This window comes from Hemicordylus capensis, chromosome 3 (genome assembly GCF_027244095.1).
Source record: "Hemicordylus capensis ecotype Gifberg chromosome 3, rHemCap1.1.pri, whole genome shotgun sequence".
Taxonomy (NCBI): domain Eukaryota; kingdom Metazoa; phylum Chordata; class Lepidosauria; order Squamata; family Cordylidae; genus Hemicordylus; species Hemicordylus capensis.
Window position 1 is genome coordinate 7,041,542 of NC_069659.1, and position 287,627 is coordinate 7,329,168.

A 287,627-nucleotide genomic window follows, 5' to 3' on the forward strand; every position below is an offset into this window, starting at 1 on the left:
CTATGTAGCAAGAAAAAGAGCATGCTGAATTTATTTTTATTTTTTTGCACCATCCCCTTACAGTTCTTCTGCAGCAAAGACATGCAGGTGGAGGGAGGCAGAGGGAGTGTGCCAGGCCCACCCCCATCTTCACACCCCCTTTTTAGGGGCCCCTCTAACCTCATCCTGATCCCAGATGTGCAAGAATAAGAGGGGGGAGAGTGGCCCTCTGAGCAGGAGCAAGAAGTACTTCTTCCTCTCCAAAGAATAATCAGAAGTAGCTTCCACACATCTGGGCTTAGGAGGAAGTCCCAGGAAGGTGTGGTGGTGGTGGGTGGATCTGGAAAGGAAACCCTTCTGGGGCTGGCTCCGGGGATGAGGGAGTGATGATAATAGTATGCACTCCTATTTTAGAGACAGGTGCTGCTGGGTCTGAGCCCCAATGACTCTCATATGAAATCCTGGCTGCAATGACCCTTTCCTGCCAGGGGGGAGGGAAGAGGCACATGTTAGGAACAGGTACCGGGGCTGACCCCTTGAGCCAAGGAAACCCTGCCTACAACCCCCTTCCGGCCTCGACGTGCAGGTTCAAGAAACAGTTTAGAGGCAGGTGCGGGGGGGGGGATCTCGGGGGGGGGGCCCTGCTGCCTCGTGGTGGCACTAGTCCTTCCTGCCCGGATGCAGAAGCGGTCCCGGGACTGAACTGAACTGCCAGGCTGCTGGAAGCCCTTTCCCCCCCGGCTGGCTGCGTGGCTGGGCGGCTCCTCCTCCAGCGAGCGGCTCCGCCCCCGCCGCCGCTTCCCTCCTCGCTGGGCTTCGCTCGGGCTGGAGCAGAGCAGGCTGAGCCAGGCGGTCCCCTCGCCGCCTCCCTCCGCTCGCTGATCCGGCGTGCCTGGCTTTCCGCGCGCTCAGTCCAAGCCGCGATGATGACCTGGCCGAGGGCTGCCCGAGCGAGCTGGACGCGGAGGCGCTGAAGTGGCACGCACCAGCCCAGGCGGGCAGGCGGCGCGCGTGGAGAACTCGCTTCTCGTTCCGCTTCTCGGCGCTGCGGCAAACTCCGCCACCAGCCCGGAGCGCCTGCAGCGGGAGCCGAGCCGGAGCGTAGCGCTCCGGGTGGAGCCTCTCCCGTTCCGCGGCCCGGCGGCAGGTCAGCCCTCTCCGGGGAGTGAGCAGCGCGGCCGGCCGGCCAGCTCCGCGCGCGCCTCCTCGCCCAGCCTGGGAAGGCGCCTCCAGCCACACCGCGCTGCTCGCTCGCTCCCCCGGCGAGGTTACACAAGCTCTCCGAGGGCGGTGGGAGGCGGCGGCGGCGGCCAGGGCCCCGGAGCGGCCGAGCATCGGAGGAGGGTTTCTCCGCGGAGGGCAGCGCCAAGGTAAGCGCGCGGGGGCTCCTTCGGCGAGGCGCCTCCGAACTTGGCGGCGGCGGGAGGGCGCCTTGAACCCTGCCTGCCCCGGCCAGGGATTTCGGACTACCCCGGCGGCGTGTGCAGGAGGGGCTTGCGCGGTGACAGGGAGGATCTTGGGGAGGGGGTTGCCAACTGATCAGGGGAAACGCGCGGGGTGGGGTGGGGGCGTCTCCTGTACCTCGAGCAGCAGTTAGACCCGTGCAGAGGCCGGAGGGGTAGCGCACGGGGAGTTGTCCGTCGAGCTAGGGATAGCGTCAGGAGTCAGTTCAGCCGTTGGCAACAACCCTCGTGATTCCCATGCCCGATCCCGGGCACAGTCTCTCCAAAGTCAGTCAGTCCCACTACGCTCGACAGGGTTTGCTCTCAAGTAAAGGTCGGTGACGAATGGCCCTCTTACTTCTTTTTTTAAAAAAAATAACCTTTCCAGTTGTATAAAAAAATATGTTTCCTCTCCACTGCTGCTGTGTTACCTGTCCTGAGCCCTTGAGATGTGGTGGGCTGCGAATAAGGGGGGGGGGGCAGGTAGAGAGCGGCCCACTCGCTTCACACACACACACCCCGGATGCGTGGAAGGTGGTTAATGTTCTTACCCTGGCTTAATCACTGTCTACATAGCCATCTTCCACACGTGTTTTGATCTACTTGGACTCTTTATTGATTTAACATATTTTTATAGCGCCCCAAACTCCCGTCAGCAAGCCAGTAGTCTGTGTAAGGCTTCCAGTGTCTTCTCCCTCCCTCCGCAATACTCGCATGTGTTTAGCACCTGTTAGGCAAGAATTCATCAGGTGGAGCAAGGGCGTCGCCGTCTACAGGGCTTTTTCGGGGGCTGGGGAAGGGAAGCAAAGCCTGCAATCCTATACGCATTTAGCTCAGAATAAGTCCCATCGAATTCAGTGGGGCTGGTTTAGTCTGGGGAGTTGGGCAACTGCCTCCCTTTGCCCCCTCTGATCTGGGCACTTCTTTGCCATACACAAATATCCAAGCGGGGAAGCCCCTCCCATGCTGAAACTCTTGTTTCTTAAAGGCACAGGAGCCCTGCAGGGGTGTCACTATAATAGGGCCAGGGGAGACAGTTGGCTGGGGGCCCACTGCTTTGGGGGGCCCCCCAGAGGCAAGTCACTTGTGACTGACTCCCCCAACTGCACACCCGCCCGGGCTTCCTTCAGTTGTATTCATCCTCCGAAATTGATGTGGGTGTTAAGACCTGGAGCGACCAGAACAGCAGGTCTTTCTCTAGTACCATTAAATGACTTGCATCCTCCACAATTTACAAAGCCTTAAAAAATAATAATCTAGGATGATGTTCTATTGTGGCACATAGGTGTTTTACACACTTCAGTGAGGTAGGCATTTTAAAATCTTGCCTCTGGGCCCACTCCAACCTTGCTACGCCCCTGGAGCCCTGCCAGGGGGGGAAAGCTGGCAACTTTACCCCTTTGGCATGGGGTGGGGGGGCCTTACACCACTTAAACAAATGGTATGCCGAGGAGTGTATACCGTGCAACATGGAAATAAGCTTAGGTAGAGCTGAGAGGAGAGAGAGAGAGAATAGGGCATTTCGATAGCTTAGGGTGTGTGTGCTGTGCATACCTGGGTGAGGAAGTTAGGTTGATGAGGGAGAGAATTCATTTGATACAGCAGGGATGGTTAGGCTCCTTAGCTGCTGCTAGATTACAACTCCCATCATCCTCAGCTGCATTGTGTGGCTGGGGATAATGGGAGTTGTAGTCCAACAATGGCTGGAGCGCCTCAGCTTGGCCACTCCTGTGAAAGAGGGTCAGTACTCTTGGCTCCTGTCCAAATGGGAGGCTGCACACTGGGTTGTGTAGTGTAGATTGTATAGCCCTTAGTACACTTATTGGAGTTTCCCTCTTGGACTCCGACAGGGAGGATGTGTTGCATTCCCTTAACCCAGCAGATCCCAACTTTGGCCCTCCAGCTTTTTATGGACTACAGCTCCCATAATCCCCTGCCATAGTCACCAGTAGCTGGGGCTTGTGGAGGTTGTAGTCCCACATCTGCAGGACTGAAGCTGTGCAGCCTTGACCCGGCAGATGCCAACCCTGGGTCCCCGGATGGCGGGCTACGGCCTCGGTGGATGATGGGAGTTGTAGTCCTACAGCATCTGGGCCCCAAGGCTGAGATTCCTTACCTTAGGCTTTTAGGCTAGGGTGGGGCTGACTCGCCAGGCTATAACCTCCTTCTGGTCCTGCTGGTGTGTGCCTGGCAACAGCTTGGCGTATGGAAATTCAGCCCCATTTCCCCTCCTTGTGTTTCCGGGCCAGGAAAAACTGTGCTTGGTTAAGGTCTCTGCATGCAGACTGCTATTAAATGTACTGGAGGAGGGCCAGGGAGAAGAGTGACCTCCCCAGGGCCTGTTCTGAAATAGCTGCCCCTCTTTTGCCCCTGATTGGCACCCCTGCTTCATTCAAAAGCCTGGAATGGAAAAGTTGGCCCCTCCCCCTGCTTTTTGTGCTGAGGGTGGACTGTGTCACAAGGCGGCTGTGGACCACCCAGTGCCTGCCGGCCGCGGGAATTCTTGCCGAGAGAGAGAAGGCTGGACGTAGGCGGACCTTGCCTTATTCCAGCAAGGCGCTTCTCATGTGGATGAGCAAGAGAGTTCATCCTCTGGATCACAGGACACAGGTCAACAGATGCCTTCAAGCCAAAGGAGACATGATGTCAAAGTTCAAAAAGCATGTGGGTGGGGAACACGGGAGGCTGCCTTCTACTGAGTCAGACCCTTGGTTCATCTAGCTCAGTATTGTCTGCACAGACTGGCAGAAGCTTCTCCAAGGTTGCAGGCAGGAATCTCTCTCAGCCCTCTCTTGGAGATGCTGCCAGAGAAGGAACTTGGAACCTTCTGCTCTTCCCAGAGCAGCTCCATCCCCTGAGCGGAATATCTTACAGCGCTCACACTTCTAGTCTCCCATTCATGTGCAACCAAGGTGGACCCTGCTTAGCTAAGGGGACAAGTCCTTCTGGCTCCCACAAGACTAGCTCTCCTCTCCAGTAATTTGGAGCAGAGCAGTGGTGCGGTGGTGCAGGAAGTGGTGACAGCCAACAACCTGGATGGCTTGAAGAGGCGTTTGGCTAACTTCATGGAGGAGAGGTCTATCAACAGCGACTAGTCGGAGGACTATAGGTCACCTCCAGCCTGAGAGGCAGGTTGCCTCTGAATACCGTTGCAGGGGAGTAACAGCAGGAGAGAAGGCATGCCCTCAACACCTGCCTGTGGGCTTCCAGTGGCATCTGGTGTGCGAAACAGGATGCTGGACTAGATGGGCCTCCTTGGGCCTGATCCAGCAGGGCTGTTCTTAGGTTCTTATGTTTTGCGGGGTGACAGCTCCAGTACTGGTTCCCCAATCCAGATTTTTGTGCTGATGTGTTAATCCTCCGTGGCCACTCAGAGCTGCATCATGGGAGGGAGTGCGACTCCCCTGGGGCAGAGGAGGAACTTGCAGGCTCACTGCCCTTTGGAATTCCCAAGAGCTTTTACTTGTTCACACTTGGGACTCCTACGTCTTGAATAATTTGACCCTTCACTGTTCAGGGATCCTGAGCCTGCCTTGTTGCTCTGTACGTTTAAAACACACCAGTGGGCCGCAGGCTCCTAGCTTTAGACCGGGGTTCTCAATCAGTGGCACTCCAGCTGTTGAAGAACTACAACTCCCATCATCCCCAGTAAAAATAAATTGCGGCTGGGGGGGATGTGAGTTGTAATTTAGCAACATCTGGAGTACCCCTGGTTTGGGAACCCCTGTTCTAGACCATACAAGACTGGAATTGGACTCTGTTTTGGTTGCTTCTGTTTTAGAGTTAAATGAATATGGGTATGCACTGTTACTTGTGAGGGTTTTTTGGAACTTGTGTTGTTGTTTTTTAACTGTGGTCTATATTCTTCTCAGCTGCAACTGTGTAAGTCCTATAGGAACATAGGAAGCTGCCTTCTACTGAGTCAGACCATTGGTCCATCTAGCTCAGTGTTGTCTACACTGACTGGCAGCCGCTCTCCAAGGTAGCAGGCAGGAGCCTCTCTCAGCCCTACCTGGTGATGCTGCCAGGGATTGAACCTGGGACCTTCTGCATGCAAGCATGCAGATGCTCTTCCATTGAGCAGTAGCCTCATCCACTACCTTTGTTCAATGTAAAGGCTTCTGCTGGCAAATTCAGGATTTGAATTCCATAGTCAGCCTCTCCTTCTGCTTGTATCTATTTTGGCTGGTCCCAAATCTTGCACGACTTCGTGAGCTTTGGCCTTGACTTACTTGGGTGAACTGAACTTAGAAATCTTGAGTGTCTTTGTATGTGGAAATGAGTTTATTATTTTTTTTGAAAGTAGCAAATGTAGCATGGCAAATGATGCTAAAGTGGGGAAATGGGCTTTCTTTGTGTGTAGCTGTTGATGCTAATGTTGGAAATTAACATTTGGTAAGGCATGTGCAAGAGCCTAAAGAAAAGGCTTATTTACCCAGTTTGTTTATATGTTCCTGAATTGTGTTTCTAAATGAAACTCGGCTCAAAATGACCCCCCTGCGCTCCTCCCACTGCAGATGTCTAGAATGTAAGCTCATTGGGTCAAGGACATGTCTCTTTTGCTTATCAAACTCTTCAGCACTGTATTTATGGGTGGTGATGATTATTGTACGCATCTTTTGAATTATGATTTAATTAGTAAAGCATAATACAAAAGATGTGTACAGGATTATGCTGATAATAGCTTACATTGCCTGCTTTCTTTTGTCAAAGTATTCTGAATTTGTGCTATAACAAGATTGGTCGTGCCTTCTAGGGATATGAGTATTTTGAGGCTAGCCTTGGCTTTCAGCAACACCATTCCTTTCTCACTTGGCTTCACCCCTGCTGTGGCATCCATCTCTTGTTCGCTTGAGAATACACTCCCCGCTCCCACCCCATCAAAATTTAGAAGAGGGTGGTGTTAGGCTCTGCAAATCTAAGACTGGGCACGTGTTCCAGTCTTAACCTGGCTCTCCCAACATGATTCATTAGGTGTCGACTCTTAGTGACCACACAGATAGATTGTCTCCAGGATAGATTCTCTCCACAACGTGCATGTGCCAGCGATGCATGGGCACGCACAGCACTTCCGGTCACGGAAACAACGGGGCGGCAAGCAGGTACACTAGTGCCCCGCCGGACCATTTGTACTCGGAGCGCTGGAGGGGGAAGCACTGTGTGTGTGTGTGTGTGTGTGTGTGTGTTAAATTCACCCTCCCCCATCTTTAAAGCCGCCCCCACATTCGAACCAGTTCAAACACGGGGGTTCTGAACCGGTTCGGCGTTCTAAGAATAGAACGCTGGCTGAACAGGTTCTGGCACATCCCTAGTGGGAATTGCATCACCTACTGTATATAGAGAAAGTGTATATGCATAACAGTGGGATGCTCCCCCCCCCCAAAAAAAAAAAGATTTCCCCAGGCATCACTAGTGTAGTTTTCCTTCCCCTGCTGCATTGAGTGGCTGGGTTAGATAATCTGTCATGCTCTACAGCAGGGGTGGCCAACAAGGGGTGGTGGAGGGGGGAATTGTTTCTATTTTAAAAACAAGTTGTTCGAGTAAGAACTAATAGGCCTACTTTCCTTTCTCTGTCTCTACAACTGGACTAAATTTGGTTCAAATCGAGGTCCACAAGTTAGATCTCTTGCACCTCAAATGTTCACATGTCTGCCATCTTGAATCAGGGTGGATGACATCATCACAGGCTATGCCATTGAGTGTCACTCACTGCAACTGTACCAGATTTGGTTCAAATTGGTTAGACAGTTCACAAACTAGCCCGCTTGTGCCTCAGATGTTAACACGGCCACCATCTTGAACTGGAGTAGATGGCATCATCATACACCACGCCATTAGGGCACCCCATGTGTCCTTACAGCTGTAGCAAATTTGGTTCAAATCGGTTAGGTGGTTCACAAGTTAGCCCAGTTGTGCCTCAAAAGTGTATGCATCCACTATCTTGCGTCAGGGTGGATGACATCATCACAAACTATGCTGCTGAGGTGTCCCTACAACTGTACCCAGTTTGGTTCATATTGGTCTAGGTGTTGTGAAGTTGATGGGGGAACAGACAGAATGCCGAGTGATCTCATAAGCCTACTGGAAAGTAGGCTTTTAAAAAAAGGGTCAGCTAGAGCAGGAATGGCCAACTCTCCAGATGTTGCTAGACTACTACTTCCATCATCCCCTGATGCAGTAAAATTAGGACCAACAAAAGGAAGTTATTTTTCACAGGGCGCATAATTAATCTATGGAATTCTCTGCCATGGGATGTGGTGATGACCACTAGTTTGGATGGCTTTAAAAGGGGCTTAGACAAATTCATGGAAGAAAGGTCTATCAATAGCTACTAGTATGGTGGTTATAAGCCACCTCCAGCCTCGGAGGCAAGATGCCTGTAAATACTTGCAAGGGAGTAACAGCATAGTTGCAGGGGAGCAACAGCAGGAGAGAGGGCATCCTCTCCCCTCTTGCCTGTGGGCTTCCCAGAGGCATCTGGTGGGCCACTGTGGGTAGCAGGGTGCTGGACTAGATGGGTCTTGGCACTGATCCAGCAGCGGGGTTCTTATGTTCTTGGGATCTCACAGTACTCACACAATTTGGCCACCACAAGACCAGCTCTCCTTGACGTCACTCAGCTGGATGGACCAACAGTTTGATTTGGGGGTAAGACAGCTCTCTGTGTTTCCTGTGCTCTGCCATTGAGCTGTGGGCCTTCCTGCGATGGATATTCTTGGGCTGCTTCTTGTATATTTTTAGTGGGGCTGAGTGGCGTAACTTGATAGTGCCCGCACTTGAAGTGTCTAAGTGCTTAATGCCTCTGGTTAAACCGGCTTTGAATTCTGCACTGACTGACCATGGCTTGACTAGTAGATAAGCCTTTGGGAAGCCCTGAGTTTGGAGGGTTGTGCTGCTTCCCTTGGAAGCTGGTATCGGAAGTCCTGTCAAAGCAGTCCAGGAATTCCAGCATACCAATATTTCAGGAATTCCAGCACACGCTTGGAAGCTGTCGCAGGTCATTAAGGTCACTTTGGCATTCTGGGAGAGGACTTAACCACAGAAGAGGTTAGCAGAGAGAGCTTGGCCCTGGAACATTAAGGAACAAGTGTCTTGAAAACCTGAAGAGTGTGGATCCCTCACTCCTGGGAAACCATAACTCATGCCTAGATCAGCTTCTGGGTTCAGGGGTTAGACTTAGGGCCATAAGAAACTGACTGAGTCAGACCTGTGGTCTTTCGGGTCTTCCACCCAGGTGTTCTCAACCTTTTTTGGGTCCTCAGATCTTGCTGGACTACAGTTCCCATAATCCCTACCATAATGGTTTGGGCATGGGGGCTGGGGGTGATGGGGATTGTAATCCAACAACATCTGAGGGCTCAAGGTTGTGAACCTGGATGCGTGCCCCTGATACACTAGGCCTGCAGTAATGGGAGCAGGTGTTTTTCCTCTTTTCTTTGCCCCCCAGATGTTTTTGGCTGGCCACTGCATGAGGCAGGGATGCTAGCCTAATCCAGCAGGGCTTTTCTTCTGTTCTCAACATCTGTTCTACACTGACTGTTAGTAATGGGACACAGAGGGGGATATTTTCCCTGCCCGAACTGGAGGTGCCAGAATTTGGACCTGGGACATTTTGCCTGCAAAGTATGTACCACCCCGCAGTGGCTGTTGCCTCCTCTGTATGCATGGTTGTGGCTTCTTGGTGCCTCTTATTTTGGAAAATGAATGCCGGCAGATTCTGTACTCCGCAGGGCTTTGTGTAGAGAGCGCCTTGGCTAGGTTTGTTCTTCCTTTCCACTTTAACGGGATCATCTGTGCAGAGCTCAAAGTGAGTGTAGAGCTTCCTCAATCCAATCTTGCTGCATATTCCAGTCTCTGATTTGCCCCTTAAACATGCAGATATATCAGGGCTGGGCAAACTTGGCCCTCTAGATGTTGTTGAACTACAACTCCCATCATCCCCAGCCACATTCTGGCTGGGGATGATGGGAGTTGTAGTCCAACAACATCTAGAGCAGAGGTTCTCAATGTTGGGTCTCCAGATGTTATTGGACTTCAGCTCCCATAATCCCCTGCCCCAGTGGCCTTTGGCTGGTGATTATGGGAGCTGAAGTCCAATAACATCTGGGGACCCAACGTTGAGAATCCCTGATCTCGAGGGCCAAGTGTACCCAGCCCTGAAATACATGAAGCTGAAGGGCACTAAGTGTTTGGTATCCTAGGATCACTTGAAGAAACAAATGCCGAAAGTACCAAAGGCATGAGCTGGGGAGTTTTCTTCGGTGGATCTGGTTGGAGCCTGATGGACTGTTTGTCCGGAAGTTGCCCTGAGCTAGCTGTGTTGTGGACTGGGAAGCCCATTCAGTTCTCTGAGGGTGGACAGGTTGATGCCACATATTGCAGTAGTTTTCAAGCGGTGCTCTCTGGTTCTTTAATTCCTCAGAAGCCTGTCCAGGTTTTCTCAACGAGATCTGGAATGGGAGATATGCTTTCCTAAAGGTGTGCCTACCCACTGCTACTGTGTGCAGTCGCAGAAGACTGATGAGCATACTTTAGGCCAGTGGTTCTTGGATACAGAGTCCCTGAATGCTGTTGGACTACAACTCCCATCATCCCCTGCCACAATGGCCAAATGTGGTTGTGCCAAGCGATGATGGGAGTCTGGGCACCTAACATGGAGAACTGCTGCTTTAGGCCAGGGCTGTGCAACTTTGATCCTTCTGCAGATGATGGACCACAACTCCCATCATCCCTTGTGTCTGGAGATGATGGGAGATGTAGTCCAAAAGCAGCTGGAGTGGTGCAGCCCTGCTTTAGGCCATGCTTGTGGGTCAACAGTGAGGCCTAACTGTTGGGCACAGACCCAGGGCACAGGTCTGACCAGTGCCCTGTGTGAGCTGAGAGGGCACTCTAGGACATGAATTCTCAATGTTGGGTTCCCAGATGTTATTGGACTTCAACTCCCATAATCCCCTGCCCCAGTGGCCTTTGGTTGGGGATTATGGGAGTTGAAGTCCAACAGTATCTGGGGACCCAAGGTTGAGAACCCCTGCTCTAGAACACTTCCCAGAATCCTCTGCCACAAGCTGGGCACTGTATCAGACTAAGGGAAGATTCTCTGCATACGAGTTGATGCAGAAAGGATTCCCTGAAGGCCAAGAAAACTTGGGGAAATGCTGCATTTGTGCTCGGCATCTCACGAGAAACGTTTTAGACTATGAAACCTCTGTGTGTGTGTGTGTGTGTGTGTGTGTGAGAGAGAGAGAGAGAGAGAGAGAGAGAGAGAGAGAGAAAGAGAGAGAGAAAATTCAAGGGGTTTGCAGCTTATCGGGACTGTGGGGGTCTTGGGGAAGGTGGTGTTTCCCACTGAGGGCAGGAAGGGCCTCAATAATAAGCCGGGTTATAAATCTGCTGCTTGCCCTGCCGGCCAGATGCGTCTCACTCCACATGACTGATGGGAAACATTTGGTGCTTTCAGATGACTTGGAAAAGCTGTTGGCCTATTTTGTGGCAGAGGAGGATGAAGGGGCGAGCTTGGCTGCCGGGTATCTTCATGTAGATTTCTCGGGCTGTGAAGATGAAGTTGAGTGCCCGTGCATTAGAGGAAACTCTGTGTTTAAAATATCCATCTTCCACCCCTCCTGCACACTGCTGTTCAGGGCGACTTATAGTAAAAGATAAAAGCCCAACATCCACAGTAAAATAACAAAAGTCAATAAAACATGATAAATCCTAAAACACAATAAAAGATGGAACAAGATGAAGCAGGGTTGAAACTAATTAACACCAGAAACTCAATTACACTCAGGTTTTTTTAAAAGCTTCTTTGAAAAGGCGAGTTTGTAAATTAAAAAAAACAAAACACCAATCAAGGATAGAGCTGATGAAGACCTTGTGGGAGGGCATTCCAAAGACAGGGGGCCACTACTGAGAAAGCTCTGTCCATGGTCCCCGCTGACCGGATTTGTGTCAGTGGCGAGGCAGAGAGAAGGGCTTGCTAATCCACATGTCTTCGACTGCATGCGCACGTAACGTGGAACCGCGGGTTCCACTCCCCCTCCCACCCGTCCGAATTCGGGCTTAATGGAGAGCTCCCTCTCTGCAATCAGCAAGACTGCAGAGATGAATGGGGACTGGTTGCCTGAGCTTCCTCCTTCACTAAAGGACAGCCCCTGCAGCCAACGGCACCTGGAGCGAAGGAGGAGCTTCCTCTCTCAAACTCTGGTTGCCGCACAGCGAGACTGTTGAGTGCCGCGTTGGGAAGTAATGCTGGTAACGCTAAACCGGAGGTACAGGCAGCAAAACACACTACAGACCAAAGGTACAAATTGACCTGGGGAAGGAAGCCATGGGTTTCTTGCACTCAATTGGATGTACTCAGATTTTAACTGGAGGCCCCTTCACCTCCCGTTTCATTTTACGTGCAAATGTGGCCTCTCTTTCACTTCCTCCCTTTCCACCCCCCCCCCCAGGTTTGGCAACATGCAGATATTGTAGTCCGATTCAGACGTTATTCTGTATGAGTGTACATATGTCTGTACACTTGTTCACATGTTTGTGTGAATGACTGTAACACCTGTGTTCATTTTAAAAGTGAGCCTGGATACAGGCCCTTCAATAGCAGGGAACAGATAGGAAGTGTACTTGTGTACTTCAGCATAACATGTGAATGACTTTGCCTGCGTACAGATCTCTGCCCGTTTACACGGTACACTTGTACGAGTGTTGAACGTAACATGTGAATGGGCCTCATGTTTACAATGGAAGCAGTATTATTTGCAGAGCTAGGCGTAACCTGCTTTCAGGCTCTTTTTCTCAGGCTTTGGGGTTGTCTGGTGTCTTAAAAATAAAATAAAAACCCTGAAGAGGCTAACATCTTGAAGCCTGAGCAAGATAAATGGATACTCGTCAGTTTAGTCAGGAGGGGCGCACTGGGTCAATGCAAACAATTAAGAACCTTCCTTAATGTCTTAATCAACCGGATTGCTTCTACAAGCTGATGCCTTGCAGATGTTGGACTGTTTCTTTGTGGGTGGGGGAGGGAGAGAGAGAATATGATGATGGGTTGGTTTTTCCCCGCTGGGTTAGGGCTTTCAGTTTTCTAGATGGAAGAAACTGCTTTAATGTCTTACACACCTGATTTTTACACAAGCGGATCCAACCCACCAGGAATCTTTCCTCTGGACCAGGATTCTCTGTTCTGGGTCCCCAGCTGTTCTTTCTTCTTCTTCTTTTTTTGCATTTATATACCCCCTTTCGTTAAAAAGATAGCCCCAAGGCGGTTTACAAAAGTTTAAAACATACAATAAAAACATCATGCTAAAAGTATAAAAACATATAGAAACAGGCATAAAACAATACAAAAGATAAAAACACCCAGAAGCAGCAGTAAAAACGATTATGTAAAAGCCTGGGTAAAAAGCCAAGTCTTTACAAGCTTTCTAAAAGCCTTGATGGAGTCCGAGGAACGGATGGCCACTGGGAGAGCATTCCAGAGTCTGGGGGCAGCAACAGAGAAGGCCCTGTCCCGAGTGCACGACAGCCGGGCCTCTCTCATTGTCGGCACCCAGAGCAGGGCCCCCTCAGATGTCCTCGTCAAGCGGGCAGCAACCCTTGGGAGCAGGCAGTCCCTCAAATACCCCGGTTCTTGGACTACAACTCCCATCACCTCCTGCCACATTGCTCATTGTCCATTGTGGCTGGGGTTGATGGGGATTGTAGTCCAGCAACAGCTGGTAACCTAGGATTGTGAAGCCTTGAACTACTGGGTTCACATGGGAGCAGGTGGTCGTTCAGATACCCAGGTCTCGTTCTAGAGCACCATAGTTTAACAATCAGTACTTCTGATTGTTCCTTGAGATGAACTAGGAAGTGGTGAAGCTGCTGTTACTGCAAATATGTATATACCGCTTTCCATAAAAGCTCTCAAAGTAGCTTACACAGAAAAATAAGATGGTTCCCTGTCCCCAAAGGGCTCGCAATCTAAACATAAATAAGGTAGTCACCAACAATAGCCACTGGAGGGATGCTGTGCTGGGGTTGGATAAGGCCAGTTGCTCTCCCCCTGTTAAATGTAAGAGCATAACCTCTTTAAAAAGGCGCCTCTTTGCTCAGTCAGCAGGGGTGTCAACAGTAGTAAGAGGTGTTTAGTTTATTGCTGCTGTATTTTGGACCCGTTGAAGTTCACACGGGCTGTTCCTTGGATCTTTGCTTAGAAAGTTAGCAGCTGGTTTCCAGACAATGAAAACGCAGAGCGAATGCGACAATCAAAGTCTTATTTGACTTTGATTTTTGACTTGTTTGGCTTTCTTTGATGCAAGATCTCTCCTAGCTCTTGGTGGTACCAGGTAGTAGTGGCCAGTACCAGCAGCGCAGGGGGCTGCTCAATGGTTTCCTCCCACTTGCCTCTCCCTGCCGCGGCTGCCTGGTTCTGCCACCCCTCCCCGGCTGCTGTGTGAACCCCAGGCATGCAGGCTGCTCATTGGCCCCGTCCTCAAAGCTGGTGCATGAGCAGCCTGCTGACCTGGGATTAACGCAGGGGAGGCGAGGCAGCACAAGGCAGCCGGGAGAGGCGAATGTGAGCGGAAAACACCTGTGGCTTGTTTAGCTACATAGGAAGCTGCCATATACTGAGTCAGACCATAGGGCCATCTAGCTCAGTATTGCCTTCACAGACTGGCAGCGGCTTCTCCAAGGTTCCAGGTCGGAGTCTCTCCCAGCCCTATCTGGAGATGCCACCAGGGAGGGAACTTGAAACCTTCTGCATACAATCATGCAGGTGTTCTTCACAGAGCAGCCCCATCCTCTGAGGGGAATATCTTACAGTGCTCACACATGTAGTCTCCCGTTCAAATGCAAAGTAGGGTGGAGCCTGCTTAGCAAAGGCGACAATTCATGCTTTCTATCACAAGACCCGCTTTCCTCCCCTCTTGCTCCGCCGGTACAGGCTGCAGGTGGTTCCAGGTAACCAATACTATATTCAGAAAATGGGTTGGAAATAAACCTTGGCAGTTGTCGAAGAAGCAACACATTGTGGCAGGGGATGATGGGAGCTGGAGTACAAGAGCTGGAGAGCCTCAGCTTGGCCACCCCTGGTGGTCAACCATTTCCCTCGGTGCTGGTTCCCCACTGAAATTCACCTCCCTAAAGCTGCTGTTGGTCTTTGAAAAGGCGCTTTCCCGTAAATGGATCTGTAAAAGGCAACTTTTAATAAGAATGCCTTGCTTACAGATGGATTTCTCGTGGATTGTTCCTGAAAAATCCTGCCTAGACGCTGAATCCTGAAAAATGTTTTCCATGCAGTTGCTTCCATGGGAACATTCCAGCAGTTTTGGATGGAGACAAACGTGACTTCGGGAGAGGCCATTTGTAAAGCAAGGGTAACCTTGAAATGCAAACAAACCAGGACTTGTGAATGAACCATCATACCTTTCACTGGCCTTCGACTTCCCGTCACTTGTGCATTTCAGATAACTCCTCAAATGCAGGCACTTCTCAGCTGCATGGACCTCTTGGTCCAAAGCTCTTCCTGGAATCATTGCAACCCTCATTTGGCTCGCCTCTTCCGTTAGAGGCAGCAAGAATTCGTGTCTCCAGCCAGATGGTAAATTGGGATCCTTCCATCACGAAATCTGGCCCTCTTCAGATCTGAAACACTTCCTATTTTTAGGCCAGAAGGCTTTTTTAAAAAAAAAAATGCAGTTGCTGCTCCTACATATTCTGCCTGCTCATGTCTGTGTGTTGGGAGGGAGGAGAGAAAAAAAGAAACTGCGTAGCATGTAAGATCAGGTATACTGGAAGCAAATTATTCTAGTTGTGTTTCTTTCCTGTACGTAGGAAGCTGCCTTCTACTGAGTCAGACCATTGGTCTACCTAGCCCAGTATTGCCTACACAGACTGGCAGTGGCTCCTCCAATGTTGCAGGCAGGTGTCTCTCCCAGGGAGAGAACCCATCCCCTCAGGGGAAGATCTTATAGAGCTCACACGTCATCTCCCATTCTAATGTAAACCAGGGTGGTCCTTGCTTAGCAAAGGGGACATTTCATACTTGCTACCACAAGACGGCTATTGATGGCTACTAGTCGGAGGGCTGTAGGCCACCTCCAGCCTCGGGGGCGGGGTGCCTCTGGGTACCAGTTGCAGGGGAGTAACAGCAGGAGAGAGGGCATGCCCTCAACTTCTGCCTGTGGCTTCCAGGAGCATCTGGTGGGCCACTGTGCAAAACGGGATGCTGGACTAGATGGGCCTCCTTGGGCCTGATCCAGCAGGGCTGTTCTTATGTTCTTATGTTCTAAGACCAGATCTCCTCCCACAAGCTTTACATACAGGCCTTGGCAAATTTTATTTGCATCTAGGAGCCAGGCCCCAAACATTAGGAGCCAGACAATGGATACTTGACAACATTACTGGGCTTGGTGACTGACATTGTGGACGGGGAAGGCACATGGGCTTCTCTTTACCCCCTTTACAAGTAGCATACTTGGAACAGACACAAGCCTGCCAAATAAAGGCTTTATTCAATTACTCTGACTAACGCAGTCCAGGCTCCACAGTTAAATTTCTAGCCACCAAGGCCCCCTGGCACCCAGGATTTGTCAAGCCCTTCCTTAATATGCTTCATATTTTGCACCAGTTTTAAAAACTGGCTGTCTTCTCATCCAGTGATAGGATAAGATAAAAATGGGTACTGAGATCTTGAGTGTTTTTTTTTTTAAGCTTTTCAAACTTACCTTTCTTTTTAAATAACTGTTATAACTATTGATTTGACTTACTCCATTAGAAGATGTATATATCACTCTACTTCCTACACTTGGGGCAGTTACATCAAAAATGTTCCAAAAGTGAACAATGAGAAACATTCAAAATGAAACCAGCATTGTGCAGAAGGCGAAGTACAGTTCAGCAGCCGGTAGAAACTGTCTCCTGAATAATTTTATGCCATGTTATAGGCCAGCAAAAGAGGGCTGTTCCAGTGACCTTCTGCAAGGTTGTGATGGAAAAAACTTGTCGGAGCAGGCAGTTCTTATATATGCCTTAATATCCAGCCATATCTAACTTTCCTGAAATTGACACACTCACCTTTCGGATTAATCATGGTTGCATGTTGTGGAAGCAAAAATGCTGCATGCTTTTAACTTACATCATTTTTATCCCTCTCTTCCTCCAGTAAGCTCAGGGAGACTTACATATTCCCCCCTCCCCTCAGTTTTATTTTCACAACAACCCAACGAGGTAGGTTAAACTGAGAATGAATAGACCAAGATCACCCAGTGAGATTCATGGCCGAATGGGGGTTTGAACCTGGGTCTCCCCACCCCCTAGTCCAACACTAACCACTACACGAAGCTGAGTCTCTATTATTGGCACCAGTTTTCAAGGGCTCTCCATTCTTCAGGACTTCTTTTGTTTGCAAAAGTTTCTAGCCCTTCTGGGGGCAAAGATGCATTTGGAAATATAAGAGCCATGCCTGCTAAAATACCAGGTGTGTGGGGGCAGCAGGGCTACATAAGATTTCTGGTGTTCAGGGAATGAGGCATTGGTGCCCTGCCTGATTCCTTGTCCCTCACTGGGTTTACTGCCTGCAGAATAGTTTATCAAAATAAAATCATGGTATATTTGCATAATATACGCAAGGCAGCAGAATTTGAGTTGCTCTGGTGCAGAATGTTGTTGTCTAAGCCCAAAACCGTTTTGCTAGTGGACACTTGAAGTTGTAGAATGTACTAAGCTAGTATTTCTCAAAGATCATAAAATCACATCCTCCTCCTAAAAATCAGTTAGTGCTGCCTGCCTTGAACTGGAAATCAGTCCCTCTGCCGAGGCCTATACAGTGGTTTATCTGCCATCCACTAAACTATCTCTGGTTGCTCTCCCCTCTCTTCCCCCCACCCTACTTTATCTGTGACCTGAAGTTGGAGGGGCTTTGCTTTGCACTCCACCCTCAGGCCAGTACCTTTGGGGTCAAAACCAGTTCATAGTTTGGCGAGAAAGATGTTGGTGCATCAAGACACCTTCCGCTTCCTTAACTTAGTTGCTTTGCATAATTCTTCTAAGACCAGATTTTCCAAAGATGTTTTGGTGGACTGGAAAAGAACAGGCAAATGGAATAGGAAATGCTCTGCACAGTGATGGTCTTGCAGAGTCCTTGGGAAATCCAGTTGGCCGAAATGCATCAGCCAGCCCTTGAACTGGGGGTCACTGCAGAGCGTAGAACTCTGACAGCCGCAGGAAGCAGGGAATGACCAGGGTGTTTGTGTGGATTCCTCCGTCTTCCCGAATTGCACTGGAGCATAACGAAGTGTCTGGCAGACTGGACTTGATATACAGAGAGAGATGAGGAGCTGCTTTTATACCGAATTGGACTAAGGAGGAGCAAGACCTGTCCTGCAATTGCTCTGCGGCTGTGACATGACACCCACCCCCCCCCCCCCGATGAGATTGGATCAGAGCTGTTCTGCTCTTGTGGCTTTCCGGAGTGGAGTACAAAACTCCTCTCTTCCAGAATGCTGCTGGCTGTTGAGTGGGTACTCTGGCCCCCTGGTACTGCGGAGATCTTGCTGTGCCTATCGATTCTGGTTCATGATACAGCATGCTCACTGTGGTGTGTTTTTGTTTGTTTTGCTAAGCTGCCGGGAGCCTGGCTGAGAAGCAAAGGGCCATTTATTCAAATAACCTGGACGCAGCCCTGCCTGCCCTCACCTGGTAAGGGCTGTCAAAGATGCTGAGGAGAGGTCCTTCCCATCGCAGGTGGCCTAAGCTCCTTTCCTTGGAGACTCCTGGGGTCTTCTACATAGTCCATGCATCAGGCCCACAAATCTGGCCATTGAAAGCATCTCTGGATGAATGCAACTAGCGAGTTTTGGCCATGTCCACCCACTGGAGATGGAGGGGGAAAGGGGGCAGCATTGTTGCACTTACTGCTTTCTCTGTGCTATAAGATCTCTGTGCTCTGAGATATAACTGGAGTAAACCTGCAGTCCTCTTTGCACTGAACAAAGGGTTTAGAGCAGGCCTGCTCAACTTTGGCCTGCCCAGCTGTTTTTGGACTACAACTCCCATAATTCTCAACCACAGTGGCCAATAGCTAGGGATTATGGGAGTTGTAGGCCAACATCTGCAGGAGGGCCGAAGTTGAGCAGCCCTGGTTTAGAGTAACAATGAACAAATAGTTGTACTCTCTCCTTGGAATAATCTTGGGAGAACATTCCTGCCGATTTTCCTGTCATAGGAACATAGGAAGCTGCCATATACTGAGTCAGACCATTGGCCCATCTAGCTCAGTATTATCTACACTAGGGATTCTCAACGTTGGGTCCCCAGATGTTATTGGACTTCAACTCCCATAATCCCCAACCAAAGGCCACTGGGGCTGGGGATTATGGGAGTTGAAGTCCAATAACATCTGGGGACCCAACCGTTGAGAATCCCTGGTCTACACTGATTGGCAGCAGCTTCTCCAAAGTTGCAGGCAGGAGTCTCTCTCCCAGCCCTTTCTTGGAGATGCTGCCAGGGAGGGAACTTGGAACCTTCTGCTCTTCCCAGAGTGGCTCCATCCCCTGAGTGGAATCTCTTCCAGTGCTCACACTTCTAGTCTCCCATTCATATGCAAGCGGGGTGGACCCTGCTTAGCTAAGGGGACCAGTCATGCTTGCTACCACAAGACCAGCTCTCCCGTCCATCCATTTGGCAACATCCATAAAGTGTTGTTGTTTTTGTGTGTTAAGAGCTTTGAAAACACCATTGCAAATTTGACCGCTGCAGGTCCAATGGCCAGGAAAATAAAAGCATGATAATGCACTAGAAGCGTGCAGTGCGATTGCCTGTTTTCCATCTCTCGTCGCAGAGACCTTGTCAAAAATCACGGTGAGCGTTGATCCCACTGCAGCTGATACCGATCTCCCCAGCTGACCTGTGGACAACCGTGCCTTGCTCTCCTTATCCCATATACCCTCATACCACGGAATAGCCTTTCCCATGACTTCTTCAGTCATCTGAAGATCTCCTGCTCCCTTAAGTGGCTCCACGCGTCCTTCCCTGCTGCCTCTTAGGTCTAGAATCCCTTCCAGCACACCTTTGTGATGATGCCTCTCTCGGTTCCTTCAAATCCCATCTCAAAGTCCACTTTTCCCCACAAGCCAAAGGCTCCAATTCCTTTGAAAACCCCTAATGGCAGTGGGGTGGCCAACTAGAGTCTCTCCAGCTGTTGCTGGACTACAACTCCCATCACCCCTACTACAGTTTATTGCAGTTGGGGTTGATGGGAGTTGTAGTCCAGCAACAGCTGGAACATAGGAAGTTGCCATATACTGAGTCAAACCATAGGTCTCTCTAGCCCAGTATTGTCTACCCAGACTGGCAGCGGCTTCTCCCAGGTTAAGAGTGTCAGTTGGTGACCCTTGCCCTATTGAAGAAGTCCAAGGCTGGAGCCCTATGCATGCTTACCTGGGAGTAAGCCCCACTGAACACAGTAGGGCTTACTTCTGAGTAAGCATGCATAGAATCACACTGTGAAGTATGAGAGATGGAACTGTATAATACCTTCCCTTTTCTTTCTGTGTCTCCCTCCACACCTTTTCCTCTGCCTCCCCTATATCACATCTTAAGACTGTAATGTCTTAAGATGGACCTGCCTCTTTTCCTTCTGTTTCCTTCTTCAGTTGGGAGAAGAGCTGTTCGGGTGGTAGCAAACATGACTTGTCCCCTTAGCTAAGCAGGGTCCATCCTGCTTGCATATGAATGGGAGACTAGAAGTGTGAGCACTTCAAGATATTCCACTCAGGGGATGGAGCCACTCTGGGAAGAGCAGAAAGTTCCAAGTTCCCTCCCTGGCACCATCTCCAGGATAGGGCTGAGAGAGATTCCTGCCTGCAACCTTGGAGAAGCCGCTGCCAGTCTGTGTAGACAATACTGAGCTAGATGGACCAAGGGTCTGACTCAGTATATGGCAGCTTCCTATGTCCTTGGTTACCATGCACAGTAGCCCTATTCCAAGATTATGTTCTACCTGTGTTCACATATTTATGGGAATGACTGTACCCGTGTTCATTTTAAAAGTGAACCTGGGTGCAGGCTGCACAGACACAGGATACAGAGATAGGACATGTGCTCCTGTATCTGCATTCAACATAACCTAGGAAGCTGCCTTATACAGAGTCAGGCCATTGCTCCATCTGGCTCAGTATTGTTTACACTGACTGGCAGCAGCTTCTCCAGAGTTGCAGGCAGGAGTCTCTCTCCCAGCCCTTTCTTGGAGATTCTGCCAGGGAGGGGAACTTGGAACCTTCTGCCTGCAGGTGCATCTGAATCACTGTACCTGCCTACAGCTCTGTACTGGTGTATGCTGCACACAGATTGTATGAGTGCTGAACATAAGGTGTGAAAACACTAGTGGTGACGCTGTATGAATAATAGCAAAGGGAAAAGGGCAGGGACCCAAAACAGCAGTGAAAGAGAAAGGGGCGGGGGGTGGACTCGGAAAAAGTGGAGAGCGATTTTGTAGGAGAGCAGATCAATCCCACACATCAACCTGCACCTTTTGGGAGACGGCCGCCTCTCTCTTGTTCACGGCTATATTAATAACCAGCCACACAGCAGGCACTGGAGCACTCCGCTACGGCCTCTTTGAATTGCGTCTCTGAGAAAGGGGTGTGGCGCTCTGGCAGGCTGATCTTTGGAGTGCAACGTTGCCCGGTCAACTGGGGCCACTTGCTTTCTTGTGCCGCTTGGGCTCCTTTCTGGTAGGAACATAGGCAGCTGCCATATACTGAGTCAGACCATTGGTCTGTCTAGCTGAGGATTGTCTACCCAGACTGGCAGTGGCTTCTCCAAGGTTGCAGGCAGGAATCTCTCCCAGCTCTATCTTGGAGATGCTGCCAGGGAGGGAACTTGGAACCTTCTGCATCCATGCAAGCAGGCAGATGGTCTGCCCTGAGTGGCCCCATCCCCCTCAGGGGAATCTTCCAATGCTCACACATCAAGTCTCCCATTCAGATGCAACCAGGGTGGACCCGGCTTAGCTAAGGGGACCACTCGTGCTTGCTACCACCAGACCAGCTCTGTTTCCGCTGTTCTCAGATCAAAACATTTTTGCTTGCAAGGAACGTGGCCAGAAATGTCTTTCCAAATTCCCGGTGGGGGGAGAGGCACCGGATGCGGAAGCTGTCAGGACACCAGAGATCAGATTAACAGGGAACAGCTCAGCCTCGGGAGGGTGAGGGATGCAACCTGGGGCCGAGACACATGCCTGTCTCCTTTCTTGCACCTGCAGCTGAGTGGTCTCGAGGCTGGGAGCCTTTGAGCACTGCTACCCATGAGAAAACAAACCCGACCCTGTGTCTACTCTGCCCACTCAGTGAAGAGAACTCACTTCTTAATGCGGCTGCCTCTTGGTGTCAGCCTCTGCCATCCTGACACATTGCGCCCTGCTTTGCTGGAGGCTTGTCCCGTGAATTCTTGATGTGTGGTTCGTTTTTGTTTGGAGGCAGCATTTTTGGAAAAAGAACTGTCTGTGTGGCTTAATCGTAAACAGTGCTGGTGACCTGACCCCCCAGGCGAGAGGGATTGTGCTTCAGGACGAAGTTGAGCTTGATCTTTAAACGGGAGCATGTGTTTGTTTCTTTAAACTGGAGCACGGGCTTCTCTATCGAAGGGCACAAATGTTTAGGAAATGGTCTTTTCTATCATGGCTGCTGTATACTGGAGGCCCTTGTTATCTGTGGATCCACAGATTGCAGTTTCGTGTATCCACGGTCGGGTCTTAGAGACCCGGTTTCCATATCCGTGGGTAGTAAAATAGGTGACGTTTGCCTATCGGTGTCCTCTCTAATTTTTTTCATCTCTCTGTGGGATGTGTTTTGTTTTGGGTGGCAGTATCAAGGCAGTGCATTCCGAGTGGGGCCTTCCTGACTCAACCTGAGCAGGATCGAAAATTAACTGAGCGGACATTAAAACAAACAAACATGTGAACCCGTGCACATGCGCACACCATAGAGGGAATACTGCTGTGATTCCTGGGCACCAGAAGTGATTTCCAGTGTCATTTCTGGCCCAGAGGCAGCACAAATTTTGTGGCTCTAAAATAAAAATCACGATTTTTTTTTGGCAAAAAGAGAGAGAGAGAGAGAGAGAGAGAGAGAGAATGAGAGAGAGGATTTGGGGCTGGGGTGTGTGTACTGCTGGACAGCAAGGTACAGTGATTTATTCCTCTTATTTCTGCCCCCCTTTTTTATCTTTTGGGGAGAGGGGGGTCAGGAACCTAACCCCTGGATTCCCATAGGAGTAAGTTTACTTTACTGCGGTTTCTGTACTTGTGGTTGTAGGTGAGAACAGGAAACCCCACAAGTAAAGAGGGCCTCCTGTACTGTGAATTCTTCCATCTAGTTCTCTGCCTGGATGATGTGGGGTTACATGGGGCTGTGTTTAAAAAAGTGTTTGGAAACTTCAGTGGCTGCATCGGCAGTGTTTGGGACACACACTGTGCTGCTTTTGTTCCCTGCTAACTGGGCAAAGAGGCACCTTTAAAAAAAGTGGTGGTTCTCTTTATTGAGCAGGGGGAGAGCAGCTGGCCCTATCCATCCCCAGCACAGCATCCCTCCAGTGATTGTTGCTGATGATTATTTTATGTTTCTTTTTTAGATTGTGAGCCCTTTGGGGACAGGGAGCCATCTAATTGATTGATTGATTGATTGATTCTCGATGTAAACTACTTTGGAAACGTTTGTTGAAAAGCAGTATATAAATAGTAGTAGTAATAGTAGTAGTTTTGTTCCCTCTCCACTCGCTTCCAGTGCATTTCTGAGCCCAGTCAAAAGTGCTGATGATTGCATTTGGATCCCTACAGGAGGGTTACTCAACTTCGACCCTCCTGCACTTGTTGGCCTACAACTGCCATAATCCCTGACTATAGTGGCTGGGGGTGATGGGAATTGTGGTCCAGCAGGCTGGGAACTGCTGTCTTACATGGAACATAGGAACATAGGAAGCTGCCATATACTGAGTCAGACCATTGGTCCATCGAGCTCACTATTGTCTTCACAGACTGGCAGCGGCTTCTCCAAAGTTGCAGGCAGGAGTCTCTCTTAGCCCTCTCTTGGAGATGCTGCCAGGGAGGGAACTTGGAGCCTAGATGCTCTTCCCAGAGCAGCTCCATCCCCTGAGGGGAATATCTTACAGCGCTCACACTTCTAGTCTCCCTTTTGTATGCAACCAGGGTGGATCCTGCTTAGCTTACGGGGACAAGTCATGCTTGTTACCACAAGACCAGCTCTCTTCCCCGCGAACCTGCCCATGACCTTTGCTCCTCCGCGGAGGCCCTATTTCACGTTCCTTTGCTGTTTGAGATGGGATGAATGTCCATAACGAACAGGGCCTTCATGGCTGTGGCAACCAAACTTAGAAATGACCTCTGTAAAGAGACATGCCTGGCTTCCCAACTGCTGAAAGAACAGCACAGGCTATATTGTGAGATGGGTTTCCTCTACTAACTGAGCAAAGAGGCACCTTTTTAAAAGTGGTGGTTCTCTTTATTGAGCTGAGGGAGAGCAACTGGCCCTATCCGGCCCCAGCACAGCATCCCTCCAGTGGTTGTTGCTGGTGTCTATCTTATGTTTCTTGTATGATTGTGAGCCCTTTGGGGACAGGGATCCAACTTCATTTATTTTTATTTCTCTATCTAATCCGCTCTGGGAACTTTTGTTGAAAAGCGGTATATATTCCTCATCGTCAGAGGCAAGATGCCTCCAAATACCAGTTGCAAGAGAGAGGGCAAGCCCTTACCTCTTGCCTATGGGCTTCTCAGAGGCATCTGGTGGGCCACTGTGGGAAACAGGATGCTGCACTAGATGGGCTTTGGGCCTGATCCAGCAGGACTGTTCATATGACTTAACCTATTTTGTTATGTTTTGTAGAATGGGGGGGGTGTCTATAAATGTTCGTAGTAGTAGTTTCAAAAGCTCTCTAAAGTGGGGTTATCTTTTTAACGAAAGGCGGTATATAAATGCATAAATAAATAAATAAATAAATAAATAAATTGGTATTGTCAAAACTCTCTTTGCTTTTCTTTATTGTGAGGTCTCAATATATACATTGATATATTCATGGTGTGTGTGTGTGTGTGTGTGTGTGTACGTACCAGGGATAGAACTTGGGACCTTCTGCATGCAGGTGCGCTTCCCAGAGTGGCTCCATCCCCTAAGGGGAATATCTTACAGTACTCACACATGTAGTCTCCCTTTCATATGCAACCAGGGTGGACCCTGCTTAGCAAAGCGGACAGTTCATCTGCCCCCACAAGACCAGCTCTCCTGTTTTGCTAAGGCCAAAGTGATCTTGTTAGGAGTTTAGCAGACAATCCGGTGCCAGGTCAGTCCCAACGCAATCCCGCTGACAATTTACCTTGCTATTCCAGGTTCTGGCCTCTCCTCTTGTGGCCTTCATGTGCGAGCAAACACAGCTTCCAGCTTAAACCTTATCAGCGTTCTTGCACATAACTGTTCTGCTGTTTGGGATGTGTGTTGCAAGAATGTCGGACTGTGAGGTGGAGGATTAATGTCTTGGACTTGGTGTAGGAACGTGGGGGCAAGGATTAAGGAGGGTTGCTGAGCGCGCGCGTGCGTGTTTTTTTTTTTTTAAAGCTGTACTAATCTTTTCCCCCTTTTTAAAAAAGGGCTGCAATTGTTTGTTATCATTGGTTCATTTGGAGGAGAGCTGGTCCTGTGGTAGCAAGCTTGAATTGTCTGTCCCCTTTGCTTCAAACATCATATGAAGCCGCCTTTTACTGAGTTTGACTGGTAGCAAGCATTAATTGTCCCCTTTGCTAAGCTGGGTCTGCCCTGGTATACAAATCTATGGTGCGGTCACATTTGGTGTACTTTGTACAGTTCTGGTCACCGTGTCTTAAGAAGGACATTATATAACTGGAGAAGGTACAGAAGGAGGCAACCAAGATGACCAGGGACCCTGGAGCACCTTCTTTACTGGGCGAGACTACAACCCCTGGTGCTTTCTAGTTTAGAAAAAAAGATGACTGAAGGGTGACATGATAGCGGTCTCTAACATTAGGCATGGTGTGGAGAGAGAGAAATTTTTCTCCCTCTCGTAACACTAGAATCAGGGGTCATGCCATGAAACTGATTGCCAAGAAATTTAGGACTGACAAAAAGAAGTACTACTTTCACACAATGCATAATCCGCCCCCCGGCCCCAATTTTTATACTGCCCTTCCAGAAAGGCTATGGAATTAACCATATTAACCTATGGAATTCTCTGCCACAAGATGTAGTGATAGCCACCAACCTGGGTGGCTTTCAGAAAGCCTTAGATAAATTCATGGAGGACAAATCTTCCAAAGGCTACTAGTTAGGTGGCTATAGGCCACCTCCAGCCTGAGAGGCAAGATGCCTCTAAATCCCAGTTGCATGGGAGCAATAGGAGGAGACAGGGTATGCCCTCAGTATGCTGCATGCAGAAGGTTCTAAGTTCTCCCTTGGGCACCTCTGAGATAGGGCTGAGAGAGATTCCCCATTCAGCCATGAGACTTGCTGGGTGACTCTGGGCCAGTCACTTCTCTCTCAGCCTAACCTACTTCACAGGATTGTTGTGAAGAGAAACTTAAGTATGTAGTACACCGCTCTGGGCTCCTTGGAGGAAGAGCAGGATATAAATGTAATGATAATGATAATGATAATGATAATCTAGCTCAGGTTGCAGGCAGGAATTAATGATAATTCCTGCCTGCAACCTTGGAGAAGCTGCTGCCAGTCTGTGTAGACAACACTGAGCTAGATGGACCAATAGTCAGACTCAGTAAAAGGCAGCTATGTTCCTAGCTCCGTGTTGTCTACACTGCCTGGCAGCAGGATTTCGGCTTTCTCAGCCCTCAGAGATTGAACCTGAGAATATCTGTATGTGAAGTATGCCTTCTTCTTCTGAGCTAAGGCAAGTCCCCATAATCGATGTACCAGCTAGCTTAATCAGAGTCAGACCCTTGGTCTGTCCAGCTCAGTTTTTCCACAACTGCTGAGGTTTCCAAACGAGGGTCTTTTCCAGGTCTACCTGGAGATGCTGCCAGGGATTGAACCTGGGACCTCCTGCCTGCCAAGCAGAGGCCCTTCCACTGAGCCCTGCCTGCCCCCCAAAGAAGCCTCCTCATACGGAGTCAGGCCAAACCCTCTCCAGGGTTTCCAGCTCTGGACCGTCTCTCCCAACTCTACCTGGAGATGTCAGAGATTGAATCCAGGTCCCGACGGCAGGTCAGGCCAAGCCCCCTCCCATCGAACTAGAGCTCCTCTTGTTCTCCTCCACTCAAGAAGTAAATTGTTGTTTGCTGTCATCCGTAAGTAAGCACAGGAGGAGAGCAGCAGCAGCAAGCTTCAGGGCAGCCAAGGCACAACTGTTTTCTCCATTAAAATGGGAGGCTAGCCCAGTTTTGGCGCGCCTCCCTCCCGTTTTAATTCAGAGAACAGTTGGGCCTTGGCGACCCTGAAGCCTGCTGCTGCTGCTGCTCTCCTCCTGTGTCTGATCGATCCTTTATCCATGCTGTATTCTGATCACGGAGCAGATGGTTTCTCAGCAGAAACGGCCTGGATCCAGCCCCCAGATCCAAACAACATCCCTGAAGTTAGTTATGTCATTGGCCCTGGTGTGTGTGCAGGTGTCTTTTGGTTTGTGTGTGTGTGTGACAATTGCAAGGGATGTGTTCTGGACTGGGACCCCGGTTGTGTGTGTGTGTGTGTGTGGTTTAACCATGCTCTCAATGCCACGATCCCTGCCTGTATTGTTGACCTGCCCTATACGTAGCACTTTGGACTGCAGTCTTGCGGTGGGGGGGGGGGGGGAGTAAGGTAAAGCCCCCTGCCACAGCCTTCATCCAGATCATACCTCTTGCTCTTGCACAACTATTGATTTATTTCTCCCCCTCACATTTGTATACCACCTAATATATAAATCTTGATATGTGGAGTTTGGCCCTTGGACTCTCCGGTTAAAAGGCATCTCTCTTGAGCAAGCTGTGGCAAAGACAAACCCCCGGCAAGCAGTCCGAAGGTGGCTTGGAGTCAAGGCTGGGAGGGGAGCTGGCCTTGTGGTAGCAAGCATGAATTGTCCCCTTTGCTAAGCAAGGTCCACCCTGGCTTGCATTTGAATGGGAGACTAGAAGTGTGAGCACTGGAAGAGATTCCCCTGAGGGGATGGGGCTGCTTTAGGAAGAAGAGCACCTGCATGTTTGCATGCAGAAGGTTCCATGTTTCCTCCCTGGCAGCATCTCCAAGATAGGGTGGAGAGGGGCTCCTGCCTGCAACCTTGGAGAAGCCGCTGCCAGTCTGGGTAGACAATACTGAGCTAGATGAGAGCCAGCTTGGTGTATTGGTTAGAGTGTTGGACCAGGACCGGGGAGACCCGAGTTCAAATCCCCATTCAGCCTCATGATACTTGCTGGGTGACTCTGGGCCAGTCACTTTTCTCTCAGCCTAACCTACTTCACAGGGTTGTTGTGAGGAGAAACTCAAATATGCCGTACACCACTCTGGGCTCCTTGGAGGAAGAGAGGGATATAAATGTATGAATAAATAAATAAATAGATGGACCACTGCTCTGACTTGGTATGTGGCAGTTTCCTATGTTCCTGTGAGGCATGCTGAACCCGGTCCGTGGCCTCTGCTTGTGAGGGAGATTGTTTTGCCTTGCCCCCGAGGATGCCAAGAGCCCTCCGGCAAAACAGCAACCCACACAGACTCATTGCCAACTATGAATCAGAGGGAGGTCATGTGGAAAAAGTGAGCCAATCATGGACGTAATAGCCAGGGCACTCTGGGTGTAGCACATTTACAAGCGCATAAATAGGCTGTTGTGTGGTGTTAGTCACCTTCGATCGGGGAACCTTCTGTGCTTCATGCTGGACCACTCCAAGCCGTTGCATGGAGGCAAAAGACTCAGAAGTCACTATAATGTCTTCTGTATAAGACCTGGCTTGTTCACGCAAGATTCTTAATTTTGGGGTTTTTAGGTTTCAACGTACGTTGCATTTTGTATTTTATATTTTCTGTCATAATTGTATTTGTTTTTTGTGTTGGTTTTTTAATTGGGTGAGTTTTTCTTACTGTTGTGTTATGATCTGATCTGCTTTATGTGTTTTTATTGGATGTTTTAATGATGTGTTGTGAGCTGGCCCAGAGAACAATTTGTGATGGGGCAGCTAACAAAGATGAGGATGATGTTTGTTCTGGTGGTCCTATTGCTGTTTCAAGACCAACTGAAGTGTATGCATGTAAGGAAATAGCAGTACATTTTGGACTTTATTAGGCAAAATAATTTACATGTCTGACTCCCCCCCCATCTCCCCCGTCATGGGAATGAGCACAGAGATGCAGCACACTGAATACTTGTTCTTCTTGCCCCCGCCTGCCCAGAATCTGATTTAGCCGCATCTCTGATCACATTGGTGTGCCAATTTTTCAAATTTGCCAATTTTTCTCTTTAAGAAGTTACATTAAAAACAAACTATACTCTTCCCTAACACCCTACCAAAAATGGAGAAAGCTCACAGATGGCATTTTCTGTACATAATAAGTATGGAGCTGCAACATAATGTTGCAGTATATCCCTGGGGTGCATCTGTTGCTCAAGCCTGTGCCTGAGCATGAGCAGGGTGAAAGGTTTAGTCAGTTTTCTCTCTCAGAAGCAGAAAGGGGTTGTGAATGTCTTATGGGAGTATTCTTCAAGCTGATAGACTTCCTGCTCTTTTTGGTTAAGCCCTCTTTCCTCCCTCCCTCAACATTGAGTTCCGTTGGTTCCACCCACCTGGTTGTCTGTTAACTGACCTCATAGTCTGTGAACATTCCACTTCACTGAGTTATATTGGGGCAGTTTTGTGTTTCTGTTTTTTTCCACCTTAGGTCCCCCCACCACTTCAGATTTTTGTGAAACTGGTTTATCTGTGGGTTATCCCGAGTCTGCTGGTACCCTCCTCTTGCTAGCAGGAGCTCTGGCTATAACACTTCCAGTTCTTTCAGAATAAATATTCGTATTTCACAAAGGCCCCAAATGGGTTCCTCACTCTTTGGTTTGGCTGCCTTCTGTCCCCACACTAAACAGACAAGAGCTGTTGCTCCTGGAACTGAAGAACAGAAGTAGAGCTTCTATTCCCATCCCATGAGCTTATACTGTATATGCGGCTGACTTGTTCAAGAACACGGTATGCTGTGCCTTTATGTGTCCATACAGCTAAAGTTGGAGTCGGATTTGATTCCCCCCACTTTGCAATTAGCATCCCCACTGAGCCTGGACTCTCCTTGGGTTGTCCTTTAAAACAGGGGTTTCCAATCTTTGGGCTGCAACTCCCGTCCTTCCCAAGGCCATCACGGCCATGGCAGCCCAACAGCCGACTCCAAGCCGTTCCCCCTCCCTGATCTCACATCCTGTTTCCTGCCTCGCCTGCTCAACTCCACCGGGACCCGACCAGCCTGGAACCATTTCATCCCCTGCTCCCTTCGGGGGAAGACGGAAGCCCCAAAGGAGGGGTGCTGCCACGCTCTCTGCTGGACCCCACAGGGCCATGCAGGCAACCAGGTAACAAAGTGTGCCGTCGAGGCGACCACAGAGCCCTGTGGTTGTCTTTGGTAGAATACAGGAGGGGTTTCCCATTGTCTCCTCCTGCGCAGTATGAGATGATGCCTTCCAGCACCTTCCTATAATCGCTGCTGCCCGATAGAGGTGTTTCTCATAATCTGGGAAACATACCAGTGGGGATTCGAACCAGCAACCTTCTGCTTGTTAGTCAAGCATCTCCCTGCTGTGCCACTTAAGGTGTAGCCAGGTAACAAACTCCTGCGGGGGAAACGAGCTTTTTGAACGATTTCACTGAGAAGTGGCAAGCCCAGTCTTTGGAGAACTGGATGGGGCTTCCTCTCAGACCCACCCAGGAATCCGCAAACTCTGTGATGGGTGCAGTCTTGGACTCCATGCCACACTGCTGGTGAACCTGGCGAGAAGTGGGCCACCTCCAGCCTCCAAGGCAGGATGCCTCTTGAGTACCGGTTGCAGGGGAGTAACAGCAGGAGAGAAGGCATGCATTCAGCTCCTGCCTGTAGGCTTCCAGCGGCATCTGGTGGGCCACTGTGCGAAACAGGATGCTGGACTAGATGGGCTTCCTTGGGCCTGATCCAGTAGGGCTGTTCTTAGGTTCTTATGTGAAGTCACGCGGGGCGCACGGTGCAGCTGCCGAGCATCCATGGGGGGGCAAGCGAAAGTTCTTCCACCATAGCCACTGTCATCAGGCTGCAGCAGAGGGCAAGACAAGCAGTGAGGTCCCTCAATTGGCCGGAGAAGGACCAAGAACCAATCTGGGCCCTCCCCTCTGACAACTCCCTCACCCCACTTTTTAACTTTAAAAAAAAAGAAAAGATAGTGACCCCTTATGAAACACAATTATTAATTCTAAGGAATGCTGTAAGCCACTCCAAGCCTTTTGGGAAGAGCAGGATATAAATGTTAGAGAAATAAATAAAGCACATCTGGGCATTTATTGCAGATGGGTATGATGGGAGTTGTAGTCCTGACCACTGCTGGAGAGCCTTTGGTTGGCCACCCCGGTCTAGCTTAAGGATAAGCATTAGCCTGAGCCAGACATTATGTTGTACAGATGTCTGTACACTCATAGTCGTGTTTGTGTGAATGGCTGTACCTGTGTTCATTTTAAAAGTGAACCTGGATGCAGGCCCTTCAAATGCAGGGTTCAGATAGGGAGTGTACTTCTGTATCCTGCATTTAGCATAACGTGTGAATGACTGTACCTGTGTGCAGATTTAGACCGGTGTACACTGTGCACTCATTGTATGAGTGTTTGAACATAATGTGTGAATGGGCCTATTGTGGTGGTTAGTGCTGCAGGAAGTGTGTATCTCTCCTGATGCTGGAAGTTGTTGATTGCCTCCCAGAGCAAGTCCTTGGTTGACTTTTCTCCCCATGGAAGCGAAAGCATTGGAATGGGATTCTTTTCCGGAGCTGTCGCTGGCAGCACACTGAGAGGGAGGTGGCAGCCAGCAGATGGTACGGCAGAAATGCCAGCCGTGGGCATCTTTTCAGGTGGAGCTGAGCCAGGCAGGCATTTTGAAAGGCAGCCACAAATAGCTGGCATTTTCGGCTTGTTGTCATACCTTTCCTTTTTGCACACTCCTTGTTTTTGGCAATGCCTCCCTTGGCTTTTTGTGTCAAAGCCCAGGAATTTCACAGCTTAGAGCGTGATAATTACACACTTGTTTGTTTGATGCCTGTGGGTGGTAGGTGGGGTTCTACCTCTCTCTAGGTGGTAGCCCTACTGGGAGAAGGTTTCATTCTTTCTCTGCAGTGGAGTGTCACTGGGGAACTGCAGCCTGCCCTGCTTTATTGGTGTGTGTGTGTGTGTGTGTGTGTGTGTGTGTGTGTGTGTGTGTGTGTGTGCTGGATATTGCACTGTGTCTGTGACATTCCTAACTCTCTCCATAGCCTTGTGCTCCCTTGCTGTTATCTCTCTGCTCTTGTGATCTGTTGCTCTTAGCCATGCAAAGGTGGTCTCTCCTTCCTCAAAGATCTTCAGTCCACTTTTTCTCCTTTGCTGCCCTTTATGCCAGGAACTGCCTCCCGGAACACCAGTGTGATGCTACTGCTCGTATTTCTCAAATCCCTCCGCAAAACCCGCCCCTTGGCACAATTTCTTCCCCCCCCACTGCACTGCTGAAATTAAGCCCAGGAACAAGCAGGCTTAATCCCAGGCAGCAGCTTGCCCTGGTGCCTGGAAATTAGGAACACAGTGAGTTGCTGTATACTGAGTCAGACCCTTGACCCATCTAGCTCAATATTGTCTACCCAGACTGGCAGTGGTTTCTCCAGCCTTATCTTGGAGATGCTGCCAGGAAGGGAACTTGGAACCTTCTGCTCTTCCCAGAGTGGCTCCATCCCCTGAGTGGAATCTCTTCCAGTGCTCACACTTCTAGTCTCCCATTCACATGCAACCAGGGTGGACCCTGCTTAGCTAAGGGGACCAGTCATGCTTGCAACCACAAGACCAGCTCTCCTCTTTAAAATGTGGTGCTTCAGTATGCATTAGGATGATGTGAAAAAGAGGCACCAAGCAAGGCAGGGATTGGTTGCTCACTCCTCTTCTTCTTCTTGCTTGCATCCATCATCTGGCTGCAAGACAAGTGATGGGGCTGACAATGGAGAGATCAGAGCAGAAGCGGAGGGAGCAAACAAATCCAGGAATCTGCCCCCTCACTAGATATGCCCTTTGATCAGGGTGCCCTCTAATTTTTTTTTTCATCTGTGTGCGGCATGACTTTTGTTCTGGCTGGCAGTATCCAGGTAGTGTGCGCGCACTTGCATTCAGAATGTGGCCTTCCTGATTCAACCTGAGTGGGATCTAAAATTAACTGAGCGGACTTCATTTGTGTGTGTTCGCACATGCGCATGCCTCAGAGGGAGCACTGCCTCTGATCTATGATAGATCATAGGGCATTGCTGTGGGAGTGATCACGGAGTCTGTCCCCTCCCTGGCATAGCTGGCTGGCTGAATGTTATGCTGGCATGCACAGAAAAGTAAGAGAGACATAAGAACAGCATCCTGTTTCGCACAGTGGCCCACCAATTTCTTATGCAACCAGGGCGGACCCTGCTTAGCTAAGGGGACAAGTCATGCTTGCTACCACAAGACCAGCTCTCCTCTAATAATGACATAATGGGCATAGAGAAAACGAGGGAGGGAAGGTCATCTCTGTTGAAACAGAGCTTTGAAGCTGGGCAATGAGTCTGGCTCTTAAATATTTGAAATGGCTCCTGGATCTAAAGAAAACTTGTGTAGGCCTGCCTAAGAATGTGTAACCAGGATTGATTTCTTTTATTTATTTTTTATTTTTATTTATTTTTACATATTTCATAATAAATTTATATTATGTTATCATAATAAATCTATATATTATATTATATTAAAATAAATAAATATTACATATTTCACAATAATTGCTTATTTCCCCATAACTTATTTAACCAATACCTCAGTTACTCTGTTAACTGCATTATTGTGCTAGCTGAGCAAAGTTCATATATTTGAGAGCTGCAGCTGCAGGTTCCCATGGATTAGATATTGGAATGGTAAGAATGGATGTGATCACTTGCATGTATTTAAGTTGTGATCATACCTTCAACTGTTAATTTAAAAAAAGTTTTCAAAAGAAATATCAATATTTGCCGAATCAAACCTAATTTCCTTAGACTCAATTTCCTGCAGAGAACCTTGGCACCTCAGATGTTGGACTATAACTCCCATCATCCACTGTCGCTGTGGCTGGGGGTAGTATTAGTAGTAGTCCAAAATCATCTGGAGAGCCAGTGTTGGGAACCCTTGGCTTTTAAATAAGATATAAATCCTACCCAACGGGCTTAATTTACTAGGGGGTTCATGGAAGATGCTACGTCTGAAGCTCACATATCACTGATTTTTAAAATGCAGAATTTAAAAGTTTGCAGTCTTAGTGATTTCAACCTCACCTCAAATATGAATTGCATGGGTTCTGGTTCACTGAATGAATAACACACACACCACACCCCCAATCCCCCCCTAAAAGAAAAGACTCACTGCTGTGTACTGGAAACATCTTAATTGCTGGAACTAAATGTTTGCCAGGGCGGGAGCTGTCTGATGAGTGAAGGTCAAGGACCCTACCGCCCAGATGCTTAGCAAATACAGTTCACCACGGGTAAAAGATGTTGAAAACTCCCCTCCGCCCCACGCTTTCCAGTCTTAAGCAAACACTGATTTTTAGGGAAATGCTGACAGTTACCTTGCATCAGCAGAAAACATCTGCAGTTACTTTTGTTCCTCTCTCCATTAAAATGCATGGCATTTGTTTCAATTAAAAGTGTTCTTTATTAAAACGATTAGTTGTTCCCAGTAGCAGGAAGGAAAACATGAATGTCACACGATATGGCATGGTGTGTTGACTGAACCGGGTGCAAGGGTAGTGGAAGTGTTAGCAGCTCACTGGCCTTGCAAGGTGATTTAGGGCTGGATTAGGTCATTCCTCGGAAGTCTGATATCTCCCCTTCAGTGACCTCATGGACTGCCTCGTCAGAGCTGGAATTTGGCCCAGTGTTTTGAATGCGTTTCCACTTTGTCCTGTGCTGGCTTTTCCCCCCTTTCCAGAGCATAACTGACTTAACGAAAGTTGTTTGCATTCCTAGAACGGGGAGAAGTTCACTGTCCTTGTTCTCCTTAATGGTTGCTCCTGTGCCATGGTATGAGTCAACGTGGGTGTGTCATACAGTCACCAGCTCAAAATTTAAAAGCGACTTGACAGCTGCTACACTGTGTTAGGTCTTCTGGCATCCCACCGAACTTTTTCAAAGGAGTACTCACTTGTTGGGAGCTGATACGGGGATAAAGCAGTGGCTCCCAACCTGTGGTCTGTGGACCACTGACGGTCCACGAGGGTACTACTGCAGGTGGTCCGTTGGGTAGAAAAAATGATAATGTAATAGTAACATAATCCTGTCTACCTCTTATGTCTTGTATTCAAAGTTACATTATTATACACAATGTAATCTGCTGTGTTTGTGTGTGAGCATAATAAATTAGAAATAACTGTTTTTTTATTATCCCTTGATATGTTTCCTGTGAGCCATTTAAAATGTGTACATGAATACAACAAATATTTATATACTGCGTTTCAACAAAAGTACCCAAAGCAGTTTGCATAGATATAAATACATAAAATGGCTCCCCGTCCCCAAAGGGCTCACAATCTTAAATAAATAAATAAATAAATAAATGATAGACCCCAGCAACAGCCACTGGAGGGATGCTGTGCTGGGGATGGATAGGGCCAGTTGCCCTCCTCCTGCTAAACAAACAGAATCACCACTTTAAAAAGGTGCCTCTGCTCAGTTAGCAGGGGATAGCAGGCAGTTAAAAACTGCTTGCTTACGTGGTGGTCCGCAAAAGCTTTTGATTATGATGTAGTGGTCTGCATAAAAGAAAAGGTTGGGAACCGCCGGGATAAAAGATTTCATGATTGCACCGTTCACATTTGTGGGGATAAGCCAGCGTGGTGTAGTGGTTAGAGTGCTGGACTAGGACCAGGGAGACCCGAGTTCAAATCCCCATTCAGCCACGATACTTGCTGGGGGACTCTGGGCCAGTCACTTCTCTCTCAGCCTAACCTACTTCACTGGGTTGTTGTGAAAGAGAAACTCAAGTATGTAGTACTTGACGCTCCTTGGAGGAAGAGTGGGATATAAATGTAACAATAATAATAATCTGTTTACTGTGAAACTGAGCTACCCGAATGCCGTTTAACAGAAAAGCAACAAGAACTAAAGCAAAAAATAACTGAGCACATGAACCAAACAACCACCAGGGTTCGACTTCCAGCTCTAAAAACAGTTGCCAAAAAATAACTTGCTCAGGCATTAAAAGATGTCAATGCTGCACTTGCAGAAATAACAACCAATAATTTGCAAGAAACAAACCAACTAATGTACAGTGCAGCAACAATAGTAACACAAGAGCTTGGATATAAGATCAGTGGACCTGTAAAAAAAGAAAGTAGTACATCACCTAAATGGAAGATTAGATTAGAAAATAAAATCTCCAGGCTTAGATCAGATGCTAGTAAATTGAAAGATATGAAAGACAAGAAGCTGAAGAATGAAAACACCAAACAGTATCTGATCCAAAAATACCACCTATGTTTAAGGAAAATTAGAGAAGTCCAGGAAATAATAAAGCAGCAAATAACAGCAGTGTCAAAGAAGATTAGCAGATATGAAGCCAGAATCACACAACACAGGCAGAATCTCCAATTCCAGTCAAATCAGAGACGTTTCTACCAAAGCATAGAAGGAGAAACTGCAAGAAACCTAGAAACACCAAATAAAGAAGAAACAGTGCAATTCTGGGGGAAATTATGGGACAGTCCAATAGATTATAATAAAAAAGCAGGCTGGATGAAAGAAGTCAAAAAATGTAACCAACAAATGCAAGATCTAATAATAACACCAGAATTAATAAGTGAAAGAGCAAAGAAAATTAAAAATTGGACTGCTCCAGGTGACGATGAACTGCATGGCTTTTGGCTTAAACAGCTAACAAGCCTTCATAAACAACTATCAAAACAGTTCAATCACATTTTGCAAGGAGGGGATATTGAACAATGGCTAACAACTGGGAAAACTCATCTCATAATGAAAGACCCAGCAAAAAGTGCAGTTCCAAGTAATTATAGACCAGCTGCCTGCCAACCATGTTCAAATTATTAACTGGAATAATAGCAGATGAAGTGATGCAACACTTATTAACTAACAAACAGCTTCCACCTAATCAGCTGTTGTAAAAAGATCGCACAGACTGACTACAAACAAAGGCATGACAAGGTAGCAAGGATGATACACTGGAACATCTGCAAAAAATACAAGCAACCTGTAGCCAAGAATTGGTGGGACCATAAAATTGAAAAAGTTGAAGAAAATGAAGATGTAAAAATATTATGGGACTTCCGACTACAAACAGACAAACATCTGCCACACAATACACCAGATATCACTGTAGTCGAGAAGAAAGAAAAACAAGTCAAAATAATCGACATAGCAATACCAGGGGATAGCAGAATAGAAGAAAAAGAAATAGAAAAAATCACCAAATACAAAGATCTACAAATTGAAATTGAAAGGCTGTGGCAGAAAAAGACCCAAATAATCCCAGTGGTAACTGGTGCCCTGGATGCAGTTCCAAAAGATCTTGAAGACCTCAACACCATAGGGGCCACAAAAATCACCATCAGCCAGTTACAAAAAGCAGCTTTACTGGGAACATCCTATATTCTGCGACAATATCTATAACCATTGACAATAAAATTCTGGCATCCCAGGTCCTTGGGAAGGACTCGATGTCTGGATAAAACAAACCAGTCAATAACACCGGTCTGACTGTGTAAACAAGAATAATCTGTTTACTATGAAACTGAGCTTGCATTCTGCACATAGAAATGGCGGTTTTTGGCGGCTACTGGATGTGGTGCCCCCCCATTTCAGGCCAGAGGAGGCAATGGAAGCCCAAGATACTGCTGCACATGTGGCTTGGTTTTCTCTGTCCTGGAATACCTGCCTCTCTTGTGAAGAAAACTTAATCCCCTACTGGTTTTGAGTGAAGAGTAAAAACAGTTCATGTTCAGACCTTTTTGGTGGTATGTCCAAGACTTTTTGGCATGTCTTGTGCGTGTTGGATGTTGGCTTTCTGTGTGCTCTGGGTTAGCACCCTTTGCGCCTCTGATCCTTTTTAGGTTTCCCAACTTAAAAAATCATTTAAAGGAAATGATTTTCTTCTGTCACACCTCTGGCTTTATAAGGGGGGAAGATCTGAGAATAAAACGGCCACCCCATTGCGTTGAGCCTGACCCTTGGCGAAGATTGTCAGAGTTGCCTAGAACATAGAATGAAAAACGTGGGTCTAGGGAGCTAGGTTCAAGAGTGTTCAGAGTGGTTATAAATCTGTTGATAGAAGCATACATGGTCCTTCATGGCATTTCCTTGTGCCTGAGGGCAAGAGCATGAGAAGCAGTTTGTGTGTGACATCTTGGACCCATTCACATGTTATGCTCAACATTCATACAGTATACACGGGTACCAATCTGAACATGGGTACAGTCATTCACATGTTCAGCTGAATGCAGGTACAGAATTGCACTTCCTCTCTGTACCATGCATTTGAAAGTGTATCCTGTGCTTTTACAATGAGCACAGGTACAGTCATTCACACAAACACTCGTACAGCGTAATGTCTGGATTGAGCTCTTGTGACAGGGAAACTTGAAGGACAAGGGGAATCAGAAATGTGTGTGGAATATGCACACATACCCTTCTTGGACGCTTGCCCTCCTCTGGCCTACCCTGAGGCACTATGGCTTTGTCTGTGACTGTTCCGAGCCAGTTCAGACTGGTAACTGGGATTCCCATGGTTTAAGGTTCCTCTGTGGCAGGGGTTCCCTGCCTCGGGTCCCCAGATGTTGTTGGACTTCAACTCCCATAATCCCCAGCCACAATGGCCATTGGGAGTTGAAGTCCGACAACATCTGGGGACCCGAGGCTGAGAACCTCTGTTCTGTGCTGCTGCAAATATTTCTAAACTTTAGAAATGAGGATGTGGAGGAGATGGGCTATAGTATAGCCATCTTGCTGATATGTTCGTCTTCTCAGGGCAGGGATTTCCCCTTTGTTGTACAGAGGAGCATTCCATCACATGCCCCCACTTGCTACTTACGTCAAATCTAGGCTCTGCTCCGCAGACTCAGTTTTTCTATTTCATGCTCTCTTTTCTCCCCCCCCCCACCTACCGCAAAGCTTTGTCCTGCTGCGAACCTTTATTTTTTTTCCTGGAGTGGCTTCCAGGGAAGTATGGTGTTGTGTTTGCTTTCAGTTTCCAGAGCCTTGCCAAATGTGCTTGGCGTGGGGCAGAATTGAGCAAACAGCCTTTTTTTAAATTAGTTGAATGCTGGGAACTGGTTTTATTTCAGGCAACGTTGCTTTCTCCTCCCTCTCTATTTTATTTCCGAACTCTTCGCTAGAAAAAAAGCTGCAGAAGCATTGACTTCCCATATAATGCACATTCTGGGTCAGATGCAATTTCGGAAGCTGCTTGAAGCTCTGAAGATGAAGGTTCAGAAAGAATGCAGTTGACCTCCTCCAACTGGCTAAATGTGAGGCTGGCTGATCTAGGCAGGATGGTGAGGCGGTGCTAGGGGCACGGTGAATCTCCACGCTGTCTCGTGGATGAACAAGGCAAAGGATTGCAAGTGCTGGGGTGCATATTTCGGAGCCTTTACTGTAAACAGCCGACGTGCATCCTGGTATTATCATACCATCACCGGTTCAGTTAGGGTGCCCGTTTCCAGCCAGAGCTGAAGATGACAGAGGAAGAGCAGTGATTATCATAAGTGTCATTCCCAGGATCTGTGTCTTTTCCTCCTAAAACAAGGGTAACCACAATTTGGCTTCTGCAGTTCTAAATGCTGCAAACTCTTAAGTCCTATCCAGACATTATGTTGTGTGTGTGTGTAGATGTCTGTGCCCTTGTACATGTTTTAGTGTGAGTGACCAGACTTGCGTTCATTCTAAAAGTGAACCTGGGCTCAGCCCCCTCATATGCATGGTAAAGTAAAGTGCTCCATCAAGTTGGTGTCGACTCCTGGCGACCATAGAGCCCTGTGGTTGTCTTTGGTAGAAAACAGGAGGGGTTCGCCATTGCCTCCTCCTCCCGCACAGTATGAGATGTTACCTTTTCACCATCTTCCTATATCGCTGCTGCCCGATATAGGTGTTTTCCATGGTCTGGGGGACATACCAATGGGGATTCAAACCGGCAACCTTTTGCTTGTCAGTCAAGCATTTCCCTGCTGTGCCACTTATGATGGTAAAAATATGCTGTGGTACCTGTGTTAAACATAACTTGTGAATAACTGTACCTGTGTATGCTGTACACTGCTATGAATGTTGAACGCAATGTGTGAACAGGGCTTTGATATGCCTAAGAACTTGAAACAGAAGAGTCCCAAAAGATTTTATAGGGATAGTGAGATGCTGAGCCATGGGTTGCATTCAGCTTTGACTTGGTTCACTTGCTGTTTCTGTGCCCACTTCCCACCTATTCCCATACCATCAGTGAATTCCAGGTGGATAATTGTACCCAGTGTGGTTTCAAGTCTGATGGGTAGACTTGAATGTGCCTGTGGTAGACCCAGGCATATGTTGGTGCTCCCTGCCAAAGTCTCTCTGGGAGGAGGCTCCCGTTTGCAGATTGAAGGGAGAGGAGGTGATGGGGACATTGCTAGTGTTCCCTCTAACAGGGATTCCCAGATGTTTTTGACTACAACTCCCAGAATCCCCACCTGCAATAGCTTTTGCTTGAGGATTCTGGGAATTGTAGTCAACAACATCTGGGAATCCCTCTTGGAGGGAACATTGGATGTTGCTGCCCACCTCTCCTGGTTGGCCCATCTGCAAGTGGAAGCTCATCACCAGATTAAAAGGAAACCTGGGGGTCTGTGGGCATCCATTCCAGTGGGTCTGCTTAGGAGGAGAAGGGGGGAGCTAGCACAAGTGCCTGCTCTGGATTCGGACTGGCTTGAGATCCAGGAAGGGACAGGGCTTGTGTATAACCCTTCCATTGGAGCTGTCTTGTGGTAGCAAGCATGAATCGACCCCTTTGCCAAGCAGGGTCTGCCCGGGTTTGCATTTGAATGCAACATGTTAGTGCTTTGAGAAGAGAATCTGCCTGCTTGCATGCAGATGGTTCCAGGTTCCCTCCCTGACGCATCTCCAAGATAGGGCTTGGAGATACTCCTGCTTGCAACCTGGGAGAAGCCGCTGCCAGTCTGTGAAGACAATACTGAGCTAGATGGAGCAATGGTCTGACTTGGTAGAAGGCAGCTTAAGAACATAAGAACAGCCCTGCTGGATCAGGCCGAAGGAGGCCCATCTAGTCCAGCATCCTGTTTTGCACAGTGGCCCACCAGATGCCACTGGAAGCCACAGGCAGGAGTTGAAAGGGGCATGCCCTCTCTCCTGCAGTTACTCCCCTGCAACTGGTACTCAGAGGCATCTTGCCTTGGAGGCTGGAGGTGGCCTATAGCCCTCCGATTAGTAGCCGTTGATAGACCTCTCCTCCATGAAGTCATCCAAACCCCTCTTAAGGCCATCCAGATTGTTGGCTGTCACCACATTTTGTGGCAGAGAATTCCACAAGTTGATTATGCATTGTGTGAAAAAGTACCTCCATTTCTTGGTCCTAGATTTCCCAGCAATCAATTTCATGGGGTGACCCCTGGTTCTAGTGTTATGTGAGCGGGAGAAGAATTTCTCTCTCTCCACTTTCTCTATACCATGCATGATTTCATAGACCTCTATCATGTCTCCCCGCAGTTGTCTTTTTTCTAAACTAAATAGCCCCAGGTGTTGTAGCCTTGCCTCATAAGAAAGGTGCTCTAGGCCCCTGATCATCTTGGTTGCCCTCTTCTGCACCTTTCCCCGTTCTTCCAGCTTCCTGTGTTCCTGTGGGCCAGCAATTCCTTCTTTGAATTCTGCCTCCAGTCACTGCCTTGCTAGACAACAACATCAATCAATCAAATTTTGGCCCTTATGTGTAGGAACGCTTTCTCCTGTATCAACCTGCTCGGCCAAGGTAGGTTTGGGCAGGCTGGTTGCCATCTCTCTGCTGCCTGGAATAGTGACAGACCCTCACGTTGCTTGAATGACGGTGAAATGCAGATGCCTTTTAGCAACTCGCCTGTGTCTTGGCTTGGCTTTTTTGGCAGCTGGAGAAGTTGGACAGGAGCGGAGGATTTTACCCTCTCTGTTGTGACAGAACAATCCCTGCTGGCTTCTCTTCCTCTGTTGTTGGTAGTATTATGGGTGAGTAAAATGAAAACGGAGCAAATGTAATCCTGTATTTGCCAATCTTGGATAAGTGGAGGAGGTTCTTACTGACATTACATATCCTTAAGTGAACTCTGATTTCCCTGCAAATCAGTTCGGGCAGGCACAGAAACATGTAGAGGCTTATTTTAAAAATGATGTAATACCAACTTGAGCTAGTTTACAGCAGAAGTATCCGGATGTCAAGTTTCTTGGTTGGAGTTTGCTTATGCGCGCGGGATTATGTTACTAAACGCAAGCCTCTGAAATGCCAAAAGAGCGCAGGAACTTGTTTCGATGGAATTGATTTTGGATACTTTGCAGGGACCAGTGAAAGCAAAGCTGGTCTTCCTCCTTGAATGCCCATCTGAATGCAAGGTATGTTGTTATGTAGGAAGAGATCCCAGAGTAACCTTGGGTAGAAAACCAGCCCGTTACCTGCACTAATTACATAGGAACATAGGAAGCTGCCATATACTGAGTCAGACCCTTGGTCTATCTAGTTCAGTATTGTCTTCACAGACTGGCAGCGGCTTCTCCAAGGTTGCAGGCAGGAATCTCTCCCAGCGCTATCTTGGAGATACTTCCAGGGAGGGAACTTGGAACCTTCTGCTCTTCCCAGAGTGGCTCCACCCCCTAAGGAGAATATCTGACAGTGCTCACACTTCTAGTCTCCCTTTCATATGCAACCAGGGTAGACCCTGCTTAGCTAAGGGGACAAGTCATGCTTGCTACCACAAGACCAGCTCTCTGCTGCTAGATCTCTGTGGCTCTATGGAGGCATGTTAGGCATCCTCTCCTCTCCTCCTGCACCAATCCACTCCTTCGTCTTCAGTTTGGCATTAACTCTAGTTTGCTGTGATGTCTGAATCAAGCGAGTTAAGGGCACTGGAAACCAGGGGCTGCTTAACCGGTGGTTTTCGAACGTGGGTCCCCAGGTGGCATTGGACTACAACTCCCATCAGCCATTGTGGTTTGAGGTGATGGGAGTTGGGTCCCTGAATGTTTTTGAACTACCAGTTTGAAAACCTGTGGTGACCCGACCCTTACTCCTCTGGCCAATTCCTCCCACTCAAGATGCACCCTCCGCTGCTTTTCTGTTCATGGGTGGGGAAGGAATTGCCTCCCTCTGGGTCGGTTGTAAATACAGCTGGGTGGGAGAAAGTGACTGGAGGCAAACTATTAAGCAGCCCTGCCCCTCTATTGAAATCTGCACTCTCTTGCACCTGTTTTTGTGTGTAAACACCCACTGGGAGATGGCTGCATGCACAGTGTGTGGGTCAGAGTGCTGGGCTAGGACCAGTGAGACCCGAGTTCAAATCCCCATTCAGCCATGATACTAGCTGGGTGCCTCTGGGCCAGTCACTTCTCTCTTAGCCTAACCTACCTCACAGGGTTGTTGTGAGGATAAACATAACCATGTACACAGCTCTGGGCTCCTTGGAGGAAGAGTGGGATATAAGTGCAAAAATACATATTTTTGTCATGTTTACTTTGGTCCTTGGCAATCGGGTCTGTGCCCCACTACCCATACCAGTAGGTTCCTTATGGGAGCAGAGCTGGTCTTGTGGTAGCAAGCATGAATTTCCCTCTTTGCTAAGCAGGGTCTGACTTGCTTTGCATTTGGATGGGTGACTACATGTGAGTGCTGTAAGATCCCTAGGGGATGGGGCCATACCTCAGTAGTAGGGGTGTGCGTGGAACTGGGTGGGGTGGTTCGAAGGCGGGAGGGGTGCATCTTCAAGGGCGGGAGAGGGTGCACTTCCCCCTTCCCCTGTCGGCACTCCATTTTCTTAAAGTCCATCAGGGTGGCAGTGTACCTCCCTGCCACCCCGATGCCCCCTTTTCCGCCTGCGCATCGGATACTTCCGGAAAAGGGAGCAAGGGAGGTACCCTGCCGTCCCGATGGACTTTAAGAAAATGGAGTGCTGGCGGGGGGAAGGGGGAAGTACTCACTCCCCCGCCCTTGAAGGTGCACCCCCCTCGCCTTCGAACTGGCAGAACTGCCTGCCGTTTGAACCGGTTTGGAGGCCCATAAAGGGCCTCCAAAACGGTTCCGTGCACATCCCTACTCAGTAGAAGAGCATCTGCATGCTTGCATGTAGAAGGTCCCAGGTTCACTCCCTGGCCTCTGGGAAAGCCCTCTGCCTAAACTGTTGGTGGGTCCTGGGCGGGGGTTGGTTAAAAGGTGGGTGGTGCAACCCCCCCTCCTTTGGGGTGTGTTTGTGTGTGCAGTGGGGCAGGGGAGGGAGACAGGAAGGAAGTCCATTGAAGCAAAGTGTTGTAGCGGGTGTGAGCAGGTCAAGGTTGACTTGGGGTGTGAAATTCCCCGAGGGGCAAATAGGGAAAGGAAGCAGTTAATCATGGAGGGAATGAAATGAGAGCTCTTTTGACAATGGCTTCTCTGTGGGGTGGTGGTGGTGGGTGGTTGGGTAGGGAGGAGAAGGAAGGCGGTTGAGTGTTGGGACTGTTCGTGTCGTAAATCAACCCAAGAACATGATGTCAAAACCACATTGCCGAGTTAAGGGCGCACCAAAGACGGGCCAGTTGCCAAGAGTCTGGAAAGGAAATGAGTGAAAGACAAACCTTGGGGTTGTGGGGAGGACCAGATTCCAACACCCAATTCCTTCAGTGTGAATGTTTCCCCAGGGCTTGGGGGCATGTTCGGGATGGTTTGCTTGAAGAGCCAGCCTTCCAAAGTCTCGAATGCCTTTCCATTGGCTGAGGACGCTCTATTGGGGGGTGGGCTGAAATGCTGCTCTTCATTATTTATAGGGGGCTGTGAATTATTGATGTGTGGAAGGGCCTATTGAGTCACTCCGAGCATCCCTGGAGGTGCCGACTACACAATTGCTTCTTAATGTGTCTCTCTGCATCCTGCCTTGTTCAGGAATTTGCTGGTGGCCTGGGGGATTTTTTACCAAAATATACAACTCCATTGTGGTTCTCCACCCCCCACCCCCACCCCGTCCCTGTTTTGGTTTTGGTGATCTTAGAGGAATGTCAGCCTCACCGGGGAATTCATATGAGGATGCAGGCAGGAGTTGAGGGCATGCCCTCTCTCCTGCAGTTACTCCCCTGCAAACGGTACTCAGAGGCATCCTGCTTTTGAGGCAAACATATGAAACTTCCTTATACTCCGTCAGAATATTGATCCGCCTAGACTGGGGCCTCCCACATTTGGGTCCCAGATATTGTTGGTCTAGAACACCCATCACCCCTTCAGCTGTTGTGGCTGGGGATGATGGGACTTGTAGTTCAATAACGTCTGGGCACCCAAGCTTGGGGAGGCCTGGTCTAGCTCAGTGCTGCCTACTGACTGGCAGCAGCAGCTCTTGAGGGTTTCATTCAAGGTAGGGATGTGCGTGGACCACGGTTGGGATCGGGTGGGGGAGCATTAAGAAAGAGGAGAGCAGGCCCTTACCTGCTCTCTGCTGCCCCATGCAGCTTCCTGCTGGGGTGGCATTCATCCCCCCGCAACACACACATGCAGTGCCACCATACTCATGGCATCTGCGCATGCATGGGCACCATTGGCGTGCCCAGCCTGGTGCTCACGGTTCTTTCTCAGCCCTACCTGGAGATGCTGATCCTGCGACTTCCTGCATGTTAAGCAGATGCACTGAGTTATGACCTTCTTGCTCTGGGTGCAGACCCTAACGGAAGAGCCTAGATGTTAGCCTGCAATTGAATCCTGCACACATTTCTGGCCAAGTTGGATTGAATCCCAAGGCAGAAATAGAAGGTTGGTGTTGGGTGCATAGTCAAAGCGAGGCAGGGGTCAAGATCCAAGGCCATTATTGCAGGAGGGTGTCTGGGTGTGGGTGGGTGGGTGGGTGGGTGGGAGGCAGTGTCCTGGCAACAGAGAAGTGGCTCAGATTGGGTGCGAGATCTGAGGCCAGGGCTTTATGGGGCCTGGCACTCAGGGATTCATCCTTGGGGTTTATCTTGGGCAGGCTGGTGCTGCAGCCTAGAGCAGGGATTCTGAACATTGGGTCCCCAGATGTTATTGGACTTCAACTCCCATAATCCCCCACCAAAGGCCACTGGGGCTGGGGATTATGGGAGCTGAAGTCAAATAACATCTGGGGACCCAACGTTGAGAATCCCTGGCCTAGAGGGTGCCCTTGAAGCCCACTTCTCATACTTCCAGTGAATGCAGTCACACATAACGCAGAACTGTAGGTCCAGTGGATCCCCCCCAGCCCCCACTCTCATCCGAATGTGGACATAAGGGAGAGCTCCCTCTCTGCAGTCAGTGAGACTGCAGAGAGGAGGGGGACCTGGCTGTGCGGGCTTCCTTGTTGCATGAAGGACAGCCTGCACAACCAATAGCAGCCAGAATGAGGGAGGCACTTCCTCCCCACAGTGTTCTTTCTAATTTTTTTCATTTGTGTGCGGAATTAGGTTTGTTCTGGGCGGCAGTATCAAGGCAGTGTGTGCGGTCTTGCATTCAGGGAGGGGCCTTCCCGATTCAACCTGAGCGGGATCTAAAATTAACTGACCGGACATCAAAAATTGTGTGAGCGTGCACACATGCGCATGCCTTAGAGGGAACACTGCCTCCCTCAACTCCGCCTGCATTTCCACATTTGTACATAGTGCAGGCTGTGTTAAAGCTTCGGTTGGAGTGGCGAAACTTACTACAACTCGAGGGTACAAATGGCAGCTCGGAGAGCGGAACCTCTGGTTGATCTCCGTATGGGGCCTGAATTCTGAGGGTGCCAGGCCTGCATTTGGACGTGGTGGTCTGGTAATCTCTGGCCCCCTCAACTCTGCTTCAGCGTTACGTGCGAATGCGGCCTCTGTGTGCTGATAGGGCAGAAGAGTCAGCGTTGTGGAGACTCTGGTCTCAAGATACACCCCTGGGATGCTTACAAATAGTCAGCGATTGTAAGCATTTGGAGGCTGGGGCAGAGATATTATTAACACACATTCCAGTCTGTATTTATAAGAGGTGATGTTGGGAAGAATATCTCCTGGACACCATTCTGGAGACGGATTGGGCCAGGGCATGTGGAGGGCTCTTGGGAGGCCTTTCGATTTTATATGACAAATATCGGAAGGACTTTCTCTTTTGTGTGCAGACATGCTGTTAGCCGCATGGTAGCGATCGGATGTTGTGAAGGTGAGGAGGTATAGGTTGCTTCCAAGGGCAAGACTTTCATAAGATGGGTACTGCTGCTCTCCACCTCCTAGCAGACTTTTTACTTAGCATAATTTGGATTTACAGGGAGCTTTTCCTCCTCGTTCAGTTTTGCATCTTTAGCTGGCGCCTGTTGCTACAGATACTTAATTTGCTGTTTAATTATTGTTCTTTTTGGACAAGTGTTTAGCAAATGGATGAGAATGTACTTTATGTGTGCTCAGGGGTGGAGGGCTGGTCTTGTGGTAAAGTAAAGGTAAAGTGTGCCGTCGAGTCAGTGTCAACTCCTGGCGCCCACAGAGCCCTGTGGTGGTCTTTTTTGGTAGAATACAGGAGGAGTTGGCCATTGCCTCCTCCCACACAGTACGAGATGATGCCTTTCAGCATCTTCCTATACCGCTGCTGCCCAATATAGGTGTTTTCCCATAGTCTGGGAAACATACCAGCAGGGATTCGAACCGGCAACCTTCTGCTTGTTAGTCAAGTCATTTTTCTGCTGTGCCATTAGGTGGCTTGGTCCTGTGGTAGTGAGCATGAATTGTCCCTTTTGCTAAGCAGGGTTTGCCTTTGGACGGGAGGATACACGTGACCAGTGTCTGCTGTAAGATATTCCCCTTAGGGGATGGAGACCGTAGCTCAGAGGCAGAGCATCTGCTTTGCATACAGAAAGGTCCCAGGTTCAGTCCCTGGCAGCATCTCCAGGTAGGGCTGGGAAAGACTCCTGCCTGAAACCCTGGAGAGTTGCTGCCAGTCAGAGTAGACAGTACTGAGCTAGATGGACCAATGGTCCGACTCAGTATATGGCAGCTTCCTATGTAATGATTTGGATTTTGACTGGGAAGAAGTGGCTTACATCCCCATTTGAGCATGATGTGCTCTAAGTGACCTTGGGGCAACCTTTCTCGGCCTAACCTACCCCACAGAGTGGTTGTGAGGGTAAAATGGGGAGAGTCTTGAGGTCATTCTCAGAGCTCCTGTTTTGCATATAGAAGTGACCTTCTATATTGAATTCCTGGTCTCTTCCGGCAGGGCTGGGAGAGACTCCAGCATGAGACCCTGAAGAGCTGCTGCCAGTCAGAGCTGACAATACTGGTCCAAAGTTTTGACTTAGTAAAAGGCAGCATAAGTTCATGGGGGAAGCCTTGAGTACATCTTCCGGAGCTCCTTGCAGGAAGGGATGTAACACAACCAGTCAATGGCCTCTTCTTTCTTTCTTTCTTTCTTTCTTTCTTTCTTTCTTTCTTTCTTTCTTTCTTTCTTTCTTCTTGGCTTGAAGCGTGAGAGGATAATTGCCATGAGGAGTAAGCCAAGTGCTTGTTGGTTTTCAAAGAGCCGAGTGGCTGTGAAGGTAGAGCCTCGAGGAAGGGCATTTAGTATGGATCTGTGCTGGGTTCTTGGCCTCTCCGTTTTCTCAGAAGGGTCATTGGCCGTCTTCCTTTAGTGGTAGCTTCGAATGCAAGCCGCTAGCGCGGTTCAGCACTTCAGGCATTCAGAGAGTGTCTGTCTCTTGGGGGAGTCTAGCCCACAGTAGAGACAGCATGCAGGAATTATTTATGAATTCTGGAGCCAACCTGAGACGGTCTTCACTAATGATTGCTAGAACTCCTCTTCTTCTGTTGGTGGACCACAGTGCCCAGCAGGGGAGGTGAACCTGAGGCTCTCCAGCTGTTGCCAGACTAGGAGAGGAGAGCTGGTCAGGTGGTAGCAAGCATGGCTTGTCCCCATAGCTGAGCAGGGTCCGCCCTGGTTGCATATGAATGGGAGACCAGAAGTGTGAGCACTGTAAGATCTTCCGCTCAGGGGATGGAGCTGCTCTGGGAAGAGCAGAAGGTTCCCAGTTCCCTCCCTGGCAGCATCTCCAAGAGAGGGCTGGGAGAGATTCCTGCCTGCAACCTTGGAGAAGCCACTACCAGTCTGTGAAGACAATACTGAGCTAGGTAGATCAATGGTCTGACTCAGTATATGGCAGCTTCCCATGTTCTTATGACTCCCGTCACCCCCAGCTTCAGTTTATTGCAACTGTGGATGATGGGAGTTGTTGTCCAACAACAGCTGGATAGATGTCAGCCACCCTGCCATCTTTTTGTGAAAATGCTATGAGCAAAGAGGCACCTTTCAAAGTGGCAATTCCTTTAAATTTAGCAGGCGGAGAGCAACTGGCCCTGCCCAACCCCAGCACAGCTTCCCCTCCAGTGACTGTTGCTGGTATCTGTCTTGTGTTTCTTTTTAGATTGTGAGTCCTTTGGGGACCCAGGACCATTATATTTGGTTGGAAAGCAGTATATAAGTATTTATAATTATTCTCCCTCAGCGATGCAAAATGGGCCCTGCTGTGTTGGCTTGCAAATGCACCCCCCGCCACACACACACACACACACACACACACACACACACACAGCTTTGTTGCATTGGCAGGTGTGTGTGTGTGTGTGTGTGTGTGTGTGTGTGTATGTGTGTGTGTTGGGGGGAGAGAAGATGTAATGCATTGGGAAGCAGTGGTGTCGTCATGCTGCAGGGACACAGTCCTGGTACGTTTTCCCCTCCAGGGTCTCAGCAGGGATGCAGAGCCCTTGGCTTTCTAAGTTGGGAATAAGTTAATGTATTTATTACATTTTTATACCGCCCTCTCCAAAGGCTCTGGGTGGTGGGGCTCTTGCTATTCCAAGTGTTTATTCCCATTCTTCCTGTCTTAGGAACACAGGTAGCTGCCTTATCCGGAGTCAGACCATTGCTCCATCTAGCTCAGTATTGTCTACACTGACTGGCAGCGGCTCTCCAGGGTTTCAGGCAGGGGTCTTTTCCCTGCTGTTGCTGGATGCTGCCAGGTACTGAACTTGGGACTGTCGGCATGCAAGTCCTATGGTGGACTATGTTTCAGGACATCCTAAAACGAATGACAGGGAATGCCCACTGAAAGGCATTGGTTCCTTCGAAATGGCCATAGGAATGCACTGAATTTCTGAATGGTTGTTGGGCATTCAATGAATCCCATGGCCATTTGGAGGGGACGAGTGCCTTTCAGTGGGCATTCCCTAGATTCTATATGACCCTTGACTTCTTGTAACAGAACCCTCCCAATGATTGCATCTATCTACGTGAGGGGTGTGGCCATGGGGATAGGCGTGGCTGCCATGGTGGGTGTGGCTACGGGGGCTGCCGTGGACAGCGTCCACGACTGCATGGGAAGGTATTGGACATTGTGCATTAAAGAACCAACTATTATGGGGGTTGTGGGGAGGGAGAGGAGAGCGAGAGAAAGACAGGAAGGTACATACACAGGACTTCTACTTGCAGCAACAGTCATGTGCACTGTTCTCTCTAAGGCATGCACATGTGCGTGTGATCACACATTTTCTGGTGTCCGTGCAGTCAATTTTAGATCCTGCTCAGGTCGAATCAGGAAGGCCCCACTCTGAATGCACGTGCGCACACACAGTGCCTTGATACTGCCTCCCAGAACAAAACTCATTCCGCACACAGACGAACAAAATTAGAGAGAGCCCTGGTCATGTCTGGGCCATAACGTGGTGGTCCAGCCTTGAGGCTGGGCGCACACGAATAGCTAAGAAAATAATACAAACCATTTCAAAGTATTTATTGGCATCAGCATTGCCTTATTTGCATTACCTATTGTAAGAATATTTGGGCGTGTCTGCCAGGGGTTTTCCGAGCTGTGTGCCAGAGAATCCCTGAGTTCCTGGGAAGCCTATGGATCCGTTCCTTAACGAGAAGCTCAGCAAAAACGAGGCCAGCAGCAACCACAGGAGGTTTCCTCCCCCCCCTCCCTTCTCCGCCACTGTGTGTCTGGAGAATCTTCACTCTGGGGACAAGGCCTAAAACATTTGTGGCTTTTTAATTAAGTATAAAAAGTGGGACATGACAGGTTATTAAAATTATGCATGGTGCGGAGACCGAGAAGGTTTTTTAAAAGGCCTATTCACATGTTATATACAATCTGTGTACAGATCTGTACACAGGTACAATTATCTGTATAATTTGACACTGCCAACGTATAGAAGAGGTCTGACACTGGCATAGGTGGATGTGTTGCCTTTGGTGGTGGTGTTAGGAAGGTAGGTTCTAGAAAATTCCATGTTTGGAGCATCTATGCCCTTGTGGGAATGGGCATGGCGAATCAGTTGGTCATGTACTTTTGTACTGCTCCTTTTACTGAGATTTGCATCAGACTTATTCCCCTTATTAACAGATATCCCAATAATATGGATGTGTTCCAGTTACTGATCACCATGTTAACAGGTAGCTAAGTTTGGCACAGTAGTGACTAAGATTTGATCAGGGTGTGTTGCACTCTCTCTCATATTCATATACAGGTGAAACTCGGAAAATCAGAATATCGTGCAAAAGTCCATTAATTTCAGTAATGCAAATTAAAAGGTGAAACTGGTATATGAGACAGACGCATTACATGCAAAGCGAGATAAGTCAAGCCTTAATTTGTTATAATTGTGATGATCATGGCGTACAGCTCATGAAAACCCCAAATCCACAATCTTAGAAAATTAGAATATTACATGGAACCAAGAAGACAAGGATTGAAGAATAGAACAATATCGGACCTCTGAAAAGTATAAGCATGCATATGTATTCAGTACTTGGTTTGGGCCCCTTTTGCAGCAATTACTGCCTCAATGCGGCGTGGCATGGATGCTATCAGCCTGTGGCACTGATGAGGTATTATGGAAGACCAGGATGCTTCAATAGCGGCCTTCAGCTCTTCTGCATTGTTTGGTCTCATGTCTCTCATCCTTCTCTTGGCAATGCCCCATAGATTCTCTATGGGGTCAGGTCAGGCGAGTTTGCTGGCCAATCAAGCACAGTACACTGTATACTTATGTATGCAACACACTTCCTATCTGTATCCTCATTTAGGGGGCCTGTACCCACGTTTACTTTTCAGATGAATGCATTCACACAAAAAACGTGTACCTGTGTGTGGACATTTGAATACAGGTACAACAGAATGTCAGAATAGGGCTTCCTTTATCTCACAATATTAGTCATTGGATTATTAATTATTCATAATGAAAGAGTGCTGGAAAGAGGCAGTAGAATCAAACTGGTGGCCTTAAGAAGAGGTATTTGCATGTTACTGATTGTCTTGGTTGAAAACTGTGAAGTAAATCTACGAAAGCAGGGTTTCTTAACCTTGGGCCCCCAGGCGGTGTTGGACTACCACTCCCACCACCCCCAGGCATGGGCTTTGTGGCTGGAGATGATGGGAGATGTATTTGGGGACCCAAAGTTAAGAAGCCCTATGCTCAAGAAACCTGGAGAGAACCCAGGCGTGTGTGTTCTGAGACGGGGAAAACAGGAAAAGGACTAATGAGGCCAGAAATAGCAGCTGCTGATGGTCCTATACTCAGGGGACCACGCGAGTTGCTAGCTTTCGTTCCTGTGCTCGGAGGTTATCTCTGGGAGGAAACAGGCTTGAGTTTTTCTGTGTGGTGTTCAGAGAGGGTGCTAAGTGTCTGAAACTTGGTTCTGCCCTCCTTGTCCTCCTCACATTCTATTCACCTAGAGACATTTTTCCCCCAAGGAGAAATTTGTCACTTGTGCCAGATTTCTTGCTTGTGTCCCAGAAAAGCTGGGTTGTTTTCTGTGAGATTCTTTCTCCGCCCCATCACCCCTGGTGACTCTGGCAGTGGTTTCTTGAAGCTGGACTGGCCAGGTCTAGGCTAAGAAGGGTGGTGGTCGTGGTAGTGATAGACTCATAGCTGGAATGGGGTGGGGGGGACTAGGGCAGACCCACCTCCCTATATTTTTTCTCTCTCTCTCTCTCTGCCCCACTAAAGTTTTTAAAAATGAATAATTCTAAACTGCCATATTGTAATGTAATGGAGTGCAACTAAGGTGGCAAAACCTGCCCCCTCCCAAACTTTTTTGGTGCCCCCCCCCCCCGCAACCCTTAGGCTGCCTATGTGGTAATATCCAAGAAGGATGTGGAAGGAACTGATTTTCTTATGGACAAGTTTTTTTTGTGGGGGGTGTCTTTCCGGGAATAGCCACCTAATGGCCCAATGGGGAAGCAACCTGCCTAGAGAGCAGAAGCCTGTGGGTTCGAATCCCCGCTGGTGTGTTTCCTGTATTCTGGGAAACACCTATATTGGTCAGCAGCAAGATAGGAAGGTGCTGAAAGGCATCATCTCATACTGCGCAGGAGATGGCAATGGTCAACCCCTCCTGTATTCTACCACAGAAAACTACAGGGCTCTGTGGTCGTCAGGAGTTGACACTGACTCAACGGCACAACCTTTCCTTTCCGGGAATAGGGAGAAAGTGGACCAATTAAGTAGACTAGGGGTTTCAACTTTTGGGTGCCCAGAAGTTGTGGGACTACAGCTCCCATCATCCCCAGTGGCCAGAAGCCACTGTGTATGGGCTTGATGGGAGTTGTAGCCCCACAACTTCTGGGACCCAATAGTGGAAAGCCCCAAGATATGTAATATGCCTCTGAATACTGGATGATGATGATGATGATAAGAGCCCCTGGTGGCGCAGTGGTAAAACTGCTGCCCTGTAACCAGAAGGTTGCAAGTTCGATCCTGACCAGGGGCTCAAGGTTGACTCAGCCTTCCATCCTTCAGAGGTCGGTAAAATGAGTACCCAGAATGTTGGGGGGCAATATGCTAAATCATTGTAAACCGCTTAGAGAGCTCCGGCTATAGAGCGGTATATAAATGTAAGTGCTATTGCTATTGCTATGATGATGATGATGATGATGATTACATTTATATCCCGCTCTTCCTCCAAGGAGCCCAGAGCAGTGTACTACATACTTGCGTTTCCCTTTCACAACAACCCTGTGAAGTAGGTTAGGCTGGGAGAGAAGTGACTGGCCCAGAGTCACCCAGCTAGTTTCATGGCTGAATGGGGATTTGAACTCGGGTCTCCCCGGTCCTAGTCCAGCACTCTAACCACTACACCATGCTGGATGCTGGGAATGAGCAGTGTGGAAGGCCTGTTGCCCTTATACCTTGCCAGAGTTTTAAATGTTCTGTCTCACCTTTTGGATAGTTGGTCTTGTAGCAAGTGTGAATTGTCCACTTTGCTAAGCAGGGCCTGCCTTGGTTTTCGTTTGAATGGGGATTTTATGTGTGAGCACTGCAAGGTATCCCCCTTAGATGAATGGGGCCGCTCTGGGAAGAGGACCTGCCTGCTTGCATGCAGAAGGTTCCACGTTCCCTCCCTGGCATCTCCAAGACGGGGCTGAGAGAGATTCCTGCCTGCAACCTTGGAGAAGCCGCTGCCAGTCTGTGTAGACAATTCTGAGCTAGGTGGACCAAGGGTCTGACTCAGTAGAAGGCAGCTTCCTATTTTCCTATGGACTCTTGGTCTGACTTGGTCTAAACAGCTTCATAGGTCTTGCATCTGAAAAAAAAATCTGTTTTCAGTGTGTGCAAGAGTAAGCATTGCTTGCCCTCTGATGAATCTGTGCCATATTTTCTCCTGTAAGTCATTCAAGTCTCCACTTTGGGGGCCATTGAGTTTCTGAGTAGCCTCACATACAGAGATGTGGCTGAATGACCCAGCCGTAGTGGAGGCTGATTGAAGGAGGCCAGACTAGAGCAGCCAGTCACGCAGAGTTGCAACAGGCAGCCTCTTCAGTGGGCTGTCGTTTTGGCCTCTCTTTTTTTTTTTTGCAGCGCTCTTGTGTGCCTCAGCAAATGCCACTGTTGCTTCTGTTTGCTCCGTGTTTAGCTTGGTTTTTCTTTCGGCCCTTTTTTGGATGACCCTAATGGAACCTGTGAGTGAGTGACCCACAAGGTGATAATGATAATGTGAGATAACGAGCCACAAGATGTTCGCTGGGCAGCCACTGTGGTCTTTGTCCCACTGGAAATAGCTGATTGATCCAGGCTAATGCTCTCCAACGGGGTGGGTAGGTTCTCTTGCTCTCTCTAATAATAGAGAGCTTTATGGGGCTTAGGAGGGCCAGACGGACCTTATCCAATGCCAGTTTGCTGCCCTGTTGGGTCAAAGGGCAACTTGCAAGATTAGAACTTAAAGCCACAGTGAGGGACATCTCAGGGCTCAGTAATGGAGTAGAGTATTTTGGTACAGGTGCACATCTGGAGCATCACCCTCTTTCTGGAGGGGCAGAGGGAACTGTAGTCGGTAATAATGGAAGGGTGTGGCAGTCATGTGACTCTTTAAAAATGTGTGCTTAAAAAAAACACGTGAGCCCAATTCAGACATTATGCTGTATGAGTGTACAGCTGTTGTACACGTGAATGACTGTACCTGTGTTCATTTGAAAAGTGAACCTGGGTACAGGCCCTTCAAATGCATGATACAGATAGGAAGTATACTTCTGTACCTGTATAAAGCATAACATGTGAATGTCTGTACCTGTGTACACTGTACACTTGTACAAGGGTTGAACATAATGTGTGAATGGGCCTGTAGTGGCTGGCACTCTTAAATACCTCTTCTCCCTGTCCATCTTGGAAGCAATGTTGCCCAACAAACATATTTTTTTAATAATAATAATAATAATAATAATAATAATAATAATATTGATTACATTTATATCCCGCTCTTCCTCCAAGGAGCCCAGAGCGGTGTACTGCATACTTAAATTTCTTTTTCACAACAACCCTGTGAAGTAGGCTAGGCTGAGAGAGAAGTGACTGGCCCAGAGTCACCCAGCTAGTTTCATGGCTGAATGGGGAGTTGAACTCGGGTCTCCCCGGTCCTAGTCCAGCACTCTAACCACTACACCACGCTGGCTCTCTTTTCCCAGTAACACTTTAAAATGTGACAGATACATTGCTTTTCAGGCAACTTCTAAATGTTCAGAAAAGCCAACTTCTCTGTTGGATTTAAAAAACAAAGCTAACCAACCGAGGGGAATCTCTGGCGGGGAGCCTTGCAAAGGTGTATTGATGGTTTGGGGTGGCTTTTATTGGGGCTCCCCTGGGATGTCCCAGGAATTGACATCTTCAGTAGACCTTCTCTGGCAGGATTTGATCATTTCGGTTCTACTGTGTTATCGACTTGATACTTTACACACTTGATATCGACTTGATACTTGCACACTTTACCTTTACTGTGATTTGTATTGTTTTGATGCAAGATTTATTGTGAGGATCTTTTGTAAGGCATTTATCAATCTTTGATAAGATTCTTTGATAAGAACATAAGAGGTTTACTGTTTTGCAAACTTGTGGTTGAAAAGTGGCATATAAACAACTAGTAGCAGCAGCCCAGCTGGATCAGACCAAATGGCCCTTTAGTTGAGCATCCTGCATCGCACACTGGCAGGGCTTAAGGGCAATAGCCCTGCCCTGCTCCTGACCCCTCAGAAACTGGGATTCCAAGGTATATTACCCCTGAACATGGAGGTTCCATTTAGCTATGGTGTCTTATAACTATTGAGAGCCTTCTGGGGTAATAAAGCAGAGTGTTGCCCCAAGTTAGCCCTGTCACAAACAGACCATGCTGGATGCGATTGGGCAGTCATATTTCATTTTATCACATCTCTGCCCCTTTCATATACAAAGCAGTATTGAGTTTTGGGTTTAATATTTACAAGAAAAGGTGTGCACAGGTGAGTGGGAGCTGAACCCTTCTCCATCCTTCTGTCCCTGTGTTCTGTAGCTGCAGGCACTTTTCTTCTCAGCCTGTCTACAGTATCAGGAGTTGGGAAGAAAGGGGCTAGTCAAGGTCTGGCCAGCCTGAGGCTCTTCAGCTGTCTTCGGACTACGACTCCCATCACCCCCTGCCACGAGAGCTGATCAGTGGTCCCTCTAATTTTTTCCATCTCTGTGCAGAATAAGTTTTGTTCTGGGTGGCAGTATCAAGGCACTGTGTGTGTACATGCATTCAGAGTGGGGCCTTCCTAATTCAATCTGAGCAGGATCTAAAATTAACTGAGCGGACATCAGAAATCTTATGAGCGCGCGCATGTGCGCACGCCTTAGAGGGGACAGTGGAGCTGATGGGAGCTGCAGTCCGACAACAGCTAGGATGATGAGTGCAGAAAAGTAAGGAAGGGACGATTCCATTTATTTCCCCTGTATGCCGCAAAATCTAGCCACATCTAACTTGGCCCCCAAACTGAATTTGTAAATCCTGCTTCCCAGGCTGCGAGATGAAGTATGTCTTTTTCAGAAAGCTGAAGGCTGCTTGAAAGAGATTGCTTGCCATCCAAGTGGAGTGTCGGCTCAGTCTGCAGATTATTGTTTTTAACCAGAGGCGGCAGTGGGGCAGGAGAGCTCTGTGTGTTCTTCTTCCTCAAATGATCTGCAGCTCTCTTACAATCTGTCGCTGGGTCTCCAGTGGGGGCAAATCTGATTTGACCTGCGCGCAGCTTACTCGATACAGTTTAATAATACGATACGATACGATGGGTTGAAAGAAACTGGCCTTTGAGCTGTGCTTGCCCCGGTGAAGAACAATTCTCCCCCCCTCCAGGTGTCCACTTGCAGCAGGGAGTGGAGAATATCCAAACACAAATCAGGGGATTCCCCGGAAAAAGAGGTAGTTGTGAGGAGCTCTGGGCTGGCTGGAAACCACAGGGATATGGGCGTCTGTCAGGGGAGGGGGAGGATTCGGTCCTACGATGATATCTGGGGAAGGGATCTCTGTAACGGGGCATGGATTAATTCTAAAGTTTATTTATTATATTTATATTGTATTTATATACTGCCTGATAGGTGTATCCCTACGCGGTGCCCATAATCATAACAAATATAAAACAAAAGAATTTCACAGAATAAAAATTAAAATAATTTCATAGGATAAAAACAGTATAAAATTAATTCCAGTTAAAAGCCTGCAAAAACAGGTGTGCCTTGAGGGTCTTCCTAAAAGCAATTGGAGGTGGGGATGCTCTTATTTTGACAGGGAGCATATTCCAAGGCCCCGGGGCAGCCACAGAGAAGGCCCGGGCCCAAGTCCGAGTCGCCACCAAACAAGCCGGTGGCAACCGTCTTGATGGTATGAGATGAGGTGGACCAATACATGTGAAATGGGGTGGATGCAAGGAATTTTATTTGTTTGTTTATGTATGTATTTACTTACTTACTACACTTATATCCCACTCTTCCTCCAAGGAGCCCAATGTGGTGTGCATGGTTACGGTTATCCTCACAACAACCCTGTGAAGTAGGTTAGGCTGAGAGAAAGGTGACTGGCCCAGAGTCACCCAGCTAGTATCATGGCTGAACGGGGAGTTGAACTGGGGTCTCCCCGGTCCTAGTCCAGCACTCTGACCACTACACCTTGATGGTCAAAGGTCATTGGGGCTGGGGTGATGGGCGTTGTAGTCCAGTAACAATGGGGGACCCAAGTTTGAGAACCCCTGCAGTACTGAAGATGGTCTTGGATTCTGGTGGGGTGGGGTTATTAAAAACGTACCTTGATGAGAAATCGGGGTCTACCATCTTGGCTGATCCATGCTACGTAGCACGTTGAAATAAGAACCGCCCCATCTTTGGCAACTTTTAAAAAGGCACTGAAGACACATTTATTCACCCAGGCTTTTAATTAGATTTATAGTTTTAATATCTTTAATATTGGATTTTAAATGTTTTAAATGATTTTAATTGTTAATTGATTTAATGTTTTAAATGCAAACCACCCATGTTTTGGGTGGTATAGAAATATTTTAAATAAATGAATTAAATAAATAAGTGCTGTCTGTCTTTGGTGTCGCCATGTGGGATGCTTGTCAGCCCATGCTTTCAAGCATGCTGATGCAATTAATGTTCCAGATTTTTCTTCTATGTGTTTTATTCTGTCTGGCAGCGGGCGAGCAAGTGGAGAGGACTTGGAATTCTGTCCTGCGGTTTAGTTCCTGGCCAGGGCTGTGGCTGCAGATCGAATGAGCAAAGGCGCTTGCTAAAAGTTCCAGCACCAGCCTGAAGTGGGCTGAGTGAGGATTCCCTTCTCATGGCATGTTGAGCTGTTTTTGTTCCCTCTGGTCAGGCAAGGTTTCGGTAACAATGCATCTGCCTTCAGCCTACACTACTTAAAGTTCACACCACTTGTTTACTATAATAATGACTTTGGGAGGAGCTGAGCTGGGGGCTTTCTCCCCCAGAAGTCATAGGAACACAGGAAGCTGCCATATACTGAGTCAGACCATTGGTCTATCTAGCTCAGTATTGTCTTCACGGACTGGCAGCGGCTTCTCCAAGGTTGGAGGCAGGAATCTCTCTCAGCCCTTAACTTGGGTAGATACAGTAAATATTTTGGGGATTGAATATGGAATTAAGGAAAAAATCGGGGGGGGGGGAATTGAACAGATTGGGAAGAAAAAGTAATGCTTAAAATCACCATGTGGAAAAAATGGAGCCTTGCCATGTACCAGAAAGCGGTTTACATTCGGACTTACCTGATACCCCCGGTGCATAACCTGGCGGTAGTCTATCCTCCCTCGCTCGATCTCCTTCGGAGAGTTGAAAACCAGATCTTCCATCTAGTATGGCACACAGCGTCCTTCCCTTTGGCCCGTGTGTTAGCATTTAAGGAGGTTGAGCCTAGCACTATCTGCCCTGCAGCCCTATTTTGTAACTGAATTCGTCCTACAATTTTGGAAACTGGATTTTTGTGAATGTCCATAACATGTCCAACCTCCTGCAAAAAACCTGGGTTTCGCTTTTCGCTCTACGTTGTCGAAAGTCAACACGGGGCATAGCGTGGTGGGGGAAAGGTTCTTTCAATGGTAATATCACACAAGTATTGAAAAGAGACCACCCGGACTATTTGAGAGATTTGTTATTCACACTAAAAATAATGGAAGGTTGAACCAGATCTATTTAAAGGATCTTCCTCAGTTAAGCAGCTAAGGAAAACAATTTGTGGAGACATTCTAGAAGTGGGTTTTTAAAAACCCGATTTAGAATGTAAAACAACACAAACACCGCACTTCACAGTACTTGTTGCAACCAAATCACTTTATCGCTCTCTTTAAGGAGAAAAAGGTCCCCTTCCATTTATGGGAAACGAGGTGGTGTTTATACCACCACTAAGCCATGGCTCCCAAAGGACCAGCAAGAGTGTCTTAAAATCACCTGCAAACAGAAAGCTAGTGAGCTAGGCAAGACATTCGGGGAAACCCGCTCACATTTCTTCAAAAAGTGTGTGGTAGTCAAAAGAGTGTGGCAGGGAGTAAGCAAGCTGTTAGAGTGGCCTGATTTGGAAAAACAGACTTGGGAAGAACTAACCTCGGGTTTGAGCGATAGAACCTCCTTTCGAGGTCCCAGAAAGAAACCTTCAAGGAGACGGGACGGGTGCCCTCATACTAGGGAATTGGAATGTTCCCCTTCTTGTAATCAGGTTAGTAAACCTGTATGTCATTTATGCAATGCTCCTGTATAGGAATAGGGAGGGAAGATGCGACCAAGAGGTTCACGCAGATGAGACAGTAAATCTCTTCTGGGAAAGTTTGTATTGTTATGTGCAAAAAGACAAGGGTATCTCTTCAAAACAGCAATGGGACAAATTGTGGAAATGGACATCGGACGTACCCCCCCCCCCCCCGATTACCTGATGTGCCTTGTAACCGCCCTCACCCCCACCCCAAGTTACAGTACTGCATGCATATACTTTATAACTCTGTGGGTTACCAAATCCTTGTGTGTAAATCTTTGTATATATATGATGTACAAACAACCACTTTGTATATAATTGTGCTTTGGTAATGTACTGTATGCTTTGGTAGTTTGTTGGTTCAATAAAAAAAATCTTGTCCTATTAAAAAAAAAACACCTTGTCATATCTTGGTGAAGCTAGGAAGGGAACTTGGAACCTTCTGCTCTTCCCAGAGCGGCTCCATCCCCTGAGGGGAATATCTCACAGTGCTCACATATCAAGTCTCTCTTTCATATGCAACCAGGGTGGACCCTGCTTAGCTAGGGGGACAAGTCATGGGTTCGTGCCCCACGTTGGGCGATTTAGATTTTAGGAGAGGAGAGCTGGTCTTGTGGTAGCAAGCATGACTTGTTCCCTTAGCTAAGCAGGGTCCTCCCTGGTTGCATATGAAAGGGAGACTAGAAGTGCGAGCACTGGAAGATATTCCCCTGAGGGGATGGAGCTGCTCTGGGAAGAGGAGAAGGTTCCAAGTTCCCTCCCTGGCTTCTCCAAAATGGGGCTGAGAGAGACTCCTGCCTGCAACCTTGGAGAAGCCGCTGCCAGTCTGTGAAGACAATACTGGTCTAGATAGACCAATGGTCTGACTCAGTATATGGCAGTTTCCTATGTTCCTAAGTCATGCTTGCTACTACAAGACCAGCTCTCCTCTCCTGGTGGTGAAGTCACTCTCTGTTTAGGTTTTCCTTCCTCTCCCACCTCCTAATTTTTATTGATTTCAAAATCCAGATGGGCTTTTTTTCAGCAGCAAGAGAGTGGCTCAAAAGAACAAGCTTTTGAAGTGGTGCTGTTTTCCCACCTCCATCCCTCCCTCTCTTGCTTTTAAAAAGAAACACTCATACAAGTGAAATTATGGCCTCATTCACACGTAACGCGGTTCTGCGGAGAGGCTGTAGTGAGTTTCGTCACCGCAGCCCAATGATGGACTCAGCCTGTGGTACGTCCAAATGCGGAACCCCAGGCTGTGGCCCCTGGATTAGGGCATGAAGGTGATAGGCCTCCCCTGTTTGTCCCCAGCATTCTGGTATTCAAAGCTAGGCTGCCTCGGAACATGGAGCTTCCATTTCTGGCCATGATAGCTAATGGCATGGTGTGGTGGTAGAATGTTGGACTAGAGTGGGGAGACCCAGGTTTAAGCCCCTACTCGGCTGTGAAGCTTGGGAGGGAACTGCATACTACTCACCATTTCTCAGAATCCAGTGTGTGAGAGAAGACAGACCTTGTATGCAAAGTTGCATTTTGATTTTTTACATAGAAGAAGAATCAATAATGGACCCATCCTGCTCCAGTGATCTGCCTCATCCGCTTTTAAAGTTGTCCATACTGATGGTCACCAACTTCACATCTTGTGGCAGTGTGTTCCATAGCCTATGCATTGTGTGAAGAAGATCCTTTCTTCTGTCTCCCTGCATCTTCTGCCTATCTGTTCCACTGGATGGCTCCATGTTATGAGAGTCTAATGAGCAAGGGAGAGAAATCTCTCTCATATACACACAACCTCGCCCCAAGTCATAATGGTGATGCAGTGTCTCTTTATGGGTTCTCCAACAGTTGCCCGAGGAAGATGGGTACTCTGGCTTTACAGTGAGAGAGTGATTTATCATCTTGAGCGAATGGTATAAGATAGCCTTTTCTGCATGGTCTGGTGCCTGCAATAATTCATTTAAAATGTTAGGTAAATTGAGCTTAACATACATAAGCTACTTCACATCAGCAATTTCCGAATTATGGGCCAAGGAACACTTTCGTGCCAGGAGATAACTGCTAACTTGCTGTGGGGGGAAATATATATTTGGCTCTTATGAGTCCAAAGATCCATTAAATAAGAGTTGCTCAACTTCAGCCCTCTTGAAGATGTTGGCCTACAGTTCCCATAATCCTTGGGTGTTGGACACTGTGGCTGGAGATTATGGAAGTTGTAGTCGAAAAATAGCTGGGGGGCGGGGCAAAGTTGAGCAGGCCTGCATTGAACAGAAGAAGATGCCCAGTGAATCTCTGCATGAGTCACTACCGGACTTTGCATCTTTGTCACGAGCCTTTCTTTGGAGAAGCGGGCAATTCTGCTGTTCTCTCCGAATGATACCATGACCCTAAATCTAATCACTCCCATTGCAGAGATGGTACAGAAATGGCAGCACTTGGTGGAGTTTTCCTGTTGCATCTCTGCATAGCTGCTTAGCACTTTCCAATGAAGAAGTTGTTTTTGGAACAGGGACTCTTGCAGAAGTGTGTGGAGGTTCTTCTGTGAGTGGGTAATTCTTAGTCTTGTAGGCCCTTAAAATAAACAGGTCTGGGTCTGTGCAGAGCCTGGCTATGAGATTGCTTAGGACCCTGGGTAAGCCACATGGGTTCTGAGAGATAAGTGACTGGCCCAGAGTCACCCAGCGAGTTTCATGGCTGAATGGGGAGTTGGCCTCGGGTCTCCCCAGTACTAGACCCACATTCTAACCCAGAGGTAGGCATTCTTGGCACTGCAGTTGTTGTTGAACAACAACAGAATTTTGGTTGGGGATGATGGGAGTTGTAGTTGGAGGGCCAGGGTTGCCTATCCCTGCTCTAACCATTACACCACACTGGCTCTCTTGAACCAGAGAGAGATCAAAGATGGGCACGACCAAGCCAGGAACTTGGGAAAGGGAACTGGAGCATGTAAGGAAGGAAAGTGCGTATTCTCAAAAAACACAATGGCTTGGAGAACAGAGACCTCTGAACCCCTTGGTGACTTTCCAGACTATGGGAAGTGCCTATATTGGGCAGCATCAATATAGGAAGATGCTAAAAGGCATCATGTCATACTGCGTGGGAGAAGGCAATGGTGAACCCCTCCTGTATTCTACCAAAGTCAACCACAGGGCTCTCTGGGCGCCAGGAGTTGACACCGACTCGACGGCACAACCTTTCCTTGTTTCTCTTTCCTCCCCCTTGCTTTGACTGCCTGGTTCAGCCCAAGTGAGTATTTCATGTTTGGGTGGATGCCGGCCCTGATGAACAACGCGCAGCTAGTCGTACTTTCTGCTGAACTGGCTCTGCTCTCATACTGATTGTTAGGGAACATTTGGACTCGGAGGATGAGCTCTCCTTGTTCTTTCCTTCAAGTCCTCTGCTCCTCAGGAAGTTTCTGTCCCTGTGTTGTGAGAACAAAGTGGAATTGTAAGGCGGTGAAAAGAAGATTGTGTCCTTAAGTGAAGGAAAGAAGCAGAACGCCAGGGATAGTTTTAGCATGGTGTGTGAAATGAGCATCCATCTGTGCTGTGGTTTGGCCTGCTGCTCTTCCTCTGATCATGTTGCGTTGGGGGAGGAGAGCTGGCCTCACGGTAGTGCACGTGGATTATCCTTCCTCTAAGCAGCATTTGTCTTGGTTTGCATTTGGATGGGTGACTGCATGTGAGCGCTGCAAGCTACTCCCCTGGCAGAATGGGGCCGTAGCTCCGTGGTGAAGCATCTGGGTTCCGCGTTGACTCCCTGGCAGCATCTCCAGGTAGGGCTGGGAGAGGTTCCTGAAGCCTTAGATTGCTGCCAGCCAGTGTGGAAAGATCTGAGCTAGATGGACCAAGGGTCTGACTCCGTATAAAGCCATTTCCTGTGTTCCCACTGGTGCTTAACTAGGGGCGGCTAAGTCATTTTGCTGCTGGAACAGAAGGATACTGTGATGCCCGCTATGTGCTCAACGTCCTCGGGCTGTGCCCCTGCCAGCAGCATGCAAGAGCTCCGACTGTGCTGCCAAGCCATGGCAAGATGTGCCTTGCTTGCATCAGGGTGGGTGGGCGGGGAGGGAGATGGGGAAGAAGAGGCACACCCCAGCAGTGTGAAGAGGGGGATGTAATCAGGGTGCTCAATATCTGGGGAGGAAGGGAGGTGGCAGCCACAGAGTTGACTCCAAAGAGTGGCAATCGCAGCCCCAAAAATATTCCCCACTCCCTGCCATCCAATTTTACAGCAAAGTGTCTGACATACAGACCACATCTATAATGGCCCTAGAACTTGGATGAATTGTTTTCAATGGCCTCTGTTGTTGAAAGAATCTTTGTCCACTCACTCCTTGACCAGCTCTCTTCTAACCAGTGGGGAGAGCTGGTCTCATGGTAGGAAGCATGAATTGTCCCTTTTGTCACCTGCTTCTGTCTCGGTCTACCTGCCTCAAGAAAGCATTAGTAGTCAGACATCTAGGACAACTGAATGACACCATCTGGTGCTGGAATCCTCTCATCCTTTAATTATATTATGTGGTGGTTCTTGTCTGATTCAATTCTTCACCCACAAAGGAGATGGGTGTTTTTGTTTCTGTTTGTTTTTTTGTGGGGTTTTTTTTTGGTTTAACATTTATATCCCACTCTTCCTCCAAGGAGCCCAGCGCGGTGTACTACATACTTGAGTTTCTCTTTCACAACAACCCTGTGATGTAGGTTAGGCTGAGAGAGAAGTGACTGGCCCAGAGTCACCCAGCTAGTTTCATGGCTGAATGGGGATTTGAACTCGGGTCTCCCCGGTCCTAGTCCAGCACTCTAACCACTACACCACGCTGGCTCTCTTATGTCACTCTGGTCTCTTTCTGTCTGCTCCCCCTGCCCCCCTGTTCTGAATCTCATATTGGCCTTAACATAGGGGTTCTCAAACTTGGGTCCCCAGCTAGACCCCCATCATCTTTAGCCACTGAAGACCCTTGTGGTTGCGGATGATGGGAATTGTAGTCTAAGAATATCTGGGGACCCAGCACTGGGAATCCCTACTCTACAGGGGTAGCTTCCTTGTGAGGAGAGTGTCCTGGGGTTTTATGGTGTGTGTGTGTGTGTGTGTGTGTGTGTGTGTGTGTGTGTGTGTGTGTGTGTGGTCACACACACACACACACACACACTCTCTCTCTCTCTCTCTCTCTCTCTCTCTCTCTCCTGCGGGCAGCAAGCAAATGCCAAGACACAGTAGCCCAATTCATATGTTATGTCTAGCACTTGTACAATCTGTGCACAGCATACACAGGTACCGTTATTCACATGTTATGTTCAACACAGGTAGAGTGCTACTCTTCCTATCTGTATCCTGCAGTCCTGTATTTCAGGGGGGCTCTTCCCAGATTCACTTTTAAAATGAACGCACATACTAGTCATCCACACCAGAACATGTGTATAGACATCTGAATCCAGTTACAGCATACTGTATTTACCCAGATTAAATATGTCCCTGCCACCGCCCTCCAGTGCTTTTCTGTTAAATATGGAATTTAATTCAGAGTACTTTTGCATAAATACAGGTATAACCTGTGTTCAACTTTTTTCTTTCAAGACAAAATCTTAAATTCCAGAGTCATCGCCTATTTGGGTAAATATGGTTATGTCTGAATAGGGTTAGTCCTGGTTTTCAAAGCAGCGCCAGTTCTCCCAAAGGAGCCAACATATCCTTGCAGTTCTCCAAGGCTGCTTCTTGCCAGCCGGTTGCAAAATTCTGGCTCTTTCTTACTGGCCAGGCTTCAAAAGCCCATGCCTGTGAATGTGTCACTTTCTCTTCTAACAAACCTATATATGGAAAGTCAGGCTGAATGTCAGAGAGCTGGCACCAAACCTCTGCTCTGGCAAGCAGAGTGTTGTGGGAACAGAGAAGTTGCACATTGTTGCCTGCCTCTTTCTATATGAGCTGGGCACTTGAACAGTGGCGTAGACACCCTGGGGCAAGAGGGGACGCATGTCCCTGAGCCACTGGGTTCAACAAAATAGAAAACTATTTATTTATCTATCATATTCTTATACTGCCTGACATGTACATCTTTAGGCAATGTACAAAGTTTAAAGCAATATAAAAAATCACATTAAAATCCAGGAAACGCAATCAAAACAATCACATAAAACAGTTATTAAAACAAATTATTAAAATAAATTCTAATTAAGTGCTTGCAAGAACAGGTGAGTCTTGAGGTGCTTTTATTTCAGTGGGGAGCATATTCCAAAGCCCCGGAGCAGGCTCGGAGAAAACCCAGTTGGCAGTCCCGGGTCGCCACCAGATGAGTTGGTGGCAACTGTTAACTGGACTTCTCTAGAAGATTGTAACAGGCGGCAGGATTCATGACAAAGGGAGCCAGCGTGGTGTAGTGGTTAGAGTGCTGGACTAGGACCGGGGAGACCCCAGTTCAAATCCCCATTCAGCCTTGAAACTAGCTGGGTGACTCTGGGCCAGTCACTTCGCTCTCAGCCTAACCTGCTTCACAGGGTTGTTGTGAAAGAGCAACTCAAGTATGTAGTACAGCGCTCTGGGCTCCTTGGAGGAAGAGTGGGATATAAATGTAATAATAACAACAACAACAACAACAGAATGAAGATGTAAAAATATTATGGGACTTCCAACTACAAACAGACAAACATCTGCCACACAATACACCAGATATAACTGTAGTGGAGAAGAAAGAAAAACAAGTTAAAATAATCGACATAGCAAAACCAGGGGATAGCAGAATAGAAGAAAAAGAAATAGAAAAAATCACCAAATACAAAGATCTACAAATTGAAATTGAAAGGCTGCGGCAGAAGAAGACCCAAATAATCCCAGTGGTAATTGGTGCCCTAGGTGCAATTCCAAGAGACCTTGAAGAGCACCTCAACACCATAGGGGCCACAGAAATCACCATCGGCCCATTACAAAAAGCAGCTTTACTGGAACAGCCTATATTCTGCGACGATTTCTATAACCATTGACAATAAAATTCTGGCATCCCAGGTCCTTGGGAAGGACTCGATGTCTGGATAAAACAAACCGGTCAATAACACCTGTCTGACTGTGTAAACAAGAAATAATAATAATAATAATAATAATAGAAAGCATTCTCTTAAAAACTGTTTGAGTACTCCATTCTTATTTAAATGCTTACTTCCTTAAATATTAGCTGCTATAAGAAAACACATGTGTCAATAACCCAACACACAGGCTTTTGATCAAACTATAGAAAACTTTATTGCTCTTTCTGTAGAAGGCTGCAGATATGTGCAAGACGTTTAATGTATTTGGTGCCACCTTTTTTTTTTTTTTTAACCCACTCACCTCTCCCTTACCCAGCTGGTGCATGAGGGGCTGGGAGCACCAGGCGTAGCCCCTCTCCAGTTTGGAACAGGAGAGGGAAGTTTGAGGGATAGAAAGTCAGCACCCAGCAAGCCAGCCTTTTGCTTGCTGGCTGGGAAGGAGTGGGGGCGGGGCTGTGTGGCCCCTCTTCCAGGGGCCAGCCACGTCCCCTGCATCTGACACCCGATCCTGGGGGCATGGTTGGTGCATGTGCCCAGTGCTGCAGGGAGGGGCCACCAGCAAGCTTCCTACATCCCTGCACTTGCTGCAGCCACCAGCCATCAAAGGCCATTCTGCAATTTTAGGTCACAAACTACAAAAGCCTGGAGAGAAGGTCACTTTGGCTCTGCAAAGAGCTTTGCTTGCAACTCTGTTGAGGGGGGGGGGAGGGGAGGGAGGAAGTGGCTTTGAATTGCTCTGCAGCTTCCATTGAGCGCTCCAGAAATGCAGCGAGTGGCAAATCCTGAACGCCAATCGTGCATGGGTCATGTTGGGGCAATGTGTACATCCTGTAACAGACATCTGTGCGGTTAATTGGCCGTCAGTTTTACAACCCAGCTAGCTCTGAATGGAAGTTACAGCTGGTGAGATGCATCTGGTAGTCATGAGGTTCGTCTTAAAACAAAAAAGGGCCGTCTCTCCAACCCATTCAGTTTTGTTCTAATGTAGTGGGCTGAGTGTGTAGAAATGGTGCAAAGGGAGGAAAGGGGACATTTCATTAGTGCTGTTGCAGTAATCTGAGCAGAGAAGTCAGTCAGTGATCTGCTCATCAGCCAGGAGGAGAAATTAATTATTTCTTAGCCCTGGGATGGGATCCAAAGAGCTACTTTAGGAATGTCCAAGGGCCATAACATAGACGTACAGCAATATTAAGTTAGGATAAATATTTGTCCCCTGTATTTTCATCTCATTATGCTCATTGTGTTAGTGTAGCTAAGAGCATATAAAAAAAGAAATTGCTGTATAGCAGAAGAGTTAAAATATATATCAGCCACCTGAAAAAACTGCAGCAGATACTGTAAATATTGTCCTGCCATCTCCAAGATAGGACTTATAGAGTCTCCTGCCTGTAACCTTGGAGAAGCTGCTGCTAGTCTGTGTAGACATGGAGGAGAGGTCTATCATCGGTTACTAGTCGGAGGGCTGCAGGCCACCTCCAGCCTCCAAGGCAGGATGCCTCTGAGTACCAGTTGCGGGGAGTAACAGAGGGCATGCCCCTTTCAACTCCTGCCTGTGGGCTTCTCAGGAGCATCTGGTGGGCCACTGTGCGAAACAGGATGCTGCACTAGATGAGCCTTGGGCCTGATCCAGCAGGGCTGTTCTTATGTTCTTATAAAGGAAGGTGCTGAAAGGCATCATCTCATACGGTGCAGGAGATGGCAATGGCCAACCCCTCCTGTATTCTGCCAAAGACAACCACAGGGCTCTGTGGGCACCAGGAGTTGACACCGACTTGGCGGCACAACTTCAATAGGCGTAGCATTTTAATTGCACTGTTTGGCCCTGCACCGTTTTGTGTGATTGTATATGGCAGCTCCAGGGGACCCCATGTCTGTGTTGCGATTGCTGTGGGAGGGGGCCTCACCCTTTGCCCCCCCCACCGCAATCCCAGTCTAGATCTACCCTGTGGCTACAGTCAGGGGCGTCGCAAGGTTGGAGTGGGCCCAGAGACAAGATTTAAAAGGTTTTGTCAGTTGTGGACGATGCAAGTCATTTAATGGTACTAGAGAAAGACATGCTGTTCTGGTGGCTCCAGGTCTTAACACTCACATCAATTTGGGAGGATGAATACAACTGAAGGAAGTCCAAGCGGGTGTGTGGCTGGGGGAGTCAGTCATGTGACTTGCCTCGGGGGCCCCCCCAAGGCCCCCCAGACAACTGTCTCCCCTTGCCCTATTATAGTTGCGCCCCTGGCTACAGTCCCATACCCACCACCACCAGAAGGGATGCTGCCATTGGCATAGTTGAACAAAACCTTTGCCTGTCAGTCTCTCTTCGATGGATAGAGGCAGGTTTAGGGGGTCATTTTGGATTGGGGTGCCAGCACAGAGAGGAAAGTTTGGATTAGCACAATGTTCTCTCCTCCATGCTGTGGCCCCAATTCATACTTTTACAAGAAGAAAGTTACATTAGGAAGTTGCATAAGAACAGCCCTGCTGGATCAGGCCCAAGGAAGCCCATCCAGTCCAGCGTCCTGTTCCCCACAGTGGCCCACCAGATGCCTCTGAGAAGCTCACAGGCAGGAGCGGTGGGCATGCCCTGTCTCCTGCTATTTATTTATTTATTTATTTTTATTGTTGCATTTATATACCGCCTTTCGTTAAAAGACAACCCTAAGGCGGTTTACAAAAGTTAAAACATACAATAAAAAGGCAATAAAAATATCAAGCTAAAAAATATAAAAACATATAAATAACAGGCATAAAAACAATACAGCATGTAAAAACACACAGAAGCAGCAGTAAAAACGATTATGTAAAAGCCTGGGTAAAAAGCCAAGTCTTTACAAGCTTCCTAAAAGCTGTGATGGAGTCCGAGGAGCGAATGGCCACTGGGAGAGCATTCCAAAGTCTGGGGGCAGCAACAGAGAAGGCCCTGTCCCGAGTGCACGACAGCCGGGCCTCCCTCATTGTCGGCACCCAGAGCAGGGCCCCCTCAGATGTCCTCGTCAAGCGGGCAGCAACCCTTGGGAGCAGGCGGTCCCTCAAATACCCCGGGCCCAAACCGTTAAGGGCTTTAAAGGACAAAACCTCCTTTGCTCCTTTGCAGCTGTTTTCTCTAGCGGCATCGTGCCTCTGAGCCTGGAAGTAGCCTACAGCCATCAGGAAGGACTCTTAGCCACTGATAGACACTTTCTCCATGACTGGGAGACAGCCCTCACAGCTCTACCTGATGAATGGCCGGCCTGCAGGCAGCGCAGCTCTCATTAATGCTGGGGTGGGCTAGGAGAGAGAGGAGCAACCGCAGCTGCCCGGAATCAGACGCAGCTGCACCTCGTTTGCCCCTCCCCCGGTCCCCCTTGACGAGCCACCGGCAATGCCTCCCCAGCCAAGATCTTTTGATAAGGTCTACTCGCAAGTAGGCCCCATCCAGCTAAGGTCCTTTCCGATTCTCCTCCTCCTCATCATCATCATTATAATATTTATTTATTTATTTATTTATTTATTTATTTACATTTTATTTTCCGCTCTTCCTCCAAGGAGCCCAGAGCGGTGTACTACATACTTACGTTCCTCCTCACAACAAGTCTCCCGTTTGCAGGTTTTCTCCACATTATTGCTTCTCACATCAGTACCGTTGGCACAGCACTGGAGATCCCGGAATTTGCTTCTGCATCTCTGTGTGTACAGTGCAAACGGCCTGATACTGTCGCTTGGAGGCCCTCGGTTGCATGGACAGGAGTGGAAAGTTCCGCATACAGAACCACAGCATTCTAGAGTGGGAGAAGCTACCTTCGAGGTCTTCTGGTATTCCTGGTGTTCAGAAGCATCCTGTCCCTGAGCCTGGAGGTAGTCTGTAGCCATCAGGACTAGCAGCCATGGGTAGGCCTGCTTGTCCTGCTGCAACGTAATGTGTGGTTTAGTCTCTGCAGGCTCGTGGGTAAATGATTTCTGTGACCCTGCTTGTTTGTTGTTAGACCTAGATACCGCCTTTCATAAAAATTATCCCAAGGCAGCTAATCTATGTTGCAAGGCTGATGTATGGGTGTTCTGGTAAATGTCAGAAACATGGTGAATGTTGACACTTGCCAGCAGTTCTTAGGATGATTGGAGGCCTGAAAGGAAGTCTTGACAGTGTTGACATATATATATACAGTGGTCCCTCTACTTACGAAATTAATCCGTTCCGAATGCACATTTGTAAGTTGAAAAGTTCGTAAGTCGAAAAGCGGTTTCCCATTGGAATGCATTGGGAACGGATTAATGCGTTCCGGAGCCTAGAAAAAAGACCCAGACCCCCAGTAAGGCTTGCAAACTGCACAGGAACATTTCTTTTCAAGAATAAACAGGCAGTAAACAGGCAGGCAAGTCAAGGAAACCACATGTAAAATTCGTAAGTCGAGGAAACCCCATCTAAAAATTTGTAAGTCGAAAAAACCGCATCTAAAACCGGATCTAAAACTGCCGTTTGTAACTCGAAAAATACTTATGTCAAGTAGTTCGTAAGTCGAGGGACCACTGTGTGTGTGTGTGTGTGTGTGTGTGTGTGTGTGTGTGTGTGTGTGTGTGTATATATATATATATATATATATTAGAGAGAGAGCGCGCAATATATCAACAAACAAAGAAAACGTCAGTAGTTTGCACAGTAAAAGGAATGAGAAAATCGTCCTCTCTTGCCAAAGGGGTTCACAGTCTATAAAAACAGCACCACAGAAGAATGCTGGGCTGGGCTGAATCGAGACATTATCAGTAAATCAGGTTTTCTCAGCCGCGAGTCTTGGTCATTGTGGCAGGGGATGGTGGGAGTTGTAGTCCAGCAACATGTATGTATGTAGTACACCGCTCTGGGCTCCTTGGAGGAAGAGCGGAATATAAATGTAAAATTAATTAAATAAATAAATAAACATCTGGAGACCCAAGGCCAAGCCAGGGTCTGCAGGACTTTTTCTAGGCTAGAGGACAAAGCCAGCAATCCAATACCCCCTCCCCATTTGAACTCTCATGGCATGGGAACTAGCTCAATCTGGGCAGGGGAACTGTTCCCTCTGTGCCCTCCATGCACCCCCATGCCCAAGATTGAGAAACCCTGCAATAAATGACAAAAGGGAAGACAGAAGCTTTCCCTATTTGAAAGCACTTGGCTGGCTCTTAAGGGTAAAATGTTAGTGGCTGACATCCAGACTAAATTATTCCTGAGCAGTTCTGTTGAAATTAAGTAATCCTTTAGAGTAACTCCGAAGTAGTACTATTCAGTCAGCGAAGCTGGACATCAACCAGTATTCACAGACTGGCAGCAGCTTCTCCAGGGTTGCAGGCAGGAATCTCTCTCAGCCCTTGTCTTGGAGATGCTGCCAGGGAGGGAACTTGCAACCTAGATGCTCTTCCCAGACCTGAGGGGGAATCTCTTCCAGTGCTCAGACTTCTAGTCTCCCATTCCTATGCAACCAGGGTGGACCCTGCTTAACAAAGGGGACAAGTCATGCTTGCTACCACAAGACCAGCTCTCCTCTCTAGCATGATACTGGTCATAACAGAGAGATGGCGTCTGCATTTGGAGGTAGCGCTGCCACTGAAAAGCCTCAGGTTGTGGCGGCGAAACTTGCTACAAACGGAAGGGTCAAATTGGAGTATGGCGAGGCAAACCTCAGGTCACTTTTGCTGCAAAACCGTTGTTGCACGCATTTGGACATTCACAAATCCAAATCTCTGCCCCATTTAACTGCGGTTTTGCGTTGCGTATGAATGTGGCCATAGATTCACGCACACTTCACCCCATCAGTAGAAGTCTGAAATGTTTTATTTGAAAGAATAGCTCTGCATATAACCTAAAAAGTGGTGTGGTGGTGGTGGTGTGTGTGTGTTCTTTTTTGGATGTTACTCTGTATTACTCCAGCTTCTTTTTGTCTGGTTTCAAAATGAAACTCAGTTTCCTGTCTGATTCAGTGTCTGTAACAAGCTGTTCCTTAGAGCCAAAAAATATAATCTTGTGCATTCAGAGGCTTGAGTTCTTGAAAGGGGGTGGCTTTTTGGTTCCTGCTGTTGGTTTGGGCCAACGTCTATATGGAGAATGGTATAGATACAGCTGACTCTTTCTTTGTTGGATGGATTGTTGGCTAATTGTCCAGGTTGGTGAGCTGTTGGCTTGATCAGTGGGAGCTAATTGGGAGATGGTCTCCTGATAGCTGGGGATTTCTCTCCGTGTTTGGAATGAGAGAGCCATCAGAAGCTGGAAAAGGTGACATCATTCAGTCTAGGGGAGGTGGGAAGGGGACAGTAGGAATAGCAGTTTTTTCCATATGTGTTGACAGTTTTATTAGCTTGTGTGAGAACTTTAGTTTTAGTGGTACATGAGCCAGCTGGCCTGATGAATGTTCATTGTGGTTTTTGACAAGGTTTTGACCTCTAGAGATGGAAAACAGGGGGATAGCACTGGAATACTTTTAGCATTTAGTGCGTTATCATGCTTTTATTGTCCTTACCATCACGCCTGCAGTGGCCAAATTTGTGTCAAAAGCTTTGAAAGGTTCTACAGAAACGACACGTTTTTTAAATCAAAGTTGTCAGAGGGATGGAAATGAAAATTGGCAGGAATCTCCTCCAGAATTACTCCATGGAGAGAGTATGACAATTTGTTTATTGTTACACTAACACTGGCCGTAAGGCTTCCCTCTGTGCAAAAAATGACTGCAATTTTATCCTAATAGTTTGAGGGTAGGGACGAGGAAGGGGTGATGACACAGAGAAAGCTGTAAGTGCAAAAATGTGCTAATCTCTTTTCCATCTCTGGGGGCGGGAATGTTGCCAAAAGCCACTATGAGCACATTCATTCCCGGAGATGGTAGTACTGATGCCCAAAATCTGTGGGCCTGGCTCAGGCACTATAAATACCTTGTGCGATAAATTCGGCTCTGCAACCATTCCCAGAACAGGTTTTGAATTGTTTTGGGTATTAACCGTGTGGAATAAGTAGGGGCAGGCTTGGTGATTAAACTTGCTAATCGGGGTTGCAGTTGGGAGGGAGCTCTGTTCTCTGGGGCCCTCTGGAAGGCAGATGACTGTTCCTCACCAGTATTCCTAGAAGACGTGTTGTGAAGCCGACAGTACTGATAGGTCAGCCGCTCCTTAATGAGAAATTCCTTTTCATAATTACTTTCACATCTCCTACTTTATTTTTCCTGCGATTGCTGTCAGGCCAGAAGTTAATATGCCGACAAATATTTGCATCTGTGCAACTAGTTTAATTAATACACACACACACACTTAACCTTCTCTTGAGCTTTGCTCTGAACAAAAGGGGCGAAAGACCTCTTCAGTGGCAGCAATAAATAAATGTAAGGTCAGGAAAGTACAAATGAGGCTAATAATATGAGAGATGGGCATATGGTAGCATGATGAACTGGTCATAGAATTGGGTTTTGCTCTGGAATAGCATGGAAAGAACCCTGCTGGATCGGACCCAAAGCCCATTGAATCCAGCAGCCTGTTACCTACAGGAAATCTACAAGCAGAGTGTGCTACCCTTTGCTGTTGCTGTCAAGCTGGTGGCGTTCAGCGATAGACTGTGTCTATACGTGGGTTTGACAGATCCCAGGTTTCAGGAAGCCATGGCACCTAGAAATTTAATTGTGGGACCTAGACTAAGATACTCGGAGGTAGACTTAATAAGAACAGCCCTGCTGGATCAGGCTCAAGGCCCATCTAGTCCAGCATTCTGTTTCACACAGTGGCCCACCAGATGCCTACAACATTTGTTGGTTGGTTTAAATGTTTGTTTGTCCCAGGCAGCCCAGTTTCTGTTCCAAGTATGTTACTTGTGAAGAGGACAAAGATAAGCCTACTTATACCACTGCATGCGAGTATATAGCTCCCCTGGTGGCTACCCGGGGACGAGCCTTCTCCGTTGTTGCCCCGAGGCTTTGGAATGCGCTCCCTGTTGAAATAAGAGCCTCCCAATCTCTGATAACCTCTTAAAATACATAAGTCAAAAATCATAATATTTATTTTTTTAAAAGGTGGTTAAGACATGCTTCTTCACCCAGGCTTTTAATTGGACTCATATATTTTAACATTGTTTTAAATTAAGAACATAAGAACAGCCCTGCTGGATCAGGCCCAAGGCCCATCTAGTTCAGCATCCTGTTTCACACACTGTCCCACCAGAAGCCGCTGGAAGCCTACAGGCAGGAGTTGAAAGGGGCATGCCCTCTCTCCTGCTGTTACTCCCCTGCAACTGGTACTCAGAGGCATCTTGCCTTGGAGGCTGGAGGTAGCCTGTAGCCCTCTGATTAGTAGCCATTGATAGACCTCTCCTCCATGAAGTCATCCAAACCCCTCTTAAAGCCATCCAGGTTGTTGGCCGTCACGACATCCTGTGGCAGAGAGTTCCACAAGTGGATCACGCATTGTGTGAAAAAGTACTTCCGTTTGTTGGTCCTAGACCTCCTGGCAATCAATTTCATGATGTGACCCCTGGTTCTAGTGTTATGTGAGAGGGAGAAGAATTTCTCTCTATCCACTTTCTCTATACCATGCATGATTTCATAGACCTCTATCATGTCTCCCCACAGTCATCTTTTTTCTAAACTAAATAGTCCCAGATGTTGTAGCCTTGCCTCATAAGAAAGGTGCTCTAGGCCCCGATCATCTTGTTTGCCCTCTTCTGCACCATTTCCAGTTCTACAATGTCCCTTTTTAGATGTGGTAACCAGAATTGTACGCAGTATTCCAGGTGTGGCCGCACCATAGTTTTGTGTAAGGGCATTATAATATTAGTTTTATTTTCAATCCCCTTCCTAATGATCTCTAGCATGGAATTGGCCTTTTTCACAGCTGCTGCACATTGAGTCAACACACTCAATGAGCTGTCCACCACGACCCCAAGATCCCTCTCCTGGTCAGTCACCCACAGCTCAGATCCCATCAATGTATACTTGAAGTTGGGGTTTTTTGTCCCAATGTGCATCACTTTACACTTGCTAACATTGAACTGCATTTGCCATTTTGTTGCCCACTCACCCAATTTGATCCTTTTGGAGCCTTATGAATTTTAAAACATAAAATTCTGTTTATGTTTTAAATTGTGTTAATGTTTTAATTTGTGCTGTGTTACTATAAACCTCCTAGAGACTAGAGTTTTGGGTGGTGTATAAATACGTTCATCATGGATAAATATGTTCATCATGGGAGGCTTTCACAGCAGTCAAAGATTATAATATAGCATAATAGAAGGATAACAATCTCATATAAAATACTGCCAGCACAATCCACATGAGTTGTAACATGATCGTGCCTTTGCAAGAGAAATGTGTGGACATGGGCTTCATTCTGCCTCTTTTCATAACCCCAAGCCATATCTTGCTTTAGAAGAGCTGCAGATCATATGCGTTCAGCAGGATGTTTCATAGAGAAAAGTGCCTGTCTCACAATAGACCTAGTTGAATTTGATTGCAGAATAGCAGCAGTTCAGAGACTGTCTGGATAGGCACTTGAGGACACGAACAAAACGCTTAAAGCCTATCCCCAATTCTTGCTCAAGGCAGATGGCAACTTCCTAGGGGCTGTCCCTGCTCTTGAATGGGTCATATGGGGCATTCTTCAGTCATCCAGCATTCTTTGCTATGAGCTGGCAGTGTGTGTTGACGTGACTTCAGTGCAGAGGTTGAAAAAGGATTCCTGGAAACTGTTGTTGTTAGAGAAAGGAGGGACGGATGGAGCAATGACCTCTGTGAAGAGTTCAGGGCATTAAGAGAGATTTTTTCGAAGTGGCCTGAAAGCACTTTGGCTAAATAGATGTGGGAGACGTCCACTTAGTGATCTAATGATTCCCTCATGGTTTCTCTTTATGAGAGGCAGATGAAATGGCCCACTGATGAAATGGCTTTGCAAATAGGCTTTATGTTTCTCTTCCGCCCTCTCTTTCCCTGACATGACTTGCCACTCAGACATTTGGAAATGCATTTCTGTCTCTTGTCTAGCATCCAGGACTTCCTTGGGCCTAGGAGCTATTTTGGATGCAGAGGCGTGGCGCTGGAGTTGGGCTGCTGATCTGATTGATCATTCCACTGTGATTACTTTAATCAACAGAGGCTCATAGGAAGACTCTATTTACATCTGCATATATTGAGGAAAACAACGGTTCTGGAGTGAGACTTGCAACCGTGGCAGCTGTGTAGACAAAAGCGTCTTCAGTGCTCAGCGTGTCTTGAACATCAGCGTCTCTCAAGTGGGGGGGGGGATAGTTTTGCAAATAGTTAAAATGGTTGGATCTAGCAGCAGCTTGTCCTAATGAGCCGGGCGCGGGGGGAGGCTGCCAAAGGAGGGGCCGTTGTCTCTGCTTCCTGGCAGCAGTTTAGGTGGCTCCTGTCTCTCCTGTCCTGTCCAAAAGCTGCGTTGCCTACAGGCTGGCCATGCAGGTAGAGCCGTGCAGGGAAAGTCTGTGGAACATGGACTTCAAAGACCATGAGGTGCTGCTGCAGAACAGGTAGACAAGGCTATCAGGAGGCTCTGTCCTGACATGGCGTTCTTCCAGCGTCCCACTGAGTACCTCTGTCTCTTGATCCTGGACCTGCAGAAAGCATTTGAGATGCTTCGCAAACGAGATGAACAGACAACCCTCATGTCCCAGACATTGGCAAGAAACCAGAGTGGAAATCACTCGCAAACGTGAGTTCCCCTCTTAAAATGACAGCACCCAACTTGCTGAGTGCATATGGGTCACCGCACAGCTCTACCTGATGCATAGCCAGCCTGCAGGCAGCACAGCTCTCAGACGGGGCAGGAGAGAGAGGAGCCACCCAAGAGGTTCCTTTGACACACACACACACACACACACACACACACACACACACACACACACTCCGGCTCGTTAGGATGAGCCGCTACTGGTAAAATCTGCTTGCCCATCTGAAGTAGTTGGTCTTGCATACATTTCTCAAACTCCTCTCCAGGTCACAACACTGGGACATGAATGTGCAGTCATACAGTTTCTAATATACAGTAAATATTAGCTTTAAATAAACTGGCTTCCAGTCTTCCAATCTTCTTTTACAATAGAAGGTGGCCAGTTTTGGGAGGGGGTGTCTAGTTGTCTGCTGTCTTGTACATCCTGGGCCCCCATAAGGACATAAGAAGAGCCCTGCTGGATCAGGCCCAAGGAGGCCCATCTAGTCCAGCACCCTGTGTCACACAGTGGCCCACCAGATGCCTCTGGGGAGCCCACAGGCAAGAGGTCTGTGCCTGCCCTCCCTCCTGCTGTTGCTCCCCTGCAACTGGGATTGAGAGGCATCCTGCCTCTGAGGCTGGAGATGGCCCACAGCCACCAGACTAGTAGCCATTGATAGACCTGTCCTCTCCATGACTCTGTCTAAGCCCCTTTTAAAGCCACCCAAGCTGGTGGCCATCACCACATCCCATGGCAGAGAATTCCAGAGGTTAATTATGTGCTGTGTGAAAAAGTACTTCCTCTTGTCGGTCCTAAATTTCCCGACCTTCGGTTTCATGGGATGACCCCTGGTTCTAGTGTTGTGAGAGAGGGAGAAAAATTTCTCTCTGTCCACCCTCTCCACTCCCTGCATAATTTTATACACCTCTGTCATGTCTCCTCTTAATCGCCTCTTTTCCAAAGTAAAGAGCCCCAGATGCTGTAGCCCAGCCTCATAGGGAAGGTGCTCCAGGCCCCTGATCATCTTGGTTGCTCTCTTCTGCACCTTTTCCAGATGTAGAATATCCTTAAGAAACGGTGACCAAAGCTGTATGCAGTACTCCAGATGTGGCCACACCATCAATTTGTATGAGGGCATTGTAATATTAGCCTTTTTATTTTCAATCCCCGTCCTAATGATTCCTAGCATGGAATTAGTCTTTTTCACAGCAGCCGCGCACTGTGAAAAAGTGCACGGAGTTGCAGCCCCAGATGTTGCTGGGCTGTAACTCCCATAATCTGCAGCCCCCATTGCCAAAGGGCTTTGCGAACAGTGGCAGATTAAATGGAAATACTCCTAGAGAACACTTCAGCAGAAGAGAAATGATTATTTTTAGCAGTTCCGAGTTCTGCAGTGTGTAAGATGTGGAGTAATTTCCTAAAGAGACAATAACAATGGCAAATGTTCTTCTTGAGCAATTATCCCGATCTTTAATATGCCTCATAACGTTGTTTTGTTTTTTAAATGCCATTATTGTCCATGCAAAAGGCATCTGGCTAATTGGCCATGAGTTGTGTGCCTCTTCTTCTCTCAGTGATTAATTTTCTGGGCTTTTGTTTTAGGAACATAGGAAGCTGCCTTCTACTGAGTCAGACCCTTGGTCCATCTAGCTCAGTGTTGTCTACACAGACTGGCAGCGACTTCTCCAAGGTTGCAGGCAGAATTCTCTATCAGCCCTATCTTGAAGATGCTGCTAGGGAGGGAACTTGGAGCCTTCTGCATGCAAGAAAACTATCATTTTAAAATGATAGCTTTAAATTCGCAACAGATGCAGTAGAGTTTCCTGATCTTGTCCTTTTCCCGATAGCTGGCAGTCTTTCCTAGGTAAAAGGTAAAGTGTGCCGTCGAGCCGGTGTTGACTCCTGGCGCCCACAGAGCCCTGAAGTTGTCTTTGGTAGAATACAGGAGGGGTTGACCATTGCCTCCTCCTGCGCAGTATGTGATGATGCCTTTCAGCATCTTCCTGTATTGCTGCTGCCCAACATAGGTATTTCCCACAGCGGGGATTTGAACTGGCAACCTCTGGCTTGCTAGTCAAGTCATTTCCCCACAGTGCCATTAGGTGGCTTGGCTGTCTTTCCTACCGTGTAATAAGTTGGCAATGTGACGCTCAAGCGTGGTGTATTGTAATGACCACTGGATATTTTCAGATGCAGTATGGAGCTGCCTGTAGCTCGGTGGTAGAGCACCCATTTTGCATGCACAAGGTTCCAGGTTCAAATCCTTGGTGTCTCCAGTTAAGAGGATACAAAGTAGCAGGCGTTGAGAAAGAGCTTGACCTTGAAGAGCTGCTGCCAGTCAAGGCTGGCAGTAGTGGGCTAGATCAGGGTTTCTCAACATGTGGGTCCCCAGATGTTATTGGACTTCAACTCCCATAATCCCCAGCCCTAATGACCTTTGGTTGGGAATTATGGGAGTTGAAGTCCAATTACATCTGGGGACCCACACGTTGAGAGTCCCTGGGCTGGATGGACCAGTTGTCTGACTCAATAAAGTAGCTTCATATTTCAGTAAGCCCCATTGCTAGGTCTGGATTTCACCCTAGTTCTGGAATGAAAGAGGCCCCATTTCTGTTGCAAGAAAATTCTGGGACCTGAGTGTTTGAACAAGCTTGTTCGACAACAAGATGTGGTTGGCAGCTCGTCTAGGTGTAGGTGGTGCTTCTTGCTCTTGGTTACATTGGGTTAAGATGGGCTCCCGGTCCTGGGTCCTTTTCGGCCGTTGTGGCTAAAGATGGCAGGAACTGTGGCCCAGCAACCTCTAGGACCCAAGGCTGAGAACCCTTGGATTAAGAGAACAAGCTCACAAGAGGGAGACGGGTAAAGATAAAGAATGCTGGGTCTTGGGTTATGATTCTGGCTAGTGGGATCTGCTAAGACAAGGGTCTCAAACTGTTACCATCCTGCAGATGTTGGACTACAGCTCCCATCACTCCTGGCTGTTGTGACCAGGGATGATGGGAGTTGTAGGCCAACTGCACGGAAGGGCTTTAGTTTGGGACCCCTGTGCCTAGGGGTGTCCTGATTTTCTCAGGCTCTTCTCAAAGCTTTATATGATGCTCTCTTCTGCTGACTTGGTGTATTAGTTAATCTTTTGTGCTACAGTCTTACTGGCAGCATCTCTTCAAGGTACCTAGGAAGCTGCCCTACGCTGAGTCAGGCCATTAACTTAGTATTGTCCTTTGCTGCATCTGATCTTTGCAAGATGCACATGCGCAGACCCAAGTTCCTGCTAACATCATGCCCATATACATGGCAAGAGGAGACCACAGCAATTAGCCTCCTTAAGTTGACAACAGCCTTAGCTGCAGTGCATTCTGGGGAAAGCGCCATTGCTGCTGTTACCGTCCTCTGTCTGCTCCTCCTCATGGCTACCCTCATAAAAATAGCTGGGCTGCATTGTGATTTCCAGGTGCTCAGGGGTCACAGCCACGATGGTGATCAACTCTCCATCCTCTGAGATCACCAGCTTCCTTTGCTGACTTTGTTCTTTGGAGCAGGGATCCTGCTCTAGATCAACAAGCTGCATAAAGTTATTGGGCAGAGGTCTTTCCCTGTCCTCTGAACAAGAGATGCTGAGGTCTGGGGGGGGGAGCATTGTGCTCTACCTCCAAGTAATGGCACCTTGCTAGGCTTTTGCAAAGGAGCCCGCGATGGCAGAAGCCACAGGAGACAATGTTCACCCAAGCCAACACCTTTGTCGTCTCAGCAGTGGGGAGGGTGCTCCAACTTTAAGGTCAAGGAGCCCATCAGAGTCCAGGGACTTCTCTTGCAAAAATAGAAAAAGCTTAGGGCAGGGCTTCTCAAGCTTGAGTCCCCTCCAATGTACTTGGACTATAACTCCCATCATTCCCAGCCACAGTGGCCAAAGGACGTCATGGCTGGGGATGATGGGAATGGTCTTCCAACATCATTCAGACACCCAAGTGTGGGAACCCCTAACTTAGGAAAGGCCCCACAATCTTAACAGTTCACTTAAAGCAACACATGTGCATAACATCGACATCTTTTTTTTTTTTAAAGTTTCTATCCTGCACCTGAGCCATAGTTGCTGTGGCTGTTTACAGTTAAAACAAGAAGTTCTGATAAGAACTAATCTGCCTGCTGCTTTCCTTTCACTATAATTTATTTATTTATTGAACATTTCTTGTATACTACCTCCTCCAAAGACTCTAGGAGGTGAACAACAACAATACCAATAACAATTAAAATACTAATAAAAAACCCATCATCATCATCATAATCAAGATGATGATGATGATGATGAAAAATTAAAGGGCAAAAGTCTGGCGAAACAGGTATATCTTAAGAAGGGCCTTAAAAGCAACTAAGGAGGGGGCTGAACGAATCTGGGGGGGCAGGGTGTTCCAAAGAAGAGGGGCGGCCACAGAGAAGGCACTCCTATGGGCCCAGGCACCAAGCACTACACCAGGGCTCGAGACCAACTGAAAAGACCTCACAGGATGGGATACAACCGGTCAAGAGAGGTGATCCCGGAGATATACAGGTGCTAAGCGCATAAGTGTTTTATTTGATAATTACCATCTTCATAAGTTAGCCCATTTTGACCTCAAACGTTCATCCATCCACCATCTTGAGTTGGGGTGGATTACATCATCACAACTATGCTGTTGTGGTGTCCCTACAACTACTGTACAGTGGTCCCTCAACTTACGTAATTAATCCGTTCCGAACGCAAGTTTGGAGGTCGAAATTTTCATAAGTCGAAGAGCGCACCACGGAGGTCTGGAAACATTTGTAAGTCGAGGAAACCGCATCTAAAAATTTGTAGGTCGAGTAAGCTGAATCTAAACCGGCAACTACTTCCGGTCTTTTTTGTTGCTCGTAACTCGAAAACATCGGATGTCGAGTAGTTCGTAGGTCGAGGGACCACTGTATATCAAATTTGGTCCAAATCGATTAGGCGATTCACAAGTTAACCCACTTGCACCTCAAAGGGGTGCACGTCTGTTCTCTTTAATTGGGGTGGATGACAACATCACAAATTATGCTGTTGGGGTGTTCCTACAACTGTACCAAATTTGGTCCCAATTGGTTGAGGCACTGCAAAGTTGATAGGAACACACACACACACACACACACACACACACACACACACACACACACACAGAGCGAGCTAGATGATCTCCTAAGCTTACTTTCCTTAATGAAAATAGGCTAAAAGGTAGGGGAGGAGGCAGGAGTGAAGAAGTCCCCCCTGTGGTAATTGTATTTTGGGGTGCATATGACAGAAGGAGAGGAGATCTTTTGGCATTCTCTGTTGTGGATCATGTGAATATCGTGGAGTCTTCTTTGGGGTCGGGGGTGGGATTGACACAGCTGAGAGCTCTGATGGTGGTAACCAGAACCGGCAGCTCTGAAAACATCCAGGCAGCAGAACTTGGTAGCAGAAAGAGAGCTGCCTTCTAGGGTAAAGTAAAGTGTGCCGTCAAGTAGATTTCAACTCCTGGTGCCTACAGAACCCTGTGGTCATTGCCTCCTCCCGCGCGGTCTGAGATGATGCCTTTCAGCATCTTCCTATATCGCTGCTGCCTGATACAGTGCCAGCGGGGATTCGAACTGGCAACCTTCTGCTTGTTAGTCAAGCATTTCCCCGCTGTGCCACTTAAGGTGACTGCCTTCTAGGGTAGTAGCTGTGAAAACATTCCCTTGCTTGCGAGGTGTGCATTTGTGGGCTGGGAGCAGAGGAGCCATGGGGTGGGGGGAAGGTGGCATTTGAATTGGAGTCTGGTACTTGCATGTTTGACCAAGACTATTGCTTGCTTTGGAAGAATGGTACGTGAGGAGAGAGATCTGGGCGGAGAGGAGCTGGTTTAGCAGGAAACCTTCTGAACTGCTGCTAAGTTCTGGTATGTTAAGACATCTTCCCTTGCAAGAGTCTTTAGCCCGATTCAGAAATCATGCTGTATGAGTGTACAAATGTCTGTATACTTGTACATGTGCTTGTATGAATGACTATACTGGCTTTCAATTTTAAAAGCAAACCTGGACACAGACCCTTCAAATGCATGATACAGAAAGGAAGTGTACTTCTGTATCTGTGTTCAGCATAACATGTGAATGACTGTACCTGTGTACACTATACAGTTGTACAGGTGTAGAATATAATGTGTGAATGGACCTTTCGTCATGCTAGTGCAGCCGTGCCTAACCTGAGGCTCGCCAGCTCCTGGACTATAACTCCCATCATCCCCAGCTGTGGTGCAGTCAACAGAAAGAGGGTGTCCCCTAGGCAGTCAGGAGCAGGCTGGACTCTTGATGACCCCTGTCAATTTTGGGGGGATAACAGAAATGGACTGCAATTAGGAACTCATCGGATCTTCCCCCAGGAGTCCCCGAGGCCAGGGTTAGCCCCCAGATCAATGATGCCACTGAATATCTCTCTCCCCTGTAAGTGAGTGGCTGCCAATTGGTCCGGTGAGAGGGGAAGCATCAGGCTATCCCTGCCTCCCCTGAACACTTAATGGTCCAGCTTCTACAGAAAGGCTTTGCAGAGGATGCAGCCCCTCCATAAAGGTGAAGTTGTGCCGTCGAGTCTCTGTCGACTCCTGGTGCCCACAGAGCCCTGTGGTTTCCTTTGGTAGAATACAGGAGGGGTTCACCATTGCCTTCTCCCGCGCAGGATGAGATGATGCCTTTCAGCGTCTTCCTATATCGCTGCTGCCTCCATAACTCCATGCAGTTTTCTGGTCAGTGAGTGTGGATTCTCTAGCTGCTCATAATAGGTTTGCTGCTGGTTTGCAACTGAAGCCAGTGTGGTCCAGCGGTGAGCATGTTGGACTAGGAGCCATTCAAATCCCCATCCTGCTGTGAAACCCGCTGGGTGACTCTGGGCCAGCCTCTTGCCTCTCCCCGACCTCACAAGCCACGCGTACTGCTCTGGGCTCCTTGCAGGATGTAAAATGCAGTAAATAAACTTTTGACATTTGCTAAGGCTGAGGCTGTCTGTTCGCTTTCAAAAACATGGCATAGGGAAATCAAGCCCTGCCTACACCTTTCCCCTTGAGTCACATGCTCATTAGCAAACAATTCAAATTACCATTCAATATCTGCTGGGGGAGGATGGTGTATTTCGTTTCAAGGCAAGGTTGATGAGGTGTGTGTGTGTGTGCGCTCTCTCTCTCTCTCTCTCTCTTTACTGGTGCACATTGCAAAATGTGAATAATTAATCCCCCCTTGTCTTGCTTCCTGTTTTATTTCTGTACTGTAATGCTAACCAGCTGAGGCTTGAATCATTCATAGACTGCCTTCCCCTGTGGCAGAGCTGCAGATGCCACGGGAGAGGCTCCTTGCAGGGCAATGCCAGACGCCCAGAGGCTGCTTTAGGAAGAGGCGGTGGGGAGGGGAGGGGGCTGGGAGCTGCAGGGAGTCGCCCTCGTCAAAATCGCAAGGTCCCCAGGGATGTGGTAAGCACAGGGTGGAAAGGTTGTTATGAGCCCCGTTTCTGTGGGTCGGGATGTGGGCTGGCTTTGAAGTACCAGTGTTCGGTGGAATTCAGCTTGTTCGCCAGTGACTTAGTAGTACAAGGCAGGTGGGCGAGCCACTTAAAATCGCTTGGGGGCTGAGAATCTGCAAAAGCTTGCCTCCTTCTTTCGCACCCCACCCTGCTTTTGGGCTGCAAACGATATATATAATAAGCCCGATTCAGACAGTAAATAGCATAATATCATAGCATTCTCTGTTATGGTGCTGCTCTTCTCACATCTCTGGTGCGTACTGCATGATGAGGGAGGAAATGTTTATCTTTGCAGAGAGTGGGACTGACTGGTTAATTGGAGTAATTCAATATGGGGCAGGCTTTGTGGAGCAGGCCCTCCTCTCTGTCTTGATTCCCCTCCTTTAATGCAGTTTTCCTAGAAGTCTGAAAGTAAGTTTGGCCCTGGTTGTTTTCAGATGCTGGAAGAGAAGCTGGAGAAAAACCAGATGTTCCTCCAATGCATGGTGGAATCTTGTGATTCCACCAGGACATCGCTACCCAAAATAGCTGGGGTGGGGTGGGGGGCTGCTCTGGATTTGAATTGTGGCACAGGGGAATAATGGGGGCTGGGTGGTTTAACCTATTGTGCACTTTTCCCCTCGAGAATTGCATCCCCACCTAAGATGCTACATGCCCCAAATGGAAAAACTTGCAAGGCAGATTAACCACATTGGGGAGAAAAATTTTCAGCATGAAAGGGTTACACCACCCACTCCCGATCCTGATTAGCACCCCCATCTGTGGCTGCTTTTTGTAAAAATTTGCAAAAATTATTTTAAAACATGTTCTGTTAACAGAACCTCATCAAGCTCTTATTAAGGATGAGGTATTTGATGATGTTGGGAGGGACCACCAGGCATATCCAGAAATGTTAGTTTTGGAGCAGGAGGCGCGAACTTCCTCCCCACAACCAGAAAACACCCCCAAAAGAGCAGAGAGCACCTCTCTTGAGGGAGGAGAGCTGGTCTTGTGGTGGCAAGCATGAATTGTCCCCTTTGCTAAGCAGTGCCTCCCCTGGTTTGCATTTGAATGGGAGACTGTGTGTGTGGGCACTGTAAGATATTCCCCTTAGGGGATGGGGCCGCTCTGGGAAGAGCATCTGCATGCTCAAAACAGGCCCTTTATTTAAAGGGTGTTTTGTTTTGAGCTTGAAGCGCTTGAAACAGCCCGTTTTGAGTCAAAATGTTTCAATATTGAATCATTTCTCACACAGCAGAAGCTTGCTTAAGATCAGTTTTAAAATGCTTCTTGGAAAAGAAGAGAGTTTTTGAGTTCTTCTTTCCTTTCTTGAGGAAAAAACCTCAAACTCTTCTTTTTCAAGAAGCATTTTAAAACTGATTTTTATTTTATTTATTTTATTTGTATATCTATCCCATCCCAAGACAGCTCAGGGCAGTTTACATCAAAAATTCAAACCATTTAAAATTCAAAATAATAACACAAAACTCATTTTAAAAACCAATTAAATATTATTAAAAGCCAGGCAGAAAAGATGGGTCTTTATTTTAAAATGTTCAATATTAAAATAAAATTTAAAACGCTCCCTTCCTCAAGAGAGGAATTGGCAAAGCTCTGCAGGGAAGGCATTCCCAAAATTGGGTGCCGCTACTGAGAAGGCCTTGTCCTTGCTTCCTGTGAAATGGTCGATGGTGGGAAAAAGAGCAAGGCCTGTATGGAAGTTTGGAGGTCGTTATGGGGCTGTTGTTAAGAGTGCAACAAGATTATGTGTATTATGTACTTTGAGAATCCAGAAGCACCATATACGTACAGCTAAGTAAAGTAGTAATGTCTGTTACCGCTGCTGTTGATATAATATAATGTAAGCTTGTTGGGACAGCCACCTAATGGCACAGCAGGGAAATGATTTGACTAACAAGCCAGAGGTTGCTGGTTCGAATTCCCGCTGGTATGTTTCCCAGACTATGGGGAACTTCTATATCAGGCAGCAGCGAAACAGGAAGATGCTGAAAGGCATCATCTCATACTGCACGGCGGGAGATGGCAATGGTAAACCCATCCTGTATTCTACCAAAGACAACCAAAGGCCTCTGTGGTTGCCAGGAGTTGACACCGACTCAATGGCACACTTTGAAGCTTATTGGGTCTGGGGTCTGCAGTATTGCTTTGGAATAGATCGGTGTCCCTCCTTAGGCCCATTCCCATGTTATGTTCTACACTCATACAAGTGTACAGCATACACAGGTACAGATCTGTGCACAGGTACAGTTGTTCAGATGGTATGCTGATGCAGGTACAGAAATACACTTCCTACATATACTATGCATTTGAAGAGCCTATATTCAGGTTCATTTTTTAAATGAACACAGGTACTGTCACTCACACAAACACGTGTATGAGTGTACAGACATCTGCACACTTGTACAGCATAGTGTCTGAATCGGGCTCTTGTGATTCAAAGATGCTCCGTTCTTCACACAGTGAATCAATAGATAGATTTTGCAACCACAAAACGCAGTGATGACTTTTCTAAAGGGGGTTAGATGATTCACCGTGAATCTAGGCCAGGAGTTCTCAAACTTTGATCCCCAGATTATGTTGACCATTGGGGCTGGGAAAGATGGGAGTTGTAGTCCAACAACATCTGGGGACCAGAGTTTGAGAACCTCCTGGTCTATAGTCATTTTCAGAATGTTAAAAGAAAGTCAAGGACTGCCATTTGCTTAAATATTTATTTTAAAAACCGTTTAAATATTTGTTCTCACATTTCTCTGTTTGGGGGGATTAATGCCTAAGTATTTGGATCGGGCAGTTGTCACACGAAAGGGTCCGTTTTGGAGTTGAAATACATACTGGGTAGAGGGATTACCTTATATGTGTCGGGAATGGGGTGAAATCGACTGTGTGAGTGATATTTGCACATTTTTAGAAGAGATGTCTGGGACAGAAAAGCCCCTCTGGGTCAAGGTGTTTTCAGTACAATGGCCATGCCAAATTCCAACCAGACGGCCTGCCTGTGGCCTGACCTGGTAACCTCCCCAGACACAGTGAAGGTGTTAGAATCAGGTGTCGCATGTCCAATGCCTTCTAGAATGTCCGTCTCTCCCTCTGCCTCCAAGCAATAGATGGAATTGAGCCTAGGAAGGTGTCTGTTCCCTTGTCACGGGTCTCTTCTGCCTTTGGCCATCAACACCTGCAGAAAGTGCTGGCCCTGGAAGCCAGTTCCCTTTTGGTTGGCTGCTTCCTCGGATCAGATCTGCTGAGGGTTCCCAAGGGAAGGATCTGCCCAGGGAAAGCCAGCCTTTGGGAAAGAGCTACCTGGTTCATGGTCTCTCTCAGCCTAACCTACTTCACAGGGTTGTTGTGAGGAGAAACTTAAGTATGTAGTACACCGCTCCGGGCTCCTTGGAGGAGGAGTGGGATATAAACTGTAAATAAATAAATAAATGTGAGAGATCCAAATTCATGTGTCCGTTCAGCGTTGAGTTCCTGTGAGATCTACCCCACTTGGGGGCAGTTCTATCCCTATTCACGTGTTATGTTTAATAATAATAACATGTACAATCTTTGGCGCAATGGGGAAATGACATGATTAGCAAGACAGAGGTTGCCGGTTCAAATCCCCGCTGGTGTCTTTCCCAGGAAACACCTATATCGGGCAGCAGCGATATAGGAAGATGCAGAAAGGTATCATCTCATACTGTGCGGGAGGAGGCAATGGTAAACCCCTCCTGTATTCTACCAAAGACAACCACAGGGCTCTGTGGTCGCCACGAGTCGACACCAACTTGCCGGCACACTTTACTTTTACTTTACAATCTTTGTACAGATAGCCACATGTTATGTTCAGCGCATGCACAGTAATGCATTTCAGCCCTCTTCAGATGTTCAAATAGGGTCCTCGCGTTCAGCATCCTGAGAGCCCTGAAGTTCAGCCACCGCCACACTGACACGCTCAAGAAGCCCACCCTTGCAAAGGAAAGGAGCAGGAAGCAACTTTGCTGTTGCTGTGGACCGATTCTTTCCATGATGAGAACAAATCTGTCAGGGGTGTGACTACGGAGTGGCCCATGGGTCCCCCAAGGAACTGCTCAGAGCCCTGCATCTCATTAGGTTACCAGGAAAAATGCAAGTGCTGGTAATCACCTTTAAGTGGCTTAGGACCAGGTTACCTGGGTGAGCGCCTTCTTCTGCATGATCCCCACTGCACATTAAGGTCATCGAGAGAGGTCCTTCTCCAGATGCTGCCAGCTGGTCTGGGGGTGACTCGGGAGCGAGCCTTCTCTATAGTCTCTCCTGGGCTGTGGAATGCGCTCCCTCTGGACATTCATGGTTTAACATCTTTGCCAGCCTTCAAAAGAGCCTTTAAAAAGACATACATTTTTTTAGCAGTTTTAGCAGTTTTTGTTTGTTTTTATTTAATTCCTCTTCATGAATGGCCTAGAGCCTCTGGAGTCAGGCGGTATATAAATTAAATAAACAACAACAACAATAATAATAATCAGCCACCTGCCTCCTCCATCCTCTCTTCCAGCAAGGAAGTGCAGCCATGCAGGCACTCTTGTGGGGCAGGGGCGAGCTGCTGGCCTCACCTCGCTCTCTGCGGCTTCCACCTTCATAGGTGCTACCTTGGCATATTAGACTCTTAAAAAAAAAATACAGAACTATTCTGTATTAGTTCTGGTGAGCCAACATGGTGTAGTGGTTAGAGTGCTGGACTAGGACCGGGGAGACCCGAGTTCAAATCCCCAGTCAGCCATGAAACTAGCTGGGTGACTCTGGGCCAGTCACTTCTCTCTCAGCCTGGCCTACTTCACAGGGTTGTTGTGAGGAGAAACTCAAGTATGTAGTGCACCACTCTGGGCTCCTTGGAGGAAGAGCGGGCTATAAATGTAATAATAATAATAATAATAATAATAATGATAATAAATATTCTTGCAGGAGGTATGATTAAGTGTAATGACCAAAAGCAGGGGTGTGGTCCCAGGCCCAGGATCTTTTAAATACCTAGCAATGCCTCCTGGAATCTGTCCATGGTTATACAGACACTGTATAAACATGGAGAGTAGGTGGGTGGGGCTTCTGAACACATCGGATTGTGGGGTGGGCTTCGAGGCATGCTCTCAGGAAGTAGAGTGTCCCTGTGCTGTTTGTTTGTTTGTTTGTTTGTTTGTTTGTTTGTTTTGAAGTTGAAACAGGGCTTTCCTGACTGCTCCCTGCATTTGAGGGGGCCTGTACTCAGGGTCACCTTAAAAAAAAAATTAATACATGTTCAGTCATTCATAGGAAAACCTGTACAAAAACTTGTGTGTGTCTACAGGTGAAACTCGGAAAATTAGAATATCGTGCAAAAGTCCATTAATTTCAGTAGTGCAAATTAAAAGGTGAAACTGATATATGAGACAGACGCATTACATGCAAAGCGAGATAAGTCAAGCCTTAATTTGTTATAATTGTGATGATCATGGCGTACAGCTCATGAAAACCCCAAATCCACAATCTCAGAAAATTAGAATATTACATGGAACCAAGAAGACAAGGATTGAAGACTAGAACAATATCGGACCTCTGAAAAGTATACAGTGTACTGTGCTTGATTGGCCAGCAAACTCGCCTGACCTGACCCCATAGAGAATCTATGGGGCATTGCCAAGAGAAGGATGAGAGACATGAGACCAAACAATGCAGAATTGCTGAAGGCCACTAATGAAGCATCCTGGTCTTCCATAATACCTCATCAGTGCCACAGGCTGATAGCATCCATGCCACGCCGCATTGAGGCAGTAATTACTGCAAAAGGGGCCCAAACCAAGTACTGAATACATATGCATGCTTATACTTTTCAGAGGTCCGATATTGTTCTAGTCTTCAATCCTTGTCTTCTTGGTTCCATGTAATATTCTAATTTTCTGAGATTGTGGATTTGGGGTTTTCATGAGCTGTACACCATGATCATCACAATTATAACAAATTAAGGCTTGACTTATCTCGCTTTGCATGTAATGCGTCTGTCTCATATATCAGTTTCACCTTTTAATTTGCATTACTGAAATTAATGGACTTTTGCACGATATTCTAATTTTCCGAGTTTCACCTGTACAGCAAATTGCCCGAATAAGGCTTCTCTCCAGCCTGATTCCATCATTAAGCTGTACGAGTGTACACATGTCTGTACGCTTGTACATGTGTTGGTGTGAATGACTGTACCAGTGTTCATTTTAAAACTGAACCTTGATACAGATAGGAAGTGCAATACTACACCTGCTGCATTCAGGATAACATGTGAATGTTTGTACCTCTGAACACTCGACACTTGTATGAGTGTTGAACATAACTTGTTAAAAGGACTTCCATGTGTTTGAGGTTGGGGTTACTTGGGATATTGACTTGGTAATGATGCTGACCCTCCATGGCAGGACTCCCCGGGAATGGCTTTCTAAGATATTCAGATTCATCGGAACTAAACTCACCACTGTCTCCTCCTTCTAGGGCGCTCCCAAGGCCTGATGGATTTCTGATAGTCTGCTGGTGACGAGTGGGGAAGAGCATGGTTAAACACCAACCGCTGCAGTACTACGAGCCGCAGTTATGTTTGTCGTGCCTGACAGGGATTTATGGGTGCCGATGGAAACGATATCAGCGGTCACATGACGACACCACAAAGGTTAGTCACTGGAACATGCGGAGTTCTGTGGTGTGCCATCTTAAAAGCTTTTACGTGGGAGAAGTTGAGGACTTGACACAATAATGAAAGACAAAAATGTGACCAGTACTGTATTCCCTCTAACAGGGAATCTAGATCTTGCTGACTACAACGCTCAGCATCCCCAGCTACAGTGGTGTTTGGCAGGGGATGCTGGGAGTTGTAGTCAACATCTGGGATTTCCTGTTATAGGGCACAATGGCCATGACCCCCTAAAATCAGACTGCTTTTTCTGTTGTGAGCAAGGCAGATTAAGTTGAGTTACTTGTGCTTTGAGTTAAATTAATCGATTAACATAACAATGTGTCGGCATCCATGCTTGTCCATTCAGAGTGAGGGCAGAATGGTGTTCTCACTCCAGTATGGCTTCATGATCTCATCATGCTGCCTCCTTTATCCTTGAGAGTTGGTTTAAAAAAAACAACAAACTGGTTATTTTTATTATTACTGTGGTCTGATGGACAGTTTGACTTCTGTTTTCCCCTATGCTGTATATTTTTACCAGTTTTTGCTTTACTGTGGTCTAATGACTAATGCAAATAAAACCTGTCTATGATTCCTGAGTGACTGATGACCACTTAGAGAAGAACTTACCTCATTAAAAAAAAAAACAACCCTCAATGGGAGGAAAGAAACAGCTGCATGCAAACCGATGGCACACAGCTTGAGAAAAAGAGAGCTTTCCCGAAACTTTTGCCACTTCCCCTCTGTTACCCTGAAAGTGCTCATGGTTGATTTAAATACGGTGGTTATTTTGCACGTTCAGTCTTCTTTTAAGATATTCCTGGAAGGCTAACAGTGAGTTTGGCCCTGGCTGTGTTAATGTTAGAGAGACACTTAGCAGTTCCAAGCCAGGGCTTTTTAAGAATGTGCAGCTAGATACAAAACTTGTGGTTCTTAAAAAGAAGAAGAAAACAGGAGAGCAATTCTAAAAACATTTGGGCAGTTCGAAAGTTCAAGTCATGCAGAAGCCTGTGTTACGTTAGATGATGCCAGAAGTGACTAATAGCAGGGAGTAGTCCAGGCTCCTCAAGAACCCGGACCCTGATCAGGGACCCCCATCCCTCCTCCTCTTGCCAGATGCTTCTGGCAGACTCCCCTGCCACGCCCCACAGCGTCTTCATCAATGAATACAACGCTCTACTGCAAAAGTGCTGTTGTTTCCCCAGTTCTGAGGATTATCTCCCACTCTTTGTAGGCGGCTTAATGTGATGGAATGTGACTGTAGGCAGCAAAATAGGTGTGCACAGACAAAGAGAAAGCGCAGATGCGTATCGTAGCGGTGCATGCTATGCGCACAGTTGCCCTGGTTCTTGCCTAGGGTTCTCTGGAGCTTGTTGAGTCTGGGCTGAAAAATCTGGCACTGCTCCACTGTGTTCTGACTCACTTGTCTTAATTCCTTGTTCTGTGTGTGCTGCCACATTTTCTTAGATTTTTTTGTCACTGACGCCAGAAGCTCCTTGAAAGCTTCCTTATTGCTGCATCTCCTTGTCTGATCTCTCCACTGTCTGTTAAATTGCATTGACACCTCAGAGATTTGCACAGAATAGCACAAAGATTTGCTTTCTTGTATCAGTCCAGAATCCAACTTCTCTCACATCCAGCTTCAGTCAGATGCTTGTAGAGGTTTATAAGCAGAGAATGGAAGTGATAGTCGTCGTCCCCACCCAACTGCTGCACTGTTTGTTCTAGGAGTCATCTAGTATTCAGAGGTATACTGCCTCTGTATAAGGAGGTTCTACCAGTGTTCCCTCTAAGGCGTGTTCATGTGGACGCGCTCACACATTTGTTGATGTCTGCTCCATTAATTTTAGATCCTGCTCAGGTTGAATCAGGAAGGCCTCACTCTGAATGCACATGCGCGCACACTGCCTTGGTACTGCTGCCTAGAACAAAACTTATTTCACACACAAATGAAAAAAAATGAGGGGAACACTGGATTCTACATAGATAATTGTGGCTAATTTGCCAGTGCTTTGTCTGTCTCTTGTATTAGTGTGGATCAGGTGTTCAGCTGCTGTGTAACTGATCTGCTTGAAAATGAGATATAATTCAATGCAATATATTATACAAGGCAAAGGCTCCTTGGAATGATCTTGATCTCTTAAGACAGGGGTTCTCAAACTTAGGTCCCCAGATGTTGTTGGACTTCAAGTCCCATCACCCCCCACCAGCCCCAGTGGTTGTGGCTGAGAATGATGGGGCTTGTAGTCCAGTGACATCTGGGGACCCAAGTTGAAGAACCCCTGTTATAAGTGACTTGTAATGGATGAGCGGGGAGACGATATTTCCTCCGTGCAAAATTCCTTTTGTTTCACAAGCAGTGACAGCTGCAAGGCGGTCCCTCCGGCGTTGTCCGTTGAGCGTGAGGCTTCATCTCCTCCTTTCCCTGACCCCTATTTACAAGAGAACTTGATTATTGTGTGTGTTGTCTTTCCAAATCCAATTAATATTTTAAGGTATTGGCAAGGAAATGGTCTGGCTAGCATTTTTGCTCTGTAAGATAGTGGACTGATAGCAAGAGAGAGATGCTGGTATGATAGCTGCCGTGGATGCTTGGATACTGGACCACAGAAGCTGCTCTTAAACCTTCTTTCTTGATCCAAAGCCTCATCAGCACACCCTGGAAGTGGGTGATGCTGTTAGTCAGGCTGCTGTCACCTTAAGTGGCACAGCGGGGAAATGCTTGACTAATAAGCAGAAGGTTGTTGGTTCAAATCCCTGCTGTCAGCAGCGATATAGGAAGATGCTGAAAGGCATCGTCTCATACTGCGCGGGAGATGGCAATGGTAAACCCCTCCTGTATTCATCCAAAAGAAAACCACAGGGTTCTGTGGGCGCCAGGAGTCAAAATCAACTTGACAGCACACTTTTAATGAGAGGAGAGCTGGTCTTGTGGTAGCAAGCATGACTTGTCCCCGTAGCTAAGCAGGGTCTGCCCTGTTGCATATGGATGGGAGACTAGAAGTGTGAGCAGCACTGTCAGAGATTCCCCTCAGGGGATAATGTGGCCACTCTGGGAAGAGCATCTACAGGTTCCAAGTTCGCTCCCCGGCATCTCCAAGATAGGGCTTAGAGAGATTCCTGCCTGAAGCCTTGGAGAAGCCGCTGCCAGTCTGTGAAGACAATACTGAGCTAGATAGACCAATGGTCTGACTCAGTATATGGCAGCTTCCTATGTTCCTATGTATGAGTAGCAGTTAGCTTTGCCATGTCCCCCGGAATTTAGGGTAGCCCCTGGATTTTGGCTCCTCCACCCGGCTGCTAAATTCCACCCAGGTTTACATGGATTTCAAATGCGCTGCGCAGATTGCCCAGATTTTACTCTGGATCCAATCACATGGGAGGGCAGAGAAGGAGGGGAAAGTATACAGATCTGTCAAATAAACAAAATGCAAATTAGTTTCCGCATGATTTGCATAATATGCATATCAGGCCTCCCGGGCTTGGGACACTTGACTATGGCAACCCTAATAGCAGTGTCCGTTTTAAAAAGCCCGTGTTTTGGAGGCCTGGAGTCTTGCTTTTAAAACAGGACTGTCCTACACTGCTGCACGGGGGCTTCTCCCCTGAATGTGGTGCGCCCGTCTTACTCCACGTTCCAGCTGCAGCCTCTGCTGCAGCCATGCCCAAACCCATGCAGCTGAACGTGCCTGCTCTCTTGCTCTCGCCTCTTCCCTTTGCTCTTGCTCTGCCTTAACCCAAATCGGGTTAATTGCTGCTTTTGTTGTTTGTTCTGTGCACTGCTGTTGTGTGTTAATTTTTTGCCGACCTCATTTTCATCGTGGAAATTCAGGCCATACATAAGAGTGCCAGTGTGGCGTAGTGGTTAGACTAGGACTGGGGAGTCCCGGGTTCAAATCCCCATTTGGCCATGAAGCTCAGTGGGTGACTTTGGGCCAGTCATGTATCTCTCAGCCTAACCTACCTCACAGGGTTGTTATGAGGATAAACATGGCCAGGTACAGCACTCTGGGCTCCTTGATGGAAGAGCAGTGTGTGTGTGTTTGTGTGTGTGTGTGTGTGTGTGTGTGTGTGATGGTCTCTTTGTGTAAAGAAAATTCGGTAATGCTCCGCCTACACTGAAGCTGGTCCTGTATTGATACCTAGAACTACATAATGACTTGACTAGCAAGCCAGAGGTTGCCGGTTTGAATCCCCGCTGGTGTGCCGTGCTTCCCAGACTATGGGAAACACCTATATCGGTCAATCCTATATCTGGATTGACAAATCAATCCAGAATTTTCACTCGAGGCACAGATGACCAGGCTCAAACTATCATATGTCGGACACATTATGCGAAGACGCAGCTCCCTTGAGAAGTCCATAGTGCTGGGGAAAGTTGAAGGAAAGAGAAGAAGTGGACGACCAGCAGCAAGGTGGATGGGCTCAATTACGACAACAATGAATGCTGTCACGCCCTCGATCTCCGACAGCGAGGAGGAAGGGGAAGCTGTCAACTTTCCTGCCGATTCAGGAGTGTCTGAGGGGCAGAGCCTGGCTGTCAGCATTCAGGAAACGGCTGTGGTCGATCCAACTAACAATTTAGAGCAGGCACAGCAGCCTGAGTCAGCCGAAAGCATGGGGGACCAATCCGAAGGAGAGCTATGCAGTGGAACACCACTGACTCCACAGCAGCGCAGGATCACGAGACGTAGAACGCAATTGGAGGCTGTTAGGAGGAGCAAACGCCTGTTGCTGAGGGCTGACGAGCCTTGCATTCCTACCAGCTGGGAGCTCTCGGCTTGCTCTATAAATCACATCTCCAGCCTCCTACTCATTGCTGAGAATCAACGTTCGTCAACATTCCTTGTCGACAACGTTCAGCCAAGCCATATCTGATTTCAGCGGCTCTGCTTGCTTCGTGAACTTCCCTAGCAGCTGGCCAGACCTTGACAAATGCACACACCACTGAGAGACCTTCAAGGCCAAGTTGAAGGCAGATCATCCTGGAGAGAATCTATCTATGAGGTTGCTAAGAGTCGGCACCGACTTGACGGCACTTAATCAATCAATCAATCAATCAATCAATCAATATTGTGCAGCAGCACTAGAGGAAGATGCTGAAAGGCATCATCTCATACTGCATGGGAGGAGGCAATGGCAAACCCCTCCTGTATTCTACCAAAGACAACCACAGGGCTCTGTGGTCACCAGCAACTCAATGATACACTTTACCTTTACTACATAAGAAAAGCCCTGCTGGTTCAGGCCAAAGGCCCATCCAGTCCAGCATCCTGCTTCATGTGGTGGCCAGCCAGGGGCTTCTGGGAAGCCCCCAAGTGGGGGAAAGAGGAGACCACCCCTCCCATGGTGCTCCCTAGCAGCACCTGGTGTTCAGAGCCATGCTCCTTCTGATCCTAATGGAAATATACAGCGAGCAAGGCTCGTGGTTGTTGACAACCCTGTTCTCCATGAACTTGCCTAATCCCTTATTAACACCATCGAGATTTGGTGGCCATCACTGCATATTATAGGAATTCGGCTGCCTACTTCTTTAGAATGTTCCCCATCCTTCCCCAGTTCTCTTTTGCTGGCTTTGAAGAGAGAGCTCACATGGTTGTGAATGAAAAAAATACCTGGACATATGAGTCAGTGGGGTGTCGTTGTTAGAGTGTTGGACTAGGACCGGCGAGACCCGAGTTCAAATCCCCTTTCAGCTATGAAATTCACTGGATGCCTCTGGGCCACTCACTCATTTCTCAGCTAAACCTACCTCGCTGGGTTTCTGTGATAAATATAACCATGTACACCACTCTGGGCTCTGTGGAGGAGAAGCGGGATATAAATGCAGTTGTTAATATTTAATAATAATAAAGAAAATTACATAGCCGAGTTCCACAGGGCATGCTTTGCGACATTACTGTGTACTGCCCTGCATGGAATCGTACAATTTTAAATGAATATATGTAACATGCATGCTTAAATGAACAAATATTTATATCTGGTTTTAATTGTGTTTATCTGCATTTCATTTCAATTTAATTTAATTTGTCTTTGTTGTTTTAAATCCCATCCAAATCTTACTCTGTCAGAATACAAAAGCTGCAGTCACCTTATCTATGCAGACTGTATCCTCTTCCTGGTCTCTGGGTGTGCGTCTCTCAGCTAACGATATCAGGAGCTCAGAGAATCTATCACTTATTTTGTTTGCTATTTCCTTCCCAGTTCTATCTGGATGGGCTCATAGCTCAGCAGTAAAGCCACTGCAGAAGGTCCCAAGTTCAAGGACTCTTGCCTGAAACCTTAAGAAGCCGCTGAAAGTCTGAACAGAAGGACCAAGGCTAGGAACGTAGGAAGCTGCCTTTTATTTATTTAGTGCATTTGTATACTACCCTATGCAGAACGTCCCTGGGCAGCTCACAATATAAAAAACCATTAAAACATTAACATACTTAAAACAATTTAAATATGATAAAACTTCTAAAAACTGAAGCTTGAAAACTATAAACGAAGAACCTGACTTAAACAGGTATGTTTTCAGGTCTTTCTTAAAACATTCAGAGAAGGGGAAACTCTTAATTTGATTGGGAAGTGCATTCCAAAGTCCTTGGGCAACTCTAGAAAAGGCCCGTTTTCGGGTCTCCACCAATCGAGCTAGTGGCAACTGTAACTTATGATGATCTTAGGAGGCGGCGAGGTTGATTAAGAAATCTTATACAGAGTCAGACCATTGGTCTATCTAGCTCAGTATTGTCTACACAGACTGGCAGCAGCTTCTCCAAGGTTGCAGGCAGGAGTCTCTCTCAGCCCTACCTTGGAGATGATGCCAGGGAGGGAACTTGGAACCTTCTGCATGAAAGCAAGTAGATGCTCTTCCCAGAGTGGCCCTATCCTCTAAGAGGATTATCTTACAGCACTCACAGTGCAGTTTCCCATTCAAATGAAAACCAGGGCAGACCCTTCTTAGCAAAGGGGACAATCCATGCTTGCTTCCACAAGAGCAGCTCTTCTTCTCCAGAAGAAGTATAAGTATAATTGGTATAAGGCTGCTCCATAGGTTCATGACAGTCTATTCTCATCTCTAGTAATATAGAAATAGAATACAGAAGATGGCCCTCTGACTTTTTCTGCTCCCCCAAGCCTATGAAATGGGCAGGGAAACCTGGTGAAATGTGATGTCACACTATGCCTTTTGCACTCTTAAGAGGTTTTGGTGCGGGTGGCAGGGGCGTAACTACTATTAGGCAAGGGGAGGTGGCTGCCTGGGGGCCCCCACGCCTCGAGGGGGCCCCCAGAGGCAAGTCACATGACTATATATTGTGAAGTGTGTGTGTGTTTGTATCAGTGAGGGGGCCATTTTAAAATTTTGTCTCTGGGCCCACTCCAGCCTTGTTACGCCCCTGGCGGGTGGGCAAGGGGATACTACTGCCATGAGATACTTCTCCTGCTATGCGTATATACTGCTTTTCAACAAAAGCTTCCAAAGTGATTGTGATGGATGGGGGGGCGGGTTACTCTTGGCTTTCCTGGGATCTCAATAGAGAGATTGTTCTGACCCCAGTTTAGAAGCACGCCACACCTTTGGGGTAGGCTGCCACCAGTTGAAGACTGATTTAAAGCCACTGACCAGGCTCAGACACACCTTCAAGAACCAAGAACTGTCCAGCTTGGGACTTACAGGCCATGTACAGCTGGACAGTCCACACAACCCAGCTCTAGGCAACAACAAGAAATATTTATATACCACTTTTCAACAAAAGTTTCCAAAGTGGTTTACGTAGATGGATCGCTGTCCCCAAAGGGCTCACAATCCGAAAAAGAAAAAGAAAGGGGATATAAGATAGACACCAGCAACAGTCACTGGAGGGGTGCTGTGCTGGGCGTGGATCGGGCCAGTTACTCTCCTCCTGCTCAACAGAGAATCACCACGTTAAAAAGGTACCTCTTTGCCCAGCTAGCTGGGGTGACAAACAGTCTATTAGTCTAAAAAACAAGCCATCAGTAGCGCATGACCTTACGAGGCACACGACTGAGAGTTTTGCATGTAACTCTGCAGAACCTTTTAAACCAGACTGCAGCCGCTTTATTAAGAAATGAGGGCTGCACACAGGATAAGGAATGAAGAAGCTGTCCTGGCACAGAATCTGCTAGCCCGGGCGTTGGGCAGATGTCGTGTGTGCTCAACTGTTCACGCTTCCCATTTATAGCACTACGCAGGGGCTGGTTTTGGCTGATTCTAAGCTGCCGCTGTTGTGTGAAAATGCTAATGGCTTGGCATCTACATTCAGACTCGCCTCCCCGCTGCATAATGTTTAGTTCTGCTTGTCTAGCACGCTTGGTGACAGCAAGGTTAACCCGCTGCTTCCTGCACCGCCCGGAGGTTTGCTTGGCCTGCCGGCCTCCCTAGTCGATGCTGGAGAGGCCGGGGAGGAGAGCTGGTTTTGTGGCAGCGAGCTTGAATGGCCCCCTCTGCTAAGCAGGGCCTGCCCTGGTTTGCACGTGGATGGGTGACTATGTATGTGAGCGCTGTAAGAGACTCCCCTTCAGGGATGAGTGGTTGAGCCTCTGCTTTCATGCAGAAGGTCCCAGGTTCAATCCCTGGCTGCATCTCCAGGTAGGGCTGGGAGAGACTCCTGCTTGAAACCTTGAGGGGGGCTGCTGCCAGTCAGGTAGACCGTCCTGAGCTAGCTGGACCAAGGGTCTGGCTCAGTTGGTGGCAGCTTCCTTGTGCCTATGAAGCTGTCGCCGAAGGTTGGCACAGTTGAGCACCTGCCAGGCAGCATGGGCATAAATAGTTCTCTCCAAAAGTGGGGAGTTTGAGCCGACTCATGTATGTCCCAGTGCATTGTGGGGCAAGTCAGCTCCAAAAGCATGCAGCTGTGTGGGAAATTGCTTCCTTTTGTCTCCTGGATTTCCCGCCAGTAAGTTTCATGGGGTGACCTCTGCTTCTAGTGTCGATGAGAGAAATTCAGGGAGGAAAAGTCTAGCAATGGCTACTAGTTCTGATGGCTATAGGCTGCCTCTGGGTTCAGCGGCAGGCTGCCATCCCAAATACCAGTTGCAGGGGATCACTGGTGGGGGCGGGGAGGGGGCATGCCTTGATCTCCTGGTTGTGGGCTTCCCAGAGGCATCTGGTGGGTCACTGTGGGAAATGGGGTACTGGGATACATAAGCCTTGGGCCAGTTCCAGCAAGGCTTTCCTTAGGTTCTTATGAGCTAATTGTGACACATTCCAGCCATTGTTCTTTGGCATTGAAACCGAGAGTCAGAGGGATACAGGGCAAGGTGAACATAGGAAACTGCCTTATACAGAGTCAGACCACTGGTCCGTCTAGCTCAGTATTGTCTACACTGACTGGCAGCAGCTTCTCCAAGGTTACAGGCAGGAGTCTCTCTCAGCTCTCTCTTGGAGAAGCCACGGAGGGAATCTGGAACCTTCTGCATGGAGGTGCTTGCCCCACCCCCTCAGGGGAATATCTTACAGTGCTCACATGTAGTCTCCCATTCAAATTTAAACCAAGGCAGACCTTGTTTAGCAAAGGGACAATTCATGTGTGTGACCAGAAGACCAGCTCTCTCAATGAGTGAACACTTGGTGGTTGCTGTGACTGCCGTTTTCTGTTGGAGATGAACTTCCAGTGCATCGGCCTTTTGCACCAACTGTCCTAATGACCACTAGGGGCATTGGGAGCAGAGACAGTGAGTCAGGGTCGCCCTATCCGTCCCTACTCTGTGACCCCTGAACTGACTCTGCAGCACTTCCTGTGCTGAGTCACAATCCTTCCTTTCCTCCTAGAGAGCAGATGGAAACATCTCTCTCTCTCTCTCCTTACCTACCCACTATGTAGTCCTTTAGATTAGAGATAGGTCTTTCCTATCTAAGTGTATTTAACCAATAGATGTTTAGTGTTTAGTCATACAAGGATCTCCATGTGTTTTCTCTAAACAGCTGCAATATCCAAACCATCCTCTGCTACCTACTCTGTCACTGGAGTGTGTGCTCATTCCTTAGTGCTCTGCTGTTTTACTTATCCTGGGTAAAAATCAACAACCTCTAACATTTTCCTTGCTGTTGTCCTTGTTCACTTGTGCATCATCTCCACGAATGAGAGCTGTTCTTGTGGTAGCAAGCAGGACTTGTCCCCTTAGCTAAGCAGGGTCCACCCTGGTTGCATGTGAATAGGAGACTAGAAATGTGAGCACTGGAAGATATTCCCCTTACAGGATGGAGCCGCTCTGGGAAGAGCCGAACGTATCAAGTTCCCTCCCTGGCAGCATCTCCAAGATAGGGCTGAGAGAGAGAGTCCCGCCTGCAATCTTAGAGAAGCCGCTGCCAGTCTGTGCAGACAATACTGAACTAGATGGGCCAAGGGTCTGACTCAGTATATGGCAGCTTCCTGTGTTCCTATGCACTTGGCTGATGGTGAGGAGGAGGAGGAGGAGAGCCACTCTCCTGCCCATTCCCTCCTCTGTGCTGTGATGGGGCTTGGGAACAGTCTCGATCAAACCCCCATGGCTGCCTCGTGGCATCTTGGGAAAGCTCTCTATGGGCAGATATAAGCTGTGGCAGTGCTTGGATTGGAGAGCTGGTATTGTGGTAAAGTAAAAGTGTGCCGTTGAGTTGGTGTCAACTCCTGGTGCCTACAGAGCCCTGTGGTTGTCTTTTGGTAGCATACAGGACAGGTTTTCCATTGCTGCCTCCCGTGCAGTATGAGATGATGCCTTTCCACATCTTCTTCCTATATCACTGCTGCCCAGTAGAGTTGTTTCCCATAGTCTGGGAAGCATACCAGCGGGGATTTGAACCGGCAACTTCTGGCTTGCTAGTCAAGTCATTTCCTTGCATACCAAGCATGAATTGTCCCCTTTGCTAAGTTGATTCTGCCCTGGTTTGCATTTGAATGGGAGACTACATCTGAGCATGGTAAGATATTCCCCTTAGGGGATGGGGCCGCTCTGGGAAGAAGAGCGCCTGCCTGCTTGCATGCAGAAGGTTCTAAGTTCCCTTCCTGGCATCTCCAGGTAGGGCTGCCAGCCTGTGTAGGCAATACTGAGCTAGATAGACCAATGGTCTGACTCGGTATGTGGCAGCTTCCTATGTTCCTATTAGTAATGAAAGACTGCAGCCCTCCCTCGCCAACAGAAGAATTATGGGTGCCATTTTATTCCAGATTCTGACCCAGCAACCTGCTTCCCTAGACTGTCTTGCCTTTGATTGGACGTTTCTGGCAGGCTTGGAATGCTTTTTGGTCAGATACCTGGGCATCCTTTATCAGATAGCTCAGGCTAATCTCATTGGACTGGCTGGCTCATGTAGCCTTTCAGCGGGTAACAGAGGATACTGTTCTCTCCCAGGGCCTTTCAATCAACACTTTGTGTATCACGCAGCCCCCCTGGAATGTAACCCGAGAATCCCACCTCTTCAGGGCTCTCAATTGAGTGTAGGTAGTGCATTAACCTTCACTCCAAGCTGTTGGATTCCTCTTGGGCTGGGAAACAGAGAACCATTTTCAGAGCAGTAGAAATACTTGGAGAGAGGCTTTGCTTCCCATGGTGTACGGACACAGTTCCTTTTGTCTACCTGTTGCCTCTGCTCCAACAGGTTTTGCAGGTTATTGGAACAAATCAAGAGTCTTTCAGACCTGCTTACATGTAAAGGTAAATTTACTTATTTATTTATTCATTCCATTTTTATTCCGCCCTTCCAAAATGGCTCAGGGCGGTTTACAATTAAAACAAAACCATTAAAATCAGTTAACAATTAAAACAAAGATTATAAAACAGTATAAAACAACTAACAATTAAAACATCATAAAACAGTAATTAGATAATCACAACCATTTGAAAAACCCTGAAAAACAGGTTCAGCATTAAAACCGATTACAACTATTTAAAAACTCGCCAGGCCACACAGATAGGTTTTAAGGGCTCTCCTGAAGGGCAGTAAAGAATTCAAATTGCGGATTTCTGCCGGGAATGCATTCCACAGCCCAGGAGCAGCTACAGAGAAGGCCCACCTCTGAGTCACCACCAGATGAACCGGTGGCAACTGGAGATGGATTTCCTCAGGTGACCTTAATGTGCGGTGGGGATCACGCAGAAGGTGGCGCTCTCTAATATAACGTGGACCTAAGTCGTTCAGGGCTTTAAAGGTAATAACCAGCACTTTGTATTTTACCCGGAAACATATCGGCAGCCAGCGTAGCTGTTACAAGACAGGCATAATATGGTCTCTCCGGGTTGCCCCAGAGACCAACCTGGCTGCCGCATTCTGAACTAACTGAAGTTTCCGGACTACGTGCAAAGGCAGCACCACGTAGAGCGCATTGCAGTTGTCGAGCCGGGAGGTTAACAGCTGATGCACCACTGTTTTGAGGTCGTCCTATTCAAGGAATGGGCGCAGCTGTCGAATCAGCCAGAGCTGATAGAAAGCACTCCTGGCCTGAGATACCAGGGTGAGGCCTGTGTCCAGGAGTACCCAAGCTGCACACCTGCTCCTTCTGGGGGAGTGTACCCCATCCAGCACAGGAAGATCTAACTCACCCCTCAGATTCTGAGCCCACACAATGAGCACCTCTGTCTTGCTTGGATTCAGCTTCAATCTGTTATCCTTCATCCAGACCATGACTGTCTGTAGGCAGGCATTTAGAGAATGAGTGCCATTTCCTGAAGATGAAAAGGAGAAGTAGATTTGGGTGTCATCAGCATACTGATAACACCTAGCACCAAAACTCCTGATGACCTCACTCAGCGGTTTCATGTAGATGTTAAAAAGCATTGGTGACAGAATGGCGCCCTGAGGGACTTCATATAACAGCTCCCGTTTTGATGAGCAACTGTCACCAAGCTCCACCATCTGGGATCTACCCGAGAGATAGGAGCGGAACCACTGCAAAGCAGTGCCTCCTATCCCCAACTCCCCCAGGCGATCCAGAAGGAAACCATGGTTGATGGTATCAAACTCCGTCAAGAGTTCCAGAAGAACCAACAGAATCACACTCCCTCTTTCGATTCCCCAGTTAAGGTCATCCATTAGGCCGACCAATGCTGTCTCAACCCCATTAAAAAGCCAGTTTAAAATGGGTCTAGATAATCAGTTTCCTCCAAGACTGCCTGGAGCTGGTCGGCCACCACCCTCTCAATCACCTTGCCCAACCAAGGGAGATTGGAGATTGACCTGTAACTATCAATCGCTAAGGGGTCCAGGGAAGGTGTCTTTAAGAGTGGTCTAACCATTGCCTCCTTCAGACAAGGAGGCACCCTACCCTCCCTCAGCGATGCATTTATGATATTGATTAGGCCACCGCCAACAGCTTGTCCACAGATTGAAACTGATCCAATCTAATACTGCAAGAGGGATTGCTGGACATAGACCTTGCAGAAATAGTGGAGTCCAAAGTCAGCCTGGATACAGTAGATCTTGTTTGCAAAGAACCCATTAAAAGCATCACAGCAGAACGACCCCGGGCACTAATTTGAAATAGAAGGAGCAGAGACTAAACTTCTCACAAGCCGGGATAGCTCCGCTGAGTGTGAACCTGCAGCTGCAATGTGCGCAGACCAAAATCTCTTTTTCGCTGCACGCATGGGTCACATGCTGCATCCTGTCAGATTTGAACCAAATTCTCCTCCACTTGCGCTCTAGTCGCCTACCCAACCGCTTCAGCCCCCGCAGCTCCTCAGTATACCAAGGGGCCATTTTTGCAGCAGGTCGGAAGGGACGCTTAGGAGCAATCATGTCTACTGCCCTGATGAGTTCCCTGTTCTAGGTTCCCACCAGGGCATCGACAGAATCACCGGCCGCACCAATGTCAAAATCCTCCAAGGCCTTTTGAAATCCCACTGGGTCCAGCAGCCTTTTCGGACGGACCATCCTAATAGGTCCACCACCCCTGCAGGGGTGGATTGTGGCTGTGAGACCAACCTTAACCAGGTAGTGGTCCGTCCATGACAATGGGGAAACCACTGGATCCCCCACCCGCGGAACACCCCCCTGATCCGAACAAAAGACCAAATCGAGTGCATGGCCGGCAACATGAGTTGGTTCAGAAACTAATTGGGATAGGCCCATAGTTGTCATGGCCGCTATGAACTCCTGAGCTGCACCAGACAAGCCAGCCCCAAAGTGGATATTGAAGTCCCCCAGCACCAAAAGTCTAGGAGACTCCAACACCAACTCCGCGACCAGCTCCATCAGCTCAGTTAGGGAGTTGGTTGGGCAGCGGGGTGGACGGTACACCAACAGAATCCCTAATCTATCCCTGGTTCCCAGCCTCAAAAAATATGCACTCGATATAAGTCAGCTGTCTCACAGGGGCCCTGGTAAGGGAAATGGTATTCTTATGGACCACAGCCACACCACCCACCCACCCACCCCGCCCACACCCTCTAGCCTGTTCCACGACAGAGTAACCTGGTGGGAGAAGCTGAGCCCACACAGGACCACTCGCCTCCCCCAACCAGGTCTCAGTTATATATGCCAGGTGAGCTCCCTCATCCACGATCAGATCGTGGACAATTTTGGTCTTATTCTGAAATGACCTGGCATTACAGAGGAGCAAGGCCAGACTCTGCGGGTCGTTGGGGCTGCTCCCCAAGGCCTGAGAATTGACAGCGCAGTTGGAAGTGGAAACAGTCACTAAGTCACTAATTTCCCTTCCCCTGTAACGGCCAGCTGCTCTGCCTGCGCCAATTCTTCTATTCCCCACCACAACAGTAATAGCCGCCCCGGAAATGCTGGGTGCACTCCCAGCACCATCCCCCTCAAGAGAGCCCAAACACATATCTGTAGAGAGGTCTGGCACCAACCAACCCCTCTGCCCCGCCCTCGAAGGGGCTCTCCCAAAGGGTTGACCCACTTTGTTGTTGCCCCTTCGGTGGCATCCCAGCGTTGATGGGGAGCATAATACCCCGTAATACATCTGGGGTCGGGACCTAATTTTGGGATTCCTGCATTAAACAAAGCAGAGTAGGAGTTTCCAGGGAGACTGGCCACAGGAGGAAGAGGAGGGATACCTTCCCCATTTTGTGGATGCATGTGAGAAAGAAGAGTGAGTGAATGCGTGTGAATGAGGGAGGGAGGCAGAGGCAAAAGCTTGTGTCGAGGGCTGACTTACAACAACAACAACAACAACGGATATTCATATACCGCTTTTCAACAAAGGTTCCCAAAGCGGTTTACAAAGAGAAATAAAAATCAATAAAGATGGCTCCCTGTCCCCAAAGGGCTCAGAATTGAAAAAGAAAGATAAGATAGACACCAGCAACAGCCACTGGAGGGGTGCTGTGCTGGGGCTGGATAGGGCCAGTTGCTCTCCCCCTGCTCAGTAAAGAGAATCACCACTTTTAAAAGGTGCCTCTTTGCTCAGTTAGCAGGGGTTCAATAAGACTGCAGTGAGGGAGCTGCTCTGCTACGTATGAAACCTTGACCCAGAATCAGGTCCTCTACGGGCGAGAGGCGGCCCCCTTCCAGCTGCGCTCCGCTCCGCTCCCGAGGCAGACGGCTCTCTGTACCGGGCCGAGCAGCCCGGCTATCCGAGGCCAACCGAGGCTCCACGGCGCTGCAGCATCGTTACATTTAGGGGGGATTCTGACTTCGAGGCGTTCAGTCATAATCCCGCAGATGGAAGCGTCACCCCACTGGCTCCTCAGCCAAGCACATACACCAAATGTCTGGACCTGCGGTTCCTCTCGTACTGAGCAGGATTACTGTTGCCGCAACACATCGTCCGTAGGGTAAAACTAACCTGTCTCAGGGCGGTTTCATGAGCCATTGCAAGATGAGGTAAATAGCTGGAGGAGCAAATATCTGAAGGGTTTTGTATGCTCTCACATGGGAAAACGTCACTTCAAACCAAGAGTGATTCACTCTTGCCAGGGAACATAGCTAACAGCTCAATTAGAGTAGTTCAGAAAGGCCGGTGAAGTTTCCAGTCACTTCCTACTTGTTCCCCTTGGAAATAACATGTGCTGGGATTACACGCTGGCGGTAATAAACCCCCGCACTGATTCACGGGAGGCGCTGGGAGATTTCATCGCTGCGAGGCCATCAAACCTAATTTACTGCCTACGAAACCTGCTGCCGAAGCACAAAGCAGGGTGAGAAAAAAGGGGCAGGCAGCAGCAGCGTGGCGGAAAGAAAGCCAAGCAACAGCCACAGTTTGGCATTTGAGCAATTCAACATTCTGTGCCGCCCCCCCCTCCCCACGGCCCCGCTTATAGCCACAACTCCAGCGATGAGGGATGTGCCCAGCAGCACATGTACGGATCCAGAAGGATAAACACGTTTATCCCAACACGTTTGTTTTCACTGCAAGACGCAGCAGCATGGTGGAGGAGGAGGGGGGACATTCAAAGAGGAGCGCCTGCTTTCGATTCAAAAGCTTTGTAGTCCTTTCCCCCCACAGTGCATAATTAACCGATGGCATTCTCTCCCACTGATCTGGTGACGGCCACCAGCTTGGGTGGATTTGAAAGGGGCTTAGACAGATTCATGGAGAGCAGGTCTATCAATGGCTACTAGTCCTGAGGAGTGCAGGCTATCTCCAGGTCCAGAGGCAAGATGCCCCTAAATACCAGTTGCAGGGGAGCAACAGCAGGGGAAAGGGCATACTTTCACCTCCTGCTTGTGGGCTCCCCAGAGGCATCTGGTGGGAGACAAGATGCTGAATTAGATGGACCTAGATCCACCAAGGCTCTTCTGGTGTTTTTATATCCTCAAGCAAGCGTTGGAAGGGATCTTGGAGATCATCTGATCCATCCCCTGCTCTCTGCAGGAAACTACTACAGCGTTCCTGGCAGATGGTTGTCCCACCTCTGTTGGAAAACTTCAAGCAAAAGGGAGCCCACCCACCACTCTTAAACCTACTTTGAGTCTTTTGTTCTTTTATTGCTCTTTGCATCGCAGCCCATAAGCAAAGCCACCACAGACAGCATATCCTGAGCTTTCTTTTACTACCTAGGATTTGGCTTTCAGATTTTGCTTGTACAAACTGAGACAATTGCCATTTGTAGGGAGCCAGTGTGGTGTAGTGGTTAGAGTACTGGACTAGGACCGGGGAGACCCGGGTTCGAATCCCCATTCAGCCATGATACTAGCTGGGTGACTCCGGGCCAGTCACTTCTCTCTCAGCCTAGCCTACTTCACAGGGTTGTTGTGAGGAGAAACTCAAGTATGTAGTGCACGGCTCTGGGCTCCTTGGAAGAAGAGCAGGATATAAATGTAATGAATAAAATAAAATAAAATTAAAATTAATTGCTTGTCCAGAAGTTAAAGGTACTTTGAAAGGAGGGGCTCACTGATCCTGGTATGTGAGCTCTTACCAAATTTCCTCCAGGTAAGCACCTAATGGCGCAGCAGGGAAATGACTTGATTAGCAAGACAGAGGTTGCCAGTTCGAATCCCCGCTGGTATGTTCCCCAAGGAAACACCTATATCGGGCAGCAGCGATATAGGAAGATGCGGAAAGGCATAATCTCATACTGAGCGGGAGGAGGCAATGGTCAACCCCTCCTGTATTCTATCAAAAGACAACCACAGGGCTCTGTGGGCGCCAGGAGTCAACATCGACTTGATTTTGAGATATGGGAGCTGTTCTGTGCTGTTCCTTTTCAGTGCCAGTTTAGGAGATGTACCTTCGTTTGAAACTCCTATACTCACCATCACCTGGTTGTCTCAGCCATCTGCACCATTTAAATCGCTATGGGGAGCGCTATTAGTCTAGGTATGGAGATCCCTCGAGGCTGTGTGCTCAGGCAGGAAGGATCCTTCCCCCCACAAGAGGGAGGGGGCCCCTTGCAGCCCCAAGCAGCATGCCTGGATCTCCGGGAAGGAAGTCCCCCCTCCATATTCCCTTTCCTTGGTTTAATGGCAAAGGGTCCTCTTAGCTTGGCCAGGAGGGAGGGTGCTGGAGGTCAAGGTGGGCTCTCCGGCCTGAGTGCCCCCACCCCATTTCCCAAGGGACCGGGGACTTGCCAAGGCTTCTGGAGGCGTGTGAGTTTGAGTCGGACTTGCCCAAGAGGCCCTGGCTGTTGTTGGGAGGGAGGCCCCATCCTGCTGCAGCTAGCAGACCCTGGAAAGGCTGTTCTGAACACTTCCTTCTCCTCTCCCCCCACCCCTGCATGGCACAAAAAGGAACGGCAAGATGCCACCTCTCGGCGGAATGAGATTTTGGAGCAACTTGATGACCAGGCAGAAAGTGTGGTATATTGGGATTGGGGTGGCAGGAGTTTGAGCCTGGACATTTATTTCTGAAGCCAGGGCAGAGCTCTCTGCAAGCATGGAAAGTGGTGGGAGACCCTTGGGCACCTTGAACGCATCACCCAGGCATCTGGCTTAGGGAGGTCTTCCCTGTTGGGAGGGTGGGGCAGGGCAGTGGCCTCCGAGCACAGCTGAGCCCTGGTGCCTGTCTGATGCTCTTGCAGGCACTGCCCAGCACGCCATGGGGGGGGATGTTGCACTGCCTGCTAGGGGCTGTGCCAGGAGGCACCCCAAGAATCAGAAGCTGGGACAGAGGAGGGACTGGGGGAAGGTCGGGACTTGGGCGGGTTTGCTGGTTGCCTGCACATACAAAAAGAAGCAAGAAGACTTCTCATGTGGCTTCCTTTCCCCCCAGTCTCGGCATGCCCCCCGCCCCACACTTCCATCCTGATTGCTTCGGCTTGCTTTCCCTGGATCTCAGAAGGAGAAAAGCAGAAGAATTGGGTTGCCTTGACAGGCTTGCCTGCCCTTCCTTTCTGGGATTTGGAGTCCGGTCTGGTGCTCAAACCAGCCAACCAGCGTTCCCTCTCACAGGGATTCCCAGATGTTGTTGACTGCAACTCCTAGAATCCCCAGCGGCAATGGCTTTTGCTTGGGGGTTCTGGGAGTTGTAGTCAACAACATCTGGGAATCCCTGTTAGGGGCAACACTGCAGCCAACCAGTCCACAGATGAACCGGGTTTGGGCCAGTTTGATCGCAGACCGGACCCCTTCTGCCGGGGCTGGGAGCTGCCATATACTGAGTCAGACCATAGGCGAAATCTCTGTCTGTTGATTTTTAGTGTACCTACAAGCCCAGTGTCTGAACTGAGCATATCACTCCCAGATCCCCTTTGAAGATCGCTCACCCGCCCTCCTTGAAGGGCTGTGGAAGGTGTTATGGCAGGAAGCCTGGCTTGTTGACGCAGTGTGCTGTGTGACCCCATGTTGTGGATTTAGGTTCTCAGGGTATCGGCGTCTTTCTCCTCTCTGGTGAGGGGGTCGCTGCGGCAAAGCTGCTTCCAGAGATGTGTGAAGATCGCTGCCTGCTGTGTTGCTTGCCATTGGGCGTGTTGCTGTTTCTCACAGACCTGGTGTGAAAACGCCATGCCTTTCTTTAGTGCTGGACTGCAAAGGGTCTTTGGGCACTTGGGTGGAAGAAGAAAATATGGCAGTTTATTTTTATTTGTGCATGCAAATTGCTACCCGGGAGAAATGTGAGTGAGAGGGTAGATATATACTTAAGCGCGTTCTCTGTACTTCGGATATTCATTTGGTAATGGGGGAAAGGGACGGAATGGAAAGGAAACCGATATCCCAAGCTCCTATATTTCGACTGTTTCATAGTTTATTTCTGAGTTATAGTATGTGACATCTTCCAGCAGGGTGGGGCTGTAGCTGGGTGGTAGAGCATCTGCTTTGCATGTATTTATTTATTTATTTATTTATTTATTTATTTATTTATTTAACACATTTCTATACCACCCAAAACGCAAGTTCTCTGGGCAGTTTACAAAACAATAAAAATGGCCAATAAAAGATTAAAATATTTCAATTAAAAAATTAACTATTAAAACACTATTAAAACAGTATCTAATTAAAAGCCTGGGTGAACAAATGCTTCTTGACTGCTCTTTTAAAAGTTGTAAGAGATGGGGAGGCTCTTATTTCAGCAGGAAGTGTGTTCCAAAGCCTCAGGACAGCAATGGAGAAGGCCCATCCCCGAGTAGCCACCAGATGAGCTGGTGGCAACTGCAGACGAACCTCTCCATATGATCTCAATGGGCAGTGTGGTTCATAGCAAAGAAGGCGTTCTCTTAAATACCCAGGGCCCAAACTGTTTAGGGCTTTATAGGTTACTAGTAATTTTAAGCCCGTTAGATTAACGGGCGCTAGTAGACCGCCCCCGCCACCGCCAGCGGGCCCAGTCCTTCCACCGCGGCCCCCGCCACCAGTGGGCCCAGTCTCCCTGGCGTGGCGGCCGCCACCATCGGGGCCAGTCTCCTTGCCGTGGCGGCTGCTGCCATTGGGGCCAGTCGCCGCGCCGCGGCCACCACCGCCTCGCCCACACTCCCGCCGCGGCGTCCGCTGCCATCGGGGCCAGTCGCCCCGCTGCGGACACCGCCACCTCTTGCCGAGGCCGCAGCTCCGCCGCCACCTCACCCGCACTCCTGCCGTGGCGGCCGCTGCCATTGGCACCAGTTGCCCCACCACGGCCGCCTTGTCCGTACTCCCGCGGCTGCGGCCGCCACCATCGGGGCCAGTCGCCCCGCCGCGGCCACCGCCGCCTCGCCCACACTCTCCTCCCTGCGTTGGCGGCAGCCGCTTCTCCTCGGCCCACCGCTTCCCCTCCTCCCGGCCCCAACATGGCTGCCGTCTCTCTGCGGCTGTATCTTTCTCGGATGTTCTGGGCATGCGCTCTGCGCATGCCCAGAACGGCCAAGAAAGACACAAGCAGGGAGACACGGGATTACACCATGGCTCTTTATTATGGAGGATAACCAAAACCTTGTACTTTGCCCGGAAACTTATCGGCAGCCAGTGTAGAGCTTTTAAGATAGGAGTGATATGGTCTCTCCGAGGTGACCCAAAGACCAACCTGGCTGCCACATTCTGGACTAACTGCAGTTTCTGGACTACGTACAAAGGCAGCCCCACATAGAGCGCATTGTAGTAGTCAAGTCTGGAGGTGACCAGCAGATGCACTACTGTTCTGAGGTGATTTATCTCAAGGAACGGATGCAGCTGGTGTATCAGCCGAAGCTGATAGAAGGCACTTCTGGCCACTGCCTCAACCTGGGACACCAGGGAGAGTTTTGTGTCCAGAAGCACCCCCAGACTGGGTACCTGTTCCTTCTGAGGGAGTGTGACCCCATCCAGAACAAGCATGTAGTAGGTTCCAGATTCAGTTCTTGGTAGCATCTCCAGGTAGGGCTGGGGAAGACCCATCTGGAAACCAAGAAAGCTGCTGCTGTCTACAGTGTAGACAGTATTGAGCTAGATGGGTCAAGGGTGTGACTCGGTAGAAGGCAGCTTCCTATGTTCCCCTTGAGTGGCAGCGCCAGGGAAAAAAACCTGAGGGCAGCACAAAAGGGGCATAAATATGGGTGTGTGAACTGTATCCCTCATATTAGATATCTGCAGCAAAAATGGGTGCCCCTGCCAAACGAGGTGAGGTGGGTGGCTACCACGGAGAGGGCCTTCACAGTTGTTGCAACCTGTTTATGGAATAGCCTCCCCAGTGAGGTTCGCCTGGCTTCATCACTTTGTTTTTTTAGACGCCAGATAAGAGCTTTTTGTTCACTCAGGCCTTTTAAATCCTGGTTTTCAGACTGGATCTGATTTTTAGCTAATTTTAAAATGAGTTTTAAATGGCTTTGTATTGTATTTTTTGTCCGTTATGATTTAGTGTGTTGTGTTGAATGTCTTAATGCCCTGTTGTGAGCCTCCCAGAGAACAATTTGTTATGGCATGGCTAACAAATAGAGTTGTTGTTTTAAAAAAATTAAATGAGGGTGGTGTGTGTGGGGGGGGTGCTAGCCACTTTTGGGGGGGGTGTTTGCCCACCCATACTCCCCTCTGGAGCTGCCCTTGTTCCCCTCAGTGATATTTGTTCAGGAGTGGGGCTATAGATCAGTGGTGTCAGCTTTGCCTTCAGAAGGCCCTGGGTTCAGTCCCTGGCAGCATCTCCAGTAGCGCTGAGAGGGACTCCTGCCTGAAAACCTGGAGAGCTGCTGCCAGTCAGTGTAGACAGTATTGAGCTGGATGCACCAAGGTTTGACTCTGTGTAAGGCAGCTTCCAATGATGATTCCTCCATTGATAATCTCCTCTGTTTGGGGAATAAGGACAGATTTTGGTTTTTATGCAGTATTGAATGGCAGTGGATATTTACTTGCAAAATAGGAACATAGGAAGCTGCCTTCTACCGAGTCGGGCCCTTGGTCCATCTAGCTCAGTATTGCCTACTCAGGCTGGCAGCGGCTTCTCCAAGGTGCAGGCAAGAGTCTCCAGATAGGGCTGAGAGAGATGCCAGGGAGGGAACTCGGAACCTTCTGCAGGCAACATGCAGGTGCTCTTCTTCCCAGAGCGGCCCCATCCCCTAAAGGGAATATCTTACAGCAGTTGCAGCTCATCTCCCATCCAAATGCAAACCAGGGTGGACCTTGCTTAGCAACGGAGATCGCTCCCACAAGGCCAGCTCTCCTCCCAGTGCTTATTGCTGTTATAGACGGGGTGCAGGTGGAGGGAAAGGCTGTATATTGCAGCCACCTTGGTTTGTCTAGGGATGAACACAGAGCTCCATTGCCTCCCCTTCGAGGGTGGTGTTAAGCCTTGGTCAAGCCACCCCACTGTCGGGGTGCAGACTCAGAGCTCAGAGTTTGCCCCCCCCCCCACTAGATTTGTTCTCAGGGCACCTCATTGTAGGAGTGAGGGGCAGCCGTTTAGTTATACAAGAGGGCGCAAAGGTGTGTGCACTGAGTGCCAGAATAACGAAGCAAGCGGGGGTTGCACGGAGGACCCCCTCCCTGGGGAGTGAAGAAGCACAGGGGCTTCATCATGACATGACAAGATCTTGGCTAATGGATTATTATTCTCGAAGGTGCCATGAGACACTCTCCGTTGCCCTTTGCGTTTTAACCCCAGAAGCTTTTCCTTGCTGACCTTGCAAAGGAGGTGATGTATCCTTACGCAATTGAATTAAACTCTAAGTCCCATTGCTTTTCTGGTCTTGCATGGCTGACGGAAGCTTGCTCGGCGAGTAATTCTGTCTGCCGCTCCCAGCTGATTTCCATGGGAGGCGGGCATGGCCCAGTGGCAGAGTGTCTCTCTGGCATGCCTGAGGTCCCGGTTTCCCAGCCTCTCCCGTTCCAAGGGCTGCTTGGGGAAGATCTCTGACAGCGACCTCACTACCAGCCAGAGGAGAGCTGGTCTGGTGGTAGCAAGCACAACTTCTCCCCTTAGCTAAGCAGTGTCCGCCCTGGTTGCATATGAATGGGAGACTTGATGTGTGAGCACTGCAAGAGATTCCCCTCAGGGGATGGAGCCGCTCTGGGAAGAGCAGAAGGTTCCAAGTTCCCTGCCTGGCAGCATCTCCAAGAGAGGGCTGAGAGGGATTCCTGCCTGTTACCTTGGAGAAGCCGCTGCCAGTCTGTGAAGACAATACTGAGCTAGATAGACCAATGGTCTGACTCAGTATATGGCAATTTCCTATGTTCCAGAATGGACATGGCAAGAGAGGGCGCGAGACTCTGACATGGGCCAAAGTGCTGTGCCGCTTCATATCCTATGGAGTTAACTGAAGGTGGGGATTGGACTAGTGTGTTGTGCGCTCCTTTGTTCTGCTTCGTAGACCAGTTCTCTCTCTCTCTCTCTCTCTCTCTCTCTCACACACACACACACACACACACACACACACACACACACACCAGTTCATGGGGCAGAGAATTTTAGAGTTGGACGGGACCTTGGAGAGGTCGGGCCCCCTGTGCTCAGTGAAGGAAACTGCAGGCGGGTTCTCAGGGTCGCAAGTACATCAGCAGAACATCCACCAGCTAAGATCCAGCAGCTGTACATGCACATTCCCCCCCTAATCAGAAGCTCTGCTGACCTGCTTGCTGTTGTGAGGAGCTGCCCTGCTGAAGCATCCCTGGACCCTGACAGGTGGCCACCCGCTGCCTCTGTTTGAAAACCTCCAGCAAAAGAGAGCCGATCACTTCATGAGGCAGGCTGTTCCACTGTCTATTACCTCCACATATCCAGCCCGAATCTGCTTCCATCCTTGTAATTTTCAACCCAGTAGTTCTAGTCCTGCCCTCAAGAGCAACAGAGCAACCTTCCCAGCTCCTTCAGTTGTTTCTCATAGGACTTGGTGGCCACACCCCTCACCATCTTAGTTGCCCTCTTTTGAACCTCTTCCAGTTTATCTGTGCCGTCCTTAAAATGCGGGGCCCAGAATCAGACACGGTATTCCAAGTAAGGTCTGACCAATGCAGAATAGGGTGGAAGGATTAGGAACATAGGGAGCTGCCATATACTGAGTCCGACCCTTGGTCCATCTAGTTCAGTATTGTCTACACAGACTGGCAGCGGCTTCTCCAAGGTTGCAGGCAGGAGTCTCTCTCAGCTCCATCAGGGAGGGAACTTGGGACCTTCTGCATGGGCAAGCATGCAGATGCTCTTCCCAGAGCAGCCTCGTCCCCTAAGGGGAATTATCTTAGGATGCTTACTCGTAGTCTCCCATTCAAATGCATACCAGGGTGAACCCTGCTTAGCAAAGGGGGCAATTCATGCTTGCTGCCACAGGACCAACTTCTCATTACTTCCCATTATCTAGGCACTCTGCTTCTGTTAGTGCAGTCCCCATGCTAGTCCATCAGATAGGAAATACAATACTGGAAGAACCATGCATAATACACATATTTGTGTTTTGACTATCCTTATATGCATTTCTTCCCCTGTTTGTGCCTGAGGATGCCCCCTCAATTTTTTTCTTGGCATATTCCCAACTTACAGGCAGGGCTATTTATTATCTATTTTGTTAGAGAAGCTAACTGAGAGATTATCATTGTTAAGGGCTTCTGTGACTCTGCCAGATATGATCATTGTTCTTCAGAGTACCCTTGGCCTCACGGATCCCTTTCAGAGCATGTCTGCACAATCTGGATTGTCAGGGAGACAGTCAGTATAAACCTGTCCCCCTGAAAGTTCCCTGCTTCTGGAAAGATGGGGTATGTGTGTGTGTGGGGGGGTGAAGCATTGTCCACGTTATTAATTTATTTTCAAAGAATGCACCCTGCAAGATGCTTTTTTACCAGTTCCTCAGGGTGGCTGACACCACAGAAGTATGTACAGAATTGCAATTAAAAGAAAAGAGAGCATCATTATCATGAGGTAGAGAAGAGGAGAGCTGGTCTTGTGGTAGCAAGCGTGACTTGCCCCCTTAGCTAAGCAGGGTCTGCCCTGGTTGCATATGAATGGGAGGCTAGAAGTGTGAGCACTGCAAGATATTCCCCTCAGCGGATGGAGCCGCTCTGGGAAGAGCAGAAGGTTCTGTGAGACCTGCAATGGTCATTACTGCAATGGTCTCACTGCATCATGGTCTCAAGCAGTCCATGGTGGAATTGAGGCTGAAGTAGAATCCAGAACAGCCAAGGTGTGGCAACAACAGTCTTGAAAAATATATCTCACTGGAGGGGAGAGCTGGTCTTGTGGTAGCAAGCATGACTGGTCCCCATAGCTAAGCAGAGTCTGCCCTGGTTGCATCTGAATGGGAGACTTGATGTGTGAGCACTGCAAGATATTCCCCTCAGGGGATGAAACCGCTCTGGGAAGAGCATCTAGGTTCCATGTTCCCTCCCTGGCAGCATCTCCAAGATAGGGCTGAGAGAGATTCCTGCCTGCAACCTTGGAGAAGCCGCTGCCAGTCTGTGAAGACAATACTGAGCTAGATAGACCAATAGTCTGACTCAGTATATGGCAGCTTCCTATGTCCCTAAGTAGGACTACCCTCCAAACAGCAGCCGGAAAAGAGGGTGCGTTCTGACAGCACAATTGTGTGTTCTGTTTCTCAAGGTGGGGGCCCCAGGCTGTGAGACCAGGTAGCCCAAGGCCATCCATCAGGTGCGCACACCAAGCAAATGGTTTAGTCTTGGTGCTGAGTCTGTAGTTCTATCTGCTTTGCAGTGAAGTCTGTGTGTATATCAAAGGCTGGGTAGTTGGTTGTTGCCTGGTTTGGGAATGGGGTGAAATATATATTCACCAGGGGTGTAGCTAGGGGAGAGGGGGCCGGTGTTCTCCCATCTCCCCAGTGGCCCCTTGGAGTGAAGGAGATAATGAAGAAAATAGGGAGGGGTGGAGCTGGGGGTGGGTTCTTTGAACCCATCTTCTCAATTATAGCTACACCCCTGACATTCACATGCATATGCAGTCTGTGTGTATATTTTTACTTTATTTATTTATTGTTGGATTTATATACCACCTTTCATTAAAAACAACCCCAAGGCAGTTTACAAAAGTTAAAAAACATACAATAAAATGACAACAAAAATATCAAGCTAAAAATATAAAAGACAAAATTAAAAATCTATAAAATACAAGCATAAAAACTATACACGGATAAAAACACGTAGAAGCAGCAATAAAAACAATCATGTAAGAGTCTGGATGAACAGCCAAGATTTAACAAGCTTTCTAAAAACTGTGGTGGAGTCAGAGGAGCGAATGACTACTGGGAGAGCATTCCAGAGTCTGGGGGCAGCCACAGAGAAGGCCCTGTCCCGAGTGCACAACAGCTGAGCCTCCCTCATTATCGGCACCCGGAGCAGAGCCCCCTCAGATGACCTCGTCAAGCGGGCAGCAACTCTTGGGAGCTGGTGGTCCCTCAGGTATCCTGGGCGCAAACCGTTAAGGGTTTTAAAGGTCAAAACCAGCACCTTGAATTGGACCCGGAAACAAACTGGCAGCCAGTGCAGTTCCGAGATATATTCGTCGTATATCTGAGCTACAGCTCTTCCCCACCCTGTCCCCAAAGGAGTGTGGCTCCCTTTGGGGAAGCTGAACCCTGACAGCTGGAGAAACGTCTCACCACACTAAACTAGGATAAAGGTACAGCTGCCTGCTCTCCTCCCACAACAGGGTCAAAACTGGCCACTGGGTTCAACCAGCATCTACTAGTTGGCCATTTCATGGCATACGAACATCCTGAAATGATAAAGCAGGCAGGCCACCCTGAGGAACTTGTAAAAAAGCATCTTGCAGGGTGCATTCTTTGAAAATAAATTAATAACGTGGACAATGCTCCACCCAGTTAGGTCTTCCAGTTAGCAGATGTTCCCTGACTGGTCGGCTGGAGGTGCTTTTTACTCTCCCCAGGCGACTGGCTGTCTGCAGGTCTGATTAAAAAAGCAGGCCTGGCTCTCTTGTATTTCCTGTTTTTCTGTGACAACACAGCCGTCTCTTTCTGCTCTAAAAATGCTACTCTAATGTTGATGGGGAATATTATTTGCATATTTTTCCAGCTTAGAACATCTCCTGGCTTACTAAAATATTTTGGCAGCTGTCCCAACTATTTTCGACGAGCGGCAGAAGTGAGGGTGAAGAGATGGTGAGGAAGCAGGAATTGGACGTGTCTTGCCTGGCAATAAACCTTTTGCGATAGAGATGTTCAGTGGGTGGCTGTGCCCTGGCAAAGTGCCTAGGAAGCCTTCCTTGCCCTTGTTTTTCGGTTCTCCTTCACCTTCCCGCAATGTAGCCCAGCCCAGGATAAATACACCCCAAGATTCATGGTTGCACCTGAGACCTTCTGCTCATGCTGTAAATCAAGTGACATTTCCCACTCCTCAGTCCTGTTGAGTGTTTTTCGTATAGTCAAGATGCATTCATTAGGGTGCTTCTCCCCAACCCCCCATTTTTTGGCATTGTTTCTCCACACAGGGTAACCTTGCTCCTAATGCACTCCCTTTGTGTAGAAGAAAATGCTGGTTACAGGGAGGGCAAGAGGAAAACATTCTCTATAAAGCGTTGATTATAAGGCACCGAACAGAAATGGATTTTGACAAACTGTCAGCATATTATGAAATCAAAGTGACTGTACAGTGGGGAATAAAAGGGAAATGGTCAGATGAGAGTGAAAAACACTAGCTGTGATCTGCCTTGAGCCCTGAGGTAGATGGCCTCGTGTTTGCTTTCTGTGTTAACATGCCCTCTTTGCCGGGGCTATCCCTACTGGGGTGAGGGTCTAGGGGTGAATCAGCATGGGAGTGGGGGCAGCCTCCTGGTGGGGGCATTGTAATGCAGTGTTGGGGGTTGTAATTTTTACCCCCAGTTAATTAGCAGAGTGCTAATGAAGCTACCCACTCCAGTTACAGAGTATAATGCAGAGTTGAGTTGTTGCAGCTATTTAGAGAAGACACATGGAGATTCTTGTAGAACTCAAATACTAAGTAGATTTATTGGTGAAGTACACTTTGGATAGGAAAAGACCTCACCCTAGTCTATAGAACTACACAATGAATAGGTAAGGGGCGAGAGAGAGGTTTCCATCTGCTCCCTAAGAAGAAAGGAAGGGAAGAGGAGAGCTGGGCTGGTGGTAGCAAGCATGACTGGTCCCCTTAGCTAGGCAAGATCAGCCCTGGTCACATATGAATGGGAGACTAGAAGTGTGAGCACTGGAAGATATTCCTCACAGGGGATGGAGCCGCTCTGGGAAGAGCAGAAGGTTCCAAGTTCCCTCCCTGGCAGCATCTCCAAGATAGGGCTGAGAGAGATTCCTGCCTGCAGCCTTGGAGAAGCTGCTGCCAGTCTGTGAAGATAACACTGAGCTAGATGGACCGATGGTCTGATTCAGTATATGGATGTTTCCTATGTTCCTATGAATCTGACTCTCACAGGAAATACCTGGGACCATAAAGTAGAGACAGGTAGAACAGCAGGGAGACCCTTACTCACTAACTCTACTCCCAATGCCCCTAGTGGTCATTAGGATAGTTGGTGCAAAAGGGAACATAGGAACATAGGAAACTGCCATAATACTGAGTCAGACCATTGGTCCATCTAGCTCAGTATTGTCTTCATAGACTGGCAGCGGCTTCTCCAAGGTTGCAGGCAGGAATCTCTCTCAGCCCTGTCTTGGAGATGCTGCCAGGGAGGGAACTTGGAACCTTCTGTTCTTCCCAGAGCGGCTCCACCCCGCTAAGGGGAATCTCTTCCAGTGCTCACACATCAAGTCTCCCATTCATATGCAACCAGGGCAGACCCTGCTTAGCTAAGGGGACATGTTGTGCTTGCTACCACCAGACCAGCTCTCCTCTCCTAAGGCCAATGCACTGGGGGACTCCATCTCCAACAAGGCGTGCTTGGTGTCCCTGGGCTAAGGGCCTCCCTTGCCGCTGCCAGCCTCACTCTCCTTGCTAATAACATTGCAGGGAAGGTACAGCCCCTGCTGTCTTAGGCAGGGCACAGGGAAGGCCGCAGCTCCTGGTTCTCTGGACAGAACTCATACGGCAGCTGGGTTCTGCTTGCTGGGAACATTCAAGGCTGATTCAAGATCCGGTTCAAGGCCTCTAAAGCCCTTAATGGCTTGGGCTGGAGCTCCGGGGCAGAGGACCTGCTCTGCATGCCGAAGGCCCCAGGTTCAATCTTGGGCATCTCGAGGTCAGATGGGAAAAGGCCTCTGCCTGAAACCTTGGAGAAGCTACTGCCAGACCGTGTAGTAGGCAATGCAGAGCTTGGTGGACCACATGTCACAATCGGCTTCCTAGGTTCCTACCCTCAAAACAGCCCTACAAGGTAGGTAAGGCTGAGAAAAAACAATTGGCTGAAGATCACCCGGTGAGGTTTTTGGCGGAGTGAGGGTCAGAACCCCCAGTTTCTGAGGCTTGTAAAAATAGGGGGATTAACCAGTGCTTCCCATCCTCTCCCATCCCATATGACTAGATGGTGCACCAGGATTTGAGCTGCTCTTGGGAAAAGTTTCCTTGTTCAAATCAGATATCCTTTGTGGTGGGGTGTTTGCCAAGTAGAAAAATATCGGTGAATTGATTGAGCTGTACGATGTACAATGACTTCCACCGTTTAATAAAACGGCAGTCATCAAAGTGCTTGATAAGGAGAAGAGCCCTCTCTATATTCACCCTCTTGATTTTGCTATTTGGGGGATGTGTCTGTGGACGTGACCCATTTGGCCTGGCTGCAGCTTTTGATTGAGAATGTATTTAGTCAAATGTTCTTATGCTGCTTGTCCCAGCATTTAGAGCAGTAATTTGCACGAGACAGGCGATGCATTAAGTCATTTGAGCAAAAACGTAAGGAATCAAGGGACTGGTTTTCTTTTAAAATCCTCCAGACAGTGTCAGTATCAAGACATCGTACTTTTCTGGTCCTTGGCCACTGGTCTGTATGGAGGGTTGCCAACATTGTGTGGGCCAAAATTGGGACACTGAGGGCGGGGGCTGGGGGGGGGTGGGCACCTAGGGAGGCTTCTCCTCTCGGGGCGGGTGCGCTGAAGGCAAGTCACTGCAGGTGGGGCTTGGGAGAAGGCGGCAAAGAGGCCCGACCCGCTTTCCTCCCCCAATGAGGCGATTTGGGTCGATTTCAGGCTTCTGCACATGTGTGCGCAGAAGCCTGAAACTGGCCCCGTTTGCCTCATTTGGGGGAGGAAGGCAGGTTGGGTTGGAACTCTTTGCCGCCTTCTCCCAAGCCCCACCTTTCAGCACACCCGCCCCGAGAGCAGCAGCCTGTGTGTGCCTGCAAACTTCACTTAGTTGGGAGGCGGGAGGAGCTCTTGCTGAGCCGCCACCGAACTCCCTGCTCCGCCGCCGCAGAGTGGCAGCTTTAAAAGTTAATAAATAAATAAATTTTTAAAGCGGGAGAAAGCTCCTCCCAAATGGGACCAGCATTTCCCCGCTGGAAGTCCGGACATCCTGCACAGTACAGGACAGTTGGCAACCCTGTCTGTATGGTTCTGCCCATTTCCCTCTTATCCCGAGACAAGATTTTAAAATGGGTCCCCCCACATAGTAAAATTCATTTCACACACACACACACACACACACACACACACACACACACCACCTATGTGCCACAACAGAACATCATCCTAAATTATTTTTTAAAGGGTTTTGTAAATTGTGGACGATGCAAGTCCTTGAATGGTACTAGAGAAAGACCTGCTGTTCTGGTAGCTCCAGGTCTTGACACTCACATCAGTTTCGGAGGATGAATACAACTGAAGGAAGCCCGGGAAAGTCTGTGGCTGGGGGAGTCAGTCATGTGACTTGCCTCTGGGGGGGACCCCAAGGCAGTGGGCCCCCAGACAACTGTCTCCCCTTGCCCCATTATAGCTACACCCCTGACCACTGCCACCACCACCACCACCACCACGCTTTTTGGGGTGAGAAGCAGTGAAAACATACTCCTTTCATCTGTCGTCTTATGGATCTTGTTTTACTGCCTTTATGCCCTATTCCTGTTTTCATACTTCTAACGTAGCGAATATATTCCTGCCTTGGTGTTTTATCTGTGGCCTCTCTAATGGGTTCAGATTGTTTCATTTATGAAATTATTTTAATAAGAATGCAAGATGAGCCTTGCTGGATCAGGCTGAAAGCCTATCTAGTTCAGTGTCCTGTTTCCTACTGTGACCCACTGGATGCCTCCGAGAAGCCCCACAGCCAAGAGATGAAGGCATGCCCTCTCTCCTGCTGTTGCTCCCCTGCAACTGGGATTCAGAGGCATCCGAAACAAATACCATATTTACCCCAATCAAAGACTACTCTGAATTCAAGATGAGATGACCCCCTTAAAAAGCAGAGCTTAAATAGAGGTTATATCTGCATTTACTCTGCATTTAAGACAGCCTCCTGGTTTCTAATATGAAAGAACTTGGGAAAAGCCTAGTCTTGGATTAAGGTAAATAAAGTACTGTAGTAGCCATTGATAGACCCGACCTCCATGAATGTGTCTGGCTTTTAAATTAAACCCCTGCTTCATTTTAATTCTGTTTTAATTTTAATTGTGTTTTGTTAGTTGCCTTGATCATCTCTTTAATGGGACAGTAAGGCAGGATATAAACATTTTTAAATAACGAGGATTTCAGCATTTAGTCTATTTCTTCAGCTAGCCAAACACTTCTTATATGCACTCCGAAATGTCCATTTCTTTTCTGAGTTCTGTATTCTTCTGGCCAACGGGAGCCTGCCTGGTGCCTTGAGAATGTAAATAGCTAAATGCTGACCTCTTTTTTGCACGTATTATACTGTGATGTGTGTGAAGCTGTTATTCGTTTTGACATGAAAAGGAAAAATAGAATGATTTTGGAGAGGAGGAGCCTCTCTTCTTGTAGGGGATGCAGCCGCCTTTGATGTTGGCAAGTAATTATCCGCAACCCCTCCTGGATTCTGCTAAAAGATCCAGAAGCCGGTTTGAAAATGGAGCATCTTTCTATTTAAAGCTAGTGGAAAACTCCATCTGGCAGACTGTGTCTGGATGGAGGGTCTGTCTATTGCCGCGTTCTTCATTGGAAGGCCGGGGATGGGGGAAGTGGCAGCCCCCATCAACTCTGTGCAAACACACACACACACACGGAGGCCCTAATTGTTTGTTTGGGCCTCTGTGAAGCTTGAGCCAAAGCGGAATACTCTATACCAGGGATTCTCAGCGTTGGGTCCCCAGATGTTATTGGACTTCAACTCCCATAATCCCCAACCAAAGGCCACTGGGGCTGGGGACTATGGGAGTTGAAGTCCAATAACCTCTGGGGACCCAACGTTGAGAATCCCTGCTCTACACAATCCCCCTGGTACCATGAGGAGGCCACCGTTCTCACCGTGGCGTGCTGCACTTTGCCCAACACCTCTGGGGATGGGTGGGGCTCATTCAAGGGAAACGGTGCCCTCTTGAGCCCCTGTACCATCTTGGAAGAAGGCATGCGCAGAGCGCTGGGGAGCGTAGCCCTTCACAGCTCTTTCTGCCTAGAGCTCTTAAGAGAGGGCTCTGTCTCTCTTAAAGGGCCCCTCCTGGCTCTCAGAAAAGGGCAGTACTATGCAGAAGTGAGCACAGTGAGAAAGGGCTCTCTCACTGAAGGTTGTTTGCCAAAGTGGCCCCTGCTTAAAAACAGTGCAGTGGGTCTCTGGGCAGATGCACTGCTGCCCACCTCCAGGAGTTATTGAGAACTGGGCTTGATGTGTAGCCCCACCCCTTCATATGCATGATACTTCTGGTCCAGCAAAGTACCCCTGGGCATGTGCAGAGAGCCTACTGTGAAATTCTTCATTGCTTGCCCAGATGTGGAATCTGGTGTCCTGTTCTCCATTCAAGCTGCTTTCTGCTGGTGGTGGTTGTACCACCACCATAGTTCTCTGTGTTTCTTGAAGGGCCTATGGGATTTTTGGAAAAGAGAGAGAGAGAGAGAGAGTGTGTGTGTGTGTGTGTGTGTGTGTGTGTGTGTGTGTGTGTGTAAATATATCACACTCTTGCCCATTTCTTTTTTGGGTTGGGTGGTAGGTAGCACCCATCATGCCCACCCAGCCCATTTTAGTGTCCCTGGGACCTACCCATGAGGAACAATGGGGTGATTAGAGTTCCCCATTGTTCCCTATGGCCAAATCACTGAGAGTTGATTTGTCGAAACAGCTGTCAATGGCTGCTGTTTCGGCGAATCGATTAGAGTATTTTGTGATTCGATTCGAGCTCAAATCGAATCGCAAAATAAGATTGGTGCACATCTCTAGTAGCTGCCTTATGTTGGCCATTGGCTCCATCTAGTTCAGTCTTGTTTACATTGACTGGCAGCAGCTCTCCAGGGTTTCAGGCAGCCCTTCCGGAAGAGACTGCTTGGGATTGAATCGGGGGACCTTCTGTGTGCAAAGCGGTGTACTGCTGAGCTATGGACCCCACCACCACTCAATTCTTACCCTGTGTCCTGAGATATTCCTACCGTGTTGTATTCTGCAGGTGATGCTAAATTCGGTGCTTTCGGGCCTTGCAAATGCAGAACTCTGACAAAAGCACACAGCCTGCTCATACATCCAATTTGAACCCCTGTCCCCTAAACACACACACACACACACACACACACACACACCCCAACAACCCTCCCTTCCAACATTTTATACTTGTTGTGTGTGTTTTTTAATTATTCCTGGTGGGTGGGCCCCAGCATTGTGTCCTCCCCCCTTACATGAACACACTGAAAAGCAGCAGAAAAGACAAGCTGTATTCTTGCTGCTATTATTTACTTTTACTTTGCAAACTAGTAATTAGGTGCACATTGTGTGAAATCTCTTTCGAAAGCATCCCCCCCCCTTTTGCTTGTGCTGAATTCTGTTTAGAATGAAATGGACAGATAAAAGGAAGCCAATTTTCTTGCAAAATGGAAGGCCAGGAAAGTTTATTTTAATGCAAGCTGGCACCTAATGAAATGCTGTGCATCTTTCAGTGAGCATCAGGAAGGGCTTCTGAGAATAGCACAGCTGGGGGAGTCAGTCATGTGACCTGCCTCTGGGGGGCCCCCAAGACAGTGGGCCCCGAGACAACTGTCTCCCCTTGCCCTATTATAGTTACGCCCCTGTGTGGCCCCTATGGTGTTGAGGTGCTCTTCAAGGTATTTTGGAACTGCATCCAGGGCACCAGTTACCACTGGGATTATTTTGGTCTTCTTCTGCCACAGCCTTTCAATTTCAATTTGTAGATCTTTGTATTTGGTGATTTTTCCTGTTTCTTTTTCTTCTATTCATCTATCCCCTGGTATTGCTATGTCGATTATTTTGACTTGTTTTTCTTTCTTCTTGACTACAGTTATATCTGGTGTATTGTGTGGCAGATGTTTGTCTGTTTGTAGTCGGAAATCCCATAATATTTTTACATCTTCATTTTCTTCAACTTTTTCGATTTTATGGTCCCACCAATTCTTGGCTACAGGTAGCTTGTATTTTTTGCAGATGTTCCAGTGTATCATCCCTGCTACCTTGTCATGCCTTTGTTTGTAGTCAGTCTGTGCGATCTTTTTACAACAGCTGATGAGGTGGTCCACTGTTTCATCTGCTTCTTTACAAAGGCGGCACTTGCTGTTTGTGGTTGATTTTTCGACGTTTGCTGTTATTGCATTTGTTCTTAGTGCCTGTTCTTGTGCAGCCAATATTAGACCCTCTGTTTCTTTCTTCAAGTTGCCATTCTTAAGCCATTGCCAGGTCTTGCTGATGTCTGATTTTCCACTTATATTGTGCAAATATTGACCATGCAGTGGCTTATTTTCCCATTTTTCTGCTTGGTTCTTCACTTGTTCTTTTTTGTAGGCCTGCTTTGTTTCATTGGTGTTGAATAGTTTCTTGTTATTGACCATTTTAAGTGCATCTTCTTCACTGTCCTTTATATATTCTTCAAGGCCTCTTTTCTCCTCCTCTACTGTTTTTTGGACTTGCAGCATTCCTCTTCCACCTGAGCTGCGAGGGAGATGTAGCCTATCTACATCACTGCGGGGGTGCAGAGCATGATTGATGGTCATGATTTTCCTGGTCTTACGATCTAGCGTCTCTAGCTCTGCCTGGGTCCAGTCTATTATTCCTGCAGTGTATCTGATAACAGGTATAGCCCAGGTGTTGATGGCTTGTATGGTGTTCCCGCCATTGAGTTTGGACTTGAGGATTTTTCTAACTCTCCTGATGTATTCACTTCCAATTTTTCTTTTAACTTCAGTGTGTGCAATGTTATCAGGCTGGAGAATGCCCAAGTATTTGTAATATTCTTTCTCTTCCAGGTTCTTGATGTTGCTTCCATTGGGCAGTTCTATTCCTTCTGTTTTTGTTATTTTCCCTCTGTTCATTATTAATGCAGCATTTTTGTCTAGTCCAAACTCCATTGCTATATCGCTACTGAATATACGGACACTGTTGTTGTTGTTATTTATTTATTTATTTGTTTATTTATTCAATTTCTATACCACCCTTCAAATAATGGCTCAGGGCAGTTTACACGGAGAAATAATAATTGACGATCAGATCGGGAAAGTGTGGGGAGATGACACTTTAACACCTCAAGAACTGGCCGGGTGAAGGGCTGGGCTGCACAATCTTTTCCTCTCCAGCTGTTTTTGGACTACAACTCCCATCATCCCCAGCCACAGTGGACAATAGGGATTATGGGAGCTGTAGTCCAACATTAATAGGAGGCCCAAAGCTGTGCAGCCTGGTGAAAGAGTAGACAGATCGGAGTGGATTTCTGAGTTTCTTGGAATAGATGGACTAAAATACTTCTCCAGGGCGCTTTCCAGATTAGACCCTGCAACGGGTCACGATGAATCTCTGAAGTGTGCTTCCACACTTCCTGTGTTGTGGCACCGCAGTCCCTACACTGACAGCAGGGTGCCGCTCATATTTCCAATGTCTTTTTTCGAATTTAATCACTGTGATATAGTGCTCTAACGTATATCTGGCATTAAAAAGTTTTTTCGGGTTGTTAGTTTTTGCGAGACTGCTGCTTCTGCTGGGTGCTTTGCTATTTATGTTTTGAATGCGATTTTCCTGAATTAAAGCATTTTGCCGCTGTTGAGCGACTAAGCTGGAAAGCACCCAGGTGCCCAGACAGACTCTCTGGGTTGAGGGAGAGGGGAGATGAAGGTTTGTGAAGCAGGTCAGTGTCACAGCCAAGTCATAGGCTGCCCTCAAATGGAAGCAAAGAATTGGGAGGTCAGAATTCTAGCATAAGCCAAGAATCAGGAAATTGATTGGCCAGGCAAACGTCCACCTGCACAGGAAGCTGTAAGAGCCCTTCCTATTGAAGAGAGCCAATGGGCAGCCAGACTGGATGAAGTCACCTGGGATTCCATTCCTGTCCAAGGCAGGGTTTTGCAGCCTTGGGTCCCCAGATGTTGTTGGACTTCAGCTCCTGGGAATGATGGGAGATGTAGTCCAATAACATTTTGGGGGGTTGCATGGCTAGCAGTCCCTGGGTTGATGAAACCAGAATGTTTTGGAATTTTCTCTCTTCTCCACACCACCTGAAGGAAATTGGCAATTTCTTGGTCCTGAGCACCAGGACTAGGCAAACATTTGAAAAAGAAATGCGTATGGAATTTAAAACTCCTACCCTGGAAGCTATTTTCTTCCTCTGTGGAGCTGTCACACTACTCCTGCTATTATTGAGTACCATATTTACCCGAATCGAGGACTACTCTGGATTTAAGATGACCCGCTTTAAAAGTAGGTTAAATACTGGCTATACCTGCATTTACTCAAAAGGAAGAGAACTCAGAATTTAAGAGGACCTCCTGATTTCTAAAATCAAATAAACTTGGTAAAAACCTAGTCTTGGATTCAGGTAAATACAGTAGGTGTCCTTCACATCACCATATCCTGGTGCAGAATCGATTTCTGAAGGCAAAGTGCAAGAAGTCAGGGACCTGCTCAGTCTCTCTCTCTCTCTCTCTGAGGTAATCCCTGACTTCTAACACTATCTATCTATCTAGGCAGTTTACAAAAATAAATACAATATAGACAAAATAAAACAACCATTTAAAACATCCAAAGATTACTGAAAAACCAGGCCAAAAATGCATCTTATGGGCTCTTTTAAAAGCTAGTAAAGAAGTTAAACCACGAATGTCTGTAGTGAGCGTATTCCACAGCCCAGGAACAACCTAAACTTGTATTGCACTTTTCCATAAGCAGTTGCAATTTAAACTGCTGTGGGTACAGTTTGTTGTTGTTGTTAAATCATAGCAAAAAATAGTAAAACAGCAAAACAGCAACAGTTGTATCGGCATTTCAATAAGCAGTTTGCTAACATTTCATTTAAATAATAACCATGTTTCAATAAAGAATTCAGCAAGGGTCTAAGTTTAGTAAACAATTTCAGTAGGGCAGGGAATCGCTTCACCATTTCATTGTGATAAACGGGAAACGCCAAACTCTAAAGCAGCAGAGAAAAATGGGCATACATATAAGAATGCAGTTGTGCCAAAATATGAATTAAAATTAATTCGAGTTGGGCACTTATTCATGTTATTTCTTTAGCACATTTTTATACCACCCCAAATGTGAATCTCTGGGTGGTTCACAATCTGAAAACACAATGTCAATTAAAGCATTAACACAATTAAAACATGCAGATGAAAACCCGAAAATCTTAAAACTTTAAAACTGTAAACTGAAAGCCTGATTAAACAGGAATGTTTCCAAATCCTTCCTAAAAACATCCAGGGAAAGGGGAGGCTCTAACGTCATTTGGAAGTGTGTTCCAAAGTCCTGGGGCATCTCTAGAAAAGGCCCAGTTTTGAGTTGCCGCCCCCATGGGAGTGGCGTTAGGAGAGGGTTTTGAGTTGGAACAGGAGATGGACAGGAATCTATGCTGAGGAGGGGTCCGATGAAGAGAAGTGGGGGCAGTGGTCACTCCTGACCTCATTTCAGTCACTATTACTAGGCCAGAGATCTTTCTACACCCTCATCAGGCAGGAAAGGGGACGTTGAAAGAATAGCATTCAGACATGGTCTAGAAGCCAGTTTGCCAGGCTGTTACTCCTACGAAGTCCACACAATGCTCTAAGCCCTTCTCAGATTAGCTACAGAAAGGCTTATGATTTAAATAGGCCTGGAGCAAGCCAAAGGTCAAATGAAGTTTGCAAACGGCTAGAATGCCCGTTTGTTTATTTACCTCGATCTCTGTAATCTTAACCCACTCCTTAATTCCACGCGATGGTGGAATCTTGATGCACTTGTTCACCTCGGGCAATCCAGGTTGCCGATCATGGAAGCACCAACCATCATGGTTATGGCGTTTCCCTCTCCCCACAAACGGCGCCTTAACCATGAGCGGGTGAGCTGGAGGGGGTGAATGACTGCACTGGGACGAGGCTTCCTACCACTTTCAGTGCTGTAACCGTGAGTGGAGGTCAAGAAGGCCCATCTAGTCCAGCATCCTGTTTCACACAGTGGCCCACCAGATGCCTCTGGGGAGCCCACAGGCAAGAGGTATGTGCCTGCCCTCTCTCCTGCTCTTGCTCCCCTGCAACTGGGATTGAGAGGCATCATGCCTCTGAGGCTGGAGATGGCCCACAGCCACCAGACTAGTAGCCATTGATAGACCTTTCCTCTCCATGACTCTGTCTAAGCCCCTTTTAAAGCCATCCAAGCTGGTGGCCATCACCACATCCCATGGCAGAGAATTTCAGAGGTTAATTATGTACTATGTGAAAAAGTACTTCCTCTTGTCGGTCCTAAATTTCCCGACCTTCGGTTTCATGGGATGACCCCTGGTTCTAGTGTTGTGAGAGAGGGAGAAAAATTTCTCTCTGTCCACCCTCTCCACTCCCTGCATAATTTTATACACCTCTGTCATGTCTCCTCTTAGTCGCCTCTTTTCCAAAGTAAAGAGCCCCAGATGCTGTAGCCCAGCCTCATAGGGAAGGTGCTCCAGGCCCCTGATCATCTTGATTGCTCTCTTCTGCACCTTTTCCAGATGCAGAATATCCTTAAGAAACGGTGACCAAAGCTGTACTCAATACTCCATATGTGGCTGCACCATAGATTTGTATAAGGGCATTTTAATGTTAGCATTTTTATTTTCAGTCCCCTTCCTAATGACTCCTAGCATGGAATTAATCTTTTTCACAGCTGCCTTGCACTAAGATGACACTTTTAATGAGGTGTTGTCTATCAAGACCTCAAAATCTCTCTCCTGGACAGTCACCGACAGCTCAGATCCCATCAGCGTATATGTGAAGTTGGGGATTTTTGCCCCAATGTGCATCACTTTACACTTACTTACATTGAACCTCATTTGCCATTTTGTTGCCCACTCACCCAGTTTGGAGAGATCTTTTTGCACCTCCTCACAACCTGTTTTGGATTTCACTACCCTAAATAGTTTAGTGTAATCTGCAAATTTAGCCACTTCATTGGTTACCCCAACTTCTAGTTCGTTTACAGAACATAATGTCTGAAGAGGCCTCAGATCTTGGTCCGGTCCAGCATGAGAGCAAAGCCCGGGGGGGTGGGGCGGATTGGAGACAATGCACATTTTAAAGTAAGATACTCGGGCTTTGTTTTGTTTTTAAATTAGATTGTAAACTGCTTGCATGCTGCCAGAGGCAGGCACATCTAGGTCTTTTGACATGCAGCAGAGGCGTATTTCTGCTCTTGCTTCCTCGCTTTTGCGAAGTTGAACAGGAGTCTCGGTGGTGTTTGCCATCCACTGCAGCAGAATGCCAGAAGGGACTCCTGAGGTTTCCAACACTCAGATGCTTATATTCTTCCTTTGAAAAATGCTTCAGGAGCCAAAGGCATCTGTCTCTCAATTCCCGCACTGCAAACTAGCAGTTTAAATAGGCAAGCATCGTTTTTCTTCTCAAACATTTCACATTAATCACCCTTTTATTGTTACAGCTGAACAAATGCTTTGAAATTATAGCATGAGGATTAATCTGCTAGGCTACTCCAGCAGCTTCCCTGAGTACTTCCGAAGACTGAAAAACCAACACTAAATAGATTCAAGTCGGGGCATGATGATACATCAGGGTGGGTTGCAGGCCCGTCCATATCTCTGGAACACAGGAAATGTAATTAAATGAGTTCCTGTGCTTTATTCATTCGTTTCTCGTAGGGATGTACAGAATGTTCTGTGCTCGGAATGTTCTGCCTTGAAACGGGCGTGTGCACGGGGAAATGGCTCAGGTTCTGGAGAACCCAAGCAAGCTCTCCCCTTGTCATTTCAGGTAGCATTTGCTGCCTGACAGCATGTAATTCCCTTTCTCTCCCTTGCTCCCTGAAAAGGGCAGGGGAGACCTCGCCTGGGCATGGGAGCCCGAGCCACGCCCTTGTGTGCATGACATCACACACATGGGGCGTAACTAGATGGGCCGCCGAGTGGGGCCGGATTCCAAAATGGCACTCTTCTGGCCTCTGTGCACACAGGGCAGCCATTTGCGTGGTCAGCAGCACCACACGAATGGCTGCTGCATGTGCTCAGAAGCCAGAAGAGTGTTCTTTTGGATTCCAAAATGGCGCTCGGAATGCTCCGAGTCAGAACAGGCTTTTTCCCTCGGAACAACCGGTTCACCCTGTTGTTCCAATAGAACATTCCACTAATTTAACATTCCTTTCCGAGCTTGGAATGAAATGATAAATCAATTTTGTGCACATCCCTCATTTTTTCTCCATCTGGTCTCTATATATTTGGATTTTCAGTCTCAGTGTTATGCAGTTGTAATAAGAGGCACCTCCAAATTTCCAAGAACGTTGCTACTGCTTTACCTTACCTCTTTCTTCCCCTGATGATTCCACAACTCAAGGGTTGTGTTGGGTCCCTTCAGTAAAGATTCTTCCCTGCTAACTGAGCTGTAAACCGGCTGTACAGAAAAGCGAATCTTGTCCCATCCACGTGTCGAAATCCTCTTTCAGCACCAGTATCACAAGGGCCCATGTAAGAAAGTGTTGTGTATTTTGCGAAGAGGGAAGTTCAGAAGGCCTCGGGATAAGAGAGCTGTGTGAGAAATCTGGCGAAACAGTTTCTGGAGGTTTTTTAGCAGCAGAAGCCTGTGTGAGTGTTTGGGCCTGTGTCATCACTTCAGAGGCCTAAGCAGTTGCAAGCCTAGAAAGGCTAGAAACTAGTGACATTCTGAAAATCAGTTGTGCTTGACTGTCCCCCCCACCCACCATAGTCTTATTCACTGAGCTTTTCCAGTAAGTTGTTGGCAATAAATTGTTATTCAAATCGAATCGTTATTACGATCTGTGAAAAGCAGATTAGAGGAATTCAGCCCTTTAGGAAGGTGCAATATACATAATAACATGTTTCAGTATTATTGCAGTATTACTGATCATCATCCCAACCCCTCTCAACTATAGCTCAGTTCAGACACTATGCCGTACGAGTGTACAGATGTCCGTACACTTGTACATGTGATTGTGTGAATGAATATGCCTGTGTTCATTTTAAAAGTGAACCTGGATACAAGCCCTTCAAATGCAAGATACAGATAGGAACATAGGAAGCTGCCATATACTGAGTCAGACCGTTGGTCCATCTAGCTCAGTATTGTCTTCACAGACTGGCAGCGGCTTCTCCAAGGTTGCAGGCAGGAGTCTCTCTCAGCCCTCTCTTGGAGATGCTGCCGGGGAGGGAACTTGGAACCTTCGCAGAGGGGCTCCATCCCCTAAGGGGAATATCTTGCAGTGCTCACACTTCTAGTCTTCCCAGAGCGGCTCCATCCCGATGGGAATATCTTCCCGTGCTCACACTTCTAGTCTCTTTCCATATGCAGCCAGGGCAGACCCTGCTTAGCTAAGGGGACAAGTCATGTTTGCTACCACAAGACCAGCTTACAGATAGGCAAGGTAGTTCTGTACCTGAGTTTAGCATAACATGTGAATACCTGTGTACAGATCTGTATGTGTGTGCACTGTACACTCATATGAGTGTTGAACCTAATGTGTGAATGGGCTTTATGTTAATCTAAAATCTAAAAGTATTCTATATTAATCTAAATAGTCTGTATCTCTACAATTACCAATTCATAATGTTTAACGTTATGTAACGTTATGTAAACGTTAATGTAACAAATGGTTACAGGACAAGTGTGTGCTGCTGTTCTCATATATCCAGTTAGAATATATTGTCTGTTCCTGTATTAGTTTTCAGCATGCTGGGAGTCTGATCTTTTATCAGCTTGATTTGATGAAGGTGTGTTTAAGCCTTGGACGCCTTTTCAGGGAGGATGTAGTGGCAGGGTAAATGGTTTGGATGTTTACAATGAAACAACACAGATCAAAACTAAATTAATTCAGAACAATGATGGTTTCAATACATCTAATTAAAATCCTGGATGCTCTTGAAAGCTGTCAGCGATAGGGAGGCTTCTTATTTCAACAGGGAGCTCATTCCACAGTCTTGTGGTGGCAACACAGAAGGTCCATAATAACATAAGAACAGCCCTGCTGGATCAGGCCCAAGGAGGCCCATCTAGGCCAGCATCCTGTTTCACACAATGGCCCACCAGATGCCGCTGGAAGCTACAGGCAGGAGTTGAGGGCATGCCCTCTCTCCTGCAACTGGTACTCAGAGACATCCTGCCTTTGAGGCTGGAGGTGGCCCACAGCCCTCCAACTAGTAGCCGTTGATAGACCTCTCCTCCATGAAGTTATCCAAACCCCTCTTAAAGCCATCCAGGTTGTTGGCTGTCACCACATCTCATGACAGAGAATTCCACAAGTGGATTATGCATTGTAAGGAAGGTGCTCTAGGCCCCTGATCATCTTGGTTGCCCTCTTCTGCACGTTTTCCAGTTCATCCCTGAGAGAGAGAGAGAGAGAGAGAGAGAGAGAGAGAGAGAGAGAGAGAGAGAGAGAGGCTGTTCGGCAGTGCAGGGGAGGAGTCAGCTGTTGTGGTGCTCCAACATCACACCAACAATGTTGGGAAATATAGTTGGGGGGGTCCTGGAAGCAAAATTTAGGCTGCTAGGTAGCATATTGAAGTCCAGAACCCCCAAGGTAGCATTCTCAGAAATACTACCTGTTAGAACGTGCAGGGCCAGCATTCAACAGGTAGAGCTGAGGTGTCTCAATGTGTGGGTGAGACGGTGGTTCTGGGAGGAGGGGTTTCTATTTGTTAGGCACTGGGACACATTTTGTGGCAAGCAAGGCCTGTACAAAAGGGATGGACTATTGGACTCCACTTCAACCAAGATGGAACCAGACTGCTGGCGCTTAAAATCAAAGAGGTTGCAGAGCAGCTTTTAAAATGCCTGCGGAATAGCCCTGGGCAGTATTATCTGGTCTGGCCAATGCCATCCCTTAAGGTGTGAGGGTGTAAGTGTGTCAGGTAAACCAAAGGGGATAGAGTAGAACCAGGTAAAGAGTAGACAGAAGTATGTGCTAGCTGGTCAAAGAGATCAAATGGCCATAAGAAAGACAGCACACACCAGGTAAGAGAGAGCCAGTTTATAGATGCTTATATGTTAATGCCAGATGCCTCCGAGCCAAGATGGGAGAGCTGGAGTGCCGGTTGCTTATGAAAACATAGATATAGTGGGTGTAACGGAAACATGATGGAACAGTGAGAACCAGTGGGACACTGTTATTCCTGGATATAAAAAGGACGGGGGTGGGTTGGGGTGGGGTGGATCGAGGGTGGAGTAACACTGTATGTAAAAGAAGGGATAGAATAGGAACATAGGAAGCTGCCATCTACTGAGTCAGACCCTTGGTCCATCTCGCTCAGTATTGTCTACACAGACTGGCAGCGGCTTCTCTAAGGTTGCAGGCAGGAATCTGACTCAGCCCTGTCTTGGAGATGCTGCCAGGGAAGGAACTTGGAGCCTAGATGCTCATCCCAGAGCGGCCCCACCCCCTAAGGGGAATATCTTACCATTCTCCCATTCCTATGCAACCAGGGCAGACTCTGCTTAGTCATGCTTGCTACCACAAGACCAGCTCTCTTCCCACTAACCAGCTGGAAAACCTAGGAAGACTGGAGTCCTCCATAGAAACACTGGGGTGATAATACATGGACTGAAAGGAAATGTGAACTAGGAAGTCCTTATCAAAATGCTGACAGTAACTGGGAGTTGCAGAAGGAAATCAGGGAGGCGTCAGAGAGACAGAGCTATAGTAATGGGTGATTTCAATTGCCCACACATAGACTGGGTTAATTCACATTCAGGTAATGACAAAGAGGCCACATTTCTAGATACACTGAACGACTGTGACCTAGAACTGTTGCTCATGGAACTAACCAGAGATAAGGTGGACTTGGACTTAATTCTGAGTGGTGCCCAGAACCTGTTGCGAGATGTCAGATGTTAGTGTGACCAAATTCAACATACATGTGAGGAGAGAATTGCCAAGGAAGTCTAATACAGACACTTGGTGAAAGTTGGAGTTTGTTTAACACTACAGTATTAGAAGCCCAGTTAGAATGTATGCCAAAAAGGCAAAAAGATACCAGCAAGTCCAGGAGGATGCCAGCATGGCTGACCAGTAAAGTCAAGGAAGCTACAAAGGAGAAGACGACTTCCTTCAGAACTTGGAAGTATATACATTGAACAATAAATAAATAAATAAATAATGTACACAGGTACAGTTATTCACATGTTAAGCTGCACACATATACAGCAGAACACTTCTTCTCTGTACCCTACATTTGAAGGGCCTGTGTACTCTGGTTCACTTTTAAAATGAATGCAGGTACAGTCATTCACACAAATGCATGTACAGATGCAGACACAACATAATGTCTGAACTGGGCTAGGGAGTTGCCTTATACTCTGAGTCAGACCCATTGGTCTGTTTAGCTCGGTGCAGTAACTGACAGCAGCACTTCAAGGTTCCAGCAGGAGTCTCTCCCAGCCCTACCTGGAGATGCTGCCAGGGACTGAACCTGCATGCAAGCACGCAGATGCTCTTCCAGTGAGTTATAGCCTCAGGAGTATCTTACAGCACATGGTGCTCCCATCCAAATGCAAACCAGGGCAGACCCTGCTCAGCCAAGGGGGAAATTCATGCTCACTACCACAAGACCAGCCCTCTTCCCCATTGGTCTTTGGGGGAGAGAACTGGTAGGGAACCTCCCTATGAGGGTAGGATTGGACTAGAACCTTTCAAAGTGGTGATTCTCTTATATTTAGCAGGGGGAGAGCAACTGGCCCTATCCAACCCCAGCAGAGTGTCCCTCCATTGGCTGTTGCTGATGTATACCTCAGGCGTCTGCAAACTTTTTTTTTTTGGAAAGAAAGTTTCTTTTCAAATTTTCTCTAGGAGCCAGCCCCAAAATTTAGGAGTCAGGCAATGGGCGCTTGGTAGAATTACCAGACTTGGTGATGAACACTGTAAACTGGCTTTTCTTGATCCCCTTACAGTAACCTGCTTGGAACAGAAACAGGGCTACCTGGGATGAATAAAGATTTCCCCTTTGGGGGGCTGCTCAAGGTCTAAAAGTTGTATATCTGCAGTTTATTGAAAGAGGACTCGGGTGGTTTCCATTGCATCCTGCGATTTGAAGCAGAACTGGATTATTGGCTCCAGAGGAGGCTTCTCTGTCTTCACGTTGCCCTGCTCAGTTGAGTAGCAAATGGGCCACGTTAATGTTCGGAAACCTCATTCAACAAAGCAAGGTGCGCTTGGCGTCCCTATTAAGATATCTGGCAAGATGAAATATGAGAGCACTGGAGTTTAATGGGCTTCCTGTTGCAGCGGGAACGTCGGCGTGTGTGCGCATGCTGCAAGACGATAAAGTGAAATGAGTTAAGAACAAACGCATGTGCCTATGAAAGGGGAGACAGAGATGTTCCCTCTCCTACAAAATCAGAGCCGGGGCCACCCGATTAAACTGATGGAAAATAAGCAAAAGAGCGCATGTGTTCACATAAAGCATAATTTAGGAACATGGGAGGCTGCCTTACATAGGAACATAGGAAGCTGCCGTATACTGAGTCAGACCCTTGGTCTATCTAGCTCAGTATTGTCTTCACAGACTGGCAGCGGCTTCTCCAAGGTTGCAGGCAGGAGTCTCTCTCAGCCCTCTCTTGGAGATGCTGCCAGGGAAGGAACTTGGAACCTTCTGCTCTTCCCAGAACGGCCCCATCCCTTAAGGGGAATCTCTTCCAGTGCTCACACTTCTAGTCTCCCTTTCACAAGCAACCAGGGCAGACCCTGCTTAGCTAAGGGGACAAGTCATGCTTGCTACCACAAGACCAGCTCTCTTTATACAGAGCCAGACCATTGGTCTATCTAGCTCAGTAATGCCTTCACTGATCGGCAGCGACTCTCCAAGGTTTCAGGTAGGCATCATTCCCAGCCCTACCTGGAGATGCTGCCAGGGATTGAACCTGGGACCTTTTGCATGCAAAGCAGCTGTTCTACCCCTGAGCTAAACCTTCATCCTCCGATGACACTGCTGTTTAGGACATTAGTACATACAAAAGCTGCTTTATAGTTAGACCGTTGGTCCACCTAGCTCCGTATTGTGTACACTGACCGGCAGCATTTCTCCAAGGTTTTAGACACACTTTTCCAACCTGGGAAAGGGATCTTCTGTGTGCAAAGCAGATGCACATAGGTAATTTAACATATGGCATTAGCTGCCAGCAAATTATGGAGCAATTTAATTCTTAGACAGTAACTACCAGTTTGAAAAACCTAACTACAAGGGAAGCTTCTCTCTTTATATCTAGCATAGAGACTGAATTACCAAATGCGAGGGGCATAAGATTGACTAATAATACAGTCTGAAGTATGTTGAAGCCGCCTGTGAGTGGGGCTGCAATAAAGCAGGGAGATGGCCACAGGTGGCTTTGGATAATAGGCACGTTCATGGAAGCCAAGTCTATGACTTGTTAGAAAAGATGGCTAAATGGAACATCCAGCTTCAGAGGCAGTGTATCCTAGAATGTCCGATTCTGCATGACGAACAGGGGAAGGTTGTTGGCCTTTATGCACTGCTTATAGGCTTCACCAAGGTGTCTGGATGGGCACTGCTGAAAACAGGATGCTGGATTAGATGGGCGTTTGGTCTGATCTAGTGGAGCTGCTCTTAAATTCTTAACTAGAGAGAGAGAGAGGGAAGAGAATTACTCTGGGAGATCTCAACCTTGAGTCCTCAGATCTTGTTGGATTACAGTTTGCATCAACTGCAGCCATGGTGGTCAACAAGAACCCCTAGATTACTCCCTCAACAAAATACACTGATAAGCCACCTAATGGCACAGCAGGAAATGACTTGCCTAGCAAGCAAGAGGTTGCCGGTTTGAATTCCCGCTGGTATCTATATCGGGCAGCAGCTATATAGGAAGGTGCTGAAAGGCATCATCTCATGCTGCGCGGGAAGAGGCAATGGTCAACCCCTCCTGTATTCTACCAAAGAAAACCTCAGGGCTCTGTGGGCGCCAGGAGTCGACACGGACTCGACAGCACACTTTAAAATACACTTATACGCAAATATAACAATGAAATTGGAAGTCCTTTGGGGGTGAGGAGAGATCTGGGTCAGAGAAAGCCATTCATCTGTCCAGCTAAAACCCGTCTTATAACATAAAGTATCATTGTTGATTATTCAAACTGAATTTCTGTCCCGTGTAGGCTGGATATAGCTCTCAAATTTCTATTTAAAAGAACATTGGACCCATTTTTATTTCTTAGCGATTGGCCTATATACTAGGGAACAGGGGCACAGCAAGGTTGGAGTGGGCTCTGGGACAGAAAGGGAAGGTAACTCCCCTGAACCCAGTCGCTAAGGAAATGTTTTGAGTTGTTCAGTAAAAGCAAGAACCACCTAATGGTGCAGTGGGGAAATGCTTGACTAACAAGCAGATGTTTACTGGTTCGAATCCCCACTGCTACTATATCGGGCAGCAACGATATAGGAAGATGCTGAAAGGCATCATCTCATACTGCGCGGGAGGAGGCAGTGGTATACCCGTCCTTTATTCTACCAAAGAAAAGCACAGGGCTCTGTGGGCGACCGGAGTCGAAATCAACTTGATGGCACACTTTACCTTTAGTAAAAGCAGAGAAAAGGAGCATTATAATAAATAATAACAACAACAATAATAAACTTTATTTGTTAGCCATCCCATAACAAATTGTTCTCCGGGTGGTTCACAATGGAGGATTAAAACATACAATGAAAACACATAACACATTAAACTATAACAGACAAAAAAGGTAAAAAAATACAGAATACAATTTTTAAAAAAACCAGCTTAAAAACTCATTTTAAAATTAGTTAAAGATCAGAACGAATTGGAAAACCTGAATTTAAAAACCTGAATTTAAAAGGTCTGAGTGAACAAAAAGGTCTTTACCTGGCATCTAAAAGAATAAAGTGATGAAGCCAGGCGAACCTCACTGGGGAGGCTATTCCATATTTGGGGTGCAACCACCGAAAAAGCCCTCTCCCTAGTAACCACCTGCCTCACCTCGTTTGGCAGGGGCATCCGGAGGGCCGCTGAAGAAGATCTTAAGGTACGGGTAGGGACATATGGGGCAAGGCGCTCTCTCAGGTAACCTGGTCCCAAGCCATTGAAGTCTTTAAAGATTAAAACCAGCACTTTGAACTGGGCCTGGAAATGGACTGGGAGCCCTTATGGTTTTACCCTGCTCTTTTTCATGAGGGCAAAATTCAAAAAGGGTCCCTAAGCGCTTTTAATTGAAAATCCTTTTATCTGTGTCTCAGCTTCTGGTGAAGAGGGGGAGAGGAGAGGAATGCCAGGCAGCATCCATTCCTCATCCTGTGACAGGATGGGAGATGCTCAGTGACATTTCCCTTGCAGTTGAGCCTGTCAGTTGGACTGAAGAAGAGGTGGGCTGAACCTGAGCACTAGCCAGCCAATCAGGAGGAGAATGGGAGAGATGTATGCTGCCTGACACTCCCTCCTCCCCTCCTGGAGAGGACTTGTCTTGCTTGAAGCCAAGTCCTTTGATCAGGAGTCAACAGCGTGCCCGTGAACTGGGGAGGTAAAAGTGGGAGAGTGAAAAGTGAGTTGTTGCCTAACTGGTGGGCCCCCTCCCTCAGAGGCTCAGGCACATTTGCCACCACCCCCCTCCCATGTTCAATTATACCTATTTCCCTGGTAGGGAAGTTTGGGCAGGATTTCTTTCCAATATAGACTGGGCATAGCTCTCAAAGCTCTATTTTGAAAAATAAATCAGGACATTTTATTTGTTTGTTTGTGCACAGCTGAAAGCAGTCTAGACAGGATTTTAAAAACGTTGCTACCTATTCCTCTTCCTGACATGACTTGTGAACTTTTAACAGCTTTCTGGCAGGCAGAAATTCAGCAGGCGCAGCCTTTTCAGCTTTGCATTGTCATGCTGCATACCCGCCCCTGTAATTTCCTACACCATGGAGTCGTCCAGCCAGTTGCCCTGCCTGAGTGGCAATGATGGTAACTCATTTCTTGGGGTCTGGAGAGCGCCTAGTCGGCTGAACCTGTAGCTGATGCCACCTGTGTTAGCAGCAGACCCCTCCCCTTGTGGTAAGAGCAGTAACTGGGGATTTAGCAATGCAAACGCAAGCACTCCTTCCCTCCCTCTCCTAATGGGCACAGACACTCCAGGGTTCCACTGTGACGATCTGCATTGTGACATTTCCCTATCGTCAGGCCTGGGCATTGATAGTAATTGTAGCCCTGGGTTGGCTATACATAGACGCATCCCTTATTTTTATGCAGGGGAAGAGAACACCGCCCTCTGGTTCTCCCAGCAGCAGTGCACTGAAATAACAGAGTCATCCATTGTGGGTCACGCAGAGGCCGTCAGCTGGGGCTGTTCTCTTCTGCACAGTGGGGATGGGGTTTCTTCCCTCTGGCTTGGCATGGGTGGAAGTGGCCACTGGTGGGGACAGCTGGCTTGTTGCCTAGGAAAATAGGAAGCCGGTGGGGTACTCAGGGTTTTTTTCTTAGGAATTTTTGATGTGTTTAGACTCTTTGGTATGTAATGAATCCTCATAGGAATCCATTATGAGGAAAAGTCAATTACACACCAAAGAGTCTACACTTCAGAAATAGTGGCTGCACATTTTGCTCCATAACTCTCCTTGTATGAGGGCAAGAGCTTAGCTTTTCTTTTTCTTTTTTATTGAAAGCTGGGAACCAAGGGGAAGGAATCACGGAAACTCGAATTGATTTGAATCGAATCTGGGGAGATTTGATTTGAGCTTGAATTTGGCCAGGAGTGACTGGGAAGATTCATTTCGAGTCGAATCAGTTTGACCTTGAATTGATTCATACATCCCTACAGAGGAAGCTCCAGTTTAGATTTGATAGGGAATCTGGATTCAGCATTCTAAGTGTTGGATGGACGATACTTTGGGACCAGAGATGCAGGTTTACTGGAAATTCTTGAACCTAATCCCCCAATCCCCAGAGGGTTAAGATCTCTTTATTAACCTTTTAATTGTCCACAGAAATAGGCGGAGATGGAATCAGTGTTCCCTGTAACAGGGAATTCCCAGATGTTGTTGACTACAACTCCCATGATCCCCAGCCAAAGACCATTGCAGCTGAAGATGCTGGGAATTGTAGTCTACAGCATGTGGGAATTCCTGTTACAGGGAACACTGGAAGGAACCCCCATGAATAAAGAGGGCCTCATGGACCTATAAATGCCAAACAACCTTGCCACTCAAATTAGCTGAATGCACTACTTTTTATAACAGAATATGCTGGGGAAAAGGTTTAAATTTTGTGAATATAAGAAGAAGAAATTAGAAAAAATTTAGAAGAAATTGTGAATATAATCATCATGGGAAGCTGCTATATACTGAGTCAGACCCTTGGTCCATCTAGCTCAGTACTGTCTTCACAGACTGGCAGCGGCTTCTCCAAGGTTGCAGGCAGGAATCTCTCTCAGCCCTATCTTGGAGATGCTGCCAGGGAGGGAACTTGGAGCCTAGATGCTCTTCCTAGAGCAGCTCCATCCCCTGAGGGGAATATCATCCAGTGTTCACACATCAAGTCTCTCATTCATATGCAACCAGGGTAGACCCTGCTTAGCTAAGGGGACAAGTCATGTTTGTTACCACAAGACCAGCTCTCTTCCTGCATCATATCACAACAGTTACAGCTCTCAACAGATCAGTAATTCCAAAATGACAACATGCCCAAGAGAAGCAGAAGATCTTAGTCAGATTCGAACTTACTGTGATTCAAACTAACCATATATGATAATCATTCCATAAAGTATTTGAAGTTGAAACCCTACAAATTTCAAACTGTTCTTTTTACTTCTCTTTTGCAATATACAGGTGGCTACATCTGTAAATCTGTAGCTGCTTACGAAGGCCCTGCAAGAACCCAAGTGCTAGATAACAGTGAAGCTGCACTGCTCGGGGAAAGGGGAGCATGAATCGATAAGGAGGATACATTCCCAGCCTAATGGCCTCCTCCCTCTTGCTGTGGCAATGAGTTCCAGAGGCCTAATTGTGCCAAACCTTCTCCCTCCCAGCTTCCTTTAGGTGACTCTTAGCTTTTCTGTTTTAGAAAAGGGGATGAATAACTGTGCTCGTAGTCTCATGGCAAATCCAATCTCTCTCTCTCTCTCTCTCTGCTTTTGTGATTTTAAATTCTCTCCCTGCCGTCTCTCTCCTAATACTACACAGGAGAGCATTTATCTTGCTCCACACATCCTGCTCTGTTGACACCCGCACACCCTCCTCCCACCGCTGCTGGTTCTGCTTCAGTGATGTTTCTGCCTAGAAGCATCAAGTCGAACAAACAACCTGACTCTGTCACCAGCTAATCCCTCCTCTCAGACTTTGCCTGTCCTCCTTTGCCCTGCTCCGCCATTCATCCTCTCTGTCCTTCAGGATGCATTTCCACCAGTGCACTCGCTTGAACTTGGCAAACTTTGCTGCAGAATCTCTCGCCTTCAGTTCCGCTCTTGGGAGCTGCCTGGGCCCAGTGGAACAAGAAACGGAGCAGGAAGGACAAGGCCAGTGGTCTCTCTATTTGGGATGCTCTGTGTTCAGAATGCCAAAAGGCAAGCCTTGGAGCTGCACAGGGCATTGCGGCTGTCAGGACTGGATTTTCGGAGAGAGAAATGACCGCACTGAGCGGGTGTTTTTATGGGCATGCCTGCCGCTGTCGAGCCAGGGTCTGCTCTTGGCAGAGAGAAACAGTCCTGAGAGGAAGGCAGGGCTTTGGGGATGGAACATCGGAAGCTGACTCTTACTCCGTTGGACCACTGGTCCATCCAACTTGGTTATTACCTACACTGATGGGCAGTGGCTTCTCCACGGTTTCAGATGGGATCGATTTCAGCCCTTGGGGCCTTCAGCATGCAAAGCAAATGCTCTGAGCTACATCCCCGTCCGCAAAGGTGGCACACATAAGTATCCCGTCCCACCCCATCCCTCCTCCTTCCTTTCCCCTTCTCTCCCCCTCGCACCCCCGCGGCTACCACCACACTCGCACGTCCCTGAAGAAAGGGTGGGATAGAAGAGAGTTCCTCAGGCTTGGATCCCCAGATGTAGTGGACTACAGCTCCCATCATCCCCAGCCACAGTGGGCGATGGGGAGTGGTCGTTCAACATCTGCGGGCACAAAGTTGGGACCTCCTGGGATAGGAAAGGAAAGATTGTGCTGTCAGGTCGGTGTTGACTCCTGGTGACCACAAAGCCCTATGGTTGTCTTTGGTAGAATACCGGAAAGGTTGGCCATTGTGTGGTGTAGTGGCTAGAGTGCTGGACTCGGACCAGGGAGACCCGAGTTCAAATCCCCAATCAGCCATGAGACTTGCTGGGTGACTCTGGGCCAGTCACTTCTCTCTCAGCCTAACCTACCTCACAAGGTTGTTGTGAAGAGAAACTGAAGTATGTAGTACACTGCTCTGGGCTCCTTGGAGGAAGAGCAGAGATATAGGTGTTTCCCATATTCTGGGAAACACACCAGTGGGGATTCGAAACAGCCTCCTGCTCTCTCGGCAGGCTGCTTCCCCACTGCATCATTAGGTGGTCTCCTGGGATAGAAATGCAATAATACTGCAACTGTGTGAGAAGAAAGGGATAGAGGCCCAGGTGAGAAGTGGGTGGGGGCATTTGGGGTTAGAGCCCCCTGAACCTCCCATGGCATCTTTTAGGGCATCTCCTCCACCCCAGACTTCAACTGGTCTTGTTGTTTTTAAGGGGGATACTATATCCTAGTATTTTCATTTTGTGTCTCTGTCTGTTTTGATTATTTCTGAGTGTATGTAACTTTGAAAGCCGTCATTTTATTGGGGGATAAAGTGTAACATGCATCAAGAAATGCTATTTAAATGCTAGTGGTGTTACTGACAATGCCCAGCTCTGTGTACGTTATTGATTTAATCTGTTAGACCGTTGAAACCCAGAGCCGGGTGCCACTGTTTAACTACCAAACAATTTCTCAGCGAACATGAGCACAACCCACTAACTGAGCACATGTTTTCCTTCTGCTTGATTTGGAGTGTGCTTTCCTCCGAATGTGGGTGCTGGACTTCTGTGGCCGGGGAGGGCTCCCATGGCCTAGATTATGACATCTCTTTCTCACCCAGCGTTCCTGACACCTTTATATGGGGTGAATTTTAGGAAGTGGAGACGTGCCAGAGCAGGCAGGCGGGGAGAGAAGGGAAGCTTGTTTTTCTCCAAAGTGTTACTCTGCTAGCAGAGAGATCTAGTTGTGTTTAAAACAAACAAAAAAAGGAGAGAAAAGAATGATTCATGTCTGGGTAGGGAGAATGATGGAGTTGAGATTAAGTGGCGGGGTCAGCATTTCTGGACTGAATTGCTGTTAGACCAATAATAATGAAACCCCGCCTCTCCCCAGTATATCCATTTTGGGCTGGTTTAGAAGATACCGCACTGTCCGCACAATTAGGAAGGGGACCTGGGCTGTCCTGAGCTCTGCTGGGGGGCAGGCCCTGAAGCAAATCAGTCAGTTCAGGACTCTCTTCCAGGTACATAGGAACATAGGAAGCTGCCATATACTGAGTCAGACCCTTGGTCTATCTAACTCAGTATTGTCTACACAGACTGGCAGAGGCTTCTCCAAGGTTGCAGGCAGGAATCTCTCCCAGCCCTATCTTGGAGATGCTGCCAGGGAGGGAACTGGGAACCTTCTGCTCTTCCCAGAGCAGCTCCATCCCCTGAGGGGACTCTCTTGCAGTGCTCACACTTCTAGTCTCCCATCCATATGCAACCAGGGCAGACCCTGCTTAGCTAAGGGGACAAGTCATGCTTGCTACCACCAGACCAGCTCTCCTCTCCTTCTAAAGGGGATTAAAAGAGTGAGGCCTGGGGCAGTTGTCCTGTTTGCCCTGCCCTAAGGACAGCTCTGGAGGGAGCACCCTGAGAGCAAGCCCATTGGGACACCCTCTGCAGATACCCTGATGCCCTCCTGGCAGTCCCTTCATCACCCATCGTGTGTGTGTGTGTGTGTGTGTGTGTGTGTGTGTGTGTGTGTGTGTGTTGCTGTTCATCTGAATGGCACTCTGCATATGCAGGGCATGTGTACAGTGACCCTTCAGGCGAACAGCCCCCGATTCAATAAATGGGAGAGCATTGGGGCGTCCAAGATCTTGGTGCATCCCCTTGCCAATTATGTGGGCCACAGAAGTGTTGTTTGATCCGGCCCTATGTAATTTAAGCTGAATTGCATGCATTTCTGTGGGGAATGTGGCTTAAAAATGGAGATCCATAAAAATTAATGCAGATGTTTATGTATACGTTCCTCTGTGCCCTATTCTCATGCTCCCATGAGAATGGTACACAGTTTTATTTATTTAAAATAGTTATACTCTGCTCTTCCAGTATACCACTGCTCGGGGCGTCTCACCAGATCAATAAAATAGATACAGTATAAAACAATTAAAAAAAAATAGTTAAAGAAGTTAAAATATTATGCAAAACCACCTTTAAAAGTTACACATTTGAAAAGTTTAAAATAAGTAATAAGCTAAAAACTTAGAACTAAACAATCTACCAGATATAATTTGCACCTAATACTTTTATGCACGTTCCTTACACACAAGCAAGATCATTCACATGTCACTGCCACACATTGAGACTTTCAATCAGCTCTCACCCCTTCCCTCTCCTCTGCCTTGGTTCAGCAGAAGGTTTCACAGAATCATAAATTGCCATGTTGGTCCATTTACAAGAAAACTCCACAATCCAGAGTAAGGGCAATACTTCTCATGGAGACCAACAAAAGTCACAAAGTACTTAACAGTGAGTTTTGAACTGAGACCACTTTTTCAGGCTAGATGATAAGCAGGAGGAGAGGGGGAGATTGGCAAGGAGGAGATGGGAAGCTTTCACTTTGCTATCAAGACCCTCTGTTTCCTCTTGTGTCCAAGCACAAGGGACTGTAGTTTATTCTGTGAAATAAACTACAGTATGAAACTGCCTTATACTGAGTCGGGCCAGTGGTCTGTCTAGCTCAATATTGTCTACTCTACACTGCAGTGGCTCTTCGATCCTTGGAAGCACTCCACACACAAATCGGGCTTTGTCTTGCGAATTCTAGCTTATCTTGGTGTATTTCTGGGTTTTTAAAATGCTGGTTTTAAGTGAGTTTTTCTGAAAACACCAGCGCAAATAGGGAGAAGCACTGATGTAGAATTATCAGCATGAAGAGAGGGATACTTTCTTTAGAAATGCAGATATAGCTCTTTAGAAATCTATCTCTCTCCCCCCGCCCCCCATTGGCTAGAAGGAAAACACGGAGGAGGCATGCAATGTGAATTTTGCACCAAAACAAAACCCGGAAGCAGAGGGGAGGGGCTATTTCCTGCAGTGCTTCAAATGCAATTCAAAGTGGATTCACTCAACATTTACTCCGCAGCATGAAGCCATGTGTTAATAACTTCCAGGCATCAAACCTGGGACCTTCTGCATTCAAAGAGGATACTTTCCTGTTGAGCTATGATCCATTCCTGTAAATGTAGATGAAAGGCAAGGCAATGTAAAGGGAAAAAATGTGTGTTTCTTTCACCTTTGTTTATGTATCACCAAGCTAACAAAGAGATTTGGAGGAAGATTGAAATGCCAAGAAGATTAGGCGTTCAGTAGCAGAATCTATTAAATCTGTGGCTGTATCTGTCTGTGTCATATATAATAACAAACATGTTTGTAAATATCAAAAGAGTATGAAATCTGCAGCTGACCTTTCCAATGGTGTGTGTGGGGGGGGGGGGGGATTTCAGAACGGATTGGCTGTGAGAAGCCCGGGTCAAATTTCCTGCTTGGTCATGAAGTACAGGAGCAAGGCTAGTTCCACAAGGCCCATACTGTTTCTATTGCTTTTAAACATCTACATGTAATCACTGAGAGAGATCGTCAGGAAGTTTGGTCTGGGATGCTATCAATATGCTGATGACACCCAGATCTATTTCTTTATACCAGCTTAATCAGGAAATAGCATGACCCCACTAAGTGCCTGCCTGGAGGCGATATTGGGCTGGATGAGGGATAACAGGCTGAAGTTGAATCCTAACAAGACAGAGGTACTGTCTGTAGGGGGTTGGGATCCAAGAGATGGTTTAGAACTGCCTGTTTTGGCTGGGATTACACTGCCCCTAAAAGATCAGGTTTGTAGTCTGGGAGTGCTCCTGGATCCCAAACTCTCTCTGGTTTCTCAGGTTGAGGCTGTGGTCAGGAGTGTTTTTTTCCGCTTCGGCTGATATGCCAGATATGTCAATTTCTGGAGACAGATGACCTTAAAACAGTGGTACATCTGCTGGTAACCTCCAGGCTTGACTACTGTAATGCACTCTATGTGGGGTTGCCTTTGTACATAGTTTGGAAACTACAATTGGTACAGAATGTGGCAACCAGATTGGTCTCTGGGTTTACCCGAAGGGACCATATAGCACAGATTCTAAAAGAACGGCACTGGCTGCCGATATGTTTCTGAATGAAATACAAAGTGCTGGTTATTACCTATAAGGCCCTCAACAGCTTAGGCCCAGGGTACTTAAGAGAGCGCCTTTTCTGCATGAACCCTGTCGCCTGTTAAGATCATCTGGAGAGGTCCAGTTATGGTTGCAGCCAACCCGTTTGGTGCAACTTGGGACCGGGCCTTCTCTGTGGTTGCCCCAGAGCTTTGGAACGTGCTCCCTGCTGAAATAAGAGCATCTCCTTCTCTGTTTATCTTCAGGAGGACCCAGAAGATGCATCTGTTTTCCCAGGCTTTTAACTGAAATTTTAAATTTTAATGTGTGTTTTTGTCTACTGTGCTTTTTATCTGTTTTTGTTTTTTAATTTTAAATGTTTTTATATTTTTTAATTTGTACACTGTCTAGAGATTTCTGTACTGGGTGGTATAGAAATGCAATCAATCAATCAATCATTAGTTGACTGATCTTCCTCACAAGGTTGTTGTGAAGCACAGTGGATATGGACAGTAGAAGTTCCTAACATTTTGGGTAGCCTTGATCGCTCACCTTTCTTTGGGGTTGCTTCCAATCATTCCTCTCCCCTGAGCCCTCGGCATACAGACAGAAGGCGCATTCTCAGTCTGTCACCTCACACAGACTCCCTCCATCTTGGCGGAGGGTGCAGTGGTGGACCCAAGCTTCTTCCAGCCAGCAGCAACAGCATCCTAGCCATTAGACACCAGCTGCCACCTGCCATGATTTTGTTCACCGTATTTATCCGAATAGAAGGCGACTCTGAATTTCAGACAATGTATACCCAAGAGGACTCTGATTTTACCTGTATTTACCCAAGATGATTCTGAATTCAAGATGACCCCCCTGTATTAAACAGGAAAGAACTGGGGCAGGGTACTCATCTTGGATTCAGGTAAAAAAAAGTAACAGAAGGTAGCTACCATAATTCAGTAGATTTGATGCCCTTGGGAGATCAGATGCCTGGGGATTCTCTTGCAGTGTCTAAGAAGATTCCGGGCACAATGCACGAATAGACTTGCCTCTCTTGCACACAAGATCATAACCTTTACTGTGTTTATATTTTACAGTCACATACAAGAAATACTTTCTAGGCTCCAAGCTGTAATTTCATGCCAAGTCTCTGGTTAGCCACCTCAGTCCCGTGAGAGGAAGCCAAACAAAAAGCTTATTATGTCATAACTTCAGTCATAATCAGCGGCAGCTATAATGTCTATCTCTGCTTTCAGCATGCAAAGGATGTGACAATTCACAGCGATTCACAAATGTGGTTATGATGATGAGATCTCCTCTTGTCAAATTACACTTGTGGATGTACTCAAAGAGAGAGCATTTCTTCTCTGCCATGTCTGGGATGATGGGAGTTGTAGTCCAGCAACATCTGGGGACCCAGGCTTAAGAAACCCTGCTCTAACTTGTCTCCCTTTAGCTGCCTTTTCTCTAATCTCAGAAGTCCCAAATGTTGTAACCTTACCTAACAAGGAAGGTGCCTTAGATCAGTGTATCTCAGCATCCTTGGAGTCATGGGCCAGTACATTCTTTGTGCGCAGTTTCCCGGACCAGGAGTTAGTAAAGGGATCATTCCCCCCACCCCTGCCCATACCCCCAAAAACAATTTCAGGCCGGTGGGGGGACACCGCTGCTGGAAGCTCTCCAGAGCTCATTTCTAGGCAGGCAGCCCTCATTTAGCTTTTTCAAAATGAAAGTTCCCAGCAGCGAGGGCTGCCTGCCTAGAAATGAGCTCCGGAGAGCTTCCAGCAATGGAGGCCCCCACCAGCTCAAAATTGTTTTGTGTGGGGATTAATTCTTCATGGACCAGCTCTCAACTGCTCACGGACCGGCACCGGTCCACGGACCAGTGGTTGAGAAACACTGCTTTAGATCCTTTATCATCTTGGTTGCCTTTTTCTTCTGTACTTTCTGTACCTTTTCCCAGTTCTACCATACCCCTTTTGAAATGTGGTGGCCAGAAACCCTTACACAGTACTCCAAATGTGGCCACGCCATAGGTGTGTATTTATTATGCATATGTATATAAATGCATAAATTATTATGTATACATTAAATTGGTAAATTATTATGCATATGTATTTTGTATACTATCAGTTTTATTTTCAGCCCCCTTCTTAATGATCCTTAGCACAGAGGTAGTATGCTTTTTGATGAAAAGGTTTAATCAGTTTTTATGATGAGAAAAGCTTCATGCTTTTTGTAGGGGAAGCAGACCCTGCCCCCTCCCAACAAACCCTCCAGCAGTGCCTTGGGATATTAGGGGGCTGGAGGAATGGGGGACATGGCCTAGGTCACCCAGGGCCCTTCATGGCTGACTGTGGATTTGAACACAAGTCTCTCTGTCCCTGGTCCAGCTGTCTAACCTCAGACAATGCTGATTCTCCTCCTGCTTATCGATTGTGCTAAGCCCTTTTGGGGTGGGTAGAAAATATTAGTGGTTTTTTTAAAAAAATCAAGGGCCGGATTACCACGGTATCCCTTTTGAGATGCGGTGACCAGAACTGAATGTCACTGGCAAATTTATTAAGTTGTAAAACTGTCGGTGTTATATTGGCCGAAGATGGATAGTCCCCCTGACTTGAAGTCGCTCAGAATAAATTTGAGCTGTGGGCCCCTGTAATTCTCTGCCCCTCACATATATCAGCCCTCCTGTTTAGGGTTGCCTGCCTCTGCCAAGCTTCGGCCCCACAGCTCCACAGAGCAAGACAAAGACATCGCATTTTGTAGAAGACTGCAGATTGGCCAAGCGAGCTTTTGCCTCTGTTTCTGAACTGTCAGCCCATGGAAGCCTCCCCCTTCCCCAGGGACTGTGATTCTGCCAAACAGGGAGATGGATGGCTCCGCTTCCCCCAGAGGCTGGAAGCGCCAAATGAGAGGCTTGGGCTTAAATGCAAAATGCTAATGACCTCCTTTGAAAACCCCTGACTTGGCTGATTTATCAAAATTGCTGTCACCCTTGTTTTGAATGCAGCTCCAGCTTAGCGGTAGAGTGAGAGCTTACTGTTCTGCTCTGGTTTAAGTCTGGTTTGGATAACCTTGCCTTTTAAGGACGTGGGGCTGCTATATGGCCGGTCTCCCCACAGAGCTTTGTCAGATCATGCTATGGTTTCATTCAGTAGACTTAAGACTATAAAAAGGGCTTTTCTGGATCAGATCAAAGGTCTAGCATTCTGCTTCCCACTGTGGCTGGCCAGATGCCTTCAGGAAGCCCGTCAACAGGTCCAGCCTGCATTTCCTCCTCAGCAGCTGGTCAACTGCCCTTGAACATGGAGGTTCAGTTAAACACCTTGCAGCTAACTGCATTGGTAAGACCTAGCCTCCTCCATATAGTTGCCTAATCCCCTTTTAAAGTCATTTAAACTAGTGGCTGTTACAGATCTGGTTGTGCATTCTGGTACAATTTCTTGTAGGAATATCCCGAATAGCTTCTGTTAATGCACAGATATTGGTTGCCGTATTTGGGGTCAGGAGCTCCAGAACACCAGGAGGTCAGACAGTCTTGTGGTGCCTCTTTGCTAACTGACAAGAGAGGCACCCTTTAAAAGCTGGCAAAATACAAAGCCCTAAATGGCATAGGACCGCATGCACCTTCTTCTGCATGATCCCCACCGCACATTGAGGTCATCGAGAGATGTCTGGCGGTGAATCGGGAGCAGGCCTTTTCTGTAGTCGCTCCTGGGCTGTGGAATGCGTTCCCTATAGATATCGGTGCCATAACATTTTTGTCAGCCTTTAAAAGAGCTCTCAGGGCACAGTTTTTAAGTCTGGCTTTTAGTCATTCTTGAACGTTTTAAATTATTTTACTCTTGGTTGTTTTAATCATTTGTTTTACTGTGTGTAATATTTTGTGAGCTGCCTAGAGCCTTTGGAGTCATGAGGTATATTCATTCATTATCCATCCATTCATCAAATAAATAAATAAATAAATAAAGCAGGGGGAGAGCAACTGGCCCTATCCATTCCCAGCACAGCATCCCTCCAGTGGCTGTTGCTGGTATCTATTGTATTTGTATAATAGGGGTTCCTAACCTTGGGTCGCTAGATACTGTTGGACTACAACTCCCATCACCCCAGGGGATGATGGGAGTTGTAGTTCAACAACATCTGGGTACCCAAGGTCAGGAACTTCTATCTTAGAATACAACACTTTGCAGCTATAACCTTTGCCCTATTTCACTCTGCATAGGGATGATTGTCACATTTTGCTTGCTTAGTACTTATGAATTCTGTGTTTCGTTCACTTGGCATAAATCAAGTACAAGTTTGTCAGATTTGACAGGTACTCTGTGTCTCGGTTTGCACCTTTTGCCTGGTGCAAAAAATCATTCCACAACAAAGTACAGTGGTCCCTCAACTTACGAAGTTAATCCGTTCTGAACGCACGTTCGTAGGTCAAAATTTTCGTAAGTCGAAAAGCGCACCCACGGAGGTCTGGAAACATTCGTAAGTCGAGGAACCCGCATCTAAAAATTCGTAAGTCGAGGAAGCCGCATCTAAACCGGCAACGACTTCCGGTCATTTTTGTCGTTCGTAAGTCGAAAACTTCGGATGTTGAGTAGTTCGTAAGTCGAGGGACCACTGTAGTGAGCCTCTGGCTTGTTCTTGTAGGGGTGATGAACCTGTGTGTGTGGGCTGTATTATTTATTTTTATTTATTTAAAATATTTGCACCCCGCACCTCTCGTACACTACTGCTTGGGACGACTCACAAAATTAGTAAAACAGATGCATGAGGAGAACAATATAAAACTAATAAAAATAATAGAAACAAACTAAAAACAAGCCTCAGTTAAAACCAGATTCAAAACTACAAGTTCAGAAGTGGCCACGTAAGACTGCAGAGAGAGGGCTGACATGAATGGAAGTTTCTTCCTGCAAAAAACCCTAAGCACCGAAAAATAGTAGAGCTCTTCTCGCGCTCCGTGAGAAGAGCTCTTGGGCATTCTGCGGGGAAGGAGGGCTTAACTTACCTTCCCCGCAGACAGTTTCCTTCAAGTCCCTGGGCAGGCAGATGGCCCGCCCAGACAACCAGCGGCTCCCGCTGAAGCTCCTGGGGTCGGGGTGCTGGGACGCACTGCTGTACTTTGTCCCGCTGAGCCCCAGTAATGCACTGCAGTAATGCACACACACACACCCCCGATCGCGACACGCGATCAGAAAAACGCTCCCTTAACCTCATTTAACTGGGAGGCTACTTAGGCGGGTTTGCTGACGTGTAGTCACTGGGATTAGGCCCCATCCCAGTGGTTGACACGCGTGTACAAAACTGGGCGGGGCTCCCTTCGCCTGGTTCCGTGCACATGTGTGAATAGCCTGATTGTGTTATTAAGGGGGGAAATTGTAGCCTTTTCCTGACCAGCTAGTTTTCTATGTCTTTGTTGAATGGAGGCGCATTCTGCTGTGTGAAGTGCCCCTTGCAGAGTCCAGGCAGAGGGCTGATATCCTTGTGAGAAGCAGGCCTCTCTGACCTTCGTGGGCACTGGCTGCATCAGACGGTTCCAGACACAGGCTTAATGCGATTCTGTCCCCTTTGCTTTTGCAGTGGGAATGCCTCTGGTTCCTGATCCTCACCTTCTCGTTCTTCCTGACCCTCATCTGGTTTTATTTCTGGTGGGAAGTTCACAATGACTACAATGAAATTAACTGGTGAGTAGAGAAAGTGGGACAAGCATGTTCCATACACAGGAGTGGTGGCTTTTTGGCTCCGTGGGAGGTTTAAGCTAGAAAGCACCTAAAAAGAAACACAAGGTATACATAGCCCTGAGCCAGGGGCGTAACTACAATAGGCCAAAGGGGAGACAGTTGTCTGGGGGGCCACTGCCTTGGGGGGGGGCCCAGAGGCAAGTCACCTGACTGACTCCCCCAGCCACGCACCCGCCCGGGCTTCCTTCAGTTGTATTCATCCTCAAAAATTGATGTGAGTGTGAAGACCTGGAGCCACCAGAACAGCAGGTCTTTCTCCAGTACCATAAAATGACTTGCATCTTCCACAATTTACAAAACCTTTTCAAAAATAATTTAGGATGATGTTCTATTGTGGCACATAGATGTTTATATTTATTTATTTATATATAAACACCTATGTGCCACAATAGAACATCATCCTAAATTATTTTTATATAAATAAATTTTACTATGCTTTTTGTTACCACTATTCAGCCTCATTTAAGATTTCTTTACTTCATGAGCTGAGCTGCAGTGAGCCAGGGGGTGGGGGGGCGGGGGGCACTCTAACCTTGCTACGCCCCTGCCCTGAGCGCTCTCATCTGGGTGCGGAGGTAGGGGCACGATCAGAGGCGTAACGGGGGGAAACGGCGCCCAGGGCAAGCTCTGCCCTGAAATTGCGCCCCCCGCCCCCCCCCACATACCTGCGTCCCCCTGGCGGCGGTGGCGGGCGGCGGCAGATCGCGCGGCGGTGGCAGGTGGCGGCAGATCGCGTGGCGGGTGGCAGGCGGCGGCAGGAGTGAGCGCGGTGGTGGCAGGCGGCGGCGGATCACCAAGTGCGGCGGTGGCGGGCCGCAGCGGCCAACGGCGGTGGATCGCCAAGTGCGGCGGTGGCGGGCGGTGGCGGATCGCCGAGTGCAGCAGAGCGACACCGAGGCCTGCCGTCTGGCCCGGCGTCGCTTCCCAACTGCGAGGCGCGCCTGCGCAGTTCCGCCCGCCACCGCCGCACTCAGCGATCCGCCCGCCACCGCTGCGCTCACTCCCGCCGCGCCGCCGCCCGCCACCGATGCGCGATCCAAGGGGGGTTGGGGGGGCATGCCACTTTTTGGCACCCCCCCCCACGTGACCCACCAGAGTGGCGCCCAGGGCATGTGCCCTGCCTGCCCCCCCTATCGTTATACCTCTGGGTACAATCCATGAGTATCATAGGAACATAGGAAGCTGCTTTCTACTGAATCAGAACAATGCTTCATCTAGCTCAGTATTGACTGGGTACTGTGTAGACAATACTGAGCTAAATAGATCAATGGTCTGACTCGGTATATGTCAGCTTCCTATGTTCATAAGTCTATCTAGACTGGCAGCAGCTTCTCCAGAGTTGCAGGCAGGAGTCTCTGTGAAAAGGCAAATGTCCTGGTAGTTTAATGATGCAAGTGATCTTCTGCCAGGAGGGGTTGACACGGAGGTACCCACGTGCACCAGGATTCTCTGGTCAGCAATAGCCAGGTTGTTGCTGCCTCCCCTGGGGATATATTTGGGGAGAAATGCATGTACGTAGTCGTCTTCTCTGACATTTGCATCGACCGGAGCTTGTCAGTTTCCATTGGCATTTTGAGTGAGCAGTACGTATTTGCCGTCTCTTGATAGGGAACAACAGCAAGGCCTGTCTGTACGCACTGCACTGCAAAAAGACTCCATCCAAATTTTGCACCCAGAAAAAGCAAGCTCAGCTGTCGGGATAAATTAGGCAAATAGTGTACGCTTGCATCATTTCCTTGTTCTGGTTCTTTTTACTGTGGGAAGATCAGGTTGGCTCACCAGCCAAGCAGCTCTCTGCCCTCTCTGCCATCTGCAGAGCCTTGCAGAAGAGGCAAGGGTTTGTCTCATTTGCCCCACAATACCAAGACAATAAGAGAAAGTAGGTCGCTCTCTTGGGATGATCTGTTTTTTGTTTTTGTTTTTGCCTTCCCAAAACTCCCAGGCAAGTCTCAAGACTCTGATTCTCTCCTATACTCTCTACCAAGTGTGCACTTGGCCCCTGGAGATGGGTCTATAGCTCAGTGGCAGGGCATCTGCTCTGCATACAGAAGGTCCCAGGTTCGGTCCCTGGCAGCATCTCCATGTAGGGCTGAGAGAGCCCCTGGAGCTTGAGACCATGGAGAGCTCCGCCCAGCCAAAGCAGACAATTTGAGCTAGATGGACCAGCGGTCTGACCCAGTAAATGACAGCTTCAGGCGCCTCCATACGAACATAGGAAGCTGCCATATACAGAGTCGGGGGCCAGTGGTCCATTTAGCTCAGTATAGTCTATACCGGGGATTCTCAAGGTTGGGTCCTCAGATGTTATTGGACTTCAAATCCCATAATCTCCAACCAAAGGCCACTGAGGCTGGGGGTTATGGGAGCTGAAGACATAAAAACAGCCCTGCGGGATCAGGCCAAAGAAGGCCCATCTAGTCCAGCATCCCGTTTCACACAGTGGCCCACCAGATGCCACTGGAAGCCACAGGCAGGAGTTGAGGGCATGCCCTCTCTCCTGCTGTTACTCCCCACAACTGGTACCCAGAGGCACCCCGCCCCCAATGCTGGAGGTGGCCTAGAGCCCTCCGGCTAAGTCCAATAACATGTGGGGACCCAACCTTGAGAATCCCTGGTCTACACTGACTGGCAGCAACTCTCCAAGGTTTCAGGCAGGAGTCTCTTCCAGCCCTACCTGAAGATGCTGCCAGGGATGGAACCTGGGACCTTCTGTATGCCAAGCAGGAGCCCCAGCCCCATAGCTCAGTGGCAGAGCACCGGCTTTACATGCCGAAGGTCTAGGGCTGAATCCCTGGCTTCTCTAAGTAGGACCGGGCAAGACCCTTGTCTGAAACCCACAGAGAGCTGTTGCTAGTCAGTGGCTCAGCGCAGGCAGGACTGACCTAGGTGAATCAATGGGGTCGCTCAGTTTCAAGCAACTTCATATGTGGATAAGACAAGAATTGGCAGGAGACATTGCTGTTTCTTTTCTGCAAAATCTCAGCTCAAGTGTGGAAAAATCCCCCAGGGCTCTTCCAAGCACTCTGTGCTTGCTGGAGTGAGAAAACTGGGTCTTGCAGGAAGGTTTGGAGGCGGGCAGCCACAGTGGGGGGAAGAACCGCTCGTTCATAAGCTCCCTGCCAGTGAGGGGTGACCTCACCTCGCCATCCAGCCGGCTTGCAAGGCTCCAGGGAGAGACAGGATCTTGCCTCACATGTGCTGAGGCTCAGATAAGCTGGTTGGCCAAAGGTGTGCTGTTTTTCTTCTTAAACCGCTGCACAAATTGGGTTTTTTAAAACGTTTTTAAAATGTCCTGCATTGTGTATTGTGTTTTCTATTGTCTTGTTTTTTGTGAGTGTTTATTGGATGTTCTTACTGCTGTGGTGTTGTGAGCTGCCCAGAGAACAACTTGTTATGGGGCTAACAAAATTGGTGATGGTGATGATTAAATGAGAGTGTGTCAAAAATTGCTCTGAGTCCTTTTTCTGCTGGTGTTGGATTGTTGGTGCACGCCAAAGCCTGCCCACTCACTGATTGTTGAAAAGTCCTGTGTAGCCCCTCACTGACATCTGAGATTATTGGGAGAAGTGTAAAGCAGCTTGGAACCCATGGGTGGGTTCAGACATCATGTAGAACCATGGATTATTTTAATGGAGGTTTATTTAAGAAACATTAACAGCCACAGACAGTCACTAAATCCTGGTTTGTTTTGCCATATTGTGTTTTGCTCCTGGTGGGAACTATGTTATAAACAGGTTTTTAAATAGTTTTAACTGGTAGGGTGGACATAACCTGACCTTCTGGTTGGCCAGTTATGTGTGGGACACAGGTGGGGGATGGCTACTTCCATTGTATCCTGCCAGGGGCGTCTGCTCAGGCACATCTGGAGACAGAATGGACTTTTGGTTTGATCCAACAGGATCATTTTTAATGGTCTTAATGCACATCTGTAATGCACAGAATGGTGGTGCATATGCTGGTAACCTCCAGGCTGGATTACTGCAATCAGGGTGGATTTGATTTAAATCAAATTGATTTAAATCACTAGTCAGTAAGAATAGATTTAAATCATCGTTTTTAACATTAAAACTCATTTTTGCCGGTATAATCTTAATATTTACAACCAGATGAAGGTTTCATTTTTGGTCCTCTTCTAGATAGAGAAATTGCCCAAAATAATCTTACAGAAACCTCTGGAAGAGCATCACATTGTGAATGGATTAATGGAAATGATTTACCAAAAAAAATTAAACATTGTATATTAAACATTATTAAACATTTAATTAAAAAATAAACATTGCAAATTAAGCCTCATGCTACATAATTAAAAACTAATCCTTATTTAATGATGAATACTTTTGGACTATAATGTATCTTAAATATAAAACTATCTTTAGATAGGTTTTTTCCCGTCAAGAAGCATTTTATTTTTTAAAAAATCCAATTTAAATGAAAAAATCCGATTTAAAATTTAAAAATCTGATGGGTTTTTTTTTTTTTTTTTTAAATCATTGATTAAATCACTGACTGCAGTGAGCTCTGTGTGGGGCTGCCTTTGTACATAGTCCAGAAACTGCAGTTGGTCCAGAATGCAGCAGCCAGGTTGGTCTCTGGGTCATCTAGGAGAGACCATATTACTCCTGTGTTAAAAGAACTACACTGGCTGCTAATACATTTCCGGGCAAAATATAAGGTGCTGGTTATTACCTATAAAGCCCTAAACAGCTTAGGCCCTGGGTATTTAAGAGAACAAATGTCTTCTTCACCATGAGCCCCACCGCCTATTAAGATCATCTAGAGAGATTAACCTGTAGTTGCCGCCATCTTGCTTGGCTGCTACTCAGGACGGGGCCTTCTCTGTTGCAGACCCTGGACTTTGGAATGTGCTCCCTGTTGAAATAAGAGCCTCCCATCTCTGACAACTTTTAAAAAGGCACTGAAGACACATTTATTCACCCAGGCTTTTAATTAGATGTATAGTTTTAATACTTTCACTGTTGGGTTTTAACTGATTTTAATGTTTAAATGATTTTAATGTTTAAATGATTTTAAATGTAAACCACACATTTTAGTATAGTTTACAATTAAATGATTTTAATTGTAAACTATACCCGTTTTGGGCAGTATAGACATATGTTAAATAGAATAAATAAATGGGCATTTGTGTGTTCCACATGTGCCACATCATCACATGAGCATACAGTGGCTGAAATCCAGACTAATGTTGCACTAGTGCAATGAACAAATAGACACCCACACAACCTCCTTGTGTGGGTGCATCGTTCTTTGTTGCATGAGTTGCACTAGTGCAGTGTTAGGTTGCACAGCTGAGCAAATGCTCAGTTGCTCAGTCTCTCTTGTGCAAGTGAGCTTCTGCAACAAGGGCAGTGAGTAGTTTTGCATCTTTCCCTGCCACATACGAGGAAGAGGTTTCACAGCAGGAGATGTGCCACTGGTTGTGCAAGCACGCCCTGTTGTACTCATGCAACACTAGTCTGGAATGCAAGCTCCCGACTTAGCAGAACCACTGAAGCTAGTCCAGCATCATTGTACTAGTGCCGTGTTAGCCTGGATATCAGCCAATATCAGCTGTGGGATGGGAATCTCAGTGTGAGCACAGCAAGCCAAATTCTCTCGGGAGATATTATCAGCAGCTGCCCTTCAATAGTGACATTTTCTTTCTTGGAGACTTGCCAAAGTCCAGGTTTGGGGAGTGTACGTTCTTTGTGGGCTGGGTCTTCACTCTTGAAGTGTGAGGCATCTTGGATTTATGGTGCCTAATATTTTGTCTGGACTCTTTCCCCTTCTGGGACCTTCATTACCCATCCTAAACCTTTGAGACAGAGCAGGATGGCAGCCTGGATAAGCCTGCGATGTGTGCATTCAAGATCAGACATCAGATGCTCACAGAGGCGACTTTGACGTTAAAAATAGCACTGCGTTCTCAGGCAAAATAATCATGGAGGAAATAGCATCGCAGCAGAAGGCCTTAATTGCTGCAAAGCTCATCCTGGAGGAGGGCGGAAATGTCATTTCCCCTAAGCTTGGGTGTTAAAGAGCATCGCAGGTGTGCAGTCTGATAACAGGCAGGATGAGGATTGGGGAAGGGCCACTCGAGGAGCTTGTTGAGAAGGAAAACAGCATCTGCCTCTTCCACGCACCAGCAGGAGAGGTGCTGGCTTACACAGATGGAAGCCGGGATTGTTCAGCATCCCTTCTCAAGGGTCTATTCCTCTTTCTTAAGGCTTGCTACTCTGCTGTTTGTATGTATGTATGAAGACAGATCATCCTGGAGAGAATCGATCGTGGTCGCTAAGAGTCGACACCAACTTGACGGCACTCACTCACTCACTCAATCAATGTATTTAACACACATGCATGCACACACTTTTCTGTCTAAAAGAACCAAAGTGGCTTAATGAAGAAATAAAAGTGTACAATCAAATGTAAAACCAGTAAGGCTGTGCATCATATCAAGCTAACAATTGGAACTGAAGAGATACTCGCCTTATTGGCCCATTTTTTGTTGGATTGATCCAATGGAAAATTTGTTGGATAAGATACAATTGATGTAAACCAACCAGAGCCATTTTTGGAAGGGCGATATAGCAGCAATAGCACATTTATATACCGTTCTATAGCCGGAGCTCTCTAAGCGGTTTTACAATGATTTAGCATATTGCCCCCAACATTCTGGGTACTCATTTTACCGACCTCGGAAGGATGGAAGGCTGAGTCAACCTTGAGCCCCTGGTCAGGATCGAACTTGTAACCTTCTGGTTACAGGGCGGCAGTTTTACCACTGCGCCACCAGGGGCTCATCTGATATACTGTATCAATCAATCAATCAATTGGGCGGTATACTGTATCAATCAATCAATCAATATAAATAAATAAATAAAACAATTCAGTGCAATATCGTATTGTATCATTGGCTGCAGGGGCAGAGGGCTTACCTGAATTCATTAAGCCAGCTTCCTTCTATCCATGCAAGTTTTGGGGGTAGTTTTTCACTGGATATGATCCTATGAAAATTTGTCTGTTAGAAAGATGCAATACTGTATTCTATCAGCTCAAACTGTATGGCGTTAGGTTTAGGGTTAGCGCGCGCTAACCTGAATTCAAAAGGAGGCCTTCTTCTGCCTTTCAGCTGGAATTGGCTGCCTTCTGGGCAGTCACAGTGGTGGTGCTTTAAAATGCCATGCCCCCCCAACACCCCGTGATCACCCCAAAATACCCCAGGGAAGGAAGCCACATCTCAACATTGCATCCTCCCCCTGGGATGTTATTGGGGGGAAGTGTGTGTGTGTGTGTGTACTCTGACTCACTAATCTGTCCCCCTCTGTCATGGAGGCATGAGGCAGCGCAGAGTCCTTCACTTCCAACACATAGGACAGTCCCCTGGCCCATCTAGTTCAGTATTGTCTACTACACTGACTGGGAAAGAAATCTCTCCAAGGTTTCAGGCAGGAGTCTTTCCAGCCCTACCTGGAGACCCTGCCATGGATTTCATGCAAAGCAGATGTTCTTCCACTGAGTTGGGGGAGTACATGAGTCCAGGGCTTGCCTTGCCTTCTCTGTCCTTTAGTTTTGCTCATGTGTCATGGTTGAGCATTATATGTGCCTGCAGCAACTGTTCCATGCCTATCCTTGTACAGGAAGAACTCCTGTGCAAGGAAATATTGTGTCACAACTGGTCATATTTCTGTGCAAAACTATGTTGGTGGCATCAGAAGCACCCGTAGTCTTCCTGTGACCTCACCGGCATGCACCGTGACTCTCTGCTCTGTGACATCCTCGGCCTGTACCCTAGGGCTGCTCTTTCCTGGCCAATTCGTCCCACACTACTGGCTCGCTGCCCAGAGTTTCTTGGCATCACGGCACAGAACTCGACTTTATTTCCACTCAGCTTCTGGCTTCCGAATTAACTTCTCCTGACCTGCTCCTCAGAGCTTCAATTTGCTGCTTCCACCGAGGCTCTCAGATTGTTCCCTTCTTTTGTTTTAATTAACCTCCAAGTTGAGTGAGATTTGTTAGGAAGTGTGTCTCTATTTAAATGCAAATTTGTGGTTTCAGATCTAGGATGGAGAGGGGCAGTGCTTGCAGTACCTATTTGTGGAGATTTAGCTTTATATATCTTTATATATATCAGGGCTCAAGAAATGCTCTTTGGTTCTGAGAGGCAGCCCAAAATTTTATGAACCAGGCCGCCAAGTCTTCGGGCAAGTCGTATTTGAAGCATAAACAGCAGGGGGAGCAGTCTTGCGGAAAATAACCCTTAAAAACAGCAACTTTTTCACGCCAGATATATGATGTTCTAGCTCTATATCGCAGCAATTGAATTTGAAATAAGGCATTGGAAATGGGAACGGCACCCTGCTGTCCGTGTAGGGACTGCGGTGTCACAACACAGGAAGTGTGGAAGCACACTTCAGAGATACGTCCTGACCCCATTGTAGGGTCTAGTCTGGAAAGTGCCTGCAGCGGAGGTGCACAGGTAAGGAGATCATTGCCAATTAGTATTGTCTGGAGACACGGAATCAAAGTTCCTCCCCATAAGAGCCTCCCCATTTCTGACCGCTTTTAAAAAGTCTTTAAAGACTCATCTGTTCACCCAGGCTTTTAATTAATATTGTTTTAATTGTTTTAATGTTCTTTTAGAATATTGTTTTAAAAATTTTAAATTATTGTGTTTTAAATTTCTTGTTTGTGTTTTTAACTAATGTTTTATTTTCTGTTTTTATTTTGTTGTAAACCGCCCAGAGATGTGAGTTTGGGGCGGTATAAAAATATAAGAAAGAAAGAAAGATAGAAAGAAAGAAAGGAAAGAAAGAAAGAAGTTTATTTAGGAAATCCATCAGGGAGATAGGTAAGGCCTACATGACTTGCTGCTAGCTACATACAGGAAGAGGAGAGAGAAAAGAAGGAAGCCTCTCTCTCCAGGTGAGAGAATGAAACTTGAGACTATCAAAGGTGAAGTAGAGCAGAGAAAGTGTAGTCAGAGAGGGGATTCCCTTGCTCACTAACCCTTCAGCTAGTGCCCCTAGTGGGTCAATAGGGTTGCTGATGCTTTTGGGACAGGGAACCATCGTATTTGTTTGTTTTTGCTTTTTCTATGTCCTCCACTTAGAGCACTTTTGATGAAAAGTAGTATAAAAACAATCGCTGTAGTATAAAAACAATACACACACACAATTGTAGCTTAGGGGGTTTCTTGTTTAATACCTCAGTTCTTGCAAATTATTGGATGGAATTCCTCAGTTTCAGTAGCCTCAGTCAGCCTTTGAAATGTCTTGTACTGTGTGCCACTCTGAGCATCTTTAGAGCAAGCTCGCACAACTTGTGACCTGCCAATTCAAACGCAAGCTGTCTTCCTTTTTTCCTCCTCCATTTATCCTCCGTTCTGAGCTTCTGTGCTGTAAAATGCATGTGTCTCATTTCTCCTTTATTGCCTTTCTCTCCTTCAGGTTTTTATATAATAGAATGGGATATTGGAGTGACTGGACCATTCCAATACTTGTCACAACTGCTGTGGGTTTCACCTATATCACAGCATTGTTGGTAAGTTTCAAGTCAGTTATATCTATCTATATATCCCTTGCAAAACATTTTATGTTAGAACACAGAAGTGCTATGTTGCATATTGCTCTCTGGAAAGGAAAGGTGGCTGTGTTTCCTCATGTAGGACTGTCGAGCTCTGTCAGCAACTAAGTTTTAATTGAGCTCCATAGGAAGCTCAAGGAAGCAGACGATTGGCTCATGAACCACTCATGAAGCGAAACAAGAGCTGGGGCCGATGCGCTGTGTCTCCCACAGTACCGGGGCCGATACACGGTGTCTCCCAACAGTAGCCGGCCTCCAAGAAGACTGGGCCGCTGAGTGTTGAGAGAGCAAGAAGGCTAATACACTAGCAGCACTGGATTGGGTAGAAACTGCTAGGAAAAGTACTAGTAAGGGGAGCTGATCCTACTCTAACCTGCTAGGCCTTAGCCCAGAAGGCTAGCAAGTTTGCTGCTTATATTTTGTATTTTTTGTACTCTTGCCAATTTAATCTTTCAACTCTTGTTCCATCTTAAAAACCTTTCAACTCAAGTGAACTTGTGCTTATTTTTACTCTATTTTATTGGTGTCTCTGTCCATTATTGCACTACTCAGTTTTGGTCTTGTTTTTAAGTGACAGAGGATTCTCTGACTGCAAGCCTATGCAGTCACACAGGTTTAAAAGTCCTTTTTGGTGGCAGTGGATGGTCAGACTGAGAGTCCAACCAGCTGCAGCCAACCAGCTGTGGCCAAGCCCTCACAGAGGAAAAGGGCTAAGTAAATAATTGCTGCTATGCGACTATGCAAATTTTCCTTTTTTTATGGTGTACTTGATGATATAAGAAGATGCTGAAAGGCATCATCTCCTACATGGTCAACCCCTCCTGTATGCTACCCAAAGACAACCACAGGGCTCTGTGGTCGCCAGGAGTCGACACCGACTCAACCACACACTTTCCTTTCACTTGATGGCAGTGTTTGCATTTTGCCATCGGTCGTGGAGGCCCTGCTCTCTGACTCGCTACCAGGAGTGCAGGAATTGCCTTCCAGCTCTGGATGGCCCTCTCCCATGAAGATCAGACTGGCTTTCTCTTTCTCGGTGTCTTAAATAGAAGCTGAACACTTTTATAAAAATTGCTGATGACTTTTAATTCCACGTTCCAGTTATGAATCTGTGCTGTGGTTAACTGTTTTTAGCTTCCTTTGTTTTCAAAGCTCCAATTGTTAAATTTTTAAATTGCTTATCGTATTTGATTGTTAAATTGCTGTAACAGGATTTTTTATAATGGAACGTTAGAATATAAATGTTGGAAATAAAGGAATATCCTCATTACATGCTGCTTTGGAGGCCATTTTTAATGAAAAAGCAAACTAATATTTATTGATTTAGCATATGTATATACAGCTGTACCACATCATCCACCGGGATTCTGTTCCCACATATTACCATCGGTAACGAAACCATGGATAATGAGGCATTGAATCTATGGGATCACGGAGGCTAGGTTCCCAGACCTTTTTTCTTTTTTTTGAAGTGCATGTGCATTCTGGCGTCCCATTTCCAAGAGGTGCTGGCTAGGTGGTTCCTTTTTGCTATCCCATCAAAAAGGAAAGTGGAGCATTTCCTCTTCCTGTATGCTCTTCTGCTGTTGGTGGGCTGCCACACCGGTTTAACTTTCTTTCCCATCTCTGTTGTCCTTTCAGATTTTAGCACTATGCCATATAGCAGTAGGACAGCAAATGAACCTGCACTGGATCCACAAGGTAAGCTGCTTCTTGGTATAAAAGGGCTAAGGCTGACTCAAAGCCTCTTTGTCTCAGAACTTTGGAATGAATTAGTGGGGCGGGGGGGGGCTTAATGGAATCAATCTATAGGTATGTAGGAAGCGGCTTTATCTTGAGCCAGGCCATTGGTTCTTCTAGCTCTGTATTGTCTATGCTGAGGAGGAGAGCTGCTCCTGTGGTGGCAAGCATGTCCCCTTAGCTAAGCAGGGTCCACCCTGGTTGCATATGAAAGGGAGACTAGAAGTGTTAGCACTGCAAGATATTCCCCTTAGGAGGTGGAGCTGCTCTGGGAAGAGCATCGAGGTTCCAAGTTCCGACCCTGGCTTCTCCAAGATCTGGCTGAGAAAGATTCCTGCCTGCAACCTTGGAGAAGCCGCTGCCAGTCTGTGAAGATAATACTGAGCTAGATAGACCAATGGTCTGACTCAGTATATGGCAGCTTCCTATGTTTCTATGATTAGTTTGTGGTTCTCCAGGGTTTCCGATGGGTTTTCCCCACAGCCCTATCTGCAGATGTCAAGCAGTGAACTGACCTTCTGCATGCTGCCACTAAACTCACCCGGCCCCATCTGCAACTCTTAGCCTCTGTCTTTCTCCCTATTTCAGACAAAGCCAGCCTTCTAAATACAGAACTATGGGGACTGGGACCCTTCTTGCCCTGTGGTAATGCAAGCACTGCTTTCAGTCCCATTCATTATCTGCTTCTCTTGCTTGCTTCCTCCCTTCCTTCCAGTTCTTGTCTCCCCAAATGAACTTGCAGCAGCTTTACAAAAAAAGAAGAGAAAATCCAGATCTAAGCACTAGATGAGATAAAGAAACAGCACAGCCATTTCCTTTCAATCTAGCTGAGTGACAAGAGGAGGAAAAAATTGTGAATGTTCAAAGTGTTCGCTACAATGTCCTTTTTGCAGTAGAAATGAAGGCAAAGTAAAACTCATTATGCCAAGTGATTATCAGCATGCCTGCCTCTATAAATAAGGCTAAAGTTAGAATCTGACTCTCATATAGGCCTAGTCACATGTTATGTTCAACACTCATACAACAAATGTACAGTGTACACAGGTAAATATCTGTACACAGGTACAGTCATTCACATATTATGTTGAACACAGGCATAGCAGTCCATTACCATGCATTTGAAGGGCTTGAATCCAAGTTCATTTTAAAAATTAACACAGGTACAGTCATTCACATAAACACGTGCATGAGTGTACAGTCATCTGTACAAGGCAGCCTAACATTGAAGAAGGTGGGGTATAGTTGTCTTTGATAAATGAATTACAAATCCTCCCTTCTCACAGAAGCAGAGAGAGAGAAATGTTATGTAAAATCTCTGACCGTCTTTTCTTGCAGATTGGTTTGATCACTACCTTGATAACGACCGTGGTAACGATGTGTTCTGTAGCTCAGCTGTGGGATGATGAATGGGATATGGTAGTTATATCATTACAAGTAAGTGCCTTGCTTGAGGGGGGAAACAGAAAGGTTTTTGTTTTGTTTTTGCAGGAGGTGGGGAGGAAATAATAGACGCTTAGATAGTTATGAATGCCTCGGAGAACAATAGGGGGAAGATTACTCTCAAAAATGAGTTATCAGTGCACTCATTGGTAACTTCTCAGCTTGACTGCCGCAATGCACTGTATGTGGGGCTGCGTTTGTATCTTCTTTGGAAACTTCAGTTAGTTCAAAATGCAGCATTCAGATTGGTCTCTGGGGTTCTCGGAGAGACCATATTATTCAGTTATTTATCAAATTTGTATGCCACCCCAAACTTTCACCTCTGTGCAGCTCACAACAACATAAAAAACTCAAAACACAGAAATAAAAATCTTGCAACAGTTTAAAACCACAATTACATTAAAAAGTGAAAAAGTAGGTCTTTAAAGATTTTTTTAAAGTTATCAGAGCTGGGGAAGCTCTGATTTCAACAGGGAGTGAATTCCCATAGTCTTGGAGCAGCAACAGAGAAGGCTCACCCCCACATAGCGGCCAGACAAGCTGGTTGTAGCTGCAGGCGAACCTCTCTGGCTAGGATCTCAATGGGCAATGGGGCTCATGGCAAAGAAGACGTTCCCTTAAATACCCAGGGCCTAAGCTGTTTAGGACTTTAAAGGTTATAACCAGCACCTTGTATTTTGCTTGGAAACATATTGGTAGCCAGTGTAGCTCTGTCAATGTGATCTCTTTGAGATGACCCAGAGACCAACCTGGCTGTTGCATTCTGCACCAATTGCAGTTTCAGGACAATGTACAAAGGCAGCCCCATATAGAGCACATTGCAGTAATCAAGTCTGGAGGTTACCAGCATACGTACCACGGTTCTGAGGTCATTCATCTCAAGAAACTGATGCAGCTGGCATATCAGCCAAAGCTAATAGAAAGCACCCCTGGCCACCACCTCAACCTGGGATACCAGGGAAAGTTGTGGATCCAGAAGCACTCCCAGACTGCGCACTTGTTCCTTCTGGGGCAGAGTGACCCCATCCAGAATGAGCAGATCAAAATCATCTCCCGAGTTCCAACATTGAACAATAAGTACCTCCATCTTATCTGGATTCAGTCTCAGTTTATCCCTCATCCAGCCCATTACTGCCTCCAGGCAGGCATTTGGGGAGGTTATGCCCTCTTCCGATGATGTTGACATGGAGAAATAGATTTGGATTTCATCAGCATACTGATAGCACTCTGCACCAAATCTCCTGATGATCTCTCCCAGCAGTTTCATGTAGATATTAAAAAGCATTGAGGACCGTATGGAGCCTTGGGGGACATTATGCCTGTTTTAAAACAACTGCACTGGCTGCCGATATGTTTCCGGGCAAAATACAAAGTCCTGGTAAATTAATTGCCTTTAAAGCCCTAAACGGCTTAGGTCTGGGTTACCTGGGAGAGCATCCTCTTCAGTATAATCCCCACCGCACTTTAAGGTAATCATAAGAGGTCTGTCTGCAACTGCTGCCAGCTTACCTGGTGGCGAGTTGGGATCGAACCTTCTCTGTAGCTGCTCCTGGGCTCTGGAATGCACTTCCTATGGATATTAGAGGCTTAGGAGTTTTAGCAGCCTTTAAAAGAGCCCTAAAAACATGTCTCTTTGCCCTGGCCTTTAGTGATTACTGAAACGATTTTATACTGGTTTTAATTTTGTTTTAATGAATTATTTATTTGTGTTTTTTAAATCTGTTTTTATATTTGTGAACCGCCTAATGCCATCTGGGCAAGGCGATATAAAAATCGAATGAATGAATGAATGAAAATATACTTACTGAAATTATATGAGAGAGAGATATTTACATATATCCTGCTCTTCCTCTGAGGAACTCAAAGTGGTGTTGATGCATATTTTCATCCTCAGAGCAGTGTACATGCTTATTTTTAACCCTGTGAGGTAGGTTAGGCTGAGAGATACATGACTTCATGGTTGAATGGGGATTTGAACTCAGGTCTTCCCGGTCCTAGTCCAACGCTCTAACCACTAGACTACACTGGCTCTCATTATGGTTTAGGCAAATGAAAAAGAAGGGCTACAGTTGTACAAAATGTATCAACTTATGGAACTCATTGCTACAGGATGTGAAGATGAACAACACAGACTTTTTTTAAAAAAGATGACTATGCCAAGGATAGGTTCATTGGCATCTACTGACCACAGTAGCTAGAAGAGACAACAATGCCTTTCGAGGGGCCTATCAATGCTATGAACTTTGAACAATCTAGATTTTCCCTTAAAGAATCCTGGGTATTTTAATTTGGTCAGGTGCTGATAATTCTCTGTTGGAGATTCTCAGTCATCTTCCCCTCACAGAACTATAGTTTAAAGGGAATAGTTTATACTTTATACCAGTTTATAGTTTATACCAGTACACTGGTATCAAGCATGTGGTGCAGATTAGATGCTCAAAGGCGGTCTGCCTCTGGCTGCCAGGTGCAAGTGGAAAGATGCCACCATCTTGTCCTGCTTGTAAATGTCCGTGAGGCCGGATGCTGGGCTAGCTGCTCCGCCCCACCAAGACCGTTCTTCCTCATGTTAGCCCATGTGGTGGCTTTGTGTCTTGAGAACGACGGTGCTTTCATTAGAAACGCCACATGCTTCATCCTCTCAGCCATGGTTGCCATGGTAGTGTTCTGGGCCTGTTCCCTCCCTGGCCTCTCTGTGGGTTGCTCTCTCATGTCTGAATGGGGCCTGTTTGACACTCTTGCTCACTGTTTTCAAACCGCTTCCCCACTTGTATGTTGTGTGTTGCCACAAGAAAGGGTAGGCATCTGGGGTGAAGATGCATTCACCACTGGAGGATGCATTCACCACAGGCAGGAGGGCAGTTGTGATGAGCCGGAAAATAGGGCTTCTGGCTGGCTTGTACATCTTTAGCTCTGTTGGACAGCCTGTCTGAAGTTTTGATGGCTGAACTACCTGTTCTCTCCTCTGCTAATTGGATGCACACTTTCGCTAGAAACTGGAAAAGGTTTGCTTTGCTTTTAGAGTATGTTTCTCCTCTAGTAACTGGGCAAGGAGGGACCTCTCAAAATGTCAATTCTCTTATGCATGGCAGCAGAGAGTAGCAGTGTGGACAGACTGATTTTCGTGGTTCGGCCCAAATTCCTACTGAATTCGGGCCAAATTGCGGGTCTGCGAACTGGGCGCTTTCCGGACTAGCCGCTCAAAAGCAGCAAAATGCTCCGTCCAGGCAAATCACTTTCAAAATGTAAAACCTGAAGGGGGAGCAGTCTCGCGAAAACTAACAACCCGAAAAAACAACACCTTTTTTATGCCGGATAAATGACATTGTAGCACTAAGTTGCAGCAATTAAATTCGAAACAAGGCATCCGACATATGAATGGCACCCTGGCGCTTTCGTCGGGAATGCGGTGTCATGACACAGGAAGTGTGGAAGCACACTTCAGAGATGTGTCATGACCCCGTTGCAGGGTCTAGTCTGGAAAGCGCCCTGGTTCAGTTGAACCGACCAGCTGGTTCCCGGTCAGTTTGACCAAACCGGCTCAAACTGGTTCGGCAGTGAGAAGGGTAAGGGTGGCAGCAAAAGGCATTTTTCAAAATAAATGAGGAGGTCCTTACTGGTACTGAAGCCAGTAATTAAAATAAATAACTGAATATTTATTTATAAATAAATAACTGAATCAATGAATGAATGTGGCACAGCTACGGCACTCACCTGGCCTCCACACGTGCACAAAATAAATCACATAGTAAAAGCTAAAACAGTACAGCCATTTAAATTTTTTAAAACAACATTTTAAAACAATGTTAAGACCGTTTAAAAAATATTTAATTAAAAGCCTGTGTGAATAGGTGTGTCTTTAAAGACTTTTAAAAAGTTGTCAGAGATGGAGAGGCTCTGATTTCAGCAGGGAGCGCGTTCCAAAGTTCTGGGGCAGCAATGGAGAAGGCCCGTCCCCGAGTAGCCACCAAACGAGCTGGTGGCAACTGCATACGGACCTCTCCTGATGATCTCAATGGGCGGCGGGGTTCATAACGAAGAAGACGTTCTCTTAAATGCCCAGGTCCCAAACGAATTAGGGCTTTTATAGGATTAGCATGCAAACGTTTTGATGGATTAGCATGCAAACTTTTTGTGAACTGCATCCTACTTGTGAGAACTGGAGTTTACAGCAGTTGCCCCAAGAAAGAGCAAATGCCAATCAAAAATAAAATTGCCTGGAATTAGATTGGCAGTCTCAAACACAGAGCCCGTTTTAAAAATTTGAGGAGGAGGAGGAGCAAGCAAGCTCATTCTTCTTATTGAAAAAATATGTGCTTAATTTAAACTAATCAGATCAGTAGCTTTACTCATAGAGGAGTTGGTTAACTTTAAATATAATTGTTAGGGTCACAGTATCAAGAAGTTTGAGAACTCCTGCCCTACTCTGTTCTCACCTGGGCCCAATCTCCAAGACCCTGTTCCTTTCCTCTCACTTTTCATCCCCACATTTCTATCCCAGGGATTCCCAACCTTGGGTCTCCAGATGTTGTTAGACTATAACTCCCATCATCCCTAGGATGATGTAGTCCAGCACCATCTGGGGATCCAAGATATTTGTCCCGGGGGGGTTGGGGGGGAATGTATAACTTCTCCAGCTCCATGTCTTCAGATCATAAGAGCCAGTCCAGCATTTGGGCTCTGTTTCCAGGCAGTATTATGACTTTGTCAGGTGCACCTTCCAAAGAAAGACCAGTGCTCATCACCAGTGCTCTCAGAACAACAAAGCACTTGGAGATGAAGCATCCTTTGCTTCATCTTGGACAAAGGTCAGCCCGAGACAGTGCCAGGCTTTTGCCAACTCCCGGCAGTCCTCAGAGTTTCAATCTTGGGATCACTACAGCTGACCTTTGGTTCCCCAGTGCTGCAACTTTCAGGGGTAGCAGAAGCAAGAGCAAGGGTTGTACACTGGAAACTTCTGTATTTTACTTCCTGATTCTCTCTCTATATATGTAGTTCCTAATCATTTCTCTCTCTCTTTTCCTTTAGGCAACAGCTCCTTTCCTGCACATAGGAGCCCTTGTGCTTGTCACGGCTCTGTCTTGGCTGATATCCGGGCAGTTGGCAAGAACAGAAAGAGCCAGTGAGTAGGGTGTTCTTTATGTGTGCATATTGTCGTTGGCTTTTCTTTTCTTATTTTACTTGCTGTGAACCACTTTGAGCATAATGTATGCAGAAAAGTGGTATACAAATGAAGTAGCTAGTGCTTAGGACGGGGAAAGGCAACCTTAACACTCCAGCTGCTGCTGAACTAGAACTCCCATCATCCCCAGCAACAACAAATTGTGGCTAGGGATGATGGGAGTTGTAGTTCAACAACTGGAGCGCCACCAAGGTTGCCTGCTCCTGGCCTAGAACATAATTGATCCTATGAAATGTGAACTCTTCAAAATATATCATGGGAGGCAGTGTGTCCTAGTGTCCATGCACATGCATTTACACAGAAGCCAGTGGGGCTCTGCTGTCGAACTACAGTCCCATTCCCAAGAGCCTCAACTGCTTTTGAGAAGAAGACAACACTGGAGCCCTGTTCAGACATTATATTGTACATGTGTACAGAAGTCTGTACACTCGTGCATGTTTCTGTGTGAATGATTATATCTGAGTACATTTTGAAAGTGGACAGCCCCCTCAAAGGCATGGTGTAATGCCACACCTGGGTTCAATGTAATGTGTGAAAAATTGTATCTGTGTACATTCAAGTGCTGAGCATAATGTGTGAATAGAGCTTGGGAGGAGATTTCCCCTTGCCACTGCCGTGAATATTCATATCATAATATCCTGTGAAAGTGAGCTTAGAAAGCGACAACATAAGTTGCAATGTTTTGAAAAGAAAGGCTAGAACATAAGCTTCTCTCAAGAAATGGCAACTGCATTACCATAACAGACATAATTGTAAACCACCCAGAGATGTAAGTTTTGGGCTGCATAAAAATACGTTAAACAAACAAACAAATAAATGTGTCACGCTGCTGCTGATCCATCTCGCTCAGTATTGTCTGCACTGAATGGCATCTGCTCTTCAGGGTTACAGGCAAGATCTTCAGTATGATTCACACTGCACACTGAGGTCATGAGGAGAGGTCTGTCTCCGGATGCTGCTGCCAGCTCATCTGCTACTACGAATATTCATATACTGTACCACTCTTCAACCAACGTTCACAAAGTGGTTTATGTAGGAGAAAATAATAATACATAAATAAGATCGTCCCCTTTCCACCAAAAGACTCACAATCTAAAAACAAACATAAGGCAGATACCAGCGCCAGCTCCTGGAGGGATGCTATGCTGGGGTCTGGTTGCAACTTGGGACTGGGCCTTCTCTGTAGCTGCTCCTGGGCTCTGAAATGTGCTCCCTGCGGATATTAGAGGCTTAAGAGCTTTTGATTGATAGATGGATTGATTATGTGCCGTCAAGTCAGTGTCGACTCTTAGTGACCACATAGATGGATTCTCTCCAGGATGATCTGTCTTCCACTTGGCCTTGAAGGTCTCTGTCAGTGATGCATTCATTGCTGTCGGAATCGAGTCCATCCACCTTGCTTCTGGTCATCCTCTTCTTCTCTTTCCTTCCACTTTCCCCAGCATTATGGACTTCTCAAGGGAGCTGGGTTTTCGCATAATGGCTCTGAAGTACAAAGCCCTAAAAACATATCTTTTTAGCTGGGCCTTCAGTGAGTACTTAAATGATTTTAAACTGATTTTAATTTAATTTTGTTTTAAAATGAGTTATTTATTTTGTTTTAATCTGTTTTTATATTTGTGAACTGCCTAGAGCCATCTGGGTGAGGCGGTATACAAATCTAATAAATGCAAATAAATAAAATTAAATATGAGTCTTCTCCCAGCCCAGCCTGGTGGTGCCAGAGATTTGAACCTGGGACCTTCTGCACGCAAAGATTCCTTAGTAGTAGTAGGCTCTACTGTTAAGCTAATACCTGCACTCCACCCCCCAGCAGACAAAATGGTGATTTACCACCACAAAAGAGGAACTAGTTGGAGCACCAAAGCCATCAGAGCCTTTTTGCAGAAGCTTTGGAAGCAGCTGTGTGGGGAGTTCTGCCCAGGAGAAGGGAAGAATGGGGTGAAGGAATTTGCAGAGACCACTTTCTGATGTTGTTATCCTAGCCAGGGGAGGGTATGGTCTGCGTTTCTGTAATCACATGGCACAAACCTAGAATGCCTGTATGGGAATTCCTCAGGGATTCTCAAACTTGTGGTAGTCTTGTAGTAGCAAGCATGAATTGCCCCTTTGCTAAGCAGGGACCACCAGGGGCGGATTAAGCTATTTGTCACCCATAGGCGACCAGAGATTTGCCGCCCCAGCAAGGGTTCCCCTTTACAAGTAAAGGGCTTGAGAGGAGGGACCGAAATCTACCTTTAAAAAGTTTTCAGCCGGTTTTCGCGTGTGTGTGCGCAGAGGCCCCCAAGCCCGACCTGTCATTTGGAAGGTAGGTGGGCCTGTGGGAAGAGCTCTCGCCGCCATTGCCGCCACCATCTCATCACATGCACGTATGAAGACGGCCTGATGACCTGTCCTGATTTGGGCCCACTAGGAGCTCTCGACGCCTTCGCACAGTGGGGGTTTAAAATGTTTTCAAAGTAGATTTAACTTTCCCCTGCCCCCGTAAGTGCAAGCGCAATTAATGCATAGGCAAATCTGCCGCCCTAGGCAAGTGCCTACTTTGCCTATGCATTAATCCATCGCTGGGATCCACCCTGCTTTGCATTTGAATGGGAGACTACATGTGTGAGCACTGTAAGCTATTCCCCTTAGGGGATGGGGCCACTCTGGGAAGAGCCTCTAGGTTCCAAGTTCCCTCCCCGGCAGCATCTCCAAGATAGGGCTGAGAGAGAGTCCTCCTGCCTGCAACCTTGGAGAAGCCGCTGCCAGTCTGTGAAGACAATACTGAGCTAGATAGACCAGTGGTCTGACTTGGTATAAGGCAGCTTCCTATGTTCCTAGATGATAGACTTCAGTTCCCATCATACCCTGCCATAGTGGCAAAAGGGATGATGGCATCTGACTGTCCAGAGAAGCCTCCTCTCCCTTTCTTCCTCCCTGCTCCTCCTCCTTTGGGAAGCCCATGCCCCGAATCCACCATTTCACAACCCCTCTTTTTGTCTTCCTTCCCTCAGCGTCCCAAATGCTGATATTCATGGCCTACTTTGCTGTTGTTCTTGCACTCTACCTCGTCCCCCTCACAATCTACTCCCCTTGCATCATGGAGAGGAAGGACCTCGGGCCGAAGCCTGCAATTATTGGCCATCGTGGAGCACCAAAGGTACGTGTGCACCTAATCACTCTATTTCTGCCCTCTCTTCTCTAGGCTTGACTATCCTGAGCCTTGTTGACACCACCACGTGCTAGGTGTTGTGGCTTCATTTTTGTTATCTCAGAGTCCAGTTCAAAAATTCAAAGAAGCAGAGAGAGAAGTGGGAGGAACTGCAACCGCCGCTCCAGTTTTCTGATGGTTCCACTCCTGCCTGCCCCAGTGGAGTGGTTCAGTTAAGGGCAGACAGATGGATCTTCTCGCCTGTGTGCTGTCGGACAACTGAAGCATTGATATAGAAGAGTCTTCCCTTGCTTGCTTGCCTGCCTGTTTTTTTTAAAAAAAATGTTCTTGTACTGCTGTAGACTCCAATCTCCTAACTCAAGTGTATTTACTTTCTAGCCTCAATTATCTTAATGCTTTCTGCCCAAGGCATTCTGCTAAGAACGGCTAATTCTCACACTAATACTTGTTGATCTTTGGCTTAATGGGAACATATGCCCCGCGAAAGGAACTTGTTTTGGCAGCTGCTGCAGTGCGAGGAGAGGAGTCAACTGCCTAATTAACAATGTAAAGATATTTCATGCCACAGAGCAGAGGGTGTCTTTTGACTCCTGCCTGCTCCCCCAAAGGAAAGAAGGAAAGTGGAAAACAAATGTGGAAATGTGATGCTGGAATAAAAGAACCCACCATGGAATTCCAGATACTTTCCTAAGAGATGGAATTATGGGGGCCATATGTTTTTTGTATAGAGAGAGCAAAATAAGAGCTGGAAGACAGGAATAGTGGAGAGATCCTACAGCAGTGAAGTCCACTGTTTTTCAAGCGGGGGGCACTTTGGCAATACACCCTCAATGTGAGAGCCACAGTGCTGATCTCCGCACAGCCCTGTGTTTTTCTCAGTGCTGGGAAGGCTCTTTGACAGAGACAGAGTCCTCTCAAAAGCTCTCGGAGGAAAGTGCTGAGAAATGCCTACACTTCCCACACAGCACTCTGTGCACGCCTCCCAAGTTGGAGCAGGAGCTGAAGAGGACTCAGTTTCCCTTAAAGTGGGAGCCTCCATCGGCACTGGGCACAGCGTAGCGCTGCACTTAGGGCGGGGGGGGGGGCTGCCACTGGCCCCCAAACCTTACAACGAAGAACTTGGTCCTACAGTCTTCTGTTATGAAAGGGGGTGTGTGGTTCTTGGAATAAAAGGTAGTCTTATACAGAGTTGGACACCACGTTTGCTTGCAGATTCTACCAGTCTCTCTCACGGCCAATCAGAACAACCACGGGTAACACCCAGGATCTCGGGGAAAGTCCCCTCCCTGAGACCACAGAGAGCTACAGCAGGTTGGACGAGAAGCTGGGCTGGTTCCGATGAGATCCTGCCAGCCCATGCTATTAGAAAGGGGGTACACCAAGAGCATGGTGTAGTGGTTAGAGTGCTGGACTGGGACCGGGGAGACCCCAGTTCCAATCCCCATTCAGCCATAATGCTAGCTGGGTGACTCTGGGCCAGTCACGTCTCTCTCAGCCTCACCTACTTCACAGGGTTGTTGTGAAAGAGAAACTCCAGTATGTAGTACATCGCTCTGGGCTCCTTGGAGGAAGAGCGGGATATAAATGTAAGAATAATAATTATTATTATTTTACACAGTCAGACGGGTGTTATTGACTGGTTTGTTTGATCCAGACATCGAGTCCTTCCCAAGGACCTGGGATGCCAGAATTTTATTGTCAATGGTTATAGATACTGTCGCAGAATATAGGCTGTTCCCAGTAAAGCTGCTTTTTGTAACTGGCTGATGGTGATTTCTGTGGCCCCTATGGTGCTGAGGTGCTCTTCAAGGTCTTTTGGGACTGCACCCAGGGCGCCAATGACCACTGGGATTATTTGGGTCTTTTTCTGCCACAGCCTTTCAATTTCAATTTGTAGATCTTTGTATTTGGTGATTTTTTCTATTTCTTTTTCTTCTATTCTGCTATCCCCTGGTATTGCTATGTCGATTATTTTGACTTGTTTTTCTTTCTTCTCGACTACAGTGATATCTGCTGTATTGTGTGGCAGATGTTTGTCTGTTTGTGGTCGGAAGTCCCATAATATTTTTACGTCTTCATTTTCTTCAACGTTTTCAGTTTTATGGTCCCACCAATTTTTGGCTACAGGTAGCTTGTATTTTTTGCAGATGTTCCAGTGCATCATCCCTGCTACTTTGTCATGCCTTTGTTTGTAGTCAGTCTGTTCACACAACCAGGAGGCTTTACCGAGGGCTTCTACCTCGAATCTCCTACGGGAGAGAGTGTGTGCATTCACACACCAGCCAAACTTACCCCGAGGTGACTTCGAGATCCTTGGACCCACTCCACACACAACCCGGGCTTTGTGGTGTGAATTCTAGCTTATCTTGACATATTTCCGGGTTTTTAAAATGCTGGTTTTAAGTGACTTTTTCTGAAAACGCTAGAGCAAATAGGGAGAGGCACTGACATAGAATCATTAGCATGATAAGAGGGTTACTCTCTTTACAAATGCAGATGTAGCTCTTAAGGAAACTCTCCCGCCCTCCACTCCCCCCATTGGCTAGAAGGAAAACATGGAGGCATGCCATGTGAACTTGCATCAAAACAAAACCCGAGAGCAGAGGGGAGGGGCTGCTTCCCTCAATACCACGAGTATACTTCAAAGTGGCTTTGTTCAACATTTACCTCGCAGCATGAAGCGATGTGCGGATAACTCCCAGGAGGTGTGGTGCTAAAACTGTTCCTGAAGTGGCAGGAGAATTGCACAATATGCTCCTTTATAAAATGTGTATATATTTAAAGCAGAATATATAAAAATCCTCCCTGCACATAGATTATTAGCATACCAGGAAGGCAGCTAGAATAGAAGCCCTTTCCCCTGACACACTAGTTTCCTGTGTGCTGGGAGGTGTGTTGTGCTTCTTAGTATACATGGAACAGCAGTTCTCTTAGCTGTTCAACAATTAGAAAAATTCATGGCTATTTGGTGTGATGCTTTAATTGACCCTCCCTGTTGAGAGGCTGTCTATTTGTCTATATGCTGTAGAGCTGGGGACATACAATTAAGCATGGCAATCACCTTCATGCTCGGTTTGTGAGCTTCCCAGGTTGTTGAAAACAGAACACTGGACTTGATGGAGCATCAGTCTGCTACAGCAGAGTGACTGAGCATACGAACGCCCTGCTGGATCAGGCCCAAGGCCTTTCTAGTCCTGTTTCCCACAGTGGCCCACCAGCTGCCTCTGAGAAGCCCACAGGCAAGACATGAGGGCATGCCCTCTCTCTTGCTGTTGCTCCCCTGCAAGTGTTATTTAGAGGCCTTGAGGCTGGAGGTGGCCCATAGCCACCAGACTAGTAGCCATTGATGGACCTGTCCTCCATGAATTTGTCTAAGCCCCATTTAAAGCCATCCAAGCTAGTGGCCATCACCACATCCCGGGCAGAGAATTCCATTGCTTAATTATGTGCTGTGTGAAAAAGCACTTTCTTTTGTCTGCCCTGAATTTCTTGGCAATCAGTTTCATGGGGGAACCCCTGGTTCTGGTGTGGTGAGAGAGGGAGAAGAATCTCTCTGTGTCCACTTTCTCTACTCCATGCATAATTGTGTACAATCATATCTCCCCACAGTTGCCTCTTTTCCAAACTAACAAGACCCAGATGCTGTAGCCTTGCCTCCTAAGGAAGGTGCTCTAGGCCCTTGATCATCTTGGTTACCCTCTTCTGCACCTTCTCCAGTTCTACAGTGTCCTTGCTATGTCCTTGTGTTTGCTTTGTGCTGGTGTGCGCTACCTTAAATTGGCCCTGTGTTGCTGGTGTGAGAGCGGCCAAACAAACAAACCAAAGCCCTCGAAGCTCTTGCTACTAGTGTTATCTCTCTGAGGAATATGGTTTCCGGAGCTGAAATCAGCAGTACGCTGAAGGATGCTCTGTTGGACTGGCAGCAGGTCAAAGCGGGTCGGAAACTCCCCCGCAGTCCCTGAAATCCATAATTTAGCAGCTTGTTTAGGTCTTCCTTTTACACAATGCAAATCCCTTCCTTCCGGGTTTTTGAGGACACTTAAACCAAAGTGATCTTGCTCTCCAGGTTCTAAAGGCCCACTAATCCTTTCCTGCTTTGTGTGACATCCTCTTCATGAACTGACTTTCAAAGTGGCACTTCCCATCAGGTGACTTTTAAAGAGTGCATGCTTTCAAGCTGCATTCTCAGGGCAAATTTAAACACACCCTGCTTCTGTCACACTGTTGTTTGTTTTATTAACTTTTGGAACTTGGTGATGTGGTTGTTTTTGTTTGAAATGTCACTCTTGAAATGAATGTTCTAATGGCAGGAAAAATGAGATGGAAGGAATGTTATTCGGCGGTGGGGGGGGGCTTCCCCCCTCCCTGGGCATTGCCTGCAAATCATATTACATGCAGAGACTTGCCACAAGGTGTGGGGTTCTGATATTTGGGTACCTTGATGTTGTTGGATGCCCAGCATCTGGGGACTCAAGTTTGCGTAGATAGTTGGGAAAAGCTTGGTGTGCCATCTAATCCAGGGGTAGGTGGATTTTGAGTGCGCAGAATCTATTTCATGTTTTGCTTGAAGTCTTTGAGGTTCACCAACTGGAGCAGAATGCAAAAGAATTTTTTAAAAATTAGTGTCTTTCTTTCTTTCTTTCTTTCTTTCTTTCTTTCTTTCTTTCTTTCTTTCTTTCTTTCTTTCACAGCCTGTCAATGTTGTTAAACATGTTTGGAGAGCTGATGTTGGTATTTTAACCTCTTGGTCTATCATGTGGACTTTGCCGGCTTTGGCAGCTTGCTTTATGAATAAATGATGATATTTATACTCTGTGTTTCTTCTCTAGCTGGCACCAGAAAATACTTTGATGTCCTTCCAAAAGGCAGTGGAGCAGAAAGTCTATGGAGTGCAAGCAGATGTGGCGATAAGGCAAGAATTGTTCCTGTGTGTGAGGATTGCTTGCAGGTTTTCTCTTTTCCAACCTTTTTGGCACTTGACCACATGCCTGGTCCTAAGGCCCAAACTACATGTTGCATTAAAGTTCCATTATTGGCAATTCCCAGAAATATTTCTTCTACAGCCATGAGGATGGCACCATATCTTAGTGGTTGAGCATCTGCTTTGCATGCAGAAAGTCCCAGATTCCACTCTAGGTAGGCAGCATCTCCAGATAGGGCTGGGAAAGACTCCTGCCTGGAACCTTGGAGAGCTGCTGCCAGTCAGAGTAGAAAATATTGAGGTAGATGGACCATGATCTGGCTCAAAACAACTTCCTTAGATCCCTCAGCCCATTTTCCACAATAACCAACCAGACACGTCTAAGAAGTCCACAAGCATGGTTTGAAAAGCAGCACTGCTCTCTCACAGTTGTGCCTTAGCAACTGGAATCTAGAGTTATGTTGCTCCTGAACTTGGAGGCTCCATTTAGCCCCTGGGACTGCTGGCAGTCCTCTGCACCTGCATGGTTTTGTCAAATGCTTTTAAAAGCTGCTTTTAAACACTGATGACCACTAAGCCAGTGTTCATCACCATTTCTTCTGGGAGCAAATTCCATACATGAATTATGTTAATATAGCAAGATTCATGCGCTCAGCTTGTTTTTTGCCGGAACACAGTCTTAAGGCCCGGACTTTAGTCCATTCCTCTTCCCTAATGGATGCAGATTACACACCTATGGGGCTGGGGCCATAGTTCGGTGGTAGAGCATCTTCAGCTTTGCATGCACAAGGCCCTGAGTTCAATCCCTGGCAGCATTTCCAGGTAGGGCTGGGAAAGACCCCCTGCCTGCAACCCTGGGGCACCATTGCCAGCCAGTCTAGACAATTCTGAGCGGGATGGACCAAGGGTCTGACTTGGCATAAGGCAGCTCACTATGTTGGCATGGGATTTGTGTCCACGTGTATGATTTGGATTGGGACTGCCACTTGGAGGAGGTGTGTCTGACTCTTTTCCGCCAGCACTCTCCAATTGGTGGGTGTTGGCTTCTATAAAAAGTAGTAGATCTTGAACATGTGAAGTTTGCCCACCTCTGTTCTGAGCACCTGCTTTGCATGAAGAATATCCCAGATTCATGGTTGTACACTGCCCAGAGCTTTCAGATGGGGCGGTTTATAAATGTAATCAATAAATAATGAATAATAAATTGCCTGGCATTTCCAGCCTCAGGGGGTCTTAGGAGCAGGGCTGGCAAAGAAGACCTTGCCTGAGATCTCATCACTGTCCGTCAAAGCCGAGTTGCTACGGATACGAATGACGGATATTTGTATACCGCTTTTCCACAAAAGTCCCCAAAGTGGTTTACATAGATATAAATAGATAAGATGGCTCCTTGTCCCCAAAAGGCTCACAATCTTTTAAAAAAATAAAAAAATAAGAAAGACACCAGCAACAGCCACTGGAGGGATGCTGTGCTAGGGCTGGATAGGGCCAGTTGCTCTCCCCCTGCTAAATATAAGAGAATCACCACTTTAAAAAGGTGCCTCTTTGCTCAGTTAGCAGGTTATAGTTGATAGCACCGAGTTAGATGGGCCAATGGTCTGACTCAACAGAAGCTACCTTCATACTTCATAGTTAGCTATTTAGATGTGTGGATGCCTCCTTTCCACCAAAAACTAATCCTGGGGGCAACTCACAGATCAAAAGCTAAAAAACAATAACACCCATCAGAAAAAAACAAGAGAGCATAAAAATGGTACAGCAGCTAAACAGAACAAACAAACAATAAATGGGAGGCTTACAAAATAAGCAGCAGGAAGTAGGTCTGTCTGATCCCCCCCACAAAGGCTCAATGGAAAAATAATCGGTGCCTAAAAGGGAGAAGCAAGCAAGCGGGCATTTAAGCTATGACAAATCTGAGTTCAGTTCGAGTTCATCAGTATTTTCTTTATTATTAATAATAGTAATAGTAATAGTAATAATTCAGTTTCTATACCGCCCTTCCGAAAATGGCTCAGGGCGGGTTATACAGAGAAACAACTAATAAATAAGATGGATCCCTGTCCCCAAAGGGCTCACAATCTAAAAAGAAACACAAGATAGACACCAGCAACAGCCACTGGAGGTACTGTGCTGGGGGTGGTGAGTACCATCCAAGGGAACCAATGCTCACTGTGATTTTGGACAAAAGTCTACATCCCTAGAGGTAGAAAATAGACCATAGCATTGCAATTCTGCCAGTGTTCAGTATATTGTGCTTTTGTTGTCTAGCCAGGGATTCTCAGTGTTGGGTCCCCAGATGTTATTGGACTTCAGCTCCCATAAGCCCCAGCCAAAGGCCACTGTAGCTGGGAATTATGGGAGTTGAAGTCCAATAACATCTGGGGACCCAATGTTGAGAATCCCTGGTCTAGACCACCAAGCCCTGCAGTGGCCAAATTTGCAAGGCTCTTTTAAAAGCTTTTACACAAACACAAAACCCGCTATAAAATGTTGTCGATGTTGTCAAAGAAATGGAAATGACAGTGGGCAGGAATATGCTCCAAAGATTACTCCATGGAGGAGAGTACAATAATTGGTTCATTGCCCTAACCCCACCCCGACTCTAACCCTCTGTGCAAAAATGACTGCAATTTTATCCTAATTGTTTGGAGGCAGGGATGAAGAAGTGGTGATAACACACACAAAGCTGTAAGTGCCACAATGCTGTCCCCTCCCTTCCCTCTCTAGGTGGGTAGGCATTGCCAAAAGTCACTGTGAGCATTCGTCCCCAAGGTGGTACTGGTGGTCAAACAGCGCAGGCCTGTACTATTTGGCTCAGTTCCTGTTTGTATGTATGCGTGTATTTATTTATAACTTCTTTCTCTGGGGGGTTTACAGCAACAGAAAACGGATTAAAAATTGAAACCTTAAAACAATTTAAAACCACAGTCCAGTTAAAAAGCTTGGGTGCAAGAACGAGTCTTTAGAGATGTTGTAAAGCTCGTCAGAGATGGGGAAGCTCTTTTTTCAGCAGGGGGCACATTCCGGAGCCTTGGGGCAGCAACAGAGAAGGGCCCGTCATTGCACAGCCACAAGACGAGCCGTTGGCAACTGCAGGCAAATCTCTGCAGGTGACCTCAGTGAGTGGTGGGGCTCATGGCGAAGATGATGTTCTCTTAAATACCTACAGCCTGTGTTCCCCTCTAAGGTGCGTATGCACCAAATCCCAGCCCGCCCCCCCGCCCCCACACACCCCGTGCAGAAGATTTTGGTGGGCGTGCAGTCTCTGCTGCAACTGCCACACCCCGTTTGTCCTCCTCCCCGGCCAGGAAGATTGCTGAGCTTTCCCCAACTGGGTTGCCACCCCCCCCCCCGGCCTCTTCCTCCTCCAGTTCCAGCTGCGAGATCAGGAGGGAGGATGGGTGGAGGTGGCAACTCCCCCCCCACCCCACCCATGGCCTTGGCCTTGGCAGCCCAGAAGGAAACTGGAGCTGGGGGCCAGGGGGTGGGGACAGGAGGTGGCTCCTCCCCTCCCCCGCAGACAACCCCCCCAGCAAAAATTAGAGGGAACACTGCCTAGGGCCTAAGCTGTTTAGGGCTTTATAGGTTATGACCAGCACTTCGTATTTTGCCTGGAAACATAGTGGTAGCTGGTGTAGTTCCTTCAAATACAGGAGTGATGTGGTCTCTCCGAGATGACCCAGAGACCAACCTGGCTGCCGCATTCTGGACCAACTGCAATTTCTAGACTACATACAAGGGCAGCCCCACGTAGAGTACATTGCAGCAGTCAAGGTTTCCAGCAGATGTACCACTGTTCTGAGGTAGTTTATCTCAAGAAACGGACGCAGCTGGCATATCAGCCAAATCTGATAGAAAGCACCTCTGGCCACCGCCTCAACCTGAGATACCAGGGAGAAAACCCCAGATTGCATACCTGTTCCTTTTTGGAAAGTGTGCCGCTATCCAGACCTGGCAGATCAAAATTGTCTCCCGTGTTCTGACCCTGCACACGAAGTACCTCTGTTCTGTCTGGATTCAGTTTCAGTTTGTTATCCCTCATCCAGCCCATCACGGCCTCGAGGCAGGCACTTAGGGAGGTTATGCCTTCTCCTGATGATGTTAACACCCTGCACCAGATTTCCTGATGACCTTTTTCATCAGCTCCATGTAGATGTTTAAAAACTTTGGGGAGCCCTGCAGGACCCTTACAATAGCTCTTGTTTTGAAGAGCAGCAATCGACAAGTGATACCATATGCCTACCTGAGAGGTAGGGGTGGAAACACTGCAAAACAGTACCTCCCACCCGCAACCCCCTCAGATAGTGCAGGATTCCATGGTCGATGGTATTAAAAGCCGCCGAGAGATCCAAAAGGACCAACACACTCCCTCTGTCAATTCCCAGTTGGAGATCATCCATCAGGTCGACCAAGGCAGTCTCCACCCGATAGCCCACCCTAAAGCCAGTTTGAAATGGATCTAGATAATCAGTTTCCTCCAAGACTGCAAGTTTGATGCTAGCCATACTAACATACAGGCTGACACTGAACAGACTAACATCTAGACTAGTCTGGCATCCATGCTAATGCTGTGCTAGGTGAACCGACAAAGTTGTGCACACACAAGCAAGTTACAGAGCTGTGCAAAGTTGTGCAATGTCTCTTTGTGCTTGTGCAGCAAGGATAACAGTAAGGTGTAGGTGTTGCTCAAGTGTGACACTAGTCTGGAATGCAAACTCCTGGCTTAGTGGAAGTAGCTTTCCAAATATCCTTACGCTAGCATTACATCAGCCATGCTTGACTAACAAGCAGAAGGTTGCCGGTTCGAATCCCCGCTGGTACTATATCGGGCAGCAGCGATATCAGAAAGATTCTGAAAGGCATCATCTCAGACTATGAGGGAGGAGGCAATGGTAAACCCCTCCTGTACTCTACCAAAGAAAACCACAGAATTATGTGGGTGCCAGGAGTCGAAATCGACTTGACAACACACTTCACCTTTAGCATAACATCCTTGCATCAATGCAGCTTTAGTCTGGATGGCAGCCAGTAATTCTAAAAAGTGGCTCAGAAATCATTTCAGACACATTCAATGCAGAATGGGATCACACTCTTTTGCTTCCAGTGCAACATAATAAAATGCAGATGGTGGTGACTTGGTAACTTAAGAAAAAACATTGCATACTTCTCAAATGGTGTATTTTCTAATTGTGTTTTACAAGCAGGAAACTACACAGGCTTAAAAACAGGACAAATAAACAGTAGTGCAGTGGAAAACGGAATGAATGCCCAGTTCACTTAGGTTGAACCGATTCCCACTCTTTGTGTCTAGCAATCTGGTCCCAGTTCAGCTTCCAGTCAGCCAAGATATTTTAGCCAGGTTTAACTGCAGATCATTGAAAAACCTCCCTGACCTGGTTCTTGGATTTGGGTCCGGAGGAGTTCAGCAGAGGGAGCTACCAGCTACTGAGTTGGTCATTCTGGCTCAGTACTGTCTACTCTGGCTGGCAGTGGCTCTCCAGGGCTTCAGGAAGGAATTTTTCTCAGCCCTGACTAGAGATGCTGGCGATTGAACTGGGGAGCTTCAGCATGCAAACCAGTGAGCTATGGCCACATCCTCAGTCCTTCCTAACCAGCAAAGGGTGTGGCGCCATCTGCTTTGTTTGTCAAAATCTCCAGCTGTTAAATGACAATATATCCCATGACCTAGCACTGTAGCCCTGCTCAGTAATTATGTTGTACATATGTTGAGGTGTCTGTACACATGTACATGTGTTTGTGTGAATGACTCTACCTGCGTTCATTTTTTTTAAATGCACCTGGGTACAAACTCTCACCAGTGCAAGCACAGATAGGAAAGGAACTGCTGTACATGCCTTGAACATAATCTGTGAATGAGTAAGGCGAACGTGGCGGGTATAGCCAAGGGGTTCTGTATCTGCCATCTGTTTCCTTGTAAGTTAAAGGGAGACGCCTGTCCTTTTCTGTTCCACAGTTTCGATGGGGTGCCTTTCCTAATGCACGACCGGACGCTGCGCAGGACGACCAACGTGGAGGAAGTGTTTCCAGAGCTGGCCTACGAACACTCGTCCATGTTCAACTGGACAGACCTGGAGAGACTGAATGCTGGCGAGTGGTTCCTCCGGGTGTGTAAACAGATAGCGGAGATATCAAAGGTCCTGGGTCAGGAGTTCCAGACTCTAGATATGGCAGCAGGGCAGGCTTTCCCACCAGCCAGACTTTGAGAGAGGAACAGCTGCCTTCTACCCAGTCAGACCCTTGGTCCATCTAGCTTCGTATTGTCTACACAGACTGGCAGCGGCTTCTCCAAGGTTACAGGCAGGAATCTCTCTCAGCCCTATCTGGAGTTGCTGCCAGGGAGGGCACTTGGAACCTTCTGCATGTAGCAAATATGCAGATGCTCTTCCCAGAGCAACCCCATCCCTTAAGGGGAATATCTTCTGGTGCTCACACATGTCATCTCCCATTCAAATGCAAACCAGGGTGGACCCTGCTTAGCAAAGGGGACCATTCGTGCTTGCTACCACAAGACCAGCTCCCCTCCCATAACTCCCATTGCAAATGATGGTGGGATATGCAGAAAGGCCTCCCCAGATGAACCAGGAGGAGAAGGCAGTCTCATGTGGGAGGAGGCAGTCCTTACAGAGATCTTGGTCCTGTGCAGTTTCTTTTGTTTTGCATTTATATCCCACTCTTCTTCTGGGGAGCCCGGAGTGGTGCACATAGTTGTGTTAATCCCCACAACAACCCTGTGAGGTAGTCAGTTTAATGGCCTGAATGGGGATTGAACCTGGGACCCCCTGGTTCTAGTCCAACACTCTCGTCACTATATCATACCGGCTCCCATAATTAAATTAATAATTGAAATAAGCCCTAAACCTAACAATTTAGTTAAAGGCTTAATAGTGTGCTGCCTGCCCGTGAGTCTTTGGCCCCGCCAGATGCCGGGGGCCGGCTAGCCACACCCTTGCGTCTGACACCAGATACAGGGGCGTGGTCTCCCTCCCAAATGGGGCCGTGTGGCCCCATTGGGAAGGGAGATCGGCCCGCGCTGCATTGGGCAGTGCGGGCTGGAGCAACTCTCCCTGCCTAAAAGGCAGAGACAGCTGTTCTGGTAGCACTGCCAATGCAGCGCAGGCCAATCTCTCTCCCAAACGGGGCCGCATGGGAGATTGAGGGAGATCGATCAGCTCCACTGCATTGGCAGCGAGACCAGGAGTGGCTCTCCCTGCCTTTAAGGCAGAGAGAGTCACTCCAGCTGCGCTGCCAACACAGTGGCACAGGTATTTGGGGACCAAAATAACACCTCCCGCATCTGACATCAGAGGTGGGGCGCATGTCTGGGGTCACGCTCGTGGCCCCTGATTGGTGGCGGCCCGGGTTCTTTGGACCCGTTCGCCCGATGGTGGCTCCACCCCTGCTTCTCAGGGCCTCCATTTAGCTAGCGAAGGCTTGCTGTGTTCCAATGATCTCGGATATCATCCAGGAGTGTCCTTTCTCATGATGTGATCTGTCTGCTGCGCTCAAAGGCCAAAGGTCTCTTAATAGCTGCTGCATGTGTGCACATGTAAGAACAGTCCTGCTATATCAGGCCCAAGAAGGCCCCTCTAGTCCAGCATCCTGTTTCCCACAGTGGCCCACCAGATGCCTCAGGGGAGCCCACAGGCAAGAGCTGAGGGCATGCCTCCTCTCCTGCTGTTGCCACCCTGCAACTGGTATTGAGAGGCATCTTGCCTCTGAGGCTGGAGGTGGCCTTTAGCCACCAGACTAATCGCCATTGATAGGCCTTTCCTCCATGAATTTGTCTAGGCCCTGCATCCAAGCTAGTGGCCATGACCACATCCTGTGGCAGAGAATTCCATAGATTTGTGAAAAAGTACTTCCTTTTTGTTGGTCTAAATTTCCTGGCCATCAATTTCATGGGATGATCTGTTATTCTAGTGCTATGAGAGAGGGATAAAAATTTCTCTCCGTCCACTGATTGGAGTGTGCATCCAGTGTACGCACCCTCCCCACCGCCACGCCCCTCCCTCCCTCAGGAGATTGCGAACTAGAAACAGGCAAGTGCATCAACTGAGAGAGAAGAGCCTCCCTGTTTCCTTCTCCCTTTCAGTCCTGTCCCTTTGCTTAGGAGACCGGGGGCAGCTGAATGCCACAGCGGTACTGCAGGAAGTTTAATCCAGGAGAGGCTCTTGGAATTAATGAATCTCTCCAGTCTGTCTGCTGTGTCAGATAAGAAGCCTTTCGCCCACTCTGTGCAGCGTATTGAGGGCTGGCAGATTGGAATCAGTCTTAAAGTGGCATGTAGGCAGTGACCCAAAATGCAGCCAAAAGCCTGACCTTAGAAAGGTTCCTGCTCTGGTTGGAAAACAGATGGCAGGGTTTGGCTGCAGATCCTGTTCCCGGCAGCCCCCTTTGTGGAAAGAGCATGTCAAGAGCCGTTTGCGCTCCACCAACCTCCTGTGGCTGCCCTCCCGAAGCACAGAAGTTGGTATTTGGCACACAGTCCAACAGTCTGAGAATGTTGCCTTTGCATTTCTGAATCAAGTTCTAAATTACAAAGAGCAGATTCAAGGCTAGACCTCAGGACGGATTTCCTAACCAGAAAGGCTGTTTGCCAGTGGAACAGCCTGCCTCATGCAGTGGTGGGCTCCCCTTCACTGGAGGTCTTCAGACAGGGGCTGGATGGCCACCTGTCCGGGGTGCTGTAGCAGTTTCCTGCATCGAGGAGGGGGTTGGACTTGAAGACCTCCAAGGTCCCTTCCAGCTCTAAACTGCTTTTAAGCACTTTTAAGCATTTAGGCACTTCAGTGATTTTAAGCGTCCTTCAAGCTTCAGGGAGGAGTTTGAAAATTAATGCCGAGTGGAATCTCAGAAAGTAGGGGTGCTTGCAGGGATCGTGGAGCAGGGGCCTTTGGTATGCTGATGGCCACCAGTTTGGATGGCTTTAAAAGGGGCTTAGACCAATCCATGGAGGAAAGGTCTATCAACGGCTACTAGTCTGGTGGCTATAGGTCACCTCCAGCCTCAAAGGCAAGATGCCTCTAAATACCAGTTGCAGGGGAGTAAGAGCAGGAGAGAGGGCAGGCCCTCAGCTTTTGCCTGTGGGCTTCCCAGAGGCATCTGGTGGGCCACTGTGGGAAACAGGATGCTGGACCAGAAAGGCCTCGGGCCTGATCCGGCAGGGCTGTTCTTATGTTCTTAATCTGGATAGTTGTTCCCTGTAGCTTGTGGAAGCGGAACAGGTTCTGCCCACGTACACAGATACTGCCAATGTGTGTAAAGTATTTGGGTTTTAGAACTGTGGGCATCGATATTTGGGGCTTAGAACTTTTGACTTTTTCTTGGAGCAGGATGTAAATTCCTTCGACATTTTCTTAGTGATGAGTATACACGGCTCTCAGCACCAAGAGAGGAGAGCTGGCCTTGTGGTAGCAAGCATGACTTGTCCCCTTTGCTAAGCAGGGTCTGCCCTGGTTTGCATCTGAATGGGAGACTATATGTGTGAGCACTGTAAGGTATTTCCCTCAGGGGATAATGGGGCCACTCTGGGAAGAGCAGAAGGTTCCCAGTTCCCTCCCTGGCGGCATCTCCAAGGCAAGGCTGAGAGAGATTCCTGCCTGCAGCCTTGGAGAAGCCGCTGCCAGTCTGTGAAGACAATTCTGAGCTAAATAGACCAGTGGTCTGACTCAGTACAGGGCAGCTTCCTAGGTTCCAAGTCATAAGGGAAAGCCAGTGTAGTGTAGTGGTTACAGTGTTGGGCTAAGACTGTGAGCGCCCAGATTCAAATCCCTGCTCCGCTGTGAAGCTCATTGAGTGACCTTTTGCCGAGAGTGAATGACTGGTCCAGTTTCCCTCACAGGCTTGTTGTGAGGACAAAAGGAGTGAAGGAGAAGCGTGCATGCTGCCTTGAGTTCCCAGGAGTAAGGGTGGCATTAAAATGCAATGCAGATGAGACATGCGTGACTCACCACTGACTGAGGCATTAGTGGGAACGAAGGCTTTCCTGGTGGCAACACCCAGAAAGTGGAATTCCCTGCATCGAGTGATAAATATTCCCCCCCCGCTTCCTTGATAGTGCAATTTTTAAAGACTCTCTTTTGCATGGCAAGCATTTGGTTTGCCTTCTGTTAGACCATGAGTACCCAACCTTGGGTCCCCGGATGCTGTTGAACTACAACTCCCATCATCCTCAGCCACAGGGGCCAAGGCAGTGTAACAAAATTTGGGGACCCCAGGTTGAGATAAACCACATTTGCCTGCCTGCCTCCCTTACTGATGGGGCAAAGGAGTACCTTTTAAAGTGTTGGCACTCTTCTATTTAGCAGGAGGAGAGCAACAACCCCTATGCAACATCTCTACTGCTGATATCTCCTTTGCGTTTCCTTGTAGGTGGTGGGCCCCTTTGGAACACAGACTCATCTTTTCATTCTTTTTTTTTTACTATATAAACAACTTCAAGAACTTTCTTTGCTGAAAAGAAATATAAGTATTTAAAATATAATAACTTCTGCCTCCATCAGTGTGCCCTGTAAGAGGGAGTCCCAGATATTGTTAACTACAGCTCCCATCATCCCCAGTCTAAGGCCATTGCCGCTGGGGATGATGAGCATTGTAGTCGGCAACATCTGGGGATCTCTCTTACACTGATCCCGCTTGGTAAGAATTCATTGCACCCCAGAAGCTCCAGGTCAAGCCCAAATAGACTCACGGCTGGATGAGACCTGCGCAACTGGTGAACCACCAAACCAAACGTAGCCGCCCCATCCATCTTGCCTGTCAAGTGGCTGACAGCAGTGCCCACTACTGTGTGTGTGCAGTCCTAGGCAGGCAGCAAAAGCAGGGGCTTGATTGAGCAGCTGTAGGAAGGCAGGTTCGTGGAAGCTTCATGGATGGCGGGTTTTCCTATATGTTAGAGACAACCTTTCCCAAACATAAACTTAGCAGCACTGAAAACGACATGAACTGCATTTGCGTAACAGTTGACTTTGAATGTTGATACCTTTCACATTTCCCCCCTCAGTATGATCCCTTTTGGACAGTGGACTCCCTCTCTGCTTCTGACTATATGAAAGCTGCAAATCAATCGGTCTGTAAGCTGGCTGATATGCTGGAGGTCGTCAAGGACAATGCCACCCTCCTCTTGAACTTGCAAGACTTGCCCCCCGATCATCCCTACTCCAGCACTTTCATCAACATCACCCTGGAAACGGTCCTCGAGTCGGGCATCCCGCAGCAGGCTGTGAGTTCCACATCCCCTTCGCGGATAGATGCTGGGCAGTGCTGGGGAGGCCCCCCTGGGCTTGGCGAGTGGTCCAGGCGGTGTCTTTGATTGTTGTGACTTGCTCTTCCAAGACACAGCTGTTGGCCAAGTTGCATTACGAACCAGCAAGATGTGGGCTTCATCTGGATTAGGAACATGGGAAGTGGCCTTAAACCAAGTTGGACCATTGGTCCGTCTAACTCAGTATTGCATACACTGGGCATGCACAGCTCAGATGCCCCGGTGGGCCGGAAGCAACCAAAATAGGCCTTATCCCTGCTGGGTCAGTGGGGTACCTGAAATGCATGCCAGCCCCAACTAAATGCTCTCTCCTCTCCTCAAAGCGCTGTCACTTTCAAGCTGCAATCCTGGGCATCCTTACTTAGGAGTAAGCCTCACTGGGTGCACCGTGGGATGCATTTCTGAGTAAACATGCACAGGATGATGCTGTAAGGCAGTTTCCAGCTCCAATGATGCTGCAGGATGTTCCTACCTGGGGGCCAGTAAAAAGGTCCCCGCAGGCCAGATCCTTGGGGATTTTTTCACTGGCCCCCACGTAGAAACATCTTGTGGGCTACATCTGACCCCTGGGCCTTATGTTGTTCAGGCCTGGCTTACACTGGCTGGGAGCAGTTTTCCCAGGTTTCAAGCAGGAGTCTTTCCCAACCCTACCTGGAGATGCTGCCAGGGATTGAACCTGAGACCTTCTGCATGCAGATGCTCTTCAGCTATGGCTCCAATGGGGAATATCTTACAGCGCTCACATGTAGTCTCCCATCCAAATTCAAACCAAGGCAGATACTGCTCAGCAAAGGGGCCAGTTCATGCTTGCTGCCACAAGACCAGCTAGTTAAACCCAGGCCAGCTAGTTCTACAGCTCACAGGATTTAGCTTGCGAGAGGCGTGAAAAGAGGGAAGAGAGAGACAGACAGAGAGAGGAGAAAAGTGGAGGAAAGAGACATTCACCTAGGAGAGAGAGAGACAGATGAAAGAAGATATAAAGAGAGAGGGAGAGAAGCGGAGGTGAGAGAGAAAAGTGTGTGTGTGTGTGTGTGTGTGTGTGTGTGTGTGTGTGTGTGTGTGTACAGTATTGCAGGCTGGGAGAATGGGGCCCGGCTGATGCTTAGAGAGAGAGAATTAGCGGCAGCCCTGTAATGTAGTTCAGTGCAGATGTAGTGTGCTGAGACAGGTAAAGGTAAAGTGTGCCATCTAGTCAGTGTTGATTCCTGGCGCCCACAGAGCCCTGTGGTTTTCTTTGGGAGAATACAGGAGGGGTTGACCATTGCCTCCTCCCACGCAGTATGAGAGGATGCCTTTCAGCACCTTCCTATATTGCTGCTGCCCAGTAGAGGTGTTTCTCATAGTCTGTTTCCCCATAGTCTGGGAAACATACCAGCCAGCATTCGAACAAGCAACCTTCTGCTTGTTAGTCAAACATTTCCCCACTGCACCACTTAAGGTACAGTCCACCAAATGATTGCATTTAAAGGGGGGCGGGGTTCAAAAAATTTGTAGAGGTTCAATCTGCTCACTCATCTTGGTGCCTCTTGCTAATTCTTGGTGATTTTTAGGGACTTTTGTTGATTTTTAGCTATTTCTAATCTCCCTCCCCCCTTGATTTTGTAGTGCTTTTACGACCATGGTTCTCTGAACCCCCTAATTACCGTTGTTTCCTATTGCTGAATTTGCTAACCACGGGGTTTTGTGAGAACGTAACCAGTTATCCCTTGCAGTTGGCAAGGGATAACTGTACTTTATTGTGGAAATGGGGTAGCAATCAGTATTTCCTGTAATAGGGGTCCCCAGATGTTGTTGACTACAACTTCCATTATCCCCAGCTGCTGTGGTCTCTGGCTGGGGATTCTGGGAGTTGTAATCAACAACATTTAGGAATCCCTCTTTCAGGAAACACTGGTAACAGTAATAGGTGGAAATTATTTTTTTGTGTGGGAGTAGCTAAATGCTTGTGCTTCTCAGGAAACAGTTCTCAGGCTGCCAATTGTGCATATATTTAATATTATTTTCCGTAACCAGAGCACAGTGTACATGCATGATGCTTGATAAACCATCAAAGGGGAGGTCCCTGCCCTGAGGTGCTTGCAATCTATAAATCAATACAGGGAGCAAGCAAATTCTCCTGTCTCCTAGCAAAAATATGCAACTTGTCCCTAAAGTCAGGCATTGTACCAGAGGACTGGAAAGAAGCCAACGTAATACTGGTTTTCAAAAAGAGATCCTGGAAATTGATTGCCAGGAAATTTAGGACTGGCGAAAGGAAGTACTTTTTCACACAGCACATAAGTAAAATGTGGAATTTTCTGCCACAGGAGAAGGCAAAGGAAGGGGAGGAAGGTGTGGCAAGGAGGGAAGAAAATGTGATCATTTTAGTTGCACAGACTTAGGTTAAGTTATATTAGGCTACATAATCTCAGAACAGTTCTACTGGATCAGGCCCAAGGCCTATCTAGCCCAGCATCCTGTTTCCCATAGTGGCCCACCAGTTGCCTCTAGGAAACCCACAAGCAGGTGATGAAGGCATGCTCCCTCTCCTGCCATTGCTCTTTTGCAACTGATATTCAGACAGGAGAAATATGTTAGTTCCACATTTTTGCTAGGCTGTGGTAACTAGGAGTTGTTATGCATGCAACATTTAACAAAATGTGCACTTGTTCAAAATATTTTCAGTGCTTGCAGTCTAATAACATTGGCTGACATCCGGTTGCACTAGCGAGTTGTGCTGAATCTAGAGCCGATGCAAACATGTCTGCGTTTGCACAGCAAGGTGGACAACCTGTGGCACGTCTCATATGGTCTGCAAGGAGCTTTAGCCCAGTTCTGGAAACCCCAGTACCTTAATGCAGGTGCACAGTCTTCTTGCACTAATGCAACTGTGTCCGTTGCACTAGCACAAGCGTTTGTCCAGGTGCCGACCCCTGTGTTGGCACACTCTGCCTTTGAGAAACCTGTTTTGTTCCTTGAAAGAAGAATGCAGTCTTCATGGCTTGATGGCCGGGAAATCTAGGACTGGAAAAAAGCAAGTACTTTTTCCACACAGTGCATGATTAATCTATGGCATTCTCTGCCACAGGATGTGGTGATGGCCACCAGACTGGATGGCTTTAAAAGGGGCTTGGACAAATGCATGAAGGACAGGTCTATCAGTGGCTACTAGTCTGGTGGCTGTAGGCCACTTCCAGCCTCGGAGGCAAGATGCCTCTAAATACCAGTTGCAGGGGAGTTAACAGTAGGAGAGAGGGCCTGCCCTCAGCTCTTGCCTGCGGGCTTCTCAGAGGCATCTAGTGGGCCACTGTAGGAGACAGGATACTGGGCTAGATGGCCTTGGGCCTGATCCAGCCGGTCTAGAGTTGCTATGTCCCCTGGAAATTTGGGTTTCACCCGGATTTGAAGGATCTCACCCGTTTCCTTAGCCCACCCAGATTTGCCCTGATTTCAGCTTTCTTTCTTTTTTTAAGCTAAGCTCTAGCCCTTGTAGAAGCGGAGTTATGGAGCAAAGCGTGCAGCCACGGGTCTGCTCAAAACATATTTTCAAGCCAATTGACATAATATGCAAATTAGGCGCCCGGATTTGGAAAGCCAGAATATGGCAACTCTATGCAGGGCTGGTCTTATGCCATCCTCCATCCCAACCGTTGGGAAGCTGCTGGTGTTGGCTTTTTGAGAACGCCTCCCTGCTCTCATCCTAATGGCTGCTGTTCGTTTGTTTTTTGGTCCCTCCAGGTGATGTGGTTGCCCAACTCAGAGCGAGAGCTGGTCCAGGAGATGGCCCCTGGTTTCCAGCAGACCACTGGCATCAAGGCAGACGCACAGCACTTGAGGCAGAATGGCTTCCGGAAGCTGAACCTGCGGTACACCAAGGTCACCAGAGACGATATCAGGTTCTGCCCTTGGCTTTTGCTGCTGCAGATGTGACTCTCTCTGGCCGTCTTCTCATTAACGGCTGATGAGCTCATAAACCTGTTGCTAGATTCTGCCACTTCAGCCTGAAGGAGGAGGCTTGCATGACCCTCTCTCTCTCTCTCTCTCTCTCTCTCTCTCTCTCTCTCTCTCTCTCAAAAATATAAAAACTACCATCTCCATGCACCTTGAAAACCAGCATTTCAGGGAGAAGAGTCTAGAGTCTAGCTTTCTCCCTGATATGCCAGCTTCCCATGAGCAGGGAGTTCCTTTTAGAATTGAGAAGGAAGTGCTCAGCCAGGCGGTCCCTGCCTAAACTGAATTGGGAGGTAGAGAGAGGCAAGCTACAAACCCCAAGATCCTTGGTAAGAAGTGACATTTCTGAACATGCTCAGGAGAACTAACGAGACCCTTCCAGGCCTCTTCTAGTGTGCCCACCTCAAATGCATCTGGGGCAAGACTCTTCAAACTGTAGGAGTGGGGGTTGCATTCTGAACCTCTCAATGTAAAGTGTGCTGGCATCACTGGGGTGGGTAAGATTTCCAGTTGTTGGGCGTGGGCCTTGGTGCCCAGTGCACTGCCCTTAGAAACCAAGCAAACCAGAATAAAGTATGGAGCATAGTGAGAACAAAAAAGAAACCAGAATAAATTAGGCAGAATAAAATCAATTGTTCCAATTTGCATCTTTTATCTAGATTGCAGAATTCAATTTCCTTTGGTGCCAACAATTTCAGTTTTTAACTAGATTCAGCACAGTGCTAATTAATGAGTAGTACAGTTTGTAACAGGAATGTCTGATGACCAAAGACCAGCTTAGGCTATCCTATAGTTGGAAAGTACTGGGCAAAGGGGGGTGTGCGTGTGTGTTGGATCTTAGGTGTAATATCCTCTTTGGAGCACAGTTACACCTTCATATGCTCAACTCCAATCCAGGCCCTTCCCTTTGCCTGTTGAGCTGCTGCTGCTCCTCTTATCTCCTTCCCAGCTGCTGCGGTTACCATGGAGCCATGATGAGCTCCCAGTTCTCATTTTCATTTCAGCATCGACTTTGTGCACAACATCCAGCCCATTGATAACACTCTGTGACTCTGCTTTGCCTTCAGTTCCTGCTTTAATCCATGTTGTGTGTGTGTGTTGTACACGTTGAGGGTTTTGCTGTGGTGCTTCTTTAATGATGAGGAAATAGGCTGGATTGATTTTTGCATGTTGATTTGTAGGTCTTGTATCTTGTAGGTCTTGAATCTTGTAGGTCGAGGAGGCAGCCTGCCCTCCTTAGCCTTGTCAATGGGACCCCCCTCTTGTATGGACAGTGCATGGCCTCCTGGGCCACATTGCACTTGCATGTTTTTGTGCTGAGAAGCAGACATAAAATGCTACAGTGTTAGAGGTGGAAGGGACCTTGGAGGTCATCTAGTCCAACCCCCTGCGCTCAGTGCAGGAATCTGCTATCACTTCCCTGACAGATGCCTGTCCAGCCTCTGGTTGGAAACCTCTAGTCTAGAGAGTCAACCAGAGCCCAAAGCAGATGGTTCCACAGTTGAACAGCTCCTGCAATTAGGAAACTCTTCCAAATGTTTAGGCTGAATGTCACTGAACGTCCTAATGTCTAGTCTAGGAATACAGGAAAACCTCTGTTTCCATGGGGGCTCTGTTCCCCGCCATTGCTATGGATAAGGAAAATGTGAATACGGAGTAATTCGGGCAATGGCATTGCAGGGGTTTAGTTCCAGGAGGGCTGAGAATTGTGGGCAAAAACCGGGGGTGGTGGTGTTGTTGTGAAATAAAGTGCCCTACCATCATCTGTGGGCCTCTAGCATTCCAGCGATGCCCCCCTCAAACTGCCAAAATCTGAGGGGGGTGCCCCCAACATTACGAGTTTGGGAGCTTTTTTTTTTGGTTGAAAGAGCCAGAAAATGACTCCTAGTCACAACATGGCAGGTGGAAATGACCTCAGAGGTTGTTTCTGCCCACCCCCAGCCTGCAGATACATGGAAATCAACCCCGATTTCTTTCACGTATGCCGAGGTTGGTGCCAGTTACCCGGCCGCTGAGTGTTGGGTCCGTGAATGCCGAGGGTTGCCTGTATGGGAGCATCGGAAGCTGTCTAACTCCAGTCAGTCCATCTCACTCAGTATGGTCTGCCCTGGTTCTCTGGAGCGGCTCTCTGGCGTTTCAGGCAGGAGTCTTTCCCAGCTGTGTCTGGAGATGTGGCCAGGGATTGAATCTGGAACCTGCTGAATGCAAAGTACTTGCTCTTCCCCTAAGAGATAACACTCTCAGACCCCATGGAGCAGCATTGATTAACGTCCTCCATAAAATGAAGGGCCCAGTCCGATGAAGCTCATAGTCCTTCTAGGCCAATGAAATGGAAACTCATCATGAGGCAAAACTGTTCCTAGACTGCGCTACTTCAGATGGAGCCTCCAGGTTCAGGAGCAGTATAGCTCGGAGTACCAAATGCTCGGACCAAACAAGAGGGGGGATGGTGGTCACAATGACTACAACAATTATTTATATACCGCTTTTCAACCGAAGTTCCCAAAGCGGCTTATGCAGAAATAAATAAATAGGCTCCCTGTCCCCAAGGGGCTCACAATAAAAAAGAAAAGAAAAGAAACATCAGATAGAGACCAGCAGCATCCACTGGGGGGGGGGGTTGCTGTGTTGGGGACAGATAGGGCCAGTTGCTCTCCCCCTGCTCAATAAACAGAATCGCCACTTTTGAAAGGTGCCTCTTTGCTCGGTGAGGACAACATCTGGGAATCCCTCTTACGGGGAACACTGCTTGGAGCCCCTTCCCCTTGAGAGCCCCTTCCCCTGGATCAGAGGCGGTCCTTTCACGAGGTGAGGCGAGGCAGACGCCTCAGGCGGCAGAGAACTGTGACTCCAGCAGGACAGTCCCCTGCGTCCGAGCAGCTCTTGGGGACTGATCTGACCCTTGCAAGCTTTGTGAGGAGTGCCTCTCCGTGCGAGAAGTACCAGGAGAGCGGAGGAGGCTGCTGGCATGCTGCCCTGCTCCTCCCCGCCCTCCGTGGCACTTTTGAAGCTTGCAAGGCTCTGTTCGGAGCGGGGGCTGCCCAAGGATGCCTGCATCAGTGGCCTCAAGATCTAGGGCACCTAGGAGGGAAGGCGGGTGTGTCTGAGGCTTTGTAGAGAACAAAGATGACTGAGGGGAGATGTGGCAGAGATTTATGAAATAATCCGTGGTGTGGGGAAAGTGGATAGAGAACATTTTTCTTTCTCCCCCTCCCTCCCTCCCCCCGCCCGCCCTCTCCTGCCCGCATTGTACTGGAATACAGGGTCATCCAGAGGAATAGTTGGGTAGCAGATTTGGGAGAGAGAAAAGAAAAGGCTTCTTCGTACCATGCGTCATTAAGCTGCTCAATTCGCCACCATGAGCAAGAAGCCGCTGTGGCTGTGGATGATGGGAGCTGTAGTCCAACAGGGGTGGGTGGGAGTTGTAGTCCAGCAACATCTGGGGACCCAAGGTTGGAAACCCCTTGACCGAGATGGCCTTAAAAGGGGTTGATTCAGGGAGGCTACGTGGAACCTCCCAGGTGCAGACACTTCGATACCAGTTTGTCGGGGCGGGGAGGGCTACTGCCCCCCACGCCCTGCCTGTGGGCTTCCTGGAGGTATCCGATTGGCCGTCGTTTGAAAGTGGCTGCTGAACGAGATGGGCAGATGGGGCAGGGCTGCTCTTTGTCCTTCAAAGCCATTCTTTCTTCCGTCCTCCTGCATCCCTCTTCTTAAGACCCGTCTTTCTCTCCACTCTCCGCAGGGACTATGCAGCAGCAAACCTGAGCGTCAATCTCTACGTTGTGAACGAGCCCTGGCTGTACTCTGTCCTGTGGTGTGCCGGCGTCCAGTCCGTCACCTCTGACAACTCAGCCGTCCTCAGCAGGCTGGCCTCCCCCAGCTGGCTGATGGTAAGCAGGCTTTCCTTTTTCCTATTCCCAAGACTCAGGGCGAACTTACACATGTCCATTCAGGCAGGGGTCTCCAAGCTTGGGCTCCCAGAAGCTGGATTCCATCTCTAATCATCATTTTTGGCTGTTGTGGCTGGGAATGATCGCCGTTGTATTCCAACAATATCTGGAGACCAAAGGTTGGAAAACCCTGACTTATGTAATCCTCCCAGTAACCCTGCAAGGTAGGCTTTTCTGGTGAAGTAGCTGGCTATCCAGCATGAAACTGTAGCATTTGGAAGATCTCTGATCCATTTAAAAAGCAAAGCATGCATCTGGGAAGAGCCTAAGGAACTGAATTGAGTCCCATTAAAGGACTGAAAACCTATCCAGCGATCTCATGGGGTGATCTGTTAATGCAGCCAAGTGCAAAATACTGTCTTGGGGCAGGAAGGGGACATGCCCTTGATATTAAGGAGCAGTGTGCTTCTGAGCACGTTCCCGGGAGGCTGTTTCCCATATCATGGTTAAGCCCACAGTCCTTTCACGCAGAAATCCAGTACTGATTTGTTGTGGGGTTACTAGATCTCCCAGTAGGTCCTGATCCACCTTTTGCCTGCCCCTGATGGAGACAAGCTCATCTGGCAGCTGCATCTTTTATTCCCACAGTTCAGCGGATCTGAGCACCATCTAGCGGTTGCTAAAGCATTTGCTCCTAATCCGCATACAGAGTTCTGGGGGCTCTAATCTGGTCTCATTGTTTCAGTGGATTAATAAAGAAAGCTTCTAGATTTATTTTGAGGGCCTGGGGGTTGCCGGTTCAAATCTTCGCTGGTACTATGGCAGCGATTCAGGAAGATGCTGAAAGGCATCATCTCATACTGCGCGGGAGGAGGCCATGGTCAACCCCTCCTGTATTCTACCAAAGAAAACCACAGGGCTCTGTGGGCGCCAGGAGTCGAAATCGACTTGAAAGCACCTTTACCTTTTAGAGAGAGTGGACAGAGAGAAATTTGTCTCCCTCTCACAGCACTAGAACCAGGGGTCACCCCATGAAACTGAAGGTTAGGAAATGTAGGAAGTACTAATTTTACTAAAAAGTACTAAACTGAAAGGAAGTACTTTTTCACACAGTGCATAATTAATCTATGGAATTCTCTGCCACTAGCTTGGATGGCTTTAACAACAAATTCACAGAGGACAGGTGGTTTCTAGTCTGGTGGCTCTAGGCCACCTCCAGCCTCAGAGGCAGGATGCCCTTAAATACCAGTTGCAGGGGAGCAACAGCAGGAGAGAGAGCATGCCCTCTCCTCTTGCCTGTGGGCTTCCCAGAGGCATCCGGTGGGCCACTGTGTGAAACAGGATGCTGGAATGAGATCTTGGGCCTGATACAGCAGAGCTGCTGTTATGAAGACCAGTTTTATTTAGTAAAGTTGTGAATTTTGAGGATGAAAAACGATACAATTCGAGTTGTCTTTCCCCCTCTTATAATGGGTGGTATCTTTTGTTACCATTCAAGTTACCTTGCCCTTCTTCCAGGATTTACACAAATGCCTGTGCTGAAGCATTGACAATATGCAAATGTATTTAAAGTGAATTCAGTGGTTTTCACACTGTACCTTGAGGAATCCTGAGATTGGTCAGAAAATTCATCAGAAATTTATCATTGAGGATATCAGTAATGGTGGAAAAACTTGCCTACAATTCAGCCTCCCTATCACTTGCTGATGTTCCCCTAAAATGTGTAGGTGTAGGAGGCATTGGCTATGTTGTTCACACTCTCAGACCCCATGGAACAGCAATGAGGTCCTACCTACCTAGTCAGCGCCCAGCATGGATTGACTATATGTCCCAAGACACTTCAAAATAGTTCTGAAACGTCTAGAGTCCCATTACAGATGTGTAAAGAAAGGGTTCCAAGAATGCAGACTGTTGATTCGGGGGAAGTCCTGAATTAATTAACTAAATGCTAACGGTGTTAAATCATTGATAATATTAAATCACTGGACAGCCTTAGAGTCTTGCTTTCTTCAAACATGTATGTCCTGTTTTATGTACAAAATCAAGGTAGCTTGAGGGTGTAGAAATAACCATAAAAGTAGCAGTACCTCAAAAATGCTTAGAACAAGGGCCTCTACAGATAAATTACTACATATCCAACCTCTGGGAGCCTTGGTGAAGTAGAAAAGCTTTGCCCAGCTTTTGGAAGGGCTGCAGGATCACGCCTAGGCAACATGTTCCATAATTTGGGGGCCGCTCCTAAGAAGGCCCTGAAGTGTGGGATGGCTTCCTGAGGAAAGACGAGCAACTTACTGCCCAGTCTCCACGACTCTGCCTTCTGAAATGAAGGGCAGGGATCTTGGAATATAGGTTCACCACACAGGTGAAGTAGCTGACTATCCAGCATGAAACTGTAGTGTCTGAAGGATCTCTGATCCATTTAAAAAGCAAAGCGTGCATCTGGGCTTTGTGGCTGCAGATAGGTTTCAAATGTGTGGCCTTTGCTGACAGCCATGAGTGAAGTTTCGCCAGAGGTGAAGAAGGCTCCTTGCTCTCCCTGATGCATGCATGGAAAGCAGATTGGTCCTGTTCCTTTCTCCAGGTGTTCCGACTGAATTTCAATCTTGATATTATGTTTGAGGCTTGCAGTCCCTCCCGAAGGATGGACGAGGATGCAGAATCTTCCCCCACCCCATTTCAAGAGTAAAACTGTCTCCCTTATGGTTTCGGTTAGCAGATCTTAGTATGTACCTTCAGTATCTCACCCTTTCATGGAAATAGGGGGAGACACTTAACAATCAGTATAACAATCAATCATTTTGCAATCAGTACAAATGAGCAGGATCGATACAATTAGGGCAGGCCGTGGAGCAAAATTGCCCATTGCCCAAACTCCTTTGCCTAATTTATGCTGATTCCAGAGTTTCAAAACTGTGCGTGTGGAGGGGAGGGGTGGGGTGAACAAAGTTGGGGCACAGATACTGAGCCTGAAAAATCTAGATTTTCTCATGTTTTGAAAGAGATACAACCCCTCTTAAGTTCATCCTAACCCAAGAACACGTGGGAATTCTTGTCTTTTTATCTTTCAGACTCCAGACGAGTACTATCTAATCTGGATAGCTGCTGACATCGTTTCATGTTTCATAATTGTAGGAGTTTTTATATTCCAGAAGTAAGTAGCATTGCTGCAGATTAGCTGTCATGTAATGTTGTGGTTCACCTCAAATTCTTTCTGGATCAGGGGATCGTCTGCAAGGGTCAGGGGATCAGGGGATCCTCTCAATATCCCTTTACGAGGAGGTCCAATACAGCATGACAGGAGCCATGTGGCTCTCTCCCAAGCCACTCTGGTATCATAATACAGAGAAATCAAGTAGACAGTGTCGGATTGCAAGTAAAGAACTGCACAAAAGTCAGAGATCGGATTGGGGATAGTGCTGTGATTCCGTTCCACCCATGTGGTTTTTCTATGTTCATATGCTACCAGAATGGCTTAGAAAGAAACCACAGGGAATCAGCAACCGTGTTGCACCTGTCACGTGACTTGCATGAGTTGACACAAAATGCAGGGAGGTGTGTGGTATATATTGCTTCTAAAATGGCTGTGGCGTCAGGGGGAACCTTGTAGGAGGACACCCCTTGCTTAAAAATGCTCTCGTTTCAGAATCTCCCTATATGTGGAACGCTAACATATCAGGAAGATTTCTTAGGGTTGGTTCAGATGCCACATGGACATCTTGGTTAGAGCTGGTCTCTGCACTCCCCACTGCCAACTCTGTGTGAACTTTTCCTTCCTATTTAGGGTCTGTCTTTGACAGTAATAAAAGTCGATTGACTATCTAGGTTAAAATAAGCTGAGATTGGCCGTGTTGTCTGAATCCACCAATCTCTGCTTATTCTAACATACTTGCTTCAAATAATCTGAGATCTGTAACTCCCTTCAAACACTGGGGACAGATTTCAGGTTATTGGAAGCAAGTAGATTGGTGGGCCAAGATTGGTGGGCCCAGACAACATGATCAATCTCAGCTTATTTTAACCTATGCTCTGTTGGGGACAGAGGAGGGAACAAATGTTCCCAAAACATCTAGTCAAGCCTGGCTCTAACTGAGGTTCTGCGTGACATCTGAACCAGCCTTTTTTCTGGTCTTTCTTCTTGATATGTCCATTTTTCTGTGTGCAGGGATCATTTTCCATGAGAAGGATTTCAAGTTATTCCCCCCACCTCCGCAGCCCACCCCACTTACATTGTGAGGTGGTACACAGCTGAAGGAGCTATACCATGTACCTCTCTGGATATTTGAATTGACTTTGGGATGATTCCTTGTGGGAAGGGGTGCCGGAAATTGAGGTCATGCCCAAGGCCCTCTTAGTGAGTCTAAAGAGGAGTAGGGGCTATGGGGAATTAGCAGATAACAAATGATACAGGAGTAGTCAAGGGGATGCTTGTTTCTAGAGGCCAAGGCTATCCTCTGCAATTGTTTCTAAGTCCTGGGAAGTCACCGTAATCTTCACCCCATTCCTGGAAAAGTCAACATTTTGTAGTCCAGTTTGTACCTCAGTTAAGCAGAGATATTGCCAGGAACGAAAGAACTTAGAGCAGAGCAAATACAGATGAAACAAGGCAAGGGTTCTCAAGCTTGGATCCCCAGCTATTGTACTACAACTCCCATCATCCCCTGCCACCGTGGCAGATGATAGGAGCTGTAGTCCACCATCATCTGGGGACCTAAGCTTGAGAACACTTGGCCTAGAGAAAAGAACAAGTAGGCTGGAAATTGGTGCAGAGAGTTGAAGTATTTAAAACGGACGTCTGAAAGAAGTGAGAGCAACATTTGTCCAGCCTCCCCAGCAGGAGTGGGAAAGAAAGTACCAGTTGGCCAGATCCAAGTTAAATATGAGGAAGCATTTGAGAACCGTCTGTTGGCACTGAGGTTCCCCACTTTGGGTCCCCAGATGATGGTGGACGACCACTTCCATCATCCCCTTTGGCTGGGGATGATGGGAGTTGTAGTCCAACAACATCTGGGGACTCCGGGCTGGAAACCTCTGTGTGGACAGGATGACTTGCCTAGTGAGGTTGGGAATCTCCTCCCAGGCACCTTTTTAAAGAAAAATTTGGACAGGTGACATCAGCTTAGGAGACCTCAGGTCTAGGATGTGGCAGATGGTTTGAACTTAGAAGGGAATAGCACAGTAGACAAGAGGAGGGGAGCGCCTGCCACCTCCCAAGCTGGTTTCCTTCTTTGTCTTCCACAACAACGGTTAAATGCCGTCCTTCTATTCCGCATTAGCCTTGCTACTGGGGGAGGAATAATTGACTCCGGTGACTTCCACGGGGTCCCTTTTTGCCCCCTGGCTGGGTATTTTCTTACTGCTCTGACATTTGTTGCATGTTCCTCCTTTCTCTCTCTCTTTCTCTCTTTCTCTCTCTCTCTCTGCTGCTGCATTTTGGCATCTTTACAGCTATCACATAATCAGGTAATTTCTGATGCCTCCTTCCTCATCCCATCTTTCGTCTTTTTGTTTTGTTTGTTTGTCCGTTTGTTTCCTTTCCTTGAAGGCCTTGCTGCAAATCTGGGCTCAAGCAGGACCATTCTTCCTGAAGGCGATGGATAAAAATCCACTAAAAAGTTAAGAGAAAAGCCGTGCATCTGACAGGCTTTTCTGGTGGCCGGGGAGCTGAGAGCTAGAGGCACAGGGGAGCTCCGAATGCAGAATCCAAGCATCCCTGAGAGCAGGGATTCTCAACGTTGGGTCCCCAGATGTTATTGGACTTCAGCTCCCATAATCCCCAACCAAAGGCCACTGGGGCTGGGGATTATGGGAGTTGAAGTCCAATAACATCTGGGGAACCCAAGGTTGAGAACCCCTGCCTTAGAGCGGTGGTTCCCAAACTGTGTGCCAGAGAACCTGAGCCTGCCGTGACAGAACTGATAGTGTGCTGTGAGAAATTAACGAACTAAAGGCTTCAGGGAGCCTATAGCACCAACCCTTGAAGGCGTTTGCCTGCTGCCTCCTTCTTCCGGCATAAGAGTGACGGATGCACCCAGACAGTGCTGTAGTTCTTCAAGGCACACTTGGGGCCCTCTTGTTCTGCAGAGTTTGGGAGGGCATCATTGATCTAGAGCAGGGGTTCTCAGCCTGGGGTCCCCAGGGGGTGCTGGACCACAACTCCCATCATCCTCAACCACAGTGGCCTTGTCGCCCAGCCTCTCTTTGCCAAGCAACCATCCCATCGACCGCGGCTGTCCCAAGACCGCTTCCTGCTTCCCCTTTCTTCCTTGAGCCAAGCCGCACTGCATCTGTCCACCCTTGCTCCCAAAGTGGAGGCACCATGTCTTCAGGTGGCTTGTACCAAGCATGGATGGAGAGCCATGCATAGAAAGCTGCCTCCTACAAAGCCAGACCCCTGGTCCCTCTAGTTCCCTCTTGTCTGCCTTGGCTGGCAGCCTCTCCTCAGAGTGGCAGGCAGGGGGCTTTCCCAGCGCGGCCCCAAGATGCTGCCAGGGCTTGAACCTGGGACCTTCTGCAGGCAAAGCGGATGCCCTTCCATTGAGCCATGGGCCCCTCCCCTCTCTCATCACTCATCACTCCTCCAGCCTCCCAAGCCGCAGGTCCTGTCCCTGTGGCTTGACTCAACCCATGGCTTGCCCAATCATTGCCCTGCCCCTGTGGCTTGACTCAACCCATGGCTTGCCCAATCATGGCTTGCTCAGCCCATGGCTTGCCCAATCATCTTCCCAGCCATGGGTTTGGTCTTCCTGTAACCCATGGTCTAAGGGCACATGATCCAGCCCCTTTGCTGGAGCCAAGTAGGTCTTGCTGTGGTCAGTGCCTGGATGGGAGACCCATGTATGCTCCCTTTGGGGACGGTGCTGTAGCTCGGTTATAGAGCATCTGCTTTGCATGCAGACGGTCCCCGTTTCAGTCCTTTACACAGCTCCTCTAGGTAGAGCTGGGGAAGATTCTGGCCTGAAACCTTGGAGGGCTGCTGCCAGTCTGCGTAGACAAGAGTGAGCTAGGTAGACCAATGTGGTCTGACTCCGTAGAAGGCAGCAACCTATGTTCTGTGCTCCTATGAATGCACCTCTGTGCCCCGAGTCCTCACTAGGGTGCAAGTCGACCCATTCAGAAAGCCTGCTCAGCTTGGACATCAACTTGAACATGGGCCACAGTAATCAGCATGGAACTTCTGAGCTTTCCAGGTTTTTCTCTGCAACCTCAGGCCAGAACTGTTACTGAAGGGAGTCTGCCTAAGCACTGGAACCGATTTTCTTCCATAAATTGGCTGCTAAGTCGCTCTTTCCCTTCTAGGAAACCCTTGAAATAGAAAGCCATTCCCTTTTTGCAGTGAAGTCTTGATTTCTTGGGTTGTTTTTTCAACCAAACGTCCCATGTGTAACTTTCTTCATACATTAACTTCAGCTACGTTTGATTGTGTTACTAAAAACCATCCTGGTCAGTCTGTCTCTGCCTCTCCCTTAAAGCAACAAAAACCTTTCTTTGAGCACCAATCTTTTCTAACTGTGAAAGAACTGAAGCAGCCCTAAGAATTCCTCAGACATGAGGCAAGAGCTCACACCAATTGGCATGATTCTTCTTCTGTCTCTATATTTAGGAAAAAGTCCCATTAACTTTATTGGAATGTATTTCTTGTATGATTCAGGTTTACAGCTGCCATCCAAGCCTAAAGTATTGTCAATACTTTAAAACACACCAATGTCTTTATCATATAGTCCAGATCCAAGTTTCCCATTACACCCCTGCACTTAAAGGTTCCTTGCTTGTAGTAATCTAGCAGCTCAGGGCTAGAACTATGCTAAACTTTATCTCTGAAATTCTAGTTTCCTACATATGTGGAGGTTTGTCACATGAAAGACAGCACTTCCTCCAGGGGTACAGTGTAAAATTGTGCTGCCTCATTCTGCACAATACAGGAATTTTCAGTTAGGGTCTCCAGAACCTGCACTACAACTCCCATCAGCCTTCAGCCATTGTGGCTGGGGATGATGTGAATTGTAGTCCAACAGCATCTGGGACTCAAGTACGAGAACCCCTGGCATAATGTACAGGTTGGCCTTTGAGCGCCATAGAATCACAGAACCTGGCTTTTTCAGCCAAAGATGGATTTGCATAACTGTACTAGACCTGCTTTTCTCCCACCACAAGGCAACGGTGCTATCCATATGCATGCCAGGAGGATGAGAGAACAAGCACCCATTTGGACTAAGGGCTAGCAACGTATCAAAAAAGAATTAAAACTTTACACATTAAAAGATAGAAATTGCTGCTCTGAAAGCAATACAGCAAATCAGCAGCACAGTCAGAACATCTCCACACAGGCTGCTCCCCAGAACAAAGAACAAAGTGATCTGTCCTCTCCATTTGTGTGCCAGAGGATTCTCGCCCATAAAGATGTACATGCTTTGCTGGGCATGTGTGGAGTGGGCGTGCGAGGGAGGTCTGTTTGCCCTGGCAACGTGCCTTTTATTTGCGCATCTGGATGGGCTCCCATTCACAGGTTTGGCCCATGGTCAGAGGGCATGTGGAGTTATCTTCCAAGGTTGGTGCGTTCAGTCCACCGACCAACCAACGATCAGTCAACTCCATTTCTTTATGGACTTCTAATCACTGCCCAGCCCATGGTGTGGACACCAGTTCACTCACTTAAAAGATGGGAAGTGGGTTGGTGGTGCACGTATCACCTTCTGCAGGGGGCTGGGGGACGATTTCAGATTTTTTTATTTAGTGCAAGTTCTCCTAAAAACCCCAGAATTCTAGAACCAAGTAGAGCCAACCCTTCAGCACATTTTTGATTTTATTAAATGACTGCCAGGAATGCTGACAAAAAAAAAAGAATGGGTGCTCCGCTGCAGAGGTAGGCAAGATGCTGTTCTCCAGATGTTGATGGACTACAATTCCCATCACCCCCAGCTGTCATACATTGCATCTGGGAGTGATGGGCCTGGTCGTTCAGGTCCCTACCCCTGCTCTAGTGATGCAACTCTGAATTAAAATAAAATCCCTTCAAGGGGCTTCACGTTGCATTTTGCAGGCTTCATGCCGTCTGCTTTTCCAAAGCAGGAGCTCCTTCTGAATTGGAAGAAATGTAAAACTGCTTTCCAGATCATGGCATGGTTGTGTGTGTGTGTGTGTGTGTGTGTGTGTGTGTGCGCGTGCATGCGCGCACGCACACACACACACACATACACTCACAGAGTTCTCAGTGTGCACTTGGAGAGAGACAAATGATTGCAGCTTCCTAACACACACATACCTTGTGTGCACACAGCAAGATTTGTCTACACGTCTTGTACACATATCATGCATGCACATTTTTCACTCCCCACCCACTCCACCTGGAATGGGTTTCTGTGACGCAAAGGCGTAAAGAGTGTGAAGCGCTTCTTGGCCTTCACGCCTGTGCTCAGTGGCACTGTTCGCACGGCCGGGAGAGGGACCAGAGCTTCAGCTAACTCCACCCGCCTTCTTCTCTCGCCTCATCCAGGCTGCCGCTGCACACGCCTGTGCTTGACCAGCTCTGTGTGTGTTGTCATCACCCCCTCTCTCTTTCCTACCCTCTTAACAAAGGGCAAGTCTTCTGGACTTTACTGTGGGTGTCCTATGCAAAACCGTGGTGGGAAACCTGAGCCATTTGTGTGCCGTGAGAATTCCTTGTGGCAGGATGCAGTGTGCGTGTGTGTGTGTGTGTGTGTGTGTGTGTGTGTGTGTGTGTGTGTGTACGTACTTTGGACCTACACCTACAAGAAGGACCACACATCTGGCTCTTGCTAGGTTTGGTAGGAGCTGGGCATGTATTGCGCCCGCCCGGGGATCAAACTAGGTGTGGGCGTGGCAAGGCCCAGCTTGGGTCTTCACAAATCCCATATAAAGCAGAGGGTGGGGGGATTGAAAGGGCCCTCTGAGGAGTTGCAAGGGGAGCATTGAAGCACCTCTGTTTCCCAGCCCTGAGCCACGGTGCCTCCAATGCTTTTCTCCTGGTGTGTATTACTTCCAGTTTTGAACCCCACTGGGGGGAAAGGTCCAGCCGGGCACAGGGGTTATGGGGCAAAAAGTGTGAGCACTCCCCCCCCCGCCCCACGCTTTACTTTTAAATCTCTTCTCTCCCCCCACCCCACCACCACCCCTTTATAAGAATTTGGGAGCACATCGGATGCTGACGCATGGCTCTGCTGATCTCACTTCTGAGTTGGCTCCTGGGTTTATGATGCAATGTTGAGTCATTTAAATCTGGGATTCCCAAGCTTGGATCCCTCGGTGCTGGACTACAACTCCCACCGTCCCCAGCCACGATGGCAATCGATGGGAGTTGTAGTCCAACCATATCTAGGAGCCCAAGGTTTGGAACCCCTGCTTTAAACAACCACTCAGAGGAGCTGTGAAAGTCTGTGTCTTGTACGGATACTGTGTTTGGTGGTTGTTTTCTAAATGTCGGTGTCTGTGTGTATTTGTACTAGGGTCGTACGAGTCTCTTGTGTGTGGTTCTGGTGTTCTGTATGTGATCCTTTTTAATGGAGTGCGGGGTTTGGAATTCAGAAATAACTTCTGCTCCAGATGACAAAAGCCGGAGACATCCTTCCTGTCCTCTGGCGACACAGGATTCTGAGGTTCAGGGGTGGTCTTACAGAGGCGGGGATGGTGGCCAAGGAAACGCAGCCTCCTCCCTGGCTCCACCACCTAATTTTGGAGGCTGGATGAGGTGACTGGGTGACAGTTCAGCATCTCCTCTCCTAGTCCTTGCAAGATAGGATGCTTTGTACCCAGCTTCCTTGCTTTGCCAGTGCTGGGGGACCACGGGTCAGCCTCCCACTTTGGCAAGTGTTTTGCTAACCTGAGGTCCCCTGCTTCTCCTTTTCAAGCATGTTTTGGCCCGTTTTGGCCCCAGTTCCTAATCTACATACCACCATTCGCATCTGCTTAATCGCCCTCGGATGAGTGAACGGTCTTGGGATTGCAATCTGTATGGATTTTTAGAAGGGTTCTTTCCCAGCCACTGGGTGATTTGCTGTAGGAATGTCTCAGACTGGAAGATAGTTGAGGTCTGTGGAGTGGAGGCTGCATGCCCTCTGCAGTGCAGGCGGGGCAGGCGGACATCTCATATGGTCTATATTTTTAAAAAAGAAACTAGAATCTCCATGATTGAACTTGTCTGTGTTAACTGTAGTAAGCAAGAGTGGATGCTCTGAATCTCTTTGCTGCTTAGGCATAACTCATACACGTTGAGCAATCTTGAGTAGGTTCGGGGTCGGGGCCGTAGCTCATTATTAGGGCATCTGCCTTGCATGCAGAAGGTCCCAGGTTCCCTCCCTGGCAGCATCTTCAGGTAGGACAGGGAGAGACTCCTGCCTGAAATCTTGGAGAAGCCGCTGCCAGTCTGGGTAGACAATACTGGGCTAGATGGACCAAGGGTCTGACTCTGCATAAAGCAGCTTCCTATTTGCCTGCGTTCAAAAACATTGCCTTGTAGGATGAGGCCCAAGTCCAGCTAGTCCAGGGGTGCTCAACCTTGATGTGGTCCAACATCTGGGGATCCAAGGCTGAGAACCCTGGAGTTGGCCATCACTCTTTGCAAGAAATGCAATGAACAATCAATGCCACATATTCCACTGAAAGGTGTTCCATGGTGGTCCTCTAGTGAGCCACCATTTCTCTTCTAGGAACAGAGGAAGCTGCCATGTACTGAGTCAGACCATTGGTCCATCAAGCTAGGTATTGTCTACACAGACAGGCAGCGGCTTCGCCAAGGTTGCAGGCAGGAGTCTCTCTCAGCCCTATCTTGGAGATACTGCCAGGGGGGGAACTTGGAACCTAGATGCTCTTCCCAGAGCGGCTCCATCCCTTGAGGGGAATATCTTACAGTGCTAGTCTCCCATTCATATGCAACCAGGGTGGATCCTGCTTAGCTAAGGGGACAAGTCCTGCTTGCTACCACAAGACCAGCTCTCCTCTCCTCACCCCTGCTCCTCACCCTTGCCCTGATCTGCAGATCCTTCCCCCCAAACCATTTTGCATTTGTCCCCACCACCCACATCCCTATCTGTCAGCATTTCTGCTAATGGGTCACAGGCTGTGCAGCTTGAATGCTGTGCAGACACAGATAAGATACCCGTCTCTTGAAGGCGCTGCTTTTCCAGGGCCCCATTGCTTGTCTGTAGGTGGGAGAGGCTGTGTGTTTCCACTTCCATCTGTGTTGCACCCAGTCCAGAGTGCAAAATGGTGGCTGTCAAAGGGGAAAGGCAGCATCTCAAGAGCAGCTGGTGGAGCAACTTGCCGTGGAAAAGGAGGGTTGGGTGCCTTGAAGGTTAGCTCTTCACGGTCCCTTCTTCCATTGCAGGTGGCGCATGGGAAGCATCCGGACCTACAATCCTGAGCAGATCATGCTGAGCGCAGCTGTCCGCAGGTCCAGCCGGGATGTCAACATCATGAAAGAGAAACTGATCTTTTCGGGTAAGAGTGCCCGTCGCTCTCTCTGGGGTTCCAGCGTGGGATGGTCCTCTCTGTTCCTCTGCTCCTGTTGCTTCTCTCTGTATGTTACGCTGGAGATGAGCTGTCGGGCAAGGAGCCTTGGACTGTTGACATATGAGGAAGCCTATGTGTGTTGGAGAGATGGTGGGCTGTTTCACACACCGCCCCAGGAGCACAGGATGTCTGCTTGCCCATGCAAAAGAGTGAGAGCACTTTCTCCCTCTAGAACAGAAGAACAGCCCTGCTGGATCAGGCTCAAGGAAGCCCATCTAGTCCAGCATCCTGTTTCACACAGTGGCCCACCAGATGCCACTGGAAGCCACAAGCAAGAGTTGAAAGGGGCATGCCCTCTCTCCTGCTGTTACTCCCCTGCAACTGGTACTCAGAGGCATCCTGCCTTTGAGGATGGAGGAGGCCCACAGCCCTCTGACTAGTAGCCGTTTTTAGACCTCTCCTCCATGAAGTCATCCAAACCCCTCTTAAAGCCATCCAGGTTGTTGGCTGTCACCACATCTCGTGGCAGAGAATTCCACAAGTTGATTATGCGTTGTGTGAAAAGGTACTTCAGTTTGCTTGTCCTAGATTTCCTGGCAATCAATTTCATGGGATGACCCCTGGTTCTAGTGTTATGGGAGAGGGAGAAGAACAGGGCAGTGTGTGTGTGTGTGTGTGTGTGTGTGTGTGTGTGTGTGTGTGTGTGTGTGTCATACACACTCACTCATACTCTCACATTCTCTCTCTCTCTCTCTCTCTCTCACTCACACACACACACACACACACACACAATCTCTCTCACACACTCTCTCTCGCTCACACACACACACTCACTCACTTGTACTCACATGGCATTTCACATGATCCAGAACCTGCATTGCCAAGGCAGGGAAGAGCAGTGCTGTGTGCAACTCACATCACAGTATGGGAGGATCGGTAAGGGAGCCGTGGGGAAGGCGAGGGAGTGGCAGCTTGCTTTTTGTGCCTTGCTTCTTCAGGGATTTGGGGGGACATCCAGTGCCCCCTCCAAATGTTGTGTCCAAATGTCATCTTAGTGATCCTTTGACTCAGGTCTGTTAAGAATCCCAAAGACTAGATTAAACATATATGTGCTTCACACCTATTTGCAAACCATGCAATATCAAGAGTTTTGATACTTGACTAAAAATAACACCCCCAGAACCCTCTAAAAACCCTCACAGGAATTCCCTGTGATGCAGAATTCGCCCGAGTGAGTGGAACCATTCCTTTTCTGCATACTGGCAGCGTGGAAATCGCCCCCAAGATGTGTGCATTACCTCACTGGGAGCAACGTCACTTGTACAGCACACTTTATCAGACTCCCTCGTGTGCATTGCCTACCTGTAAGGAGGCCAGGCATTCAAATCCTGGCACTGCATAAAGAGGTGGAGTCAGTGCGGGCTACGGAAAGAAGAGAGTCTTATTTATGGTTGAACTAAGATTTGCACCTGGGGGTTTCCTGGCTTTAGAGCACTCTCATTCTTCGCCCCCGTGCTGCTCCGTTTCTTTGGCATGGCTCTTGTTTGTGTTCCCTGCAAACAGGCATGATGAATTGTAGCCCCAACAGAGCTCACCCCCATCTCCAGAACTTGAGTGTTTTGATGCTGTCTTGCAGGTTCTAGCCACTAGGTGGCAGCAGACTCATTGACATTTTGTTTCCCATAAGCGGTAAGGTAAGAACGTCAGGTGAATGTCAGCATTAACCTCTGGACGGTTTCCCCCTCCAATGCATCAGCATTAACATTTGGAGCATTAACATCGGTGGAGGGTTGCAGGAAGGTCCTACGCATCTGGGTGGCTTGCTTCACTGCTCAACTTCTTCTCCTTTCCCTTCACTGCACAATTGCCACCAGCAACCCAATCCTGAGTTTCCAGCTCTATCCTCTGGTGTTGACCATTCCTGCCTGGACTCCTGGTGCTTCGAGGGATCCACTGGTGGTCACCTTTCATTGCACCTTTCCTGTGCTTCTGCTAGTTAGAGCAGTCTTGGACGTCTTAAACAAGATGGCAGGGCGGAAGAACAACTGAGCTGTGCTTTCTCTTCTCCAGGATTGCTTAAAAGGGGGTGCGTGGGTGGGTTACACAGCCACAGAGTTCTACTTTTGTGTTCTACACAAATTGTGAGGGCCACCAGCTAGACACACGAGCAAAATGGTGGAGCAAGCAAAGGCCTTTACTGCGCTTGATGAGCTATACAGTGAGAGAATCTGTGTATGGAGGTAGAATCTACAGTTGAGTTGGTGCAGACACGGAATTCTAAACTCTCATTTCTAAAGCTGGTCAGCAGGACTGCACAGGAACCTGGTCAAAAAGCAAGCAATGAATATTCTTTCTGTTCTTAAATGTATTTATATATCGCTTTCCGGGGGGGGGGGGGAGTTCTCAAAGCACAAAATATTACCTAGCACAAAATATTTTACAGACATTTTGTTTAGCTTCCAGTTTTATTTGCGGCTGTTAAATTATTCATGGTCAGAAATCTCTACTACAAATAATCCAGAGATTTACTAGGAGGTCCTGGTCTAAAGCATCTTTATTTACTCCCCCACCCCCATGTGAACCACTGTGAGAACTTTGTTGGAAAGTGGTATATAAATATCCACAGTAGTAGTAGTACTGTATTTACCTGAATCCAAGACTGGTGTTTTCCTAAGCTGTTGGATGTTAGAAATCAGGGGGTCATCTTAAATTGAGTCCCCTTCCGTTTGGGTATTTATTTATTTATTTATTTATTTATTTATTTAGTAAGTTAGTTCATTTGTACACTGCCCCATACAAAAAGTCCCTGGGCAGTTCACAATATAGATATAATCTGTATTTAACCTCTATTTTTAAAGGGGCTTGCCTTAAATTCAGAGTCATTTTGTATTCCGGTAAATACAATAGTAGTCTACTTTCTGCCTGGCTCTGAATTAGAGCTCACAAAGCCACCGTTACTCACTTGGAGAGCAAATAATTACCTAACACTTTTCCCACTCCCCCTGTGATATACCCTGGTTCATCTTGGGTCTATTTTCATGTTCTTCCTCTATGATTTCTAATATTTAATTTTGAGTATGTTGGGATTAACGAGTTGAATGGGTCATGTGTATAAACAATAGCCACTGCACACAATCACTGGCCATCACGGAGTGCATGCCAAATAAAATAAAAATTCTATTTTGCTCAGTTTTGTGGTCAGTGTGTATATCCCCTCATGGAGAATATGCAGAGTGACTGGGCAGTGTCTGAAATACTTACACTCACACATACAGTTTGCCAGCAGCCTCCAATTTTGACTGAATGATCTGATGGAAGAACGTCTGGCTCAGCCCAACATGAAAACATTCATGGGAAGTTACCCATGTCAGCTACATTCCTCAGTGCTATTTGAGGGCCATGCACCTTGATAGAGCAAGACACAAGATCCTGTTTGCTTCCATTTCTCTTTGCCAGGGGCCCCCCACCTTGGGAGGGATGATGTTGGAATACAGCTCCCATCATAGCCAGGCACAATGGCCAAGGCCATTGTGATTGGGACTGGGGGCCCAATCACCACATAATCTGGGCCACAGAGTAGGTTTTCCCTACCTTGGGCCCCCAGAATCTGGGGGCCCCAAGGTAGGGAAAATCTACTCTGTGTTGTCCATGGTGGATGTAGCCAATGGAACCCATGGTGGGGGTGCCCACTGTTGATGGGCATTCTCCATTCAACAAAAGGTGTTGTGAGAAATGGCATAGGTGGACGCTCCTTTTTAATTTCTGTGAGCAGAATTAGAGCAAGGAGCACAGTCCATGTTAACTGGACTGCCTCTTCCAGGGGAAAACTTGGTGGCCAGGGCAGGATAGCAGGCTGTGGCTCCTTCAAAACTGAGAACCCCTGCTAACTTGGCAAAGAGGCACCTTTTAATGTGGTGATTCTCTTTATTTAGCAGGGGGAGAGTAACTGGCCCTCTCCACCCCCAGCACAGGACCTCCAGTGACTGTGGCTGGTGTCCGTCTTGTGTTTCTTTTTAGATTGTGAGCCCTTTGGGGACAGGGATCCATCTTATTTGTTTGTTATTTCTCTGCGTAAACCTCCCTGAGCCATTTTTGGAAGGGTGGTATAAAAATCGGATGAATGAATGAATGAAGCTGAACATCAAAATTTCCACCTTCTCCTGCACTTCTTTCCAGGACACCAACAGGGTCCCTCCCTACACAGCCAACACACACTGCCAACGCAATGCTGACTGAGGAAGAGGGAGTAGGGTGAGGCAGGAGGGGGAAATAGGTCCCTTCAAAAGCTGTTCTTTTGAACCTCAAAACCTCCCCTCCACCTTGAGTGTTCAAATGGAATACCCAAAGGGCCCCGATTCATTTTGACCCCGAGCAGAATTCTGCTTGGCCATCCTCCCATTCAACTGATACTTATCCCAACGTACACAAGATATTCTCATGACTTACTGTTTTCCCTTGTTTCATGCTGCGGGTGGACAGTTCGGTTGTGGTTTTTCCTTTAAGCTGCCATGTTTCATTGGCATCTCTCCATTTCCCTTTCCTCTCCAGAAATCAACAGTGGCATAGAGATGACAGATGAGCTCTCGCTCTGTTCCGAGAACGGTTATGCCAATGAGATTGTTACGCCCATGGACCACCGAGAAGTGAAGCTACGTATCGACTGAAAAGCAGGAGCTGGTTGGACTTTGTGAAAAACCCCACTCTTTCTTGAGCTGCCTGGGACCGAACTCCTTCACCAAAACTATTAATGCAATGAACTTCCTGAGGGCGGCCTGGTGCCTCTCTGGAAACTGAAGCTGGCCTGGGTTTCTTTAAAAAAAATTTTTTTTTTTTTTGTAAATATGTCCCCCCTTTTGTGACCCTTTTTCTTGCATATTGGGTGGGAGGGGTGGACATGTTTGTGGAGAGAAAACTGCCCCTACAGACGTGCCACTGCCTGGCTGGACCGATCAATGCACTGAGGCACTGGGAGAAGCCCATGAAGGAAGCAACCCTGGGGTCTTCCCTCCTCCTCTCCCTGTTGCAGGGATGTTAGCTGAACTTATTTAAATCTGTATGTTGTGAATTTCTTGTGAAGTGTCGTTTTTTAAAAAGATGTTCTGGACAGCTGGGGGGTTTATAGATAATTAGCATGAGGAAGAGGCCTAATTCTGAGCATATTTTCCAAGTCCAAACAATAGATCAATTGCTCCCTTGAATCCCCACACTTTCCCATGGAGGAAAGAAGCGGAGGTCTTATTTATTTATTTGATTGATTGATTGATTGATTGATTGATTGATTTCTATACCGCCCTTCCAAAAATGGCTCAGGGCGGTTTACATTAAAAACAACACTAAAATCAACTAACTGTTAAAACTGAAAACTGTAAAAACAACATAAAACAATTATTAAAACAATTAAAACAGTTTTTAAGACCCTGGAAAACCAGGCCAAACCTTTCTTCCAAACCTTCTATGATAGGAAGTGGAGGGTGATAGCTCTCTGCAGGGGTCCTGCCAAAGCCGGCCTGTTAGGAGAAAAAGGGCTGCATCATTGCACTTTTTTGAGACAAATCCTGCTTCCTGATTCTGTCCAACAGCTGATTCACACATGGAATCTATCTATCTATCTATCTATCTATCTATCTATCTATCTATCTATCAAATTTGTGCACCGCCCCAAACTTTCATCTCTGGGCAGTTAACAATAGCATAAAACCAAGTTAAAATATATACAAAAACTTAAAACAATTTAACAATTTCAAAATCACCCACAAATTAAAACCTTAAAATTTTAAAGAACTGAAAAAGCTTGAGTGAAGAGTTGGGTTTTCAAATGCTTTCTGAAAATTGTCAGAGATGGGGAGGATCATATAAGTTATGGCTAGCACATTGTATTTTGCCCGGACACCTATTGGCAGCCAGTATAGCTCCATCAATGAAGGAGTGATGTGGCATCTCCAAGATGACTCAGAGACCAACCTGGCCGCTGCATTCTGTACCAACTGAAGCTCCTGGACTACATACAATGGCAGCCCCACATAGAGTGCATTGCAATAATCCAGGCTAGAGGTTACCAGCAGATGTACCACCGTTTTGAGGTCGTTCATCTCAAGAAACGGATGCAGCTGGCATATCAGCCGAAGCTGATAGCCCCTTTCGCCACCGCCTCAACCTGAGATACCAGGGAGAGGCGTGGATCCAGAAGTACTTCCAGACTGCGAACCTGTTCCTTTTGGGGAAGTGTGACCCCATCTAGAACAGGGATATGACTCACTCAGTAGCCTATCATCTTAGAATGTTAGAATTGGAAGAGTTGAACCTATAACGCAAGGCCTCCTTGCACCAACCTGGTCTACAGTGCAAAAGATCAAGGTGGTAGAATGGAGTGTGTTGCTGGACTACAGCTCCCATCATCCTTGGCTACAGTGGAACTATAGCCCACACCATCCGGGGACCCAAGGCTGAGGAGCCCTGGAGATGGCTGAACCACTTCAGACCGCATGCAAAAGAATCAAGACTTTTGAATGCTTCCCTGTAAGAAACACTCTCTCTGCAAATAGACAACCAGTCTTGCAGGTCAAGGGCTGGCCTAGAACCTTTCTCCCCAACTTGCTCATTTTCTACTTGAAAGAGGTGGTGTGGGCGACATTCAGAAGTGGTGCACATGTGTATGAACATGTGAAGCTGCTACACTCACCGCAGCAGCAACAGCATTCCCCAGCCTGAGGCAATGAGTCTTTTGCAGTCCTGCTAGTGAGGACCCTTTTAAATGGACTGGGCCTTCTGCACACGAAGCCCTGGGATCTATTGCTGGGTCTCTCTCCTTGCATTGGCCCTGCAGCGTCTCAGGAAAGGTGTTTCCCACTCACTTCACCCATGTTACCTGGAGAGAACAGGAATTTAACCCAGGATCTTGTACATGCAAAGATTGTGCTCTGTCACTAACCGAAGATCCTCCCCTGTTGCCGTAAGCAATGATCTGTGCAGGGACACATAGGAACCTGCCTTCTACTAAGCCAGACCATTGATGTGGAGAGGAGAGGAGAGCTGGTCTTGTGGTAGCAAGCAGGACTTGTCCCCTTAGCTAAGCAGGGTCCACCCTGGTTGCATATGAATGGGAGACTAGAAGTGTGAGCACTGCAAGAGATTCCCCTCAGGGGATGGAGCCACTCTGGGAAGAGAGCAGAAGGTTCCAAGTCCCCCCACCCCCCACCCCCCGCCGCCGCAGCATCTCCAAGACAGGGCTGAGAGAGACTCCTGCCTGCAACCTTGGAGAAGCCGCTGCCAGGCTGTGAAGACAACACTGATGGACACTCCTGCCTGTGGCTTCCAGCGGCATCTGGTGGGCCACTGTGCGAAACAGGATGCTGGACTAGATGGGCCTCCTTGGGCCTGATCCAGCAGGGCTGTTCTTATGACACTGCCCATTAACACTGTGAAGACAACACAGATGGACCTATGGTCTGACTCGGTATATGGCAGCTTCCTGTGTTCCTATGGTCCATCTAGCTCAGTATTGTCAACATAGAGTGACAGTGGCTTTTCCAAGGTTAGAGGCAGGAGTCTCTCTCAGCCCTATCTGGAGATGCTTCCAGGGAGGGAAACTGGAACCTTCTGCTCTTCCCAGAGCAGCTCCATCCCCTGAGGATAATATCTTACAGTGCTCACACACGTAGTCTCCTGTTCAAATGTAAACTAGGGCAGACTCTGCTTAGCAAAGGGGGCAATTCATGCTTGCCACTACTAGCTCTCCTCCTGTAAGCAAAAGTGCTTCTCATACATAAAATGTGGAAGAGACAAAGCAGCCCTGAAACATCCCCTGCAAGGGAAGTTTATTTTTCTTTCCGTAGCCAACTTTGGTGCATAAATGATTGTGCTTCTAGATGCTTTTTTTAAAAATACATTTTTTAAAACATTTAGAAAAATTTAGGCTGGAGAGGGGAGGAAAAAGGGAGGTTCTTTAGAAGCAGTTTTAAAGGCCAAGTAGTCAACAAACAAACATCAATGTCACTACCTTTTTCTGTAGAATTTATTAAAGTAAGTCTTATTCACATATAGGAATAGTCTTATGGAGAGGATCAGATATACAAGTTCCCAACATGCCTTTGGAATAGTAGAGAAGTGGGGAGTGACATTAACACATGCACCTCCAATTTTCCCTTCTCCAAATATGGGAAAGACTACATTTGCCATCCTAGACATGTTTAGGTAAAGTGTGCTGTTGAGTCGGTGTCAACTCCTGGTGCCCACAGAGCCCTGTGGTTGTCTTTGGTAGAATACAGGAGGGGTTGACCAATGCCATCTCCCGCACAGTATGAGACGATGCCTTTCAGCATCTTCCTAGATCGCTGCTGCCCAATATAAGTGATTCCCATAATCTGGGAAACATATCAGCAGGGATTCAAACTGGCAACCTCTGGCTTGCTAGTCAACTCAAAAGCAAATCCAAATGAGTTCAGTGGGACTCTCTAGGAAATGTGGTTTGCATTTCAGCAAAGGGGTTGGGGGGGGCAGCAGTGTTCCCTCTAACAGGGATTCCCAGATGTTGTTGACAACAATTCCCATAATCCCCAAGCAAAAGCCATTGCAGCTGGGGAATCTAGGAGTTGTAGTCAACAATGTCAGAGAATCCCTGTTAGAGGGAACACTATTTGCGGAGTGAGTGACTTTCTCTCCAAGCCAGGCCAAGAGCCTGGATGTCAGGAACTCTGTGAGAAAAGTGCACACAAATGCAAATTGCCCAATTCGGGCTTCACTGCTGCCACTTTCATGCTGGATGACAGTTAGGAACATCAGAAGCTGCCATATACTGAGTCAGACCATTGGTCCATCGAGCTCACTATTGTCTTCACAGACTGGCAGCGGCTTCTGCAAGGTTGCAGGCAGGAATATCTCTCAGCCCTATCTTGGAGACGCTGCCAGGGAAGGAACTTGGAGCCTAGATGCTCTTCCCAGAGCGGCTCCATCCCCTGAGGGGAATCTCTTCCAGTGCTCACACTTCTAGTCTCCCTTTCATATGCAACCAGGGCAGACCCTGCTTAGCTAAGGGGACAAGTCCTGCTTGCTACCACAAGACCAGCTCTCCTCTCCAATTTGGGCCCCAAAACTGGAAAAATCCTGCTGGCCAGAGACCAATTTGCTGTCTCCAGAGGGAAAGGCACTGGATGGTCCTGTGATTCTTGTTGCTACTGAGTCAAAACAGGCGGAGGCAGCAGCAAAAAGGGTAAGTGGAGGGACGGGGAGTTTCACAAAGCCTCCCACCACCACGGCCAGCAGCCTCCATTTGTGGTTTTATGCACTGACGGAAGAACTCTCAGCTCAACCCTGCACCAAAACCCTCTTGGGGAGTATAGACCCTTCTGCAGGGGTCCCCCAGCTTGGCTCACAGGAAGCTGCCTCCTGTGGAGTCAGACCATCCGTTGCCATCTGGTTCAGGATTGTCTACAACAATCCTGCTCAACTCTGCCCTCCCCCACGCTTTTTGGACTACAACTCCCAGATTCCCCAGCCACAGTGGCCAATCGCCAGGGATTATGGGAGTTGTAGGCCCACATCGGCAGGAAGGCGGAAGTTGAGCAGCCCTGATCTGCACTGACTGGCAGCAGATCTCCAGGCTTTCAGACAGGAGCCTTTCCCAGCCCGACCTGGAGATGCTGCCCAGAATAACCTTGAGACCTTCTGCAGGCCAAGCAGATGCTCTACCACTGAGCTATGATCCCATCGACAACATCAGGGCCACAGCTGATGAGGGTGGGACTACAGCTCCCATCCAGGTGTGCAGAGACCGTGGATTGTCCCCTGGCTGGCCAGCAGGGTCTGGGGGAGCGACCAAGGCTCCCCCTTGCCCTCAGCAAGGGTGCCCCCTTCCCCCCCCGCATCCAGCTGGTGAACGAAGCAGAGGCGTAACTAGGGAAAACAGCGCCCGGGGCAAGCACTGAAATGGCGCCCCCCCCACACATACTACATTATACTTAGGTTTTTCCTCACAAGCGCCCGCCGCCGCCACCAAGCCAGGCCACTGACTGGCCGCCAGGCGCCAGCAAAGCAATGGGTGGGGGGTGCAGGCGGCGCGGAAGGGACCGCTCATGGGGAAGGGGGCACCGACGCGCTCCCTTGACTGCTGCAGCGCTGCTGCACTGAGCAGGAAACATTTGTATTAACAAAAAATTTAAAAAAAATTTTTTAAAAAATGGTCATGGTGGCGCCCCCCACGTGTCCAGAAAAGATGGCGCCTGGGGCACGTGCCCCCCCTGCCCCCCCATAGTTACGCCTCTGGAACGAAGCGCTCACCGGCTGGGAGCCTGTGGCACGCCCCTCTCAGTGAAACACTGGCTGTGTGTGGGGTCGGGGAGCTCAGCCAACCAGCGTTTCAAGGAAATGCTCACTGGGGAGGGATGGGAGAGGGTCCGAATGGACCCTCTCTTGGATATTGGTCCCGCCCCTGCGTCGGATGTCAGGTGCAAGGGGGCAGGGCCCATGCCAAGAACAGGGCCCATCGGCCCTGGCAGAACTTCCCTTCCCCAGTCAGCGGTTCATGGATGTCAGGCGCACGGGGCGTGGCTTGGGACGCATGCACACTTCCTAGGTAAGGACTAGGAGCCACTGGAGGACGTCTGGCTGCGGCCAAGCTCCCTACGCCCCTGCTCCCATCATACCTGCCATGATGGCTGAAGCCTATTTGTGGGGGGGGGAGATCCCCATAGTGGCCACGAGGGACCCAAGGGTGGGACCCCCTGCCCTACATAGTGCTCTGAGCACCTATCCAGGTTGAATGGACAGCCGAACTGGCAGTTGCAGAAGAAGGTGTAGCAATGGGACAGGGAGAAGCATTGATTTAGATTTGGGCAGCAGCACAGAAAGAAAGAGTTTAGGCCCCCCCTCACTCATTGTATCCCCCCAAGAAAGCTCTCAGACCTGCTCATGTTTTCTCTTAACATCACATTTGGAAAGTCAATGGTTCACGTAATGTAGTGTCAAAGAGGCTGAGATGCAGACTCTGTTTCAAATTAGGGCTGGCCCTGAATATTCACTGTATAAAGTATTTTCTGAATATTCGCCAAATGAAATATTTGGCCAGTATTTGCTGAATAAAATATTTGGCCAATATTCCATTCCTGTAAGGTGTTTGGAGGAGGGGGGATGGCTGAAATGTAGGTACTTGCATGGGGACCCCACAGAGGCACCTCAAAATGTTCAAGAGATGGAGGTGTGGGTGGAATCCTCCATTCCTGCTGGTCTAGGCCACCTCTTGATGAGTAGTAATGGCAGTGATGCTTAAAGCACTGCTGTTCTTCCTGGCTTCTGTCAACCACCAGTAAGTTTTCCTGGAAATGCACTGAGGAATGATGGACGTCACAATGTCCCTTCCTTCCTGTCCACATTTTGGAAGGAAATAGATGGCAGGTGGCAGGAGCCGGCTGCTGCAAGGAACCATCGGGCTTCAAGCGGCCGCCGCTCACCAACATGCAGTGTTGTCAAACGAGAAGGCATTGCTCAGTAACTCTGCTCCCATTCTCCAAATGGGAGGAGAACTGGTCTTGTGGTAGCAAGCAGACAATGTCCCCTTTCCTAAACTGGGTTCGCCTGGGTTGCATTTGAATGGGAGACTACATGTGAGCACTGTAAGATATTCCGCTCAGGGGATGGGGCTGCTCTGGGAAGAGCGTCTACATGGTTGTATGCAGGAGGTTCCAAGTTCTCTCTCTGGCATCTCCAAGACAGGACTGAGAGAGACTCCTGCCTGCAACCTTGGAGAAGCCGCTGCCAGTCTGTGCAGACAATACTGAGCTAGATGTGTCAATGTCTTGTCAACATCCCCATCTGCTTTTGCCATTGTGGCTGTGGATGATGAGAGTTGTAGTCCAATCTCTAGATACCCAAGACTGTGAAGCCCCCTGCTGTAATAATAATACGGGGGGTAGTAACACTGTTGGTGACTGACCAGGGTGCTTTCCAGATTAGACCCTGCGACGGGGTCACGTCGTATCTCGGAAGTGTACTTCCACACTTCCTGCGTTGTGACACCACATCCCCACGTGGACAGCAGGGTGGTGTTCATATTGCCAATGCTTTGGCTCTAATTTAATCACTGCAATAGAGAGCTAAGACGTCGTATATCCGGTGAAAGGAAGCTGCTTTTTTCCTGGGTTGTTAGTTGCTGCAAGACTGCTCCCCCTGCTGTTTACATTTTCAATGTGGCTTGCCTGAACGGAGGCATTTTGCTGCTGTTGAGCAGCTAGCCTGGAAAGTGCCCTGGAGATGCTGCCAGGGACTAAACTCAGGACCTTCTGCATGCAAAGCTGGTACTCTACCACTGATCTATAGCCCCACTCCTGTACAAATATCACTAAGGGGAACAAGGGCAGCTCCAGAAGGGGCATGGGTGGGCAAGCACCCACACCACCACAATCACCCTCCATTTAATTTTTTAAAACAACAACAACTTTATGTGTTAGCCAACCCATAACAAATTGTTCTTTGGATGACTCACAACAGGGAATTAAAACATAAAACACACTAAATCATAACAGACAAAGATGATACAAAATACTGCTGTTTACATATTCAATGCGACTTGCCTGAATGGAGGCATTTTGCTGCTGTTGAGCAGCTAGTCTGGAAAGCACCGAGGAGAGGGATCTTGGGATTGTGGTGGATAGCTCAGTGAAAGTCTCAACTCAGTGTGCGGCAGCTGTGAAAAAAGGCCATTTCCATGCTAGGGATCATTAGGAGGGGGGTTGAAAAATAAAACTGCTAATATTATAACGCCCTTATACAAATCTATGGTCAAACACATTTGGAGTACTGTGTACAGTTCTAGTCACTGTGTCTCAAAAAGGATACTGTAGAAATGGAGAAGGTGCAGAAGAGAGCAACCAAGATGATCTTAGAGCTCCTTCCTTACAAGGCAAGGCTGCAACATCTGGGACTTTTTAGTTTAGAAAAAAGACAACAAAGGGCAGACATGATAGAGGTTTATAAAATTATGTATGGTTTGGAGACCATGGATAAGGAAAAGTTATTCTCCCTTTCTTACAACACTAAAACACTAAGGGGCCATCCAATGAAACTGATTACCAGAAAACCTAGGTCTGACAAAAGGAAATACTTTTTTAAACAGTGCATAATTAATTAGGGCTTAATTTCTGGAACTCTCTGCCACAGGATGTGCTGCTGGCCACCAGCTTGGATGACTCTAAGCGGGACTTTAAGATAAATTTATAGGAACATAGGAAGCTGCCATATACTGAGTCAGACCATTGGTTTATCTAGCTCAATATTGTCTTCACAGACTGGCAGGGGCTTCTCCAAGGTTGCAGGCAGGAATCTCTCTCAGCCCTATCTTAGAGATGCTGCCAGGGAGGGAACTTGGAACCTTCTGCTCTTCCCAGAGCGGCTCCATCCCCTGAGGGGAACCTCTTGCAGTGCTCACACTTCTAGTCTCCCATCCATATGCAACCAGGGTAGACCCTGCTTAGCTAAGGGGACAAGTCATGCTTGCTACCACCAGACCAGCTCTCCTACCCTATTAGTGTTCATGAGTGGCTACTAATCCTGATGGCTATAGGCTGCTTCTAGGCTCAGAGGCAGGATGCCTCTGAATACAAGCTTCGGGGGGGCAACTGCAGGAGAGGCACCATGCCTTCATCTCCTGGTTGTGTGGCTTCCTAAGGTATCTGGTGGGCTACTGTGGGAAACAGGATGCTGGACTCAACAGGCCTTAGGTCTGATCATCCAGCAAGGCAGTTCTTTTGACGTACCTTACACGGTGGTGGTGGTGGTGGTGGTGGTTGTTATCATTAATAATAATAATAATTTGATTTCTATTCCACCCTTCCAAACATGGCTCAGGGCGGTTGCCAGAATTGCAGCAAGGCCATGCATGATATCAATAAACACTGAGCGTCTTTGTTCACAGTCTTCAGCCACAGAGTGAGCAAAGCCTGGCTGCAGGCCTGCAAGGTGGGATGGGGTCTCCAGCCAACCTACCAGCACCCAGTCTGAGCCACTGGGCTGTGGGTCTTCAAGCAGGATGGTTTCACTTTTAATGTCTTCATTTTGGTGCAATGTTGCAAGGCTCTTGATCAAATGAATGGCTCCCTCTGGGCCCCAATGGCTTTTCCAGATGGACCGTCGCCTCTAATCTGTCCCCTGGGCACAATCAGAGCCGCACCAACAGCCCCCTCTTTCCCTCCAGCTTGACACCCTCCCGTCTGTGGAGGGGGCTTCTCTTGCACACACGCTTAATTGACAGCTGCAGCTAATGCCAAGCGGATCCTCCGGGCACGTCACAACCAGAGGAACAAAAGCTGGTTTTGCTCGTCTCCCCTGCGTGGCTTGGCAAAGGATGCTTCATCTCTTTGTCCACGCAGGCCGGAGAAAGCCTCCTCGATTCGTTGCCAGGGAGTTCTCGCTGGTTGCTGTGCCGGAGCCGGAATGTAGGGACCGTTTGATGCCTTTGGAAGAACCATACCTGGCCATTGTCCTTGCAGCCCAGGTGATGCTCAGCTTGACCTAAGAGGTGAGGAAATCCTTCCCAAGGAAAGAGAATGGGGATTATAAGCAAGGAGACAGACGGGGCAAGGGCAGAAGAAACTAGTGTGCTGGAATCACTGTATTTACCCCCATTGTGATGAGTCAGCTTTGGTTTTAAGACAGCCCCCTTTAAGAGTAGAGATTATATACTGGTTATGCCTGCATTTACTCAAAAGGAACAGGACTCTGAATGTAAGACAACCTCCACAAAAACCTAGTCTTGTATTCAGGTAAATACAGCATTTGTGCGCTGCAGAGATCTGGGTTCAAATCCCCATCCAGCCAGGCGATTCATTTGTGTGTGTGTCACTTTTGGGAACTTGTCATCTCTTGATTCACCTCAATGGTTATTGATGAGGAAATAAATACCCTCAGTTTTGCGATCTTAGGCTCTCTTGAACGAGGGAGGGATACAAACAGCATAGGGGTCCTCAAGCCCGGGTCCCCAGATGAAGCTGGACTACAACTCCCACCATCCCCAGCCACAATGAGCTGGGAATGGCTGATGGGAGCTGTAGTCCAGCAGCAGCACCTGGGGAACCCAAGTCTGAGAACCTCTGAAATAATGTTTTAACTTTGTTTTTAATCTGTTTTGCTGTAAACCGCCCAGAGACATGAATTTTGGGCAGTATAATGTCAAAATTATACTAAATATAAATATAAATATTTATTTATGTGTTTATGTATGTATTTATTCATTGTTTAACAAATATGCTAAATAATAAAGAAATAAAGGGAAAACAAACTGGACCTTCCAAGAATTGCGGCTCAGAATTGTGTGTGGCAAGACCCTTTCTCTCTTTACGGAAGTTGTACTGAATTTGTTCAGCTGTCAGTTTTACCTGCTTGGATGGCAAGTTGTCAGAGGGCCTCACAAGGGTCCCAAGGTTGGAAACCACACCCGCCCCCCGCCCCCATTATCAACATTTCCAGGAGCAGTGTGTGTGGCAATGAATGAACAGGCCGGCCACTTTATGCCTGACTGTGGAAATGTTGCTTTGAGTTGTAGGGAAATGTAGACAGAGGGCAGAATCCAGACTGAGTCATGACTAAGCACCTTGAAAGAAATGAGACAGAATTAGTCAGGACTAACATGAGCCCTATCCATCCCAATGGCGCTTGGCCCTTGTTGGAAGTTAAAGGACTTTGCGCTGTCTCTTTGCCTCAGACAGTGGAGGACAGATTAGTAAATCAGAGGGCTAGAGAGTCAAGACATTGGTCACCCCTTCTCCACTGCTCTGACACTATCCCTTTGAAATGTAGATTGCTAATCTTAGGGGATTCAACTTCCTTCCTCCTTCTCTCTCTTGCTACCTGGCTGTTGACCTTGCAACATGGCAAGTCTCTTGCCCTGCACCAGGCGCGTAACAATGATCGGGCAAGGGGAGACAGTTGTCTGGGGGCCCCACTGCCTGGAGGGGCACCCCAGGGGCACCTCATGTGACTCCCCATTGCCCCCTGCCCAGCCCCATAGCCTCTCAGCCACTTGCCCTGTTCGCCGTCTCTCCTGCTTGTTCTGCTGGCCGCAATCGAAGCAGCAGCCCAGCTGCCAAGAGCTCCTTTTCTCCCGCCTCTCAGCTGATCGGCGGGTGGGCGGGGCTTCCACGGAGGCCTCGTGTAGGCCGCAGTGAAGCCTGAACTCGAGTAGGGCCCAAGCCAGCCAGGAAGGAGGAGGCAGCCAGAGTGTTCTCTGCAGCAGAAGACCCCTTGCTGCCCTGCTCAACCCAGCCCAGCATTTGCCAGGTAGAGTGTGAACTCCTTTTTGTGGTTACCTTTCCCGCCCCCCCCCCCCCCATATATAGGCATCTGCTTGCCATAGGGCTTGGATATGGGGGGGGAGGGACAGAGAAGTCTCTGAATATTTATTTTGAAGCAGCTTGGAAAATTTGCTGGCTTAAAAAAACTATCTAAAAAGGCCTATAAGTGGCTTGTTTCATGGCAGAAAATTGCAAAAACTTCTGGAACAGTATTTTATTTATTTTATTTATTCATTCATTCATTTATAAATGCACTTATGTTCAAGTTGTTTTGCAACCCAGAAGGTCTGAGTGAGAACTGTGAAGCATGTGTGGTGCTTTTATTTTATTTTTCTTGTGTGTGAACTGCTCCCCAGTAACTTGCAGGGACTTCAGGGTAAATCTGGCCAACATGTGAATGCAGCACCTCCATTCCAGAGGAGATGTGTCTTAAAGGGCTTTAAAAGCCTCCTGTGAAAAACCTCCTGCAATCAAACTTGACTGAATTTGTTCAGAATTCTGAGAAAACAAACAGAGGCTCACCCTGCATGGTTGAAAGTCTCCTTTGCTAATCTGCAGCGAGGGGCCCATTTTAATCATTCATCTTTCTAGTGTGTTCTAGGCATTAAAAGTAATACAAATGTATAGTACTCAATGTATATCACTATATATTGTGACGTGTGCATGTGTGTATTCAGTGAAATGTATTTGCAGGCAGCATACTTATTTTGGAATATCAGACTTAAATCCTTGGGGGCCTGGGGTGTGCGGAGGCCCTGGACTTTGCGGGGGGGGGCATTTTAAAATCTTGTCTCTGGGCCCACTCCAACCTTGCTACGCCCCTGCCCTGCACCATATGTGCAGAGAAGATGGTGAATCCATCTGCATCCAGCTAGATAGATAGATTAGAGATCCTAACTCCTCACTTTCCTATCTAGAATGGAGTTCCTTAATAAATGCCTTTTATATTGATTTGAAACTATGAATTGGCTCCAAGCTACTTTACTCTCAGCATACACGCATGCCTAACTAAACTACCGCTGTGTGTTGTGCCTCTGTGCACTCTGCTATAATGAGAAAGGGATTCTCTCACCACAGAGAATTTCCAACAGCCCTGACACATTTAGTCTGGAGCCGGCCAGTGAATTGTTCGCACTTCCTTTGGCAAATCATGCCTCACAGGAACATCCTGCATCTTTGCGTCTGTTAAGCCTCTCTGTGATGGCTTTGCAGTCAGAAATGGGAAGAAAAGTACTGAGGGGAAAGAACTGTGCCTGGACTGAAGGAGCGAGGCAAGTTTGTCCTATCTGATGAAGGGAAGCATTTCTGAGAGCATCAGAACGGTCCATCATGTTTGCATCAGACAAAGGCACACTATGCTAAGAGCTTGGGCTATATTAGCCCGTGCTGAACAAGTAAGACTGTAGAGTTTCAGAATTCTGTGAAAAGGCAGGCAAAGCCTAGAAGCTACTGTAATGCCTATTTTTATCTTTCATTTTGACAGGTGCAATTTTCTAGTCCTTCAGGCTCCAAAGATGAACTTGAAAGTATGTGCTGCATACCTGAGCAAACATCCCAAACCAGAAGGAAGCTCTGTAGATTTCCAGTCATCAGAGGTCTTAGAATAATAGCGGAGAGGAGAGCTGGTCTTGTGGTAGCAAGCAGGACTTGTCCCCTTAGCTAAGCAGGGTCCACCTTGGTTGCATATGAATGGGAGACTAGAAGTGTGAGCACTGCAAGATATTCCCCTCAGGGGATGGAGCCGCTCTGGGAAGAGCAGAAGGTTCCTAGTTCCTTCCCTGGCAGCATCTCCAAGATAGGGCTGAGAGAGATTCCTGCCTGCAACCTTGGAGAAGCTGCTGCCAGTCAGTACTGAGCTAGATGGACCAATGGTCTGACTCAGTATGTGGCAGCTTCCTGTGTTCCTAGAATTCCACAGTCACCTCTTCTGAGAGGCATGATGAGATGTTAATAGGTCTGCCTTGGTCAGTTAGAGTCAGTTAAAATTGTCCAATAGTTGAAGGCTAGTGCCTGTTTGGGTATGTTGTTCAGTGCCTCTCTCTGATCGAATGGTTTTGATACGCTGATCAAATGGTTTCCATGCTGAACTATTCCTATTCAGCCATGACACTCACTTTGTAATCTAGGGACAGTCACTATCTCTGAAGCTAATCTTCCTCACAGGGATGCTGTGAAGCTAAAAGGAGATATCCCATGTACACAGCCCAAAACCTATTAGGTGGGATATAAATGTAAATAATAATAATAATAATAATAGCTGAGCTAGAATAATTTATGCAAAATAAGTAGCAGCACTAATCTGTATAATTTCTACAATTCAAAGACTTTAATTTGGTACAAAAAGTTATGTTTTTTAAAAGCACATATATCCTTGTGTACAAGACATTGTATATGGTGCATAATTTCAGACTTATTTTGAATATGTTTGTGGTGGTCATCCCACTCCCCATAGTTTGGTCATTTGTTATGATAGTGAAATGAAACCTCCATGTTCAGAGGCAGTGTATCTCTGGAGTAGAGAACAAACAAGGGTTGTTGCCATCAAGCCCTGCTGTGGGTCTCCCAGAAACATCTGGTTGGCCAGGGTTGGAGAAAGGGTGCTAGCCCAGCGGACTAAGACGGGTTTGGATGACTTCATGGAAGAGAGGTCTATCAATGGCTACTAGTCGGAGGGCTGTGGGCCACCTCCAGCATCAAGGGCAGGGTGCCTCTGAGTACCAGTTGCAGGGGAGTAATGGCAGGAGAGAGGGCACACCCTCAACTCCTGTCTGTGGCTTCCAGTGGCATCTGGTGGGCCACTGTGCGAAACAGGATGCTGGACTAGATGGGCCTTGGGCCTGATCCAGCAGGGCTGTTCTTATGTTCTTATGACTAATCCTTTGGATTGATCCACCATGCTCTTCTTATGTTTTTATATCCGAAAGCAGGATGTATCATCTTATGAAAGAAGAATCCAGCTATGGAACAATCGCTGTTGATAAAAATGCATCTCTGGACCAAAGCAAAGACAGCCTCCCGGTGAAACTCTGCAATGGGTCTTGCCATGCTGAGCAGATCCTCCAGACGCTCAATTCCTACCGGCAAGACGGTATCTTCACTGACGCGGTGCTTGTGGCGGACGGACAGGAGTTCCTTTGCCACCGGGCCACCTTGTCTGCCAACAGCATTTACTTCAGGGCTATGTTTGCTGGGGGGCAGAGGGGAGGTCCCCAAGGCATGGTCAACCTCCAGGAGATCTCAGCATCCACCCTGAGTCTTGTCTTGGACTATATGTATGGAGGGAGGATAGTCATCCAAGAAGACAACGTGGAAGGCATCCTGGAGCTGTCCAGCTTGCTTCAAATCCCCAAGCTCAGGGACGCCTGCGTCGTCTTCTTGGAAGGCCAGCTCCACCCTTGCAACTGTCTGGGCATCATGAGGTGTGCCAACGCCTTCTCCATCGCCTCCCTGGCCGAGAAGAGCAAGGAATTTGTGCTGGGCGCTTTTGTGGAGGTCTCCCATCACGAGGAATTCTTGGAACTGGAGGCCGCCGAGCTGGCAGAGTGGCTGTTGAGCGAGCGGCTGGCTGTTCCCAAAGAGGAGGTGGTCTTTGAGGCCGTGATGCGGTGGGTGCACCACAACGTGGAGGCTAGGAGAAGAGATTTGAAGGCGCTGCTGGGGTGTGTGCGGCTCCCCCTGTTGGACCCTGCCTACTTCCTCGAGAAGGTGGAGATGGAGGAGCTCATCCAGGACTCCAAAGAATGCCTCCCTTTGCTCCAAGAGACCCGCAAGTATTACATCCTGGGCACAGAGGTCCACAATCGGCGCTCTAAACCGAGAAGGTGAAAATGGCTAGAATAAGTCAAAGGTTCTCAACCAGCTTGGATGGCTTTAAAGGGGGCTTAGACAAATTGACAAGAGGACAGGACTATCAATGGCCACTGGTCTTGATAGGTATAGGCTACCTCCAGCTCAGAGGCAGGATGCCTCCGAATACCGGTTGCAGGGAAGCAACAGCAAGAGAGAGGGCACGCCCTCACCTCTTGCCTGTGGGCCTCCCAGCGGCATCTGCTGGGCCACTGTGGGAAACAAGATGCTGGGCTAGATGGGCCTCCTTGGGCCTGATCCGGCAGGGCTGTTCTTATGTTCTTATGACTAGAACTCCCATCATCCCCAGCCACAATGCCCAGAGGGGGGGATGAGGGGATGATGAGAGTTGTAGTCTAGAAATATCGGGATGGAATTTTGAGACCCTCCGATTTAATGAATATTTACTGAGCACCACCAAGAGTCCAGATATTCGTATTTTACCTGGCACCCTGGATTACTGCCACAGTAGCTAGTTTTATGAATATGAACACGACAAATATTTATATACCGCTTTTCGACAAAGGTTCCCAGAGCGGTTTACATAGAAAAAATAAATATAATGGCTCCCTGTCCCCAAAGGGTTCACATTCTAAAAGAGAAACATAAGATAGACACCAGCAACAGCCACTGGAGGGATGCTGTGCTGGGGATGGACAGGGCCAGTTGCTCTCCCCCTGCTTAAAAAAAAGAGAATCGCCACTTTTAAAAGGTGCCTCTTTTGTTCAGTTAGTCTGCAATTGTAATCCTTTATTTTAGTCTGCAGTTGGCATCCTTTATTCAGGCACTTCTTACAGAGAATTCAAACGAAGTGTTGACAACCCATGGCTTTCCGTGTTGCCCTCCCTTTTTTCTTCCAAACCTGATTTGCAGCTGTCTTTCTTTTTTTAAATTGCAATTGGTGGTGGTGCTTACTTATCCAGTGAAGCCTCGTAAAGCATTATTGAGCAGTTTTGGAGCTGCTGTCTCTTTCATTAGCGGCTTCCTCTTTGCAGCTTCTGCCCCTTTAACTGCTTCTTATTCAGCATGATAGCAGCTTTACTGATGAAGAGACACTTGTCTGCATCTGAATTACTCAGTTCCTGTTTGCCATTTTCGATATGGGAAACCTAGGAAGTTGCCATATACTGAGTCAGACCCTTGGTCCATCTAGCTCAGTATTGTCTTCACAGACTGGCAGCAGCTTCTCCAAGGTTGCAGGCAGGAGTCACACTCTCAGCCCTACCTGGAGATGCTGCCAGGGAGGGAATCTGGAACTTTCTGCATGCAAGGCAGAGGAGCTACAGCCCCTCGGGCTAATAACAGTTATTTGTTAGAGTATTAATATCAATGTAAACCACTTTGGGGACTTTTGTTGAAAAGCGGTATATGAATATTTATAATAGTAGTGGTAGGAGATGGTAGGGATTGAACCGAGGACCCTCTGCATACAAAGCAAACGCTCTACCACTGAGCTTTGGCCCCATCCCCACACAGGGTCTTAATTAATGAGGTTTTTCCTGCTCACTTTTTACAGCAAAATAACAGCACAACTTTGCCACCTTAAAAATGGATCAGTTGGTACTGCACAACCAGCTGGTAGCATCTGATTTGTGTAACCTGATCTCTGAGTGTGTAACCTGATCTCTGTACATGATACTTGCGCAAGACCAAAGTGTTTACTCCATAGACTCGGGAGTTCCTAACTCTAGGTCCCCAGATGGTGTCGGACTGCAACTCCCATCATCCCCCGCAGCCACACTGGCATTTGGCCACTGTAGCTAGGGATTATGGGCATTGGAGTCCAACAGCACCTGGGGACAGAAGGCTGAGGAACCCCCAGTCTAAAGAGACAAGATACAGCTGGTCAGAGATTATCTGGAATTGCCCATTACGTAGCAGGGATTGGTAAAGAAGAGCCTGGCTGTAGATATTCCAGTATGGTAAGGGTGGGCTAGTTCAGAAAGCGCAGAGCTCTGCATATTTCATAATCTTGCCCTGCAAGAGAGACTAGTATGATGAAGACGACGACGATGACAAATATTTATATACCGCTTTTCAACAGAAGTTCCCAAAGCAGTTAATAAATAAATAAATAAATAAATACTCCCTGTCCCCAAAGGGCTCACCATCTTAAAAACATAAACACATGGGAGACACCGGCAACAGCCACTGGACGGATGCTGTGCAGAATATGGATAGGGCCAGGGTTGTAGCTATAATTTATGGGTTCAATGAACCCAGGGCCCCAGCTCCTGCGAGCTCCCCAGCTCCACCCCTACCTATTTCCTTTATTATCTCCCTCACTCCAAGGGCCTACTGGGGAGAGGGGCAAACTTGGGCCCCCTTTCCCCTAGCTACACCCCGGGATAGGGCCAGTTACTCTCACCCAGCTACATAAAGGCTGTACATGGCTATATGTGCAGCAAAGAAGTGTTTCTTTTCTGCTCGTATTGTTTCCGAACCGCAGGCTCTCGTCCAGCGGATCTATTCAGGGTTGTGAGGGGGCTAGTAGGGCCCCCTACTCCCCTGAATCCGAATTTGGAACCATCAGTTGCCCGCTGTGACGCTTTTAATGAGTTTTTTGTGGACAAAGTCCCTCATATTCGGGTCGATCTAGATTTAGACTCCACAGTTATCGCAGTGTCAGATGCAGAGGTATCCAGCAACTCCTCTTGTGTGGTTACACTGGATCAGTTTGTGACTCCTGGGGATGTGGACAAGCTGCTCGGAACGGTGCGTCCTACCACCTGTCTGCTTGATCCTTGCCCAACGTGGCTTATACTATCTGGTAAGGGGGTTGTTGTGGAGAGCCTGGTAGAAATCATAAATGCTTCTCTGAGGGAAGGCAGGATGCCTCCTTGTTTTAAGGAGGCAATTATTAGACCTCTTCTAAAGAAGCCTGCACTAGATCCCTCAGAGTTGAGCAACTATAGGCCTGTCTCCAACCTCCCATGGCTGGACAAAGTAATTGAGAGGGTGGTGGCCTCCCAGCTCCAGGCAGTCTTGGAGGAAACTGACTATCTAGACCCATTTCAAACTGGTTTTTGGCTATCGGGTGGAGACTGCCTTGGTCGGCCTGATGGATGATCTCCAATTGGGACTTGACAGAGGAAGTGTGACTCTGTTGGTCCTTTTGGATCTCTCAGCAGCTTTCGATACTATCGACCATAGTATCCTTCTGGAACGTCTGAGGGATTTGGGAGTGGGAGGCACTGCTTTGCAGTGGTTCCGCTCCTACCTTTCTGGCAGATTCCAGATGGTGCCGCTTGGTGACTGTTGCTCTTCAAAATCTGAGCTTTTATCTGGGGCCCCTCAGGGCTCCATACTGTCTCCAATGCTTTTTAATATCTACATGAAACCGTTGGGAGAGATCATCAGGAGATTTGGTGCTGAGTGTTATCAGTATGCTGATGACACCCGAATCTATTTCTCCATGTCAACATCATCAGCAGAAGGCATATCCTCCCTGAATGCCTGCTTGGAAGCAGTAATGGGCTGGATGAGGGATAACAAACTGAGACTGAATCCAGACAAGACGGAGGTACTTATTGTGCGGGGTCGTCACTCGGGAAGCGATATTGGCTGGTCTCCAGGTCATCTCGAAGATATACTCCTATATTACAAGAGTTGCACTGGCTGCCAATAAGTTTCCAGGCAAAATACAAAGTGCTGGTTATAACCTATAAAGCCCTAAACAGCTTAGGCCCATGGTACTTAAGAGAGCGTCTTCTTCTGCATGATCCTCATCATCCACTACGTATATCAGGGGAGGCTCGTCTGTGGCTACCTTCATGTCGTCTGGTGGCCACCCAGGGAGGGGCCTTCTCTGTTGTCGCCCTGAGACTTTGGAACGCACTTCCCAGAGAATAAGAGTCTCCCCATCTCTAGCGGCTTTTAAAAAGTGTCTAAAGACTCATCTTTTTACTCAGGCCTTTTAGCTTTTTAACTTTTTAACTTTTTAAATTTTGGATTGTTTATTGATTTATTTTAAACTGTTTTTAGTATTTAATTGATTTTAATGTTTTGGTTTTGTTTGTTGTGAACCATCCTGAGACCTTGGGTTGGGGCGGTATAAACTTGCACTAAATAAATAAATAAATAAATAAATAGGATTGCCACTTTTAAAAGATGCATCTTTGCTCAGTTAACAGGGGACCTTGTGAATTCTGTGGTACTAGTAGCCACAGAATTTAACACTTAAACAAGCTCAGCTTACAAAATAAAATAAAAACAAGTTCCTAGCCCTTATGGACGAGCAGATCAACATGGAAACATATGGACAATGCAGTTCTCAAAAGCTAGAGCAGAATGAGGTCGGATTCCCTGAATGGCGGGTACTTCTGTGCCTCTTGGTGCCTCTCCATCCCTGACAGAATAAAACATTCAGAATAAGCAACCCTTTGCAAATTCCTTGAATGTGCAGACTTTATACATGCCCTAGAAGCCAGCAGTTCCTTGCACAGGATGTTGTGATTTAAGGAAAGAGAGGCTGCCTTTGGGAAGGGTGTGGGGTAGCAAGGGAAGAAGAGAAGGAGCAGGGATTAGAAGGAGAGGAACACCGTTCTGTGCACAGGTGAGGAGAGGGCAGTCCCTACCACCAGGTGTCAGGAGACAGAATGACAGAAGCCAGGGAGGCCGGTGGGGAGAAGGGGACAAAGGGGAGAGAGACCTGCTGCTGATCCTTGAGCCACACCCTTTGCATGTTACCTGGAGTTTCAAAGCAAGCAGGCTGTGAGTGGAGCAGAGGCAGGAGGCTGGCTGGCTCTTGCAGGAAAAGAAAAGGAAGTTTTGACCAGAGGAGGCACAGAGGTAAAGCAGTGGAAGAGCTGGGAGCAGAACAGAAGCCATGCACCACCCTGCCCGCTTCTGCCAGCTCATGCTGCACCATACATTTTCCACGCAGGGGCATAGGAAGCTGCCGGCAACTGGGGTGCAAATCCCCACCAGTGGGCCCTATCCGGTTTCATATAGGGGCATACATGCTCTAACCATGCCCCCTGCATCTGACATTGATGCAGGGCGGGTGGCCAGTATCGAAAATGGGGCCGCTCTCAGTCCTGTTTGTGATGTTCTTCAGTCAGCGCTGATTGGAGACCATTGCGAATGGGGCTGTGCAGCTCCGTTTTCAATACTGGCCACGCCCTCCACGCCTGGCATTGACGCAGGGGGCGTGGCCACTACCCCGAAGAGGGCACGCTTAGCCCTGGCTGGGAGCGCCTTTTTTCTGCCTTGCGAGACCGAGGAAGGCTCTCCCAGCCTGGCTCAGATGGTACGGCGCTGACTCAAGAGCCCTGCAAATGGGGCTGAGTCAGGCCTGTAACCAGCCTCAAAAATTTTGGGGGGGTGGGATTGCAGAAGTCAGGGGAGGCAGGTTATAAAATGTTCAGTGAAAACAGTCAGGCTGGGGAGGAATGAGAATTTTTTGGTGTGGCAGGTGCACACCATGCCACCAGCTGGCTACGGGCCTGGGCTGAGTGGCCCTGTTTTCAATACTGGCCACACCCCCTGTGTCAAGGTCAGGCACAGGAGGCGTGGCTAGCAGCGGCTGCAGGGTGGCCCCAGGAAGATGGCAGCTTGTGTTCCTTGAACAAGTATGGCTTGCCCCTGCTTTCCCCCCACCTTGTTTAATGGGGATTCAGTGCAGCCTGAGATGGGTCATGCTGCTCTCACATCTAGGGCTGCCGTTCCTTCACGACTGGCCTGGAGTCTCCAGCAATCAGCATCATCCAAGTAACATCTGACAGTAATCCTAGTGACCCTAATGGCCTGATGTTGTGTTCAATATTGGGAAGTGGAGGAGCAAATTTCCAGACATACTTTTGGGAGACCTAATCAAGTCTGGTTGTGCCCGAAGACTGAATCAGTTACTTTCCTCATTCCAGATTCATGGAATTAGCAGAGGTGATTGTCGTGATTGGAGGCTGTGGCAAGAGAGGCCTCTTGAAGCTCCCCTTTGTGGACATGTTCCATCCTGAGACCAGACAGTGGAAGCCTCTCTGCAGCGTCCCTGGGTATACCAAATCAGAGTTTGCAGCCTGTACGCTGAAGAACGACGTGTACATTTCAGGTGAGGTAGCTGCAGAACCAGCCTGCTGCCTGTGCTGTGTGGGTCTGCCTTGAAGGGCTGTAGGTCAGTGGTGGAGTATCTGCTTTGCCTGGGCGCTTTCCAGATTAGAGATTTGCCGTGACCCCGTTGCAGGGTCTAAAGTGTGCTTCCACACTTCCTGCGTTGTGACACTGCAGTCCCTATGCTGACAGCAGGGTGCTGTTCACATTTCCGATGCCTTGTTTCTAATTTAATCACTGTGATACATAAGAACAGCCCTGCTGGATCAGGCCTAAGGCCTATCTAGTCCAGCATCCTGTTTCACACAGTGGCCCACCAGATGCCACTGGAAGCCACAGGCAGGAGTTGAGGGCATGCCCTCTCTCCTGCTGTTACTCCCCTGCAACTGGTACTCAGAGGCATCCTGCCTTGGAGGCTGGAGGTGGCCTATAGCCCTGTGACTAGTAGCCGTTGGTAGACCATGAAGTTATCCAAACCCCTCTTAAAGCCATCCAGGTTGTTGGCTGTCACCACAACTTGTCTTGCACAACAGAGCTAGGACGTCATGTATCCAGCATGAAAAAGTTGCTTGTTTGGGTGGTTGTTAGTTTCCGCGAGACTGCTCCCCCTGCTGGGTGATTTGCTATTTACATTTTGAATGCAATTTGCTTGAATGGAAGCATTTTGCTGCTGTTGAGTGGCTAGGCTGGAAAGCACCATGCAGGAGGTCCCAGGTTCACTCCCTGGTAGCATCTCAGGAGGGCTGGGAAAGATTCTTGCCTGAAACCTTGGAGGGTTGCTGTCAGTCTATGTAGACCAGGGTTACACAACTCTGACCCGTCAGCAGATGTTGGACTACAAGTCCTGTCATCCTTGACTATTGGCCACTGTTGCTGGGGGTGATGGGAGTTGTAGTTCAGCAACAGCCGGGGGGGCACAGTTTGGGCATCCCTGGTGCGTAGACCGTACTGAGCTAGATGAACCAATTTGGGTCTGACTTGGTATAAGGCTGCTTCCTATGTTCCTAGGGTGCATGAGGTTAAAAAGCAATATATAAATATTCTTAGTAGTAGTCATATGTCCTTAATACATCAGTCATGTAACTATAGGATTTTTGCAGAAAATCCCACCCCCTCCCTAAAAGGGATGCATTTGCTACAATTGCAGCTCTATGAGGGAATAGGAACATAGGGAGCTGCCATACATTGAGTCAGACCATTGGTCTATTTAGCTTAGTATTGTCTACACAGACTGGCAGCGGCTTCTCCAAGACTGCAGGCAGGAGTCTCTCTCAGTCCTATCTTGGAGATGCTGCCAGGGAGGTAATCTGGGACCTTCTGCATGAAAGCATGTGGGTGCTCTTCCCAGAGTGGCCCCGATTCAAATGCAAACCAGAGTGGACCCTGCTTAGCAAAGGGGGCGCTTCCTGCTTGCTACCCTAAGACCAGCTCTCCTCCCATGATATGGACCTAAATTGATTGCTGCCTCAATATAACAATTGTAACAATAACAATAACTGTAACAATATAACTTTGTAATTTGTATATGGCCTAGATCAGGGGTTCTCAACCTTGAGTCCCCAGATGTTCTTGGACTTCAATTTCCATCATCCCCAGCAAATTTCATTGTGGCAGGGGAACACAGGAACATAGGAAACTGCCATACATTGAGTCAGACCCTTGGTCCATCCAGCTCAGTCTTGTCTTCCCAGACTGGCAGCGGCTTCTCCAAAGTTGCAGGCAGGAACCTCTCTCAGCCCTATCTTGGAGATGCTGCCAGGGAGGGAACTTGGAGCCTAGATGCTCTTCCCAGAGCGGCTCCATCCCCTGAGGGGAATCTCTTTCAAGGCTCACATTTCTAGTCTCCCTTTCATATGCAACCAGGGTGGACCCTGCTTAGCTAAGGGGACAAGTCCTGCTTGCTACCACACAGGGGCATAGCAAGGTTGTAATGGGCCCGCGGGTGCGCGGCTGGAGGAGTCAGTCATGTGACTTGCCTCTGTGGGGGCCCCCAAGGCAGTAGGGCCCCAGATAACTGGAGAGGAGAGCTAGTCTTGTGGTAGCAAGCATGGCTTGTCCCCTTAGCTAAGCAGGGTCCTCCCTGGTTGCATATGAAAGGGAGACTAGAAGTGAGCACTGGAAGAAATTCCCCTCAGGGGATGAAGCCGCTCTGGGAAGAACAAAAGGTTTCAAGTTCCCTCCCTGGCAACATCTCCAAGATAGGGCTGAGAGAGATTCCTGCCTGTAACCTTGGAGAAGCTGCTGCCAGTCTGTGAAGAAAATACTGAGCTAGATAGACCAATGGTCTGACTCAGTATATGGCAGCTTCCTATGTTCCTATGTTCCTAACTGTCTCCCCTTGCGCTATTATAGTTACGCCTCTGCTACCACAAGATCAGCTCTCCTCCTCTAAGATCCTCTAAGGGGAGGATGACTGTTGTAGTTCAACAACGTCTGGGGACCCAAGGTTGAGAATCCCTGTACCGAACGATGCTTACCATGTGCACTGCCTCCCCTCCCTCCCTCTTATGGTCCATTGTACCTCCTGCTTCCTCGAGTTTAAATCCTTGGACTCCCATAGTTATACTTGGTTTGTTTTTGAAGGTGGCCACATCAACAGCAGCGACGTTTGGATGCTGAGCTCCAAGCTGAATGTCTGGATCAAGGTGGCTGGCTTGCAGAAAGGCAGATGGAGACACAAAATGGCCTCCCTTCAGGGAAAGGTATTTCTCTCTGCCTTGCGTAATTAGGGTTGCCAGATTCTGGCTTTTCCAAATCTGGGTGCCTAATTTGCATACCATGCAAATTGGCTTGAAAATAATTTTTGAGCAGAATAGTGGTGGCTGCACTTTTTGCTCCATAACTCTGCTTCTACAAGGGCTAGAGCTTAGCTTGAAAAGAAAGAAAAAGAAAGAAAGAAAGAAAGAAAGAAAGAAAGAAAGAAAGAAAGAAAGAAAGAAAGAAAGAAAGAAAGATGAAATCTGGGCAAATCTGGGTGGGCTAAGCAATCTGGGTGAGATGCTTAAAATCAAGGTGAAACCTGGAATTTTGGGGATATGGCAACTCTACTTGCATTACCTTGGTTTCACAAAGCTTCTTGTTCACACAGACCATCCCATGTAGACGTGGAGCAAGAGGCAAGTGAAAAATTAAGAGAACCCCCCTTCCCCCTCCACCGTTCACATATACACCCATACAGACTACATCCCTGCACCTTCCCCACTGAAAGACCCACTGAAAGGCTTTTTTATCTGCCAGAAGTGGTGAGTGTTAGCAGGAGTATGTAGGTCTATTTTTACATTTGATAAGTAAACAATTACCTTGCAAGAGGTAAATAAAACCAGGCAATTGATCCTGCAAGTTTGCAGAACAACTGGGGCTTCTTTTGTGAACTTTGTTGTATCTTTGACATTATAATATGGACTTCACCCAGATTTCAAAAGGCACAAAGTCTGGAAGGAGAACTGGTCTTGTGCAAGCAAGCAGGACTTATCCCCTTAGCTAAGCAGGGTCCACCCTAGTTGCATATGAATGGGAGACTAGAAGTGTGAGCACTGGAAGAGATTCCCCTCAGCAGGGGATGGAGCCATTCTGTGAAGAGCATCTAGGTTCCAAGTTCCCTCCTTGGCTTCTCTAAGATAGGACAAGATTTTTATAGGAAAAGATTTTTTTATTGAACCAACAAACTACCAAAGCATACAGTACATTGCCAAAGCACAATTATATACAAAGTGGTTGTTTGTACATGATATATCTACAAAGATTTACACACAAGGATTTGGAAACCCACAAGGTTATGAGGTATATGCAGGTAGTACTGTAACTCGGGGGTGGGGGATTACAAGGCACATCAGGTAATCGGGAGGGTTACGTCCAACGTCCATTTCCACAATTTGTCCCATTGCTGTTTAGAAGAGATACTCTTGTCTTTTTGCACATAACCATACCAACTTTTCCAGAAAAGATTTACAGTCTCATCTGCGTGAACCTCTTGGTTGCGTCTTCCCTCCCTATTCCTATGCAGGAGCATTGCATAAATGACATACAGGTTTACTAACCTGATTACGAGAAGGGGAATGTTCCAGTTCCCTAGTATGAGGGCACCCGTTCCATCCCGTTTCCTTGAAGGTTTCTTTTCGAAAGGAGGTTCTATCGCTCAAACCCGAGGTTAGTTCTTCCCAAGTCTGTTTTTCCAAATCAGGCCACTCTAACAGCTTGCTTACTCCCTGCCACACTCTTTTGGCTACCACACACTCTTTTAAGAAACGTGAGTGGGTTTCCCTGAATGTTTTGCCTAGCTCACTAGCTTTCTGTTTGCAGGTGATTTTAGGGCACTCTTGCTGGTCCTCTGGGAGCCATGGCTTAGCCGCATGAAGTGGTAGTACTTGATGGTATAAGCGCCACCTTGTTTCCCATAAATGGAAAGGGACTTTTTTCTCCTTAAAGAGAGCGATAGGGTGATCGGGTTGCAACAAGTACTGTGAAGTACTGTGTTTGCAGCGTTTACGTTCACTTCTAGAATCTCTCCATAAATTGTTTTCCTTACCTGCTTAACTGAGGAGGATCCTTTAAATAGATCCGGTTCAACCTTCCATTTCTTAAGTGTGAATAACAAATCTCTCAAGTAGTCCGGGTGTTCTCTTTTTAATACTTGTGTGATATTACCATTGAAAGATCCTTTCCCCCACCATACTATGCCCCATGCTGACTTGCGCCAATGCAGAGCGAAAAGCGAGACCCAGGTTTTTTGCAGGAAGATGAGGCTGAGAGAGATTCCTGCCTGCAGCCTTGGAGAAGCCACTGCCAATCTGAAGACAATACTGAGCTAGATAGACCCTTGTCCTGACTCAGTATATTGCAGTTTTATTATTTTATTTATTTATTTTTACATTTTATATCTTGCTCTTCCTCCAAGGAGCCCAGAGCGGTGTACTACATACTTGAGTTTCTCCTCACAACAACCCTGTGAAGTAGGTTAGGCTGAGAGAGAAGTGACTGGCCCAGAGTCACCCAGCAAGTCTCATGGCTGAATGAGGATTTGAACTCAGGTCTTCCTGGTCCTAGTCCAGCACTCTAACCACTACACCAGGCTGGCTCTTTCCTATGTTCCTTATGTTCCTATATTGAGTGATGGGCCACCCAAGTGCTGCTCTGATTTGGACCAAGCTGCTTCTCCGGCCCTCACACTGGAAGTGTTTACTTCCAGCCATGCCCAGCTGGCCCGTTAAGTTATCTAAGCGCCTGCTTAAGGCACAAAGCCGGCATTGGGGGTGACAGCCGGGGTCACGTAGGCCCCAGGGCTGCTGCCCACCACCTCACCTGCCGCCTGGCGGTGCCGCAGATGGGTGATGAGGAATGCTCACTCGCCTGCCCTCTACTGACCACACTTAGTCCTGCTTAGTTTCAGCAAGGTAGCTGTGTGATATACCCGAAGACCCTAGGAGAAGAAGAACAGGTCTTGTGATAAAGTTGTGCTGTTGAGTCAGTGTCGACTCCTTTTGTTTTCTTTTTCAAATTCGATTTTTATTAATTTTAACAGTAGTAATATTATCATTCATTACAAATACACACAAAAAGATGGACTTCCCGCAAACATCTCTTCGTGAATCATCAACTATAAAATTTACCCTTGCTATAATAATAATTCAAAACATAAATTCAAACCCTTACAAACATAGCTAATCTACCCAACCTGCAGTTTTTTACTAAATTTCAAACCCTGCTTTAAAGTCCATAGTAGGAAAGTAATTCTTTAGATACAACAAAAATGGTTTCCAATCTTCTTTAAAACATTCCAAGTTTTGGTCTCTTATTAGTGCTGTAAGTTTTGCCATCTCCGCATATTCCAAAATTTTTATCAGCCAACCTTCTTTTGAAGGCAGTTCACTGGTCTTCCATTTCTGTGCATATATAATTCTAGCCGCCGTAGAAGCATACATAAAAAATGTTAAATTAGTTGTAGAGATTACACCTTGTGTTATTCCCAGTAGGAAGGATTCTGGCTTCTTAAGAAATGTCATTTTAAATATTTTCTTTAATTCATTATATATCATATCCCAATAGGCTTTAGCCTTCCCACAGGTCCACCACATATGAAAAAAGGTGCCTTCAGAATGTCCACACTTCCAACATTTGTTTGAAACATTTTTATACATTAATGCCAATTTTTTTGGTGTCAGATACCATCTATACATCATTTTATAATAGTTTTCTTTTATAGCATAACATGCAGTGAATTTTAAATCATTTTTCCATAACTTTTCCCAGGCTGCCATTTCTATATTACGCCCCACATCTTGAGCCCACTTTATCATAGTCGTTTTAACGACTTCCTCTCTTGTCTCCCCCAGAAGCAACAGTTTATACATTTTAGAAACTAATTTTTCATCATTTTGACATAATTCCTTCTCAAAATTTGAAGTCTGATCCTCAAATCCAACTTTAAAGTCTTTCTTATATATCTCATTTAACTGATGATACTGAAACCAATCTCTAACCAGATATTGTATTTCAGTTAAACTTTTTAACTTACAATCCTTTTCCTGAAAATGTAACAAATCCCTATAGGTACCCCAACACATTTGCATATTTACTTCTTTACGTGATAAGGCCTCAATTGGAGATCTCCATAACAGAGTTTTAGGTTCAGACCAATTTTTGTATTTTAACCACACCACCATTAAACCATATTTAACCACCATTAAACTCCTTCTCACATAGTGGTTCAAAAATTCAAGTCAGTGTTGACTCCTGGCGACCACAGAGCCCTGTGGTTGTCTTTTGGTAGAATACAGGAGGGGTGGACCATTGCCTCCTCCTGTGCAGTATGAGATGATGCCTTTCAGCATCTTCCTATATTGCTGCTGCCCGATATAGATGTTTCCCATAGTCTGGGAAGCATACCAGCGGGGATTCGAACCAGCAACCTCTGGTTTGATAATCAAGTCATTTCCCCGCTGTGCCATTAGGTGACTGGTCTTGTGGTAGCAAGCATGAATTGCCCTCTTTGCTAAGTAGGGTCCATCCTGATCTGCATTTGAATGGGAGATGTGAGCCCTACAGGATATCCCCCTTAGGGGATGGGGTCATAGCTCAGCGGTAGAACATCTGCCTGCTTGTATGCAGAGGGTTCCAAATTCCCTCCCTGGCAACATCTCCAAGTTGGGGCTGAAAGAGACTCCTGCCTGCAACCTTGGAGAAGCCAAGATACTTGTGGTAACAAGCATGACTTGTCCCCTTAGCTAAGCAGGGTCTGCCCTGGTTGCATTTGCATGGGAGACCACATGTGAGCAATGTAAGATATTCCCCTCAGGGGATGGAGCCACTCTGGGAAGAGCAGAAGGTTCCAAGCTCCCTGCCAGCAACCTTAGAGAAGCCACTGCCAGTCTGTGAAGACATTACTGAGCTAGATAGACCAATGGACTGACTCAGTATATGGCAGCTTCCTATATTTACCATGGCCTGATATTATTACACCCAGGTCCTTTCCCCACTTTTGCATGTTCCTGAGATTAGATCTCCCAAAGTAATTCTTCCTCCTCCTTGATGACAGATCTACGCAGTGGGTGGGTATGACGGCTTTTCCCGCCTGTCCAGCGTGGAGTGCTACGATGCCTTTTCTACCACCTGGGCAGCTGTTGCACCTTTGCCGGAGGCGGTGAGCTCAGCAGCGGTGGTCTCCTTCCTCAACAAGATCTACGTGATCGGCGGCGCAGTGGACGACAGCACCAATACAGATAAGGTAACTGAGTGTCCTAAGATGGAGACTCCCAACCTTGGGTCTTCAGATGATGTCAGACTACAACTCCCATCATCCCTTGCCACCATCGCCACCGTGTGACTAAGAGAACACCTTCTCTGTCGTGAACCCCACCTATTAAGTTCATCTGGAGAGGACCAGTTACAGTTTCCACCAATTTGTTTGACTACTGCAGTTCGCTCTATGTGGGGCTGCCTTTGCATGTAGTTTGGAAACTTCAGTTAGTTCAAAATGTGCCAGACTGGTCTCTGGGGTAAACCGGAGAGATCATATTATGCCTGTTTTAAAACAGCTGCACGGGCTGCCGATATGTTTCCGGGCGAAATACAAAGTGCTGGTTATTACCTTTAAAGCCCTGAACAGCTTGGGTCCAGGCTACCTTAGAGAGTGCCTTCTTCTGGATGACCCCCATCACACGTTGAGGTCATCTGGAGAGGTCCGTTTCCAGTTACCTCCAGTAAGTAAGTTGTAGTCCATCAGCCTCTGGAGACCAAACACTGGGAACCCCATTCTAGGTGAAAGACAAGGCAATGGCCCCAATACAAACAGAGAGGTCACTGTTTCAAACTCTATGGAAATGGGATAGTCCAGGGGTAGACAAGCTTGGATCTCCAGCTGTGATTGAACTGCATCCCAGAGCTGCTTTCTACAGAAGTAGACCTTTGGCCCAGCTAGCACAGTGTTCTCTACACTGACTGGCGGCAGCCCTCTAAAGTTTCAGACAGGGGTCTTTCCCCTGGAGAGGCAGGGATTGTAATGTTGGACTTTCTGCATGCCAAGCAGAACAGCTCTACTCCTGAGCTGCAGCCTCACATGATGATGCAGCTACATGATAATGGAACCGTTTGCAGGGAGCATTCTGAGAAAACAATGGCAGCCACTGGCAGGAATGCTGCACTAAGCTCTCCCTTTGTCCTCATTTCACCCCATTCTCCCTCCCAGAAAATAACAGAAATGCCCCCCTCCCCCTTCTCATTGCCTGTGAAAATGGGGTGGGTGGGTTTAGCATCACCTTGTCAAAATCCACTACTGCGTGTAGTGGATTTATGGGATGTTCTTGCCCTTGCATCAATTCAGTTTGGAAGGAATGGGAAAGCCATGCTTATGCGAGAATGGGAAAAGATGCTTCTTCTACTGAATAATGAAATTGCCCGTTATGCCAGCATTCTGCAGGAAGGGGCCACTCTTGAGCATCAAGGTTGGAGGTGCATTTGAACCAGTGCTGAGTCCTAGTATTGGATTTCCTTGCAGGTGCAGTGCTACAATCCAAAGGAAAACCAGTGGACCCTGCTGCCTCCTGCGCCTTTTAATCAACGGTGCATCACTGCTGTCACTTTGGATGACTTGATTTATGTTGTTGGAGGGCTCCTGAGCAGCATCTTCAGCTACGATCCCCAGAAGGACACCTGGTGTGAAGTGGCAGCTCTTCCTGGTCCTCTGGTGAGGAGGCAGCCTTGAGTGGGTGTTTTGGATAGCGGCGGGAACCAGGCTGCCACCATCCCCAGCCACAGTGGCCAATAGTAAGGAATGATGGGTGTTGTAGTCCATCTGCAGGAGGGCTGAAGAAGACATGCAGCCTTGGTCTGAGACCTCTAGGCAGCCCATGGACCACATCGGACCAAGCAGACCTTTGCCCCATTAGGTCTCTAGCTTTCCCCATTCTCATCACTTTTGCCCACGTAATTGACATGCACAATTACGGAGAGGAGAGCTGGTCTTGTGATAGCAAGCATGACTTGTCCCCTTAGCTAAGCAGGGCCTGCCCTGGTTGCATATGAATGGGAGACTAGAAGTGTGAGCACTGGAAGAGATTCCCCTCAGGGGATGGAGCCGCTCTGGGAAGAGCAGAAGGTTCCAAGTTCCCTCCCTGGCAGCATCTCCAAGATAGGGCTGAGAGAGATTCCTGCTTGCAACCTTGGAGAAGCTGCTGCCAGTCTGTGAAGACAGTACTGAGCTAGATAGACCCATAGTCTGACTCAGTATATGGCAGCTGCCTATGTTCCTAATGTCCTACACCCTCTTTGGGTCCTCAGACACTGTTGGACTACAACTCCCTTTCAGTCATTGTGGCTGGGATTTGATGGGAATTGTAGTCCAACAACATTTGTGGACTCAAGTTTGAGAACCCTGGCTTTCATGTCTATTTTTATTTCTGTGTTTTAACCTTTTTATGTTGTGACTGTGAGCTGCCCGGAGACGGAAGTTTGGGGTGGCATACAAATTTGATAGACAGATAGATAATAAAATACTCTATAGACTTGTACAAATATCTGTGCTACATACTTGACTGCCATGGCTTCTAGCCAAGGTACTCTGAGAGCTTTTGAAAATGGACTTCTCCTCCTTCTCCTTCTCCTTTTATATGCATACTTTATTAACTATGACTGAGGAAAAACAAAAATGCATTCAAGACAAAATGGACTTCTTTGGGATGGTGTGGCCACAGGAATACCCTGGGCATTGTAGATCTGTGAGAAGACTAGAGATCTTCAAGAGCTAGCATGGTGTAGTGGTTAGAGTGCTGGACTAGGACCGGGGAGACCTGAGTTCAAATCCCCATTCAGCCATGAGACTAGCTGAGTGACTCTGGACCACTCACTTCTCTCTCAGCCTAACCTACTTCACAGGGTTGTTGTGAGGAGAAACTCAAGTATGTAGTACACCGCTCTGAGCTCTTTGGAGGAAGAGCGAGATATAAATGTAACAACAACAACAACAACAATAAGAAGAAGAAGATGATGATGTCTGGATAAAACAAACCAGTCAATAACACCTGTCTGACTGTATAAACAAGAAATAATAATAATCTTTCTTCAGCCAACTCACAAAACGGCAAGCCCTATGGAAGCGGAGAGCATGGGATAGTGAAACCCATTTCAAACTGGTTTAACTGGATGTGCCTTTAAAATAGCCATCTATCCTTTCTTGTGAGAGATGGTGTCTTTAAAAAGTGCCACTGCGTTAAAATCCTTTAATAAAGAACTTCGGCTTCAACATCTTAGTTCTGTAGCTTCACACAGTGTCACCCACAGGGACACTGGAAACTACCTTATACTGAGTAGGACCCCTGGTCCATCTAGCTCGGGATTGTCTACACTGACTGGCAGCAGCTCTCCAAGGCTTCAGGCAGGCGCTTTTCCCAGCCCTAACTGCAGATGCTACCTGGGGTTGAACCCGGGGCCTTCTGCATGCAAAACAGAGTCTCTAACACTGAGCTATGTCCCCACGGTGACATACAGGGGTCTCCCATCCAGACACTGGCCACACCAACACACCTGCTTAGCTTCAGCAAGGTCCCTGTATCGTGTGCCCGTAGACCAGTGTTTTTCATTGCAAGGCCCAGGGGCTAGTGGTGGCCCCCATCAACTCTAAGTGTGGCCCCCTGACTCATTGTTTATTGGGCTTGTGCGAAACTTCGGCCAAAGCAGACTACTCTGCACACAGTCCTCCTGGTACCATGCAGAGATCACCATTCCCAACATGCAGTGCTGCTCTTTGCCCAGTGCCAGGGGAGGGGGCTCCTTTGAGGGAAACTCATCCCTCTTGAGCCGTGGCACCATCTTGAACCGTGGCACCATCATTCCCCGATGATCTGGGAAGAGCGCCTAGGTTCCAAGTTCCCTCCCTGGCAGCATCTCCAAGATCGGGCGGAGAGAGAGAGACTCCTGCCTGCAACCTTGGAGAAGTCGTGGCCAGTCTGTGAAGACAATGATAGACCAATGGTCTGACTCAGTATATGGCAGCTTCCTATGTTCCTAGGTGCCACTCAGAAGAACGCAGGACGTGCGGTGATCAGCACAGTGGGAAAGGGCTCTACCACTGAAGGGTTGGGGGTTTTTTGCCAAAGGGCCCCCACTTGAAAAATAGTGAAGATCACTGCCTTAGACCCTACTCTGGGACCGCCGGGGCACCTAGTGCTCACCGCTCCACCTCCATGCAACCGAAAACATCTGGCTAGGGACCTACATCTTTGCCTTTCTTCTCCCAGGAAAGCTGCGGAGTCACTGTGTGCGAGGACAAAATCTACATCCTTGGGGGCAGAGACGAGACTGGTGAAGGCATCGACCAAGCCGTCGCTTTCGACGCAGCTACGGGAAGACTCCAACCCCAGCCGCCTCTCCAGCGCTGCACCAGTTACCATGGCTGTGTCACCCTCCTCCGGCGTGTGAGCAGATGACTCTGTAGGACCTCACCCTCCTCCCCACTCCCACCCCTAGACCCTGTATAGGCCCCCTTTGGACAAGGCACCCGCCCATGGTGGGAGCACCTGTGGAGCTGGGGGGTGGATTTGCATACTCCCACAAGGGCCTTGGATGAGATCCTTTTATTTGGTTCACTCCCGGAGAAGCTGGAGATAGTGGGACCTGGAGGTTGGATAGATATGCCCATTTGTAGCTAATGTCTAGCTTGTGTGCTTACCCGTAAGAAGAGCCCTGCAGGTCGAGACCCAAAGCCTATCAGGTCCAGCCTCCTGTTCCCCACAGAGGCCAGTAAAATGCCTCTGGGAAGCCCACAAACAGGACATGTAGGCAAAGAATCCTCTCCCACCATTGCTCCCTGGAACGGGGTCTTCCCACTCCACCGAGTGTGGAGCTCTGGTGGTTCCTGTGCTTTGCAGATCCCTGGAGTTTTCATTCAGCAAGAAAGTTGCAAGCGGCTGCCCTGTACAGCTTTGCAAGGATTGGCTGAGCCCTGCCCAGGACTGCCTGCCCTGACCCAGGGAAGTCTAAGGCCGAATTCAGACATAACACTCCAGTCCCAGGGAAGGCTGCCTCCGTTACTGAATTCGGACATAATGGAGGCGGCCGCAAACCGGAGGCCCGAGCAGTGAACCTCACTGCAAAGCAAGGCTTCAGACTGGAGTCTGGTGAGTGAATATTCAGTTTGAGTTAGGGTTCAAACTGTGGTAACACGCAGTTACACGAACCCCAGCCATGTGTAACTCCAGTTTTGTGTGATGTCCGAATGCAGCCTCGCTCAAGGAAGGCGGAGTCTCTGTCTGGAGGGATCTGAAGACTCCACAAACTGATCTGGTGCTCCTGGAGTAGGTGACAAAGAACTGGAAGCGCAGCCTAGATGGTGTATTTTACAGTCATTTGGTTTGTGTGTGGTGTTGTTCACCCCTCATCCCCACCCCGCCACCCCTTTGTTAGCCCTTTTAAAAAATAAGCCACCTTCTTTGTTTGGTAACTGCTGGTCTGTGTCCAGTTTGCCTGACTCTAAAACTCCCCATGGCCTAGCTGCTTGGGGGGGCACATGAATGTAAAAAGTGGGTAACTCTAGGGTGAGCCTTCTATCCTGTTAGGAGGGCTGTCTCTCTCTCTCTCTCTCTCTCTCTCTCTCTCTCTCTCTCACACACACACACACACACACACACACACACACACACACACACACAGCAGCTGGCATTCAATAGCTTACATCTTTTGCTATTTATTTATTTATGTCCAATATTCCTATCCTGCCCCTCTGGCAGACTGCTGCTCAGGGTGGCTTACCATAAAATGGCGTCGAATAGAACTGAAACAGTGAGTTAAGGCCAGAGCTGGCCCACTAATGAGGCCAGGTGAGGTGGCCACCAGGTCCTCAGGTGGTGGAGAGTCAGGGGTAGCGGGGTGGCTGGTGCCCAGTGGCTGCCTCCACCCCCAGCCTGTATCTCCCCACCCTGGTGTCCCCCCATTTTGCAACTGTGGTGGCTGCAGTGCTGCTCTTCAACCTCCTGCTCCCACCCAAGTAGCCTACCGTTCTCCTCTGCCATGCTTCCTTCCACTCCCGGTCCTTTGCTCTCTGCCTTTCCAAAAGCTGGGGAGTGTGAGCATGAGGAGGAGTCCAAGCAATGGCGGCAGTGGAGGAGGAAGAGGAGGAGGAACATAAGAAGAGCCCTGCTGGATCAGGCCCAAGGCCTATCTGTTGTACCCCAACAAAGAGAGGTTCTTTTCTGGGTCAGTAGCCAAACACATCACCAGTCGAGAAGGATTTACAGTAAAAGGCTTTATTTTGCTCTATAGTAACAAAGGTCTTGGCAGCTATCGCTCAAGTCCAAGACCCCGGTCATTTACAAGCATGACATATTTATAGCCTAGGAGATGGTGCATAGGTACTGCCCCTTTCCTTTGTCTGGACTTTCTGTAAATTTCCAGCTAACTTCTGTGCATGTATTCTTTTAGGTGAATACCTCATCACCTTCTTATCTAGTCTCTCCTGGCCCTCCTTGGCACAGAAAAGCAACTCCTTATAAGGAATCCCTTAGGCCCCCCTTACACAGACAGAATATATGAAAGGTAACATGGCTTCGGTCTGGTTCAGGCCTACACCATATCCAGTCCAGCATCCTGTTTCACACAGTGGCTAGCATCTGAGAAGCCCACAAGCAAGAGGTGAGGGCATGCCCTCTCTCCTGCTGTGGCTCCCCTTCAGCTGGGATTGAGAGGCATCTTGCCTCTGAGGCTGGAGGTGGCCCTCGGACTAGTAGCCACTGACAGACTGGTCCTCCATGGATATCTCTGAGCCCCTGGAAGAGAGGCACTCAGCCAGCATGCTCTGTGAACCCCCACAGGTGGGGAGTTGGGGGCGGGCCTTCCTGCACCGCTCCAGGGGCATTGCCGCTTGAGCTGGACCTCGCCGAGATGTGCGAGCCAAACCACGGCATTCCCGTTCCACAACTTCATCTCTCCACCCCCCGCCTGCCCCCGCCACCCCACCGCGCTGCTGGCCTGATTTCTAAATGAACTGTTTGTCTCTGTTGTGCCTCTCCGTGTCCCCAAGGGCAATTGGCTTCCTCTATGGATGTGCCGCCTCTATTTAATCCCTCTCATTTACACAGACATCATTTCACAGAGGCACAAAGCTAAAGAGCTGCTAATCTTATTAAATCCGAGCTGTTTTCTCCACCCTTGGAGAAGTCGTTGGGAAGGGAGAGACAAGAGTGCCAGTCCAGCTGATGCAAGTTGATAGCGGAGAGCTCCAAAGAGCCATGGGCAGAGTGGAAGGGCCTCAGCTGAGAAGACGGGCGCCCAGTGATTAAGAAGGATTAAGGCTCATCAGGGCCACCTGGTGCTGCTGGGAGGAGATAATGAGAGGCAGTTTTGGCGGAGGGGGGTAAAATAGACTGGCGATGTAGAAAATGCATCCCCAGGAGGAAGGCTGGACTTTTCATAATTTCCAGGCTTTGTCCAGTGCTACAAAATGTTGGCCAATGTCAGATGAATGCTGTACTTGCGCAAAGATGCACACGCGAGAGAAGGTTGTGCATTTGCATGGACGATCCAAGTTACATTCTGCAATCTTGTGCAACTAGAATTGTGGAACAGGATGTGGGTGTCCATCTCACAAGTGCAACACGAGGCTGGATCACAAGCTTCTGACTTAGCGCAAGTGGCTATTGCGACATCCTTGACCCAGTGCAACGTGCTTGCACAAGCGGAGAGTTAGACTGGACGCTGGCCACTGTTTATAGGGCCCAGTGATTAGGGCTGGCATACTGTGCAAATTCCAGGATGTTAGGAGAGCAAAGCTGGTCTTGTGGTAGCAAGCTTGACTGGTCCCCTTAGCTAAGCAGGGACTGCCCTGGTTGCATATGAATGGGAGACTTGATGTGTGAGCACTGCAAGATATTCCCCTCAGGGAGAAGCCGCTGCCAGTCTGTGAAGACAATACTGAGCTAGATGGGCCAATGGTCTGACTCAGGATATAGCAGCTTCCTATGAGCCTATGAGCTAGATGGACCAATGGTCTGGCTCAGTATATGGCAGCTTCCTATGTTCCAATGAAATCTGTGCACAGTTGCACAAGACTGCTCTTAGGCAATCATATGAAATTGTGCAAAGGCAGCTGAGTGAAGGGTGGTCACTGCAAAGAAGGGCTGCAATATCTTGGTCCTCCCCAGCCTTAAACTCTGAGGACACCTATCAGCACTGGCCCACGTTCTTCCCTCCTTTATCGTATTTGCCAAAATAGAAGAAGACTCAAAATTAAGACAGCTGCCAAAAATACACGTTAAATACAGGTTATAATGTATTTGCCTGAAAAGGCCTCTGAATTTAAGATGACCCCCTGATTTCCAACATCAAAGAACTTTGGGGGAAACCCAGTCTTGGATCCAGGTAAATACAATACTCCCTCCCTGCTCCCCCTGTTCTCCATTCTCCTGTTGCCCATGTCTGAGGATAATAGGGCCACCTGTAATCTAGTCCTCATCTATTTGGACATTCACCACGTTAATGTAATATGTTGCATGCAGGTGTAAAACAATTAAAAGCTATCAATAAAACAAGAAACCATAGCAATTTATCTGGATTCTTGAAATACCTTTTACAAATCCATACATTTCTAATGTAATGTTCAATTTGTATGCTGACAGAGAAAAATAATTAGGCCTGCAAATCTGTACCGCTTGCTTTCAAAAGGGCAAGAGGCCATCATTTCTCCAGTTCAAATAATGTGATAAAATTTGCTCCATTTTTTCAATGTTTTCTCACTAAAAAACATCACAACGCTCTCCGAGATGAATTCATGATTGATGAAATAGGTGTACAGCACGGCCAAGCCTAAAAGGAGAACACAGAAAAACACCAAGATGGCCACCATTTTTGCCACATCCCACATCCAGTGCATGACATTTCTCCTCTTTGACCCGTTCAGAGCAACATCCACCAGCTTGGCCTCCACGATCTCATGCATCAAAGAGCCCACCTGCACCCTGTCCTCCTGGTCTAACCTCAATAATGTGGCCTGTTGCACAGACATCTCTAGTTGTCCTTGCAGATCTCTGATGTCTTTCCTCCGAGTTTCCCTGAGTTGAAGCAGCATCCCAATGCTCTCCCTCAACTGGGAAGAACAGCATTTCTCCACATGACAATGGTGCTCGGTCTCCTCCAGCCTCTCCTCCAGAGTCTTCAGGTACTTTTTGACTTCTGCTGACAGGTTCTGCATCTCCAAGAGATCCTTTTCCTGAGTGGCTTTGTGATCCTCAAAGAGGGCCATCTGGCAAGAGACCCCATGCAACTCCTTGCTGAGCTCCTCATTGGATTTCACCAGAGATTTGTTCTGGACTTCCAGCTGGTGGATCTTGGCATTCGCACCGTCCATCTTTCCTCTGATGTCTTCCACCTTCTTCTGCAGCTCCTCCATCCTGGCCTTAAACTTATCCACAATGTCTTGCAGGCTCCGGTTCTGATCCTTGATGCGTCTGTTTGCTGTAAGCAGCTCCTGGTTCTCTGTATCAAGGCAGGCCAAGGTTTCCCTCAGGTCGTGGATTTGGGCCTGTAGCTTATCACTGATCAAGGACAACTCCACCAGGGCCATTGCTCTGCTGAAGGGGTCTCACTGGAGCTGGAGACCTTTCACACAATAGAAACAGAAGAACTGTTTTTGTGGTCAGTGGGGGAAAGATCACCAACCATATAATCTGTTATTTGGCACTGCTATCCTCAGTCAGGGCTGCTTATTTCAGAGGTTCTCAACCTTTGAGTCCCTAGATGTCATTAGACTACAACTCCTATTAATCCCATCTACAACAGCCAAAGGTGATTGTGGTTGGGGATGATGGTGTGGAATGAGAGGAAAATGCCTTTTCTGAAAGCTGCTTTGTAATCACTTTGTTCTCATGGAATGGGAAAGTGTCTTTGCAAAAAGTGTGAGAACTCAGGTTTGCACTGGTCAAGAAATGGTTAATAGAGTCTGCAAGTTGCCTTGCCAAATTGCGAGCTGTAAAGCCATAAATTTGCTGACAAACTAGAGGGGGAAGAGCCCCCCTCTCCTTGTATCTCTTGAAAAAGCAAAGGCCTGTAAAATAATACTTCAAGGCCATCTGAGGAAGACAGTTTCGTTTATCAATAGGCAGTAGAAATGTTTCTTTGTACTAGGGAATGCTTGTCTAACTAGCAATGATTATAATATTTGTAATATGACGGACAATGATGTTAACCAATGAACTAATTGGTTCTTTGGGGCTGAATGTTGATGCCCAGCTATGTAGTTATGCCAAAGTATAAAAAATCCAGGCAGCTGCGCACGACTCTCAGGTTTACCGTGAGGTACTGGGAAAAGCCACCAACGCTGGGTTAAAATAAACCGTGATTATTGCTTCCTTCAATCATCCTTGTTTGTTTTGGTTTGTGGTAACTGGGCCTCCCAGGTAACAATGGGAGATGTAGTCCAACAACATCTGGGGACCCAAAGCTGGGATCCCCCAGCTGATTGCCATATTTAAAACATTGTATTGTTTATATTAGAATATGGATTAGATGTCTGCATTAGGAGACAAAATGCACTAGGAGAGCTGGTCTTAGGAACATAGGAAGCTGCCTTCTACCGAGTCAGACCCCTGGTCCATCTAGCTCAGGATTGTCTACACAGACTAGCAGCGGCTTCTCTAAGGTTGCAGGCAGGAGTCTCTCTCAATCCTATCTGGAGATGCCAAGTGCTGCTTCCCAGAGTGGCTCCATCCCCTGAGGGCAATGTCTTACAATGCTCACACATGTAGCCTCCTATTCAAATGCAAACCAGGGCAGACCCTGCTTAATAAAGGGAACAATTCATGCTTGCTACCATAAGACCAGATCTCCTCCCTTGCTCTTGTAGTAGCGAGCATGAAATTTCCCCTTTGCTAAGTAGGGTCTGCCCTGGTTTGCATTTGAAGGGGAGACTACATGTAAGCATTGTAAAATATTCCCCTTAGGGGATGGGGTCTCTATGGGAAGAGCATTTGCATTCAGAATGTTCTAAGTTCCCTCCCTGGCAGCGTCTCCAAGACAGGGCTGAGGGAGACTCCTGCCTGCAACCTTGGAGAAGCCGCTGCCAGTCTGTGCAGACAATAATAAGCTAGGAGGACCAAGGATCTGACTCAGTATATGGCAGCTTCCTATGTTCCTTCATACATAGACTAAATTAACAAGCTTCAGTTGGTAGATTCAGTAGGTTGATTGTTTTATTTATTTTAAACAGGTATGCACACATTTCCCAAGACAGCCCGAAGTGATTTACAGTTCCTTAAACATGTTGGACTATGACTAGGCAGACCCAGGTTAAAATCTTCACTTGTCCCTGAAATCCAGCTGGGTCACCTTGGGCTAGTTGTTTGGAACATAGGAAGCTGCCATATACTGAGTCAGACCATTGGTCTATCTAGCTCAGTATTGTCTGCACAGACAGGCAGCGGCTTCTCCAAGGTTGCAGGCAGGAGTCTTGGTCCTATGATTTGGTCACCCTGCTTGGTGTCCCAATAATCTTCCATCTTGCCTTGTGAAAGGACTGCCTTCAGCCTATTAATATGATGCTTTCCTTTTCTCACCCAAAGAAGCCACACCCTCTTAACAGTCACACATCCTTGATACCACACGCGATAGCATTTTTCTGGATTCCTGAAATCTGACCAGCCCAGAATCACCCAGTGAGTGTCATGGCTGAATGGGGATTTGAACACAGGTCTCCCTGTTCCTAGGCCAACATTCTAGCCATGACACTAAACTTGCTCTTGGTAATAAGGTGCATCTGAACACATGCTTAGCCCAGGAATTTGCCTTCAGAGCTGAGCTTGTTTTTGGTCTCAGCTGGGCATTGGGTTAGTTGGTATGTTGCCCCCTAGCTTCAGTATTTCAACCTCTTTTTGTTTTCTCTCTGTGAACTGGTAAAGTAAAATGTGCCGTCAAGTTGATTTCGACTCCTGGCACCTACAGAGCCCTGTGGTTTTATTTTGGTAGAATACAGGATGGGTTGACCATTGCCTCCTCCCGTGCAGTATGACATGATGCCTCTCAGCATCTTCCTGTATCGCTGCATCCCGAAATAAGTGTTTCCATTGGTCTGGGAAACATACCAGTGGGGATTCGAAGCGGCGACCTTCTGCTTGTCAGTCAAGCATTTCCCTGCTGTGCCACTTAAGTGACAGAGCCTCCTTCTCTCTGGCCACTGCCCCTTACAAAAAGAGTCATCAACCAAGCCGTCAGTTAACTCCTAACTCGTCAGATCGGAGGGACCCAGTGGTGCAGGGAGGGCGTAGGCAGCAGCTCATCTTCTCAATGGCGGCCTGCCTCTGCAAGGGCGACACTGGCCTTATGCTCCCCACCTGGTTTCTTCCTGTGGTTGTCTGGCTCACCCCTTGTCCTCCCTGAGGCTTGCTGCCATGGGCACCCCTGAAAGGCCCCCCTGAAGCAGCAGGGCCATTCCTTTTCCATCATTGTGGTGGGCTACCCTGCCCCCAGTGCATGCGCCATGGCTGTTGGAGAGGTCGGCATGACACTTGGATGCTGGGCTGACCATCCCATGCGCAGAGACCAGCTGAGTGGGAGTGCCAGTGGCAGGACCGCCTCCTTGCAGACGGCTGAGTCAGGGAGCCCTCTGCTGTGGGGAGGTCTGTCATGTGCCTGTGGCAGCGGGGAGGAGAGAGAGAGAGCAAGGTGGCCCCAGCAGAGGCGCCCTTACCCCTGGACCTCGGGGCCAAAGTCCAGGGTCTCCACACCCTCTGGGCGGCCCCAAATCTTCTTTAGTCTGTTTTGTGTGGTGGGGTTTGTGCCTTCAAGAACTAAGCTCCACTTAGGCCCACCCCAGCTGTTTTTGGACTACAACTCCCATAATCCCCAACCACAGTGAATAGCCAGGGATTATGGGAGTTGTAGGCTGACATCTGCAGGAGGGCCGAAGCTGAGCAGCCCTGACCTCCATGTTAAAAAAGGATGCTTAACTTGCAGAAGTGGTGGCAGGGCTCCAAAGGCCTTTAGGTCCAGGCTCCATAATTACGTAGGTGCATTTCTGGGCCCCAGAAAGAATGGTAGTGGCCCCTGAGGCAGCTCAGCGCAGGTTCTCGGAACCTGTGTGCACTATTACAGCTCCACTCCTGGATGGTTCTGTCTCCTAATCTGTGTCCAGCAAATGTTAACTGTACTATCCATCCAGCAACAGCGGATACAATCTCGCCTTCCCTTCCCACACTCCCTATGTAAAGGACCCCAGCTAACTGAGCAGCGAGAGGCATCTTTTTAAAGTGGTGATTCTCTCTATTTAGCAAGGGGAGAGCAACTGGCCCTGTCCATCCCCAGCACAGCATCCCTCCAGTGGCTGTTGCTGCTGTCTATCTCACGTTTGCTTTTTTAGATTGTGAGTCCTTTGGGGGCAGGCATCCATCTTTATTTATTTTTTTCTCTTTTGTAAACTGCTTTGGGGACTGTATATAAATATTGGTAGTGGTCATAGTAAAGTGACATTAGCAGAGGAAATACAATTGCCATTCAGTGCAAACAGGGTACTTCTGTTGAAGAAAACAGAGCTGTCCCTGCTGAATCAGAAGCTAAATGGGAAAGAACTGATTTTCTGCAAAAGAGAGAGGAAACGGTTAACGTCCCATCATTGACAGGAAGGGCCCCCTGAAACAGATTAAAAAGAGAGAAGGACTCTAATCTGGAGTCTTTTATCTGAAGACAGCTAATCCCATAGGGAAAATGAGAGTGATTTATTCCAGTCAAGGGAGCGCCTAATCGTTGATCACTATGTTAAATATTTATGCCCAGCTGGGAGGCTGCCCTCGAATGCTGCGCCTGTCTGAACCACCAGAGCAACCATTCCCCAGGAGCTTTCCCAGACAGCAGGCTTGATCATGACTTTTCTGCAGGGCTTTACTGCGAGTTCAAAGTTGCCCAAAAAAACCTGACGCCAAAAGTGGATGTTTTTACCTCCCCCCCCTCCCCGCGCCCCAATATAAAATCGGGCCACACTCTAACATGCAATGAAAAACCCGAATCGTGTGTGAAGTGCTCCTTGATAGCTCACAGGGACTTCGGGGTAAATTTGGCCGATATGTGAACGCACACCCTCCGTTCCAGAGGAGATGGATAGCAGGGGAGTAACAGCAGGAGAGAGGGCATGCCCCTTTCAACTCCTGCATGTGGCTTCCAGTGTCATCTGGTGGGCCACTGTGCGAAACAGCATGCTGGACTAGATGGGTCTTCATGGGCCTGATCCAGCAGGGCTGTTCTTATGAATCAAGCCCTATATTGTCTACACTTCCTGGCAGTGACTCTCCAGATTTCAGGCAGGCGTATTTCCCAGCCCTACCTGGAGATGCTGCCAGGGATTGAAGCTGGGACTTTCTGCATGTAAGACAGATGCTCTGTCACTAAGCTACTGCTCCATCCCCATGCAACCGTGGTGGTGTAGCATTACAGTACAATGACTGAAGAGGGATTCTAGGGGGAAAGATGGCTTTCTCAACATTGGCTGTTGGGGAAAACTCTCTCTCTCTCTCTCTCTCTCTCTCTCTCTCTCTCTCTTTCTTTCTTTCTTTCTTATTTATTTATTTAGATTTCTATACCGCCCTTCCCAAAATGGCTCAGGGCAGTGTACACAGAGAAATGATAAATAAATAAGATGGCTCCCTGTCCCCAAAGGGCTCACAATCTAAAAAGAAACATAAGACAGACACCAGCAACAGCCACTGGAGGGATGCTGTGCTGGGGGTGGATAGGGCCAGTTACTCTCCCCCTGCTCAATAAAGAGAATCACCACGTTTAAAAGGTGCCTCTTTGCCAAGTTAGCAGGGGTTTGCTAACTTTAGCAGGGATTAGCAGGGGATTTTAAACCCAGAATCTCACATCAGATGGCACACCACACTAGCAAACGGCTTGTTTCTTTGGGAGTTCTGGGGAAAATATGGCAGCTGCCCATGGCTTTTTTCCCAGATTACACGCTGCAACAGATACTCAATGTGTCCGCTAAGTGCCCCTCCCTATTGCCCGAGTTGCAACATCGTGGTTGTTGCACTGCCAGCAGGGTGACATCCATATTTCCAGTGCATTGATTCGGATTTTACTGATGCGTTGTAAACCTACAACGCTGTAAAGGTGTTGCAGGAAAGTAGCTGTATTTTTCCATTGTAGGAGGCTTGCCCTGCTGTTTATGGGCTGCAGTGTGATGTTGTATGGTTGGTTCAAATCACGGTGCAACAAGTTGTTGATTTTTACAGCCCCTTTCCATCCTGTGCATGAAAAATAATTTTTTATTTTATTTTATTTTTCCACCCAGGTTTTTGCACAAAGGTCCAACTTGATTCTCATCGGCTTTCGGCTTTTGATTTCGATCACATTTGCTCTTGTTTTCCATCAGACATTTTCCAGACATGTTCATGTTTCCTCGGCCACCCCCCTTTTGTTCCTTCTTTTTTTGCACTGTGGATTGGCTGGATCATTTGGCAGATAGAGGATATGTAATGGTGTGTGTGTTTTTTTAAAATACATATTTCCGCTCTGTTTCATTTCCTGGTGCTCTTGTTTGCGCAAGGAGCACTCCCCCATTGAACTAAATCATTTACTTCTGTGCATTCCCATTTGTTTACTGAAAGGCAATGGAGCAGTCCAGGGCAGGGAGAGAGAACGGTCACTTACTTAAGAGGAAGCCTACTGAACTGAAGCATTTACTTCTGTGCAATCCCCTTTGTTTACTGCAAGGAAGCCCAGTGAACTGAATCATTTACCAGCAAGCCTGCAAACTGTTCTCAATGGTGTGGAGGGCTCATTTCGCAGTTCAAGGATTTGTTGATATCTAAGGCCCTTTTCTGTATATGATTTTTTTTTTATTGCTTGGGTTCTTGCTCAAGAGGAAATCAATGGGGCAATTCTCACAATCTGCAAAAATCGGGCTAGGAGAGCCTAGCCCGATTTTTGCAGATTGTGAGAACCACCGGGCTCGGCTTGGGGTAACCCGCTCAAGAACCCCTGCCCTAAAACCAGGATTGCGGAGCGAGTGCTTCTCAAACCTGGTTTCCAAGATCATGAGTAGCCACAGCGCGGCTCCGCGCCTACTCACGAAGAGACCCCCGGAGGGGAGGCGAAAAGCTGCCTCCCGGCAGCAGGGGTCTTACCAGCATGCCCTGCGTGCTTGTGCAGGGCATGCTGAAGCTTGCTGGGGCCGATCGGCCTCCCAGCCCCCACTGTCATGGAGCCGGCAATCTTGTGGGCGGCCAATCCGGCCACCCAGGACTCCCTCTCCGCTCGTGAGCAGGGAGAGTGGGCTTAGCCTGCTCTCCCCGCTCACTCTGCAAAATCAGGGCTAATGGATCGTGAGACTCGGCTCACTGAATTATTGTTTGTGCCATGGTGTTTCCCCTAGTGGTGCTTTTGCACAAAGAGAACTTTAACACACACACATACACACACACACACACACTTTGTCACATCATCATCTTCTGCAACCCCATTGGCCCAAAATGGAGGGGGGGTAGTGAATGCGATTCAAGTGAAAACCCGCTGCAGTGGTGGGCAATTTGAACAGCTTCAACCCTGTCACAATGCATTGGAAAAACGCATCGAGAAATGCTGTACTTGCAGTTTCAAGCCGCTGCCTCATACCGTTGCACTTTGCAACACTTTAACTGGTGCAAATCTTGTAGTCCAGAAAATGCCCTGGTGCCTGTCGAAAGCTGACCTCTAACATCAGGGCGCTTTCCAGATTACCCGCTACAACCATGGTAAAATGCTTCGGCTTGGCAGAATTGAATTGAAAATGATCCCCAGAATCTACAATGGAAAATACAGCTCCTTTTTTTTTTTTTTTTTTTGTAATGGACATACAATATTACAGCACTAAATCGCAGTGATAAAATCAGAAACAAGGCATCCAAAATGCGAACGGCACCCTGCTGACAGTGTAGGGAGTTGGGACTGCAGTGTCACAGCAGAGGAAGTGTGGAAGCACACTTAGCAGATAGGTTATGACCCTGGTAGGGGTTAATCTGGAAAGTGCCAGGGAGAGCACTTCACATTTTCCATTTGTGAATTACTGGGAAAGAAATGGGGGCTCTGCATCCCTTTTCAACTCCAACCCGCCCCCCACTACCACCATTTGTAGGTCTCCTGTGAGAAATTTCATTTCAGCCCTAGCTAAAAGGGCTGTTAGGAGCAGAGAAGCTCTCCAGCAGCCCCTGCATGAAGCCCTGGAGAGTTGCTGCCAGTCAGAGCAGACAATACTAGGTGTAACTGAACCAGTGGTCTGACTCAGCAGATGGCAGCTTCGTCAGTTTTCACATGTTTGCCAAGCAAGAAGCAGAAGAAGCACAATCAACAGTTTTTGAAATAAAGTTGGTCAGTCCTGCTCAAATGCACCATAGCTCAGTGATACGAGCATCCACTTGGCATGCAGATAAGGTTCAATCCCTGGCAGCATCTGCAATGCGTTTTCCAGTTCATAAACTTTGTGCTGGTAGAAAGTGTTGCAAGGTGCGCTGGAATGGTGCAACTGTTTCAAACCGCATGTAAAGGGTTGTTCAATGCTTCATGGTAGCCTGGTGCCCGTTCATATTGCTGTCCACTGCAACGTGGTTTCCAGGCAGGAGGTGTCCATATTCTCCTTGAACCCCATTATCTGTCCCCTCTTCCTGTCCCATTTTGGGCCAATGGGGTTGTGGAAGGGGCAGAGGCATGACGTGATGAGCTTTAAAAAAAAAATTCTGGGCTGCCTTGCACAAAGCCATCAGGAGGGGAAAGTGCCATTCCAACACAAAATTTTAATTGAAGCGTTGCACCCTTGTGCAAGCACGCCAGCAAAACAAGCCAACAAAAACAATGGCAGAGAGGGGAGTTGGAGATCAGGTGGATTTGGGAAAAGAGGGTAGCAGCAGGGGAGTCAAGGCAGCTGTCCCCCATGCTTTGCCCCCGAAAAGTGGTGAGCAAAGCAAGCCCAGGCAGAGCCTTTCGGAGCTCACTTGCAAAGAGCCCCCATCGCCACCTTCACTTGCAGCGATCTCAGAAGAGCTGCTGCCTGATGCTCTCCCTGAGCCCTGGGGAGGCAGGAGCGGGGAGCGCTCCAGAGGGCCGTGAGGAGTGGTGGCCGCCCATCTGCTGCTCTTCCTTTGCACAATGAAAAATAAGAAGAAAAAGAAATAAAGCTAAAAGAAAAAGATAAAAATAAAATTGAAGTGAGAAGGGGCAATATGGAGAGATCCCCCTGCAGATGAATGAACCATCCACACCACGCCACCTACACTGCAGAAACGTCGTGGCAACCCTCCTACAATGGAAAAATGCTATTTTCCTGCAACACAGATGCAACGTTGCACTGCTGCAGTGCAGCAATTATAAAACCCAAAAGAGGGCATCTGCAATCTGGACAGCACCTTACTGACAGTGAGGTCGGAACCATGGGCATAGTTCCCATTGGACAAGGGGGTGCAAATGTCCCTGGGCCTGGAGGGTCAAGGGGCCCACAAGGCCCCCCCCCCATGTACTCCCACACTGCTGTGCCACTGGCCGCCATTTCCCATTTACCCGTGGTGGTGGTGGTGGTGGTGGTGGTGGTGGCGGTGGCAGTGGCCACCCCAGCAAGCAGGTGGGCCTCCCCCCACTTCCTGGCCAGTGCACAGGCCTCCCCCTCCCCAGCCAGTGTTCAGGCCTCCCCATTCCCTGGCTGTAGCATCGGCTTCTCCCGGACCTGAGTTCAGGCCTCCCCATTGAGTAAGGAGAGCATCGTGTGCTGTGATGCCGGGGAGAAGCCAGTGTGCTGAGAATCCCGTCAGCCACCCACCACCCGCCAGTAAACAGCGGGGGAAGTGCAGCGGGGATGGAAAGTAGGGGGGTGGCTTCGGCGTTGGGGCACACAGGGACCCCCCCAAAACAACTTTGTCCCCAGGCCGCCTGGAGTCTCCCTACCTACACCACTGGTTGGAATGCAGACAGTACGGAAGCACACTTAGCGGGCATGTTGGGAAACTGTTGCAGTTTCCTGGAAACCGCCCAGGTTGGGAATGGATGAGAAAGATTCCTGCCCCAAACCTTGGAGAGCTTCTGTTAGTCGGAATAGACAATACTGTGCTAGATGGACCAAGGGTCTGACCCGAGGGAGTAAGCCAGCTTCCCATGGTCCCATTTTATTCATTCTTTATTCTTTATTAACATTTATAATTTACAGTTATATATATAATTTAATTTACATTTATAATCCCACCCTATTCCACATTGTCTCACTTAAAACATATTAGCAACACTTACACATTTTAAAACATTAAGCTATGAAAACCAACTAAATGGTTAAAACCACATAGTGCAAAAAACCCAACCTTTCTTAGAGCCAAAGGCCCAGGTAAAGATGTGCGTCTTCACCATTGAAAAGTATACAATGAAGGAGCCTGACACACCACAATGGGGAAGTCATTCCATAACCTGGGGGCTATCACAGAGAAGGCCTATGGAAAACGTATGGGCATAGTTTCCCACTCTGTGGCCAAGAGCTTTTGGGAGCAGCTGGTCATGAACTTGACCCGGGGGAAGAGTTAGAGACCCACTTCTTCTCCCTTCCTGATACAAATTGCCCCATTTCAATTTTTTGAAAAAGAAAAGCCCTGTTAATGAATGATGTTCAATGCATGTACGATGTGTGTGCAGTGCACACGCATATTTGTACACAGGTACAGGTATTCACACAGTATGTTCAAGGCATATACGGCAGTACACTTCCTAGCTGTAGCTTGCATTTGAGGGGGCCTGTAGGCTCTATACAAGTTTACTAGTTTGAACACAGTTAAAGCCATTCATGCAAAAACATGCCCATGTGAACAGGCACGGAACACATGTGTGATGTAATGTCTGAACAGGGCTAAAGGCGCGGGCAGTGTGCCACCCACAGAGCTCTCCCTTCCTGCTCACACAGCAGCTACCTTGGAGTAGGGTAGCTCTTCCTTCCACCGTGAAGGAAGATGGGCTAAAAGAAAACATTCTTTTAGCCCGTCTTCCTTCACTGACATATCTTTAAGGTGAAAGCTCCCCCTGCAGAGGAATGCAGAGCACTGCAGCAGCAAAACCCAAACGGTGGTATCTCAAGGCTGCAACTGCAGAGCGAGAAGGGAGAGAAGGGCTGCTGGAGAGAAATCTCATTCTTTGGGGAAACAGAGAGGCATCTCGCAGGGTCAAGACTTCTTTATGGATGCTGGCAAATAGAAGCACAGGTGTTCAAAGTGGGCCTAAGCACAGCCGGCCGGGGTAACCCAATGTCCTCTTCTAACTGGAGCATCTTGTACAATTTGGGAAGTTGCTACTTGGAGGGTCCCCTGGCTTTCTGGAGGGCTTTGCAGGGGAATAAAGGGGTACAGCATTAATGTGACTTCTCAGAAGCTCTGGAGCCCCAATCTCCACTATTAGTATTATTGGTCGATTTCCCCTGCTTTTTTCCAAGGAACGCGGGGCAGAGGATGTGTTCCCCTCCTTTCTGTCCTCATGGCATTCCTTGGACCAGTCACCCAGTAAACCTTTTGGCTGAGTGAGGGTTTCGACTACGGAGGCCGTCGTTCAAGTCCAGCACCCTGAGCTCTACCAAGCTGGCTCAGTAACTAAGATGAAGAGCTGGAGCAAGTGACAGCTCCTGTACTCAAATTCCTCCTATATGAATTTTTGATGGCCAATATTTCCCCCAAAGAATCCAGCTGAATGGACATCTAATGGCTTTGATTTAACATGCAAAGATTTTTCAGGAGCCATCCGTAAGGCAACTCTCACACTGGAAAACTGGGAAGGATAGCTTTGGGAACTGTGCATGCTCCTGATTTTTGGTTGTCTCTCAGCAAAAGCCTAATTGGGAGGAGGGGGAATTAGTGGCGCTCTTTGGACCAGACTTCCGGGCAGAGGTCCAGTACCCAACAGGTCTGGGGGGCCTCCAAATGCTGAGTGGTCCCCTAATTTAAGTGGCAGGATTGTCCATGCAAAATGTGGTATCTCTCTGCAAATCAGTGGGAAGTATCTTATACAGAATCTCTTCTAAAAATACAAAAAAGAAAAAGTGTTTCCAGCTTTCCCTGAACATGCTCTGGTGTAAAACATTGCAGCTTCTCTAGTGGCAGCAGCAGGGCTGGTGGGGGATGGGGTGGGCAAAAGGCAAAATTTTGGAGTCCAGGATCAAAAATTACCTAGGTGCACCTCTGGGGGGAAGTGATCATGTGGGAGGTGGGCACAGGGTTCTAAAAGCACTCTCCTATCTAGCACTTATAACGGTTAAAAAGTGTGCTGTCAAGTTGATTTCGACTCCTGGCGCCCACAGAGCCCTGTGGTTTTCTTTTGTAGAATACAGGAGGGGTTGACCATTGCCTCCTCCCACGCAATCTGAGATGATGCCTTTCAGCATCTTTCTGATATCGCTGCTGCCCGATAGAGTACCAGCAGGGATTCAAACCGGCAACCTTCTGCTTGTTAGTCAAGCATTTCCCTGCCGTGCACTTAACCACTTAAGGTGGTCCTAGCCTATTATTGAGGGTGGCAGAAATGCCATCGGATCCTGTGCCTGCCTCCTATCCAGTCATGTCCCTCTCTCCCTACCTGGGTTTTTGCTGACAGACAACCAAAAATCGAGAGTGCACACAGACACTAGTCCTACCCAGTTTACCACCATGAGAACCAGCCTGCTATCTGACAATATCTGAGAGCTGACCTACAGCAGTGGTCAATGATCAGTTTCCAGATGGAGGCTGTACTTGTGCAAACATGTCGTACTAGCTAGTCCCACTACATTGGGTGCTTAGTGTTGCACTAGTGCAAATATCCCTGCACTTGCCCCACTGAGGTGCACAGCCTGTGGGACGCCTCCTGCTGAGCAAATTTGCACAAAAGCACAACTTAAGAATTTTGTGCAGCTATAGGGCCTTCCTGCAGGAGCACAACTTTGATGTGCAAGTGGTGCTTACTCCAGATGTTGGCCGGTTTTCACAGTATTTAACATGCAGCATTATTTATCTCCGCATTCATCCGAGCATAGCAGCCCTCCCGATCACTGCTGCTGGTGCCGTATGTGTGACTATGTTCGTGTGTGGCCTTTGGGGGCTGGGAGATTGTGAGCCCTTTTGGGATTGGAAGACATCTTTGCATTCCTTTTGCTAAACCACTTTGAGAATTTTGTTGTTGTTGAAAAGTGAAACATATTCTAAATAAACTAACAACATTCTAGACTTTTAGACCTTGCTTACTTAAGAAAAACCCCTGCTAACTTGGCAAAGAGGCACCTTTTACCGTAGTGATTCTCTGTATTTAGCAGGGGGAGAGCAACTGGCCCTATCCACCCCCAGCACAGTACCTCCAGTGACTGTTGCTGGTGTGTGTCTTATGTTTCTTTTTAGATTGTGAGCCCTTTGGGGACAGGGATCCTTCTTATCCATCTATCCATCCATCCATCCTCTGTGTGAACCGCCCTGAGCCATTTTTGGAAGGACGGTATAGCAATCAATCAATCAAGAATGGAGGTAGCCTCCCTTCTTTATCGGTTATAATACAACTTGCCAGATGTATAACCTTTATAACCATATAGCCTTTATCGGTTATAATACATCTTAAAACATACATCATGTTTTAAGAAGTTAGACAACCTCTCAGATAACCCCCTAGTTAAATTTGGTCAAAATTACTGTTTGGGAAAGAGCTTATGGTCTGTGTTGTTGCCTCGCATTATAGGGTTATACTTTTTGCCTCCAATTGCAGAGTTATGGCTTTGGACTAGAGAAAAAACTGGAGCTTGGCTTTTTGCACGAGATGTTGGCCGGGATGCTGCTATGGTTCAGCTTTCTGGCTTTTCCTCCTGGTTTCAATACTATAAAACATGTAAAACCTTTTCACAATATTTGACTAACTGCTATTCTCAATCTTTGAGGAAGACCTTTACTGCCATGTGCTTTCAGTCCATGCCTTCGGCCTATCTCTGTGTAAGATTTCACAGATTACCTGTGGAATGACGACTCTGCTGCTGTGGAGGCAGAGGTCAAGTGGAGGATATTATTCATTATGTATTTTATTGCCGTTGGTGCAAGTCAATTAGAGATAAGACCTTAACAAAGGAAGCTGCCATATACTGAGTTGGACCCTTGGTCCATCTAGCTCAGTATTGTCTGCCCAGACTGGCAACAGCGTCTCCAAGGTTGCAGGCAGGAGTCTCTCTCAGCCCTATGCCAGAAAGGAACCTTCTGCTCTTCCCAGAGCGGCTCCATCTCCTGAGGGGAACATCTTACAGTGCTCACACTTCTAGTCTCCCATGCAACCAGGGTGGTCCCTGCGTAGCTAATGGGACAAGTCAAGCTTGCTACCACAAGACCAGCTCTTAAGACAGATTATTAACAACTTTAGGAGTTCTGTTTCGGGATGCTTGATATTTCTTTTGGCAGATGTATTCCCCTAGGTCACCCACACGGTTGCGACCTTAGCCACCTTATCCATGAAAACAAGGCGGGGGGGGAGTTACCAGCATTATCCATTGTCCTAAACTACAATTTATGTTAAATTGGGAGGATTATATTGTGGTGTAAGGTGATTGTGGTATGTACTTTTCCTTTTTTCTTTGTTATGACCTGCGGCTCTGACAATAAAGTTATGACTGACTGACTCTTAGACTTCTAGACTATTCACATTTTAAAAATGATCTTTCATCTATCTAGGTGAAGGAAAACAAAAAAAAGATTCCCAGAATATTCTTTTCCAGGTCGAAGGGATTTGACAAGGATGGGCATCTGAAATGAAATAACCACCAGTATTTGATATGTTGGCTGACATCCTCAAGTTGTGCTTGTGCAGGGACACTGCACTAGTGCATGCTTTTTATGCTAGCTAATTGTGGAGCTTGCATTCCCCTCCAGACTAGTGTGGCACTAGTGCAAACAAGTTTGTGCTTGCACAAGGTACATGGTTTGTGGCACACCTCATATGTTTTTCAGGGATTTTTTTGTTCAGGAAACCCCCAGTGACTGAGTAGAGCTATGCAATCTGTGCTGTAAAGGCGCTGCAGTGCTAGACAGGATGCTGGCCAGCTTCAGGTTTGCAGTAGTTTGTTCCAGGACAGCCTTGGACAGGCGACATGTTGGAGAAGGCAGTGGCCTCCTCCCATCTGAACTTGCCCTCAGAAAAGGTGTGAATTCTCATTCTATCATAGCAAATGAGCTATTTTTCAATTAAACAACTCTCATGACCCCACTTTCACTTTTTCACACTTTCCTTTACTATGAATAATATGAGGAAGTAATCAATTTAGCACACTTCACCTTATGAAGACAAACCTCATACAAATAAATTCACCATAATTCACCCCTCTGCCCAATCACTCTTAAATTGGGGATGGGTGGTAGCCTCCACCCATTAGGCACTATCTACCAGCCCACCCCACTCCTTTGGGGCAGATCCACTTTCTGCCCCCAATCTGCCCCAAAGACACCCAAACTTCAAAAATTCTCAAAAAATCAGCCCTCTGCCCAATCCCCCTGAAATTGGGGTGGTAGCCTCCACCCATTAGGCACTACCACCCCACCCCACTATTTTGGGGCAGATCCACTTTCTGCCCCCAAACTGCCCCAAAGTCACTAAAACTTCAAGAATTCTCAAAAAATCAGCCCTTTGTCCAAACCCCCTGAAATTGGGGTGGTAGCCTCCACCCATTAGGCACTACCACCCCACCCCACTATTCTGCCCCAGGCCCCACTTTCTGCCCCAATATGCCCCAATCTGCCCCAAAGACATGAAATTTTCAGAAATTTACCAAAAATCAGCCCTTTGCCCAATCCCCCTGAAATTGGGGTGGTAGCCTGCACCCATTAGGCACTACCACCCCACCCCACTACTTTTGCCCAGATCCCATGCTATGCCCCCGAACTGCCCCAAAGTCACTAAAACTTTAAAAATTCACCAAAAATCAGGATTTTGCCCAATCCCCCTGAAATTGGGGTGGTAGACTCTACCCATTGGGCACTACCACCCCACCCCAAAATTTTGCCCCTGGGCCCCTTTTTACCCCCCCCCCCAAATCGATTTGGATTCGGATTCAGATTAAATCCGAATCCGAACCGAATCAAGGGTGATTCGGGTGACCCAGATTCGGGCACAAAACAGAACAGGGGTGATTCGGTTCGGGTCCGAGCCGAATCACCCAAAATCCCGAATTGCACACCCCTAAAAAACTGTGTTCTACCCGAGCTTGGGAGCTACATACATACTGTACATACTTTATTTATGGTCTTTGACCAAAATAAAAATAAAAAGCTTTACAATGTTAATAAAAATATAAATAGAAAATCAATTACACATAAATGAATAACAGCTTTGGAATAATTACACATAAAAAAATAGCGGCTTTGGAAAGGCATAAGTGTATATACATAATCTAAAGTTAACACTAAAGAACCCTAAACTGTACAGGTGAAACTCGAAAAATTAGAATATCGTGCAAAAGTTCATTAATTTCAGTAATGCAAATTAAAAGGTGAAACTGATATATGAGATAGATGCATTACATGCAAAGCGAGATAAGTTAAGCCTTAATTTGTTATAATTGTGATGATCATGGCGTACAGCTCATGAAAACCCCAAATCCACAATCCCAGAAAATTAGAATATTACATGAAACCAATAAAACAAGGATTGTAAATAGAACAATATCGGACCTCTGAAAAGTATAAGCATGCATATGTATTCAGTACTTAGTTTGGGCCCCTTTTGCAGCAATTACTGCCTCAATGCGGCGTGGCATGGATGCTATCAGCCTGTGGCACTGCTGAGGTGTTATGGAAGACCAGGATGCTTCAATAGCGGCCTTCAGCTCTTCTGCATTGTTTGGTCTCATGTCTCTCATCCTTCTCTTGGCAATGCCCCATAGATTCTCTATGGGGTTCAGGTCAGGCGAGTTTGCTGGCCAATCAAGCACAGTAATCCATGGTCATTGAACCAGGTTTGGGTACTTTTGGCAGTGTGGGCAGGTGCCAAGTCCTGCTGGAAAATGAAGTCAGCATCCCCATACAGCTCGTCTGCAGAAGGAAGCATGAAGTGCTCCAAAATCTCCTGATAGACGGCTGCGTTGACCCTGGACTTAACGAAGCACAGTGGACCATCACCAGCAGATGACATGGCTCCCCGAATCAACACAGACTGTAGAAACTTCACACTGGACTTCAAGCATCTTGCATTGTGTGCCTCTCCATTCTTCCTCCTTCTTAATGTGCTTTGATACAGCACTTTGGGAACATCCAACTTCTTTTGCAATTACCTTTTGAGGCTTTCCCTCCTTATGGAGGGTGTCAATGATGGTTTTCTGCACAACTGTCAAGTCAGCAGTCTTTCCCATGATTGTGATTCCTAATGAACCAGACTGAGAGACCATTTAAAGGCTCAGGAACCCTTTGCAGGTGTTATGGATTGATTAGCTGATTGGAGTGGGACACCTGGAGCCTGGACTGTTGAACCTTTTCACAATATTCTAATTTTCTGGGATTGTGGATTTGGGGTTCTCATGAGCTGTACGCCATGATCATCACAATTATAACAAATTAAGGCTTGACTTATCTCGCTTTGCATGTAATGCGTCTATCTCAGTTTCACCTTTTAATTTGCATTACTGAAATTAATGAACTTTTGCACGATATTCTAATTTTTCGAGTTTCATCTATACTTTTGAAGTTCTTAATCTGGTGACCACATAACAAAATTTAGCTACAACATAGGAAATAGTTGCATTTTTATCTGCTAATAAATATGCTACAACAAGATCCTCAGGTTGTCCCCTCATATCTTTTATCAGTGGACTAATTAACTGAAACCTCAAATTTTGATAAATTGAACACTTTAAAAGTATGTGGGCCATGGTTTCAATTGCCTTTCCACAGGGGCATTTCCGTTCTTCCTATAGTAGTTTCAAATATTTCCCATAAAGCATTGCAGATGGGAAAGCATTGAACCTGGCCCTGGAGAAGGCCCATCTGAATTTACTCAAAGTGATCATAAATAAATATGTTGCTGGGGCAAGATCCGTCTTTGCATATACTTGTTTATAAAAAGGTGGTAAACAAGCCTTCTCTTCCTGAATGTCTATGTCAACCAATCTCTGTCTTACTAAACTGAGGGCTGTATTCTTACTACTCTCTAGAGAGCCAGTGTGGTGTAGTGGTTAGAGTGCTGGACTAGGACCGGGGAGATCCGATTTCAAATCCCCATTCAGCCATGAGACTTGTTGGGTCACTCTGGGCCAGTCACTTCTCTCTCAGCCTAACCTACTTCACAGGGTTGTTGTGAAAGAGAAACTCAAGTATGTAGTACACCGCTCTGGGCTAATAGAGTGAGTGATGGGCCACATTGGCAAAGTTTATTTATAGTTTTGTGAGACCAAGATGCCTGAGGCTCAGCCACAAGAAGCTTTGGAATTAGCCCTAACGGATGCAGATGAAGTTTAATCCAATAAAATATCCTTAGGAGCCAAGCCCTGGTTTCCTATTTAAGTATGCCCGCCTCCATGCGGATCACCGAATTGGAAATGCAGTTGGGTACACCAAATATCGTTCTTAAAAAACCAGTCTGAATTTTTTCCAGATCTTTAAAGTTGGTGTACCAATTGTGTCCCGTAAAGGAGTCGGGGAATCACTTTAACCTTATAAGGTTAATGGCTGCAGGAATGTAATTTTCTCCCTGGGACCAAAATAGTTTCAGAATGGCTAGAATACTACGTTTAGCCGTATCTACTTCCGATCTGATATGGGCTGTTTTGTGACCGTTTAATTGAAACACTATCCCAAGGTATTTAATTTGCTTTACTTGGTCTATGACCTTCAATTGACCAGTTAAAAGATCGATGTTTAGGACTAAAATGGAGAATCTTTGTCTTAGAATAATTTATTACTAATTGTTCCTTCTTACAGTAGCTTGCCAGAACAATCAAAGCTTTTTTAAAACCTATTCTAGTTTGTGATAAGATTACAGCATCATCAGCATACATGAGTATAGGCAGATGTTTGTCTGACAGATTAGGTGTATGTATGTCCGAATCTTGCAACCGCTGGATTAGACCATTCACATAAAAATTGGATAGGAAGGGTGATGCAACCCTGTCTAAGATGCAACCCTGTCTAACTCCCTTATTTGTGGGTTCTTCTTTGAAAGATGACCCGCAGAGTTAAGACATATACGAAGGGTTGAGTTCTCATATAATTTATAAATTAACAATAGTCTTTCGTGAACTGAGGTTTTAGATAACTTGGCCCAAAGAATTCCTCTAGATAAAGAGTCAAAAGCCATTCAGAAGTTGGTGAAGGCTGCATAGAGGGGTGTTTTCCTCTCATACACGTAACTTTCTGTTAAGTGTTGTAGCACAATACAGTGATCCATTACTGACCTACCTGCAGTAAACCCCGCCTGTTCCAGTTCTATGATGCCTTCTTGATCCATCCACTCATACAGCTTAATACATAAGTGCTTTGCATACAATTTACTTATTACGCTGAGCAAACCTATCGGTTTATAGTTGCCCAGGTCCTTCCACATTCTTTTTTTATGTATTGGGACAACAATGGCAAGAACCCAATCATCAGGGATGTGAGCCGTTCGATCTATATATGTAAATAATGATGCCAGAATAGGGGCCCAACATTCTATATTAGATAACAAGAGATCAGGGGGGATATAATCATAACCAGGAGATTTCCCTCTCTTCAGCTGTGCAATTAAACTGAGTCCTTACCTCTTTGGCCCCATGTCACAATTCATGAAATAAAATGTTTGGGAGCTGTGTGTGCTTCCAATTTTTGGTTGTGTAGAAACAAGAGAAGAGGAAAACCCAGATAGGAGTGATTGTGTGAAAGCAAGGTAGGAGGGAAACCTGGGTAGAAGTGAATGTGAGGACGCAAGGTAGGACGAAAATCTGGGTAGCTTTTACTTCTACCATGCTTCCACACAATCACTTCTGCCTAGGTTTTCCTCTTACCTTGCTTCCTCACCATCATTTGTGCCCAGGTTTTCCTCCTGGGAAACACCTATATAGGGCAGCAGCGATATAGGAAGATGCTGAAAAGCATCATCTCATACTGTGCGGGAGAAGGCAATGGTAAACCCCTCCTGTATTCTACCAAAGAAAACCACATGGCTCTGTGGTAGCCAGGAGTCTACACCGACTCAACGGCACAACTTCTACCTGGCTTCCACACAATCACTCCTACCAGGGTTTTCCTCTTACCTTGCTTCCACACAACCGAAAATTGGGAGCACAGCCAGCTCCCAAACCTGGGCAGAACACAGTTTTCACTTGTGTGAATTACCTCAGAGACTAGCAAGCATTTTACACATACCATCCCTATTTGCAATAAAGAAGGGGTTTAGGAATATCAATACAATTTTATAATACAGGGGCTTATTTACAAAAAGAGGTTTGGGCCTCAATCCTCCACAGATAGTTTCTCCCCAGTGTGGATTCTATGATGACTAGTAAGACATACACTCCTGCTGAAGCTCTTTCCACATTGCAAGCATTCATATGGTTTCTCCCCAGTGCAGGTGCTATGATGTCTTTTAAGATCTCCTCTCTGGCTGAAACGTTTTCCACACTCCAAGCATTCATATGGTTTCTCCCCAGTGTGGGTTCTATAGTGTAAAACAAGATTTCCACTCCTGATAAAGTACTTCCCACACTCCAAGCATTTATGTGGTTTCTCCCCAGTGTGGGTTCTATGATGTCTTTTTAGATCTCCACTGTGGCTGAAGCTCTTTCCACACTCCAAGCATTCATATGGTTTCTCCCCAGTGTGGGTTCTATAGTGTGAAAGAAGATTTCCGTTCTGGCTGAAACTTTTTCCACACTCCAAACATTTATGTGGTTTCTCCCCAGTGTGGGTTCTAAGGTGTAATGTAAGATTTCCACTCTGTCTGAAGCTCTTTCCACACTCCAAGCATTCATATGGTTTCTCAACCATGTGGGTTCTGTGGTGTACAGTAAGAGCTTGCTTTGTGCTGAAGCTCTTTCCACACTCCAAACATTTATGTGGTTTCTCCCCAGAGTGGGTTCTATGGTGTAAACTAAGAGTGTCATTCCTGCTAAAACTCTTTCCACACTCCAAGCATTCATATGGTTTCTCCTGAGTGTGGGTTCTATGATGGCTAGTCAGTGCTCCAGTCCTTCTGAAGCTTTTTCCACATTCCAAGCATTGATATGGTTTCTCCCCAGTGTGGGTTCTATGGTGTAAAGTAAGAGCTCCCCCTGTGCTGAAGCTCTTTCCACACTCAAAGCATTTATATGGTTTGTTCTGTCTGTGCATTTCCCATGGAGGTTGAAAGCTTGGGTCAGGACTCAAGCCTTTCCTACGAGGGCGGCTCAGGCTTCTCTTTCTTTCTTGCTGCATTGTGTTTTTGGATTTCATCCTCAGAAGCAGGTGATCCACTCCTTTTCTTCCCTTCTGCTCCAGTTTTTAGGCTCTTCTGTTCCCTCTTTTTCCGTCTGTCACCTACTAACAATCTTCCCCTGGGTTTTCCTTCATTTTTCATCTTCCAGTTGTCACCTGGTGCAGGTAAGATTGAAAATGGGTCAGAGCCAGGGATAGAAGACGAGCCTTGAGGATGTATTCTGGGATGAAATGGTGCAAATACAAACAAGAAGTTAGCAGCTTTTTTCCATATTTGATGGCTATGTTATTATGCTAAAAGTTACTGAACTCAAATTAAGCAAAGAATGGAAAAGATATTGCAAATTGAACTGACTTTAGACCCTCTTTTATGTTGTATTATGTGAAACATTTATCCAAGGAGTGTATTGAATCAGTTGGCTAGATGCTTCCACCTGCCAGGAAGTGCTATGCAAAATGCTGGGAGTTAAGCTGTTAATTTTAATGTTAAAGGCAGCAGTGTAGGGGGCTTGGGATGGCCCAGGGTCAAGATACAGCATGTAGCATGTGTGGCCACATCTCTTTCATCAGCATCAGATGTAGGTTGATGCAGGGGGCATGGCCATCACCAGGCAGAGAGGATGCAAATTTGGCAGCATCAATACGGAGCCTCAGATCCATGATCAGCCTCCAATTACAGGGTGGATTAATGTATGAAGTGTTCATTATGATCCAACATGGCAAGGTATTTCACAACGCATCACCATGGATGATGAGGAAAATGTTACAAAAACCTGAAGGGCCTGTCCATTTACACCTAGGACAACTTTGATCCAATGGAGATGAATCAGAACTCATGGCCACACACACCAGCAAAACATAATTTTCTTCTTCTTCTTCTTTGTTGCTATTCCCCCCCTCCTTTTCTTTCTTTTGTCCCATTTATTCTGTTTTGGTTCTGTGTTTGATTCTAAATTGCTAAATTTACTCAACCCAGGGAATTGAACATACAGCCAGCCTGGTGAGAATAGATGGCAAAAAAGAAGTACACAAAGCATTATTATATAATATATCATATTATATTATATTATATTATATTATATTATATTATATTATATTATATTATATTATATTATATTCTGGAGAGGTTCGCCTGTGGCTGCTGCCAACTCATCTGGTGGCTACTCAGAAACTAGCCTTCTCCGTTGCAGCCTCTGGACTTTGGAATGCGCTCCCTGTTGAAATAAGAGCCTCCCCATCTCTGGCAACTTTTTAAAAGGCACTGAAGATGCATTTATTCACCCTGGCTTTTAATTAGATCTATGGGGGGGGGAATACACACACACACACACACAGAGGGTTTTAAATCTTAATACTGGGGTTTAAAATCTTTTTAAATAGTTAATGTTATAAAAATGATTTTAATTGTCAATTGATTTGACATTTTAAATAATTTTAATTGTAAACCACCCAGAGATGCAAGTTTTGGGCAGTACAGAAATGTTCCAAATAAACAAACAAACAAACAAACAAACAAACAATATTATAGTACAGAAGTACACAAAGCATTACAGATCAAGTTAATATGCTACGTTTGCTGAAACTACTTAAGCAGGCGTACCCCTCTTAATGTGATGTCATCTGCTATTTATTATTAACAATAGCAATAGCAATGTCAATAGCACTTACATTTATATACCACTTTATAGCCGGAGCTGCCCCCAACATTCTGGGTGCTCATTTTACCGACCTCGGAAGGATGGAAGGCTGAGTCAACCTTGAGCCCCTGGTCAGGATCGAACTTGTAACCTTCTGGTTACAGGGCGGCAGTTTTACCACTGCGCCACCAGGGGCTCAAGACCTCAAGGGAGGGATATCAAGTAGAGTAAGGGGCTTGCATCATTCAATATACAGTATACACATTATCAGGGCCGTCCTTAGGGCAGGGTGATGTGGGGGGCAGATTGCCACCCAAAATGTCCTATAAGTGTCTTGTTTCGTGGCAGAAAATTACAAGAATGTCTGTAACTGAAGCCCTTCCTCCATTAGACCATCATTCCATCCTCATATGGAGGAATTTGCCTTCATAAAAAAAGTGTAAGACACCCCCCCCCCCCACACACACACACACTTTCTGCCTCAGTCTTTAGATCACCTGGAATGACTTGGCATAGGGCTTTGGTATTGATCATAGATGTAGGGCAGGGTAAAAGGGTAAGGTACACTTAATTTGAAGTAGATTGGTTTGGATTTTTAAAAAACACACACATCAAAAAAGTCCTGTAAGTGGCTTGTTTCATTGCAGAAATTTTCAAAAACTTTGGAACAAACAAACAATACTTTTATTTATTTATTTATAAATGTACTATGCTCAATTTTGTTTGCAATCCAGAAGGTCTGAGTGAGAACTGTGAAGCAAGGGGCATGTGTTGTGTTTTTGTTTTTATTTTTTCCCCTTACAAATGAATTAAATGCCCAATCTGGTTGGACATGTCCAAAAACCTTAGTGAGTTACTTACACATGCTGATTTGCTCTCAGCCCCATACATGCTTTGGGACGGCCCTGTACGTTATATCATATATACACCATAGGAACATGATTGTAATCAATTTATCCCATTGTTTTTATGGTTATGTGTCATTTATACAAACCAGGTGCTGCAGATAGCTGGGTTTCTAATGGGGGAAACAGCAAGAGAACGCAAGGGGCTTTTTCTGCTGAGTGTTGGCCATTAGCTAATGGTCAACTGACAGTGAGATCGTATAATCCAAATTCATGTTTTTTAAACTTTTAATTAGATTTGTATTTTTATATTCCATTTGAATTCTTAGTGTGCAATTTTTATGGTTTTATATTGTTTTAAGTGTCTTGAGATTATTTTAATGAAAGGTGGTATAAAATTTTAATTAATAGATGAAGTGGTATAAAAATTTAACAATGAATGAATAAATATACAAGCTATGTAAGTCAGCAATTCATACTTTTCACATACAAACCAATATTGAACAATATAGCAATAGCACTTACATTTATATACCGCTCTATAGCTGGAAGCTCTCTAAGCGGTTTTACAATGATTTAGCATATTGCCCCCCCAACATTCTGGGTACTCATTTTACCAACCTCGGAAGGATGGAAGGCTGAGTCAACCTTGAGCCCTTGGTCAGGATCAAACTTGTAACCTTCTGGTTACAGGGCGGCAGTTTTACCACTGCGCCACCAGGGGCTCATTATCTAACCACCAGGGGCTCAATATCAAACCATTCTATAAAGATGTCTTTCTAATTAAGATGGGTGGTATCTTAGACCTTCCCCTAAATAAGGCAGTATAAGAGTTTAAGCCATGGATTTGGTTTTGGGACCTGACCCACTCATTTCAGATATTTTTCTCCCTTTCTGGGGATTTCTCTTCTCTTTGGTGGAGGGCAGGACTTTTCTCCTTTTCCTTTTGGGTTTTCTCCCTATTGTTCTCTGTTTTTCCTAGCTTTGGGCCTTAAGCTCTGGCTATAGTCTCTTTTTGATTATTCATCAAGTCTCCTGTTTTGAGGTTTATTTTGTGTTGTCAAAACTGATCTTTGGAAAGGAGTAGTAAGATGTCTGCTGAATTCTTTAATGTGTTTAAGTCTCTTATGATTAGCTTGTCTAACCTATCTTCACTGTAACCCAAATAAAATGTAAACTTGAATTCTGGAGTGTGTGCTTCACTTCCTAGGCAGTGGGCAAGCGGCTGGTCAGAATCCTATAAACCCATAGCTAAAATTTTGGCTACTGGGGGAAATTAAGACTACAAAAACCACAACATTAGTAGAAAAATAAGAGAGCCAGACTACTCCCTGTTACTGAGACTTGGGTGGATGTGGCAGGAAGAGTCCTAGCTTGATCCAAGATCATATTAACCTAGGCCAGGGAGACAAAGACATCCTTTCGCTCTCACACCCGTCCTAAAATATTAGATGACAGCTGAAAAGGAACAATCAAAACACACACTTGATAAACATCCCTCTCCTTTCCTCCAGCACAAGTGGGTGGGGTAAGTGGGTGTCCCAATGAATTTATCAAAGGAGTTAGGAGGATTCCATAGATTAATTATGCAATGTGTGAAAAAGTACTTCCTTTTGTCCATCCTAAATGTTCGGGCCATTTGTTTCATGGAATAATCTCTGGTTTATTGTTTATTTATTAAACATATTTGTCTACCGCCCAAAATGCAAGTCTCTGGGCAGTTTAGGGGTGTGCACAAAGCAAAATACACAGTTCAGCTCGAATACAAATCATTTCAAACCCAATCACGTTGCTCAGAACCGTTATGGTTTCATCAAACTGGTTTGGGCGGGCGATATACTTGTAAAGGGGAATCCAGTGAGGATTCTCCCTTACAAGTACAGGGGGTGTGGGGGCCCTTCCAAAGGTAAGGGGCGGCCAGAGGAGAGAGAGGGAAAAGCTGCTTAACCGGGTGGCGGGGCTGCTGGCTCCACAGCTTGCTGCCACTTGCTATCCTGGTGGGGCCCCAAGCATGCTCTCCACTCCTATAAAGGGTGACCAGCTTGGCGGAGGCTCAGTTCTGGCCTCTGCACATGCGTGGAGGCCCAAACAGAGTTGACGCTGAGCCAGTGGCTTGATAAAGCAGAGGGAAGCGTGTTTGGGGCTGCAGTGGGGGGGGTGCTAGCAAGCAGTGGCGCCAGTGGCTGTGCCACCCAGGTAAGCACCTTATTCTGTCTCTCACCGCCCCTGCCCAACCACCCCTTATAGTGCCAAACTGGCTCTCCCGAACCGGGCTCCATTTGGGTCGATCATGGACTGAATCGGCCCCGGTTTGGTCTGCACTCAAACCTCCGACCCGGCAGCAGTTCTAGGCAAACTGATTTGGCACAAACAGTTCATTCACACCCCTACTCCGCTTCTAGTCTTAGGAGAGAGGGAGAAAAAACCCTCTCTATCCAGCCTCCCCACACCATCCTCTTAGTTGCCCTCTCCTGCACCTTCTCCAGTTCTATAATGTCCTTTTTGAGATATGGTGACCAGAACAGTACACAGTTCTCCCAATGGGGCTGCACCAGAGTTTTGTATTAGGGCATTATGATATCAGCACTTTTTTCTTCAATCCCCTTCCTAATTTTCTTCAATGCCAAATTTTCTTCTTCATTTTCTTCAGTGCCAAACATGGCATTGCCTTTTTCTCTGCTGCCACTCAGTGAATTGGCTCTTTCTAAGATCTGCCCTCCACAACACCAGGATCTCTCTCCTAGTCAGTCATCAACAGCTCAGACCCCATCAGTGCATATGTGAAGTTGGGGGTTTTTTGGCCCCAGTGTGCATCCCTTTACACTTGCTTACACATTTGCCATTTTGATGCCAACTCTCCCAGTTTGGAGAGATCCTTTAGGACCTAAATAAAGTCAATTAATACATACACAAGAAGAGAGTGAAGAGGGGGTTGACTAGGATTGGAGAGACCAGAGTTCAAATCCTTCCCCATGCAGCCATGAAGCTCAGGGGATGACTTTGGGCCAGTCACTTTCTCTCATCCAAACCACCATACACACAAAACCACGGAGTACATGAATTCCTTCATACAGTCTCAATCAGAAGATGACTGCATACAATCCTGTTGCACACATGTACACCAGAGAGCAAATGGGGATGCCCTTCCTTAGCAAGAAGAAGAGCAACATGCAGTGGTGCCCAAGTAGAACAAAGACACTATTTGCACAGATATATCAAATGTCAGCATTGGAAGGGACTTTGGAGGCCTTCTAGTCCAACCCCTGCTCTGGGCTACAGTGCCCCTCACTCAAAAACTCCAGGACCAAAACACAATAGACAGAAACATCGATGTCTTTTTGCTCTCCCACTGATAAGCTGGGAGCATGAAGCCTCATAGAGGTAGGAACTGCTTGAGCGGCGGGTGGCGGTGGCTGGGATTTGTAGAAATGCTTGCAATTTGCAAGCCCCTTTACTAAGGTGTATATTCCTGTGGTGAACCTAAGATCTCCAAACATGCCCATTTAATTTGTGGGCTGCAAGCCAGGAGGCAGGTAAATGTGTCCCCATAGACAACAAAGGAGCCAAAGAGTTCAGTTCTTCTGTCTTGGAGAAGCACTGCTGCTCAACAGCTGATCACTGTGCATGACTCTATCATTTTATAGACTTCTATCTGGGGAAGTTGCTGTGATTGGAGCAGCAAATACAACAGAGGAAGCCTGGGAATCATAGAGAGAGAGGGGAGTGATGGGCCTTCATCTGGGGAGGGGAGGTCCAGTAGGCTTCCAGATATGTCATTGGAAAAATACACTCTACCCACGCGGGTCTGTGCATCTGAATCTGTTTCCCAAGTGGGTATAAAAAGCCAGACTTATTAAAGGCACCTTTAAAAGAATCGTCTGAACTGGCCCCTTTGCCTCCTTGCAGATAGGAGAAGAAAGGAAAGAAGGATTACTTCAAAGTATTATTTGCAAGGAGAAACTTTCCCCTTTCCGTAGCTCAGCACTCTTCCCTCCAAGCCCAGGTTCTCCCCATTGCTCTCAGCAACCAGCGAGTGTTGCAAAAGCTCTCCCCGCCCCCGCCCCCGCCCCCACCCCCACCCCGTTGATGCTGCTGCTGGCTGCGCTCCTCACAGCAATGCCGGGACACTTTTCACTGCAGGAGCAGCAGCGGCAGGGAGACTGGACCCCGCCCGGCGTGCTGCGGCTTTCCTCTTACCTTCCTCTTGACCCAAAGCGCTCCGCAAGCAGTGAGGAGGAGCCTCCCGGGCTGCGCCGCAGGGTCAGTGTGCTGCGTGTCAAAGGACGTGCAATGCTTCCTGCAGCGCTGCCGAGCTCTTGCACCGCCCTCCAGATCCAAGCGAGCAGCAGCTGCAGGGCACGGACGCTCTCGCTCCTCCTTCACTGCCGGCTGATACATCTGTACCACCAGTCTCTCACATTTCTCAATGGCCCCTTCCCTGTATGTTTTTCTGATATGCTAGCTTGTCCTTCTCCCCTTCCTCAACAGATTTTTCTACTTCCTCCTCCTCCTTTTGTTGGGGTCCGTTTTCAGGGAGTGTCCCACGCCCTCCCAGCTAGCCTGGGCAAGGCTGACTCTGGCCTCTTGTCTAAAATATGCCGATTGACAGGCACGAGAAAGGAGATCTTTTTTATTCAGCTGAGCAAAGCATGCGAGAAGTGGAAAGAGAAAGAGAAACCCCAGAGAAGTTTACAGACACTTTTATACCCTTGGATAAACAAGCTCCCCTTTCCCCCCCCTTCCCCCATATATGGTTATCCCCTTTTGCAAAGCAATTCTATTGGCTATTTCAAACAAGTTGTTTTTCTATACATTCCCTTCCTTGCGGTTTCTAAGCTTGAGCAATTTGCAATTGTCAGCAACTGTCTGGCTAACTGTTTGTTTGTGGTTAGCACAGCACTGGTTAGGCTAACTTTGTTTTCACAGAACCCTTCACTTTTGTCCCATACCCTATCAGTTTTTCTTCTGAGTTTGCTCATGCTCAGTCTTGCTGGTTGTAGCCACTCCAGTTGCCCATACCTTGAAGAGACGCTTCACTTTCACTGTAATATCAGAAACTCTTACCCTGGAACAAGTTGCATGAACATACACAGACATTTCTCCTTCCACTTTAACGACTGTTTAAAAAAAAGTTCAAAAACGTATTTTTTGAAAAATGAAATTCCATTTTAAAATTATGTTTAAGATGTTTGAAATGGTTGTGGTTTTTTGGGGGGGGGCAATGATTCATGATCTTTAAAATGTTTTGTACTGTTTGGAGTGTTCAAATTGTATTGAAGAGTCTCTGTTGTGGCAAAACATTTGAATTCCCTTGTCCCAACAACACAGTCTGGGTGTTCAGAGCCAGCGTAGCATAGTGGTTAAAATGCTGGACTAGGACTGGGAAGACCTGAGTTTGAATCACCATTAAACCATGAAACTCACTGGGTGACTCTGGGCCAGTCATTATATCTCAGCCTGACCTACATCACAGGGTTGTTGTGAGGATAAAAATAAGCATGTACACTGCTCTGAGCTCCTCGGAGGAAGAGTGGGATATAAATATCCAAAGTAAACAAACAAACAAATAAACAGATTAAGCTATAAGAGGTTTTGTTATTAACATCAGAAACATTTAGTAATCTGGACATTGTCTGAAATGTCTCCTTGCTAAAATATATAACTTATCCCTGCAATCAGGCTCTGTACCAGAGGACTGGGGCATAACTATAATAGGGCAAGCGGAGACAGTTGTCTGGGGGCCCACTGCCTTGGGGGGGGGCCCAGAGGCAAGTCACATGACTGACTCCCCCAGCCACGCACCCGCCCGGGCTTCCTTCAGTTGTATTCATCCTCCCAAACTGATGTTAGTGTCAAGACCTGGAGCTACCAGAACAGCAGGTCTTTCTCTAGTACCATTCAATGACTTGCATCGTCCACAATTTACAAAACCTTTAAAAAAATAATTTAGGATGATGTTCTATTGTGGCACATAGGTGTATGTGTGTGTGTGTGTGTTTGTGTGTGTGTGTGTGTGTATGCTTTTTGTTATCACTATTCAGCCTCATTTAAGATTTCTTTACTTCACGAGCTGAGCTTCAGTGAGTGGGGCGGGATTTAAAATCTTGTCTCTGGGCCCACTCCAACCTTGCTACACCCCTGGACTGGAAAGTAGCAAAGATAACACAGATTTTCAAAAAGGGATCCAGGGGTGATCCAGGAAATTACAGGCTGGTTAGCCTAACGTCCGTTCCAGGCAAATTGATGGAAAGCATCCTCAAGGATAAAATTGTAAAGCATATAGAAGAACAGGCCCTGCTGGGAGTGAACCAGCATGGCTTCCGCAAAGGTAAATCTTGCCTCACCAGCCTATTGGAGTTCTTTGAGAGTGTCAACAGGCATTTGGTTAAAAGTGATCCGGTTGACATAGTATGCTTGGACTTCCAAAAAGCTTTTGATAAAGTTGTCCCCACCAAAGGCTCTTGAGTAAATTTAGCAGTCATGGAATAAGGACACCGGTTCAAGCAGTAATTGGTTGAAGGACAGGAAACAGAGAGTAGATTTGAATGGACAGTTTTCACAATGGAGGGAAGTGAGAAGTGGGTCCTCCAGGAATCAGTACTGGGACCAGTGCTCTTTAACTTGTTCATAAACGATCTAGACGTTGGTATGAGCAGCAAAGTGCCCAAATTTGCAGATGAAACTAAACAATTTAGGGAAGTGAAATCCACAACGGATTGTGAGGAGCTCCAAAAAGAACTCTCCAAACTGGGGGAATGGGCAACAAAATGGTAAATCTGTTTATACAGGTGAAACTCGGAAAATTAGAATATCGTGCAAAAGTCCATTAATTTCAGTAATGCAAATTAAAAGGTGAAACTGATATATGAGACAGACGCATTACATGCAAAGCGAGATAAGTCAAGCCTTAATTTGTTATAATTGTGATGATCATGGCATACAGCTCATGAAAACCCCAAATCCACAATCCCAGAAAATTAGAATATTACATGGAACCAAGAAGACAAGGATTGTAGAATAGAACAATATTGAACCTCTGAAAAGTATACAGTGTACTGTGCTTGATTGGCCAGCAAACTCGCCTGACCTGACCCCATACAGAATCTATGGGGCATTGCCAAGAGAAGGATGAGAGACATGAGACCAAACAATGCAGAAGAGCTGAAGGCCACTATTGAAGCATCCTGGTCTTCCATAACACCTCATCAGTGCCACAGGCTGATAGCATCCATGCCACGCCGCATTGAGGCAGTAATTGCTGCAAAAGGGGCCCAAACCAAGTACTGAATACATATGCATGCTTATACTTTTCAGAGGTCCGATATTGTTCTATTCTACAATCCTTGTCTTCTTGGTTCCATGTAATATTCTAATTTTCTGGGATTGTGGATTTGGGGTTTTCATGAGCTGTACGCCATGATCATCACAATTATAACAAATTAAGGCTTGACTTATCTCGCTTTGCATGTAATGCGTCTGTCTCATATATCAGTTTCACCTTTTAATTTGCATTACTGAAATTAATGGACTTTTGCACAATATTCTAATTTTCCGAGTTTCGCCTGTATGTAAGCAAGTGTAAAGAGATGCACATTGGGGCAAAAAAGCTCAACTTCACATATACAGTGATGGGATCTGAGCTGTCAGTGACTGACCAGGAGAGAGATCTTGGGGTCGTGGTGGACAGCTCATTGAATGTGTTGACTCCATGCATGGCAGCTGTTAAAAAAAAAAAAAGGCTAATTCCATGCTAGGAATAATGAGGAAGGGGGTTGAAAATAAAAATGCTAATATTAGAATGCCCTTATACAAATCTATGGTGCGGAAACATCTGGAGTACTGTGTACAGCTTTGGTCACCGTATCTTAAGAAAGATATTGTGGAACTGGAAAAGGTACAGAAGAGGGCAACCAAAATTATCAGGGGCCTGGAGCACCTTCCCTATGAGGCTAGGCTACAGTATCTGGGGCTCTTTATCTCGGAAAAGAGGTGACCAAGAGGAGACATAATTGAAGTGTATAAAAGTATGGATGTAGTGGAGAGGGTGGACAGAGAGGAAAAAATCTCCTTCTCTCACAACACTAGAACCAGGGGTCACCCATGAAACAGAAGGGTGGGAAATTTAGGAAGGGCAAGAGGAAGTACTTTTTCACATAGCATATAATTAATCTATGGAATTCTTTGCAATGGGTTGTGGTGATGGCCACCAGTTTGGATGGCTCTAAAAGAGGCTTAGACAGATTCATGGAGAACAGTTTCCTGGAGTCCTCCGCAGAAACCCTGTAAACCCTTGTAACAATACAAGGCCTGAAAGGGAATGTGCTACTGGGAACGTGCTATCACCTTCCTGATCAAAACGCTGACAGTGACTGGGAGTTGCAGCAGGAAATCAGGGAGGCGTCAAGGAGAGGCAGGGCTGTAATAATGGTTGACTTCAATTACCCACACATAGATTGGGTAAAATCACAGTCAGATAATGACAAAAAGGTCAAATTTCTAGACATGCTAAATTACTGTGCCCTCGAACAGTTGGTCTTGGAACCAACCAGAAAGGAGGCAACCTTGGACTTAATCCTGAGTGGCACCCAGGACCTGGTGCATGATGTCAGTGTCATCGGCAAATGGCAAATTAGATATAGAAGTGCACGTATGTCCAAACCCCCATCAACATCCTTTACCT

At 47.5% G+C, this 287,627-nt stretch overlaps 3 protein-coding genes across 20 annotated transcripts; 2 read left to right on the forward strand and 1 right to left on the reverse strand.

The window, feature by feature from the left end:
* The first annotated feature begins 726 nt into the window (after positions 1–726).
* On the forward strand, positions 727–217,542 carry GDPD5 (glycerophosphodiester phosphodiesterase domain containing 5). 9 transcript variants are annotated; one of them, XM_053309922.1, is made up of 18 exons: positions 727–1,349; positions 91,934–92,108; positions 154,732–154,835; positions 164,339–164,432; positions 166,116–166,175; positions 167,550–167,648; positions 172,680–172,773; positions 175,830–175,975; positions 180,817–180,899; positions 186,883–187,033; positions 191,932–192,150; positions 195,910–196,067; positions 199,868–200,015; positions 203,084–203,166; positions 205,461–205,475; positions 212,353–212,465; positions 214,114–214,171; positions 217,026–217,542. In XM_053309922.1, the coding sequence occupies exons 2-17, from the start codon at positions 91,992–91,994 to the stop codon at positions 214,125–214,127; spliced, it is 1,698 nt and encodes a 565-aa protein (XP_053165897.1). In that variant the 5' UTR covers positions 727–1,349; positions 91,934–91,991; the 3' UTR covers positions 214,128–214,171; positions 217,026–217,542. The 9 variants fall into 9 exon arrangements, with proteins under 9 accessions (XP_053165897.1, XP_053165898.1, XP_053165896.1 ...); XM_053309923.1 differs by lacking the exon at positions 205,461–205,475 and having other exon boundaries at positions 728–1,349; XM_053309921.1 differs by lacking the exon at positions 214,114–214,171 and having other exon boundaries at positions 729–1,349; positions 195,910–196,037.
* Positions 217,543–228,639: 11,097 nt separating this feature from the next.
* Positions 228,640–261,418, forward strand: KLHL35 (kelch like family member 35). Of its 8 annotated transcripts, none has more exons than XM_053313124.1 (9): positions 228,640–228,737; positions 231,679–232,572; positions 238,462–238,646; positions 241,229–241,347; positions 246,177–246,365; positions 247,635–247,823; positions 250,372–250,548; positions 251,002–251,250; positions 261,396–261,418. In XM_053313124.1, the coding sequence occupies exons 2-8, from the start codon at positions 231,680–231,682 to the stop codon at positions 251,212–251,214; spliced, it is 1,965 nt and encodes a 654-aa protein (XP_053169099.1). In that variant the 5' UTR covers positions 228,640–228,737; position 231,679; the 3' UTR covers positions 251,215–251,250; positions 261,396–261,418. The 8 variants fall into 8 exon arrangements, with proteins under 8 accessions (XP_053169099.1, XP_053169098.1, XP_053169096.1 ...); XM_053313123.1 differs by lacking the exon at positions 261,396–261,418 and adding an exon at positions 230,235–230,277 and having other exon boundaries at positions 231,676–232,572; positions 251,002–251,573; XM_053313121.1 differs by lacking the exon at positions 261,396–261,418 and adding an exon at positions 230,235–230,277 and having other exon boundaries at positions 251,002–251,573.
* Positions 261,419–273,954: 12,536 nt separating this feature from the next.
* LOC128349090 (zinc finger protein 239-like) lies at positions 273,955–283,607 on the reverse strand. Of its 3 annotated transcripts, none has more exons than XM_053305017.1 (2): positions 283,145–283,607; positions 273,955–276,621 (listed from the first exon to the last, which is right to left on the reverse strand). In XM_053305017.1, exon 2 carries the CDS (start codon positions 276,481–276,483, stop codon positions 275,506–275,508), a length of 978 nt encoding a protein of 325 aa, XP_053160992.1. In that variant the 5' UTR covers positions 276,484–276,621; positions 283,145–283,607; the 3' UTR covers positions 273,955–275,505. The 3 variants fall into 3 exon arrangements, with proteins under 3 accessions (XP_053160992.1, XP_053160990.1, XP_053160991.1); XM_053305015.1 differs by having other exon boundaries at positions 273,955–276,686; XM_053305016.1 differs by lacking the exon at positions 283,145–283,607 and adding an exon at positions 282,811–282,944 and having other exon boundaries at positions 273,955–276,686.
* Positions 283,608–287,627: the final 4,020 nt, after the last annotated feature.

Coding starts and splice junctions, on each gene's coding strand:
- GDPD5 (XM_053309916.1), top strand. CDS start 91,992: ATGGTTAAACACCAACCGCTGCAGTACTACGAGCCGCAGTTATGTTTG. Junction 167,649..172,679: donor TGGTAGTTATATCATTACAA/GTAAGTGCCTTG, acceptor CTTTTCCTTTAG/GCAACAGCTCCTTTCCTGCA. Junction 196,068..199,867: donor GTCACCAGAGACGATATCAG/GTTCTGCCCTTG, acceptor CACTCTCCGCAG/GGACTATGCAGCAGCAAACC.
- KLHL35 (XM_053313124.1), top strand. CDS start 231,680: ATGTATCATCTTATGAAAGAAGAATCCAGCTATGGAACAATCGCTGTT. Junction 232,573..238,461: donor CGGCGCTCTAAACCGAGAAG/GTGAAAATGGCT, acceptor TCCTCATTCCAG/ATTCATGGAATTAGCAGAGG. Junction 247,824..250,371: donor CAGCTCTTCCTGGTCCTCTG/GTGAGGAGGCAG, acceptor TTCTTCTCCCAG/GAAAGCTGCGGAGTCACTGT.
- LOC128349090 (XM_053305017.1), bottom strand. CDS start 276,483: ATGAAATCCAAAAACACAATGCAGCAAGAAAGAAAGAGAAGCCTGAGC.